At 42.2% G+C, this 244,255-nt stretch overlaps 3 protein-coding genes across 9 annotated transcripts; all 3 read left to right on the forward strand.

The window, feature by feature from the left end:
- The first annotated feature begins 1,171 nt into the window (after positions 1–1,171).
- On the forward strand, positions 1,172–17,121 carry BCO1 (beta-carotene oxygenase 1). The gene is made up of 11 exons (XM_009508876.2): positions 1,172–1,322; positions 4,444–4,572; positions 5,996–6,125; positions 7,594–7,741; positions 8,571–8,718; positions 9,790–10,010; positions 10,841–11,098; positions 12,268–12,370; positions 13,206–13,300; positions 15,443–15,554; positions 16,216–17,121. Exons 1-11 carry the CDS (start codon positions 1,259–1,261, stop codon positions 16,386–16,388), a joined length of 1,581 nt encoding a protein of 526 aa, XP_009507171.1. The 5' UTR covers positions 1,172–1,258; the 3' UTR covers positions 16,389–17,121.
- Positions 17,122–21,154: 4,033 nt separating this feature from the next.
- GAN (gigaxonin) lies at positions 21,155–63,283 on the forward strand. 3 transcript variants are annotated; one of them, XR_010374297.1, is made up of 12 exons: positions 21,155–21,450; positions 35,064–35,178; positions 36,048–36,398; positions 36,900–37,117; positions 38,050–38,171; positions 38,642–38,754; positions 39,862–40,011; positions 40,315–40,451; positions 40,960–41,088; positions 48,033–48,142; positions 48,908–49,207; positions 54,160–63,283. XR_010374297.1 is itself a non-coding variant. In XM_064459644.1 (11 exons), the coding sequence occupies exons 1-11, from the start codon at positions 21,284–21,286 to the stop codon at positions 49,087–49,089; spliced, it is 1,794 nt and encodes a 597-aa protein (XP_064315714.1). In that variant the 5' UTR covers positions 21,155–21,283; the 3' UTR covers positions 49,090–51,021. The 3 variants fall into 3 exon arrangements, 2 of the variants coding, with proteins under 2 accessions (XP_064315714.1, XP_064315715.1); XM_064459644.1 differs by lacking the exon at positions 54,160–63,283 and having other exon boundaries at positions 48,908–51,021; XM_064459645.1 differs by lacking the exons at positions 21,155–21,450; positions 54,160–63,283 and adding an exon at positions 23,780–23,821 and having other exon boundaries at positions 48,908–51,021.
- A 22,265-nt stretch (positions 63,284–85,548) lies between these two features.
- CMIP (c-Maf inducing protein) lies at positions 85,549–223,609 on the forward strand. Of its 5 annotated transcripts, none has more exons than XM_064459646.1 (21): positions 85,549–86,493; positions 158,201–158,326; positions 168,630–168,680; positions 186,216–186,377; positions 187,556–187,597; positions 190,448–190,510; positions 192,008–192,088; positions 195,426–195,529; positions 196,178–196,282; positions 197,529–197,882; positions 206,835–206,900; positions 208,006–208,032; positions 208,498–208,546; positions 210,035–210,160; positions 212,690–212,806; positions 214,230–214,370; positions 215,330–215,377; positions 216,142–216,288; positions 217,784–217,889; positions 219,022–219,092; positions 221,647–223,609. In XM_064459646.1, the coding sequence occupies exons 1-21, from the start codon at positions 86,209–86,211 to the stop codon at positions 221,698–221,700; spliced, it is 2,325 nt and encodes a 774-aa protein (XP_064315716.1). In that variant the 5' UTR covers positions 85,549–86,208; the 3' UTR covers positions 221,701–223,609. The 5 variants fall into 5 exon arrangements, with proteins under 5 accessions (XP_064315716.1, XP_064315718.1, XP_064315719.1 ...); XM_064459648.1 differs by having other exon boundaries at positions 85,551–86,493; positions 210,035–210,142; XM_064459649.1 differs by lacking the exon at positions 85,549–86,493 and adding an exon at positions 134,400–134,563.
- Positions 223,610–244,255: the final 20,646 nt, after the last annotated feature.

Raw genomic sequence — 244,255 nt, forward strand, 5'->3', positions numbered from 1 at the left:
GTTTATTGACACTACTGACTCCAACAAAGCCCATATATTTTAATTTTTAATATGACTTTTTATTTTATTATCACCTGATTCTGTTGGTGCTTTCTAAACAGGCATGCTGTCTTGTTTATCTCCCAAAGTGAAGCCAGGCCATCAAACAGGCAATAGGTTAGGAAGAGAGGAGCTATGTTTGTGTGTAACAAGTGTGTTGGAGCAGTCAAGTGTAGCACCAAATGTGTTTTAAATAAAATAAATACGTACATTTATAAAAGATCAGTCAGCCTGAATAAGTGATGTTAAAACATTTTGGGAACAACATTGGTTTAGCTGAAAAAAATCGGATTTTAGGGTAACCTCATATGAAATTGCATAATATATAATTGTGCAAAGAATCTTTTTATCCTTCATGTTCAATGGAGCCTATGATTTGCTCTGCAATCACATGCTTTATATTGAAATAATTCTTTCCCCAGAGGATTTTAAAATTAGCAACATTGAACTCGGTTAAGTACCTTATCAAGAAACAAAAGCATAAAGTTAAAAATCCCCCTAATTTTTAATGATTCCTGCCATACTTTCATGGAGTGGATTCAGGTCACATAAGGGGGAATGTGTTATAGTGATTATTTGTGAAAAGATATTTAATTCAAAGATGTGCTGCTCAGTTCACTCTGGAAGAGCTTGTATATGAAGAAATAGAGCAGATGAGTGTTCAGTGATGATATTTTGTTTACTAATAAAACAGCACAGTTTAAATTTCACAGAATGGAAAGAAAAGGATGACACCCTGCTCTGAAATGTCACTCCCAAAGAGTCAAACTCAGGACAGTGAGTAGAGTTTTCTTTTCTTTTTCTCTCCTACCTGCCAAATGGGGCAAGCACCCCTAGGCAGTGCCTTAAATTTTATCTGACATGCTGAAGGTGATGTTTCAGAGTCATTCTGCCTGACTCCCAGGGCATGGCTGGCTGCTTCAGATATGTTCATAAGAAGCAAACAGGTGAATTAAGTTTTTCTTACTTCCCCTTTGAATCAGTGAAAGAGTTAATTTTAATGAGAATGTGTAAGAATTATAGTGTATGTGGTAGGGACTAAAGATCAGCTATTATAAATTGTCAATCTATAAGCCACCAGCCACTAGCTCGCATTGCACTTTGACCTTATCTTTATATATAACAGGAAAGAGCAGTTCTTAAGCCCAGACAGGAGGGAACCACAACAGCTGCGGGAACAGCGGGGTAGAGGACATAGAAATTGTTTATTACATGCAAAATGGAGACGATATTTGGTAGAAATAAAGAAGAACATCCAGAACCCATAAAAGCTGAGGTGCAAGGTAAGTGAAAGAAAATCTGTTCTAATACGTGCGGTTACTTTGGTGTTTTCAAATACGTAAACACTGAAACACTTGTTGACCCAAGACAACACTGAAAGCGGAAACTGAGAAAGCAAGAAACATAAGGGAATTGTGTTTAAAGGACTGATCTCAGATAATATTCGTGCCCCAACTGTGGGATTTTTCTCACTCGATGGGCATTTCTGTGTACTCTTCCAGAAAGTCTGTTTGAACAGGATTCACTGAAATCAGTGGAGAGGGGTGAAATCTCAGTATTTGATCTGGTGACTCCCCTCCCCCATAGCTCCGCTCAGGCTTTCAGTTTCTCTTCTCTGTAACCCTTCCCTACCCTCCCTGTCTGCTCATGCTCTTCCTTGCCTCCTGGAGAGAGTCGCTAAAATTGGGACTATTCAACAACAGTATTTCAGTGTTGAAAAGCAGCAGTAATGGATGCCACTGTGTACTGTTAAAAAGAGAGTACAGAAGTTAACCCAGTAAAAACTGCGTAGTATCCTTCAGTGAGATAGTTTAAAGAGGGTCTCTAGGAAGGAACGCTTGATCAGTCTATTATTTTTACTGCTTTTTTTTTTACTTTACAGAAGGGGGGTTTTTTTGCTATAGCTACAGGGGAGGTTTGTTGCTGAGGGCCCCTATTTAGTAAATATACGCTGCATTGTTTGTTATATGTAGTTCACGAAATGGTAGGCATCTAATACCAATTTTAAAGTCACTTCCCAAATGCAACACTAAAAAGTTGACAAAACTTGCATGACTTTGTTGTTGTTGTTCAGTTTGGCAGCTGAGTTGGAAAAGATTTTATTTCAAGTCAGACGAAGTGCTTTGTTATAATTTACAGTGGGTTTATGCCTTTCAAGTTTTTTTTTCTCAAGATAAAAACTTATTACTGAAACATTTGAAGTTGTTTGCAATGAAGCCATTTAGCAGACCTGATCTGTATTATGCAATGGTTTCTTTGAACAAAGACTGCATATTTCAGTAAACAAAATCATGCATACGAAATATTCCTTCATTGGCAATGATGATTCAGTATTTACCAATTAGGAAAACTATAAAGAAATATTTTGCTAGCCCTGAGCTCTGCCAGTATTTTGTCTCCTTGTTAATTAATATGCACACTGTAAATATGACTCTGTACTTCTCATGTCAGCTGTAATTTAAACCATGCTCTCCTATGCGTTGTACAGCCATGTCATTGTATAAAACTCTGTTGCTATGATAGTTAACAAACTTCCAAATATTTGGAATTTTACCCTGTCACTTTTGTGTCCTCACGTGGTACAGGAAAGTATCATTGTTTCCACTTCAGATAAAAGCCTGATGCAAAAAAGATGCAAGGTCCAGATTTTTAAAGCTATTTAAGCAGTTTAGGATGCTGATTGGTACCCAGTCTGATTTCAAGAAACTCTTAATTCCCACTAAGATGAACGTTCATCTAAAAACCTCACTAGATGATCCTTTGCTCCGTGCTTTTCATACTGGAATTATGCCAGAAATCACACTGCATCACACCAGAAGTTTCAGAAGCTGCATCAAGTCCACAGTGCCTTAAGAAGACGATCCACTTTCTCCACCTTTTCCCACCTTTTATTTCTTCCAGCAAAATCATTTTATTGGCCTGTTCTGGAACTTTTTGAGCACCATTATTCTGATATAGAGGAATAATCTCTGAGCAAAATTCTTCGCCCTAGGAGCTGCAAGATGTTCACTGAATTGCAGAAATATCTACTTGTCTTGAATGATGGGCCCCAAAGCAGAAGATAGTTTTACTGGGTCAAAATCCCACAAGACCTCATATGCAGCAGAAGTATTACATTTTCACCACAGGGAAAGAAGGTCTGGTTGCAGCAAGACCGCATGCAGTCAGCCCCAGCTCAGTGTTAGCAAAAGGTTTGTGGCAGCCCATGCTCATTGCACAGATGTACAAACATAAATGGCATCGGTAGGATGGTGGGAGCACAGAAGACTACACTCACTATACTGCAGTTGCCCATAGCATCGGAGAAATAGCAGAGCCTACAGTCTTCTATTGCCAAATAACAGAAAACTGTAGAAAGGGAAGTGGCAATGAAGAGAAACACTTTTATTTTAGGCATATAAGCAGACTAAACTTGTTCACCTCTCAGCAACTGCATCATCTTTGACAAAATGGAATATTTCTGTAAGAGGACATTTCTACCTGTTGTAAAGGAAGTGTTAATAAGAAAGTGTGTCAACATATTCAACATAGGGTCACAAACTGAATGATAAGGAGAACTAAAAGTTCTGAATAGCTTTTTATGCAGAGATAATGTTTAGTGAAGGAATAGCATGGAAAAGCAGTACGTGATCTTAAATGTTCCCTCAGGAGACATACACACAAAGAAGCAAGTGAAGCTTTTAATTTAATATCTGATAGCACTTTTGTTCAGCTCTTTAACCCTTATAACATTCTTTATCTTTTGTTATTCTGTGTGTCAAATGGCAGGTAATGTATTTCCTGCAAGGATTTCATGAGGGACATTTCTTATTCAAACCTCAACAGTACTTACATATTTTCAGTATAATATACCTACCCTTTATTTGTGTTCAAAACACCAACATTATGGCTAGCGTCATGAAAGCACTCCCAAAATGACACTATATTATGCTGTGTAATTTAATTAATGAAAGTTTTACTGGAATTCATTTAGCCTGAAGTTTAAATTGATGTATGGGAGGCCAAGGCAAGTCATATAACCTATAAAATATGTTTCTTTCTGATAAGCTCTAGCTTTTCCTGGCATGAGTAAAAGGGTTTAAATGCATCACTTCAAAATCTGAGTGCAGGAAAGAAAGGTCCAACTTTATTTACTTCCTGATATTTAGCAAATTACATTCCAGCAATCTCATCTTCTTATAGTAATCTCATACAGCAATATTAATGCAGAACATTACCAATGCCACATTTCTGAGCAGATCATATTTTAGGTAACCCAAACTCCAACATAATTATATGCTATTACACATCTTGACACACCCATAGTCTCTCTGGCTATATGAAGCTTATGCCCTTAGGAGAACTGTCCTGTAACAAGCCCCTCACCTAAATGAATGGGTACTGGAATCTCCTTTTTGTTTATAGGTCGGTTGCCCACTTGGTTGCAAGGGATACTTCTCCGGAATGGCCCAGGGATGCACACAATAGGGGACACTAAGTATAACCATTGGTTTGATGGCTTGGCTCTGCTGCATAGCTTTACATTTAAAAATGGTAAGTTGCTGCACATCAGATTAAAAAAAGCTGATCAACCCAAACCTTGGTGCCTCATGTTGCTAATTCTATTTTGAGTTTGATTAGCGTTAGAATGCTGCAGGTTTCATCTGCAGAGTGGCATGCCTGCTGGGGTGGTAACCCCTTTGGGGAAAGGCTCTCCCAACATACACTCGCACCTCGCTCTCCACAGCAGTAGCAGGAGTATCGCTGCAGGGCTGTTATCAAAGATAGATTATGTTGTCCTTTTTTCCAGAATGCCAAAGTTCAATATTGTCCCCGCTGCAGGATAGCCTGCAACCGGCTCTGAGCAGGTCACTGCAGGGCAGCCTTCGCCTTCCACCCAGAGCAAGAAAACCTCCATTGTTTCAAACTGGATCAACCAAAAGTACTGTAATATCCGGAGGTTTTTCTGTTGTGGATGAACAACCTAGTTTCAGGGAAGACTAACATTCCCCTTTTGGGATTTGGTTGCAGCTATAACAGCTGCCAGGAGAGAAACTGGGCCACTGTGTCACTTCAAAAATCAAACCTCGCTTATGTATACTTGACACCCCTACAAGCAGTCCTCCTACTTGTCATCCTTAGTGAAGGAAAACAGGCAGCACCTCTATCCAAAACAATTTCATTTTTTGTTTTCAGTTAAAGCTTTTTTAATCAGTTCAGCTGTTTTAGTGTAAGGCAGGATCTTTTATACCTAGATTCTTGCTGCAAAATGTTTGTATCTCTAAAAGAATTGGGTTTCACTCCTGCCATCCTCTATTCCTAGTGTTTATTTTTTAGTTTCCATTTCTGTGATCAGAGACATTTAATGTAACTGCAGGATCTCCTTGCCTGCCCAGCTCTACATCCCCAACAAAAGAGCCTATAAAGAATTTTTTAAAATTAGAATTTTAAAATGTTTTAAAAAGAAATTTTTTAATTGCCAGTGTATTTTACTTACCTGAAGCAAACAGAGATCAGTTAGTTCAAGTGCAGTGGTCCATTAAATTGGTAAGGATAGATACTGATTCCTTCAAGCAATTTGTTACTCTCTCATAACCAAATTTGGCCAGTACAGGAGATTTATCACCACCCACACAGTGATGCAGAATTAATCATTTTTACACAGATTGTTTTGGTTTACTGGAAGGGTTTATCCAAATCCCTCCTTTCCTCTCCCCAGTCCCCCAGTATTGTCCAAATGTGTTGGGAATCAAGGAAGCCAGACAAACTGTTACCTATCTCAGCACCCACAAGAACGTTCCTTAGGGAGCTGAAAAAGACTTCCAAAACAGGGAGTTGGGGACTTTTCTGGTTTCATTGCAACCTTTTCTTAGCTAAAGAACATCTGCTTGAGAAACTCTTTCTCTGGCTTTACCTGTGCTAATTTTCTAAAGAACTCAGTATGAAATGTGATTGAAACCTGTTTGGCCTTTGTCAGGTGAAGTTTACTATAGAAGTAAGTATCTCCGAAGTGACACATACAACTGCAACATAGAAGCAAAGCGAATTGTGGTGTCTGAGTTTGGAACTATGGCTTATCCAGATCCATGCAAAAACATATTTGCCAAGTAAGAGATGCTTTTTCAAACACCATTCTTCTATCTACTTCTCTCTCCAGCATAGATGTCTTTCTGTTTACCCTTAATACATATTTACAAATACAAAACTTGTTTTGTAAATTTACAATTGATAAATATTGAAAAGGCCAAGAGATATATCCAGCCCTGTATTGTCTGTGGGTTATTCTAGGGCAAATGTTTGAAATTAATTTTATCAGCAATATTGGCTGTTTTTTTCACCTCTGCAAGTAGATATTCGTGTAATTTTGAGAAACCAAATATTTTCTTTTTCAAGTGTTTCACAGAAGTTTATAAAAATGATACTCTGTAAGGGGAGAAGCAGCAAGAAAGGAAAAGATGAAGAGATGGGGAAGGAATTAATGCAAAGTTTATTCAACAAAAAGAAGAAAAGCATCAATCACTTTAAAAAGAATAGAAAACCTTCTGTATTAAAGACCATTTTTACAGAAGAAAAGAAAGTGATAAAAAATTTCCATTGTTTCCAGAGTCACGTGCAGTGCTTTGAAGGACTGCACCCATAGGCCTGAGCTAACCTTATGTGCACAATCAGAACCACTTGGGATGTCTGCAATAGCTGCTTTCGAAAGAATGATAGTCTGTACATGAGAGGCAAGGTGTAAGCCATGATGTTATTACCTGTCTTGTAAAATTGGCTGTGTATATTCCCTGAAAAAGGCAAATAGCTTACCCATCCCTTCTTCCTGGCTGGACCACCTCTAATGATCTTGAATTTGATATTTGGTAAGAGCATAGGTATGGATAGTTATTGCAAAGTAGTTGACTTGGTGTACGTTTTTACCCTGAATGAGATGCTTTTCTTCCCTCTTCCAGCACACTGGCATTTTAAGTTCAAAAGGGATATAAGCAAATTTGTATTGGCTTCAAGTGAATGTGATAAAGTCCAACACTAATAAGGAAAACTGTCAAGTCCACATGTGAAGTTTGATCTTCTTTGAAATCATAATTGTGGTACAGGATAACACCGGGAACAAAAATATTCCATCAGGGAGTATATGAATCCATCTATTTTACAAAGGCATACCCTGAAAAACCTACCAGCTTTTACCAGCTTTTAGGCTGAAACAAGGTCTCACAAGGTATGCACAGGAGAGCCTGTAATTAGCCCATCCCGATAAACCAGTGCCTACGGTACAGCTGGCAGCAGGACTGGACCTGGATGCCCATTTGTGTATGGGAAACGGGTTGCACCCATGTCCATACCCCTCGCCCAAGCCAAGGGTGTCGAAGTCCAGCTCCTCCACTTTTCCACCCTTTCCCCTGAAGCAGTGTAGGAGCGGCCAGAACAGGGCACAGCAGGGGACAGACAGACCCAGCTCCGTGACCCTGCTGCTGTGCACAGCCCACGCTGCTCAGGTGACTTCTGCTGTGCACGGGGTAAAAGCTAGTACGGCTTCTGCTGCTCTAATGAACCGATATGAAATTTCCCTCCGCACAGGGCGTTCTCGTATTTGTCTCACACCATTCCTGAGTTCACAGACAACTGCCTGATCAACATTATGAAAACTGGGGATGATTTTTATGCTGTCAGTGAGACTAACTTCATCAGGAAAATTAATCCGCAGACTCTGGAGACATTAGAGAAGGTATAAAAGACTGTCTGTCATTCTGGTTCCTTATCTGCTAAATAATAAAGTTTCAGGCCGACTCATAAGGAGCCTTTAACATGTGCAGGACACAAAACTAGAAAACTTTTCCTCTACTTTTCCCTTACTTTTGACATCATGGTAAAGTGAAATAGTGAAGATACCAGATCTTTTAAGAACTCATTAGTTCAAAATGAAATCCCAGGTAGTTTCGTAAATGCTGGGCTTTGAGCAATTTCACTTGTACGTAATCTAGCCAGGTTGCAGGAATAATACCACACATCATCCATTATTAAGCGCCCATAGTTATCCAGTGATTTACATAATTAACAGTTCAGTAGGTCAGTTATATGGCTGCTTTTCAAGTACCTTATGCAAGATATTACTTAATTATTGACATTGAAATACACAATGAACTTTCTCTAGCACGCAATACTGTTTCAGTACCATTTCCAAGCTTTAAATCAAATAGAAATCTTTTTGCTCCAGAAGATTGCTAGACTCACAGCCCTATTAAATAAACTGCTTTCAGGATGAAATGGACATTTGCAGAATAACTTCTTTAGCCAATCCTCCCATTGTGTTATGTGGCTGCAAGGGAGAGATGAATGTAATTCAGATTCTGTAACTTGTTTTAGCCTTGAATTAGGAAATCGTTTGAGTGCCTATATAAGTCATTTGGCTTATCTGTTTACAATTCAAGGCCTTTGAAAACGGAGTACCAATAAAAGGCTGCAGTTCTAAGAAGCTGGTGAATTTGTGGTGGTAGCTGAGATGAATTTTAATTCTCTCACACATCTCTAAAATCTCCTTTTGTATCATTTTCCAGGTTGACTACAGCAAATACGTAGCTGTAAATATCGCAACTTCTCACCCGCACTATGACAGTGCTGGAAATATTCTCAACATGGGTACTTCAATAGCTGATAAAGGGAAGACAAAATACATTCTATTTAAGATTCCTCCCTCTGTGCCAGGTAAAAAATGTCTTTTATCAGTATTTTCTGGAAACTTGTTAGTAATTCCTTTCCTTAAGGGGTGGTGATACAGCTCTTCTAGAAACTGATGGCATTAATGTTCTTAATTTTAACTTCTTGTGAACTTAATGTTAACTGCTTAGCCTGTCTGGGTGTGTGCTATTACAAAGGTTCATCTTGAACACTGTGTAAACAGGGTATTCCAGTATGAAGAACCTTGCTTTTAGAAGAATTTGCTTTAAGAAGAATGCTACTTTGAATATTACTAGAGTGAACTAACTCTTTTAGAAGAATTTCCATTGCCTGTATTCAGATGTGTAGAGGGAGATGAAGAGAAACAATTTTATCTATCAGGCAGTATATATAATTTGAAGCTGTAAATTTTATTTTTCTTCACAAATGAAAATGCTCTTAAAATGCTGATACTGTGATTATAGGAAGCATAATACCTGATAGTACCTAAAATAGGGTTAATTCCTCCCTAACCTGGCCTACACTAGGCCTTGCTGAAATACTGTCCTTGGTTCACAGAGCAAATCACTTGCTCTTTTTCCTTCAAGGCAATCTATTGTTGTGTGTTGTTGTTTAAAATCATCTGGTAATGTGACGTCTGTCCTCTTGGTTGAACAATCAAGAGGCTTCCACAGCTGAAATATAACTTTGCAATTTCCAGTTGGGGCTCAGATGAAGTCAGTATAGATCAAACAGAAACATCTCCTTTGAAGTTCAAAAACATGGCGGCATTTGAACCCCCTTGTAAAGCTGCCGATTTCATTGAACATCTTTCTCTTCTATGCTGGAACTTCTGAAGACAGTAACCAGTGGAATCAAATACTAAGACGAGGGGGCTCTGTCTAAATGGATCTGGCATTGTGTATTACTCTGTTGCTTCGCTCAGATGCAAACTTCTATGTTAATTCTGCAGGAGGAAACAAACCACTTTTATTAACAGGAAAATGCAAATACAACTGAGAGGAACCTGTTCTTTCCTACTTCATACATGGGAGAAATCCAAGCACAAGATTGGATTGGAATTTATTATAAATATTTTTTTTTATCTTTTATGTTCAGAAAAAGAGAAGAAGAAATCTTGTTTTAAACATCTGGAAGTGGTATGCTCCATCCCTTCTCGCTCTCTGCTCCACCCAAGCTACTACCACAGCTTTGGAATCACAGAAAATTACATTGTCTTCATAGAGCAGCCATTCAGACTGGATATTGTCAAAATGGCAACTGCTTACATCCGAGGTGTGAGCTGGGCTTCCTGCCTTTCCTTTCATAAGGAAGATAAGGTATTTTTCCTAATGCTGAGCAATGGAGTCAGCCAAGCCAGTGACCTCTTCCACACTGTTCTGTTTTTATCTGGTTCATTAATTTCAGTAACACCTCATTTTTTTTCAACCCTTGACTTTCATGTTGCACATTTTTTTTAAGAAGCTGTATTTTTTGAATACTATCTCCCATCTCCAGAACTATCACAAATAAATATCTGATGCTGAAGTGCTTGAGAAAGAGGATAGTTTGGCATTGTTAGAAATATTGTGTGCTAGCAGAGAAATTCAAAACTGCATTAGCATCTCTTACACATACAGTTGCTCCTGGTCCAAACAAAATACTGTATATTGTGGATGAGATCTGCTCTAGATCCACTGCATCAGATAGGAGAGCGAGACTGGTGGAAAAGCCTGCACTGAACAAAAGGAGAGTCTTTCACTGTGACAACTGAGGAAAAAAACTGTTTTCTGAGGACTTTATTTCCACATGCTCTGGCCATCAATAAGTGGGGCATGCCGGGGTAGAGGGCACCAGCACAGAGCACTACAGAGGCTCTTAAGGCAGACTTATTTAACTTCAAATAAGAGCAGGGGATTTTCCAGGTTTTACTGGAAAACTTCAATCCTTAGCCTAGCCCAAATAGTAATTTGCAACAGTAAAATGAGTTTAAAGCCCTTCCCCACTCTTTTTACTCCTTTTTTCAGGTCTTTAGGTTTGAACCTCTCATCTCCTAGAAGCAAATCCTGAGTTCTTCATTAGCATGTTGATGGCTACCATTAGAAAACAGTTTCCTGAATAACTATTTGCTAATCATTAACGGTTTGAAATAATGTTTCCTATCTTTCAGACTTGGTTTCACTTTGTAGACAAGAAGACTAAAAAAGAAGTATCCACCAAGTTTTATACCGATGCTATGGTGCTTTTTCACCACATAAATGGTTATGAAGAGGATGGCCACATTATTTTTGATATTATTGCCTATACAGACAATAGCTTATATGATATGTTCTATTTAAAAAACCTGCGTAAAGACTTCAAAGAGAGCAGCAAGCTTACCTCCATACCAACCTGCAAACGATTCGTTGTTCCTCTGCAGTATGACAAGGTAGAAAGAAAATGGCTTTTTAATCTGTTCTTTGATCAGAATTTTAAAATACATCAATATGAATAATGGGTGAATTATTAGTTGCAAGCCTTTATATGCAAATTTATGATTCTTTAAAAATAACATATACACAAAGTGTGCAGTTCTGTTTTGTGTATGGATTGTGAGAAATGGTGATGAGCAGCTGGACATACAGTTACATGGATCTAGGTTCTGACACCATCCATTATGGATACAGGGCCATTGAGCATATGTAATTTCCTTACCAGTGAGATTATTTGTAAAATGCTATCAAATACGAGCAGCTAAATCAACATGGCTGTTGACTGGAAGGGCGTGCATAAGGTTTCGCACAATCTGTTTCTTCGCCTTTACTGGAAGCCTATATATAATATACACATGCTCCCAACTGTTGCAATGGTTTAAATAAAATTAGAAGATTTCATTTAAGTGTGAGATTTACCAGGAAGAAGAAAGATTTTATCTTTCAGCTTAATTTAAAACATCATTTTACATCATTGTTTGCAGGGAAGATTTTATACTTCCCAGCAACTTGGGCAAGTTTCTGCCTGATACATTTGGAATGGATAATACTTTTTCTTTCTGCATTGTAAAATCTTGCTGCTTTGTTCATGCTTCACAAAGAATTAAGCAGCAATGACAAAGAATGTCTTGGATCACACCAGCTATCCAAACTACCCTGCAATCTTAAGACTTCAGCAATAGCATATTAAAAACAAGAGTGCATTACACCTATTTTTGCACTTGCTTTATAGCAGGTGCAAAAAATCCTAACCTTGGTGACCTTTAGTGGGAATTTGATACTTAATTCCTTGAAACCCACCTTCATTAATTACATTCATAAACTAAGTAATCCATTTATTGTGCTTCTGGAACACAGCCATGGCTATCTAAACCTTTCTAAAGGCTCAGTGTGATTCAAAATGATTACTCTACAATATATTAAAACCCTCAGAGTATAACATGATTTGTAATGAAAAAGTGAGAATCTAATGATACAAGATAAACGCCATAAGAAGGAACTTCCTGAATCTGCATTATTTGTTTAATCCCAAAATTGTCTATATTAATATCAAACCTGATGAAAGATCTAAATTAGAAGCATGCTCTTGGAGACACATTACTTTTTCAGCATATGTCTCTTTCAGGATGCTGAAGTAGGTTCTAATTTAGTCACACTTCCCTCTACCGCAACTGCTGTAAAAGAGAAAGATGGCAGCATCTATTGCCAGCCTGAAATACTATGTGAAGGTGAGACATATCCATTACACAGATCTCAAATATATTCTCTTATGCACACAGAGGTGCATTCTAATAATGCCTAATAGCTGTTCATATAAGTAAGATCTTTATAAAGCTAAGAGAAACGAAACTTTTCATTAATATGTTTAGTGTAGATATTGACAACATCTTTCTCTTCTTTGTTTCCCTCCTGTGGGTCTATCCAGTAATATATGACCCTGAACCTCACAGATATATATGTATCAGGAGTGAAATCCTTTAAATGCCTGAAGTTACATCAGTTTTATGTTAATATAGGATCCCAAGCCTAATCTTACAACTATTAATATGGCTTGCAAATCTACCTGTTACAAGACTAATTTTAGTTAAATAGGTCTGTTATAAATAATAACTTCAGTTATTGCTGTATTTTTTAAAGATTGCCTTTGAAAGTGGATTTTTAAACTTTTTTTCAGGGGATAATAACAGGAATATGTAAAGAGTATACATTTACCTAAAGTGAATGTAATTTCTTAGAATGGTAGCCTCCAATTATATCTCAGATGTTCACGTCTCATGTATTTGTGGCGAAAGGAAAAACAAAACAAAACCCTTATAAGTTCCAGTATAATGAATCTCTAAGAATGAAAAATTTTTGAACTAACAACCCTGGCTTAATAATGTTGTGTTAACATCCATCTTCAGCTTTTTATCAATTCAGACATACAAAATCTATGCAACAGCTGTTTTTAATACTGTCAAGGTGTTTCACAGGGCAAAACTTCCGGAACATTGGCATATGTAAATGTACATTTCAGTTATTTTTCTTCTCTTGCTCCTAAGTCTTGAATTTTATTTTCCCCAGGGATAGAACTGCCTCGCATCAACTACGACTATAATGGCAAAAAATACAAGTGCATCTTTGCAACGGAAGTCCAGTGGAGTCCAGTTCCTACAAAGGTATAATTAACATTTACAAAGTCAGAAACTGTATTTATGGGACACAAATCAATTTTAAGCAGTTATAAGTAGACCATGCTTTACTAGTTTGGCCCAAAATATAGCCTAATCTGCATTCTTACATGCAAATTCAAAGCGTGTGGTTCTGAGGCCAGAAACTGAAATCTTTTTTTTCAACATCAAGTTAAAACTTCTAAATGATGGCACTGCAGTTGGGTAATATGTTCGTAAACTTCAGCACTTGAAAGCAGGGAGATGAACAGTTGGACATATATTACCTTACCTGTATGATTAAAAGAGCCTCGCTGGGCCAAACTATGCAAACAATATATCTTCATTTTACTAGTTGAAAATCTGGAACATTATTATCAGCTGTTACAAATATGTAGCTCCATAGGCAGCAGAAGAAATGCTTTCTTACAGATGTGACTTGAGATTGGATTCTCGAGTATTCAGTAGTGTATGTTTCTGTATAAACTTCTCCCGTTGGTGGGTCATTCACATGCAAAGAAACATGAAATGCTTAAATTCTTACAAGGGTAAGCTCATGTTGTACCATTTCCCTCATAAGGTATTCATAAACTCAGGCTTCTTTATCCAGCTTCATATTTCCACAAAGTCTTTTGAACACAATAGTTACTGAGACCCTCACTTTTCTGCTAAATTGGGGTGAACTTCTGTAACGTGCCAAGAGCTACAAAGGAGACAGTAGGAAAAAGAAGTACTAGACAGACATATATCTGTAATATTTTCTCCCTTTTGGAAACCTAACTGAAAAAATAAGTTATTGCAACTTAAAAAGTTATTGCAAATTAAAAATATTAAAACAATATCTAATTTTTCAGAAAGCTTTATCTTTTGCTAGCTAGTTTTGCATGAGAGGGTAGCAAATGCTTCATTTGTGTATGCATGATACTAACTTTTCAGGAGGCAGCCTAGAGTACAAATAGATTGAGATGAAAAGTGTTAATAGTTGAAGGTGAGAGTATCCTACAGACAAACTCACTCTTTTTAATTCTTGCTCTGTGACTACAAGGCAGCATAAATTGAGTTCACTGTTGGTCTGGTATATAATTATCACAACTGATTAAAAAATAAAGCTGGATTTCTGCATGATGCAAGAAAATTTATTGCAGCACATCTGACAGTAGGTCAAACATATCTGCAAGTTTGTGATTTCCAGTGTAAATAATCCCTGCCTGACTTAAATAAAATAAAAAATGCTGTTAGAAGATTTTTTTTTCACATCAGTTGCTCTTGAATGAATGCAGACATAACAACCATGTGTAACCCTCAGGTAAAGTTTGTCAGCGAAACTGCTGTCATCTTGGTTAGAAGGGAGCATTCTTCCAAATTCTTCCTGCAGTAATTTGAAGAGTTTCATTTTTGTGTAAACATATTTTTTGAGTAAAGGTCAAAGGGGAAAAGAATATAACTGCATCTGTATGGGTAGAGAAAGGGCCTTAATAGAATTGAACTGAAAATGCTATGCATTTGCCCACTGGTGATCTGTTTGGTCAGGCACCTGAGCCATTAATGAGATGAAAATCTGTACTCTGTTCCTTCAGTAAATACCAGTATCTATGTGGAATTCTTGCCCCATTGCTTTAATCTTTACACATCACTATTAATAGCCTTTGTTCTGGCATATATACCCTACTTAACAATAGAAGGCCTTGAGAAATATTGAGGTCACAATAAAAGGAAAATAATTCACAGGATTAGAAAACAGAAGGTTTAAATCCTGTTTCCTGCTTTACTACAGAATCACAGTGATTTGGCGCAAGTCACTTCAATGTTCTGGGCCTTGGACTCTTCCTCTGTATAGCGAGGGCATTAGTTATAATGAAGGTTCTCTCACAATCTGTTAGTATTTGTAAAATACTTAATGTCCATAAATGAAAGGTGCAGTTGTAATCTAATGAAATGAAATTAAAAGGACATTGTGTGATTATGCAGCCACTAAATGTGACTCCAAAGTTTAACATATTTCAGGTGTTTCCTTCTTGTGATGACACATGCCGTGTTGCTCCTTAACTCTCAGCATTGGTCCCCCATGCCAGCAGTCTGTTCATGCTGTACCTTTGGAATAAACCACTGTCTGGGTCACTGACATTTTTCTTTTCTGGTCACACAATTTAGATTGTAAAATTTAATATCCAGACAAAGGAAATGCTCCACTGGGGAGAGGACCACTGCTGGCCGTCTGAGCCCGTTTTTGTTCCCAGCCCTGATGCAAGAGAAGAGGATGATGGTAAAATAATGACAATGTTCTGAAAGCTGGGTTTACATGAGTTTTGCATTAAATCATACAAGTTTCATTGTTCTTAGTCAAGAAAGCTGGGCTGATGCTTCCACTGTGAGATTAAAATTAGGACCAGCCATTTTACTCCTGCAGACAAAAAACAAAGCAACAACAGACCAAAATCAGCTTGTGTCATGTCCCAAGGTAGCCATAAACAATAAAACTGATGCTTAGGACTTTCCAGAGAGCCACTCAGAGCTGGATTTATCAACAGTTTGGAGCAGCTGAAGCTGTGGGAAGTCAGTGTTGTTACAGATGAGAAGGTGAAGTGACATTGCAAGTATCGTAATCTCGATCCAGTTCTGTTCTCAGGTGACTCCTTGCAAAGGCAAATGGCAAATGGAAAGGATGAGTCCCAAAGCTGCCAGGCGCACAATTCGGTGTTGGTTTGCTTTTTCCCTTCCGAATGAACTGCAGGCAGACCAGACAAAAACACAGCAGGGAAGCATTCATTAGTTCCTTAGCATTCTCAGTAGGCTTCTTGATCTAGTAAGCACTCTCAGTTTGTGTCCTAGAATCCTTAGGAAACAAGAACCATTTCCTGAGACTGTCATCTTTTCTGTTTGGTGTTACTAGTATGTGTTTCTAATTCTTCCTTTGTATGTCACAGGCATTGTCCTGACCTGTGTTGTGATGTCTGATCCAAAGAAAGCACCCTTCCTACTTTTCTTGGATGCTAAAACATTCAAAGAATTGGGCCGAGCCACAGTAGATGTAGAAATGCATCTGGACCTGCACGGAATGTTTATACCCGAGAAAGATTTGAAGACTGAGACTGAGTAAAATGCTATTTATCCTATTACACAGACTGAAACAACCTTCTACTGAATGCGGGATAATATCATTCAGGAACAACCTCATCTTAAGACAAGAAATTGCTAAATATAATATCTTCAATAACTATATATAATCTCTTACAAGAGACAGCAATAACTTTTATTACAAATAATTATATGCACAACTGGTACATAACTATTCAAAAAGAATAATGATCAGTATAAAGTGCTAATGTTGTATACAACTCGTGGGGCAGGGAATAGGAGACAAAGGTAACAAGAAATGTTTTGAGTAGAATATAGCTTTCTGAGCAAACGAAGTACTGTACAGGGTGATGCATGGCATGAGTCACATATGTCTGCAGGTCATGTAACTTTCATGGACTATTTCAAGACTGCAGCTCACGATGAAAGTCATCTCCTGCCAGAAAATCTCACGTTAAACTGTCTGCTATGATACTAATAATTCATGGCAATGCATTCTCTTGGTGCTTGATTTCTTAAACTCCACCATAACCAAAGCATTACATTGAGGTGCTACAACTTTCTAATTTAGAACCTAAAAAAGCTGTGCTTTGCTAATAATTTCATGGTGTATTTTTCCCTTTTATGTTGACAAAAACAAGTAAGTTGAAATAGAATATATGGGTTTATGTAGCATTAAATTATACTTCAGTGTGAATCAGTCATAAGCACTTTGTATTTAAATAAATTTTCCTTGAGGAGAATATCTGACATGGGATTTCATGTAATTAAATGCTTACATTATGTAAAACATAAACAGAAATGTAGTATTTATTAATATTGCTAATAGTCTCTGTTAGTAACATATGTGTATAAATAAGAACGGTATATTTCTAGCAGAACTCAGATACACATGTGCAACAAATTGGTCAGGTGAAAGAGTGAAAGACCTAATTTAGACCTCATCCAAACTACACAGTAGCTGAAACTACAAGGTATTGTTGCTATAGCTAAGCATTTGCCTTATTCTCTGCTTAGGAGCATCCATGCTCTGTCATGGCTTTATCATTGCCTGTAACAGATGCTTCCTAATAAAAGTACACAACCCTCATTCATGGCCACAATTAAAAAGCACATTTCAACACAGAGTTCAAAGGCCAAGTATACTGGGACTGGTTTTTCTTGTATGATTGGCATTTCCTAATGCCCTGAGTGTACTTCTGTTTTCTGATTTAGGGCATTTTTCTTTAAATGAGAGCTTTTTTTCCTTTTAATTGTATTTTCCTATTGTAGATACCTTTACTGATGGAGGCATCTTTATTGATGGAGAAAACTAGGTATCCATCCATCCACCCATTTTAGGTGTTCATCTGTCTGTCTGTATCACCACACTACTCAGCTATCTCTCACTTTTCTATATGCACTTGCACAGTGTCTCTGCTGCTCACCGTGTTTTACAGGTAGGAAACAGAATGAAATCATTGTCATTTACTATCTCCCCATCACATGAGAATCTAGGCTTTGGTGACTTGTTCGTGATTACATCAGATGTTTACGGCAGAACAGGAACTGAACCAACATCATCCACGGTTCTTGTTTGCTCTGTAAAAACTATACCTCCCTTTCGCTGCTTAAGTCTTTGCAGTTTGTAAGTATAAAGAACATACAGGCTATTTTTAATGTAAAAAAAAGTCACTGTGGTCAGATCTAGAGTTAAAATAAGCAGTTTTGGGCACTCAGATGTTTCTATATTCCATAAAATGGAAATAAACACTTCAGAAAGGTGTGTGTGCAGAAATAGTCATCTTTAGTGTTTTTGAGGCATATTACCACTACTATTTAAGAGAACTCTATCTTCTAAACAAGAAATTTAATTGCATTTTTGGAAGTAATAAGAAATCAGTACTGGAATGGAAGGCTGACTTCTGATGTTGGCAAAAGACACCAGCTGTGGGGTTGTTTCTTTTAATCCAAAAAAGTTTGGATTTAACAGGTGTCCACAAATATTTCTGGAGTTATAAGGAGGAAATGAATCAAAAGTCTAACCATTATTATAGATCTCCCTTTAAGAATTTGTCTCTGGAATTTCTTCTGTAGAACTCATAGTGTTAAGTTTTCAGATGATCATGAGTTTGGATACAGGAATTACTTGACTCTGAGGAGCTAATTCTTATGGCAGAGATGACACGATAGGGGAATATTCACCATAAAAACAATCTGCAGTCTAAGAAAGCAAATGCGTTATGTTCATGTCGAAATACTGCAGAAAATAAATTATAAGAACTTGTCTTGGGTATTATTTTTTAAACAATGTGTGCCATATTCACTTGGTCAGTGTTACACAGGGTTTGATTAGCATCAGGTTTGTAGTCAACCTGTAGAGAAAAACGGTGATGTAAATCTGGATTTGCCAACCTTTCCTGTGTCAGAGACAATGCGGTTAAAACCATACGGCTAATCACAAATTTGTTCAAGAATGTTTTTAGCAGTTGCAATAGTAATCTGATGAAACATCTACCCTGAACACGGTAATACGCTGTATCATTTCTAGGCTGACAGTAGCAGGGGGGAATGCACATACGCTTTGCCAAGTGGCTGCAAGGCTTGTGGGTTTTTTTGTTGTGGTAACTTGGCACACGGTAATGAGTCTGTCATTTGGTTTGCTTCCCTGACATCCTTCACTATGAATGAAATCTTGAGGGACAGAAAGGTTTGATTCTTCTTTTGCACCAACCTAAGTCATAAATTAGCCCAGTAAAACTAATGGAGTTATTGCAATGGCTTAAAACCCCATCTAGATTCAGTGACTGCAAATAAAAATAATAAGGATAGACAGATCCATTAAAGGAAAAAACATAGCTGAGCAAGAGAATCAGGCCATGGGTATACACACATATAATTACTTCAAAGATGTTACAAATGGGCCTCTGGTTGGTAGAGCGGTTTGGTTTGGTTTGGTGTTTTTTTTTTTTTTATCAACAGGTTTCATTAAATGGAACAAATAACATAGCATAATAATTAATTTGTTCTCTGGGAGTGGATATTATCTGTTACACCTCGTCCCATTGCCCCACATATGCAGCAGGAGGAAGCAAAAACACTGTTTACTAGGACGAATGAAAAACCAGAAGTACAACTTTGTTTTCCTACATGACAATCTATGCAGGAGGCACAGAAACAAACCAGTGTTTTTAAATAGTCGGGCCACTCAATGACAGCTTTCGCAATAATTTAAACCACTCTTCCCTTGGGTATGCAATTACCAAAGTATTAATAACAAGCAAAATACATCTTTCACCAGCAGCGCAAGATGCAGAGTGCTCTCTGCTTTCATTACTCTCAAAGAGAGCTGGGGACGTGTCCTCTGGATCTCGTGTGCTCTTCCTCATTCTACACTTGACATCCTGGATAATTATACCCAAGCCAGAAGAAGTGGCCTTCTAATATTTTTAAATGGGTACGTTATAACAATAAGTGATGCAAACTTGCTGGTGTTTCATGCACATCAGTATGTTTTAGACATCGTACCAGAATGTGAAACACATCCTCTGCTTCTAAAACTCTTGTCCAAAGCTGCACAGCAAACCTAGAGCACGGTGCTCCCCTCTGTGACCCCCCTCCAGCAGAAAGCACTTAAGCGAGGGCTGAACTGCAAACACTGGCTTAAATAGGGCTATTCACGGCTTCACAAGCAGGCACTTGCTGCAGTGCTTTGTCTGCCGGGGTCTACATGTGCAGATGTCCCAGCTGAACTCTCCATCTGGAGAACAAAACAGCAATTGTCGCTAGCTTGGAAAGGACAATGTTGCCTTTGTAAAGTCATTAATTTGTCTTTCCAGATACCTTTATTCTTTTTCCTAGTGGTAAAATGGTTTGGAGACACCATCAAACTGGATTAGGATGAATTATAAAAGTTTAAGTTGTCCACATTTCAAAGATACCAATTTTTGACATCACTGATTTAAAGAAACGCAAATAATAAAAGCACGTGACGCTCCGCAGCTTTCTTAGGTCAGCCCCCCCGAAAATGCTCTTGTCCCAATGGAGAAACAAGGCGTCAAGTCTTTTTGGGTGTTTCACGGCCTAAGAAATCCGAGTCCACTTTTGAGGGCCGGAGCAGGGGCCCGGGGTGAGCTACCACCGTGTTGGCCCCCTCCCGGCAGCATCGGCGGGACTGTCGGTAAAGTAGATCACAGTATTTGAAACGCTTTCACTCGGTGCAAACAAAGTTTCACTGAACGCTGGATGCTGTTACAGAAAGCAGCAGCAGATGGAATCAAGTCACCTCTTAATATGCAAACAAGGACGTTAAATATATGGCCTAAAACCTTGTGAACAGTCCCGAAGAAAATCTTTTTGCCTGAAAAAGGCATATTTCCAGCTGGCGGCTACGGAAAGCGGCACTATCGACAGGAGCCTCACTGCGTTTGATTCTCATTCTCTTACTTTTTCTCATGATAACGCCTATAAGTTCAACCTCCAGCTCACGTACGGGAAAAAAATAAATACATAAAAGCCCGGTTTTAGTCACATTTTAAGGCGAAGAGGGGAAAAAAACCAGAGATAACTGGGGGAGCGATGCTGAGTTCAGGGTCCCCGACGTGCAGCCTCCGCAGGCGGGCGGTCGGGCAGGCGCCCTGCCCCGTCCGGCCCCGCCCCGCCCCGGCCCGGCGGGCGCCCGCGGAAAGGCCATGCCGTGCCGAGCCGAGCCGTGCCCAGCCGTGCCCGCCATGCCCAGGGCAGCCGGGGCCGGGTCCGCCCCGTTCCCGCCCCACAGGGGGAGGCGGGCGCCGGGCGGGGCGGCGCAGGGAGATGATGTCAGCGGCGGGCTGGCAGCCATGGTGTGAGGGCAGTGACTGAGGCAGCCGGCCCGGCTCAGCCCGGCTTGGTTTAGCTCAGCTCAGCTCGGCTCGGCCCGGCCCGGCCCGGCCCGGCAGCATGTCGGGGCCGAGCGCCGTGTCCGATCCGCAGCACCCGGCGCGGTTGCTGCGGGCCCTGAGCTCCTTCCGCGAGGAGAGCCGCTTCTGCGACGCGCACCTGGTGCTGGAGGGGGAGGAGATCCCGGTGCAGAAGAACATCCTGGCGGCCGCCAGCCCCTACATCAGGTACGGCCGGGGCCGGCGCCGGCCCGCGGCCCCCGGGCGGCGACTCGGCGGGAGGCCGCGCTCCCCGGGCGGGGCGGCCGGTGCGGGCCGGGCGGTTACGTAAGGAGCGGGCTCGGCTTCTAAGGACGAAGGAGTCAGGGGAGGCCGGGGGGGGCCGGGCCTGCCCTCCCGCTCTCCCTCCCTCCCCGCCCAGGGGGTCGCCTGAGCGCTGAGCTCCGCTCCCCTCCTCGCCCCTCACCATCTCCCGCCGGCCGGTGCCGCCCCCCGCGGGCCCGGCCGCCCCGCAGCGAGCAGCAGCCGTGTCCTCCGCCTCAAGCTGCTGCTTTTTTGGGGGGAGGGGGAGGGTGGGTGTTGAAAGGCCGTTTGACCCACTGGAGGAAAAATGCCCCCAGCAACTGAAGTGCCACCAAGTGCCAGGTGCGAACCAAGAAGATCCCCACTTCGTACGCTTGTGTTGGGCCGGGGGGCTGCGGCGGGCCTCTGCTGCCTTCGTGTCTGCCAGTAAGGCAAGGCTCGGGGTGGCGGTTGTTACGGGAGCTGAAACACATCAGCTTTCCAGCTTTTAAATTAAAAATAAATGTTGCTTTGCCTCCCCATCTCCTGTTCCCTTGTGGCTGTGCAATATCCACGAACCGAACTCGGAAATTGCCGGAGGCACGGAAGGCCGGCCGTGCCGGGAGGGCTGCCCGCTCTCGGCAGCGGGTGTCCGCGGCGTGGGCCGTCAAAACGACGCAGTTGGGCAGCGGGTGTTGGGGAGGACGGGCTGTACCGGCACAGTCGAGGTTTCTGAGGTGCCCCGGCAACAGTTTTCAATGACTATGGATTATGTTTTCAATGAAAACCATCTCATGAAAGGTCCTGCCGCAGCCAGCGACAGCGGTTTGAACTTCTCCATCGCACTCGGTGGTGATGAGTCCAATGACATCAAGGAAAAAGAATATACCTGCCATAAGACTTTTATAATATGTACCTGCGTGTCAGAGAGGGGAAAGAGAAATGTACAAGTGGTTAATTCCAAAGGGTTTTTATGTCAAAGTCCTATCACCTGCAGGTGATAAAGACATTAATTTTGTCTTTGCGCGTAAAGCAGGAGCAGACCTTTTGGTATCACGTAAAAGCAGGATTGTTGTAAGTCTGTTGTAGCAGACTTTTTGCAATGGTTGGGCTTTCCTTCCAGTTGTAGCTTCCTGTGAAGCTGTCATAAAATCTGCATATTTGTGCTTGGCAGGGATGGGGAAGCTGTACGCTACTCTCCAAAAGCATGCAACCTGCTTCAGTGTCCTATTATCTGCTTTCAGGAAATATGGGATGTTGGGTGACCATTGTAGTCCAACTTTGACATTCACAAGTACAAAAATAAACCAAAAAGAAATAGAATATAACGTTAGTGATTAACTTTTAAATGGGTGTTGATCATGGGCAGACTTACAGAAACAGTCCTCTGTATCACGTGAGCTAGCAGAGCTGAGTTATAAAATTAAATAAAATTCAGAGGGAAGGAAGATCAGCAAGAATTTGCGAAAAAGATACCACGGAGCCATGGTACTCCTAATAATTTGTTTCACTGCTTGTCTTGAGAAGCATTTTTTGGAAGACTGTGGTGAAAGACAAATCAAAGATGTGAAGTTGAAATGAGCCATTGATCCAATACTCTTCAAAACGCTTGAATGCGTCTCAGGCTGTTGGTCATCATGTTTCAGATGACCATATGCCATATGTGAAATTAAGGTCCAGAAGGGTTGCTCAAGGTGGAAAGAGGTCATATTCTTGGAAAAACTGCTGTTCTACTGTAACAGCAAGATGAGTTTACAGGAAATGCGCAAATTTTTTTTAATGTGAAAAATACTGCTTAATTAAAAGATATTCTAAATTATTCTATGGAGAGGTACCTTTTCACAGAATTTCATCTTTAAGTATTGCATTTTGTTCATCTCTGAAAAATGTCCTGGGGAAACATGAGTTAAGCGTGTGTGAGGAGTAAGAGCGCCAGACATAACTACATTAGCAACAAAACTTGTAGTCATTAGAGCTGTGGTTTTTTTTAAACTCAAAATTGTTCAGGTTCAAATCCCATGAAGGAACTCATTAACTATGTGTGAAAGTAGGTTACATGCATTAATATATAAATATGATTAAGTGTTTTGGGTTGGTTTTTTTTTTAAAGCTTACTCATATTCTGTCCTCGGGCTTGCAAGAAATAAAGAACCAAAAATACATGTACCTAGTTCTTGTATGGCACATTAAGAAACACATTTGTATTACCTACCTTTGCAGAGCTTAATTTTTACCTGCTGCCTATCTCTCTTCTTTTTATCACTCCAGGATCTATCTCTTAGTCCAGCTGGTCTCCACACTGGGTAGAGTTGGGCAGGTAGGTTGCCAATGTTGGAGCATTATGTTTCCAGCCAAAAATAATGTTTCAGTGGCTCTTTTTGGAGATAAAATTAATCTCCAGCCTGTACCTAGTCTGTGCAAGTCCTCTTTATTTTGAGTGTTGTTTTTGCAAAAACAATGATCGGTTTAGGTTTCTATATAAAGAGTTATTGCAGGACACTCAAGAATTTTATGTCCTTGCATCTTAAAGGTAGATGATTCCAAAGTGTGCTATGGGACCAGAGGCTGTTACACTCTCCAGATGCCCATTGATTTGTGTCACTCTCATTTGAAAAATTCCACTATAAAGCTCAGAAAAGTCCATTAACTAAATTCAGAAGAAAAATGAGTAGATTTGTGAAACTTGTACTCAGCAGTGAAGAAGTGGAAGTTTGAGCTGGTGTGGTGGTTTCTGTATCTGGCTGTGTCATGGTGTATTGTGGCTGTGGGCAAGTAGGTGGGCGAGCTCAGAAGCAGTGTAGGGTTTGCATGAATTCTTAGTTTAGGGTGTGAGTAGGAAAATAAGTAGGCATGGACTTTCTGAGGGGGTGGTTGGGTGTGAGCAGAGTCTGCGTGTGCTGATGGATTTGTGCAGCCACTGAGAGGAGTGTTACCTGCTCTGTAGTTCTGCATGGAAGCTGTTTGGCTGACTGGTTATGAGTAGGACACCTGTAAATTACAGTGATGTGGCTTCCCTCCAGTTATTTGGCAAGTGGATTATCCATGCAGCTCAAAAATGGCAGCTTCAGCGGGAAGAGGTCGAAAGACATGAAGGGGACACAGAAACACATGGAAGTGTTATGGGTGTCACAGATCCCATCTGCCTTTCTTGTCCATAGGCTAGCTTCTGCAAGTACAGGAAAAAAAAATAAATGCCCGTTTCATGAATACATTTTCAGTCTGTGGCACCAGTAAGACTTTTAATTGTTGTGGTAGTTGGATTCTTGAGGTCTTGCCTCGACCACTTAATGCCAAGTTGCTTGTAGCTCTTTGCGGGCAGCGAGGTCTGGGGTGGTTGCATGAATTCCTACAGAATTGCCTTATATGTACAGGTTAATCTAATCCCTCTGTGTGCCCCTGGAGCAAATCCTGTCATTTACAAAACACAGAAGTCTCCCTGCATATCTCTAACATCTTGTGGTATGTTCCTGAGCCTGAGAAAAGGAGGATTCCTCAGGAAGAGACTGCCATAGGACAGCGTGGTTTGGCTCAAAGCGATGTTGCTGTGCATCCCACAGAAGTTAAATTTGAGCCAGGTTAGGTCTCGATTGTGTCTTCTGTAACAAATCAGCCAGAAGCCTGCGCTTTTTTAGCACTGTTTGTAGCTACATTAGGGCAATTGCCAGGACAATTCTATTGCCCTCATTTAATTTATATAGTTTATGAGCCTAGTGTAAATTATGGTGGCATAAGAGTGCTTTTACCAGAATAAACCGTGCTTGCACGAGTAAGTTTGGCATAAGCTGTAGCATATATCCGCAAACCTCTGATAGGATAGATCTGCTCCGAGTATTCCTGGTATCCTCAATAGTAGCAGCAGATGTTCTCATCGAACAGATCTGTCACTGTCTGGCATGAGTCGTTCCTGGCCAGTGAAACTTGCAACGACTAATATTTAGCTAGCTTGCTGTCTGCTTGCCTGTGTCGCAGGGAGCATGTGGGAACTACCGTAACAAAGAGGATATTTAAGCTTGAACTCTTAGATGAATTTAATGTCATGTGCTGCTGTATTAGAAATGAAATTAAGACATTTTTGTTATTTCAGCAAGTTTTGTCTTTGGTTTTTGTGCATCTGTGTGAACAGATTACAGATGCGTGTATGTATTCGATACTGTTCCCCAAGGCTTTCCTAGCCATATTTTCATCTTTTCCAGATAAGCATACTACAGCTAAACAAACAAACAAAAAAGTAAAATTAAGTTCATGTTATTTCTCCATTTACTTTTAAATAGCTGTGCTGCTTCTAAATTAGTTTTGGTCAGAAATAACCTGACAGCATGCATTTGCATCTTCCCACTTGTGCTGTTCAACCTTCTGACGCCCCTAAAACGTTGCAGACCTTGTAGGACCCTTGCACGGCCACAAAAGCATAACCTCTCTCCCAGTGCCGAAATAGACCTCCATGGAGATGTGGTGGGACGTGTTCCCTGTCACTGAACTCCTGTCCTTTCCTCTGCGTGCTGGCACTCGGAGTATTTTGAGCCATTGTGGACCTGTTGGAAGGCAGTCTGCCGAGATACCGTCCTTGTGTAAGTGTGTCCATGAGCATCCCTGCGTGCTGGTACAAGAAATGGGACAGGATGTCCGTTCTGTAGCGCACTGAAAAGGTGCATCTTGGCAGTTTTGTTACACTGGTTGGACAACAAATGTTGTAGAGCCAGGTGAGGTAAAGCCAATGAGTGCCAGTAGCTTCTGCTAGTTATTTCCTGATACCTGTTCGGGTTTTATTGACATTTATAGAGAGCTTTTTATAGTGTTTTAAAACTACTTCTGTTTAGGACTAGTACAGAAGTCATGAACACAAACCGCTGCTGAAGCTGGGAGGTGTTTGGTTGTCAAGACCCTGTGCTCTCCAGTTCTGGTTTAGCTGAATTGCGCTGTGCTTGTGCCAGGTCTTGTCCCCTCTTCACTGGGCGTGCAGGGCAGCATTGTGGTAACTGCTTTATCGAGGAGGGATCTAAAGCCATGTCATCTTCAGGGTTTCTTATGAGAAGTTTGTTTCTGGCAGTCTTCTGGCAACTTTACAGGCTGCCCTGGCAGTAGGAAGTCAGGAACAAATCGGGCCCGAATTTGCTTCCAGACTTTGAAAGGTGTTTTTTAAATTAGGCATAGGTTTTGGGGTTCGTTTTCTTTTTTTTTAATGAAACTAAAGTGTGCCCTGTGATGTTTTAGCCATAACTGAGTTGTAAAGTCTCTGTAAATTTGAGAAGCAATAAATCAAAATAGTTGTTTTGTCCAGAAGCTCTGTACCTGGCATAACTCGGGAGAAGTCCCTAAATATGCATTACATTTGGGTAAGCAGTTGAGAGGCAACAGTGGTAAAGGTATGTTAAAAGCTTATGGTTTAAAAAGGGATTTAAAATTCACTATACCAGCCTTGAATGGGGAGTTGTTAATTATATTCCTGCTCCAACAAGCCCCTAAAGATGGCCTGAAGGGAGGAAGCAATGAGGCTCTTACCCAGCTCAAAATAGTAAGAAAATACAGTTGGGCTGCTCCTACACATCACGCAAAGGGAGAACTGGAAATCAGAGCATCTTGTTTACGCAGGAGAACTTGAGATGAAGCTTCTTGGCCTTTCTTTGTATCCGAAGACGCGCAGTTCATCTGCATGCCTGATGCAAGAGGCGAGTTGGGGTGGAAGGAGGTGTGGCAGGATGGAGCTGCTTGGGATGTCTGTGTAATTTATACTCTGTAGGTTGCCTTTACACCTGCATTAATTGCCTTGTTTGGCAAAACTTTTGTTATTGAAAGAACCTTTTTATTAAGAATTTTTCTTGCACACTTTAAAATGCATTTTGTGGCTGGAGCAGGGCTGTTCTGAAGGCACTCATGTCTGAAGAAACTCATTTGGAGTTGATGAGTCTGGAGTTCTTGATTTGTGTGTTTTTGGTGTGGTGTTTTTTGTGTGGTGCGTTTTTTTTTTTATTTGAATCTGTTTTGTTTGCATTGGTCTCAGCTACAGTTAAAAAAGGAGCTTTCTTGCCATGTTGACTGACAACTATGAAAAGTAACTAATGGTTTTAAAGAATTTGTTTCTTCACTCTCTGTTCAGACCTCTTATTTCATATATTGTAGAAAGCTTTCTCTCTGTCCTGATACTGAGTACCAGTGTAGAGCTACCTGTACATAGGGGAGTCTCCTGTTTTGTCTCCTGTGGTATGCCTATGCCACTGCTTGATATTTCCAAGAAAACAAACAAACAAAATCACTGTTACAACAGCTCCAAAATTGCTTGTTGCCTATCAAGGAAAGACGTTCTTAATACCATGTAGTTAGTGGCTGGTTTATGTCCTCAGACACATTGGTTTACATCTCCTGAATGACTTTAAGCTGCCTAGTACAGCTCTTGTAATTGTTTATGGGCACAGTTAGTACTCTGATTGCAGACTCTTGGCTCTTCCTTCTTGTGCTGGTCAAATGCCCATGCCTTGTTCCTTTTTTCTCTTGGCTGTGTCATCACTTCCTATGATAGTCCTCCAGATGTTTTCCAGCTCCCAGTGTGTCTGGAGTTCTCGTGCCTTCCTCTGTTGGATTCCCAAAGACCCACAGTGCTTGTCACGTCTTCCAGCTGTCCCACAATACTACTCATGCACTTATAACTTTGTCCATTCAACTTCATACTTACCAGTGATTATGAAAATCTTTTTTCTGATTCTAATGCTTATTTCTCCCATGTGCTGTAAGGATAAGTGAGGTATAAAAACTTGATTAAACCAAGTTTTCTCAGCAGGTTCATTGGTGTTTTCCAAATATGATTTTAGTAAGTCACAGGAATGTTTGGATTATTAGAGACACACTACACAGCATTGCATTTCTTAAATATATTTAATGGTGAGTTTAACAGCATGGGTATGGTACTGTACTTTATCCTTCTAAAAAAGCATTTTCAACAAGGTGAAAGCAGAGTTAATTTGAAAGAAGACATATTTTCAAGTAAGATACAGTTAATTTCTTGGTTTAACACAGTATTCCAGAAATGTCTTCCTTTGCTTTTCCAAGGAAGTCCTAGTTCCAGCTTGCTATCTAATAGCTGTAACGCTGCTGTTTAGTAGAAGGCTAAATTTTCAACTGATGTGGACTGGAAATCTCATGAATCATCTATTTAGTGAGTGAACTTGAGTGTCATGTGTAGCACAAAAATTGCATAAATATGGTACAGATTTAGGTAAGAAGATGCTTCGAGTGTTCCATGCGAGCTAGCCTGCTGCCCATTGAGGAACAGGGATTAGCTACTTTTTCCCTCAACTTTTAAAAACACAGAAAGAAAAAACCCAAACCCACCTTTCTAAATCCAGTGGCAGGTATTTCTAATACAAGAGGCACATAATAGATCTGTGCTTCATGTGAGAAGAGCTGAACCGCTGACTGCTGAACTAGATCTACTCAGCTTCACGCATAGATGAGGCCGAGTTGTGCTTCGTGCCACGTACGAGGTGCATGGCACGAACCATCAGTGCCCAACAGCCAGCTCATCCGCATTGCTTGTGATTGACTTGTTTGTATGCTCAGCTGGTGCATTTGGTTGGTTGTTTTCCAAGTTGGCATAAAAAAAAAAACAACCCCTAAGTAAAATGAAATTGCAGATACTTCATGCTGCTGAGAAGCTCCAAGAGTTTGTTCTTGGGGACTGTGTTGGTTAAGTGTGTGTTCTGTCTACTTAGGGCTAACTCACATGTTTAGGCAAGATGTGCTGGTTGAGGGTAGATTTCCAATTGAGATTACAATCTGGTTTGGGATGAGCTCAGTGTAGTCAGAGTAACTTCAGATTTTCAGGGTAAACAAGCTCTTCACTGAGCAAAGCCTGAGCCCTGTACCTGTCCCCTGTGCTGCTGCTGAAGGAACTGCTTTGTTCTCTTTCTTATGGGGGGGGGCTAACATTTTTGCCTGACTTAAACATTCCAACAGATAACACCTAGGAAGACCTTGATGCTTTTGTTTCTCTTAAACCAAGCAAAGCAACTTCTGCAGGTTTTTGTGCTGAGCTGTTAGGTGGACTACTTTGCCTTGAGACCTGACTGAAGTTGCAGTTACAGATAATCTTAAGAAGAGACACATACAAGAGGCATCGCCAAAATCCTCTGAGAGCTGGCACCCGTTGCAGGGTGTGGTGAAGACTGTCTTTTATGTGTGCTGCTAAAGGCCAGGGTGCAACCTCAAAGAAAACCTTCTGATTTGGTTGTAAAATATCTTTTTGGAGGACGGCAATGGGTGGAGTGAACTGCTGCATCATGGTTTTGTCTGACCTGTTTAATAACGTGATTATTAAGGGTTTTTTTGCATGCAGGAAGACCAGCTTTCATGGGAGAAAATGTTGCAGGAATAAAGGCAGACAAATGAAAAAACGTCACCATTAAAATGGTCACTCCTATGTAGGCTTAATTATATTTTACATGGAAAGCTTGGGCTCAAACCTACATAAGGAAGCCTGGATGAGGAGGAGACTAAATTGACCTGATGTTTGCATCAGAAGCAGAATTTTTAAGTTTTCTCCTTACTAATGCAAAATCTCAAAGTACTCACTTGCCATTTTTGGGAGTGAGTCATCCCTGTGAGCATGTTTTAGGTTTGATGCATGTCTTTGCTGGAAACATTTGTTGGAGGTGTAACTTCTTCAGAGAGCATCAGAGAGCATTTTAAAATGAAGGCCAAAACACTGGTGCGGGTAAAGGATACGTCATCAAAACCCAATTTTATTACTCTTTGTTTTGGAATGATGGCTTTGCTACTCTCATACGAGTTTGCTAGTATGGCAATATTGGCAAAGCTTGCATAGACTAGCTCTTATAGCTAGTCTGGGGCAAAATCATTAATTTGGAAAGACAGCTCCTTTAAAAAAGACGCGTGCTTCCCTCTTGTCTCTTGCAGCTTTGTTCCTGACGCCCTGCTACAGCTGTGTAAGTAGGTCAGCAAACTGCGTTGTTTGCAATCCGATGACGTGAGAGGAGGTAAAAGTTTTGTGTTGCAAAGCATCAAAACCAAAGTGTCTGTCTTTTGTTTCCCAGATTTTTCGAATGTTTTTCACTGTAAATATCGTAAACCTGCTTGAGGTGAATGTGGTCTAGAACATTCTCATCTACAAAGGCACAATCTTTGCACACAGATGTTTTCTTTACCTGTTTAAGTACCAATATACCAGTGCCCTAAGGGTTAAAGCATTCTGAGTTTTACTGTTGTTCTCTTTATAACTTATGTCACCATTTGAGAAACACATGGGTTATCTTGTCATAATAGTTGACAAATAAGGCAGAAGTTTGAAAGATAAACCGAATTATGACTGACTCAGGAAAGCAAGCTTGATCAGTGGCGGCTGAATTAGTTGGTTTGGTTTTAATTTTGTTTGTTGTTTTGTTTGGTTGTTAGGTTTTTTTTTTATTATTATTCCCTCTCCTGTAAACTGTCAGCTGTAAAGCATAGGAAAAACAAGTTTCCGACACAGGGACCCTTTGTCAGTGTCCTTCCCATGCATCGTAACTGTCCCACAACAGTGCTCCCACACGGACTCAGCTGTAAGGTTGGGAAGTATGACTATGTGTTTTTCTTTGTTTTGCTCTTTTAAAATGAGAGGTAAGTTGGAAGGTCCATCTTGTTAAAATTAAGAACTGTAGACGGTCTTAAATTTATCTGTTGGGGTTGTTTTTTTTTTAATCTAGTTTATGCTGCGAGATGTGCGTTGTGAATCCTAGCAATATCAACATTTGTTCTTAAGCCCTTGTATTAATTTTAATGATTTACCTTGCTTATATTGGTGCTTACGTATACAGAAAAGGTATTGGAATTTTTTTCCTCATTCTGCCTTATGTAGTGTCATTTGAGATGACTCATTAGGATTGTATTCCTTAAGTGATGTGGAAGTGCAGATTCTAAATTTGTCACAGAGACAAACAATATCAAAACACACCATAAACCCAAACGTTCTTATGCTCGAGGTGTAGTATGTGCCAAGCAGTTTTCCTGACCAGGTACAAGAAGCTGGGGTGAATGTTGTTATGCAGTTACAGAACACTATTTATTTTACTGGAAGCAATTTCAACTTAAAATTATGATCTTCTTAATTAAAAAATGGAAAACTTCCTTTTAAAACATATATGGAGTCAGGATGCTCAAAATTAAATTACTTAAGAAAACAGGACTAAGTTGCCTTGCTTTGTTTCCCCCAGCTCTATATGTGCCTCAGCTGTACTCTGCTCCCAGCTAAAGGGTTTTCTGGTTGGCTGTGGGAGTCCTATTTCCTTCTAAATCTTGACGTTCAGGTCTTTCACCTGAATTAAGGAAGATTGAGGCAGCCTTTTCTGCTGTGGTTTGGCAACTTAGAGTGCTTTTAAAGTAATTAGAAATGTTGTCCGGAGTAGGCAGCTCCCATACGCATGTGTTAGAAGCAGCTGTGCTGCAGCTGGGCACATCTCTCTGTACCTTGGTTCCTGAGTGCCCCTTCCAACTTTCTGCCACACAAATCATAAGCTGAATAAATCACCATGGGGAACAGCATGGTGGGAAGAAAACATCCTCCTTCCTGGGATACTGACAGATTTTAAAAAGCTCTGCTTAAGTATAGCTAGAAATGTTTTTTCTAAAGGGAAGTTTGAGAGAGGACCAGGGTATTTCACAGCATGCTGCCTGCTCTGTCTTTCTGAACTGGGAACAAATGTGTTTTGAAATGTTCTCATTCTCTGTTGCATGTGTTAAGACAAGGGTGCCCAGACCTCAGTTTGCTAGAGAGGTATAGGTGCAGGTACCAGCTGATGCTGTGTGATGCAAGAGGAGGCATCGCTCCTTGCCCTCCGCTTACATACCTCTTAATTTTTTTCTCCCCCCTCAGCTTGCTTTCCACATTAGACTTGCAGTTTTCTATCTTAAACTTTTTGAGCCCCAAACGTGATTATGATAGGTCCTTGCATGACTCTCTTCCTCCCCTCTTCCCAACAACCAGTAGCTGCCCTGGGGTACTTGACGTGAGCAACAAGGAGTACCTCCAGCTGCCCTTTGGGAATGGTTCTTGTCTCATAGCTCAGAAATCTTTGTACCAAAATAAATAACTTAGTAGTTCATTAACTTAACTAACTACTGCTTCTCAGAACAGATGATGGGAATAAAGCTTACTCTGAACTGGGATGCATTTGCATAAGGCGAATATTGCCCACATAGGAGTATCTGTAACTTTTAAATCAATTAATTTGTTCTCAAGGTTATTTTTCTGCTTTCAGTTTGTGTTTTGGGATTGCATCAGGGGTTGGTTGGTTTCTCTTCAGGTTAAGAACTGTTGATGCCTAAAAAAGTACACAGTAATTAGAACATCTAGCCTGATAAGACCCAAAACCTCTGAACAACACTTCCTTGTTACTAGGAGGCGTCAGTGTGAAGTCCACGCAAGAGGTGATTTAGCTTGGGTGTGTACAGGTGATGCTAAGATGAAAGGCAGTGATAAGTAGCTCTAGTCCTTTCCCTAATCTCTTCCTAAATGCTGGCATGCAACATGTTTATTGCATGCCTTCCATCTGCTTTAAGCCCCACATGTGTTGGACTACCCAGGTTCTGTATATTTGACCACACTGGCTACTCATAGGTACCTGATACATGTGGAATATAGATACCATCTGACCGTCCTTTCTGGTGAAGGAAGCCAGATGCTGCAAACCTTGATACGTTTTATGTTAAATTAAAAGAAAACAGTTTTCTTTCATTGCAAACCCAGAAACCCAAAACTCAACCATAGTCGGCAGAATTAAAATTGAGCTAGTTTGGATAGGCTTGAAAATGTGTGTAAAGAAGCCTTGATACTGGGTTGGAGTTGAGAACGTGTGTTACTCTGTCTGTGTGTGTGTATGCTCCTTCATTCATTTGTAGTTGTAGGCACGAAAAATGCACATTCCACGTGGGTGAGGATGGTGTAAGTTGCAATGCATGTTGTACAGGATCGCTCGAGCTGTATGTTTTTGGTTTAGAAGTTTTCAGCTGACGAGTTGCAAATCAATGTCTGCTGTTGCAGCACGTGCTTTATTGGAAGTCACATAGACTGTTTAGAGGTCAGGCTTACTTTTTCTGATCTCTTTTCAAGTGTTAGGAAATAAACAATTTCCTAATCTATGTTATGTTGTGGTTGTTGTTATTATTTGTATTATAACTTGTTCTAGGTGCTGTGCAAACACAGACCTCGTGCAGTTGTGTGTATGCATCAGAGTAGCGTTACCTCCCAGAGTGTTCTGCTCGCTGGCGATGGGTCTTCCACAGCGTAGAAAAGCAATGTAAAAACAAGACCACAGATATGACTAGAGCTAAAATTACCATCCTTATTCACACTTAAGAATAGCTCCTTGTAGACTAGGATTTTATTTGATATGAGTTATATCTTATTATGTGAAAAACTATTTTATTCTGATATGAGTAAGTGAAGCAGAATCTGCCCTTAGCTAAGTCCTATTTATTTATTTACTTAGTATGAGTGTGGATAGTGGAAGACCGCAACAAACTGGACACTTTCAGTGAAGCACACCCACAGTTTTTCACATTAGGAAGCTAATTCTATCTAATAATATATTCAAATTAATAAAAAATGTTTTAGAAGCTTTTATTTAAATGTGCTGTGAAATTGATATCTATATATGCAGACAGAGAGGCAGTGAAACAAGTTTTCTGGTCTCTATATAATGTATCCTTGCCTAAAGCATGGAAAAAAGATGTTCAGAATGAAATTTTATTAGCTCTTGTGGCAGTTTTCACTAGACCGGTGGACACTGCTCCCTTTTAAGTTTCAAAAGTTGTCTGTCCTGGAAAAAGTGTTTGTACTAACAGATGATGGAAAGCAAAGCTGTCTGGTGTATTGTTACTATTTTCTCATCTTTTTTTCCCAGTCCTCCTTTGCTCTGTTCAAAGGTAGATCAAACTGTTCCTAGTATTTTTAAAGAAATTGCTCATAAGTGACGTGTCCACTGATGTAGATGGATATTTAAAGCTGGGCTGAGCAGCACATGGGCTGTTTCCTACAACTGTGAGCACACAGCCAGGCATAGCATTAGGCTGATAACATCATAAACTACACGAAATGGTAACGCAATCCAAATATTTGTGCTGTCAGTGTATATTCTGATCACATCTGCTCACTGTAATTATTTTTTTCTTGGTAAAATCTTTTTCTGTTTTGGGGTTTTTTCCCCCCCACCTTTATCAAAGCAAATTCTTGTGTTTCATCTGTCAGCAGAGCTGCTGTTCTGTTTGAAGTTCTGAGTGAAGTTTTTGAACACTTGTGATGAATGAGCTGGGAAAAAATTACTTTGAAGCCATGAATAGTTTGCAAGGCTAACGTATTTGTTCAGTTTGGAAATGTGATGAGCAATATTAGAGACCCTACATACATCCTTTTCATGCTAATTCAAGAGAGGCAATTTTCACATCATACTGTAAGGTTTTAATGTCTCTGTTATAGCTCAAGTGATCCATAGCTAGCACTTGTTTCTTCAGAAAAATGAGAGCAAACGTTGCCCAGTTTGTGAGCATTTTTTTATCTTTCTTTTCTCCTCTCTTAGAACAAAATTGAATTATAATCCTCCAAAAGATGATGGCTCAACGTACAAGATTGAACTTGAAGGGATATCTGTTGATATCATGAAAGAGATACTAGATTACATCTTCAGTGGGCAGGTATGGTATTAAAAAAACCTAGATGGAAACTGAACTATTTGGCAAAATAACCTGGGTTTTTAACATTGTTATCCTAAAAGATAAGCCCATCAAGGCTTAAAGCTTTGTGATAAAACCTCCTCAAAGTGATCTATCATGCCAGGGCTGTGCATATGAAGTAGAGGCAATGGGCTCTGCAGGAGCTGTCTCCACTCTTCTCCTGCAGTGGAGACAACTCTTTTAGAGTCAATGTCAAATGCTCGTAATAAAATTTGTGGCTACCTTCAGTAACTTGCTTTAAAACAAGTTAAATCTGTCTTTGACAGCCGCAGAAGAGAACTGGGTTGATAGCAATAGAGATTGAGACCCCATCACTGAATGTTACAGCACGTCAGGCGTCCTCCCTCTTTGTGCCTACCTCTCGGCCTCTTGTTGCTGACAGCATGCCCCTTCAGGTGGTTGTGCCAGTAGCCTTAGCAGGAATTGAAGTCGGTGTGTCTGGCTTATTTGGAACCAGACTGAGATTGCTGAATGAGTTTAACTTTCAGCAGAAAAAGAAGAGGCACATGCGGCTCAAAATTCTCTTCTGGATATGCATTTTGAAAAGTTAGTGATTTATTGCAGCAAAATTCATTTTAGGTTCCCGGATTAGGTGAGCAATTTTATAGGTAGTTCAGGCGCAAAATTCTTGTTGACACCTTCTGTCAAGCAAATGTCTTCCCATCCCTGTGTTAATTTATAAACATGTAGTAGTCATATCAATTTCTCATAATATTTATGCTGGCATTAATACTGCATTTTTCAGCCACTGAGAATGAGTGTAATGAATGCGGACATGTCATGAAACAAATGAGCGATAGTAGCTATAACTTCTAAATTGATTCTTGCAGATCAGGCTAAATGAAGAAACTATCCAAGATGTGGTACAGGCAGCTGATCTCCTGCTGCTTACAGACTTAAAAACTCTCTGCTGTGAGTTTTTAGAAGGTTGCATAGCTGCTGAGAACTGTATTGGTATTCGGGACTTTGCACTACACTATTGTTTGCATCATGTTCACTACCTTGCCTCAGAGTATCTGGAAACTCACTTTCGAGATGTCAGCAGCACAGAGGAATTCTTGGAACTGACTCCTCAAAAATTGAAAGAAGTGCTGTCGATGGAAAAGCTCAATGTTGGAAACGAAAGATACGTCTTTGAAGCGGTGATTAGGTGGATTTCTCATGATTCAGAATCGAGAAAGGTCAGGACATCTGAATGTTTATATTTTGAATGTGGGCCAAATTGGTGTGTGTATTCTGATCGGTGGGAACTTAAAATAGATATGTTTGTTTCAGAGCTAATTTTGCCTGAAATGCGGGCAGCAGGATTGCGGTAAGAGAGTGAAAGCTGTGTTGATTATTATCATCTGCTGCCTTTATTATTTAATAGGCTTTAAGAAAAAAAGTACGTTTTTGGCATTTGATGATACAGTCTTGTCTCTGTAGAGAGAAAGTGAGTAGCACGTTTGTAGTGAAACTTTGAAGACTTTGACTATTGAATAACAGAAGTAAAATATTCATACTATATATGAAGTAATGTATACACACGTAATAGCGTTGTGTTGTGGATTTTTTGATATTTGGAAGTAATAACAAATACTTTTAAAAGTTTTTGATAAATACAGAAGCATCTGTATGTGCGAGTGCCTTAATGCTGTTCTGTAAAGTTTGGGAGGTTTTCTGGCATTTGTCTCTTTCTGTAGGTTCACATGAAGGATGTCATGTCAGCAGTGTGGGTTTCGGGCTTAGATGCAGCGTATTTACGTGAGCAGATGATGAGTGAACCACTGGTACGGGAGATCGTCAAAGAATGCAACAATATTCCCCTCACACCGCCCCAGCAGGGAGAGGCGATGCTGGCCTCCTTCAAGCCCCGGGGTTACTCAGAGTGTATAGTGACTGTTGGTGGAGAAGAACGAGTGTAAGTACGAAGTGGCATCACAGGCTGTCACAGCTGGTAAAAATACAAGTGTCTAGCATTTGTGGCACGTCTGAAACCGTGTGGAGAGAATATGTGCACCTAATCGGCTTATTCCTCTTATCATTTGAGTTTGTTTTTAAGTTGGTCAGGCACACCTAAAATACCTTTGTGATTGATTCAGCAATAAGTAGTTATTTTGTGATCATTTTCTGACATTCAACATGTAGTAGGCTTACAGTAGGATGTGTTGTTTGTTCAGTAAGTGTTGGCTGGGTTCTTTTTTTAAACTGAATAGGCTTTACTCAAAATAAGCACAGAACATTGGAGAAACACTTTTCTAATGATCTGAAAAGCATTTATAATAAATCTTAAAAATAATGAACGTGTGCTTTAACTGTGATGTTTAAAATAGCTGTGGTTCCAAAAAAAGTCATTATTGGTGCATCTGAGATGCCAGGTCAGAATTCTGGTTCCACACAGCAACCCTTTTCTTCTCTTGACTACCCCTTGCAGTAGAGGGCAGGGGTTTGTCCTGTTCAAGTAAGTTTAGCACTTAGATATTTGCTCTTTATAGAAGTGTGGTAAAACACTCTAATAACATTTTGCACATCAGTTTGTGCATGGCTTTATTCAGACATTACTAATACTATAGGTTCTTTTTAGTTTGTTTAAGGTTCTTGCATAGAAAATGTTGCAGGCAGATAAAGTATGAATGAAGTGCCTCTGCTTTTTATGTCTCCAGTCTGTACAAAAATAAATTTACACATACTTGGTTTGGGGGCTGCCTTCTTACCAGGGAAATGCCACACTTTATGAATATATATCTTAAATAATGAACAAGCGAGTTTCAGATGCAAGTTGTTAACAGTGAACTCGTAAAACTCTGTCTTGTCTTTCTGTTTTTATCTGTTCCCTCCCCACCCTGTGTTCAGATCACGGAAACCAACCTCAGTGATGCGGTGTATGTGTCCTCTTTATGATCCCAATAGACAGCTCTGGATTGAACTTGCTCCTATGAGTATTCCAAGGATCAATCATGGAGTATTGTCAGCAGGTAAAGGGGAGCTTTGTATTTGTAAAGTCAATATTATGAAAACTTACCAGTGCCTCAAAATCTTGTAATAATAATTTTTTTCTTTAAGATTGACTGCACTGGGGTTATTTCATGCTTCCCCTTTGTCTGCCCAAAACATTACTTGATTCTGTGAAAATCTCTGTCATCTGAATGTTTTAAAGTCACTGTTCCTGCAACACTTTGTGGGAATCTGCTGCATCTGTCTCTAGGAGTATTTAATGTTTTAAGTAAATTCTAGTTGCTGCATCACTGAATATGTTGAAGAGTATCTGCAGGGGTAGACTTGGGGCCAGACATAAGTAGGTGCTTTACCTTCTCCAGTCAGTTTGACCCGTGACTGGTCTGAATCTCTTGGTGAATTCCAGGATACAGCTCACCAGTCACGTCATCTTGCTCAGTGTACAGGTGTGAGTCCTGTTTTTAAGATCATGTTACATTTTGTCTTACAGAAGGGTTTTTATTTGTGCTTGGTGGTCAGGATGAGAACAAGGGAACACTGAGCTCCGGAGAGAAATATGATCCAGATACCAATTCGTGGAGTTCCTTGCCACCGATGAATGAGGCAAGATCACTATCTAACTGTTGGGATTTAAGTTTTTACTTTGGCAAAATGTTCCTTTTCTTCTGCAAAATTTTATTCTGAATCTATGGTCACTTGCATCTTACACATTCAAAGTCATGCTACAGACTGGCTTCTGTTTATATCCTGTTGTTACACTTGTGGTCTGATACTGACCGCTGGATCTGGAAAAAGGAAAAAATTAGTGAAGAGCTAGCTGTAAAGATGAACTACAAAATTTCAGGAATTTCAAAATGTAGTCAAATAGTATACTTAAGGCTCTGAGTATTCTGGCCTTCTAAAACAAGAGAACTCTTAAATGGACAAAGGGATCAGACTGTGCAGAAAAGATGGACAGAGGGCTGGCCAACATACAGAACTTGGCTTGCAGAGACATATTTAGGTTTGGTTTGAGTTAATGCTTCCTTCTTCATGTTTGCATTCCATCAAAAAGTAAGAGTTTGTTACTTGTAAACATATATCTTAATACACCTGTGTTTTTATCTTCTTAAATCAGTGTAGGGTGTTTATTAAAATGTTGTTGTTTGCCACAGGATTTTCCTCATTACAGTCTGGTTGGCAAAGGCTGGTAGTTTTGGCCACGTTTGTAGTTAGCGAGGCATTAAGTTTCCTGCTTACTATGAGTAAGACTTTACAATACGTTATGTTTCCTGTTTACTGTGAGGCTGAGGGTGGCTGTGCTCCTACGTACAAAATAGAGGAGCTGCCTTTTCACAGATAATGGGTCTGAGTTTTGCGGCTGTAGAGACCTGAAAGCAACAGCTCCATTGTAGACACCATGCCTATGCAAACTGAAATACGACCAAGCCCTGTTCTTGGATTTCTATGCAGTCTCTTCGGCTTTTGCTGCACTGTCTTTTTTGAATACCCTTTGTTATGTTTAGCTGAACAAAATGATCTTATTCTGGAGTTTAGGACTTCACTGTTTAAAAACCAAACCAAAACCAAACCCCCAAAACAACCAACCAAACAAACCCCAGGCATAATACCAATATCACTTTGCAGACAGATAATGCTGAGAAAATATTATATTCATTTACTCACAATGGCATCATGTTTTATAATGTTGACTTCATTGATGTTCCTTAGGCACGACATAATTTTGGTGTGGTAGAGATTGATGGAATTCTGTATATTCTGGGAGGTGAGGATGGTGAAAGGGAGCTAATCTCTATGGAGAGCTATGATATTTATAGCCGGACCTGGACCAAGCAGCCAGACTTGACCATGGTTAGAAAGGTAAGTGGTATGTTGCATGTTATACGTTACTTATTGTTAAATAGTTAATGCCAACATATATATTTTTTTTTCCAACCTTTTTCTTCAAGTAGAAGCTGTATCAGTCTCGAAATGAGGGAGAGCAGCTGCTTTATTTAAATACCAAAGCAAAACTGTGGCTGAGAAAGTTTATGCACAGCATTTGACATGTGGTACAGGCAACCCAAATACATATGTGTGTGTATGCACATGTAGTGAGTTTTGAGCTCTTGATACTGCGCGTTTGTGTGTAATTTTAGATGTACTTTTTCCTTCTTCCACAAGATTGGCTGCTATGCAGCTATGAAGAAGAAAATCTATGCAATGGGTGGAGGCTCCTATGGAAAACTCTTTGAATCTGTTGAGTGCTATGACCCTAGGACTCAGCAGTGGACAGCAATCTGTCCTCTGAAAGAGAGAAGGTGAGTGGAAAATGGAAGGGGGGGCAGCTAGATTGCTGTGTACAACCTTTTTTAATACTCCCATGAGAGGAAGTTGTCCTTTCTTTGCTGAATCCCTGAAGATGGCTGTCAGAGGCCCTAAGGATTTTACCATGTCTCTCAGAATCATGGTGGCCTGTAGTTAACATGTGGCTGAGTAAAGATAAGCATCTAAGCAATAAATAAGAATTTTGTAGAAATAAATTCTTGATGTTACAATTAATACTACCCTGATACAAAATGAAAACCAGAAATTGTAGTTCAATTGGAGCTTCAGATTTTGGTCAGAGATAAATACTTCCCTGTTTGGTTCTTTATGTGGTCTGAATTAAGTGCTTACAATTCATATTCATGACTCACCTAATCTCGTTGAACATATAGGTGAGTGTGTGTATATAAATAAAAAAAGTATAAAAAAAGTTCAGAAGGATATATGAAATGGTTTTATATGTTACTTTTTTCTTTCTTTCTTTCTTATTTGGATTCTCAGATTTGGGGCAGTGGCCTGTGGAGTTGCTTCTGAGCTTTATGTATTTGGCGGGGTCAGGAGTCGTGATGACAGTCAAGCCAGTGAGATGGTGACATGCAAATCTGAATTTTATCATGATGAGTTTAAAAGGTAACTAGCTGTTGCTATGAATATAGAAAAATACATGGCGTACCCACTTGCCTGCCTGTTCCCCCACCCTTGCTTCAGCACTTCAAAGCATATTTGATCTTTTCAGGCATCTCTACTCGTTTTACCTTTTATGATCCAGTATGGCTGTTACCAAATATCCATCTGCTTCAGTGGCATGTCCCTCTAAGATACCAAGCCTAAACCCTGGGCTGCCATGTCAGTCTAGAGTTCCCTTAAACAGGAGAACCACCTTGATCAGGCAGGTAGTTTGTCCAGTTCTTCCTCCGCACTCTGCAATTCCCCCAAGTGCAGGGTACTGCTGCCCCCCACCTGTACTTGTGCCCATGGCTCCTCATGAGTGCTCATGGAGAGTGTAAGTATGTACAGGGATACTTCTCTGTGATCCATTCCTATCTCCAGGGGTTTGCAGCTTAGGGAATTCCTAAGCTAGAGGTAAGAAATTGCATGCATTTTTTGTTCCAAGCATTTATAGCTGCTTGCTTTTTGAACCCCTGTAGGCCTTTGCCATAGGAAAGGCACTATGGATGCTATACGTTTCGCAGCTACCTTGGCACGCTATGCATGGCTATTCTCCTTCTGTTTGTACTGAATCTGCTTCTGATGACTTCATTTGTTATCTCTTGGCTCTGGTATTGGAATCCGCTGTACTACATGTAGTTCTTATTCAAAATGTTACCTTAGACAGAATTTTGTCTAGTGTATAGTCACCGTATTCTCCAGTAATAACTGACAAGCTTTGGTTCCTTCAGTGTTTTTTTTTCTTGCTTATAACTATAAATTGGATGATTCTCTTTCTTATTAACGAAATTGAAATAAGACTTTGTGGTCAGATGTTTCAAGGCTTGTTGACAGTGGAGGAGATTAATACATCTGTGTTAGAAGTCAAGACTGATTTATGATGTGACCTGTGTAAAAGCACACGAATAGCAGATGTAAGTTCGTTATATAACTTTCTTGAAAGATGTAGATGTAAAGAGACTATTTTCTGTATGAAGAGGTCTTCTGTGTTGTTCAAAGTGATGTCCAAACTAGCTGTAATCAAATGAAGCTGGAGAAAAAACACTGTTTAAAGTCATTATGGGAAGCAGACAGATAAGAAAGGCTATTGCTGCTGATGCTCTCTAGCATTTTCTAGCCCTGTCGGGGTGTGGGGAAATGCTGATTAACTTTTGGGCAAGAGGTCTTTGAAAGGGAAAGAATTCTGGGAAGAAGTGCCCCCCCCCCCCCAATCTCCTGCTTGCTATTTCTAGTTGATTTGCCAGAAATATTTCCAAGCTGATTCTGTTCTCTAAAAGGTGGTATTATAATAGCTCGTGATTCCTCACCAGTGACTGCAAACCTGTTTCACTGGTGGATACAGACTGAGCTTTCAGATAGTGGAGTTTGAAAAATCTGGGAGGTTCCAGCCTAGGTGCTGCAGGTGAGTCCTTGGTGCCACCTGCTGACTGCAGCACAGGCACCTGCCCAGCAGTATTTATAATTATAAATATCAAAAATTATACATAAATATAATTATAATAAAAATCCAGTTGCTTCGGGTCTTATTCTAGCACCCCGTATGTTGTGTGCATGGCATGAGGGCTGTGCTGGCACAAGTGAGGCAGCAACAAATAATCTGCATCTCGAGTTGCTGAAGGAGGCATGCATTGAGGGCTGCTGAGATACTCAGACTTTACCTTTCTGCTCTGGCACCGCTCAGAATTTGAGCTTAGATATTTAAGTCAGCATAAATCTGTGCTTGCACTGCAGGCAGTTCACAGGTTGCATGTGCTCCACTGGAAATGGAGGGCCAGTGAAGATGAGGATGATGGCCAGTTCTGCTTCTGGTGCTGCTAGCAGGGGTTTGTGCCTCTGCTCTTGGTTTTGGAAGGCCCCCGGTTCCAGCCCTGGGAGGCAGAAGGGGTGTTACTGGCCAGAAGAGGGTGCAGTGTTACTGTGTTATGTTCTAGCCTTCCACCTCTTGGGGTCTAACAGTTACCCTGAATTTCAGTACCCTTGGAGTGCTGTGCGGGATAGATGCCTTTCAGGGTGGCTGTGGCAGAGAGTGTAAGACCTGAGCAGTTGTACTTATGTGGAAAAGAGAGAAAATAGCCATAAAGGGACTTCAACATGCAATTAGCAAATGTTTCTGCCTGCCAAATACTGAGACAAAACACTTTGCCTGGTATTCGTCTTTGAAGTAAGATTGAATCTGGAAAATTATCGCCATTTTATCATAATAGTGTTTCACGAATATCAAATGAATACCAAATGAAGCAAGCTGGCTCTCTGGAAAACATGAGGGTATTGTTTCCTGGGCTGATTTCAGAAATAGCAGAAAACAAATCTAAATCACTTTATTTTGAGTGAAGGATGAAAGCTTAAAAAATAGGCCTCTCTCAAGCCTGTGAAAGCCTTATGCTAAATACCAATGTGTGTGTTTGATTAGTTAAGCAGTTCCACTTGGACTGAGTATCCTGTGCTCTGCTGTGCATCATTACTCAAGAGTAAAGCATAAGTGATGCTATAGATTTTACCACAGGCAGACAATACCTCTCTCTCAGTTCCTTAGCGCACAGTTAATGTGATATATTTAAAAACTGATTCTTCACCTTAAACATCATGCAGGTACTACAAAGTGATTAATTTGTAATTGAGAAGTATGTGTATTTCCTCAGCAGTAGTTTCTGAACCAAAAAAAGATAACTAGTCCCTTCAAACCAGCAGCTTCAAAGAAGGAAATAAGCACCTTCTGACACCACAGCGCATACTCTTGTAGTGACAGTGAAGGAATAATACTGGAACTGTCAGAGCTGAAATATCACGTTGACGGTGTATGTGTATATTATTGACAGAAGTCCACAAGTGTTGGGTGAAGAGAGATTTGTGGAAAGGAGGAATGTTTGCAAGATCATTTAGCAGCAGTGGGTCAAAAGCACAGCACATAAATTCTAGCAGTCTCAAACCAAAATTCGTAGTGTTTTTTAATGGTGTTATATCAGTATTGCGTACTTCATAATGAGCTACAGACTCCTGCAGCTGTTTTTAAGTAAGTACAGAACTCCATTGTATTCACTTTCTTTTTCAATGGAAAGGATTTTTTTGTACTGTGAGTTCAGCCATCAGATGCTGCTTGTTTACAGGTACATGCGGCAATGCACACGTGTGTGATCTGCATCATTTTTCATGTGCTTCAGCTCTCCTTACCTGAGAATACTGGATCTAGCATCATCCTGGGCATCCAGAGTCCATGAGGTCCTGAGTTATGGGTTCTACTTAGTGTATATGTCCTAAGTATGTACTTACATCAGTATATGAACATTAATTCATATAAACTGGCATAATTCTGGCTTGAGTTGGATTAAAGGACTGAAGTTTAACTTGTTTAATATTGCTTACTTTGACAGTAACTCACTCCAGAATAACTCACAGTGCACAGTCTTTCAAAACTGTTATTCTTAACCATGACGCAGACTTTTCTAAAGCCTAGGAATATGCTGAGATCTTCACACTAGCAAAAAAATAAACACTGAGACTCCTGCTAAGCTGTACTGTATAAACAAGTAATAAAATAAATGAAGTGAGACAGAGGAGTAGCATAGACGTGAAACACGGACAGGATAATGTAGAAAATAATTCTGATATTTTGAAGTATTTCTATAACTGAGATTTCTTTAAATTGATAAATCTTTTGTCAGCCTGTTTTTACAGTCACGTGCATGAGTGAATTTCGGTGAACCAAGGATAGAAAATATGTACGTCAGACTGCAGGTTTTCTCAGGATGTAGCTCTTTTTCTTTTCCCCAAAAGCTATAGATTGAGCTTTGTGTGCGTTGTATCCTGTTCTTTAAAATATTGATCAAGCTAAAAATAGACTTTTTTTAAAAAAAAAAAGTGAAAGTAGGAGACGGAGATGTAAGGATGTCCTTTGCTCAATGATCCAGTGTTGGGCTGCTCCATAAAAAGCAGAAAATTTTAACTACTTACTAAAGACCTTGATGGGTCAGTCTTCCCTTCTGCCAGAGTTCACAATTTATAATACACCTTTTTGCATCACGTAGGTGTGTGGAGAATTGGTGATGTCTGTACACACTTTTTTTTTTATTTTTCAGTGTGCATTTTTGGAAATACTTAATTGAACACAAGTTGGCTTTAGGATTCTTTGCCAGAGCTGCTGGTGGAGCTCTGTCCTTGAGTATAGCCACTGCTGCCTTTGCTGGTGGTCTGTAAGTGAGGCAGGCTTCCTTCCTTCTTTTCACGAGCTCCTGGTTCAAAAGCATTATCAAAATTTGCAGTTATTGAGGGCGATAAAAGTGAGAGATACTTGTTTAAAAGCAATACTTGGTAAAAGCTCCTTTAAAAATTTTTTTTTTTTGCTTCTGGAACATCGTAAAAATAAGGAACTGCTTTCAGCGGTATATAAGTGGTAAACTAAATCTTGTAACACAGTATGTGTAATTAGGAAGATTCTTCCATTCAATGTGCAGAAATTTCATTAAAAGAAAGTGCTTATGCAAATGTAATGGGAAAAGTAACTGGCTGACTGATAGTGCTGTCCGATGAGAGGAACAGGGAGAAGATTTTCATTCGTATATAGGCATCCTTTCACAGCTGGTGTGAGCTTGAGGTGACGTGTCTGGAATATGTTGGTTCTGTATCGCATCTCTACTTCCACGTGGAAATAAAACAATTACCACCCTGCTTATTAATTGCAGTAGTATGGCTGGATTTTTTTTGTTTGTATCACTTTAAGACTGAAAAAAAATCAGGATTCCTTACCCTTTTTGTTTTTTAATTTGAGTGGAAACATATTTCAGTTTCAGAGGAGTCCTTTTCCTCTATGGTTACAGAAGTGTATGCTTGCTCCCCTGCTAACTCTCGGATTCGGTTTGAGTAGAGCCATCCTAGGGAAGTACGCAAGAGCTATGTTCCAAGGAGTGTTTTCAAATTCCTGAAGACTGTGAATTTTTTGTCATGGTGTTTTTTCCATACTGTTCAAATAGCAGGCACAACCCACATTAAGCTGGAGCTTAGTCAAATTCTGATGAAACGTGACCCCTTGCCCTTCCTGTCTTTGTTCCTTCCTAGTTTTAACTGCTAAAGCTGCTGTAAGCGTTCCTGAAAAGTTGTGCCTGTTTTTTGAAGTATATGCATTGAGGAAAGTTGAGGATGAATTTTCACAAGCAACTACAGATACTTTAATGTTGTCTTTTCTTGATGTGCAGTAGGAAAGTGCTTGGGTCCCACACTGTTGTGGATTTTTTAATTTAAACCCACAAACCTTGAATATCTAGTGCAGACAAACCCCTGAAGTTCACATATTTTGTAAGCTCAAACTTGATGAGTGGCTAGACTAAACTCATCTAACTTTGTTTTTTCCCCTTCTTTAACAGAGCCCTGTATTTACTATTAGAAAAACCCCCAAAAACAAACAAGCAAAACCCAAACAAAAAACCAAAAAACCAAAACAAAGGCAGACATTGCAGTCTTCCTCCTGCATTTCTTTGCCACTCATGCAGTGTTCGTAATTCTAAGTAACTTGGTGCTAAAAAGCAGTTAAAATACTGACTCTGTCCTCTTCCCGCAGTAAGGAAAGGAAGCTAATGAAATACGGGGAAAGGTGTTTTGCACTGTAACAGTTTCTGAATCAGTGTAGAGGACTTCTTTTCTCTGCTCTCAGTTCATCTGTCGTCCTCTGTGACAGCCACAAACTATTCCCTTGCTTTCTGCAGAATCTTAATCCTTCAGTGGATACCACAGACAAAATAATGGACAGCTAATCCTTTCATTTGGCCTTTAAAAATTGATCTCTCTTCCGTGGTATTTGAGATGTAGCAGCGTCTCCTTCAGTGCCAGAAGAGAGGCTTACTTCTGAATCACGGGTTAAGATAATGCTGAATTTTCAAAGGTCAGCAGTATCCGTGAGGGTATTTCCTAACTTCTTCCCTCAGATTAACCAGGTATGGCCATGAAAATACATGGGATGCTTTTCAAAGGTTTTTCAAACTTTCCTGTTCTCTGTATATTATTTAATAAAAGATCTAGGAGCAGTCACCTAAAATAGCATTGATTTGTATGTCTTCAGGGTCTGCAGCTAGTAACTGTGACAGCATCTGCAGAAGTGCAGGAGCATTTTGTGGAAGTTTGTTTTAGAACCTTAGAGGGGATGCTGACAGCTCTACATAAATGGCACATCTCTCCAAGCCAGTGTCCCACGTGGGTGTTGAGTACATACTCACCTGGTTTCCAAAGGCTTCAACATGGAAAACTGCTTTTCACTTGATGAAAGGATCAGGCTGATGTAGCATTGAAATGAGAATATGCTTCAAGTGAACATAGGGGACGTGTAAGATTGTCGTAGGAGCTAGGAAGTGATTGAAAAGAGCCCGATATGTGATCGGGAAGGCGCTGCTTAATAACAAGGCCTTGCTATATAGCAATTTGTTATTTTCCCTAGTAAGGGAAGACTTATGGTTTTATCGCTCTAATGATTTTAAGACAAAGCTGCCTAAAATTTTCTCTGTAGGGAAAATTGGCTGGCATAGCTATTGTAGATATTGTATTATATGTATAATATATGTATAATATAATATATGTATAATATAATATCTTATATTATATTGTCTTATATGCCTGCTTCCTTCCAGAAGGTCACACTGGGTGGCTGCAAGAAGAACTTATTCCAGATAGATTACACAGAGGAGTGGAGCAATTCTGAAATAAAGTAATTTCAGGATAAGGTATCCCGAACTTCCCAAACAACAGTACCAATTGCTCTCCTGGCTCGGAAATCTAAGACAATGTTCCTGACAGCTTTTACATAACAAATTAAGTTGTACGCTCTGCTTTTGATTCAAAGATAGCAGTTGCAAAAAGAACCTGGAATTCTTTTAACGTGCTCAATAAAAATTGCATACCAGGTTTTTTTATCATTATTTTTACAGGTGGATTTATCTAAATGACCAGAACCTATGTATCCCAACTAGTTCTTCCTTCGTGTATGGAGCTGTGCCCATCGGAGCCAGCATATATGTGATTGGAGATCTCGATACAGGTCAGAATTACAACTCTCAACCTCCTGTTGCTTGTCGTCTTCCAGTCTTTTAAATACGTGGCACTAGTGAGACTGAATTTTTTTAAAATAAAAGGCTGGGACTATGTTAAGTTACTGTTATCTTCCTGGGGATTTCACTGGATGTATAGGAATGTACAGGTTGGTTTTCTACACTGGAGCTCTGCAGAAACAAATTTAGTGCTGTAACCGTTTGGTTGATTAGCAGTTTGAAGGTCAGAAGGGATTAAGACTAAGAGTATGTTACTGCATTTGTCTAAATACAAGAAAAAAATGTTAGTGCCTGAGGTTATTTCTCCCGTCTTTGCAGCAGTTAGCAGGTGGTTCTGCATTTTGGAGACGCTATCCAGTGGCCTATATGGATGTGATAGTGGCTCTTGGCTCTAAATCCCACCTGAATAAATGTGTGCCGACAAACATAATACTCAGCTTTCAGCATCTGGCCACATAATGTAAAAAACATTTGGAAGACCACATGCTTTAGTGGCCATATGTACATATATGAGTGTGTAACAGGGCTTTCTACAAGACATGAAAGAGCAAATTTCCATATGTGGTGGGTTTAAGTAGATAAGAAATGTCAGACGAGTTCCCTTTTGGTAATAACTTCAACCATACATCCAGAAATTGATTTGTGTTTCAATGCATGCCCTTGTTCACCTATTTGCCTCATTAGAGGTTAAATGTGGTGATAGCTACAGTGTGTTTTAAGCATTTTGTCTTTTTTTTGTGCACGTGTGAACTCAGGTACAAATTATGACTATGTTAGAGAATTTAAAAGAAGCACAGGAACCTGGCAACGCACTAAACCGCTATTTCCATCGGACCTTCGCCGTACTGGCTGCGCAGCTTTGCGGATTGCAAACTGCAAGCTCTTTCGACTGCAGCTTCAACAAGGATTATTCCGCATTCGCGTACCTTCTCCGTGATCCGTATGCTGACAGTGGAGGAGACTGGAAGAATTCTGCGCAGTCCGCCATAATATAGCTCTATATAAAGGAAAAGCTGAGAATTACAGCTGAAACTTACACTGTATGCTGTGCTTTGGTATGGTAACTGTTTTTGTTTTAAATGCTTAAAAAGCTTGAGTCTCAGTTCTTGTTTCGGGAACAAATTACTTAAGTATACATTAAAAAGAAGACGGGGGAAAATAAAAGGGGGGATCAAGGAAACACCTTCAGTTGTAACCATTTGGAGTTTAAACCATGTTATTGAAGGAAGTTTTTTGTGTCTGAAACTGGTGGGATTTGGTATTCCTTTGGCAAAGTTTATTGAAAAGCAAAAAAGATTTAAGATGCATTTCCCCTGAGGGGAACTGATAAGAATAAATGTGCTATCTTGGACTGGATAGCTATAATACACAGAACCTATATGATAACCAACCTCCCTGGTATAATGCAAAGACTGTTGTTTGACCATAATGCCGTAGGAGATGTTGGTTGTTGCACCTTTTATTTCTAGTCCTTCCTCAAAAGTTAAGGTCTGTGCCTAAAAATGGTGGAGGTGTGTACATACGGTTTTTCATTCATTTGCGATGTTTTCATTCCTACAAATATTTTTAATATATTTAAAATGGACTCATCTGAAATGGATACAGTATACTACAGAGAAGTAAACTGGTTTTTCTATGCTGTCATTTGAATAGCCTGACGAACTGGTGTACAGATGGGTGGTGTGCATTTCTGCGTGGGCTTTGGTGCCTATTTCTTTGGAGTAAAAAGGGAAACGGTGTCTGGAACGGTCAGTGATGATTGCTGCTTTTGGTAAAGAATGACAAAACAAATTAAAGAACATAGGTTGTGTTCCTTTTTACTTGAGATTGCTTGCAAACTAAGAATGGTTTTAAAGACTGAGGATTATAGAAAGGTGCATTTTTATCTCTTAGAACAAAGGTGAAATATGACAAGGATATATTTGTTTTGCAGAAGACATGATTTTTTGGACTCAGAGTTAAGGAATATTTGTACAGCGACTTTAAATTGGGATAAAAAGAGGGTTTATTAATGGTTTACATGCGAAGAAACAGTCTTGTTTACTGCTGTCTGACTTTGAAAGCTGGGGTTTATGGTGTGGTTCTAGTGAAGAATTTCGTACGTTGCATTTTATTTCTTACCAAGTCTTGTTCACATCAGTAGTGATATTTAATTGACTGTTGTTCGTAGTCAAGATCAGCTGGTAGAACACTTTTACCTCAATTTTTTATTTCATTATTGTTATACTGGGTGGGACGTAACCTGTATTTATTTAAAAGGAATAAAATCAGAGAGATAGAAATAAGACCTCCTGCCCCTGAGAAAAAGAGACTCTGTATAACCAGTATTATAATGTCATACAATACTTTCCACTCTGCAACTTTGTGGACCTCAGACAAGCCAGTCCCTGCCCTCAATTGTGTTAGTGTAAACCTTCATCATCTTTATTGAATCATCTTAGATATGCTGAAATGCGATCCGGGACTAGCACAAAATAGTTATATTTCACTAAATATTCCTTGAAGAGACATTCTGAAACTTTCTTCTGCTCAGTCCTTCCATAGCGCTGGTGTGTGGTTGGAACTACTCTGATTCTGAGCAAAGGGGTGGGGTGGGGGGGAAAGAGGGCAGCAGCCAATCCATTGACCATTATTTATTTTTTTATTTGTACAATGCTGAAGTGCTGCAAAACTTGAACTATATACATCAATTTTCTGACCTATATTAGTTGGCATATTAAGTTTATATATTTATGCATTGCAGTAAACTTGGCGCGTGTGTGTATATATGTGTCCTTAGATTTTAAATTTATATATAATGCTTTACTACAGAAATGTGAACCACTATTTCCATCCTTGGCTGTCTTGTGAAATAAATCAAGTGCTGTTAGTTTATCTGTAAAACTTACCTTTTTCAAAAATCTGACATTGTTCAATTTTTTTCTTAGACAAAGTGCCAAGATCCCGTGTTCAAAAGTGATGAATGTTCCTTAAGTATCTCTTTCACTTTGGAGCTCAGCTTCCTAAGTGGCTTAGAAAACTATCAAAAATGTCATTCAGAATATTGCAGGCTGCTATCTCTTGAGTCCCTGTAGCTCCCCAGTATACTTGAGGGCATTCAGCATCCAGAAAACCTACATAATAAATGCACATAAGAAATCCAAATCATATATACTCTAGCAGTGTTTTGCAGTTAAAATTATTGAACCAAATGTTTACATCTAAAGTAGGATTAATAGTAGGGGTTTTCTTTTAAACATAAATAAAAAAACAAATCTGCTGGTAATAGGAGCATGTTGTGAATGCACTGGGTGAGATTTGACCAAGAAGTTTAAGCCTCTTCACCTGAAACAGCTACAAACTTAATTTCTTAGCACGCGTGTACTCCTGTCGCTTTCTGCGTGGTTGGTGGCCAGGGACCGAGTCTCTGGAGATGTTGTCTCCTGGAGTGCCGGGTACATGCTCAAGCTGAAGATGTAAATGTTCCTGACATCTCAAAACTGGCTTCCTTGGCCTTGCGTCAAGGGGATGGGGATTGCTCCCCATCTGTGTTGTCTGTGGGGCTGATCCGGGAGGTGTTCTAACCTCTGTGTGTGTAGGAGGGAAGGGATGCATCTTTCAGGGTCTGACTTGTGTCTGTCTGTCCGTCCAGTTCTGACCTGCAAGCCTGGTGACGAGTGCATCTCTTGGGATGTGCAGTAACCAGGTTTGCCTCCCAGCTTGGAGCAAGGCTTTGAAGCCAAGGCTCTGCTTTCTCCAGGGAGAGCCTGATTGCACAGATGAGGGTGTATGAGAGGGATAGCTGACCTCTGCCTTCTCTTGGGAGAGAGAAGGTTGACTTCAGTAGAGGAGGGAGGCTTTGATACTAGAGGTGCTGCGTGGAGGGAGGTCACCAGTTTCCTGTGCATGTTGGATGTGCAAACAGCTATAGATCGAAATGGGTTCACTGGAACGTGCTGCCACCCCAGCTGCCTCCGTTGTCCTGGCGGCTGTGTACCCCTGCGTGTGATGGCTGAACAACTTAGGGAGCAACTCACGAATTTTCTCAGTTTGCAGTCTAGGGTTTTTAGGTGGTTTGGCAGTTTAGTGACTTAAGTTGTCTTTTGCTTGGCGCAGTAGCCTTAATTCCTTCCAGCTTGTGCATTGGCACTCAAATTCAGCCAGTTCTTCCCCCCTGCCAGGTGACTTTTGGAATGATTTTCTTAGCTAGCTGTCCGTGCAGTCTGCTGGCTTCCAAACGTCAGGTTTTTAGGCGCCTTCCTTACTGATCTACCAAACTGGGTGCCTCGCTGGGGTTGAGTTCATCACAGCATTAAAATGCCGATGTTTTGAGACCATTGTCTATCGCTGAAGAGCGCTGCCAACTCGGTGCCCACCACACTTCAGCTTGGGGCTGGGGCCTTGGGGGCAGGTCTCAGGTGGTTGCATCTTGAGTCAGGCTCAGCACAATCCCAAGTGAGGACTGGCTGGGTCACGTTGCAGGCTTGAGTGATTTGGGTTGGGCCTCTGCGTCCTTTCCTTCCCCCTGCTGTAGAATTGGACAGACCCCAGCCGTTGTACTCAGAAAAAGCACTAAATAAGGGGTAGGGGTTGTGGAAGGTGGGAATAGCGGTGGCTTTTTTTTCTCCCTTCCCTCCACCTCTTACCACTGTTCCCCAAAAAATGTTTCCTCTTCCTTCTTCCGTGTGCAACAGGTCATTTTTGGAAAAACTCTGGAATTCCTAGTTTAGGCGTAAAATAAAAAGTTTGAGTGTACAAGTGTGTGTGTGTGTAATATAATACTGTAAGCACACAACAGTGTCCTCTGTGCTTGTTTTACATGTGTAGCCTTGTGGCTGCTCTGCACAGCAGAAAGAGTGATTACAGAAGCAAAGGTGTAAAGCGCTCATAAAATAAATCTCTTGGGTTTCTTAGCGGGCTGCGCACCTGGCCTGGACTCTGTTCTGTTCCCGGCCTTGTGAGATGCTCGTGTCCTAAAGAGTCGGTGTTGGATTTCAAATTCTCATCCTTTCTGTTTTTATAACCTGAAAAAGAGGCATCCTGAAGAGTCTTCTGTTTTGTTATACCACAGCGAGGTCTGCCTGCCCTCAAATATTTTATCGGCTATTCCTTAACTTCTAGTTATTGTGAAAATGCTGTATCAACTCAGCTCTTCCTGGTCAAGTGACTTTCTGTAGCTTTGAGGGTACCTCATCTTTAAATTGAAGGCAAATCACTATGAGATTGCACAGAAGGATAGCGGTGAATCTGAAAAAAAAAAGGCAAATTTACAGAATAGGCTCACTAGTAACTGCGGGCAGGCTGTATCCTTTCTGCTTTTGATGCCACAAAACTTGCGCGTCACACAGCCTGCCTTCTGAAGCAGAGTTCTTGCTGAAAAGAGTGTTTTCATCAAAGTTACTGAAGAGCCTGGCTTGCTTTACAAACCCCCTTTCCAGAAAGCACCAGGCAGGTTAATTTCTTTTTTGCAATATTTCTTGTGCCTGTACGACTCGGTGAATGCACAAGACAGAAGTGAGGGGTTAGGGAGCATTTTTCCCTCTTTTAACTGCAGTTTCTCTGGTTGGTTCCATAAATACTGTGGCCATACAGCCTGCATGGGTTTTGGTAACACGCGTGTGCTGTGCAAAGTGCAGGATGCAATAACAAATGCAAGTTGCTACAAGTGCCAAACTTTTGGTTTCCTCTGTATATAACAATAATTCAGCTATTCTATTAAAGTACGGAGATGCTTAAAATTCACTGTGTTCCAAAAAAGAGCAGTTGTTCTTTTTTTTTTTTAAAATGAATGCTATTTAAAACACTGTAAATCTTTACTTTCTTTTTAATACCGTTCTGCAGGTTTGTGTTACTCTTCACAGCTGCCTTGAGACATCACTCCATGTGATGCATGTGGCCACTTTGCTCTTTATTAGAGCACTAGTGCCATGCAAATATCTAATAAATGGCAGCTGACAACATGTTTTAGTATTTAAAATTATAAATATTTAGATAAAGTGCAATTTGTTTGAATTAATCTTCTCTGCAGAGGGACAGCTGTGTCTCAGGAGGTGTGACTGTACCCAGGGACACAGGCATACTGAAGAATGTAACGAAGGTATGTTTCGGTGCCCCTCGCAGCGATGCTTTTCAGAGGATTATATTTAATTTGGGGTATGGATCCTTTCTGCCTCTAATGTTAGCATCAGGGTTTTGGGGGTTGTGTTCTCTTAACTCTTTGGAGTCCTTAAACAGCTTCTTCAGGTGGGTGGGAGGGGCCTTAATTATGTGCAAGTTTGTTTTGCAGTTAGAAGCTACTGTTTCCATCTTAACTTGGAGTATTTCCTTTTACCATTAAGGAACGCGTACAGGCCTGCGTTTCAGCGTCAGTGCTGTAAGCCTTTTGACACTTGCCATTTTCTGTTGCTCTTCCTCGTTTGTTATTGGAGTTGCGAGCTGCCTCAGCAGGGTCTGTGTTTCCGTGGCCTGCCACTTGTGAAAGAAAAGTAAGATCTGTCCTCACGTAAGGTTGGGAAGGTGAGCCAGTAAAAGCTGACTTGGAGACACCGCTGTAAAGCCAGTAAGATTTGGGTGAAGCACCACTTGTTTTCTGTAGGGGTCAGATCCGTGTGCTCTGAGGTTTATTGATAGGTTGGGCACCTGCTCTCCAGCATCCCTGTGGTTTTTGGTTGGTTTGGGTTTTTTTACCCTGGGAAATGCCTTACTGTAGGCAGGATTGCAGCCGGGCTTTAAGGTGACATCTCTGATCAGCCGTGCCCTGCGCGACTCTCTAACTGCTCTTGTACTCCAGTAATCAATTCTCTCAAATTTTTGATTAACAGGTAAGCTAAAGGAATAGACTAAAACCATGCGGAGTGTCTAACTAGATAAATGCCTGCTAAAAAGGATTAAGTGTAATAAGAGTATAAACTGCTGCCGACAGGTGATTTTGTTGTAAATTTGTTGGTGATATAAAATCTTAAAGATATCTTTAAAAACAGCTTATTCTAGGTAGCTGCTTATTAATTATAACAATAATTAAAATACATAAAGGATTTGTTTAGAATAATATTTAAAGGTTATTTGAAATAATCTATTGAAGTGTCTTTTGAAAAGTGAGCTGGAAGACTGGAACTTTTCAATGTAAAAGGCTAAATCTTGTTGCCCAGTGTTTTTGCAGGGTTTCCTGTGAATAACGAACATCTGCCAGAGTGCATCAGTAAATGAATGTGCTCAATGCCGTTGCCTACCTGTGCCCTTGAATTTTCATAATGAAATGAGGCTATACTGAGCCCTTGTAAAAACTGATGGATCTGATTACTGTAATAGGATAGAAAGAAGCATCCCTGGTGTAAGTAACGTGATTTTATTGATAAAACATTAAAATGTAATATTTTTTTTTGGTAAATACTGGGTGCTTTTGAATCACCACCTAATGCCCTTGAGTTTTTTTTTTTCTTTGCCTTTCCTTCCTTCTTGGTTAATGCTAAGACATCCTCTGGTTTTGTTAAGGGCAAGTTTTTTTCATCTGTAGTTCTAAACCCAGTCAAAGCCTGAAAGATACCATTTAAGCAGGCTGTGCAGTGGGCTGCTTTTATCAGTATAATTTCTGTGCATTCTGTGAGCATGCTGCCACCTCCGCTAATTTCATAATAGAAAAAAAAAATATCTGTGGAACAATATTGCGCCTGATGAAAGCAAGAGCCACTTTGGAAAGTCTGAATTCCAGTATGCGATAGGCAGCATGCTACGAAACCCTTATCCCTGCCTGTTCTTGGGGTTCTCACCTTAGTGATCTCACGTGCTAAAGCCTCAGCTAGGCAGCACCTATTTTATTAATTTACTCATGATAGCAGGAAAGCATTATCATATTGTTCACTTGTTTTGCTATTTTTAGGTCTTAAAAAGTGAAGTCTGCTTAATTACTAGACTAAGTGAGCTTGTACACTGGGGTATCTGGCAAGGTGGTCAGGTTGAACAGAGCTGACGTTCTTTAGAACTCGTTAAAATTTCTTTCTGAAGGAAAGCCAAGGAGTACCCTCTTCTGAAAGAGTTTGAAAGTATTTCTTAACTAGTCTAAAACTAGTCCAAAGGATTCTTCTGGATTGCTTAGAGAAACTGGGCTCTCTTCTAGCTTTTGTTTGCTTGGGGAAACAGCTGTTAAGTCAATTTTAAGCTTTTTTTTTTTCTCCCTGACTTCAAAAACCTAATGATTTGCTTCTTGTAATTGAAACTTTTTTGTACTGAGACTGTATTTTGCAGCATAGGGTGAGCGTTCTATTGTATCTTAGTTTAATCAATGTAGACAGCCAGCTGTGCTCTTGTGGACTCGTAGAAGGCAGCATTACAGTGTTAAGAGGCAAGGGAAAATATCAGTAAACCAGCAAGATTCTCCTTAGACTGCACACAGCCTTGCTGTTTGCACCTGATGGGGCAACACGCCGGTTTTGGCATTGGCACAGAGCTCGTGTAATTGCTACCCCTTGCTGCCCTCGGTGTTTGGAAACATGGCTGGACGTTGCCCGGCTGCAGACTTGTTGAGTGCCAGGGAGGACTTGAAGCTGTGGCTGGCCTAGAGTTGACCCCCAAAGCCCTGTTAAACCAACAGATGCAGGTTCCTGGGCATACCCCGTGCATAATGCTGCTTTCTGGTGTCAGCTGTTGTGTCTTTTGCTCTTGTTAACAGAATTTTGCTTTCGCTCTTGCCCTAAATTCACTTCTGAATGCATTGTTTTTGCTGGTGATAGCTAGGAAGAGCTCCTGTGGGATGGAGGACGTCCTCACAAACTTCATCTCTGTGCACTGGCTTTTTGCACATCTCTGCATCCTTTAACTCCGGTTGGTGTATGTGGGGAGAGCACTTAATACGCGATGAAATGACTTTCCATCAAGCTTGTAGAACTAATGTCAGATCACCTGAACATCTCTAAGCAATCCTCTAGGTTGAACACGTGTAGCCCGCTCCCATGTACGCGTATTACTTGTGGCTGGAATTCTGCTGCCTCGTCCGTGGGGAAGAGCCCCTATTCCCAGCTACCTCATTTTTTTCCTTTGCACTTTGTCAAATCTTTGTTTTATTTTGTTTTAAATTGCATTTTGTCCTTCAATAAAAAACTAAAAGCAGACAAGAAGCAGGGCAGAATGATGCCATTGTCCAAGGACAGTTTACTTCAATTTAATTTTAAATGCATGTTTCTGTACAAAAAGACCAAGGTTGACCTGCAGCTGCTGTAAAAAGTAAATAAGAATTTATATTACTTGAAAGTAACTATGATACTTGTAAATGAGAGAAGCAATTGAAAGACTGTCCTGACAATTTTTAAATAGGAAGAAATCTGTTTAAAAAATAGAAGTCTTTGCTCTTTTAAGGACAGGACTGATAGTTTTCTCTCCGCCTCTACTCTGCACTGTTTTGCCTGTGAACTTGATCCGTTATCTCAATAGAGAGATTCACTGTTTTGGTTTTTTTTCCTGTAATGTCTAACCTGGATTTTTTTTCCCATGGAGTTCCTCATTTACTCACCTACAGAGGAAAACCTGTACAAATAAATACCCAGCTTCCATACCTGAGATTATGTATTTGCCCATTTCTTTGGGATCTTCAAGTATACAGGATTTTGCTTAGCTTGAAGAACTAAAAAATAAAAAAGCAGCATGTTTTCTTCTGCTTCTAAAGGTGCTATTTTGACATACTTCTGAATTACTTACACTGTGTGTGACTTATTGAAGCACCAATATAAGCTGATAAGCAGCTTGTGTTTGTTCTCTGGGTTGGTGATTTTTTTTTTTTTTTGAGTATTCAATACGTTTTTTTAAAAAACATCTTTTCTCATAAAGACAGCTTCCAAACTGTCAAAGGCCTTAATAATGCAAAATGTAATGGAAAAATGCTGCCTTTTTTCTTTCTTCGTAAAGGCAAGACCAAGAAATGCTTCACGGGGAACACTTTCCTCTAAAATTTTAAGTAGCAGCACATATTAAGTTTGAATTAAATGTAGCAAACATTTTAATGGCCATGCAGAAATAGTAAGTATAAAACAAGGAGCTATTCATGTCTCTGCAGACTGTACCAGTTAGTGCTAATTCCAGCGGCTTCTATTGGCATCACGGTGGCTATTCCGTAAATATTAATCTTCCTGGGCTCAGACCCAGGACCTGGCTGTGTGTTGTTCCCTGCGTGTCTGGGACACACTGACCTATGTGGCTGTCAGCATCTGGATGTTGGGTCAGGTATGGGTTTTGCCTCAGACCTCATCATCAAACAAACCCTTGTCTGAGGCAAGGTCTGTTCACCCCGGAGGATTTAGCCGCCCCGCGCCGCGGGTGAGCAGGAGGTAGAAGGCGGGAGGCTACCAACTGCTGCCATCGCTAGAGTGGCGCCAGCTTGGTAGATCTGCAGAGAAGGCTCTTGTAGATGCAAGCCACGGAGAGCTGAATTTTAATCCTGTGCAGGAACTTTGTTGTTGTCTTTATTGCGCTGTTTGTCCGTACCATAAGTTCAGTTTAGGGATTTGGTAACTTAGCATTGCTAGAAGTTTTTCATGCTGTGGAGGACATAAAAATCGTTCTCCTGCCCTGTCTGATGGAGCAGGAAGGATCAGGGTGTTGATGTTTGAGCTTGTCCCATCTCCAGACAGCAGGTTACTGCCTTTTTGTTGGCTTCACAGTCCCATTTCTCAGTCTTCTTAACCTAAGACCCTTTTGCCTTCTGAAAAGACTCTGGAGACTGCCTTGTCGTTCTCCTGCTTCACACGTGTGCTGCCCTTTGGACCATCCTAACTCATCCAGACTGTCATTGTCCAGGGCTGGTGCCCTTCATGAGGAATGTCTGTGTTACCTGCAGCGCTTTCTGAAGAACCGCCAGTAATTGAGAGACTATGGAGAGCCCTACTGAGCTTGCAAATCCTTGATGCTCTTATTTTAGGGAGGGCTGAACAGCAACACCATCCACTGCCAGGCCTGTGCACAGAGTCTGACCCTTGCAGCACCGTGGCAGCATGGGTAAGGATGAGTCCACCCTGTCCCTTACATAAGGGTAAGATCTAAAGGTTTAGAGGCTGAGTGTTATAGGAGATCTAATATTTTACAGTTGTATTTAAATCTGAAAATATTGGAGGCTCTGGGACTATTTCTTCAGGGTGGAACAGCAAGTATTGGCCGAAGTAGCTGGGGAGCTCCTGGCCACCTGGTTGTCCCCTCCACTTTTTTTTTTTTTTGAGAAAACAGAACTGTAAAACTGCTTCCCAGCTTGTATGGTTAGTTTAATAATCTGAAGTGGGAGCCTGACATGGTGAGATTGTTTTAATTTTGCCTTCAAAAGGAAGAAGCAACACTTCTTCGCGTTGGATGCTCTAGCTTCAGAATTTTCCCTTGTAAACTGTGTTTATTGAGTGCCATGAATCTTGTAGGATTGGGCTAATGAATTGAAATACATGTTATATGAATGATGACTAATATACTTAGTCTGACTTTGTACTGTACAAATATTCTATTTTAGCGTACGAGAATGAAATAACTACATTGATTAATCCAATTATGATATCTGTATTCTAGGAGCCCAGTAATAGGAGGGGTTTCTAATGTAGTAATACATTGCTGGTGCTCTGGTAAAGGCTCAGTGTTCTGTCAAATCGAAGATCTTAATAATTACCAGGATATTGTCAGAATATATTGCTGGTTTTTTCTACAAAAAAAATATGTCAGTGTGGTCTGTGGTAGAAACACTCACCTGGTCTTGTTTACCATTGCTGGCATGCAGCTTGACAGCAAGGTTTACTCCCACCATCCAGCTGTCATGCTTTGACTTCTGTATCACAGATGTGTTTACTGTTACAGGCTTTTTATGTGCATACGTCTTCTGCAGGTCTTTTTGTGCTTTGTGTGGGAATGGAGTTTTTGCTTTTATTTATGTGCCCACCCCAAAATCTCCCTGTGTTGCTTTTGAAATGAATCCATGAATCGCTTGGGGCCAGGCTTTGGAATGCTTTGACCCGATTCTGTTGAGTTACTTCTGTTAAAAACAGAAATATAAGATGTAAATGCTCTTTGGCCTCAATCAAACTATGCAATATAGCGCACCGGAGAGCTGAATTCCTTGTGATACAGAAGGCGTGCGGTTCTTGTGTCCTTCCAAATCCAGTCCTTGGTCCAAGGTTAGGAGAACTTGTACTCAGTGGCTGCCCAAGAATCTTGCATCCAGATCAACTCTTGTTCGCTGGTTTTCCTGCTTCCCCCTGCCTTGCCCGTCAGTTTATTAGGTGTTTTGGCTTTGAATGATGTGCTGTCAAAGTGTATCCCTCCTGTCAGTCTCGTATTGTTGTTGATCGGGGCTTGCCTTGTAAACCCGCCAGCATGGCTTACCCGCTGGAGTAAGTATGGGGCCCCTCCGAGATGTTTGTGTCTCTCTGCTCCAGAGCATGTCAGGCACTTTGGGTTTGCCGTGCCCCTCCAGGTGGATGTAGGCCTTGCTTTTGTGTTCCTGTGATGTTCAGTTGTGGGTCTGGTGCTTACAGTAAAGAATACCTTTGACGTCTCAAATTCAGTCCAAGTAAGATTTCATTTCCACCACTTGCACGCGTGTGTGATTTTGCTGCTTCCATGGCAATTCAGGGATAAATACCCATGTGGTCAGGGCTGCTGGTAAGGGTACTTAGTTTATCTAGTGAAGCTTGTTCCTTGTGTTCCTCTTCTTCCCCCTATGAGATACTAATAAAACCAGTACACTGTTTTGCCCTGGCTCTACATCCAGTGAGTAGCTCTTCTCTACCAGTTGATCACGTCTTCTCACCTTTCCATGCATTCTTCAGAGTAGTTTGCCTCTATTTGTCACTTACTTAACCCACCTTGCACCTCATACTGCTTCTCCCTCCTAACTCAGTTTACTCACAGGATCACACTGTTTTGTCTGTCTTTAATTCAGGTTAACCTTGATTTGTTTCTCTGATTTCAAAAAGGGATTTCAATGCATAACACAAGAGACAAACAGAAAATCTCTCTGCAGATGTCTGTGTCTTCATTCCCCCCCGGCACATACAGTGTAAGGGGTTCAGCCTATTCCATTCCTAACCCCGCGTTTTTCTTAGTGCTCGGCAGAACAAAGTCTGAAGGCTTCTTATTTCTTCTGGTAATTGAAAATATTTGGAGATTTTCTCCTTCAGAAGTAGCCACTGCAGATGAGCAGATGGCGTGCGAGAGGGTTGTTATGCTTCCCTATTCAGTATTTTTAATTGAGGAACAAATAATTTATTTTGGGGAAAAATGTAAATTTTTTTGTATTTGTATGTCAAAGTGGCCTTTATAGGAAAAGCACATATTTAGATTAAAATTGCTTAGTTGTGTAATTTTAGTGGGGATTTTTGTATTGACAGGGTTTCTATGCATTTTTCAAAATATACTTGCTGTTTTGTGTTAGAATTATTGGAAATATTTTTAAAAACGTGTATTACCACATTTTCCATGGTTGATCCCTTTACTATCATTCCTTTTGAATGCTACAAGGATTTTAATTAACCCTGTAAATTAATTTTCCCCCACAAATATTTGCATTAGGTAAATATAATGAGTTATAGCATGGGTATGTAGCTTTAAGGGGATAAGCCTAGTAGTGTAGCTTAATTATGGAGAGATCTTTCTGGAGGAGGGCAGTACGCAGTGTTTCAATTGCACTTAAAAAGCCAAATAAGCAAATTAAGTTTTTTTGCTGCACCTCACTGGGATTTTTTTTTAAACCGTTTCCATCCTATACTGTTTACACTCAAGCATTATTTAGATGTGTACTATTTGTGCAGTATGCAACTCTCCTTCATTCTGTCGGGATAATGCTAATGCGAACAGGTAGGAAAAGTTTCAGACACTGTGTGGTATCCTAAGGGATATGGTATGAGTTTGGGGGAGGGAGGAGAGGCAAGTTAGATCCATTAGTGTATTTTTCCATTTAATTATGTACACATTCTCACATTAGCCGAGGCTAAAGTAACTGAACTTACAATTGAATTTTAAGTAAAATTAGTGGTTTGAGGGTGGGGGGAAACGAAGAAGGGGTTTGCAGAACTGCAGGCAAAAATACCCTCTAGTCGCGCTGCGGTGCAGTTGCCTTGACTGCCTATGCAAAGCATAGCCTGAGTTTGAGACATCAGACCCTCTGCTATTGCTCTGATTTTTAGTTTCTCTTCTCGAGGTGTTACTGTAAGGCTTGCGAAGTAGAACCTCCCTGGGAGCGTTTGGCAACTGACACTTCAGTTTTATCATTTGGTGTTTGTATTTTAGTTTTTGTTCTTTCTGTTTCATAAGAGATCCCACATCGTTCATAGGTTAGTGTAAGGCAAGCTTTTAGGCGTAGTAACGAACATTGCATGCTACCATGTATTCTCATAACTGAAGTAAAATGTGCAATTTTAATGGCACTTTGACCTATTGCTGAAACACTGGGTTTTGCAATGGAACAAACTCTCAACAATTGAAAACACTCTGTGTCTACATTAGGTGTCTTGAAAGTGGAGAAAAAGGCAGTTACTCCAGTTGTACCCACACGTAATTAGGTATTGAATTTTTTTTTTTTAAGAGTTTTATGATCTGTTATTAGAAAAATACCCATTTCTTTGTTTACTTTAGTTGCCATAAATTACCCAGTGCAGAGCCTGGTCCACCTCCATCCATTTATTTTCATGGAGTAGTCGCACACAAAATGGTAACAGCGAAGCAGGAAAGCTGTCTGGTTACTTACCAGTAACCTCCCTTGCAGAATTGCCTTGTGGCTCACACGCGATACGAAAAGGGACACGAGAATTTTCCTGGATTGAGTAGCACTTGCTTCGTTTACGTGTTCAGTATAAAGCTGGGTGACTAAAGGGAGGTTACCTTTTTAAAGTATTTGACTTGTGCTTTGGGGACTTAGTTGCCACTGTGCAAATTGTGCTGTAATATTGTACCAAGGATCAGTGAAAGTGTTTTATCTTTTTTAATGTCGTTTGTATTTGACCGGGTTTTATAAATGTAAGAAAACAGAGTGTTGTATTTTGATCTGAAATTTGCGTATGGTAAAAGTAACTTTGCTTTATGTATTGGAGGTTTGTTCAGAACTTGAATTATTTTATAGAATGGTACAGACCAAAATTAATTGTCTTAAAGGTGTTTAATAAACTAACCAAATAAAACATTGATGGTTTGAAAACTTGTTAACTGCTCCTTATGCTTTTTCTTTCTATTTCTAAAAGAAAGGAAGAACGTAATTCAAGATTTTTCTCTCAAGGTCTTAGGAAAAATGAAAAAAAAAAAAAAAAAAAGGCAGTAGATTTTATAAATATCATCTCCCATGAGTTATCTGTTTTATTATTATGCCAGAAGTTTAATCAAAGGGGAAAACCCAAAGGAAATAAATGGAGGAGGAAAGGCTAAGGAAATGAGGGGAGGCGGGAGCAGCCCCTCTCCGGCTCTGTGCGGGCAGTCGGTGTTACGGCGCTGAGCCCTGGATGTTGGCGATGGCCATTCCGGCAGAAATGGGAGTGGAAAGGAGCTTCTGCTCACCTGTAAGGGCTCTGAGTTGTTTGAAGGTCTCCACTTTCCCCTGCAGTCACCTTCACTCCTCCTCTGCACAAATACTGCTGCTTTCATGTGCTCTTTAAAAGCAGAGGAAAAAAAACATGCGAAGCATAACAGCTCCCGAGGGTGGGAACAAACAGCTCCTTCCAGGGCTGCCAGATCTCTAGCGACCCTCGCTTGCGCCATGGCGTGCATATGTAACTTCTTCAGGTACAGAGATCTGGACTTTTTTCAGATGCCAAGCAGCTGCAACTCCCATTAAGCAATATGCTTCCTTCGGGCTGCGTTCCTCCCTTTGCTGATGTACCGGCCGTTGCTTCTGCTGGTGCTGCCTCCGCTGAGGCAGGCGCGCCAGGGCAAGGGCTTTCACTGTTACTAGGGGGGGCACCGTCCTCTGTGCCGCTGTCGCACTCCCACCTACAGTCAATGAACTCGGCCACTGCAGTAGCCCTATATCTTTTGGTCTTCAGGAAAATACACTCTTCACCCAGAGCCCTGTCTACCATTTCTTAAATAAAAGGACATTGAGGCGAGGCCAAATGTGAGGTGGGAGTCAAGGAAGAGCTGAGGCTTGGGGTAGCTTGGGCAGGGGGCGTGAAGAGGGAAGGCAGCACCACAGCTTCAAAGCAGTGTCCAAAACTGAGTGCTGTAAGCACATACTCTAAAAGAGACAGTGGGTTTTAGGACAGAAAGGTGGATATTTGCTCAATAAAAACCCTTTCTGGCTTAGGTCAATAGCCATCCCAAGTGAAGCACAGGCCCTGAACCGCCAGCCAGTTTGGTGCGGAGAGCCTGAGGCCTCCAGTGTAACCACAGGCTGCTGCTGGGGAATCTCGTGTTGGTTTACCCTTGTTGCTGGTGTTCCCATGGTTATGGCTGTGTAGATGGGCTCTGCCGTATCTCCCCTGTCTTACTGAGTCTTGGAAACAAAGACCGGAGGGTGAACTTGGATTTATCTTTATTCTGCAGCCTGGAATCCTAACAGAAAGGGAAGAGGGCTGCTGCCTGGTTTCCATTACCTTTTATGCACAGGGGAGATAAAACTTGACGTTCCCATTTCTTCCTCTTTTTACCCTCTCAATTTTTTTCTAAAATACTGTGGAAGAAATGTAGAAATGGTTCCTTAAACAGGATTTTCTGCCGAGGCTCTCCCAAGGCCGGGACCAAGGCCTCCCTGTGCCTCCTTGATTGCAAGGTACTTGCCAAGAAGGCTGTGTACTGAGTTTATGCAACAGGACTTGTGACTCTCGTGATGACTCTGCCACAGGGAATCACAGTTGTCTACGAGCTTCTACCCTAAGCTGAGAGAATAGCGTCCCACCAGCTTTTTCCTGGCAGGAATGTGCTAGGAGAGGCTCCCTGCAGGTCAGAGCTGCTGTGGAGGTGTCTGGGTGTGTGAGCAGCCCTGGCTTTGCTGAGCCAGGCTCTTCCCAGGGCCGGTGCCTCCTTGGTAGGAGGTGGCATCTATGTCCTTTGCAGAGCCCAGGTCTCAGAGCAGGCTTTCACCAGGCTGATTTTTCCAGGTGAAGAAGAGAAAGGAGGTGATGTGGGAAGCACAGGAAGCTTTGCAGAGCAGGTAACTGGCTCCAGGACTCCAGAATCTCAAATCAAGCAGTGAGCCCTGCTTTTCGCTAAGCTCTTGTGTTGCGAAGTCAGCCCTCTGGCACAATGATCACTGGAGACAGAATTTACTGAAGAATTAATTGCTGTTCAGAATTCAGTACAACCCCGTGCTTTTTGTCTGGAAGATGCTGTAAAGTCAGAGTCAAAAATTAATGCAGAGTCCACAGGGCCCTGGGAAAGGCGCGAGTCATTTGAGATGAACGTTGTTGCCGCTCGACAGGCTTTGACTGCTGCGCCAGGTGAAGCCAGCAGTGGCAGGATCAGACCTATTATTTTTGCTTTTTCTCCAGTGTATTTGGACGTGCGCAGGCCAAGCTTCGTCACGTGTGGCCTCTAAGGAATCGTGAACCCCAACACCGTGGGCTGGGCTGAAGGAGTTGGCTAATGGAGAATTTACGGTAAGAGCAAAATGTATTTTTAACCACCAGGATATGCTTATCGTCAGGAAAGGGCAAGCAGCACTCCTATCTCTCCAGGGAAGGGGAAGTGTTGAGCGTGACTTCAGTTTTGTCCAGCTCCTTTCCCAACTCTGAAAGGTTGTTTTTTTTTCTTGCTGAGACATGTCGTTGGATTAAATCAGGGAGTTAAATAGGCATCAATCCTGGGTCACAGGTGAAAAATATTAAATGCCAGGCGTGCAGTGTTTTTCCATTGCATGTGATGTGCGTTCAGGAAAGACCTTTGGAAAGAGTGCTTTGAAACAAGTCTGGTTTGCTTTTTTAAATATAGTAAGAGGGTGTCCAGAAGCTTTTAATTTTTCAGGGCAACTTTGATGTTTTCTGTCTCGAAGTGGAAAGCAGATTCCCCATGCAGTCCTCTACCCCACCCTGCCACCTCTGAAACTAGCAGCGCATCAGGTGCCTGCGAGGGTGGGCTGCTTTTTGGCTTGGGTGCTTTGCTCCGAGAGGGGCTGGACACGTCCCCTCGCTTGCCACAGTGCCCGTTTGGACCCTGCCACGCCGGGAGAGCGGCCGCTGGGCGCAGGAGGCTGTTCGCGGCTCCCTCCCTACCTGCGCCCAGGGACGCCCGCCCTCGGCTCGGACACGAGCACATGGCTCACCTTACCAGCAGCGGGGCCCTGACATTTTCCGCAGCCTGCGCTGCTCGCCTGTTCCTTAATGTTCCTTAATCCTGCCCCGGGACTAGAAAAGCCTTTAAATGAGACGCCTTGCAGTTTGCTTGCAGGACAGACAATAACGATGCCTTTCAGGGTACCTAGGCAGGAGGGGTTTTGCTGATCCCATAAATACCCACCTGCCTGTTTTAGTCAGTGGTAGGAGTCACAAAGAAAAGGAACGCTTTGAAATGCTAAAAGCTGCCTGACCAAAGAGAGGAGCTGAGGGTGTTACCACCGTGCCTCCTACCATTCCCACGCGCAAGAGGCGCTGCTGCCCACCTCCTCAAAACCAGTCCTCAGCAGCAGCAAGAGCTCCCTCTTCCCCCCCTCTCCAGGCTCCCTCCTGCCCCTCCCCAGTGCCCCCTTCTCTAAGGATGGTTGAGTCCTTAACGCTCCTGCTCACGCTCTTTTTTGCAGTCTCAGATTCCAAAGCCGTAGCCCGTACACTGAAATCATTGCGCAGCGCCGGCTGCGGCCTCCGCGCGATGAGGCGGCCAGGCAGCGGGTTAGGCGTGACCCCGTGGCCTGCCATCGCTGCTCGCTTACTGTTCACCTCGGTTTTTCTGTCGCTGCTGGATGCGGTGACCTCGCAGGGCGGGGAGGGCTGTGCTGCGCTGCTCCTCCCCACCGAGTGGGTGAGTGGGTTTGTCCTAGATTCCTTCCTGATATGCTTGTGTCTGAGGGTGACTCACCCCAGGCGCCGGGGAGAAGGGAGATGCTCGCCTGCCCCCCCCTCCCCGCCGCCCCGGGACTGCTCTGTCTGAGATCTGAATGTCTCCTTGGGAAGGGCCTATCTGTTCCCATCAGCTGCCCAGGGAGCTGAGGGCAATGCTGTCCTCTGTGAAGGGCTTGGACCTCAGGTGGGGTGGTTCTTTGCTTCTCGCTATCCGTGCTTCAGCCAGTTTCACTGATTTGCAATTAAATCTTCTTTCATGTTGGTTTTAATTGCCCTCTTAGTTCCCCGTACTACAGAGTAATGCTGAAGAATCTATTTTCAGCCTTTCAATTCGTCTCCTCATCATTTCAGCTGTGTCTGTGCTCTTCTTGCTGTCGCAGTGTGAAATATTCAGGGAGAAATGTGAAATTCCCTCATCTGCAAGTCACGTACCACATCTTAGAGCTTGCCATGAGGCGCGGGAACGTTCCTGGCGCTACCTGCTTTGAAGAGCAAACAAAGGAAAGCTGCAAGCACCACGTTGTCTGGTCTTGGCAGATGCTTTGGAGACCAGCCCATTTTCATGGAAATTACTGGTTGTTACTATTAGTTTATTTTTTGTCAGGACCTGAGCGATTCCTCAATCGTTTTTCCATTTTCATAAAGCGGTTTGTGAATCACACACACGTAAAACGAAGGAGTTCGCAAATGCTGCTTCCCTTTGATGTACGGTAATCTAGCCTTCTCGTCTTTGTAACTGCTCCCTGGAATTTTCCATCTTACTATGAATATTTCAATGAAAATTGGAAAAGAAACTCCCCCACTACCTTGTACTTGTTTAAAGAGAACAGGAAGGTTGTGCAAGCTAAAATGAAAACAAAACTGGTTTGCTGCTGAATGATTGTGTAACCCGCACATTAAGAAATGAGACGAAGAAAGGGCTGAGGAAGAACATCCTGAAACAAACCCTTCAGGTGTGGGGCAGTGGCTAAGGTTAAACAGCCTCTGCTCAGAGAAATGTGCTGGACTCACTACTTGGTATGGGAATAAAGTTTTACCACTGGAATATTTTCCTAAACTGAAAACGTGGCTTTAAATGCAGGCACGTTCCATTTGTCTCCATTCAGAGATGTAGCGTCACCATCAGAACCAAGTGCGCCGCTACTCGGTTCAATGTTTCCCAACGTTTTTCCCCATGCTGAATGGCATTTGAGATCCTCCAGGTATTAGTCTGGTGATTGACATAAACCAAAATCTAATAATTTCCTGCTACCTGCTATTAACTGCCCGCTCCAGCTTTCTGGGCTCCTTTTTTCCCGTAACTTACCCTGTTCCTTGGAGTTGATGTAATTAAAACGGCACCCCCTTCAGGCCCTGCTCTGAGATGACAGATGCTCCTTGGATTTGCTCTTCACTGTACAAATGCATTGTTATAAAGGTCCTAAAGATGAACTTTTTCTTGCCTAAATAGATGCCGAGAATAATTTAGGGGTAGCATGGCTGTTGCCTACTTTATCCCAGAGTTTGAAAAGGAAGGTATAATATTACTGAAATTTTTTCATATCTGTAGATGTGAATTTGAACTAGACGCCTTCTCTCTTTCCACCCTTTCACCATCGTTGGCAGCGTGGTGAGAGAACATCTTCCTACAGGATTTCTCTGGGACGTTCAGTTCTGTGGATGCACTTTGGATTTGTGGTTAAATAAGTAGAGAAATGTCCTCTCTATGATTGCATTTAACCATTTCAAAAAGACAGTTATTTGAGTCAGAGAACACTAGAGTAACGTAGTTTAGTAGAGGAAACAGTCATCATCGCAGCCACAGGCATCTATACCCCTGTGCTGTTTTTAGATATCTGGGAGGAAGGAATCTTCCAGAAAATTTCTTGGACTGATTCAGTTTCCAACACCCTGTTTCCAACGTGCAATGTCAGCGTTGCTCTTGGGGTTGACCCGGAGTTATAGGCAGCACTGAGATTGCAAAGTAAGACCCCAATACAACAAATATTTAGAGCTCTGATTAGGTTTTGTATTTGCAAAATCTTTGGTCTGACTTCGCGAGGCCTCTGTGAACGTAGCAGACTGCCAGACAGGGAGGTGTTGCTTGAACCTAGAATGGTTGAAAGCAGAACAGATCAGGAAATCTCAAAATGTGGAGGACCAAGGGAGTGCAGAGCTTCTCACAGATTCTTCCACCACTTCCCCACTGTACCAGTTTATTAAAGACATCTGAAAAAAAAACTAGTTCTTGCCAGCCTGGGTGACTCCTATCACAGCTATGACAGGTTTATTCCGCTAGCAAGTCAAAACAAGTTTCTCCTCTCTCTTGAAGGTACATAATTATCAAGATCGTCTTTATTGCTACACCCGCTACCATTGCCTATAGTCTTTTGGTATTTGCACTTTCCCGGCACAGTCCTGACTGACTGGCAAAGCAAAGTTCGCATGTGTGATAAGTTTAGTGTAAGAGGCTCTTGTCGTTAGCGCTGGATGCCGTGAATCAGAATGATTCAGTGATTTGTCCAAAGCACAGAGCAGATTTAGTGTTTCTGCACTGCAGTCCTAGTAAATCATGAATGTCACCAAATTCACAAATATTACCTAAAAATATTAAATCCTAATCTCATAAATATGATCTGTTTCTATTTATACTGTGGGCCTCTAACCTTCACCATTTTTTCCCCTCTAAACAAAAAGCTTCTAGAAACTTGAAATTATGGTAGTTAAAATGTTCTCCATGCCAAAAAAGAAATGTCACAAAGGTAGTAGTTCTGTTTGGACAATAAATCCTTTAGAGTCAGAAAGGCATCTAAAATTTTACCTGCTTTCCTCAGTTAATTATTGTTCTTGCTTTGGCCAACTGCAAGCAGCCTACTCACCTGTTATCAGCGAGTGAACTGCAGGCAGGAGCAATAATGGTGGTGAACCATTATGAGAAACTCAGCAGAGATGAGGAGAAATGGTCTAGCAACCAGGAGGGACAACTGGTCCCTGGTGGCTTCAGTTCTGGTCCTTGCCCTCCTCCGCACCGTCTGTGTGATGGGCAGGCTAGGGAGGGACAGGTCCTCAAAGGTGCCAGAAAGTCGTTCAAGATCATCCTTGATCTCTTGACTTCAAAGTCATCTCACACCTTGCAGGAGATGCTTCTGTCTTGTTCCCTGCTTTTAGACAGGAGAAAACAGAACCGACTGGTCTGCAGTGCTAATCCCGGATGACTGAGACTCTCACCCCTCCCTCACAGGGGCTGTTCAAGCACCTAGTTCCAGATGTTATTCAGGGAGTGGAGCCACCACAACAGGGCATTGACTAGGGGAAGGGAGGAAAGGCTACCCACACAGGTACCATCCCCATTGGAAGGACTTTGTTTAGAGCTTCTGGCATATGGAAAAACCTGCTGTCAGATGAATTCTTTAGTGAGATAAGCGTGATTTTTTGCACTACTCCTGCTCTGAAACTCTCCCGTAGCTGTAGGGGCAGATGGATATCTCCTTTTGCCATAGGGCCCAGCAAGATGCAAAGAGATCTCTCCTTTAATGCTTCAGTGCACAGCAATGCTGCTAGAAGAAGGAAGTATGAACAAGATTAAACTGCTCCAGCACCTTTAGCCCTCCCTTCTCACTCCCTTTGCTTTTCTGGCCGTCTTCTACTCTCTTCTGCTCTTTTACTGCTCAGCAGAAACATTGCGCAATATTCTCCAGGGAGATGAGCCTCAGGCGAATACCCCTGCGCTTCTGATGGCTCGAGGAAGGCCAAGTCCCTTCCCTTAGAAATTTAAACAAGCCTCTTCAGTAGATTCACATGTTTCAGTTTGCTTTCACAAGGCTAGTTGGTGACAAGTGGCACCGTAACCTCTTCTGAGACTTCTCACCCAAAGTATTATGCAAATTGTATGTAAACTTACTCTCACCATGAGAGATAAGTGATGCCTGAATGCCATTTTTGTTGAGAGATGTCCTGGGGCTGAGTGCCATGTCCTGCCAGGGGTCCTCCTGAGGCAGGCATGCTCAAGGGGTAGAGTATTTAGGGGCGCTGGTGGCTCCCAAAACTTCCTGGGCTCAAGGTTACACCTGAAAGCCCTCCTGCTGCAGCATCCAGTCCTCCCACGTGGCAGCAGGGTTGTTCTGCCACATCAGCATCATCGTGGCTCTGTCCAGAAAGAAGCTGCCCTCACCCAGGCCACAGGGAAACCCACAGCAGCCACTCAGTGGGAAGGGCTCCGTATGTGGCCGCTGTCACAGGCGGAGATGGCCTCGCTCCCAAAACAAGATGGAGAGCTGCCTGGGTGGGCAGTGCAGGGTAGCCCCACACATCCTTTCTCTCTGGCATGGGCAGGTGGTGCTGGCCAAGCCCCAGCCTGCACACCAGAGCTGCACGGCCAGGGCCAGAGCCCCCTGGGGATGCTGCGGTATTGCAAACACACATGGCCTTGGTCATGTACTATGGACTGAGTGCATCCGGCTCCCCGCTGCTTGCACATGGTGCCAAATCCCACTTCCTCTGATGCTCTTTCAGTATTAGCACGCCAGGTCGTATGTCTGATGGGTGCAGGGACAGGGAAGTCTCATCAGAGCCTTTAGTTTTCTGTGCATCTGGCTGGGGTCTGCTCCCTTTCCGTTGCTCCTCCTGGGCCCTATTTTAGTCTTTTCTTCCTTTCTTTTTTTTTTTTTTCCTCCTCACCTAAAAGGGCTCAGCAGAGTTGTACCTACAAATCCCCATCAGTGAGCATCCCCTGGGCCTGCCCCTCTTTTTGCTTCCCCTAAACTCGTCACTCTTTGTGTTGCCATGCTGGAGAAGGAGACTGCAGTGTCACCCAGACCCGTGACTTTTGGGAACAGAGAGCGGTTGGTTGTGATTTATAGCCTGAGCCCTAAATAACAGGACCCAAATCCACACTTTTTTTGTGGCAGTTCCCAGCCTGGTGGCTTACACTGAGAGCTCTGTGCAAGCTGCTTTTGTCTTGCTTTTTCATCCCAAACTTGGTGTAGCTTTCATGTCACTTCACGTAATCGCGCCATCAAAGAAAGGCTGGAGGGCTTGAAGAGCTGAGGAAGGTTTGCTTTTCCAGTTCCTGTTACCGAGGCAGTAACTTCTGCAAGGGGTGAGGGGACAGTCAACATCTACCATGGCTGCTCAAGCCAGATGTCAGGCCATGGGCAGAGTTAGGAAGCAGCTGTGCCAGCTCCCCAGCTGTCAGGGACCTCCCCTCCCATACAGCTAGAAGAGCCACAGGCAATCCTCATCCAGGACTCTGAGAACAACCGGACTGTTTACACCACCTTTGTCTGGAGTGGATTTACATACCGTGTATTGAAACCTTAGTGTACTCTGTACCAACCTCCCAGTGCAGGCAATCCCTAAGTAACCATCCTGCCCAAAGTGACTTGCCCACTAGAATTTGGATAAGTACCTGCTTTCCCAGCTGGTTCATTGTTCTGCTGCTAAATATTGCTCAGTTATCCTCGACATGCCAAGCCTGATTTTCATCTGTGGATTCTGCAAAGCAAGCTGTGGTATGCAAATTATTCCAGCGTATTTGCAGGTCTGTGCTGAGGAGGAGATCCCTGGAGCTTGATCCTTCTGTCTCCCAGTGACTCATTATTGTTATGTAGGTTGTATTGCCCCACCACTTTGAGATACGAAAAGCTGGGGTTTTGCAGGTCACTTTTCTTTTGTAAAAGAACACAGGGTCACGAGAAATCTCTGTGTGTGTCTAGCAGGAAACCGGCATTCCAGCAGTGATCACACACTACTTGTATGCAAACCTTTCTTCCAAAATCTCACCCAAAATCTATCTCTAGGCAAGGGCGGCGTCCCCTCAAGCACTTTACAGTGCTCAAGAGCTTAGAGAAGGAACTCTGCAGACAGCAACTGTTAGCATAGCAAAGTCTAATGTAATGCAGGCTGTTTTCTGCAGGCTCTTTTATCTCAGGTGAGCAGTATAATCCTTTGCTTTCACTTAATAACCCCAACAACCAAGAAGAGGTGGGGGAATCATTTGATAATTATATGTTCGTTTGATAGAGTGCACATAAATGACTGCAAGTGCTTGCAAATTTTAATAACTCTTGAAGTTACATTCCAGTTGCTCTGGTTGGATGTCCTTTCTGCTCTACTGCTGAACAAAGGAGGCAATTTTATCAGCTGCCTCAGCGAAAGAGATTTTGTGGCTTCCTTATATGGAACAAGGCAAGAATAGGTTAAAAAATCTCCCGTCACACGGTTGCTCCTTCCCAAACAGCCAGCTATCTCTCTGCAGTCAGGCTGGGTGGATTAGCTGCTGTGCCAGGAAAGAATGATAATCCTCCTGCGGCACCCACTCGCCCTGTGGGGAGGGATGACCCAGAAGGGAGCTGTGAAGAGGGTAGGGAGCGCTTGGTGAGAGGAGGCACCTCTGCCTTATGAGGGAATTAAAGTGCGTTTGATCACTGGATGGATCTAGGGCGTCCCGACAAAGCTCAGCCCTGCATGTGAAGTCTTATGGATTAAACAAATGTCTGGATCCAGAGATCCGAGTGCTTCTGGCTGCCTCGTCCGTGCTTTGAGGCTACTTCTGGCCAATATACGCTGCCACACTGACGTCTAGGACAATTTTGTCACAGGCTTGGGTTTTTGCAAGAAAACTTACCTCCAGGCTTCCTCTGTTTGCCATAATTCATCCACCGTGCCCTATCCATAGGTGCTGCAGTGGGGAATGATGTCCAGGCTCGGCCCTGGTAAGGTACGGAAGGATGCATGCGGTGCCACGGCAGTGCTCATCCGGCAGGACGAGGGACACAGGTTTTGTGTTTGCTACTAACAGTCCTGTGCGTAGTGTGAGGGTTTTTCGGACAGTTCTGGAGATCTGAACCAGGCAGTTTAGTTGATTTCAGCAGAATGCAGGCCAGGATTTGACTTTAGGTACCTTTCCTTCCATTCATAACTAATTGTAAAAAAACAATGCTGTCAATAAACAGCAAAATGTTGCTCATTTTAGCAAATGCAAGACCCATCTTGAATACATGCTCTCTCTTCTGTTTTCTCTGTTTTTGTGCTCTACTTGACAGTGGTTTCTGACTAACTTCCAGCAAGGCAATAGTCAACCTGACTAGTATTTGTCACCTCCTATGAGCTAAATATAATTTGGATTTTATTTACCTCATAGTATTCCTTTAACAAGCTCTCCAATGTGAGTTCTTCCCGGAAAAAAAAGAATTCCCCACATTGCTATCCTTACGCAAAATAAATAAAATATTTCTGTCGTCTTGCCACGTTCACATCTATATATATCCCTGGTACACAGAGATATCAGCTTGGGAATTGGCACGCTGAGGGTAAATAAATGAATTTACAGTAAAGCCTGGTTATTGTTTTTAAAGACCTATTGAAAGGAGAAGACTGTTCTTAATTTTCTCTCATAATCTCATTTCAAGATGTGTAGCTCATAAAGTTCTGTCAGAGCGCGGGGCCTGGACTTTTATCTTTGCTCCCCAGTTGAAAACCTGGAGGACACTCTGGTTTTTCACTCCTGGCTGTGGTCACGAGGAGAAGCCGTAGCCAATATGGGACGGGATCCTGCGGGCCGCTGCCGTACAGATTCCTTGTCCAGAAGTGAAAAGAACTGTTAATCCTGCCTTGTTTGCTTTGCACACCACACCCCTGCTTATTGCCCACAATCTAAATTACAGAGGCGGCCAAACTTGCTTCCTGTTCAAAACAATAGCCCTGGCTGACACATCCCCTCGTAAGGCACGAAGCAACGCACGGGGGGGAACGGCCGGGTGGGTTTTGTGGGCAGTTGGGCCCACGGCTGGGGCTGCTGGTGCTTCTGGCCCCTCCGGCGGTGCCTGCAGAGGGGTCGCCACCTGCGCCCGGACAGGCAGCAGGCTGGAGGCAAATGTAGGGGCTGCTGATAGAGTGCTGTGGAAAGAAATGACTTTATGGAGGATGTTAATTAGGGGGAACATATCGGAGAACATGAGGAAAACTTCCTGAAAAGAACAAGCGTGAGCAGAATCATCAAAGGCTTATGAATTTAGTGGGAATTTCTACAGGGAAGCTAGTTTGTGAGTGTCCAACTCTCTCAAAATGAGTCGTGCTTTTCTCTGTAAGAAGGAAGATATTTTGTTGCAGAAAATATTTTCATTAGGTAGTTTTCATTTGAAGGATTGTACTTGGGGATGTAAGTCCTAATTTCCTCAGTTTGTTTTACCTCTTCTAGGAAATGCATGCAACAGTCGGAGCTGATGTTATTTGTGTCTAATAGCACTACTGGGAAGAGTTGTCTGCAAGGAGTCCCTCTGCAAACAGAGGATATGTAGAAAATGTCCCAGGTATTTCTCAGGAACTACACTGGATCACAGCCAACATGTCATGGAGGACGTAGGTAACATACCCAGCACTTCCCTGTACAAACATTTTTGTATTCACAGTGTCTGGCTAACAAAGGCCAACACAAGCTCGGTGCGAGCAGATTTGCTGTCCTTTGAATACCTGGCCACCGATGCCAGTAAATTCTGATTCTGGTATATCAAGACATGTCCAGTGACTGTATCTGAGGACTTCAGATGTGTACCGGCTTCCAAACTAGGAACTACCTTTCTCCTGTTAGAAACAGAGAATGTCACTGTCTTGTATACAGGGCCGCTGCTGCTTGCCCGTGTTTACCCTGGTGAGGTGCCACTGGGTTCAGTTGTTTACGCTGCAGCTGAACTGGCCAAATAGTGCAGCGAAGGGGTGGTGAGTCAGGCCCACGATTGTTCAAGTGCAGGAAAAGAAGCTGTGTGTGCAAAGTGATCTGGGCACCGGAGCTGGAAAATCCGTCCGAACCCTTTTGCTGTTGGTTTGAGGAGACTTATGTTACAACAGTGTTCCTGGGCCATTATTAAGGTTTATTTTCCAAGGGATGCTGGCATGTTGGGAAACTTTGCGCTTATTTCGATTTTAATGTTCTTTTGTTCTGCATTCTGACTCAGAATAATACCTTTCCCTGTGAGCCAGGATTTCAGCTGGAACCAGGTTATGGGTTCAAAATTAAACCAGTAGCCCAGAGGTCTACCTCACTTGGTAAGGGTTAGAAATAATTTTCCCTGTCCCTAGCTAGAGTTTCTCTGCTTACAGTTTCCAGGGGAGTCCTGGGCATACCTTGGGAAGGTTCTCACTCCCTGTTTTTATCCTTGCTTTGGGATCGGATGACATCTGGCTCCATGGCTTTTTGAGCCTTTAGATAATTTACTGTTTCCATCTCCCTTCCAGCATGATATATCCGATCCTCCCCTGAGACGTTTTAGTGACTGGAATGAACTCCCCCATCTTTGGTGAACGCTGAGGCAGATGATTAACTGTAGCCAAATCTACCCCTTTTTCTCTGTAAATTATCCCTTACTGTCTCCTCCGTCCTTTCCTTGGTTTTAACCAACAACCTCATGAAATGTCTGACTCCTTGGTTTTTCTAGGGAAAAATTTTAAACAAAACCACATTCAGACACACAGACATACACACAAAACGCGAACAATGAACGCTCACAGACAACCAACAGCATACTCACAGAGGCATGCTTATATAGCGATACAATGACGTAAATCAACACCCAGAAGCATTTATTAAATTACCCAGATATGCACAGAGAGACAGGCAGATGGGTTGAGGCTGCGTTTTTACTGGTGGATAAATGAAAACATCACTTTAATGCCCACGGGAGGGTATTTTGGAAAAGCGGTGGCAGTAACAGCACCAGATATTAAAGGTGATAATATCTCTTTATTCACTCTTTCGGACTAATTGGCTTATCCTAGGAAATGGCAACTGCTGCATAGCAAGTGTGAACCCACACGCTTTCATAATCGAAATCAGTATGAAAACAGCATAGCAGTCTTTCCTGAAATCATCCCCTGTTCCCAGGCAAGGAACAATTCCTGGAACTTGAATCCCTAAATTCCTTCTTTTGATTGCTCTGAGCAGCCCCATCTTCCCTTCTTTTTCTTTCTAAAAGACATGAAAGCAAACTGAGTTCCCTGCGTGCAATCACGGGAAGAATTATCCCCAGAACCCAGCTACACAGCTCGTCATATATTAAATGGGCTTTTTCCTGAATGCCAGTTGTCCTCAGAGTACGGGGCAATAGGAAATACTGTAGGTCACTAACGGCTGGTACTCAGTTACCGCCCCCCCGCAACCATTTAAGGAGGCATTTTACCCACAGATATAAGTTAACTGAAACATCTGCATGAAGTAAACTGGCTGAATGTCCTTCTTTCCTCGCCCACATGCAGGTTTTTCTCATTAAAAACTACTGCAGAGCTAACTGTAATCTCCTTAGATGTCCTTGATCCATGGATTCACCTGTATCTTCGATACGCTTATAACCGAGTTATAAGTTATATGGTATGAAGCCTCTAAACACGTTAAAGCAGCCCCGTGATCCCTACTTGCACCTTTCTACCCAGTGCACCAGTCCTGCTAACCTCACCCAACATTCTCTATTTCTTGTTTCGCTGTTAAAATCTGGATAGTGTTTAGAACTGTAATGATCTTTGCTCTTGACTGCAGGGCAAACAAGAGGGCAAAGCCCAGCTGTCTGTGCTTGTGAACAAGCCCTGGTACACACAGAATGCCTTTATTTTGCTGCTGTTGATAATGATAACCCAGCCCAACTCCATGCTGCACGCCTTACATCCACTAACCGGTGCGGCTCCTCCCTTTCCTCCCGTCACCTGTTTGGATGTGGTAAACAAATGTAAGCTGATATCTACCTTGGTGCAATTCGCTGATGGGGTTAACCAATTCACAAGTTGTTTTTCACTAACAGCTGTACCACCCCTAATACTCTCAAGGTCTTACTAAAGGCTTCAAGAGCTGGTTCTGGACAGGTAGTTCTTTCCTACAATGTTTTCTTCTGCATTTGTATCTTGAAGCTTTCCATAACACCAAAGAAAAGCTCAATCAAGATGTACACTTTCTAGTTCTTTCTCATATGATGGAAAAATAACCTTATATACTCAAAGCCAAATTTATATATCAAAGAAAATGCCTCCATTTTGCAATATCGTGGTAGCTCAGAAACTCTTAATTTCTGTGGTCAGCCACAGCCTTGGGCACTATCAAAGCTATATGCATGATTTTTTTTCCTTTTTTTTTTTTTTTTTTTCTCCCCTTGGTTATGATGTGTGATGCATTTCTTCTAGATATATGGTACAGTCTGTCCATGGGGGTGAAATCTACCACCACTGACCATCTGTTTTTTTCAGATAATTTTCTGGGATTTGTCATCATCTTGCTCTGTTGCATGTCAGCTGGGGCGCTGTCCTAAGCACGTCACTGCCATTCTCTTGTTTTCTGTTTCCCCTTGGACTGTAAATCCTCCAAGAATATCATACTTTCAAGAAATCAGCTATGCTCAGCCGACAGACAGGTAAAAATAACCAGGTATATAATTACCAAAGCATACCCGAACAGCCGATTTCTTTATTTGTATCTGGGAGTCTATAAACAATGAAAGATAACTACATTAAATTGAAGCTTCTCTCTGTCCTTTGTATTTGTTTTCTTAGACTTCGTAGGTCAAGGGCTGCGTTAGATATATTTACAAGGCGCCTAGCACAACAAAGCTGCAAGCACTGGATGATGTGCACTGTCATCAGGTGGGACTTTATGCTTCGTTTTATAACACTGCTGGTATTAAGGTAAGTAAAGGACTGAGGGCAAGTAGGGGAGTTTCAGCCACCTTTTGTGTAACATTGTTTTGAAATGACTGTAACCCAGAAATTTAAAAAGAAAACCAACAATTAAAGATTTTATTTTATCTTATCTTCTTCCTCTGTGACACCTCTTCACCAGGGAACCTGTGGATACTAATCCTGCTAACACTGCATGTTCTTTCCCATTCTGCTTTTTTCCTCCCCCTCGTCTTAAAAGAAAAAAAAAATCCAAGTCTTTCAGCATTTCCTCTACTTCTAATTTCACTTCCCCAGTGTGTTGGTTCAGTGAGTGAAGATATACTTCCCTAATGTGTGGACTACCTTTTTCTTTCTTAGTTTTTCTTCCTCTGTTTTGGGGAAACTTCACCTTACTGTGACAAGCTCTGTATCATATCCCATTTCCCTTTGACTTTTAAAGCTTATTTGTCTTACGGTGATGTTTTCTATGTGTGAAGAGCTAACAGAGCATTTCAGACCGACAAGCACTCACAACTTGGAATGAGTGGTAGGATGTGACCTATTGATGAAATAGGAAGTATTAGCTGGGGGTGGGAACAATAATGCAGACAGTCTAACGGAAATGGTGACTTTTCACTACGTCCTGCCAAATGACAGTTTTTTATGTATATCTTGACGGCAGTAAGCAGAAAAGGAAAAAGAGGGGGCAGCCTGATGAATTTTGTTGGGAGCTTTTCTTTCTCCAGGGCTTTTTCTACGCCTGGGTGTGTGGGTGGCCCTGGAAGAAGGTAGAGGCCCGTAGAGAAGACGTTTACCACTTAGGGCTGCTGCCACTTAGAAGGATGAATGTGGGGAAGGACAGCTGATACCTTAGCCGCACTGTCTGAATGAGTGCAGCAAAGCAGAAAAGAAATTTCAGGCTCTTCCCTCTCTTCTTTGTATCTTCTGTTTATTTCCTTCCTATCCACTTGTTTAGTTTAGTTGCCTCTTTGTTTCTGTTTGTCCAGTTCAGACTTAGACCTGAGACTTCCTCTTTGCACTTAAATAAATTCCTTCACCACAACAAAAGTCTGTTAATGCTGCTTCTGTTCAGATATATTTTACCTGCTTTGTATAGTGCTCCATCCTACTAATATCAGATCAGGTGAAAGTCAGACTGGAGTGCCGATCAGATCAGCAGATGGCAGGCTCCTTCTAGCAATTGATGCCACTAGCTTCATTCTACATCCCCCTACATCAGAACATCTGATGATGACAGGCAGAAAAAAGTATGATTACTGCATCATGCACTCAAAAGTGTGCGTTATGTTAGTGAGGAATCAAAGAGGTATTTGTTACCAGAGTCTGCGTGGCATGCAGTTGGCCTCGTAGTGTAATGTGCATCAGCTGGGAAAACAAGACCACAGAAACCGAGTAAACCTGAGAACAGTAGAAAACTGAATGTCAGAGGTCACAAGTTCACATCAGAGTCTGGTTTCTCTCTTGCTACTCCCCCTGTGAGGTGTCCTCCAAAACTGATGTTAGGCGCAGGAGAAGTGGGTGATGAGAAATTTGGGAAGGAGATGCTTGCAAATGCAGTCTTAATTTTATGTGTCTGTGATCAGTGGTGCTTGAATCAAGCCCTTCCTTCCCTTAGGGGCAACTACAGACCTGCTCCTTGCAGGGTGGGTTTCTTTAATCTTTATCTAGTGAGGTTTGAAATGTCCGCCAATCCCTTTGGGAAACAATTCTGTTTGCCAACGTTTCATGACTTGCGGAATCCTCCCAACACCACCATGCTGATTGAGTTAAACTTCAGATGCAGGACTTCTAGCATTATTGATACAGCATCTCTTTTATGTTTTATATGTTTGCTTGAGTGTGTTGTATTCCCCCGTTTCACCAAAGAATGGATTTAAAGTATTTTTTAACAATACAGCGCTGTTATGAAAATGAGCTGACTAGTGAGTCTGATAGCAGGAATTTGCTCTGAGTCAACAGTGGCAATTCGCAAGCATTGACTAATGAATTCCATAATCAACGCAGCACCTCTGTGAATAAGGGAAGAAAGCTCCATTATCTCTAATATGCATCGAGGATTCAAAGATGAGAGGGACAGCTGCTGTGTAAGAGTCTAAACGGATATTGAGTACAAGTTGGGAATTCCTGGTGCTTGCTTCTCTGCTTGCAAAAACTGTATTTCACACCTCTGTACAGACAACTATGAGGGACATGTTCAGCAGACAAGAGCAGCGGGGGTTTTTTACAGAAAGCAGGAATGTGGTAGGGCCCTACAGCCTCCAACAGAAAATTTCAGTGAGACAATAAAAGGAGATTTCTTCCCTCTTTCTTTGACTGGGGAAAGAGTTTGCCAAAGCATCTGTCAATACAGTAACAGATACTGTAAAATAAATCAGTACTAATTCAAAGGTGGAGTAAGGATTTATCTTTTCCTTTTTCCTGTTTCCCTCTGAAAGTGTGCTACAAATCCAGCAAAGCCCCTGGGGAGACAGTGCTCCTTCCCCTGCTAGGTGCATCCCCTGTTGAGGCACCTCAATATTTATATCTGGCCCTTGCCACGGCTGCTCTGGCTGCTCCATAACTCCCTCACAGAGCTTGTCACACAATGCCTCTGCAGGGGTTTACTCTCAGGCAACGTGCCTTTAGGCAATGTTTTTTTTCCTGCAGAGGTTTTAGCATCTCAAGTGTTTTCTCATGGGTTTTCCAAGCCCCCCGCTGCTATGCAACCTGTGTTATTGGCACTGAGCGCTACTAACAAATTGCCGTCATCTTTGCCTTCAGAACATCACATTGTTTTTGTTTTAACACATGGTTGTAAGTGGGTGTTACCAAGCTTAAGAAGGTACCTCAGGACAGTGCTTCTGTTCTGGCACCCGGGAGTGACCTCTGCAGAACACCTGATGGAGGGAGTGTAGACAGGCAAGAGACCAAATGCTGGAAATGCATGAAAAGCGTTTTTTCTTAAGATTGGAGTCCCAGCTGGAATTTGCAAATGATTGTGTTTATGGGCCTTCCTGGTTTTACAGGTATATAATGGAGCAGATGAGTATTCTGAATATTACAGCTCACAACTGAATTTGTTTGGAGGAGGAAAAAAATCTCAATCTGTTCCTCTGTTGCTTACCCAGAAGTCTGTCTTATGCTGCATAGTGGGGATATCCCAGTTTTCCAGGCTACGGTGTCTTTCCGTAAGTGATGCTTCTGTTTACGAAACCTACTATGAAACGGCAGTGAATAATAAAAAAGTGCGAGATTGAAGAAGTGCAAATGAAAGGGCAGAGCTCGGGAGCAGGGTGCAGGACTGGCAGGTGGATCTGAATTATCCTCCTGCCACTGACCTCTCTTCTGGAGGAAACATCTTACCCTCTGCCTGCGTCCCCATCTGTCCCACTCTCATTTTGGTCCAATTGCACTGATATTTCTGCAGAGTAGGACAAGTTTCTGACTCTCCCTTTTCCCCTTCAAATTTGACCTGTACCTGCAGGCCCTGACTTAGAAGATCTTCTACTCAGTAGTCATATCAACAATAATAAATAAACTACCCAGTTTTCATTTCCAAAGCCTGCATTTCTGTTCTAGCACTCAAGTATTTCATAGAAAACCTCACAAATTCTTGAATTATTCAAACCTGATAGCATGCCTATAAGCACCTTGTGAGTAGCTAGAGGTACATTTTCACTGCTGTGCTATTTATTATGAATTATTTGCTCAGAGTTTATTATATGAATGACCAATTATATCCCACTTTGACGATAAACTTCTGATTGGATTTGCTCATAAAAATTAGATTCTGGGGAGAAAACCAAAATGGACAGCAATCCCCAAACATCACCTTGAAATGCTGCCGAGCATGTATACCTGAGCTGTCTGTTGGTCTGCATGGAGCCGGGAGAGGAAGTCTGGACCAACACGAAGCCGGGGATGCAATTCATCCAACCTCTGCTCGGTGTCATTTGTAACGGACAGGAGAAGGGGTGTTAGTTGTAACATCTTCAGCCCTGGGTCACATACCAGCCATTTACTGCAGCTTGGATGGCTAACGTGCGTTTCGGCAAGCAGCATGTTTCAATTTCACTTGTCTAGACAGAGCTTTTGGTTGCCCCATTCTGGCAGGCAATGTGAGATTTCATACCTTGATCTTATCGTTCTGTGCTGAGTTTGCTTCAGAGAGAACACCTGCAGCCTGAGAGCGTGGATTCAGTGTGAGCTGCAACTGCAGAGCTCCTCGGAGGATTTGGACCTCCGTTCTTGACAGGGTTGCGAGCAGTGGTGCTGCCTGATGCGCTATGCTTTTGCAATATCTCAGTGGATTTCAGCACTTTTGAACAGTGGATTTCCAGCGGAGGCTTGGTCCCTTTCACATAATTTGTGGGTTGACTGATATAGACCAGCCTTGATTTTTTTTGCTACCTTCTGTGGAACACGAGTGGAAAACATCTGCTCTAATTTGGCAGGAAATCCACTTAAAAACACCAGACTCTCCACATATCGTCCTCCCATTGGCAAGCAGCTCTTGGAGATGACAGTTACGGTAGATTTAAAGCAGTGGTTTGAGCAGGTGGCTAGTTTGCACAAACTTCCACCAAAATAGTCACACTGGTTGTGGTTCTTGCTGAGGGAAGTGTTGGTGCAGGCGAGTATAGGCGACTAGTCCTACTATCGACACCATTATTGTTCGTACCAGAACAGTGCCTCGGGTCAAACGAGAACAGCTCTCCCTTGTACCAGGCACCCTAGGGACTCCTAGAAACAGACAGGTCCTGCAGTAAAAGGCTTACATCTAAACAAAGCTGTCCTTTTAAAATTTGGTTTGCAAACCTTTTTTTTTTTTTTTTAAATTATTATTTTTATTGCAGATCCACACATATTTACAGGTATGAGTAGACCTGGTTTTATTTCAGTGTAAATGTGTGCGTCACTCACCCCTAGCAATATATGTATACAAAGCTCTGTGGGAACTGCCTGTAATGTTTAGCAAATAATGACCAGTCAGTTTGTTTAAGTTCAGGAGGTAAGTAATTACCAGGGCTATGAGATACTGACAATTTGAACCTCTATAAAAGAGATTTTTCTCTTCCTGTTGGTTGTATTATTCATGTCATTAAATGAATGTCTTTCTTCTAATCTTGGCCAAATTGCGTAATTCTGTGCATCATTCTATAAACTGGTACTTAGGAGTACTCCAGAGACTTCCTAGCTTTTATATAAATTATTTTGATGCTAACATGCAACAAAAGCATTCCTCGAATTTGCTAGTAATTGATAGGTTACAAAAACCTTCCCTCCTGAAAGTGTTTAAACAGCAATTCTCCTGTCAAATGCAAGCCTATTTCAACACAACAGCTCTATAATAACACACGTGATGGACACGCTTGCAGTAATTGTGGTCCAGCCAGTCATCTATTGTCTTTGACAGCAGCCACTACAAAAGGCTTTATGGCAAAAGCTCCCAAACCCTTCCAGTTGCAGCTCTCCTCTCCAGCAGATAATCGGTGCGACTCGTGATGAGAACGTATCAGATGAAATAGCTTTCTCTTGGGCGGGCTCACAACTGTGCTCATAACTGCTGGCACCTCACTTGGCATCGTGACCTCTCATTTGAGAACTATTGCGTTAGGAGATGCTGCCGGAAACCCAGCAGCAGGTACATGCTGTGAAATAATCGGCTCGTCACAAAGCACATCATCTCTTTCCCAACCTCACTCAACTAAAGACGAGCTTAAACTTTTAAGCATGAAGGTTTATACTTTCTCTGAATGTTTTGCTAGCATCAAGTAAAACAGCCCTGTAAATTCCTTCTAAATTCTGGACCTTGGCAATACCCGCTGAGTTCCACAGTTTAATGGCATGTGCACACATTATATGAAATGTAATTTTTTTTGTTGATCCAAACCTGGTGTTCAAATGAGGAGGCTGGAAATGTGATGTGAGTTCTACCACTATCTTTTACATTGCTCAGAAAAAAGCAGGTATAAATGGTACCATTTCTCTTGACTTGGCACCCATATTGCACGCAGCATTACTGAGCCATTAAGTGGTTTCGGGGTCTTAGAAGGGAGTCCATTTTTTCATTAGGGTTTGGTTTTTTGGTAAACAATTGTTCGTTCTACTTCATGGATGATGAGAGGACACTCAACATCCCGCTCAGCACCGTACTAGCAAGGTGCCATTCTTCCCGGGCTCGCACATCAAGCCCTGCCATTCCCATGCTATGAAGGGGAGCGTGGCAGTTCCCAGTCCCCCATAAAGCCAAAGGAAAAGGAACACCAGTGGGAGCCACTGAAGTGACAGCAATTAGGCTTGGGGCTTCCCTCGCCGTTTTGTGCAGTGGTTGCACAAGAGTTTAACGCCAAAATGAAGACCTGCAACATGCTGTCACCGCTTCCCTTCTCCCTCGTCCCCACGGGAAGAGGCAGCCACCCACCCTCCGCCCTGCGCCGGGCTACTGTCAGGAGAAATTCCTGTCAGGAGGAAATCCAGGGAGATTTACTACACTACGCGCCCCCCCCCCCCCCCCAATCCTTTTTCATCACGTTTTCCCCCTCATGGCGGAGGGGGGGCTGACGGCAGGTGTGCCCGCACACCTCCAGCTCTTCCCGGGCGGCGCCGCCGGCCTCGTCTCCCTTCAGCCTCGTCGCCCCGCCGAGGGACGAGTCTGAAGGGAGACGGGATGGGGGGAACGCGGCCCCCTCTGAGGAGAAGCGGCGGGAAGGGGAGGAGCGCAACGGCCGCGCGCGCGGCGCTTCCCGCGCACCTCGCCCGACCACACCGCTGCCCCTCAGCGCCTCCGCGGCCATTGACGTCAGGGAGGGGCGGCACATGACCCTCCGCTCGGAACCAATCGGCTGCCGCCGGAGCCGCTCCGGCGAGAGGCTGTCGGCAACGCTCGCTCCTTTCGCCGCCTCCTCCTCCCGCGGCGGCGGCGCGCGTGGACGCACACACACACATACACACACACGCCCCACACACACACCACACACACACACACACACACACGCACACACACCCCCGCACCCACGGACGCACACACGCACCCACATACATGCACACGCGCGCCCGCCGCCGCACGCTCTCGCGCACACGCCCCGGGGGGAAGGAAGGAACCGCGGCCGGACACCCCGCAGCCCTCGGGAGCCCCCACTGCCGCCCCCGGCTTTTGTCTGCCGCCCCCGCCGGGAGCCGACCCTCCGCTCGGCCGGCGCCCGCCCGGGAGCATGGACGCGGCGCTCTGAGAGCCGCGAGGGGGACCCGCCGGGGGCGGATTTTGAAGTTTGAATAAGGATTTTTATCGCTTCCCTTTTCCCCCCATCTCCCCCCCGCTCCGGTGCGGTTCAGTCCCTTCCCCCATCTTCCCTGACAGGTTTTTTCTCCCCCCCTTCAGCTTTTTTCTTTTCTTTTTTTTAAATCCGCCGCGTGGGGTTGGATTTTTTTTTTTTTTTTAATTTTTATTTGGCTATACCCGTCTCTACCGCCCGTAGAGACCGGTCTCCCCGGGCGGCCGCCGCCGAGCGCCACCCCCGACCCGCGGGGCTGCCATGGATCGCACCGGCGGCTCCGACCGCAGGCAGACCGAGGAGAGCAAGCCGCTGCTGGGCGAGATGTCCGCTCCCGAGGGGAATAAAATGGGTGCCGCGCCGTGCCGGAGAGCCCTGCTCCACTGCAACGGCATGAGGTACAAGCTGCTGCAGGAGGGGGACATCCAGGTGTGTGTCATCCGGCACCCCCGGACGTTTCTGAGCAAGATCCTCACCTCCAAGTTCCTGCGGCGGTGGGAGCCGCACCACTTGACCCTGGCGGACAACAGCGTCGCCTCGGCCACGGTAAGAGCCCGGCCGGGCCCACCGCCACCGCCGCGGGGGGCGGCCACGGCCACGGCGGCTTCCCCGTCCCGCGGGGCATCTGCGGGGACGGAGCCGCCGCCGCTGCGGGGCCCGGGGTGGGGGGGAGGGCTGTGCCGCCGCGCCGCCCGTGGGGGGGACCCCCGAGGGGGCCCCGGGGGGCTGGGGTGAATCCCGGAGTGCCTGCCGGGATTTTATTTTTTTCCCCCTTCTTTGTAATCCTAGGGGTATTGCAGTTTCGGTGGTTTTTTCAAGCAAGTCTAGTTTTCCTCTATTATTGCCTTTTTTTTTTTTTTTTTCTCTCCGTTTCTTAGTGTTTCTTTTTTTAATTCCTCCCCTCCCAACACACCGACATGAAATCGCCACCCTGAGCCGCGTCAATCCGAACGCAAAGTCGGCAGATATCTGCTGGCACGTTGGCCAAGTTGGGAGGTGAGGGAGGTGGAGGATGCTTTTAATTCGAGAGCGAAGGCTCGGGGTTTGCACGGTCTTTGCTCTGCTTTGTTTTAGGCCTGGTTTTGGGGCTCGGATTTGGCGGTCACATACCCTGCCCAGACAGAGGCAATGTGATGGTAAAATATGGAGATTCCTTCAGGGTTTTCTTCCTGATGGAAAATGATGCAAGAGAAAAATGCAAGGTGGTGATATCAGCAGTACAAAGGATGTACAATAGACGGATGCAGTCTTTAAAAATACGATTTGTATTTACATGTCCAGCTTAAAATTTCATGGCCAGTAATATTTGAATGTTCATATCGTATGTGATGTGACTACACCAAAATTTTGTCTAATAGCGATTAACACAGCTCACAAAGCATGCTTCACACTGATTTTTTTTAATCGTTCAGTACTTCGATCGCGTCCTTTTTTTGATTTATACGTAAACCTCTCATTTTTCTCAATGGCTTCATTCTGGCCTTCCTATAGGACACTCGTGATATGAGAGAGTGGATTGGCTTTTGTGTAGATTTCTGTTAATGGTGTATTTAAATGGTTTTCATCCAGTCTGTGCTGTGCTCGGAGGTTGGATTTTTTCACACTTGGGTAGGCAGAGGCATAGCGTGTGTAAATGCCTCTCCTGCATCACGCTCTGCTGTGGAGCATTCACAGCAGGTTTTCAGTGGGAGCTACTTTAACCTTCAGGTAGGCCAGCTGCCTGTTCTCACGGAGCTCTTTTTTTATGCCACAATGACATCTCTGCTTACTGTTTCTACCGGGCTGTCGAGGATGTTTCCAAGGGAATATTTTTCTGTCTTTGAGAGAACTACTGTGTAAAGGGAGAAGGAAGACTCGGTCGAGCACTGCTGGAGAAAAACCCTGAAAGACATGAGCACGAGGAGTTTTTGCAGTTCTTCATTGTATTAAGATACCGTCAGCGTAGAGGGGGAAGTTGAATATTGGTGGACATGAGGCGTTTTCCTGGCAGTATCCATAGCCGATTATTTCTGGGCAGAGGAGAAGGATACTGGTAGAGAGAGGCATGATTGCGCTTCAGACGTTAATCTGCGATGTGGCAACACTAGGCACGAAGTTGTATTTGTACAGGAGACGTCAAACTCTGCTCGATGGCAAAGCTGTCGCCAAAGAAACCATGTCTGAAAAAATTTCTAAAGCCCTACGGGGTTGTGCTTTAATTAATGTTGAGGTGTTCTCGTTCCTAATTATTTTATGTATATAAATAGCAAGAAGATACTAAAACATTGTACATACTGTTGCAGGCTCCATTTTGTTAAGCAGCGCTCTTTGTGCTTGGTCTTGCGCCTTATCATTTTTTTCCAGCACTAACTCAGCAAGTAAATACCGTTGTTCGCAGAAATATCTATGCATTATTATTTCAGGTAGTGTCTTCGGTTTCCAGCGAGTAATTAGGGCACTAGGATAAGATCCACGGTCACTTGTTGCCTGAATGTGCCTTCCAGACATTGGTTCTATGGTACTTCGATTACTTAGATTTTACTCTTTTTTTTTTTTTTTCTTTTTCTTATTTTTCTTTTTAAGCTGAAAAGAGGTGATCTAAGCAAAATACCTGGTAGTTTAACCCCCACCCCTATGGAAGTGGGGTGCAGGCACAATGCCAAAACCTCCCTAAACCGTAGGTAGATATTTAAATGCAACTAATTTGGTTTTCAAGAGCTGTAGAAAAATATCCATACTGTCCATTGAAAGTGAGCATTGGCAGCACTCAACAACTTTGATAACAAGGTCATTTTTACGCATGGGGCTTTCCACAGGCAGGGTGCTTTATGAGCAGCCACTAATTAATCTTCACATCATCCCTTTGCAAATCCTCTGGCATGACGAGTTTTGCCGCATTCTATATAACATGAATAAAATTGAACAGGAAAATAAGATCACTCTGTTTTGCATTTGAAAGCAAAAGTTGTAATGACAGCTAAATCCAGATCTGGCAAATTACGTCCCTGAGTGCAGTGGATAAGTTATTTGTTGATTCTAGGCACTTTCTATCATTTTTATTGTCACTTGAGACATATATTTGAATTAAAGTCATCTCCGCACAAGCTCTGACTTGTCAATGCCCAGGCTGCAATATAGCAGTTAACGTTAGTTTACATATGGATTATTCATCCGCAGTTTTTTCCATGGGTAGACACTGTGTGTGCCTACATATAAGTCTGAATATTGAGACCCTACCTACCGGTTTTTTGCAAGAGGTAACTACTTCCGTTGTTTAATTAGGCAGTTACATGTTTTGTGCTGACAAGATAGCTTTTCATGGCAGAAGCACTATGCGAGAATGCGAGGGAACAAGTGTTAGGCCATCTTAGGAAAATTTAGGGAGTAAAAATAATGTTCTCTACAAAGTGCTTTTTCTGACATTATCACAAGCGACTGTTTCAATTAAGTAAGTCCATGTTCATCAAAACAGAATAATAACTGTATTCTGAATTGGTATGTGTGCTCAGTTAACAAATGGAAAGGTATTAGCCTGTGGAGTGGAGAGACCCATAACTGTAGGTGTTGGGACTTTATCTGATTTACATGTGTCTCCATTCTTTGCTTCATGGTTCTCAGTTCTCAAAGAATGGCTTAAACATAGCAGTTTCACCATTACAGTTTCATTCGCATCCTGTCCAGGCTTTCATTCTGGTTGAGGTTTTTTGGTGAAAGTATATAGAGATCTGTAATATTATTAATTTTTTTTAAAAAATGTAAAAGCTAAAGTCCCAGTGGGAAATTTTGATACTTACAAACTTTGTTTGCCAGACAATGGCCTGCCTGGGGATGAATCTGACTTTCTGCCCCATGGGAGGAATAATGTTTATTTTATAAACACCTACCAACTCAACGTAGTGCCCTTACTAATTTTTTTTTCTTCAGTGAGATCTGTCCTTGCACAGCTTGAAGGGCAGTGATAGTAAAAACAAAGACAGAAATAAAATCCAATTTAATATTCCTTGTGTGATATTTTTTGTGTGTGTGTGTGAAGAATAAACCTGTGGCTAACTTCAGCAGAAACGTTAAAATTTGATTTTAAGTAGTTTATAGGTAGCCACCATAACCAAACTTCTGTGCCTTTAATATCCTTCTGCCTTGTCTCTCTCATGTCTTTGCCCTGCTTTTCTCTTTCATTTTTTTCCTTGCATTAGTTGGGAGTAGATGTTCAGGACAATGAGTTTTAAAGTACTGGCTTGCAAGAAAGACTTGTGATGCATATGTATGTGCAGCAGTCAAGGAAAGAATAAATAAGCAGTTCATTTCTGCTGGCTAGGGATGACCTCTCTAATTCCCATCTGGGAAGATAAGACATAATTGAAACCATGAAGTTACTCATTAATATCCCTCAAGGAGGTGGAAACTTTGGCTTTTCATGCCCATTTCACATTTCTTGGCTTCTCCTTGGCTGGTAAGTTGATTGTCATGTAATGTTATATTCAAAGCTGGTGACAATCCTAGAAAGATTTGAGTGTCTCTTAAACTTTTTTTCTGTACAAAAGTGATGTATGAGGACAATAGTTTATTGACAAGCTAGCCAAACAGAAATATATTTGAAGCAAGAATGTAAGTGGATTAGGGAGCTGCATTTATATTTCTTCTAGAGACAAGAACATACTCAATTAATATTAAATGAGGCAGGGCAGGATGATCTGTTTCAAATAGGAGAAGTGGAGTAGAAAATTGTCTTCTAATTGTTTTTTAAAATTCAACAATTCTGCTACTGCATGTGTTTCAGCATGCTATTACATGTCTTTCCTTCCTTCTTTTGGTAAAGATAGAGCAAAAAGGCCTATCAAGTCAGACTCATTGTTTACTTTAGCGCAGGTTCCCATTAGTTAGAAAAACACACTTTTAAAAATTAAATTTCCCTTGAAAAACAATTAGCTCAAGTGGGAAGTATTATGCAGAGCTCAGAAGTTTCAAAACAATCTTATAAGAAGAATTTTTTTTAAGCTTTCCTGGAAAAGGAATATTGTAGCATTATCCAGATTCCAAACAGAATGATTATGAATTAGCTATAATAATAATTGTAACAAGTAAAGTGAACACTCTGGTAAACCAACTGCTGTCCTAAAGTCTTGTGGTAGTGATGGGGATTTACGGAGGTGACTTAGAACTAGCTTGATGGGCCTGCTATCATCATTATGTGTATAAATAAGTATGAACACATAAATAACAAATTTAAGATAATTTTTTTGATCTGTTATAACAATGGAACGGTAAATTACTGTTTAAAAATAATATTTCTCATTGTTTACTATTGCAGAGAATTGTTTTCATTTACAAGAAGTGGTACCTATGGGTTTTGGGCGTACGTGGTTTTGCTATTCTGGGTTACACTGTTGCTGTCTATCAGGTATTTTCTTCAAGCTCATCAGAAAGAGCATTGAATCTCGTAATTTGCATACAACCCATGATAATTTAGAATTCTCTGCAAATTGAGAACAAATTGCACCATGTTATCTGTGCTGTTGAAATTGAGATTCTGTTTCAGAAGTGAAGGCAGGCATGCACCAGCATTAACAAAACCTAAATTTTTCTGAAGACTCGGGGATTTATTGGAATTTTGCTCTGCTGTGACAAACTTATTTTATTGCTATATTAGTTTCTAGCTCGGTATAAGAAAACCTACAATGATATTTCTTTAAAGTTGTTTAATGCCTATCAAACATACCTTTGAATATATAGTTCCTACAGTGGTTAAAAAGCATACTTATAAGTCAGTAGTGTTAAGGTACGTGTTTATATGTCACAGAGCTTATATAAAATATGAAAACAGAAGCTATATTCATTGATAGAGTGAGAGCTCTTAAGGCTATTAGTGTTAACACCCAGCCAATAAATTTTACATGTTTGGGAGCATAAATAAAAAGGATACTCAGAAATACTTCTGCCTCATTTTTCGTTCTGGCTGGGGAGTAAAGGTGTGGTGCTAGCCACTGCGAGGTGGTAATAGTCCCCTAGAGGAAGCTTGTAAATTGCCTCTGGTCCTCAGCAGGGACCTGGTCCTACATCGCAGCACGGACTGGAGGAGCTCAGCATCCCTCACAGGGCTGGGCCGTCACAGACCTGTGAGATCATTGGTATTTTGTTGTAGTGGAACATCGTAACTAGTGATGGGAAGAGTCTGCTAGGTCATCGAAGTTGAGGTGTGGTCCTTCTAGGAAAGGATGAGAGAAGTCGTGGATGCCCCATCATTGGCAGCGTTCAAGGTCAGGTTGGATGGGACTTTGAGCACCCTTATCCTCGTGAAAGATGTCCTGCCTGTGGTGGGGCAGTTGGACTACATGATCCTTAAAAGCCCTTTCTGACCCAACCCATTTTACAGTTCTGTGATTCTGTGAAACACAAGAGGACGTTTAGTTTTTCAGAGGTGAAAGGCTAGGCTGAGAGTCCCGTCTGCATTGATGTACCAGTTTGCAAGCTTAGGTTTGTGTTGTTAGCTAGAGTGGGAGAAGAGAGGCTGAAGCCTTGGTCCAACCAAAATCGTTGACAGAACTGTGTACACTGAAGGACATTTTTGGGGGAAAAAGATGGTAGGCTTAGTACGTAGAGGAGTGATTTTTTGGAACCGTTTAATTTATTGCATATAATTTGTTTGTACTTTTGAAGTTCCTAAAAAGCAGGTGAGTTTTAACGTGATACAGTAAAATGGCTTCTCTCATTTCCTTTTATGTTAGTAAGCATGGCTGGACTAAGAGGGTTTTACTCATCTCCCCACACAGGATTTATGAAAGAAGAGACCTACCTCAAATAGTTCAAGCCTTTTGGAGTTTTTAGAAGTAATTAGATTGTGGGTTCCATGGGTAGATTGTGGCTTGTTTATTAGTGTTTTGAGCAGTGCTGGTTGCATCAGTTTTGTTTTGCATCTGCATGTGTTTATAGATATGTAGTGCTTAATTCCATAAACAATCGTGTGTTTGAAGAGGATTGATACTTTAGCATGTCTGATCCATATAGACCGCTTGTGCAGTTATGTGGACTCAGTAAAATGACTTTTTCGCCCAGCCTGATGATGCAGTGTCATTGGCAGTAGTGGTGTCTTAGGTAGTCCTGGCCTGCGCCGTTCATTTCTGCATTTGTGCCACACTGCGTCAATCTGTCTTTTGTACGCGCTTAACGGTTTGCAGGGTCAAGTTGAGAAAATCGGTGTGAACTGACTGGGGAACGCTTTCTCTGTTTGATCCTTTTGCAGATTTGTTGTCTTTTAACTGGATCAGGGAACTGATCTGTTTCAGCGTATAGTCCGCCAGGCTGTTGAGGAAGAAGAGAGAGGGAAACATGGCAGGCTGGAATTGCTGCCAAAAACAATGTATTATTAAATCATTGCGTAAAATTTTCCTGTTTTGCACAATATTTAAGAATGCAGGGGCAATACCAGGAAAGGGAAAAGACAATTGAAAAGCATACATTATAACCAAACACGTCAATGGTGAGTGAAGTTTTAGTCTTGTGGTTGTGGAGGAAAACATGAAGAAGTCAGAACCAGATGCTAAATTAAAAGGCTTTCACTTAATAGGCTTAAAAATTAGGATAATTTAACAATACTCTCTAGGTTTTGGAGGGGGGGTGTCTTATTTTAGGGTTTGTGGACATTTGATGTTACTAGTACTGGCATTTCCAGTACTTAAAGTGATTCCTTGACTTTGCCTCTAGGACTGTCCCATGACTGATGGGACAGGGCCAATAGAGTGGGAAATAAAAAGCAGGTAACATGCCATGTTGCAGACTGTGGGTCCAGGGCATGAGTTTATAGTGAAGTCTATTTCCTTCTACTGTAATCTGAGTCTTCAGTATGTTTTTAAATAATTTTAAGTCTTCTTCCTTTTTTTGAGAAACTCAGGGAAAAAAGGCATCTGTTTTTTCTGGATTTGAGCGTGTCTGCTAGATGTGTGCCTGTTACTAATTGAGCTCAAGAAACTTGTCAAGTTGCGATGACTAAAATCGGAACTGGAAGTACACTCGGTCACGTACATTCTTGGTCTCGCTCTGTTGAAATCAGTAGGGTAATTTGAGGAGGGGGATTACCATTCATTGCTTGTAACATGAATGGCAGGATGTGCTGTTCAGAAAGCCAGAAAGGTTTGGCGAAAGATCACCGTGCAGCTTTCAGGTTGGCTGCTGGTTGGGAGAGATGGCTGACCCTACTCTTAGGTTTGTACAGCTCTCTGCAAAACAGAGCCCCACTTTTTTTCTTTGGTTGGCCGACCTTGAGGTGTTGAGCAGCCTGCACTAGGATGAGTGGCTCCTCCTTGAGCAAGAGGCTTGCTAGAAATTACCCTGTTAGACAGAACCAGTGTAGAAGCTGTTGTTATTTCACCCATTTTATGCCAACATTTAGACAGCACTGTCCTGTGGAAAGTTAGTTTGTGACATTACTTTCTTCTATGGGAAGACCTAGGCTGAGGACAGAGAAACAAAGGCGGACTGCTCACCACAGTCTGAAAGCCCTGGCAAGGACAGCAGTGAACGTCTTCAAGATGTGACAGACCATGGGATGAAGTGCTTCCTCTGCACCTTCATATCCTGCAAAGCTGGGGAATTGCATGCGATTTGCCGCAGTGTATTAATGTTTAATTATTCAGTAAAGTTGTGATGGAGCAGCAAATGTAATTACTGCCAGGGCAGTGTGGTTTGCTGGTTTTTTTTGTTAATTCGCATCCCCCTAGCTGAACAGTCAAGGTGCTGTGGGAGGAGAGCAAGCCAGTGTCTTGCAGGTGACCACTTGCAAGTGTCGAGCAATTGGTGCAGGGAAATGCGATGTAGCTTGCTGAGCGGCCCCAGGTCAGGCTGCACTGGGGTGCGTGCCCTTCTCCTTCAGGGCTCCGGGAAAGGTCCTACCAACTGCCGGTGCTGCTCCATGGGATGTGCACTGGCTCCCTCCTGCCTCTCCTCCCTGGACAATAGAGGTTTATTAAAAAAAATGCTGCTCGCTGCAAATCGATCTCTTTTCCTCCATTTGGTCTTGAAATTTGCTAAAATATTGCTGTGGGACATGCTCCTGGCTGAAGCTTTCATGAGGGTGAATCCTCTACAGGGGCAGCTGCCCTCGGTTTCTCAGAGGTGTAGGAAGACAGTGCTGCTGCTTCTGCTGTCATCTTGCTTGATATTTGCATCAGTAGCAATTTTCACTTTGGAGGCAGTGGCAAAGTGTGAGGTTTAAAATGGTATAAGCCTTTTATGGGCCCTTGAAGTGTCTCTCTCCCTTGTCTGCTCAGAATTACCACTCGTTTCAGGGGTAAGAGCTCTTGCACTTTTTGAAGTATGCTGCAGTTTCCTTAAAGATCTCGTTTCTGTGACCGAGAGATTGAATGATTTTCTCATTGGATGAAAAATTTAAAAGGAAAAATTGCTTTCACTCTCATTGAAGAGAAGAGTGATAACCAGGGCTTCAAAAAAGATGAATAAAAAATGAATATCCAATGCTTCTCAAACTCCAGATCTCTAATTCCATGATATTAAGAACGGGGATGTCGAATGCTTGGAACTCTCACTAAAGGGCTTTTGCTTCTTGGATTTCCAGTGCTTAAAGAAATGCTGAATAAAATAAAATTTTTTTCTCCTTTTGAAATATGTTTAACTCAAATCTTACAGCACACAGAAATGGATTTAGGTTTTGTAAGATTTTGTTTACAAAGGCACAGCATGCGGTACAATAAATGTTGCCTGAAGAAAGCTAAGATTAAGCTAAATCAGGGGTTTTTTTGAGACTACATAATTGTATTCCCAAATATAATTATTTTATATTTTATATAATATTTTTCTTAGGCCTAAAGAGACACTGTCTTTGCATGTGATAATCAGAAATAATACTTTTTTTCTCTTGCAAATAATTTGTACATATTTTTGAAGAGTGTGTACAGTTGTCTATGCATGTTTTATGGATGATATTTTTGGTGATGCTAACCCAAAGGTAAGGCAAGAATTTTGTAAAGAAAAAAATCACCTAATTCTTTATTTGTGTGTAGACAATTAACATCTGACTGAGCAAAATTAGGCAATTGCAGTTTGGATGATTTTTAAAAGAAAACTCCCCCCCCCCCCCCCCCCCCCCCCCGAAGATACCCATGGTGTGTTCCCAGCAGTACATTTCAAACAATATGGAGCAGATATTTCTCAATGGCAAAGCTGTGATATTGCTATTTTTCACATGGCAGTGGCCCTTTCTTCCCAGTCTTTGTCTGTTTTGGCTATTTGAATATAAGCTTTTGGGCTTGGCAGGTGTCTCTTACTATGTCTGGTTCCTGTTGTAATGGGGTTCTGTTGTACCACAGAGATTTTTGTTTGCTACTGTAATACAATTAGTGTGTATTGTGAGCAGGCTATGTTTTTGCTCTATCTGTGCAAACACCTAAAATAAGACTTCGTTATCCATTTTCAGGGATCCGCATTATTAATAGTAAAATAGAAACTGTTTTTTTAAAAAAAACTTTCTAAAACTTGCCAAGTGGAATCCAACTTTTAAATCAAAATATTAAGGGTGTGTATGTTTTTTCCATAATATGAATGCCCGTTTGACCTTCTGCGAACAAAAAGAAGAGGGATTATTTTTGGCCTTTAAAACTATCAGAAAAAATGATTTTTGGATAACAGTATAATGACTTCATGCCATAAGTCCTTGGGTTTCAACGTCACTGTGCTTCAGCTGTCTCAGAGTGCTTTATGGTCAGTGTTTTTATACATAGGGAAACCAAAGAGACAAATAAATGCAGATCAAACTTTTCAGATATGTCAGCTACTGTTGGTTCATAGTTGATTTGCGGTTCCTTCTTGGTTAGTGTATACGTTTATGGTTCACTCTGGAGAGTCTTATGTTGGACACCAAGAATAATCAGTAGCATGTCCTGATAATATTAACTGAAGTACTTTGCCCTAACGTTCACAATAAATCACTGGTAAGAGTTGGAGCAGAAACAAAATTTCCTTGCTTTGGCCGCCAGGTTGCATCTTCCCGCCCAATTTTGGTGGCTATTCGTTTTCTTAATGGTTGTAAAGCTCATTAAAAATCAGTGGAAGCATGGGGGAGTGACTGACAGCAGAACGTGGCTGAGGGTGTCGTGCTCCTCTTACTACCCTTCAGTCTTCCTGTAAAGAAAATACCTGTCAGGGAACCAGGTCCCAGTCAGTTTAAGGCTCTTGCTTTCTGGGGCGTGCATGCTTTGTATATTCTCCTGATAGTCCCTTCTGACTAAAGCACTTCGCTTTAGCTTTAGAGGCTGTTAAGGTTTATTTCAGAAGTAGAAAGTAAGTCAGGGAAACCTTGACTGCACTGGAATTTTCAGGCTGAGAGTGATCTTGCAAAATTGCTATACAAGTAGGGTGTTGTGATCTGTTTTTGAAAAAAGATCAGCAGTTCTCTCTCCCTCATACCTTGGATTTGCTATACAAACTTCTTGATGTTGAGCTCTTAAATTTAGGAATCACTTGAGAAGAATATGATTGCGGAGGCATCTCAAAACACCACATTTCTCTCTACTACAATGTAAGCTGTGAGAAGGTAGGAAACCGAAAGTATTATATATTATTATATTTAGACTATTAATATAAATTTATATTATATATGAATCAATAAGTATATAAACATTAATTGTACAATAGATATTATTATAAATATTAATTATATTAATAAATAACATACTGTATTTATAATATTATATAAAGTAGTATAGTGAAGGTATGTGGACCTTTAAATAGTGGATCTTTGAGCCATTGGGGTAAGCTGATGCAATTCTGCATATTCTTTTTCCAGTAGCTATGCAGTGCTTCTAGTTGGGGATCTGAGCGTTGAGTTGTTCCTGGCAGCCTGAAAAGGTAGTTGCACAATGAGAGATTTCTTTGCCCTGGCTGTTACAGTGCCAGGCAGGGCATTGGATGTCAGTGACGGAGAGTTGTGAGTGCGTGCCTGCCTTGGGTGCTCTGGCTCCACGATGCTCTGACTGTAGCTAAGGTGTTCTGTCATCTGAGCGGTTCGCTTAGTATGTTGGCTCTGGGAGGGAAGGTGGGAGGAGGGGACCGAAACTGTGAAAGGCCCAGTGATTCTTTGAAGAACAGCATTTAGTTTTGCAGCAGAAGATATTTCTGTTTACTCTGATGGACTGTGTTGAACAAGATCCATCCGTGTCCTTGTTTTACTGCTCAGTATTCAAATGCCCATAGTTTGAGTACCTGTTGATTCTTTGTGGAAGATGAATCACGTTCATTGAAGCATCATGTTCTGTATCCAACAGTAACATAGAACAGAGAGGTTTATTTGAATGTCTGGAGAAAGAGAAAACAACATCATGTTACGGATGTCGTTCAGTCATTGGTTAAACTGGAAGAAAATCTGTGCAACTGCTGTAAACTACTACTTCTAGTAAATAGGTTATAGTAGCATGATTATGGGATTGGAAGAGGAGCTTCAGCTTATTCTTTCAGTGCAGAAAGACTGGTGCTTCTTCACATATTCAGTACAAAAGGAATAGCATGTCCAGCTGTGTAGTAAGGGCTCAAAGTAGTATTCCAATCCTTTTTGTTATGAAATCGGGTATATGGAAGTGAGGAGTGTTGATGAAAGATATTATGCAAGTGCAAATTATTAATCATTACTTTGTTTAGTTTTCCTTTCAACTCTTCATGGTTCTTTCAGATCCTTCAGGGTTGTGGGTTTTGGTTTCTTTGATGCAAGTTTTCAAATTTTTAACTAAAAAGTAGCCTGACATCCAGAGGTGCAGATCAGGCTCTTCTTCCTCTCCCAGAGGAGCAAATGGCTTGAGTGGTGTCCTGGCACTGAAAATCCCATCTACTTTGCAACCAAATAATGTGGACCTTAAAAAAAAAAAGTAAAACTTGTGCTGGCACAGAACTTTGTTGCTGAAGGTGAAAGTACGGACACAGTCAACATATCTCATCTGACTGAAACCATATTTTCTAAGGTTAGATATTTCATCTTTTGTGATTGCTGTGAATGAAACAGGAAATAAAGCTGGAAAAGCTTGAAATTAAATTAAATGTGCAGGATCAGACATGCTCTTTGGTATTAAATACTGACATACACCTTCTAGGTAAGCACTTTGCCTTTGGAGCCCAGCATTTGCCTGAAGCCTGTAACGTCTTCTTGCTCTCATGTTTATGGTGAAAAAATTATTGGCACTGAGAAATATTGCTAATGGCCTGTCTCCTAACACTAACTTACGCTTCTTTTGGTGCTACGTCACTGCCTCCCTTGAAATTAATCTTGTCTGATTTATTGTAAGTTATTTCAAATGTCCCCAGTGAGTTGGGGTTGACTAATGTACTTTAAATCTGGTGAAATCAAATCTGTCGTGGGAGTTGACCGTGTATAAAGCTGCTCCCTCGTGGAGATAGAAGACATGGGAAAGTACTGAGCCCTCCTTGGTGCTTTCCCAAATATAGGACTGAACCTCCATTGGTTTAAACCTGTGTACTGGTGTGTAGGTTGGTTGGTTTTAGACCATGTGTGAGTCAGGACTGAGGCAGCACTAACTACACGCATTATCTATATGTTATACAGGCTGTGTGCGTTTTTACTGGTATTACAGCATGGCCTGAGTGGACTTGAAGGGGGAGGGGAAAGAAAGGAAGTGATGATATGAAAAATTTAAACAAAGCAGCTTCAAGTTAGAGATTGGCTCTGTGTGCTCCAGCTGAAAAGGGAAGTCTCCGAGTTAGCGACGGCAGCATTGCTTGAGACTGGAGCTTTTTGACTCATCTTGAAGGGATGTCGTCAATGGTGCAGCTTCTTGATGTGGGATGAAGATGGCCTTCTGGGGCAGCTCACAGCATGTGAGGCCTATGTCACTGTATCTTCCATTTCAAAAGCGGTTTAAAAATAATGGACATGTTTTTAAATTTGGTAGATTATGTGTTTCCTAATGCCTCTTCATTTATCATACCTGGTTTAACTGAGATAAAGATGCAGTGTTGTGTTACATTATCTAGCTTTAACGTCAAGGGTTTGGGAGGCTGTCTCTCTTGACTTCCTGGATTTTCTTAGCAGAAATAGGAGGAAAAGAACCTACTTGTGCATCTTCCTGCCTGTACAGTCTGTACCTGGAGATCTTCTGAGAGCTGCTGTCTTGAGACCCTTGTGTCTGATCTAAGACTCTCACTGTGCTCAGATTTCATGTTACTCAATTTTTTTTTTTCTTGCATTTGTAAGGAAAGCCTGTACAAACAATGCTCTGCTGTTTCCAAACACTGTGAAGTTTTCCCCTTTGCTTCCTGTTTTTGTAGCCTGTTTGTGAAGAGACCTTGTCTTCTTTGCACTGGAGTTAGTGTTAATGTTCTAGGATTCTATGATTCTGTGATTTTAAATGCATTCAGCGTTAGTTACTGTGTGTTCCAGCACGTAGAGACTTGAGTTTCTCTTCAAGCAAGCAGTATTAAACTTTATTTATGGTAAGACTAGATTAAAAAAGACTTGTGCATGTAAAAGTGAAAGCACAGGCAGTGTTAAATTATGCAGTCATGAGCTTGTTATTTTCCCTCCCCCCAAGTATGCAAGCCAGTTAGTAACCTAGTAATCTATACATGAGGCTTTAATTGGATATATGCCCAGAGCGCAGATTAATATGGAAAAGCTATAAAGGCATGGGTTCACAAACTTTATTTGACCGCACGAGGACCGTCTGCATGATCCCATATGGAATGTGTGAGGGATTCTCAAAACAAAGAAATACCTTCATGTATTTCACCAGATCTGCATGTAAACCACAGGACACAGAGGTGATGTCTCTGCGTTAAAGTCAATAGACTGTTGATTGAATAGGACTTCCTCAGCCTAGTATTCACTTCATGTTTCTTAGTGCTTTAAGTGGGGCAGAGGAACATCTGTGGCCTCTGTAATTTACCTGACCACTTCAGTTCTAGTTTTCAAATTGTTTTGAAAAAGTTTAAAAAACTTTTTCAAAGTTTTCTTTGTATGATTGGATATAATCTTGGCTGTCTTCAGAGGTAAAGGGTGGGGGGGGGTGGGGAGGGCAAATCTCCCTGTAGTGAAATGAAAACAAGCAGATGTCTTGACTGCAGCTGGCTAGAGATGAATCATTTCATATAAACTTGCCTGGAGAACATGATCTTATTCCTCTATAAACCTCCAGAGGGAAGGGAGAATCCTCATTAGTCAATTATACCCTCCTGGCCTAAAATTCCAGTGTTTCTAGTTTGCAAATCACATAAAGTGCATACAGACTACTAGCTGTGTTCAGCAAAGGCTTTCTCAAGTTTGGGACCACTTGTAACACTGATTCCGTGTTTTTTTTTTTTCCTGGAAATTTTTTTTTCTAAATGAAAATTACAGTATCCTATAATGTGTAAAATCAGCCACAGTCACACCCCTATGTCCCCCAAACAAGTTTAGTAATGATAAATGTTTTTAAAATTTGCATAAGTATTGAAATAAAGAGTTTGGCGACATAGGAGATTCCTGTTGCAGGAGTAGCTGGCCTTCCTGACCCTTCGTATGATGGAGAGCAGTAAGGCATACCACCTATCTCAAAACTCTCATCTTCCCCCTTCTACTTCCCCACGACTTTCTGGAAAGGGCTGACATGTTCAGAAATGACATCTGGGTCCCAGAGTGATGTGCCAGTGTTGGCTTCTTCAGCTGTTGCAGCCCTATTCTGACAGTAACTATGCTCAAATAGCTGCAAAAGATAAGGTAACCCTACTTAAAAGTTTTCTGCAAGTAGTTTCAGCATTTGATTCCAACCACTTGCCTGACTAATAAAGATGGGGAATAGTCCTTAGCTCTCTGCCTGCAGCAAGAATATGGGAATTGAAGTGACTCATTCTCAGGGACACGGCAATAGGAATGAGGCCCTGCTGTGGTTGCAGATAATTCCCTGGAAGTCTCTGTTGTGCAGAATGCATTAATTGAAGAGATTCATGAGCTGCTTAATGTCACATCACTTCATTTCCTCATCAGAGAACTGAAAGTCTCATCTGTATAAGAAAAATCAGGAGCTTTCTGGTTTTGAGTAAATCTTAACTTTTATAAAAATGTGGTTATATATGTTGCCCAGCATATTGTCCTGTATAGAACCTATTGCCACGTAGCCTGAATTTTTTCTTGCCATTCTATCAGCTGTGGGGACAGAGACAGCAGTGTAAAGACGTGCACTGCTGAGTACACAGAAGTGAGCAGTGGAGACGAGGAGGGAACTGTTTGCTGCTGGTTTCTCCAGTGAAGTGCAGCAGAAGGATGGATGCTTCCTGTTTGTAAGCGATCACCATCTGCGATGATTGCATTGGTCTCAGAAGTGGCATATCTTTATATTCGAGAGACAGGACGTGGCATAGGATACCCCTGCAGAGAGCTGGAAATACAGGGTGGTACTGTGTGGTCTTTGCCTGTTCCGGAGTGGATGGGGGCATACATATCTCTGGGGAACATATTCCTGCAGATAGTAGCGTGTTCCTGGTAGGCAGATCTGATGCATTGTGTAGGCAGCAGAAAATAAACATGCAGCCCACCGTTTGCAGATTTAAACTGGAGAAGGGAATGTGCTGCACTTATGGAAATCAGCCTGGCCGTGTGTGATATCTCAGTTTTCAGAATCAGATGTACCCTAATTCTGGTTTTCCCCAAGTGCCTGTATTTCTGACTGTCTTGTCCGTTGCAGGTCCAGGTGAGAGCTAGTACAGAGTGAGTCCTGTGGCATTTGCCATAGTTTATCACGTGGCCTCTGAAGACACTGCTTCAGCCCAAGTTTTTATTCCTGTACTAGTTTTATGACATAGGAAACATTGCACAGAAAAATACAGTTTAACTCTTTAATAGCTACTTGGTTAAAAAAAAAAAAGAAAAGGTGCACTTTTCTTACTTTTTTAACTAGAAATTAGTCAAAATCAAGATTCCTGCATCTTGATTGAATTTCTAAGAGTGAAGAATTCCAGAAGGTGATTGTATCTTACAGCTTTTGATCTGATCCTTGACCAAGGAGAGCTGATCATGAGAGGAGGTGCCTTTGTGCCTTTTCCTGTGGCCTTATGTGCCACTGCTATCCTGAGTTTTGGGAGAATTGATGAGACCTTAGGGCTGGACTTGGACATCTTTTGTCCTTCTAGCATCTAATTCCACTGGGAGGTCACAGTGGTTTCAGTTGCATGACTCAAGCTCATGCCTACCACGAACAGCCATAATACGCTAGCTACGCTCTTTGTCTGTGGCAAGCTGGTTAAGTAATAAGAAGTACCTTTTAGATCCACTAATAACTGAGTTTTCCTTCATCTATGCCTTTGGGAACATTTCAGTACTTTGCCTGGCAGTGTATCACTGCTCTGAATCGTGTGTGGAAAAATGTCTGAAGCAAATTAAACAAAATGACTTGTGAGTAAAAGATCAAGTCAAAACACTGTTGAGATGAAAATCATTGAGTTGATGGTTGCAGTCTATATGTGGCTGGGAAACCTTTAATGATGCCAGGAGAAAAAATTGACCACAGTAGACAAAGTTGCACTTGAGGTTTCTATGACTTAAAAAAAATAATCTCTTTATTCCTGTGATTTATTATTTCTGTGGTCACATGACACAAGCTATTGCAAACACAAGGAGTCTTAGCGTAAAATCCAGCAGGTTGCCTATTCCTGCAAAGTCTGGGTTGAGACTAAATCTCAAAAAAGAAAGGTGGAGAGAATGGGAGTGAAAAAAATAGAATTATTCCTCTGGCATTATATTTGTGGCTTGGCATGTCTGGATTCTGCGAGTCCATTCCATTGTTTTTACTCATAGCACCTTTCTCTCTTTTTGAGAGTCACTAAGAGTGCTTTGGCATCTGTACCGTACTAGTAAAAACAACCTTAACTACTTATAATTAATGAATTGTGTAAGCTGGCAGACACTGATTTGAGGGGATGGGATAACAAACATAAGGACAATGTGAATTCTGCGTTGACTGGCAGTGTATGTCAGAGAAAGAGCTGCTTTATTTATCTGGTGCTGAATTGCTTTAGTGTGTGGACTTTTAAATAAGCAGTGCTTTAAGAAAGTATCAGTTGCTTGAGCTGAAGCTATATCTTCGCTGAAAAAACAGCATAATTTTTGTATCATCTTGTGTCTCATGACGTGAGATGATTGTGAAGAGAAGATGCTGTCATGTTTTCCCTGTTGGATATATCTGGTTTTACTAGGTGGGAAAATAAAACGTTGACCTGAACTGGTTACACTGACATAACTTTTTTTTTTTTGTTGTTAATTAGGACGACTTAGTATAAAAGCAAAAAAGCCAGATTGAGATCTAGCAAGTAAAAGAGCGATGGCTTTCAAGTGGTGACATTTGCTTTTGAATTTTATTGGTTTTAATGGAGAGAAAACAGTACTTTTATTTTTTCTTAATCCACAGCAAGGTATTTAAACAAAACACAACAAGCTACTTGGGCTCATTCTTGAAGAGAGGAATTTCTTGGGAATCCTTTACTGGTTCAGACTCTTATGGTCCCCCTTTGGACTGCCTCTTTAGGATGTATATTATGTCTAATTCAATCGATAACTGGATAGGACGGTACTTCCTTTGCTTTGATTCTTTTATTTTTTGAGCATTCCTCCCCACATCGAGATCTTACAATGTGCCTCTGTTTCCCTATGGAAGGAGGACCATTTTAGGGAGAGTTGATATTCTGGGCAGTATATCCAAGATAACTATAGATGTTAGAGGTAGAGAAAGCAGCCTCAGGAACAATAGAGAGGCTTTAAAAAGCTGTTTAATTTCTGTCAAGCTGCTACTTCCCCCCCCCCCCCCCCCCCTTGGTTGTCATAGAAATGTGCCAGTCCGTGTCTCTCACAGATGAGCTCACTAAATGAATGGCTGTGCAGGATGAGTCTGGTTTCAATGAAGATGTTTATACTTGAAGAGCACAGATGGACTTAAACCACAGCCCAGAATCTAAACACCCCTGAGCTCCTGGGGGAGGGGAGTGATAGGAAATGAAATCTGGATTTTATAGCTCAGGCTTGCATCTGTCCTTCTTGATTTGGCTTTCTGAGTTATTATGGGAAAGTAGGGGAGGAATATTATCTGCAGTAAAGAGGGTTTGTTTGTTGTTGGATTTTTGAGGGGAGGATGATTTTATATTTGGCCCAACTCCATTGGGTTGGAAGAACTTTCCTGCCTAGATTTCTTTGCAGGACCGTCACAGCTAAGGTTAACTGGTTCCAGAGATGTTACTCTAATATGCAGTCTTTAGCAGGTAATTTTTCTGTCATTTTGATACCTCTGTTACTCTTTGTCTTTTGAAAGGAAATATTTTGAATGAGAGCTGACAGTCTTATCTCCTGCGCTGCATGTAAAATGCTGTGATATGAGTTTGGTAGAAGTTTACACTTAAGTTTTGCTGGTGCAGATGACTGCAAATGGTAAGAAGCAGCATCAGAGCTATGAAATACTGAAGAATTTGCAGACAACACAACTAATAATCCTCAATGAGGTGCGTCATTGAGCGTTGAACAATTGTAGTGCAGTCAACAGTCACAGTGTACTAGGTTGAATAGGGTGATGTTCAGTGCAGGCAAAAATGTCCTCTGCAGGATTTAGTCTCTGGATTGTTTGCCTATGAGCATAATTCTGTGAATTCTTTTTACTTCCGAGAAGCCCATTAATTCTTTATTTTCATCTGCATTTGGCACTGTCAGAATGCCTCAAAGGAGCTTAGGTGTAAAACGACAATAGCTAAAATATCTCCAGGGTTTTCAGATATCCGAATGATTTGTTTATCTGGCTGTCTTGCTTTCCTTGGTTTTCTATTCCTGGAGCTGGACTGCCGGAAATGATGCATGTTGCTGAATGCAGAATAGTCCTTGCTGTGCCAAGGCATGTACTTGGAAGAATGGGATACTCTGTCCTATTAATTGGTATAACTAAACTAGGATATGGAATAAATGAAATACTTGCTGTTTTTTTTTTAAAAAAAAAAAAAAAAGAGAGAAGTATTCTGAACAAGTGGAAGGTAGCATCTTTTTAGATTAAATCCACACTTACCAGAAGTTTTCATTATTGGAGAATACTTTAACAACTTCCCACTCAAACCTCTTTGAGTATATTTGAGCCTCGACTTTGGTCAAAGTGTTGAATACAGCTGTTCAGGCTCTTCTCTTGTTACTCTCTTTTTGCTTGTTATTTGCTTTTAAGTGTCCTGCTTGAACTTGTATTGGAAGACAAGTTGGGGTAGAATTGCCGTGCCTTTTAATTAAAAATACTTAAGGTAAGATGAATTCTTTTTTGCATGCAACAAGCTTCAGGGAGCACAGTTTCTGTGCGGCAGAATTCCTCTTCTGGTAGCCTGGCCCGTGTTTTGTGAGATCTTAAAATGTCTCCGCACTCCGTTAAAGACCTCGCTCCATCAACTGATCTCATCCTCAGAGCGAGAAGAGGGACTCGTTCACTGCAGTTAGCAGAGAGGCAGTCTCATGCAGACAAGGACACTATGTGCGTGTCATGCACTGGGGATCCCAGCACTTTGCTGTTGGTTAGGAGAGCTACAGATAAGGAAAGTGTTGAATAAAAACAAAATGGTTGATTCACCCAAGGTATGCAAAATGCCATAGTCATTTCCTGCTCCTCACCAAGGGGATGATCAGCTCCCCTTTGGCAGGGATGGTGGGGCCAGGAGCCCCTGTGCTGCCCCAGCTCTGCCACTGACTCACAGCCCACCAGGCAAAGTGCTTGGGAGCCCTGTGTGCTTTCCCATTTGAGAGATGGTATTAACAGGTTTTCTTACTGCATATATTTATTTTAAGGGTTAATCAATTAGACATCAGCAACTGGGATTTTTGAGACAAATTAATTTCTAGAACTACTCGGTATTCTCAGAGAGCTTTCTGAATAATTCATCCTGTATTTCTTTTAGTTTTGTAATAAATACTAAAAATTTACAATAGCTTTTTCTTTTCCCAAATTCATCTCCTTCATTCATTTTTGCAAGGGCCTTCCTGGAAAGGGAGCGTATAACTGATTACATTGTATTTAAGGAACTATAAAGCGATCAGCATGGCTGCTGCCAAATGCGTGGAATCAAGATGGAAACAATTAAATGGTCATTTAAAAATATTTCTTTTCCAGTTGTATCCTAGAACTCAGACCACAATATTTTAGACAGAAGTTTTCTGGGTAATGCCACTGTTTTCAGTATTCACTGGTTAGGTTAAAACTGTGTGTTGAAGCAGGAATACTAAATGATTAGAGAGGCCATGTTTTTGTAGGATGTTTGCTGTCCTACTTGCTTGAGAAGTTTGCAGTGATGCAATAATATTGAAAAGTATTACTTTCACTGTAGGACCATTGATGCAGTGCTATTAGAAATCACTACTCTCACTGTAGGAACGTTCACTTTTCGTCTGAGATGATTAAAATCATCTTGGTTTTACTTCTGTAATTGGCTTAGGTTGCCCTTCTTGGGGAAGGGGAGGCTTTGGGGGTTTGGTTGGTTTTGTTTTTTTTACTTTTAATTTGAAACACAGTTTTAACATTTGGATTGCTTGAAACAAAAACAAGAGAAATCCCAACTTGAGCAGAGAATATTTTTAAAGGACTTTATGGCTCTAAGTTCCTAACAGAGTCCAGATGTCTCCTATCTCTGCTCTTTCTGTAGCATTTTCTGGCGCAGTGTCATTGGATTTTGAACTTGGTCCAAGCTGTGTGCCAAGTCCTGAAATAAAGTAAATCAGTGAGTTGTTCTTGGACGTTTCTCCTTAATCCAAACCAACCCAAATCAAACTTTAGCTCTGACCTCAGGACTGCACATTCAAATATTTTCCTTTGCCGCCTCAGTTTCAAAGTAGCAAAAGCAGGAGATTACCACTTTGCAGTATTTAAACAGAGGCTTGTGCGACATCCGTGCAGCTGAAGCAACTGCGTTACTTGGGACCCGGTGCTTGTTAAAACATCAGTGATGTTTGCCAGCGCAGTGATTCTTCATCGTGATTCCTATTGTTGGGTCAGGATGCACATTACGACCACACTGGAAATGGATTTATTTGGAGGCGTGCATCATGCCAACAATTAGATAGCTACCAAAGGAAATATTCTGTAGTGCTCTCTTGCAAATGTTTCTGCCTAGATGCCTTAGAAATTATCGATAGGAAAAACCCGGTAACCCCCAAAATGTAAGACCTAAGCTCTAGGATAAACCGACTGTTGTTTCTTTCTGTACTCAAGCACTTGTTGCCATTGTATTTAAGCACTCCATTGAAGTTGGCCTTGCAAGCAAATAAACTGTGACTGAATGGGCCACCTATTGTTTAACGTTCTAGTGACAGCACAGCAGCTTATGTGGGGAAAAAGTATTGGGAAGATAGTGTTATTTTTGCGTTACTTTAAACAACAGTTTAGTTGCTGGACCGAAGGAGACACAAATTCTTTGCAGAACATCAGCAGGTTTGAGATCTGATAATGGTTTACATCTTTTGATTGGTCAGGTTCAGATAAGTTTAACTGAACTGTATCTGTTGTCCAACCCTTTGTTAGACGCAACTTCCACTGAAATTGGTGTGAAGCTTTCCTTTGGCTTAGTGGGCTTTACACTGGGTCCTCAAATATGTGTGCTCTGCCAGGTGTTTTGGTGTAGCTGATCATCCTTGGTACAGGCAGTGGTCAAAACAGGTAGGATGCTGTCCTGCAGTGGGGAGTGAGAGTTTCCAGCATGCTCTGTGTTGGCCTCGGTTGATGTGTTTGGGATTACCACTATAATTGTGTATGCATATTTGCCTGCTCATGGAGACTAATATAAAGCTTTTCTGCAGAGTAAAAGAAAGCTCCTTTTTTAACAAGGGAGTAGCAATGACCCTATTTTATAGAAACATGGCTAGGAAGGTTTACGTGCCTGACTGTATTACATATTATCTGGCCAGTAGGATTACTTTATTTTTATTAATCAGTTTTGTTCCCTCTGGTGTTCAAGTCACTGTGTGTCTTTCTGGCTGGATTCTGTATAAACATGAATACCAATGGGTAGCTAACAGGTCCTGCCTTGGGGCCAGAGAGCACAGAATCTACCTTTCAGAAGTAGCCAGAACAGCTACATGCATAAAAATAATCAATGATTTTCATGACAAATTCTCTAATTTGAGCTAAGTGTTCACCGGCACGTTCACATGCTACATGATAGCAGTTGGACATGCGATTATGAAGTCGTTATGCAACGATGAATACCAGGGACAGCAGTAAATGTGGGTTGTTTTTTTTTTTTAAACAGAGAAATGCTATAAAAAAGAAAGATTTCAGCCCTGGTATGTCTTGTAATTCTTTCATCACTTAGCAGAGCTTTTGTATACACATGGCTTTGTTTCCTGTGAGATGCCATGTTTGGTGCTCACCTCTTGGACGTTCAGGACTGTTTTGCTTTTTATGTTGAACATCGGGCATGGACTGACCAGTCACGCTAAGCTTCCTTTGCTTGTGCACTATGCAGTGATTTTTTTTCTTCCCCAAGAGTGGACCTCATCTGAACTCCATGTCAGAGGCTCTCTGCTCTGTCTGTTGCCTCCTTGCACAGGGCCTGGACCTGGTTGTTTTGAAGAGTGACCTTTCCATCAGGGCTGACCCACTGAGCTCGCTGGCATGGGATCAGGAAACTGATTTCTGACTCAGTCTGGTCTTCTGCTGCTATTAAACCATTGTAGTATCCTCAGCCTACACACTGTGATCTGCATGATATACCCCACATCTGAAATTACCTGGGTATATGGAACTAGGTTCCCTTCTTTGTCACATCAGGAAGGACGTAAACATAAACGTGGATTTTGCACTCTGCCCTGGAGGAACTGGAAATCAGCCTGCCAGAGCAGGAGGTTGCAGGAGGTTTTCTTTCCTTCAGTGATGCTTAAAGCTTCTCACTGGAAACAGCTTAGCAGAGGTGCTGGGAGAAAGGCTGCTGTGGGCACAACCTTTGTATGTGTGTTTGCAGATAGATAAAAACTGCTCAGGAGATCTTATGGGCTTTGAAAAAGGGATGGTTGGAGATAAAGCTCTGTCAGGGGACAATGATAAAAGAACTGAGGCTGAAAATGAAAGAGCTGCTGGGTGATAAGAGGAAGGTCCTGTGTTTTGAGAGTTGGACTTCAGCTAGATAAAAATCTTAAAAGCCCTGTGCAGATCAGTAGAATAGTGGTCTTGCCTAGGTTTCGCTTAATTTTCCTTCTGCCACCCAGGCTGTAGGAAGCAGTGTTCATGCTTCCTTGGCAGCAAGATTTTTGAATGTGGGAAACCTGATAGTGTGTCTGCTTAACTACCAGACTTTGGCCTGGTGCCCTTTCTGGTTTCCTTATGGAGTAAGTGCAGTGATGGGAGGAATGTGCTTCTTACACATGTAGTCATCTCGGTGATAGTAAACTGTAACACTGATATCCCGTTTAGCCTACCTCTGCCCGCAGAGCCATTGCCACAGTACATGGGGGTTGCCGACAGGATAACATAACAAGAAGTCTGCTTTAGGTTTTGAGTGCAAAAGAGAAACTAGAAATGAAAGTAGGTGGGTTTTTTTTGGTCTGATTTTTTTTTTGAGAAACTGTAGATATTTGTTCTAAACTGTCAACCTAATGCACGTTAATCTAATTTACTCCATTGAGACTTTTGCAGCGACTGTTAATGTGCAAACAAAAAGCCTCCTATATGCTAGCAGCAGTTTTCACAAATTAGTCTATTTTAACTGTACTTAATATGGCCAGTTTGCCTGCAGAATATAAAGAGAATTTGCTTGGGTGTTTAAAAAGCTGTGCTGCAATGATCTGAATGAATTGCAGTAGATATATACAGAAAAAAACCCATGAATTTTGGAGGGTTCACCTTACAATTTTACATTTGTAAAATTGCTTTAGTATCATTTGGCATGATGGTCAGGTCAATGGAAGGGAATTTAAATAGTACAAGTAAGAACAGCTAGGAGGCCCCAGTCTGTATATGTGAGTGATGGTTTACCAAATTGAATTTGTAAAGCCTGCCAAACAAAACCAAAATGTTTTGAATTATAGAATTGTAAACTGAAAATATTAAGTTTGTACTAGAGACAAAAGACTTCTGAAATTATGAGAAAATGGTTTTGTTTTATTTGAATTTTAGTAGTTGTATTTTGTTTGTTTTTATTTGTGGTATGTGTTTAGAAAATCAGCTTGCTGGAGATGTGTGCTAATTTCAGACTTTGCTTTCTGGCATTCCCAAGTAGAAATGAAACTGTAGGTGTCAAGCACACTAAAAATGAATTTGAGATCCTGGGGACTCAACAGCTAGGATTCGTGGGTCTTGATACTGTGAAATACTGCATACTCTGAAATCCTGTTGGAAACTGAGCGCTCTGCAATGTGCAGAATTGGAGCCAAGAGGCTCTCAAGCCAGGTAGACGTGCACTGTGAAGTGATTTGGCAAACACTCATTTCATCATGACAGAGCTATATGGGATGGTAAATGCTTACAGGATCCTTATGCCTTGGTCCTGAGCTACAGCCACACACAACTGCAGTGTAGAAGCCTGATTCAAAGCTAATTAAATTGGGGGATGTTTGAATTGGCTACCCTGGCCTTTGGATTAAATCTTGAGACTTTAGTTCTGAAGAAGACTTTTACTTAGTGTATAAGTAACATATACACCAAAGAGCATGATTTCTAACAGTTGTTATTATTGGAGAGTGCTTTGTTTTTCTGTTGGGAAGTGTAATTTACAAGGAAGAATATTTCTAATGTTTTTTCAAAAGTTTTGTACATAGTACCTGTCAAGTGGCAAACTGCTTATTGGTGTAGTGTCATACAAAGGGGCATTTATTAGTACTCATTAAGGTTATCTGGTATAGTTCTGCCGCTTTTTAAGATACCAGTTGTGGACTGTTACCCCAGTGACTTTTGATAAATCATTATGTGGCTTCTCAAGATACACTTTATAATTGGGCAGTATTACCTGTGTGTCTTTGGCGGGGAAGTGGAGCCTTATACTCTCATCCAAAACCAAATCCAAAGTCTACGTCAGCGCAAGAAGTGGAAGGAGAACTTCAGAAGTCCAATGTAAACAACTGAACTGAATGAGAATTGAAAAAAAAAAGATTGTCTTGTATAGAAGCATTTCTAACCCTGATACAACCTTCTCCTACCATGGCAAGCTTGTTATTACAGACACCTTTGGTGATTCAGGTTTTTGAAGTCAAATTGCATTTGAGTTGTACAAAGGTAAATAAAAAGCTGATAAACCTTTTCTCTTTCCAGTTTCATTGACCAAAGAATTTCAAATAAAAGGTTGTTTCTTAGTCATGGGTGACTTGTTCTGCAGTGGTGAAGGTGTTTTCTGATCCTCTGTCTGTGTCTTATGTGGCATTATTAATCTGTTCTTCCATCATATGTATAAATATATAATAAAGGCCAGGAAAATAGGTCAGATTCATTCAGTATCGCTATCTCCAATGCAAAACACCTCACTTGTCAGTTCCTACATTGTATAACTTTCTTGTTGCTGCTTGTTCATTTTTTATCTCTGGAGGTCAGAAATGAATTTTAGAAGGCAGGTTTTCAGCTTGCCTGACAAATATGTTGTTATTAATTTCCATATGGTACCAGACAAGCATTTTTTCCGTTTTATTAGCATTGTTGTCTGCTGTTTCCTAAAGAGTTGTACTGGTAAATCTGCATTTCTGTCCTGCAGGGAATGAATTGGAAACCCCCTGGTAACAGCTAAGGGGAAATTAATAGTATAACTTCCCAATGTTGAAGGGAGAGTAAAACAGCCAAGTTTTGCAGATTTACCTGAAATTACCTGGTTAGGAGGGACCGCAGCAAGGAATGAAAGCTAGGAGAGTAATTCTGGTTGGAAAAGTTACTTTAATTCACAGGATGAATGTGATGTCAGGCATGACGTTTTCTCCATTTCAGTGAGTCAGATTTTTGCTCTGTTTGTCTGGGTCTTTCAAACAGCAGCAGAGGAATGATAAACACTGGGATTGGAACCTTCTGAAAACGAAGCCATTTTTCCCTCAGGAAGAATTTTACTGCACGTGGGAAACTTGCTCTGACCAGACCTGCAGACATTCAACAGCACTGTATTATTTAAAGAATTGAGGGCATTCATTCTCTTTCACTGTAAACAGGGTTTTGCTGTACTTGTGGTCTTCCTGAGCAAATCCTTGTGTCTTTATTTGTGCATTTTTTACTGCGTTAAGCTAGTAGCATTCAATAAACAATGTTAACTTTATGTAGCTGTCAAATGCACTGACCTTTAGCATCAGTTTGCACAAGCCATGCACGATGTGAGTACCATTGAAATACCACGGCCGATTTAAGCAAGTTGCTGTGCTGCAATCAAAATATGACATATCTGTTACTGAACAGATGCTTCATCAGCGAGACTGCCGCTATTTCCCAGAACTAGTTCTCTCTTTCCATCTTTTGATGCTTTGGTGTAGTACCATTTCTCTTTCAGTCTCAGTTTCACCTGAAAAACAGAAAAAAAAAAATTCTGTGTCCTCAGGAATAACCAGGTTAATATTTGCTGAGTGCTTGGAAGCCGTATGGTCCCATGATACGCCTTACGGGGTCAACGTGACTGTTGCTAAATCACACTCTGGTCAGAATTACAGTCATTAATGGCTCTGAGTCTGGGGAAAGAGTCACTGCAGATACTGTAACAGCTACTTTAACTGTTTCCTTTTAAGCAAACAAAACCTCTTGACGTTTCTGCTGAGCAAGTTATAATGGCTTAACTTATTAAAGTGTTGCAGAGTGTGGTGTTCCTTACTGGCCACAGTAGCCTTTTTTCTTTTAATTGAACCAACTGATTAGTGAAATTCCACCAAAGATGATGGCAGTCTTCAGCTCAGTGGATTTGGAGAATGGCTTGCTTGCTGTTACTCAAGTTTGTGCCCTGAGAACATGCAAGCTACAGTAATTCAGCAACAGGAGAAAAGGGGAACCTAGAATCAGTGACGCACGTTCAGTAATTCTACTTCCCATTCCCAGTGTCTTGGCTTTGAGTTTTCAGCACATTAATCAGCTTTACGGAGGGAAATGCCCTGTTTTAACAAAATTTAACTCTGTATTTCCTGGTGGGTTGATGCTACTGTACCAGGTATCTTTTGAGAGATTAGTAATGGGGAGAGACTGATTTCTGGTGGGATACATTCAGAAGGCTCTACTAGGGCTCACGGTTTCACCATGACAAATACCGTAGAAGATGTATTTTTGCCCTCAGGGCATGTTATGCCTCCTTGAGATGAGTGAGTCTACATGTGTGTTAACATTCTGCAAGGTGAATGGGAAAAAAGAGATGGGGCACCCACAAGATCTGAGGAGTTCTTGGCTATAAAAAAATACTTAACATAAACTATGAATATCTTAGATTTGCCGTCTGTAAAATAGAGGCAACTTCTCCATGCTTAATCACCTAATAATAGTGTTCAAATAATGGAAAAACAAGAGCAAAACCACCCCCCAAAAGAAGTAATAGAGCAAAGTGAGGTTGGAGAAGCTATTAAATTTTTTCTCAGGTTTGAACTGCTTAGAAATCCTTCAGTCAGTCCTTTCCATTGGGGTTTTCTTTTTTTTTTAACAAAACAAAGTATTTCCATTACGAAAAAGAATGAAAATATTGCAAATAAAAATACAGTATTGGAAGAGAGAACTGAAATATCCTAATTCAGTTAAAATCTGTGTGAAAGTGTGGGATTATGTTCTCCTGTGGGCAACTAAGGAAACAAGACTGGTTGCCAGTTGAATGCATGTTTGGAGAAGTGTATGCTTGCAAGTAAGAGATGTCAGAAGAGAGGAAGTGGGTTAGTCCTTTCATATAATTCTCATTTTGTAGGTCTCAGCTTTCTGCTTTGTGAGCTATTGTGTGAGATATGCAAAGTGAAAGGTTTATTAGTCAAAACACTCAGGAAGTAGATTCAAATTGAGAGACTAACTCTAACCTTATTCACAGCCATGTCTTTTTTTCACTGACTTTAAAAAAAAAAAAAAGAAAAAACCAAACCAGCAGCCAAACCTCCCCCTTAGTCTTAGCTAGGAGGCTGTAAGTAGTAAGTACCTACTTACTAACTGCAGTAGGCAGCTCCATTTTGTTTTGTTTTTTCTCTCAACTGGAGCTCTGACGTTGCTCAGGCCTTTAACTGGGAGGACTCTTCTCCCATATTCATATGGGGGCCATGATAAGCTTGGAGATAGAGGGTTGAATTTTATCTCATTTCAGTAGTTGATCATAACCAGGCCCAAATTTCTAGGATCAGCACTCCCTTCTCTTTTATCCTTTTCCATCTTTTTTTGACCTGTTATGATAATTCTGATTCAATAGACAAATAAAAATAACCAAAAACATCAAAAGGAGAGTTACTGGTACTGAGCTGAACATTTACAGCTAAGGCTGCTTTCGATGCTGGGTTTCTCTCACGCATGGTCTGGGCACGAGAACTGTAAAGGTTCCTGAGGATGCAGTTTCATGGTTTGGTTTAAGCCTGACTTAACCTGTAATGGAAACAACAGGGTTATCTCCCCCAAAATTGCTATGCAGTCCCGTCCCTCTTGTACACCTGCTTGACTTGTGCAGCTGCATAGTTGGATGAAGGATGTGAACATCCTGCAGATTTTTTAAATTTTATTTATTGTAGGGTTAATTTTAAGCCCTCAGTTCTAACTTTAAATTGCAAAATTTGTGTGTCTCAAATTCCCTTGTGAGTGGGTAGGAGTTGAGGGTACTCAGCCCTTACGGGAAGCCATGGTGTTTCTCAGGATTAGACCACAAAGTGCTGTGGTGATTTGCACAGTGCACATATTTAGATCAGCCTGGGATATTTTGGGTAGCAGATTATTTGGGGAAAAGTGGGGGAGTTCCTGCTTTTCTGGTACAGAAAAAATTCAAATAATTTCTCACAACTTCAGGCTGTGAAGGTTTTGTTTTAGCAGTTTGCATGTGATTGGTGTATCCTGTGAGGAAAAAAAAATGGTGTTTATCTGAGATGCATGGCAGTAAATGACAGGAGAAAGGTTAGGTGTGTGTTGAAAAGGCTGGGCATTGGTTTCCTAAAGATGTTTTTTGAAAGCTGTAGCTATCAGGGAGCCGAGACCTCTGTCTACACAATTAGGCATGTTTTGATCAAAAGTCATTGAAAAAGATATATCAGTCTCTTAATCTGTTACGCAGAGCTGATAATACTGTCAGCTTTCTCATACTTCACTGAAATAAAGTGTTGTGTTAAAGTCTGGCTCAGTGATTTTGCATGGACTTCACCCCATATTTAAGATAATTGCCGCAATACATTTCTGCCTGAGAATAAATTGATTTCTGAATGGCATAATTACTTCTTCACTGCTTATCAAACTGGTCTCTCCAGGCAGTTTGTTTAAAGATCAGATCCTTTACGCTTGTGGGGGCACTGTGGGAAGGATTGTTGATGGATTGGTAAACAGTTAAAAAAATCCAAGATCAGAAAACACTAGGCTTCATGAGTTAGAGCCTGGTAGGTATTTATTTTGACTGTCAGGTTTAATTAAGCTTCGTGTTTCCTCAACTTTTAAGAATAATGCATGGTCTTAAGTGGTAACTTAAGAGCATATAACATACCTTTATCAGTTCTGTCCTCAGCACCTGCGTGAGCTAGTCACTACTCACGTAGCAAAAACCCGATGCTTCGTTCCTGCTAAAAAGCCCCGGAATCCCTGTCCTTTGTCCGTGCATTTTTCGTTCCAGGCTTACTGAGCTGCCTTTGATAAAAACAAAAGCAAGGGAGAAGCAAGAAATGGATCCATTGACAGCTATAACAGAGATCACATTCCAAGCCTGGCCATGGGATTCCTGAGAAGGGGCTACTTAAACAGAACTCTCCTTTGATTAATCGGAGATAGGGTGACACCTTGGACGTCAGAATTGTATTTGAGCTTGGAATCAGACGCGAAGGGTCAAAGAGATGAGACGCTTAAGGGCTGAAATGCGATCCCTGCCACTTCCCTCCCTCCCTTCTCCCCTTTTTGGCTGTTGTACAGACCTGCAGGTCCTGCTCATGTGGCTTTGTTTTGCATTCAGCACCGCTCTGCTAATCATTAGTTCAGAAACTTGCAGCAGAATTGGTTGCTCTTCCTCACTACCGATGTTTTCTAGCATTGCCACCCTAGAAATCAAACTTCTTTACAGCCTTGCAGCCTCCTTGGTTCAGGCTTTGGAAACTTCCTTCCAGTGCCTTTGAAGATTCGCTTGTTTTGCCCCAAGCAAGTTTCTCATCAAGGACAGTGTTTTTTTGAGTGGTTAAATCACTTTTGCTTATCTCCCCTAATAGCAACTCTTCCTTTTTTTCCAAGTGCAGATTGACAATATTTAAAAAAAAACCAAAGAAAGGGAGGTCTATGGAAATAAAGATTTACTGCCTTCTGTGCCTTGTTCATGGGTGCTGTGGAGCAATGCAAGGAAATAGCCTACAGTATAAATGTTTAAAAATTAAAAATCTCTGAGTGTTTTCTTGATATTTCCACTAGAAGAATATTTGGGGTCTTCTCCTTCCCTTCACTTTTTCCTTGGGCTGTGGACGGGTTTACTTTAGCCAGACTGCTTGCCAAAGATGAAAGACTTAGGACGGAATTCAGCTTCCTTGACTTCAATAGCATAAAGCTTGTTGTAAATGCGTCACAATTAAACCAGTCTGCTAAAATCCTTTTGTTGTCAGCTGAATTCAGTGGCTGCGGAGAGTAAATCATACTCCACAGGTTTAGACGTTTAGTGTCCAAAGGGCAGTTACGTAATCAGGGCTCAAATCAGGCATTTATGGAACATGGATACTTGCAGTCAGCGCAGGTTACAGTGAGGCTACCTTTCTGTAACAATTCTGTAGGGTCTCGGTAATAGTCCAGAGTGTATGTAACCTGTAGAGTGAGATGCTACAGGGCTTTCTTAATGGGCCCTGTATGCTGAGTTCGGCTTGTCCCTGGTACATGCACATCACACGTGTGGTTATAGGTTTGAAATCACACAGCTGTCCAGAAATGCTTGGGGGTTGCAGGCAGCACCCCACAGCTGGTTTGCTCAGTAGTTGCTTGTGTGCCACACTGAAATCCAAGCATCCTAGGGAGACCAGCTGACAGAACTAAGGTTTTTAAAATATGCAAGCCATTCTTTGTAATGCAAGATACTTTAAAAGCATTTAAAGAGGCAGTTTGAAACTGTACGAAAACCTCCAGAGATGAGGAAATTACTAACTAACAAAGCTTTTAAACTGTATCCCATTTTGAGTCTGGCCTACTTAGATAGTGACCAGAAGCTTTCAGGATGTGAAGCCTTTTCAGCTGTTACCAACACTGTTCAGGAGCGTTTTTCCAACTTTTGACATTTTGATCATAGAGATGCCCCGAAAGTATTGCCTTTTCACTGAGCTGCTCAGCAGGTTGGTAACTTGCCTGATGAATTTTCTCCTAGGCAGATCTGAGAAATGTTAGCAGGGACACTGAGATGACAACAGTCCTTTGGCAGGTGTTTCTTCCCAAAAGCTGCTGGTTGGACTTCTTTTTTGGGTGTTGTTTTTCTGAGTTCAAATTAATAATACCTAAAACATCCTATAGAATTTCTCTTAAGCAAAAACTTGAAGGCTAACTGTTGGGGGAGCATATATTATTACATGTTGCTGTTTTGGAGCAGTGTCTTGGGATCCTTGGCTATGTTTTTGTTAACAGAAGAATTATACATCCAGTTCTATGCTAATCTTAGTCAAAAGGCTGGGAAGCGATTTAGTACAGTGAATAGTGCTGCTCCCTTAACTTAGTGTTGTTAAATGATGGGGTGCTTTCAGTAAATTCAAGTGACCTTGCTTTTAAAGCACACTTCTTAGCTGAGGTGATCCTGCATTGAAAACTGTCAGAGATGAAACAGCTCTTTGGGAAAAAGAGACAAGCGGTGTTTGTGTTAAGGCCGGAAGGGCTCTCTGTGGTAGTGCAGTCTTTACAAAAGAAGTAATTACGCAAAAACACATGCTAAGAACAACATGGTTGAGGAATTTGATTCATTACCTGAGCATAACGACCAAAGTTTGAACCCAACATGCAACCAAGAGGCCATTTAAAACAATTATGTATTTTAAATGGGGAGACATAAAAGGCAGCAGAAGAGTAACTTTCCTTGTGGTTTACCTGTAGCTAAAGGCCTTTTCACCTTTTTGCATGCCATAAATGAAGTATCATGGAAGTTGTATGGAGTTCTCCTGGACGCTACCAATCTTTAAAAGCTCATGCAAAACCCCCAGACTTTTATCAGCTGGTTTACAGCCTTCATTAAGGTAGGGTTTGAATCTGACCAGTGAAAGGATGAGGTCCTGCCTGCTGTGTGATACGACTCTGCTGCTGCTGCTGTTCTTGGATGTACGGCAGATGACCAAGGACCTTAGCAGGAGGCTGTATTTGTATGTATTGACCATGGGAAGATATTATCAATTATCAACTCTGTAAGCTTGTTTGTCTGTTTTGAAGGAGCCTTACAGTGTTCGCTGATAATGCTGAACAATATAAAGTTGTCTAGTACTGGATTTGGTTGGTTTTCTTTTTCTTTTTCTTTTTCTTTTTCTTTTTTCTTTTTTTTTTTCTTTTAAACTTTCTTTTCCTTCATGGCTTTTGGGACTGGCCTTAGAATAGGCCTCAAGTGGCTGCTCTTTTTGTGGCTGGATCATTATTTGTAAAAATGAGCAGTACTGCAGAGTTACCATGGAAGCCATGCAAATGGGATTTCTGGAGCACAAGTTGCAATGACAGGGAGACAGGACTTTTTAAAATAAAACCCGTTTTTTGGCTGCTCTCCCTTGTTTGTAAATGACACGTGTTTTTGTTCACATGAATGATCTACACATAGTCCATTTATGTATGTTCTGTACATTGAGCAATCTATTTTACAGGCAGTTAAAAATCTAACTTATTCATTAAATGGTTGCTTTGGACTGTTGGGAAGACCTCAAAACTGGAGTAGTTTCATAATCCCTCAGCCTCCCACGAAATTATTTTGCTGAAACATTGGCTTTCTCAAATGTATGGTTTTCAGGTTTGTCAGCACAGTATTGCTTTTGTTGTTTGACTCATGCAACAGTAGATTAATGTGAGGCAGACCTGTGTGCTGGAAATAACTAAGTTGTCTCTGGAGCCTGTGAGATTTGCATATGCGGAATGAGATAGGATCACTTGTCTTCAGTGCAGTACTGGAAACGAGACTGTTTCATCAGTCTCTGTTTGTATTCCCTATATCATGGTGTGTCTGTGAGCCCCAGTCTTGGGGCTGGTGGCTGTACAGATGCAGAGCACAAGGGTAGCCTCTCCCAGGAGGTTGCACTCAGAGGGGTAAGTGATACCGTGGTCAGATCAGGCCAAGGGTCACAGGGAGGTTTTTTTACCTAATCTTTTGTAATGGATCAGTCTGATACAATGGCCTTGTATTTTCACTATTGTTTTAATCCTGCTTCTCCTTCTCACTAGACTTTTTGACACCACTGAATACAGCTTTTCTTCAGCTGCTTCCAGGGTCCAGTCTGAACAGTCATCATTTGTAAGAAGTGTTATATTTACAGTAAGACATGAAAAAACAGTGAAGATGGTAGTGCTGTTGGAAGAATATGCTTGCCCTTTTCTTCCCTTCGTCTTGGAACAGCAATAGACCTTGGGTGGGTGTCTTCCCTTTTTTAGGTGAGGTATTCTGGTAATTACACAACTTAGGTGTATCCTAGATGAAAATAATGTATTACCTAATATAGAACACTTAAGGAAATAATACGATGCTGACATTGCATTTTCCCATTTGTGTTTTGAGGTTGGTTGCTTCCTTCTAGAAGAATGCATGTCCTTGGATAAGGTTGTTTGTGCCACATAAATAACCAAGTGTTTCAACTTCTTGGGTAATTCTCTGATGAGAACAGAAGATAGTCCAGGTTATTCTTATTTTACTGGAAAAGCCACACCAACTTACATCACTGTAGGATGCAGTTATAGTTAGTAAACCAGCCTGTGAAATGAAAACAGTAAATTTTTTTGTCTGAGTAGTAAACACAAGACTGCTAAATCCTTTTCAGGCATACCTTATTCCTGTACTGTATTGATTACTAACCAGGTTCTACCTGACATCTCAGAATGTCTTTCATAAATATTGACCTGCTTGGGAACTTGGCAGGCGGTTGAAAAACAAACGAACAACATTGCCTGGCCTCCACCCCTACTGTCTCAGATTTGTCCCTCTATCATCCAAACCCTGACTTCTTGGGCAGTCTGCTTTCCTCTTAAATTAGCCTTTTGTGCAAGCAATGCTCACACAGAGTGGAACTTGGTCCCAAAAAGCGGCAACCTTGGTGATTGCTTTTAACTCCAGCTCATACTCCTCAGGCACTGTAGGGTCTGTAACAGACACACATGTTCATTATTTCCTGTTTGATTTAATTTTAGATGAACCAGAAATGGGGTATGATTTCAATGAGAAACAATGCCAGAGGGGTGAAGAAAGAGTTGTTGAAATGCATAAGGAAAAACAATGTTGTATCAAGTCTTCAATACATTAGAAGAATTAGTCATGATTCCTCAAAAATAGGCAGTGACTCTGTACACCTTTGTAATTAATCAGTTTTAGATTAACCTTTGAGTGGGTGTTTACTTTTGGTCCCTTAGAGTTCTCTTAGGACATAAGGAATGTTCGCATGTCTTATGATAATAACTTTGTGTTTCGCTGAGTGATACACTAGGAATTTTTGAGTTGCAGTTTCAGAATGGTATTTATTTTTGCTTTCCATCTTAGTTACTTTTCCTGTTTAAAAACATTATTCTTTAACTCTTCGCATGATAGATTATAAAAGTGTTAATCACCTAATGTTCTTGCAGTGCCTTTTTGGGCTTGTCTTCAGAGCAATAGTCACTTAAATGAGTACATTCACGTCGTAGTACTCAGAAGGAGAAAGGAGTGACTACGGTGTGAGACATCAGGAGCTGTGCGAGGGAACTGGCCTAGCAGAGAGGCGGGCTCAGCAGGAAGTGGTTGATGAGTTACTAACGTTACAGGGTGAAGATGGAACTTGAGTTACAGTTTGAGCCTGTGAATATGATAAAGAAAAGTCTTTACAGGTGGAACTGTAGCATTATTTATTTTAACTCTGCAGAACTTGGCTTGACCCTGTGTTCAAAAAGAATCCTAACCTGAAATGTAATAATGCAGTCAGCTGTTCCTAAGGTAATTTCAAGGTGGAAAAGGCAATTGAAAAAAAAAATAAAAGGGCACCAATTAATAATAATTTGTATTAACAACAGCTACTCTTGGTCAATATTGACATACTCATTTGAAACCTGCCACTCCAAACAAGAAGCTCCATAGTGGGATTAGAAATATAAAAGCAAAATGGTCACTTTCCATGTGCTGTCGAAACTCTTTCAATAGCTGTGGCCTGTTACTTTGCGTGGTACACAATTTCCAGGTTGTGCCAGGGTTACTGTAGTTCTGGCCTTGAAGATGGTTTTACTGCAAAAGGAGGAATTAGGACATTACAACTGGGGTATGGTTAAGAGTCTGTTCAAACCTGAAAACTTACTTTTTGGACCTTGATTTTTTTATTGCCTACTTTAAAAAAAAAATTATTTTTATTTTGATGTAGTTTAAGGGATTTCATAGTGGAATTGACCTATCTTCCTCTCCAGAGGAGCCATGAGTTGCTGGAGGCTGGAAAAGTATTACGGGGGAAATTACTGTGTTTCTGTATTCTTAGATTCTCTACTAGAGGTACATTGAAGGACAGTGCTGGAGGAAGAGGACAAGATGGATGTTTGAGCTCATCGTTAAGGTTTTCTTATGTTCCCTCTCTGCCACAGAGTAATGGGCGTCAATTCTAGCAGTGGATGCTGGGAAAGATGTCATCTAAAAAAGAGTATTTAGTTTGGTCAGGGTATTCTTGTGGACTGATGGAGGCTGGGTTTTGAGTCTCTGCTCTGAGGACGTTTCACAGAATCACAGAATGGTGGGGGTTGGAAGGGATCTCTGGATATCATCTTGTCCAGCCACCCTGCCTGAGCAGGCACACCCAGAGCAGGGGGCACAGGACCGCGTCCAGGCGGGGGGTGAATGTCCCCAGGGAAGGGACCCCACAGCCTCTCTGGGCAGCCTGTGCCCCTGCTCTGGCACCCGCACAGGGAAGGGGTTTGTCCTCATGTTCAGGTGGGGCTTCCCCTCTTCCAACTTGTGCCCATCGCCCCTTGGCCTGTCGTTGGGCACCACTGAAAAGAGTCCAGCCCCACCCTCTTGGCACCCAGCCTTTAGGTATTCATCAGTGTTGGTAAGATCCCCCCTCAGTCTTTTCTTTTCCAGGCTGAACAAACCCAGAATCTACATAGAAGTGTTATTACAAGGTAAGCAGTGGTGAGAAAGTACAGTTAATTAGCTCCTCCTGCATGATCTCATTTGTACACTAATAAGAACTTTATAAAAGGCAGGAAATTGGACAGAACAAAAGCTTGAACCTAAATCTCCATGTTTTCACCTGAAAACCCTGGCTTTACAGCTGTGCAGGGCTTGCTTCTGTTCTTTTCATCAGGGTCTGAGAGAGGGAAACCTGGATTGCATGTTTGTTCACTTTTCTTTTTATCTTATTTATATTGGGAACACAAAAAAATTGCCACTGAATAGTTTGAAAATGAGAAGTGTGATTGTTTGCTATGAAAATAATATTGCTGGTACTTCTGAGTTAAAATTCCTTGGGTGAATCAAAATTCTTCTAAAGGATAAGAACAAGAAACAAACAAAATATCCTTAGATAAGTGCTGTGGTTGTACAGGAAGGAGAAAGGAGAATTTCAGGGAGGTACTGGCTCATAACTCAAAATTCGGTTTTAACTTGGAGATTCTTCTGCTAGTAAAACAGTCGCCAAATTTTTGATCCAGATGGAGTCCTGACAGTAATTACTTGTACGTATGGTACAATCATTGCTACTACTCTCACAGCTATTCTTGAAGACAGTTGGTTGTTTTTGTGTTAGATATCTATTACTGCTCCCTCTGCTTTCTAGGCATAGCATAACACTATTTTGTGGGAGTATTGATCTCTACTGGCATTGATACTGCCTGGCTGGCTTCTAGTGCATCTCGGGATCCAGCAAAGTTGGTTGTTATTTTTGACAAATGAATTATATCTTTTGGGTTTTTTTCCTCCCTGTAACTACCCAGAAGACTTTAAAACATCAAGGGTGTAAGTGAATTAACTGGTTTCACAAGAAAACTACCAGTGTGTTCTCGCATCTGTGTACCTCAGGTCACATCTGATGCAGGTTTTGTTCTCTCTAGGCATGCCTCTTTTGCACACAGGCACCTTTCTGGTGCGAGGTCACTGTGCTATGACCGGGCAACAAAGTCCTGGACTCGTGCTCTGTGTGTTATGTGGGAGGCCATGCACCTAGAATTTAGGTGCTGCAGAGTTGTATCACCTCTGTCGCTTTGTGAATCCATCCCCAAGTATTTGTGCCATCTAAAAATTCAAATGAAATGTCAGATAAGCGTGGTTCCACAGCAACTATCAATATTCTTGTTGGAGGACTTAGATCAGAGGCCAAAGAACAAACTAACAATGCAGGTTCAAATATCGCTGCTTCTTGAATGCAAGACTCAGTCCAGACATGGCTGAAGAACGTGAGCTGTATTGCTATGTATGTAGGGGCTGCTCTGTGGTGAAATAGGGTGGTGACCTCATCGTGATGCGTTTCACCTGCTCATATCTGTTGTTCAAGTTCACCTTTGAAACCCAAGTCACTAGTCTAAAATCTGTTATGACAACTGGAGTGCAAACAGGCTTTGTTAATCTGTGTTCAGTAGGGATGCTGGATGGCTCTTTGATGTCTATAGTGATTGTGTAACAGCTTCTCTCTTACTTCTTCAAAGTGTGGCACAATTCAAACACACCAAAGTTCGTAAGTAGTTCAACAGCTGAAGAGGCCAGAGGAAGAGCCTACGTGACAAGTGTTTTAGGTGCCCTCCCTGCCCTGTCTTACCAGTGGAGCTTGTCCCATGGAGGGAGAACCAACATTTTGCCTTGGACTGCACGGGTGAACAATTGGGCCAAGAGCTGCTAATCTCTAGGACTGTGTCTAAAAGGTGGGGCCATAGCAGTGTAAGCCAAAGAAGGTGAATGAAAAGCAGTTGTTAGGAAGAGAAATATTCCGGGAGCTGAGCCGAGCTGAGAGCTCTCTCCTTTCCTCCCCTTCCCTGCCTTCACAGAAGAAATGTAGAAGGAGAGTTTTATACAACCTTAGGGCAAAATAGTTGCATGAAAAGACAGTTAAAAAAATCGGTCAGTAATTTTACATGTATTTAATTAAATGCTGTGCTGAGTAATGTGCTGAAATTGAGAGCCATTTTGAGCAAGAAACACAGAATACCAGAATCATACACGGACCTATAAAAAGCTGGTTGCGTTGTAGTTATTCAGGTGATGCCAAAACATGGCAGTTTGTCACTTGTGCCTGCCATTGAAATTGATTGCAAAAGTTCCTTTAAATTTCATTGAACATCCTGAGACATAGAGTTTTATGAGGATCGAGCCATCAAAACTGCTACACTCCATGCTGTTACCCATATTCTGCTTGTTATTCTCTGCCTTCCAGTAACCTACCCTTAGAGCTTGTGGGCTACAAGGTCTTTCACCACTTTGAACTTGAAACATTATATTTGAGATAATTTTACAGCTGGGGCTAAAATACAAAGAACTCTGCATTCATTGCCAGTTTATCTCAAGAATCATAAACAGTAAAATGTGTGCAGATTGTGCCCTCTGACAGCCCTTTCTATATATGAGCAAAGTTTATGCATGTAAGTGCTGCTACTCAAGTCCAGAAGAACATCCTTTTTAGTAACTTGGGTCCTCATTGCTTTGAGTTGGTTTGCCCAGCATAGTCACTGGGAAGTTTTAGTCTTTAGTTTCTTTACATTTTAGGTTTGCAGTGTGTATCAAGTTTCTAATATTTGGGTGTCATTGTGGAGATGCAGTTTTCTTCTGTTACCATGTATTTAATCTTCCATTGTTGGATATAAACATGCAAAACTGATAACTGCAGTAGCAATTGATCTCATAGTTCAGATTTAAAATAACAGATCTTAAAATACTCCTAATCTCCCCCTCGCCCCCGTTTATCTTTCTTTTGCAAAGATGCTTTGAAGTATCAGTATCTGATTTATGCAGTGGAGATGTTACTTGTTTTAAATCCAAACACTAAAACGAGTTTATAGAGTTATGTGCCAGCAGAAATCGAAACACTGGTTTGCTGCTGGTGTGGTATTTGCAGCTAATTGAATTGTGGATACTAAGAAATGAGTAGCTCAGCTTGACTTCTTGGCACTACAGAATTTTTACCCTGGTTAGTAATTTTGAAGACTTGCTTGCAAACAATGGTTCAATGGGCACACTCAGAAGATTGTGTGGGTAGTGATGTCAGAAAAATTTACCAGCTGCATGTTACCCAGAAGCCTAAATCTTTTGCTTCAGAAATGTAAGACGAATGGGAATGAGAAGTGAAGTGATACATGGGCTTTGTAAGAATGCCAGATAGGAGAAACTGAAGGAGATACTAATTTGATTTTTTTGCTAACAGAAAGCTAATGGTAGAAAATGGAGTGATTGGATGTGTTTTTAATAGTTCTCTAAATCTTGACCAGTACATTATATTCTATGAAAGGGACATTTGGAATGATTTGGCTTGCCATTATGTTCTATAAATTTGAGTAAGTACACTAGCAGTTAGCTAACACAAATAAAACAGATAATATGGGAGTATAGGCTAGTAAAAGCATTGCCAAAGGAAAAACAGAAGAAAAGGAAAAATTGGAAGTAAATATCTTTAAAGGTACTAGGAGCTATTATCTTCAAACCTCATTAACTTTCCTTTTCCCTCTATTTAGAAGTGTCTTACCTCAAAGGTAATTTGTTTCATGCTCATCCAACATTAATGGTATTCATTTTTAATTAATTTAACAGTAGCATTGTCCATCTGTCAGTGTGAACCTAATCTGTTAAACAGATAAAATCAACATGTCTACAAGTTCATTGTAGGTCGGCAGGCAACAGTTGCGTATATGCATTCAGGGTTCTCTATTAAATAATGCAAAGGCTTTTATACAAATACACAAGTGCAGAGACTTTTGAAACCATATGTGCCTCGATGTGCTAATACGGAATGGCAGATAAAGTATCTTAGCTCATGGTTTGAGTGTACCTAAAGCTGGTAATCTCCTTGGCCAAAATCTGAAGTTAGTCTCTTATACAAATGCCCAGTTTTTCAGTAGAGTGGAGCCCTTTGGAGATGCTGATGAAGAACGCTACAGCATGCTCAATGTTTCTCAAATTTGGCCTCTGGTTCAACATCCTTATTTGGAAAACCCATCTCCTCCATGTGCACCGTCCCCCTCCCCTCCTTCCCCCCTCCCCTCCTTCCCCCCTCCCCCCCTTCCCCCCTCCCCCCCCAAGTTTGGATTACAAAAGGCATTTTGAATGGAAACAATTGCTGGATGTGCTTTGCTTTTGCACTGTTTTGAAGTTGGCTATGTGACTGTGAATAGAGGAGCATGTATATGTATCTGCGAGAACACTCAACTTTTAAAGAAAATGTTACTTGTGCTACTAGAGGTTGAGAACTGCTCTCTGTTAAAATAGTTCGAAGAAAGATGAGTATTCCAGTTTCCTGTTTGGATGCTAAAATGTGCTTTTGAACAACAGTTAAATTTAACACTGTGTTTTTGGTTTGGACAGAGATAAACATCGGCAGTGTAAAGAGAGCAGTTTCCTTTGCTACACTTGAAACAGCGTCTAAATGGTCTTTATGAAATACCAGGTACTGTGTCTGTTTTGTACACAGATACCTGACTGGTGGGAGCCAGAGCAGTGCTGTCTCTAAAAAGTGGGCAGATATGAGCTTAGCTTCCTTGGGGATTTTTACTTTTGCAAGAACATGCTCCAGCAGCAGTTTAAAGTGGGCTCTTGCAGCTCACTGCTCTGCTTCAAGTTTGAAATGTGTTGACTAAACCAGTGATATTTGGGTAGTTTACTCATCTTTATCACTGGCGTAGCACAGGTCCTGTGTTCTCAGCTGTTGTTGGGCTTGGAAAGGATAAAACAGTGCAGTAGGTCATTGCTCCTTGAAATTCTTTCACAGCCAGGCCTGACCGTAGAGGAAAACAACTGCTTTTCCACATTTTCAATGGAGTCTGTGCTCTGGTTTTGGCTTTGACTTGCTTTTCATCATTTACCTAAGAAGAGCTCTTCACGGCTGTGTGAAGTAGCAGGCTGCCAGTGCTGAATGGCATGGGGTACCCTGATGCTAATTCCTGTCTGTGCTTCTGCTTGTAGCTCAGCTTGGTGTGTTTGCATTTCCTCCCAGTCTTTGAACTGGGATCCTTTAAAAAATGAAATTAATAGAATTGGCAAGTTATTAAATATTTTGAATAGTGTGAATGTGAAGCTGAAATTACTGACCTCACTGCATTGGATTGTTCAGTTTGGGTGAGTGGTTAAAAATTTTAGTTAACTTTCAGCCAGCTTTCAATGGAAGCTGTAAAATAGGAAGTTAGTCATAGTAAGTGTTGCCCAAAGTACTTGTTTAAATTTGTGTCTTATTAGAGTTGCTGAAGAATTAGTGGAAACCAGTGCATGCACCTATCTGAACTAGGTGGCTGCCTTTTCAGTGGGGTCTGCAATGCTGCCACTAGCATTGTTGCCATGGGGAGTTGGTAGCTGCTCAGCAGTTTTGAATACGTGGTCCTGCACATGCAGAAATCCAGTGTATATGTACTTGGCTGTTCATTCTTCTCTAAATCTGTGCTCAGGGGAAAACACCCCATGTCATTCTTAACCCAGTGCAAGGATGGATACTGCATGCCACAGCCCTTCAACTCTTTCTTGGCTCTAACCAGTTGAGTATGTCTTGTGAAGCCAAATCAAGTGTTTTATAAAAAAATACTAGACTATAAATAGAAACAAATCCTCTATAGCATAAATCTGTGCAAAGAAATGAGATTGAGTTTAAAAGTAAAGCAGAATCAGTCTTTAGAAAAGGAAATGTGTGAATCTAGGGGAGTTTCCTCATCTCTAGAGGAGTGTACCATGATAGCAGTGAGGTGTTTCTGAGCTGGTGGAAAAGGCCATCGCTGCACTGACAAAAGCTGTCAGCTGTCAGCTGAAAAGTAAGTGCTGGCTGAAGCTCTTCAGGCCTCCTGTCCTGTCATTCCTGCCCCCACGCCATCCTTTGCTTGGGTGGTCCAGCTGTGTACAGGCAGCCTGGTGGGTGAAGTCAATAAATTCATTAGTGCTGAAAAAAAGGCAGGGGAATTATTTTTGGCCTGGATGAATTCCCTGTCCCATTTACCTTCCAGGCTTGGAAATGGTTGAACTAGCCCAGCTGAGGGGGCAACAGTAAAGCAGAAATGGCATGGAGGAGGAGCAAAAGGGTTAGATCATGGCTCTGCCCAAGAGAAATAGTCCATTTTCACTGACTGTAGATTAAAGAAAGAACTTCAAGGTTGGCTTCTTGGCCAGAGGTTTGTTTTATGTTGTGCTGGCTCACGTAAGCTATAGAAGCAGCTCTATCGCTTTCATTTTCCAAGCACCAAATTCTCCTTAAAAATAAAACCGATTTGATCAGCCCAGTGAATTTCAGTGCTAAGCTTTTTGGCAGGGGTAGGGCTTTGGCTGCTTAGCATTCATCCAGTTATGGCTGCATTGTGAACCTTATGAACTTCAGTATAGGTATATATTCTTGCTGTGTGATTCCTGTAAAGATTATAGATTAACTAGAGTTCTGTGATAACTATTTTAATTTTGGAAATTTTTAGAACTAAAACTTTGCTTGAATTCTCCCTTAAAAAAAAAACAAAAAGAACAAGTCTAACCAGGGATGACTGAAAACTTAAGCAGAGTGTGTCTGCTTCTTGTTCTGTCATTTCTTTAGCCATTTGCCACTGGGACCCAAATAACCATGAAAGACATGGAACTGGCAAGGCACCTGCCAGTCTGCTCCAGAAAGACACGACTCTTCAATTGCGTGCTGAAACACCAGTTACATTATAATGCATGTCTCCTCCCAGCACCATACTGCTGGGAAAGGTGTGGTGCAATCTGTGTGCGTGAGAAGGGTTTTTTTTTTTCTTCTCTTCATCAGGGAATGTATTAAATTTTGGAGGCAACACTGCAATTAGAGAGGATTAACCTGTTGATGTCAGATTGGCTTTCGGGGTTGCTGTTTTGTCAAGCCTTGAGTTATGAAAGTAAAATGTAAAGGTGCGTTGATGACTTTGTATCCCAGGGAACATCTCCCTGAGCTCATGTCAGGCTGAGGTTTCCTCTCTGGACTGCAGAGGAGAAAAGCAGTTTCTGCCAACCTCTGTAGCTACAAGTCATAACACCTGTTGTAGATTCATCCTAAAATACCCTACACAATGCCCAACACCAGCTGGCATGTTGTACTAGCCTTTTAGTTTAAAAAGCTAAAATTTTGGTTTTAAAATATCAGATTTTCTTAACAAGGATATTGCCAGACACTGCTAACTAGTTCTGTTTCTTTTTCAAAAGAAGAAGGTACTTCCAGTTTCTGGGGTGGTGGTAATTGTTGCAGAACTAACCTTATAAGGAGGAGTTGCTTTCCACCATTCATTGTTTGGAGACTAATTGCTCATTGTTGCAAACACCACTGAGAGTACCTACGCTGAGACCTGCAAATTTTCACTAATATGCAAGTCTGATGCAAATAACATCATATTTGAGCTCACTGACTTGCTAACATGGATGCTGTATTGCCTTTCCAAGCCTGGTGCCGTGTACCACAAAAGTGTTTGGAAGTTTTTACCATAATTAGGTAAATAGTTGGCCAGTAAAAGCACATTGAGAAGGGAGATTTTTTTTCTTGCCTTTCCCCAAATGATTGGGAAGGATCTGCAGATAGTTGTGGAGTTTGGGCCCCAAACTCTGACCCATGTTCTTTATCAGCCAGTAGAAATATCTGTAGTCATGTGAAAAGAGAATGCATGGTGGATCTATCCCTAGCCCAGTGTCCATGATGAGGCAACGTTGTAAAGTTTAGTCCATGGAGAAGCGACTTTACTTATTTCCTAAAAGTGCTCTGCTAAGGTGAAATAGTCTGCCTGGTGGCAGTAGACCTGTGGTGAGAAGAGACCTCACATGGGAACAGAGGAAGACAGCTCAATTTATCTGGCTTTACTCTCACTGTCTTTCACTGAGCTGAGAAATTGGCATCTGTATGTTTTCCTTTCAGTGCCAGCATTGGCTGCCAGGAACTGCTGCCTTGCTGGGTAGGGCACTGATGAGCGGAAAACCAAAGGAGCACAGAAGAGTTGTAAATTACTGCAGATAGACAAATCGTCTTCTGAAGGACCACCCATGGCCTGAGCACACTAGTAAAGATATGCTTGGGCAGGGAGTATTTTACTGTGTCTGACCCTACCTAGGCACGTGAACAAACTTTTCAGGCTTTTTCAACACTAACACATACGTCTGATCCATCTCCTGGGAACTCTGGGGAACCTTTCCCTTGAAATATGAGCAGAAAATTTGTTTTCCGTATACCAGTATCTGCTGGACTATAGATGGATTCACCATCTTTTCAGCACTGTATGAAGTCTTCATGAGAGAGGCAAAGAGAATGGACTTGAGGTGAATGCTGCAATGTGGTGTGGCATTCTGACATTCTCATAAAATGGCTTTTGATAAAAGTCTGGTCTGATGAAGGTCACAACCTACGTAATAGATCTCCTAGCAAACTCATATACCGGGACTGTTAAACTCCTCCATCAGCTACATTCAATATACCACTCCGCATCGCTTCCAATTCAGTCCCTTCCTCCTGCTCTGCTTCGTGTCACACGCCATTAACCAAAGCAGGGCAGGAGGAGCTGAATTTAGCCATCGCGCTGTGGGTCAGCCCATGTGTAGGGAAGGTCCTCGGATTTGCACAAAGATTGCACATGAACAACAAGTTACACTTTTTTGGGGAGTGGTACTTCTATTTTAGTGTATGAGTTATGTTTGACTCCAGCTAATACTAATGTGAACAATCTGCAAAGCACCAAGCAGAGTAGAGAAGATTGAAGGACAAGAACAGAAATGCATGGTGTTCTCTATGGCTGCTGAAGACACCATTTGCTCAAGTTTGTCAGGAAATTTGGTGATTGTAATTTTTGTCAGTCATTAAAAGAAAGTGTTAATGTTTTAGAAGTAAGCATGTTTTCCAGCAAATACAATGGTAAAGTACGTTTGCTGTGGGAGAAAGTAATGCTTTTATGATAGTTGGGAACATACTGAATTCAGTCCTTTGAAGTACAACAAATTGTCATTAGGTGTTTTTTTACAAAATTAGATCTATTCAATAGTTTATTTTCACATAACTGTCCAGTGGTGATTTTTGTAAATCATATTTTGTCAAGTACACTTACGATTCAAAAGAATGTCCATATTTATATTATTTCCACTAACTTTTATCTGGTTCCGAACATTGACTCTGGACAAAGTAAACAGAAATAAATTTGGGAAGCATTATCCACTGTTTCACACACACCTGGTGTGTGTGGCCTTTATTATGACATGTACCCAATACAGGAGTTGAGTGGAGGTTATCATCATTTTACTGTTCAGTGTATAAATAGTAGCTACAAATAGAACTCGAACATCTAGTAATTTCTAACAGTATTTGACTGAGTTGTGCTTTTATGACTGTAAGGATGCAAATCGTGCTAAAGATCCTCTCTTCTTCCAGAATCCTTTGTGCATGTGTATGTATATATGCATGAATACTTGGCCTGTGTAAATAGGGGAGAAAATTGCTCACTGAGATCTAATCTTATATTCCTGGTGTAAATATTCTTGTACTCTTGCTTCCTTCATTGTTTTGCTAACAGCTGCCATTCTCTGAAAACGGAGCGCTGGAGCATGAAGGGAGATGGGAGGAGGGGGAATCTCCCATGCTGTGTGCAAATGTATCATAATTGTTTATGTTCATTTTTGGTTCGGTTGTGAGTGCAAATCTTGTAACTCTTCACATCTGTTCTGGGCATTTTCATCCAAGGATGTGACAAAACTTTAATGAATAGCTCCTTTTGCAGTTAAGTTTTAATAGCCTGGTTTAATTGAGGGGAAATTGATACGCTGGAAGATAAGCGCTGAAAGCGACTGGCTGGCTGGGTGACTCCAGTTTTGGGTGACTGGGTTAAGATACTTGTGAGACATTTTCAGAGGAGCTACATGCCTGCTGCCAAAACTGATTGCGATGGGGTTTCAGAAGTCCAGGTCCTAGGTGGCTCAGTCCTGTTGGCTGAAATGAGCGCGGATGTCTAGTCACCAAGAACTAATGGGAAATTCCAAAAACGTTTGGTTGCAAGAAACATGGTTGTATCTCAAGTATTTGATAGAGCAGAGTGGCACAGGGCTCTGTGCATTAAATACAGAATCACAGAATCACAGAAATACAAATGAGTCTTTCTGCTTTCAGTTTGAGTTTTTAATCTTTGTCTTAGAAGATTGAATGAAAAAGGTAATAAATTTAACTAGTTGTTTACCTTGAGGTATTTTCTTTGTTCTTCATATGCATAGACATTCTACATCCCTTTTATTCCCCTGTTCTTTTACAGACTAACAGTAGTTTTTCTGACTGAAGTTAGTTTAGGAGTTATGACAAGGTTTTGGTTAATTGCACGCCTAGAAATATGATGTTCTGAGAGGTCTAATCTGTCTGTGTCACACTAGTTGCTCATTTGATTGTTTTTCGTCACGCCTTGCAGTTCCTACTGGGATTTTTGACACGTGGAATTTGAACCTGTTTATCTTCCACACAGAAAACTTAGTTAACGTTTTGCTAGAGGCTGATAGCAAGGACAACAACAAAAATAATCTCCAATCAACAACTTTTACAACAAGTTGGGCAGGAAGCAACACCCATTTACTGACTAGCCCTCAGACCAGGTATGCAGCCATTTCCAGTCACGCAGCAATCGATTTTTGTTAGAGGCAGGAGCTGCGCACAAGTGGGAGCCCTAATATGTGTCTCTGCCTCCTGGTGTGGGTCTCTCTTCCTTTGTTTACTTATGGGCAGTGCTGACCTTCAGATAACATCTCTCCTCTTGACGCTGACCTCTTAGGATGACAGCCATTCATGATACAAACATCTCAAAAATGTAGAGCTAGACATAAAAGTGTATCACCCATGTTTCAGGCCTGAATCTTTTCTGGGGGATGGGTTCATGTCTTAGGGTGATCAGTGGGATTTGACCGCTGACCTGCAGACCTCTGCTCTGTGCACACCGAGTGCCTGTTTTCATAGGTGAGGTGGCGAAGACTCCTTCTTGGCGAGTCTTAGTTTAGGTTTCTGTCTATTTATTTAATTTATCTTTGCTGTGGCGCTCCTGCCTGTGGGTACTTTGTACTTTTAAAAACTGAAGCAAACACACAGTGTTAGCTACAGTAGATAAAGCAACTGTGTAAATATACAGTGACCACACTTTTGAGGCCTTTTGTTGGAACAGCCGCGCTTATGAATGATTCCCGTGTTCCTCAGCAACCAGCCCTGGCATGGGAGCTCTGCCTTTACGTTCTGCTTGCGGGCCCACCTCTGCCTTCCTGGCCACAGGTGGAGGAGGACAGGTTTCTTTGTTTTGTTACTGCTCTTCTTTCTCAGGTAAAAAGATTTCTCTGGGGTAGCCTGTTGGTGGCTCATCTTTGCAGACCGGAATTGGATGTTGAGGAAGCACCCCATCCTTGTGGTGTGTACCGTCAAATCTGCTAGTTTGGACGTGCGTGGGGATGGCTCCTTGCTGTAGCTCTAGGCACAGGTGCCAGTCCTTCCCAGTTTTGCTTTTCAGTCTTGTCTTTTTGGTATGTAAGCAAAGGTCTAGCAGAGACAGGACTCCTAGGTGTAGGCTCTGCTGTGAGGATTTGCATGAATGCAAGAAGCCCTTTCTGATGTATCCTTTTCTTTGAATTAAACTCAATGTTTATGACATGAGCTAGCTTTCTTAAGTAGTTAATCAAGGTGTGACCACAGCATTCCTGCAAACTTCCCTGATAATGTACTGAAGCCGTGCCTCTGCCTGGCTCAGCTAGTCGCTGGTGTAAACGGCAGCAGATCCTTGTGTCCCTCAACTTGTCTTGCCCTGAGTCAGAAGGAGATATTAGGAGAGCTCTCGTTTGGCTGCAACGAAGCAGAGTACCACCTTTCTTGCCTGCTAACTCCTGGGACCAAGCCGCAGTGGGCTGTGCTGCAGGCTCCAGCACACTGAGGGAAGCTGCAGAGCTCCTGTGGGACAGCAGAGTCTTCTTGATGTTTGAGTTCTTCAGAGCAGCTGGTCTTGCGTGGTGCTTTCGGATTGCAGCCTGGTGCCTTTTCATCTCCTCCACAAAGAATGTATAAGTGCACCACAATCACACACACGATAATGTGTTGGTTACCCATGTTTGCAAGAGTTGCAAATTTTTTGTTGTTGTTTCTTGTATAAATACTAACAGATGTAACCAGTGGACTCAGTGAAAGATTGGCATGAGGAAGGGAGCATTTGCATTTAAAACCCATCTAAATATATCAACACAAATAAACATTTTAACAAGAAGCAGGCCATAAACAGCATTGGGAGAGTGCTCTGTCTTTTAAAGACTCTGCTTTTTTATTTTCCATATTTTGTTCTTCGACAGATGCCAAATGTACAAAAGGAGGATTTCAGTGGTGGTTTGTGCAGCTGCTGTATACGACTGCATCTCTAACAGGTTATTTTTCATTTCCCCAGTGCCAGCCCTTTGAGGAAAGCCTTGTTCTGTCACCTTCATTTTAGTTTAATGTTCTTTAGATTTTAATGGTGTTGAAACTGGGAGGAAGAAAAGAGTGAAGTGCAGTCTTACACAGCTATATAACTTTTTGTGGAACAGTAGTTACAAAGGATGTGATTCCGTTACCTGTGCATAAGAGTGAGGGGCCATTTATATACTTAAAGATATCTAGGACATACACAGGCCGGCAGATGCAACAACATGCAGTAGAGCCGAGCCCTTCTGCAAAGGCCACTGGACCATGCTGTGTCCCTAATGGCACCAGACACCTGGGCTGTTGGGGAAGAAAGTTTTGGGGTGAAGTTCTTGTGGCATCTTGGGCACTTGTGAGCAAGGCATCCTTTTTTACCCTTCTTATGGATTTGCTGTATAAGAAGCGATGACTGTTTTGTGCCTTAGTTTTCCTGTCAAAAAAGCAGGGATGATACCGTAACTCATCAGAGTTGCTACCAGGAGAGTTTGTGTGGATCAGAAGTGAGACAGGCCTTTTTCTGTTTGTTCTGGATTTATATACTCTCTGTCCTTCCAGTGAGGGGAAATGAGGTTTGCTCTGATTGGTTAAAGTGGTTGGCAGGATTTGCACCTCGTTGCAAATCATAAAATAAATTCTCCTGTGGTTATGTTGCTTCTTTTTACTCAAATGGTCTTCTGCTGCCATTTAACCAATAAATTCCAGTAACAGCTGACATATTTGAGATAGAGGAGAAAAAAACCCTTAACATTTAGGGCTCTGACAGAGACTTCTACATAGCCTTTTCATTTTGAGTATATTGTCTTGATGCAATTGGAGATCATCCAGGTTAGCATTAACCCTTTGCATAGTAGGAAAGGTTATGCAGTTATCTATGTCCATTTTCCTACATTTTCACTATATCAGTAGCCTGTAAAATGTCCTTAACTATGGTTTTGTCTGCATAACAGAGAAGAAAAAGAGATCTGGGTAAATGTTGCTTCACAGTTGGCCCTCCCCCTCCCCCCCCCAGTAAATTCGGCCCACTGAAATGAATATCTTCTGGGAGGATTCACTGAGCTTTACTTACTTTCTTTGTGTTTTAAATTGTTGTCTAGAAACATAACTTGTACCATGCAAAAAAAAAAAAAAAAAGAGGAAAAGAGGAGAGTAACATCAGTTTCTGCTCCATTTGTTATGTCTTGTCCGCCTGCAATTTGAGGGGCTGTGAAGGAGGAACAGATGGGGGGAGCGTCTCCTGCAGATGTGTGGGTGAAGCAACAGTTGCCTCTGCAAGCGGCTGTATTTCGTGGTCACTTCCTGTGCAGAAGCTGCCAGTCCCCGTCAAACCTCCAGCAAGCAACCAGAGTCGTTTGTAAACATACTCTGTGCAAAGGCATCCAAGTAGAGGAGACCGAGGGCTGAGCTGAATCAAATGTGAGATCTCCCCGGCATTGCTTCCCTCACTCCTGTCCCCTCTTCCAGGAACCAAGACTGCTTCTGTTTATCTGCACCCTCCTCACACAGTGAAAAAGCCCTGGGCTTCAGTTTCCACTTCAAAGGTAGTGTTGGCTGCTGCGTTGGAGATGGAGCCTGATAATTTTGGTTATGAGTGGCTGGCAGGTTCCTACAGCTGGAATTAGTGCTGGTGAAGGCACTTCGCAGGCAGCCTTGCTGAGTGATGTCATCTGCATGTAGCGAGGGCAGAGGGCTGGAAAGAAGCTTCCTTGCAGGGCTCTGCCCTTGTGGCAAGACCACCTCTAAGAGATCCCGTGCCAGTCATTTCTGGGCTTCTCCACAGATGCTCTTTGAAAAGGTTCCAGCTGCTGCCAACTGGGATGGTGGTTTTTGTGCTGTGTCTACTACTAACTGAAATCAGGGAAACCTGTGGGATTTGGTTCTATAAGAAAAGAAAGGAAGAAATGTGTATGTTGCATGATCAGTGCATGCCGCTGTAAAGCCAGTAGCTTGTGTATGCCTTTCAAGAGGAACCGTTTGGCCCAGTCTAACTGGTACGTGCAACCATATTTTTAGATTTATGGTGAGGTAGCGCTAGAAGAAACCAACAACTTGGGATTTGGGTTTTGGGTGTTGTATGCAGTGGCTTGTGCAATAGTACAGCTACTCAGAGGATCTCTTGAAGTGTAACTGTGCTTGCTCATTCAGTGGTTAGAGTACAGGAAGTTTGTGTCGGGGTGTGTGTGGGGTTGTTTTTTTGGTTGTGTGTGTTTTTTTTTTAAAGGTTTTGGTAAAGTAATAGATAGGTCACAGGAAATGACGCAGCTGCTAGCTAATCCCTAGATTTGTCCTCTGCTTTCTTCAAAGCTGCAGCGTTTACTTTAAAAAGTTACTATGCAACTGTACAAACCACAGTGCAAATGTATGTATGTCTTATATTTTGGAATCAAACCCAGCCTGTCTTATTCTGAGCCTTTGAGAAAAGTGATCTAGAGTTTTAATTACACTTTCCAGCCATGTAAATTGCAGAGATAATTGTATACATCAGCATTGTCTGACCTAGTTCTGGTGCCATGCCTTTCATCTGTGGATCTCCAAGTGCCTTAGAAAGAAAGCTCTTTCATATTAGAAGATGGGGAACCTGGAGCATGGAGAAAAAAGCAAATATCCAGCCTGACAGTAACTGTACTCCAAGGGGAAGCAAGGTCCCAGCGGACTAAGTGGCACTTATTCTTTGTACAAGTGCCCACCGTTACTGACCACTTATATACCCTTGTGCTACAGGCTGTGTAACTGCATGCACACCTTCTTCCGAGAAGATTTGCATTTGTTCTCCTAACTGAATGAATGTCATATATAACATAAGTCCTTCTAAGCCTCTCAGATTTTGTTATAGTTTGTGGTTCTGGGGATTGCTGTTGCATGTAAGTTAGGCGTGTACTTTCTGTTGGGTTAGGTGTGTATTTCCTTTGGTGCCTGTGACACCTCCCATTTTCTCTAGAGACGGCAGTAGGATAGTAGGGGAGCAAAGAGTCACACTGCATTTAATTTTCTGCAGCAGTAGCTTCTTTCTGATGCCTTTTTTCAGAAAGTGGCCGGTGAAATAGCGGTTTCACTGACATACAGATATATGACGTAGGTAAATAATCCCACATATGGTTAGTGAAGGTTTTGCTTGTCGAAGCGGAGAGTAGTTTTTAGCTGTAACGCTGTTTCGCAGTGTGTAAGCTGATCTTTTTCTGAAATGGAAATCAAACAGGGACTTGCTGATAGGGATCAGTAGGAGTTGCACGTTGCTCTGAAACATATCTGTTTTAGTCCTGATGAAAGATGTTTGTTTATCTGCTTCCAGAATCAAGTCTTTCTGTTTCTCTATAGAGCTGGAGTATCAACAGTACAGTGTCCCACTGCTATATATCCCATCTCTTGCTCACTGGGGGCAGCGTGCAAGGTCAGAGGTGCTTTAACACTCCTGACCCAATTTTTCCTTTGGCCTTCGGTCTGACTTTGCTCGTCACTGACAGTCCATGCCAAATGCAGTCATGCTAGATAGTGTTTATTACCAGTCTCTTTCCTGCAGAGGCAAATATGTGGTGGCTTTGTATTTGCTGTGTTGCACGATTTTAGCACAAAGAAATTAAGTGGGATAGACAAAGAGATTTTGAGGCTGAATGACGCTGCTTTCCTTCTGTTGATTGATAGCCAGCTGTCACTTTGCAAAGCCCTAGCGTTGTGTTCGTAACAAGAGCTTTCAGATCAAGAGCAGGAATGCAAATGCTTTCCCCTGTCCTAAGGGATAAGTTTCTCCCTTATTTCTCCATCACTTTATGTAATTCACAGGTAAACATCTTTCGTGCTTTCACTGCGTGAAGCACCCACGGTCAGTACAGCTGTGCATGTTGGTGGTTGGGATGTGCATCTTCTATGGTCCGAGGAGGTAGTGGCCTGTGCTTTATCAAAAGCTGACACCAGTACAATTTATGGACTGATTGCCATTTAATTAAATTAACTATTTACATTGTTTGAACTCACTTGCACTTAAGTCTGTTCACTGCTTGGTCAGAACAAGAGGTTCTGCTTGCTGGCATAAGGTAGTAAGTGGCCCACAGGAATACTAGCAGTGGTGACATGCAGAGAGGGGATGAACTGGGTGCCCTACGTTCAGGGTATTGCTGGTATCTGCACTTTAATACACAGACTGTGCTCTGACAACATGTCACTCTCTTATGGAGAGCTGATCCTACCAGCCCTTGTAATTTTTTTAAGGAAACATTCTCTTTGCTGGGTAGGGTTAGCTGTGCCTGTAAGGATGTGGAATTTGCAGGCTGGATGGTTGCTTTGTGAAAACGGCATGTAGTGTAAACCTGTTCGATACCACATTATGACTGGCGCTGTCCTCACTTTTGCCTGGTTAATTTACGCAGTTTAAGAAAGCAAACTAAGCTCAGCTGTTGCTTGCTACTTTGTGATAAGGCATCTTGTGTGTGAAATGATTTTATTTTGACAGATTCTTCAAGTTTGGGGTTGTGCCTTTTTCCACTATTTTATACAAAATAAAGACAAAGCAACTATTTCTCTGTGACAGCAAATGGGTTCGGGTCATTTATTTTTTGTGTTTGACATACTCAGTTTCCTTTGGCCGAGAATGAAAGTAACTCTCTGACGAGAGACGTCAGATTCTTTGCCTGAGATGTTTCAAAATGGGCTAAGCGAGAAAGTCTGCAGGTACTCAGTGATACAGTCTAAAGTATAGCGAAAAGGAAGACATATGAAACCTAGAAATCCTCAAGAGCCTTAAAGGTCAAAGCAACCTGTTAAAATCCACAGGATTGGTTGCTGGAGGCTGGGGCAAAGCTGCCAGAAATGCAGTAATGTGCTGGTCAAACTTAGGAGCTGATCGGCTCCTCTCAGTTGTCATGCTGTTAAAATGCTTGTGATTTTTCAGGTTTGGTTGTTTGAAAGGTCTGCCTCTCCCTCTGGGATGTGTTTAGCTGCAGATGTTTGTGAGATTACAGTAGCACTCTCAGTACATTCACTGACATTGTGCTTGCTGGAGTAACCTTTGCTGAGCCCTGGTCAGGCAGCACAGCTTGCTGTGTGCAAGGTCAATCTTTATCTTATTTGCATGGCTGGCCAAAGATCAGGCTGCTTTTAACACCAACCCTGAAATCAGAGGCTTGCTCTCTGCAGATTTTTCTCTGCTTTCTTAGGGAGTAAGGGGCAGAAAGTCCAGTTGCTGACGTTTTTCAGCTTCTGCTGAAGCAATTAGGGAGTGCTAGCTGCAGGGTTCAGCTCTCCCCTTGCTGGTCCTGGAAGGCCGTGTGAGGGAGGAAGCTCTTTGGTTGAAAGTGGTTTCATAATCTTTGGTGGGAAGGCAGAGCACGTCACTGCAAAGAAACATCTTCAGCAGACACGCATCACAACGCTGATATGGAGTAGTAAATACAAAGTCCCCTTCCACCCTTGGGCGCTTTGTTGGTGCGAGGAGCTGATATTCCTGGAATGTGGAGACTTGGTGGGTGTGTAAAACGTATGGGACTTCTCCTGGGAGGGGACCTGCCTCTGGGGCTGAGCGCTGGATGGAGTTGTCTGTGTGTCACTGAGGCTGTCTCTGCTCTGACGTGGGGTGGTACCTGGCGGCCGGGGGGCTCGCTGGCGTCTGAGCTTGCTGAGGAAGTCAAATGCTGAATGCACAGAGCCAGCTGCTGTTAACACCCCAAGGGGAACAGGAGGGGTCTCTTGTCCCAAAACAGATTGTCAACCATATATGCTTCATCAGATATTAAGTGGATAACGAAAAAAAATCCATCTTGCCTTCAAGAGGAGACAGATTGCAGCCATATATAGAAATTATCTGGCTTTTTTTTCCCTCAGCATAAGCATTTGCAAAAAAGTGGTTCTCTTTGTATTCTTTATTCTTTAGCTAAGCTTTTTTTTCTTTGCAGTTTGGAGTCTCAAAACCAAAATATGTGTGTCATCAGAGCTTACAGTCCAAAAATCAACATTATGCTACCTGCTGTCATTGCTTTTGTGGAACACAGCACAAAACGTTGAGGAATAACATGAGTGAGAGTTAGTGGATCAAAGTGGTAGAGACAAAATATTACTCCTGATTGGTGTCAGTTGTAAAAAATAATTTTCCCTCATGTTGAAAAAGAGAAATAGATGTCAGAATTCAGAAAAAAAGCTTTTATTTAACAAAAATAAAGCTACTGTTTAAGTGTTAGTTTTAAATGGGAAGCAAAGCATGAAACCACAGGCCAATTTTGTGTGCGCAGTGTTGCAAAAGACACAAAAGTGACTGCCAAGCACAGCAAACCCGAGCTTAAGAAGTGAGCATTCAGAAAGAGTGTCCAAAAATGTACGGGAAAATCTGAAAAGTATGCTGTGCTTTTTTCCCCTATTCTTTTTAAGCGTGTAGAGAGTGGATGTTAAGCTCCCCTCGTGTGTATTTAAGGTCACTATCTCAAACTCACACCCTTGTGTACAGACACATTCTGGTTAGAAGTGGAAGCGTTTACTGGAATACATTCAGCGAGCCCAGACCCTGACTGGGTGTTGTTAAAATTTTCCTTGCTGATTTTTAAACAGTTGTTCATCTGCACAAATTAAGTTCTGTAGTTACTTGTCTTTTGACGTTTTAGCCATCAAACTTAAAAGGCTTGCTTGACTGCCAGCTAAAATATTGGCATCGTTTTATTTCTAATAGTCCCTAAAATGAAAGAGTGTTACAGGTTCTGAGCTGGAAGGAGTAAGTCTCGATCACATTGGAATACAACTGGAATGAGAAATGCCATTTGCTCTTTGAGAATAATTTATAAAGAAGTTGAGTGGAGCAAGAAAGATGACTTGGGTTTTCTGTTTTGCAGTGTTGAAATAATTAGCTCATAATTGAAAAGGGAGCCTGATTCTGCAGACACATAATTTGTTATTTAGCATAATACAAACACACTGCTTTAACAGAAAAGGATTAAAACATCTAGCAAGGGACTATTTTCAATTCTGCTCCTTGTCACCATATGGTGGTTTTCAGTTTTCTGTGAATATGAGCTGTGCACGAGTTATGAAGTGCAGCGCTGTAGAATGAGAGCACAAAAGACCTGCCATTACATTTGCCAGAGGAGTGGTTTCAGTTTTTCAGTGTTCTTTCCCTGTTCAGGAATTTAAGTCTTTTATTTGAACAGTGGCTGTAGAAAGTTGTCCTAGATTACCTTCTTCTGATAGAAGAGATATTGTTGCGTGTATTTGATGAATTCTTGCCAGTGTCTGATAAGGCATAATTTCTGATCAGGCCCATTGGATTTGCAAATTTACTGATCCATTTGCTGGAAGAAAAGAACAACATGGCAAATTTTGTATTTGATTGGGGTTTTTGCCCTTTTTTCAGTCCCTGCTTTTACCGTATCTGATGGGTGGTACTAAACTCATCTCTAAATATTGTTTCAGATAAATGCAGTGAAAGAAGAAACTTGTTAAAACTGACAGGTTCACCTGGTAAGGTTTTGTATTTTGTGAACTGCAGAATCTTGGTGAGAGCAGCAGAGTAACTGTGTCCTCAGCTGTAATTGCCATTAGCTTTGGGTCTCCAGTGCAGTATACAGCACTAATTAATATCAAAACCCAAACCAAACAAAAACCACAAAAAAGATTATAAGAAAAACATGTAATATTTTGTAGGGTATTTCTAAGAATTTTATGAAGTATAGACTTCTTTAGCATGGAGTTTTGTCTCAGGTGCTCCAGTGAATCTGGGCTCTAGGGAGAGGGCAGGGCTCCTGTTAACACTGTGAGAGATAACTTCTGCTACTGCTGCTGTTTGCCAATTCTGTAAACCCCAGTTTAAATTCTGCTAAAACCCACTTGATCTCAAAGCTTTGAGATCGTGCATTCTAAAAGATTTTTCTGTTAGGATCAAAACATGAGCACGGAGGAATCTGTACCTAGGTGGCACTGGATGTTAGCAGGATGTGCATGAGCCTGGCCAGCTGAGAAAGTTAGATCAGAAGTGCAGCTTTTGCCACATGAATGTCTAGTTTCCGGGCAGTGGTCTGGCTGGGCTTGGGTCTGGCAACACAGTGAAATGCCAGGACTGGAATGCTGTGTGGAACACTGTACAGAAACCAGGGCACCTGATTTTGGGTCTTAGCATCTGATTCATTGTGAGCTGGTTCTTCCTGGACTTGATTTGATTGCTCATGGGAATTGGGGAAATGAAGACACATGTTGTCTTGGTAAATTCTCAGGTTTCATGTATGTTTTAAACAATATCCCTACAGCATTTGGGGGACATTCAGGAGAAAAAGGAAGATGCAGGACTGTGTACTTCTTATTTTCCATGATGTAGTTGCTTGTGGCTGTACTAGATATACTCTACTTTCATATTTACATAACTCAGAGGGACGTCTTTTAGCCTTTTGAATTCTCTCTATAGTCTGAATTCACAACTTTGATGCTTTCCTTTGTGGAGTGCATTAGACTTGGTTACAGCTCAAGACAAGTGTCAGCCTCTAATTAGTCACATAGAGCATCACCTGAGTCATCTCCATCCTCAGCCTGGTTCAGTCTCAGCCTTCTTAAAGCTGTGCTGATGGTTGAGCTGCTGATTTCTGTCTCCAAATAATATCAGTGCATATTAATGAATGTCATTAATTGATTAAAATGGTTCATGAGACGACTAAGGTCTCAAGGAGTCCAAGTTTCAAGTATAATGGAGTAGAAACTGCTGATCATCTGTGTCTGACTGGGGTAGTGGCTGAGTCATCGCTGGGAATGGTCTGATAACTTGCATCCAGGATTCCTGTAGAATTGTCATTTCAAAGGCATTTTAATTAGGTGTTGTGGAGAGCAATCCTGTGATGTAGATTTTCAGGGAAGAAAGAAATCCCATAAAGCTTCATTCACTGTGGGTTTTCTTTTTTCCCATAGACCTTCAGCAACTGTGAACTGCATCAGGATACTCAGAACAGGTTTGAATGCTGTTAAGAGGGCCAACAAAGTCAACGGTAGCATTCATCCTGCAGCGACTAGTGAAATGTATGATTTTTTTCAGTGTGTATGCCCTAAACACCATTTTTTTTGGCAGCAACAGTGTCATCTTCAGCTCTTCTCATCCAACATTTTAATGGTCTGACATGGCTGTTTATGCTTTTGTGTCTGGTAAGGCTGATAGACAGTTCTCATAACGTGCCTTGCCAATAGCTCTGTGTGTTTGTCATGGCAGTGTTGAGAGCCTGTGGTACTTAGTTCTCAGGAAGGACAATACAGTTGCCATTCTTTGTCCTAGTATGATTTTTTTTTCCTGCTAGGAAAACAGAATGGGCACAGCATAAGTCAAGTACCGTAGTTTTTAACGCCTGAGAAGAAACATTGTGATTGTGTAGTCTGACGTCTTAAAAACCTCACCTAGAGAGTTTCGCATTGACTTGTAATTTGCAGTTCACTAGCTTTTCATTCTATTAATGAAATGGTGAGGGAATAGATGACACATTTAGGGGTTGAATCTCAGTTCTTTACTCATGTGATGAAGGTTGTTGCAACCACTGGTTGCTTGTCTCGGAACGCGTCTGCAGGATCTGGACCTCCAGATGAAGTGCACCAACAGTTTTTCCTAATGACTTGCTCAAGCTGCTCTTAGTTACTGAAGGACAGAGTTATGTCTCACTTTCTTCACATGAGTAAAGCCTAGTGCCTCTGAAATAACCAATTTGGTGCTTCATGATGCAGTCTTTGTTCTTGAAACTACCAAGGCTTGTATTCATCCTACAGTACTCTCTATGCAGCATTGTTGAATCTTGTGTGCATCTGCAGCTGTATATTTAGAGTTGGATATAATACTTCTAGGCTGACAATTATATATTTAATCTAATGCTAGATTACTGCCAGGATTACAAGTGCAGGCCGTGTACTAAGAAGTGCTGTTAGAATTTGGTGACATCTCCAGTACAACTGCTGCCATTGAGGTATTACTGCTGCATCATCACCTCTTGCAGGGTCACAGCGGCAGGCCAGAACGTTGTGTTTCCAGCTCCTTGTAATAACCCCCCAAATATTGAAAATATTGATGTAAATACTAATAAAAATAAAAGAATAAAGGGGCTGATGACTAGATATATCTTCGTTGTAACTGGGCGTGTAGAGACAGTGTGCTTGGGTGAGATAAAGAAAATGGGAGACAAGATGAGAATTTTGGGGGTGTGGTTTGTCTGGCACTGGTGTTTATGGCTGAGCTCATAATGCTCTGATATGCACAAGATACACTTATAGGCAGTTGCACCTTTGAAAATATGACGCTCTTCATGCCTCATCCTTGCATCACTGGAATGGCTCTGAATGTACAGTAAAGCCTTTGATCTGTACTTTGAGAGAGTTATTGGCAGAAAATTGTTAGGCTTGGCTGCAGAGGTGTTAGGTTGTGGGTCAAACTGAAACTTTGTATCAGTACTTTGGATCTGAGTCAGATTTTTTTTAAATTTTTTTTATTTTGCAAAGAACAAGATTTGAGGTTAAGGCTCTGAACTTAAATCTGAAGCAGAGAAGTATATTCCTCAGTTGTCCTCTGGACTTTTGAGTTGAGTTTAGTGATCCAAAATCCTGCAAAATGTTGGAGTATTTGGAAATAATCTGCTACAGTGTTTATAGTATTGAATTTGGTTTTGGTTTCTGTTTTATTCATTTCCAGTAAGAATTGGTAAGTTGTTGCAAGGAAACAAGGACAAAGTCTGATTTGGAATTATGCAAGCTTTATATTTCCTTTCCAATAATAATATACCCTCAAAATGCCATGATAACATCTAGTTGAAGCTTGCTGATCACTTGGGACATTTTCAGAGGTTAACGTGGATGCTGTGCCTTATTTTAAGATACTTTATATTTAACCTGTTTCTTTTTCTCTGGGGGAATGATTGATAAACATTCATTATATTAAGCAGTCTTCTTTAAATGTTATCTGGGAAGATGTAAGTAGGAAAATGAAGCTGTTATATTCTTGATGCTCAACCCTTCCTACTAATTCTGCTCTGGTTATTTTTCTGATAAGCCTGACTTTTCTCTGTAGTTGCAAATAGTGCCATGAGATTCTGTTAATGCTGTAGTAACATGTAGCCAAAGCAATTAGAAGGAAGGAAGCTGATATTAACAGTAAGTTCATATATACCTTTTGCTCAGCCGTGTTTAGTGGGAGTTGCATTTATCAAATAAAATGTTAGGAAACTGAAAGATGAGAAACAAATCCGTGCATAGTTCATTGCGAGTGGCCAATTTACTTTAGGGCTGGCCTGTTGTGTCACTGATCCTCTGCCGTTAGGGGAGGCAGGATAGGTGTGTAATGCAGAGCTGTCCTTAGCTGGAGGGAGCCTCACTTGTGGATTAAAGGGAGCAGGACTTGTCTTTGGTCACTGCTATGATTGTGTGCTGTGTGGTGGCAGTGTCATACAGTGACATGGTGGTATTTGTGGATTTTAATTACATAGAGGAGGGCGGGAATGGTTATCCTTTTTTCCATTCCTGCCTTGGGTAAAGCTGATGCAAGCAGAAATGGGCAAAACCCATTATGTGTATTCAGGTATAGAGTTCAAACATACATCTAATTTGGAAACTTTTGTACTCTGCAAAACCTGAAATGCAATAGAGGGGAAGCAACTCATGTTTTCAGCAATGTTTGGAGTCCACGTCATAACACACTGTGGTAGTTGTAAGTCCATGGTGGTTTGGATTCAAATTTACCATTAAACATTAATATACTTTGGTAGTATTGGCCTTCTGAAAGCTTTCTGTTGGAAAATCTGTGGCTAGCTTAACCTTGGGGGAACAGTTCTCTGAAGACCATTCAGATTTCCTTAGTAGAAGTTTCTTGGAATAATAGTTATAACTGTTTGGTTGTTGAGGTCAAAGCTCAGAAGTGGTATGCTTCTCTCTCCCTTTCCTCCCTAAGTGGAAAACTCGGTCTACAAAGTTGTGTTTGTAATATTTAAGATTCTATAAAAATGAGCTATTTCCTTTAGAGATAGTAAATAAATTATTAAAATAATCTTGACAGAGGGCAAGGATGTTGCTGCAGAAATACGCACGGGAAAGCTGACTTGACAATGTAATTGAGCTTGAAAACCAAAACTAATTGCCAAGGGTGGGAGTGACACCTGCAGCCATTGTGCTGACACAACCTGAAGGTCTAGCTTGTCTAAAAGGCTGGAATTATTTTAAAGCATATTTTGATATGAAACTGGATGGGAGGGGGGAAGTCATACTAGTCTAGTATGCAAAGCTGCTTTGTTGGGAGGGTGTTTTTTCACTGGATGTACACTTCTCAAGTGATATTGTATAAGTCATCTCTATGTTGATAGGTAGTGTGCTACATAATTTTTCCCTTGAAGCAGTAGCATTGTGGCCATCTTTATGGTCTGAGAATATAAGTCAGGCCACGTCAGTATACAGAGAGAGTCCAGAAAGCCGTCTGATTCTTCCCACAGCCTGGGAAGCACTTGTGTTTCTTCTCACCTTCAGATGTGCATCACTAGGTGCTGGCTGGGTTAAACAGCCAGTCTTTTCCAAAATTGCATCACCTAGAGATGCACCTGCGTGGTCTGGTGTGTTGTGCTGTGTGAGCCTCTGCCTGGTGTCTTGAAGTAGTAGCAGCGTGTGAGCCCTGTATCGGAGGATACAGAGGAAACAAGTGAGTGTGTTTTGTTGAGGGCTGAATCATTCAGCTGGAACAGAAAATACTATTGGAAGACTAAGGTGGTTTAATTTTCGCTATGAGAGAAGAGCAGCGTGTGGTGCATGAGCGTCTGATAACCAAGGCTTATCTGGAAACGCATCTCTCTGGAGCCGCATGCATCACAGTCCCTGGGGGGGGGACTATTGCAATTCCTTGGAATTCTTCTCCAGCCTTTCAGGAGCCGCCCAGATAAATGGGTTTGCCAGTTTCACAGTGCCTGATTGTAGGGTTGCTCTTTGTTCTGCTTTTCAAAGTCTGTATGTTGAGATTACGATAATACCTTTCATAAGCAGGTGCCCATGCTTCACTCTAGGCACTCTTATTTAGCTATCTTGAAAAATAACTTGCTAGGCTAATAAATGTTGCATTGAAACAAAAAGTTTGCTAGTTGGGTATGCCAGTTTCATACCTCTTCATTCTCTATGAGCACAATGCCTTTATGATTTTAGCTAAATATTTACTTTTTTAAAAAAAACAGAGAGAAAGTGTCACTTTAAATACTTCATTGTATCCTTTTGCATAGTAAGGGAGCCTACGAAGGTAGTTTGGGTTCTAGCTGGTGCCCTGGGTCTTCTCCATTATGCATTTACCAGTCAACTGACACTTCTCTCAAATATTTACTCTGATATTTCACTGCAGTTGCCTTCTTCATTCCCTCACCATCTACCTTCCATGGAGGTATCGCACATACCTCGGTTAGCCTGTATTTAAATAGCAACACTCCCTTCCAGTACAAACAGTCAGTCATTAAACAATGAGGAAGACCAACAGTGGAGGAGGTTATGGGTGGGGCCAGGAGTGCACAAGCGCAATTTTGCAGAAGACTTCCTGCTGAAAAAAAGAAAAGGACACTTTCCGTTAGTCTCAGGGTGTGATTCTGTAGTGCTGAGAGAGACGAAATCGAGAGGAAATCACTGCTGCAGATACGAGAGCTGGATCTCACTTAAAATTATGTAGAGCTGTCCAAATTATTGTTGAAAGTAAGACATGTGAAACAAAACGCTGGCACTTTAACCATGTTTTTTCACCTCCTCCTATAGCAGAAGGTGATTCCAAGCGGCCGTGACTCATCCTCAGGAGGTCCCTGGGTTTTTTGCCTAATAATAGCAAGAGTTTAGTGAGACTATCCTTAACAGAGTATTTTTTGAAGGTTCTGCTACATGTCCTTTCTCTTATGCAATGTACAGCAGAGGGTTGTATTAATATTTTGCTGGGAACTCAAGACCTGCTCATTTTTTCTCCAAAAAAGATCAGAACAGGGCACTCCCTGTTGGGAATTCAGGAGTGTAGTTGGGTTACTGCACTCCCTGTCCTGTACTTGTTCGTGAGATTGAGATCAGATGTGGCATCCTGGGAACTGTGGGGTTAAAAGTGCATTAAAAAGTAAAGGAAAAAAGTTGTTAATGGAAACTGTTTGACTACTACAGTGTCTAAGGGTTTCATCACTCTACAGGTAAAAGGCATGGACATGATAAGTGGTGTTGGACAATTCTTGTTTAAACAAAGAACAAGAATGTAATATATTAGCATATTTATGTTATGTTCAGCTTTGCAACAATTTATTTTCTAGACCTTGGAAATAAAATGTAGTAAGGAATGAGTTGGGATGTGCATTAAGAAGATGGCGAGAACTGTCAGGATTGCAGAGTCCATGTGTCAAATTCTACATTTCTAATGTGACATGGGATCCTGGAGAGCTCAGTTTCTTACCAATTCAGTGTTTCATATATCACCCTTCAGGTTAGACTTCACATGCACAGGTGATAGAGATGAATGTATTGCTTCCCTTGCAGCTGCCTTCAGCCTTTTCAGTTTGTAAAACCTTAAAATTTTCCATGGGAGGTGCAGGTCCTCACGCAGCAGATATGACCCCTCTAATAATAAAATGCCATTTCCTTCTTCACCTTTTGTTGACCTACTAGAGATAATGAACCTCAGGCCTCTAGAGATCCCCAAACCAGAAGTAAAAACCACTCTAAGTGCAAGGACAGTATGCGATAGAACCATGCTATTACCACTACTTAAACCAGTTCTGAAAAACACCACTGAACAGAGATTTCCTGTTTGTAGTACATGTCAGTTTGGCCATGTTTCCAGTTATTTAACAGACTGATTATTTTTCATGTGCCAACTTTGTATTTGAAATCAGCTGATGATCTTTCATTTCTAGTGTTCAGGGCTGCCCCTGGTTAAAGTAGGGATGGCATTTTAGTTTAGCATACATTGTGCCTGGCTTGGTCTGAAACCCCTACACCCAACCGTTTCTCCTCTCTCTGATTTATCAGCATTTGATACATTTCATGGCATGTGACATGGCTGATTTATTTATTGAAAGATAATTGAAAATAGTGAGCAGCCTTGACTCAAGAATGGTTTGTGGATGTGGTTTTGTTTTCTGTCACATCATTGTTGCTATGGTGACTTAGCAAAGATCTGTTTAGCAGTCACTTGATGTTTCATGTTCTGGGCAAAATATGGGGATTTTCCAATATTCCTCTTAACAGTTGTTTTACAGAAGTAAGTGTGTGTAAAGTCTTCTGCAATGAGTTCCTGCTACTCTTGTTACTTATTGCTGCTTCTGTAAGGAGGTGTGTACCTGCTGTATTTTGGCTCATGGTGTCCCTTCCTTCCTGAAGTTAATTTCAAGGAAGGTGGATAAACAAGCTACCCGTCTTGTCAAGGTTATCAACTGTTTCCTCCCCAGGAGGGATGTCACGGAGTGCAGTGATAAATGCAAAGGCATGGAGAATGTGAACCCTGCTAATGAATGGTCCTTCTTATGAATCTGTTATGCAGTTCTGTAGGAGGAGTATGCGTTTGGAGCTGATTCGTATGGTTGGAGTCAGAAAGTCTGAGCTTTTTTCGCCACATCTCTCAGGCTTCTTATGGCACCAAAGGCATCATAAAGAGCATTATGCAGCTACAACCTTAACTGAGATTTTATTCTTCTAGGTTGGCAAGTGGGGGATAGTAATTCTTTTCTTGGGGTTCCCTGTGTTCACTGGGAGGGGTTGAAGGCTACAGTGCGTGCTTGGAGAATCACTGCTCCAAGCAGAGGTGTTCCACCAGGCAGGTGAGTCGGGTCAGTGTCTGTGAAAGTGTCTGTGACTGTGCCTGGCAGGTTGTGTCAACTGGCCTGGGACCAGCCTTCCTGCCCATGGGCAGTGGTCTGGCAGATTCGGCCACCATCTCGGTAGCAAAGCTGTGGTTGGCCTCCAGGTCTGCAATGGGCAGGTGCACCTTGCAGCACGTTCTCATGCCTGTTAGCAGAGGTTCGAAAGCAGGAGACAAGGTTTCTTATATAGATAGGCTTGACCTCAGAGAAAGCTTTTTGGACGCCAGCACTGTGTCCAATTAAGCCTTCAGCTCTACTGGAAGTCCCAGTGGGGTTCCCTTTGTCATGCCGAGCTAGCCAGAGAGAAAGGGTTCATTTCTTATGGGCTCCATAGACAGGGTCAGCTTGATGATCGACATCTTCAGAAAGTCTTCAAGATAGGTGTCATCTTTTACTCCCAGAAATTCAAATAGTTCTGTTGGTGAAATAAATGGAACACTCCTAAGTGCTCCTTCAGCTGAGTTTGACAGTAAAAGAGAAAGATCTCCTCATTTAAAAAAAAAAAAATTCTACATGCATTTCAGCTAACATAATTTATAAATTTCTCCTGCTTATTTGACTCTCATGTCATGGTACATATCCCATAATATGACCTTATTTTCCCTTCCTCTTAATGATGAACTTCTGGTCTGTGCTTTAAACTTACTTCAGATCTGAATTAATTTGAAGTTCTTCCCTCTGCTGGTGTCTGCTGCACTCCTTTCGCAGACTTTGTAGCTCCTATGTCTCAGTGTTGAGACCAGTTTTTTCTTGTCAGCTCTTTGAACAGTTTTGGCCAGTCCATTTTCGATAGTTCTGCAGGGTCCTTCAGCCCCACTGCAGTTTGGAAGGCTTTTTTCCTGCACGGTCTGGGATAATCTATTTCTTACTGGCAGCTCTTACGTTTTTATCAGTTTTGGAAGGTTAATTAATGCAACAGCCTCCAGTCCCAGTTGTCTTAAATATTTAGAGGAGAGAAAGAGATCAATGCACATTTTTGCTCCAAAGCTAGATTTCGTTGAATTTCCGTTGAATTTCTGAGTTAGATTCTCAGCTGGTATAAATCAGTGAGGTTCCACTGAAGTCTTTTGGATGATCAGCTCAACTGAGGATCTGGCCTTTCTTAATTAAATCGTGTCACTTACTGAAGTTGAGCTGTTTTGCACTGAGCATATGAGGGTTGCTGCTGTATTTTTTTGCATAGAGAAATATGGGATGTATTTCTACTATCTTATCGCTGTGTAGCTAGAAAGACAGACAGGTGTGTGTGTACATTTATACACATACACACAGACACAGACGGATGTTTATACACACAGTCACCCACACACAAATAAATGTGGTAGGAAAACCCCTCCTGCTTTTTCCTATCATTAATTATGCATAAGTACACTCTAGGCTTCGGCTGACATAGATGGGTAGAATCTCACTGAAGAGTTGGGCTGCTGGGTTCAAATTTGTTTCTGTGTATCAAAAAGCTGCAAAACCAAATGAGCAAAATCCCATCAGGTATTGCTACCAAACTTGGAGTCACTTGGGAACAAAGCAGCTCCAAGCAGAAATAATTTAGATTTGCCCCGCTGAGAGGTCCCTTCCCCATGGGTCCCTTGCTTAAGCACCCGTTTAAGCACCCTTTTCACCCAGTGTGGTCTTACTCCTGATGCACAGAGCAAGCGAGGTCTCTCCTTATGGTCCAACACATGAAACCTCCTACTTATCAGGGAATGGTGGTAATGGCCAGGGGTCTGGGAATTGTGACGGATTAGATGAGAATGTTGTTCCGAGGAAGCTCAGAAATTCCTTTGTGCAGCTTTGGGGTAGAGTTGGGTGTCTCCCTGTGCTGTTAGTCTTTCTGTCTGCTTTCTTATCACATTAATCTCAGTCAGATTAACATTGACTTTAAACTCTTTCAAGTCATTATGACAAGCGAGCGTGGCAGTAAATTCTTCCATATCAACAGTGAGACAAATTGTACTGCGCTGCATATTACGGGGTAGTACTACTAATTGCTTAACTTGATAAATGTCTTCTGATAGGTTATATAGTTAATGAACAAAGATGTTAATTGCTCTTATCTGAAATAGCTACATTTGCAGGGGCGTGCTCTGGAGCCATGGATGTCTCCTAACAGAGATTTATTTCAAATCATCCATTGTTTTCAGCAGTTTCAGAGTCCATTACCCTTCAGTGTGCCGACTGAATAGTCTCCACCCCCGTCAAAGTTTTGAGAGTGATCAAATCTTCCTACGTGTTATTCAGCAGGACTGAATCTTATTTGCGTATGGAAAACCTGCATGTAATGCGGTGTGCTCATCATTCTGGGCTACAGCAGCACAGCTCATTCTTAAGAGCAGCCAAGAGAGAAATAAGCACCTGACAGTGGCAGAGCAAGGGTCTGGAATAGCCCTGTTTCCGTCCACTATGGGGAGTATTTAATTGGGAAAATCATTCTTCATTGCTGTTGTGTTGGTGGAGTTGTCGGTCTAAATATGTTATAATGCAACTAACCATTTCTAGTTGTAGAATTCATCTTTTCTAGACACTTTCTTTGGAGGATATGCAGCTGAAGATTTAGTACATTATTATATGAGTAAGTGCACGCATGCCTCATTAACAATGGACGTCATGTTTATTCTTTCCCTTTTAGAATTTCCCATGGAAACAAGTGGGCAGATTTTTGCATTATTGAGTAGTCTGCTGCTGCCAACTTTTCCCAGAGACTTGAAGAGAAATCTAGCCCTACATGTGAGCTTACATGTTCTTCCAGTTTTGGGAGCACTGGATTCCCTTAAGATTTGATTTATAGTAGGTTTTTGTGTGTGGCTATTCTGGTACAAAGTTGTTTCAAAGCTGTATGATTAATAACTCTTTATGGAACTGAAAAAAGACAAAGTTCTCACTGAGGTTAAAACATACCTGATTTCCCAACGGAGACGTTGCATGTTTCGTTAGGAGGCTAAAGGCTAATGTGAAGAGAAAAATGTTTCCTTAGGGTTTTTGTTTGTTGTAATAGATTTCATTTTCATTTATGAGTCTCTTACAGTTTTTCAGAACATGTTCAACAGCAAACAGCCAGAAGTTAAAACTGTGACTGTAGATCTGTAAACTGACATACGTAGATTCTCTGGTCAAAGTTTCCTAAGTCAGGATTAATTTTGTAGAGTGAATGAGAAAAGTGCATTATTTTGCTTTGATAGATTTCAGACTTTGCCAAGAACTATGAATCTCCTTTCAAAATGACAGCTATAAACATAAGAATGATTATTTTCTTAAATAAAGGCATTTGCAACTGAACTTGATGTATTACTGCTCAAAGATGCCATGGCTTTGGACTGTCTCATACCAATAATTAGACAAATATTCAGGTCCTCACTGCTCACTCCCTTCCCCATGATGTGCTGCTCTCTAAGTTATGTTAACATACTAGTTTCCGTTTCACGTTAGAAATGGGGCTGAAGGAGATAAAAAGTAATCTGGCGAAAGCTGTATGTGTTCACTCATCTGCCTGACGCCACAGCCAGACACGTATTCGTATGGGCAGAGGCGAAGTGGGTGGATGGAGCTGGGAATGCTGCTTAAACTAGTGTTGATGCCAGGTGCTTTGTGGTGACCCACTGAGGATCAGTGTCATTTTAGGTACTTTCAAATCTCTGAATCCACATTTCTGGTCTTGCATGTTGTTCTAATCTGAATTTCCCATGGAGTGACCTGGGGGTGAGGATGCAGCTTCTGGGGGTGTGTGCAAGCAAGACCAGCTGGAACATGAGAACGTGCAACACTTGCACTGCTTATTTATCAACAGTGATTCACCATGATCGACGTTTGCATACCTCAATGTCAAAATAGCCTGTGTTTTAAGAGGAACCGGTGACTCAGCCTGTGGTTTTACCTCAGGCCATTTCCTGATAAACGGCTGAACTGTGCTTGGTCTTGTAAAAACACAACCGGGGAACTGAGCCTCCCATCTGCTTGTGTGCAGGGATTAGGGAAAGGACACCTTTGTGTGAGGCTGACCTTCACCTCATTAGGGCCATGGTCTCTCTGTGGGGAGCACCATAGCCTTGTGAGGTCCGGGAAGCCTTGGGTCTGAGGACAGCTCTGTTTCAGTGCTTCTTCAGAGCATTTCTGCACAGCACTAATGTGGGAGTGTGGTCTTCAGTGTTTGACAGCATCTACAAGCACGATTTCAAGGAGCTCTACACAGTGATAAATCACTTTGCTTTAGACTCAGTTGCAAAACGGGGGTGAAGCTGCCTATAGCCGGTGTTCTCAGAACAGAAAATAGTTCATTTCCTAGAACATGGTGTTTTTAATTAAAAGAAAAATAAGGCATATAACATTGCTTATAGGGATTAGATTTTAGCTATTAATTTTTTGAGTAAGATAGCAAAAAACTGTGGCAAAGGTACAGTCTGTGACAGAAGGTATGGACATGGGATCGTATGAGCGGTATATAAACTACCTCACTGGCATTAATGCTTTCATTTGGAGAGATTATCTGTTGTAGTTCTCTGCTATAGTTTAGGTAGTCTTCCCATCCTTTGCAGACTGCAGAACTCTGTGTTCCTCCTTTATCCGTAACAAAAAGGACTGTCCTATGGGAAGAAGTTATGCCTGAGATTAAATCACTTGTGTATGGCTCAGAGCTGTGATTGAACTGGATCAGTTACCTTTAATGCTGTTTAAATGGGTGATTTAAGGTATAGAAGAGGCTCCTTTTGGGAACAGATTCTGTGAGAATTCTTCAAATCCTCTTTGAAGTTAATGGAGGGTATTAACAGCAGTCAGCACCTTCTTAAGAGAGAAATTTAAATTACTTTGATTAATTTCATTTTATAGTTGCGTCGGCTGGTTCTGGGTTTCTCCCTTCTCCAGTCGTTCAGAGTATGTTTCTGATAACTTTGCCTCCTGAGAGCATAGGAGATTTTATGCTAGCTGTTTTCGTATTTTTCCCTGAGTGTTGTAATGCTGATTACCAAAGGATATTGAGCCTTTGGCTTCCTGTGAGAACTAGATAATTACTCTACTGTAGGCAACGCATGACGTACAGTATCAGTGTTAAGCCACTGGGAGTCCAGTCACTAGTGTAGAACAATATTGTGGGTAAATGAATAAGCAGAAGTTTATCATACTTCCTGCATAACAAGGTTTTTGTTAAAGAGACAGCAAAAATTGTTTTCGGCAAGGGCTAGTATAAAACGAAGGCTGCCGCAACAAATGTTGCTGAAGAATATATTAAACATTAAAGTTCAGTTCCCTGGCTTGCTGGGTTTTTCTTGCTGAAAGGGCAACTGACTTTTTGTAGCAGCAAAGGTGGATGACATGGCCATCATTAGATTGTGGCAGATGATGTTTATGACCTTATGAACACATATGAAGTATATAACTTCGAAGTACGATTTCCAGATGCACCACCTACTTAACTTATGGAAGAAAGTTCTACCAATAAGAAGTAGGGATGTTCTAAATGCAATTTGCTTATTTCACACTCGCCCCCAGGAATTCTGTATTGTGATTTTAAGAATTGGCCCTGTTTGACCCTGAGATAGATATGGTTTCTCCCTTGCCTTCTTTATTTCAAGACTGTCAGTTAAAAATAACTTACGTATTGGGCACAGTGGGAGTAAGTTTGAGAAGTTATATGTAAACTAGTAATGGTGAGAAAATAATTCATAAATGTAATGAGCTCTCTTCTCTTGCAAGACATGGCTATCCCAAGGGTTTATCCACGTGGTGGGATTAATCAGCATTTTTGCATGGAAATAGTTTCTCTGCCATAGCAATACTGATCAGTTTGCTTATGCTATAACAAAGCAAAATAAATTATGTCTTTGAGGACCTCTATTAAATGCTCAGATTACTTAAACAACATGAAGACTTGCATAAAGTACAGCGTATGTATGCATACTTGATAAATACACAGTTATGTCTCTGCACTTACGTTTAGGACATAATTTTACGTGTGCTGGCATGTATACATTTATATTTCAGCTTATCTCAGAGATAATTGTGTTTCCATAATGCCTAAGAATTATGGGGATAATAGTAAGAAGTTCCATGTTTAACTTTGTTTCCTTGCTACCATTGATTTACATTGTACGTGTAGTTGCAAAGCACGGTTACTTACTTATGTTTTAATTGTGACTTTCACTTTAAACTGGGCATCAGCAGTCAGTGCAGGAAATCAGTACTTACGTATAGGCTGAGATGAGTAAGTTGGTTGCTCTCCATCTGTTTAAGTCTAAAAGCTGAGGGCTGAATCTTAGGAGCCCCAAGAACTACTGTCAAATGTAGCAGTCTAGATTTTGATGATGTGCTTGATCAACCTTGCAGCCAGGGAGGAGAACAAGAATGCATGGACTAAAACTACCTCAATATAATACACTGCTGTTCTGCATGTATGAATGAGATGCCGCTTCATACATTGATAACATTGATGCGCGTGGCCAGACCTCTTCATTGCTCGGTTCAACTTGAGATTAGGTTCCATTGATTTTGGGTCCAGAGCAAATGTAGTTTGACATTTTTGGATATTGGGCATCTAGGTCTGGCCTGGGTTTGTTTTTATGTGGGTGATCTTACACTTAAACAGGTTGGATGAAGGTGCTGGCTGGGTCTCTCTGTTGAATGGCCTGTATAGGAGTTTTGCTTTCCACTTAGGTTTTTTGCAGATATTTTTCAATACCAAGAGTAATTTAAATAGTGCTGTTCTTACTTTGAAATTGTGAAACTTCTGATGACTAAGTAAATCTTTGTTTTCCTCTCCTTTGTTTTCTTGCAGCCAACTGGGTACATGGAAAACTCAATTTCCTACAGTGCTATTGAAGATGTTCAACTGCTTTCCTGGGAGAATGCCCCTAAGTACTGTTTACAGCTCACAATCCCAGGGGGTACTGTCTTACTGCAGGTACAGTAAACACAAGAGTACAATTTTCTTTCTCTCTTACTATGGATCTCCTTTAACTTCTGTTTGCTGTGCATGAAGTCTTAATTAGATGGACTCAGAAAAGGCAGAGAACTCAGTGCTGTCAAATTATCTAACCACCAGAAAATTTGCTCAGGGTGATAGGTCTGAAACTCTTCATGTTGTTTGACAGTCAGAATGGAAATTTTGGGCCCCAGCAATTAAATCTTCTTGCTGATTAATAATGCTCTGTGGAAAGGCACATTGATGCAGGCCTGGAACAGTTGCATTTTTGCATTTAGTCCTGTTCTGGCATGAAACAAGTTAAAAATTTCATCCTACAATTGATATAAGAAACCCGTAACTTGCACTGGAACTGACAGGTGTCTTTTTTTAACAGATATTGGATCTTCACTGAAAGATTTTAGTATGTTTGTATGGATATCTACATATGCTAGTTCTCTAAGTGTTGTTTTCAAACAGAAGACACTGTGTTTATGTTACTCCGGATTTCTTCATCCACTTGTGAAGCTCCTTAGGTCACTGCAAGTTTTAGTGACAGAAAAGCACTCCACAGCACTGAGCTTTGGAGCTACTTTAGAGCAGGAAAAGAAAAGCAGCTGAAAACCCCTCTGCTTGGCCCCCAAAGAACTTTGAACAGTCATAACTTGAAAAAGACTGAATTGACTCCAACTTAACTCTTAGCATAGTTCTCAACATTGTTTCAAAGAAAATTTGTTATCCTCTGGGAATTTACTTTTCCAGTTGAATATACAGCCATGACTGTTGTGTTTATGCATTTCTGGCAGGTAGGACTGTAAACATACTGTGTGAGTAGTTTCTGCAGAAAATGTGAAGAAAAGATAATTTTAAACTGTGGATAACTCATGGACAATTTAAAAGGTTTGGTTTTATTTTTAAAAAAGTATTAACAACTTCAAAGGATTGATCATAATAGAGCTTGTGTGTTTGGGTATATACACACACACACACACACTTTAACTATACCAATGTAGTCCAATAGATAAGAAGAGGGAAAAGTACTGAATGATACACTAATGACTACAATGACCACGTCTGCTGGATCATGAGAATCATGGTATGCCGTGCACTGATCCATGCTGCGCAGTCCAGCGTTTAGAATAGACTATTTCAGTTGGAAGGGACCTACTGTGTTCATCTAGCCCAACTGCCTGACCAATTCAGGGCTGACCGAACGTTAAAGCATGTTGGTCAGGGCATTGGCCAAATGCCTCTTAAACACTGACAAGCTTGGGGCATCGACCACCTCTCTAGGAAGCCTGTTACAGTGTTTGACCACCCTCTCGGTAAGGAAATGCTTCCTAATGTCAGCCTAAACCTCCCCTGGTGCAGCTTTGAACCATTCCCACGCACCCTATCACTGGATACCAGGGAGAAGGGATGAGCACCTCCCTCTCCACTTCCTCTCTGCTGGAAGCTGTAGAGCAATGAGGTCGCCCCTCAGCCTCCTTTTCTCCAAACTAGACACATCCAGTGTCCTTATCCACTCCTCATAGGGCATTCCTTCCAGAAGGAATTTCATTATTTCTTGGTGATGAATTGTTTGCTGAAGCCATTGTAGGTCCACAAAGTACGTGGCACCATCTCTATCCGGGGGGGTTTAGTCAAAACTGTTTTGAGATGGCTCTGCCTGCAGATCATGACAAAAACAACCAAGCGGTATCATTCAGTAACCCAAGGCTAGATGCCAAGCTCCGTACTATAGACTTCCGCAGGGATGTGGAAAGCAAAGTTGACTCTGAGTTGGGAAGCCAGTATGACTAACACTAGGCTGTGCTAATATTAGGGGCAGCTAGGTCCAGCTCTTCCTTGCCTTCATTTCAGACAGGCTGATGGGTCTGCCATACACAGAACTGTTTACCAGCAGCTCAGAGAACACAGTGCTTGACTTCAGCCCTTCACGTGGTTGCTGTGCTTGGGGTTTGGGGTGGTTTTGGAATGTCATAAAAACATCATGAGGTTTTGATGATTTTCAGTGTGGCAAATACACTTTCACTCTGAAATGGTTAGAGGTGTACGTGGAATCATTCATGGGCACATCCTTTGTTGAGTATATTTCTGGAGCTCCCTTTAATTTACTTCACTGGTGTAATCCTGGGGTTTTGGAGCTCTGTAAAAGGCGGCTGCAGCCGTTCCCTCATTTTAAGCTGAAGATGGTGCAGCTAAATAAGTTTGGGATGACCTGAGAACATCTAACTTCATGGACTCTCTTGGTGTGTAGGTGGTATTTGTGTGTGCCTTTTCACATGTCCTTGCAAACAGGCAGGTGTCCCGCCCGCAGAGCATACCTACATGCCTCTGCTCAGTGCCTAGGAAATTTCGGTGGCTCAAAATGCCTTACCGATTTTAGGTGTTACTGGGGAGTGTAGGGAGCCTGAATTTCAGACAGGCAGCTGTAAGCCCACCTAAGTCCCGATTCTGTGGTTTGAAATACCTCTACTGTGCCTGACACTGGGGAAGGCAGGAAGATGAGCCATTGTTTCCCAACAGCTAGATTAAGGTCCTCATTATTGATGAAATTTTCCTTGTCTAATCTGTTAATTGAATTAATTAGAAAGAAACTAATTTGTCAAGTTGGATGATTTTGATTTTTTTTCTTGTGATAGTTTTGACACTATTTTCCCCATAAATTTCCTTGTGGTGCTAGTATTTATATTTATATCTGTTTCAACAGCTGGAATAGTTACATCTGCCTTTCCAAATTCTGTTTCTAAGTCTTTATGGTAGCTGCCTTTATGGGTCTGCTTAATAGGAAACAAGATAAAGTTTGAACCCACAGCTCTCTGCTGAGTTTAAAGGAAATTGGTAGGGCGTGCAGACTTTAATCTGGAGCAGCCTGCCATTTGTTTCTTTAAAAAAAAAAACAACAAACCAAACACACAAATAATTACATTTGGGAGAAAGTAACATCTTAGCATGGATGCTTTGGTATTTTCTTTGAAAAGATTGGTGCCTTTATATAACCTCCTAGGAACTGATAAAGTGGAATGAGCTGGGCTTCTGTTGTGTTTATTGCTGACTGGCTGAGCAGACTGGATCAGATTACATTATAACTCTATGGGAATTTCTACATAACTGAAAATACAAACTTCAAAAAATGTTTTTAGTATGACTTGGTCCTTGTTAGTGTCTCAATTCATCAAATGTGGCCAGATTGGAGGGAGTGTAAAATAGATTTTCCTTATACAATTGTAATGTGTATTCACAAATCCAAAACAGTACTAAAAGGTTTGTTTAGTATGCTTCAGAAATCAAGATGCAAAACCTCAATTTATCAAGTAGTCAAATTGACAGAAATTCTTTAGTATCTGTGACAAAGAGTCTAAGTATCCAAAAGATGTGTTCACTGATGTGCTGGGAAACAGAGATACTGAGAAATTAACCTGTGCATACTTCAGTATTTCCAGGCTTCCAGGAGACTTCAGTACGTTTATGGGAAACTGGGACTTCCGATCTTTTATAAAATCATTCTGCCCTGCTAGTCTGAGCAGCAGCATGCTCTGATGTAATGTCCAGCTCTGGTATCAGGAAGTGTATGATAGTGGAACAAGTCAAACTAGTCCAAACCATGTTCCCAGTACTGTTTCTTCTGAAGTGCACTTTGGGTGAAATCTGTTGTGTTCATCCCGTCCCCCCCCCCAAGACTTGATCTAAATGAGTTTTATATATAGAGAAATATTTAAACGAACTCACCCCCAATTTATTTCGTATTCCTGATTAATTTCAATTTTATATTTTGATACATGTTTTTGCACATGCTGTACTGTAAATTCTTTTATACTATGGGATACTATTGACATGGTTTGACATCAGATGAAGCATTTTAGTAGTTCTGAATCACAGGCTTTCCTGATTTTTTCATTTTGCAGAAAAAAAAGTAAAATTCCAACTTCAGCTTAACTGTTTTGAAGCAGAGCAAATTTTGGACAACTGGCATTCCCCTCAGATGGAAATTAATTTCCAGCAATCCTTGTGGGAGGATGTCGGCATGTGGTGTTAGAGCGTCCTTCGTGTATTTGTCTGTGTTAGGCAGGACAAATGCCACAAGAGAGTCCGAGTCCATGTTCAAGTTCTCATCCCTCCTGTCTGCTGTCACCAAGGTCTATTTCTGGCTTATTACTGCACAGTAATGAGTCAGAGAAGGAAGAGTGCCATTACCTTTCCTTACATCATCCTGATGTCCTCACATAGCAATACTGACCCATCCCAACCTATTTTAACACATGAAATCTGACAAGCAGCACCGGAGGTGATGCAGCTTCTCTTAGGAAATTGGATCATGGTAACAGGATGTGTCTACCTGGATTTCAGTGGAGGATTTGGTTCTCAGGCAGCAAACAACTTAATCTGGGCTGGGATCACATCGAGAAGTCATCTTCGTGTGTGTGCTTCCCACTCAGTGTTTGTTGTATAAGCACAACTGTCTGAGCACAGGCATGTTTCACCGCCCAGTGTTCGGGGATTCTTGTCGTCCCTTGTGGGAGTCATGGACAGTCAGTTTTTTCTAGATACGCTGGTGGCTTGTGCTTTCTTTCCTCCTGCCAAATGATGTGGTCCCTGGTCCTTTTGATGAGCAGCAATCAGCTCTCGCAGATTTTTTTTTTTTCTTTCTTTCCTACAATTGGGATAGCAGGTGTGAAAGAAAGCATTGCTGAAGGTGGCTCGTAGGCCATAAGCTCTTTAGGCCAGGAAACAGGAGCTAAATTTAGCCTTTGAAGAAGCGTGAGCTCTTTAATATCAGTAATAGCTGGGCCTGCTTGAGCTGGGCTAAATTTCTACTCTTTTGCTTTCCCTTTGTAAAGCACGATGTGTGGTTATGGTATTGTGTGGTTGATTATGAAGAGGATGCTGCTATTGATAGTGAAATAACTGGAATAACCTTTTGAGAGAGATTGAAAACAACTTTGAGTATAATTTCACAAGCTGCTTAGCACCAAACGTAAAAAGAGTCCCAGGAAAAAGGCTTTGGTATTCCAGTCATTACAGTACTGTCTGCTTTCCTGTGGTGCCCTTTCTTTTGGTTGGATCCTAAATGCCTTAAAGCCACCACTTCCATCCCTACTGCTAGTGTTGTTTTATTCATTTCTTGGCAATCAAGTGTAGTCAGAAGGAAAAACAAACAGAAGAGGAAGCCTTGACAAGCACAACAATCACACGTTCAGCTCGGTGCTTGAGCACACTGTTTTTGCCAGGGAGTCCCCACGGTAAATGTTTCCACTGGATTTTTTAGTAACACTTTATTTTAGTCTTCTCAGAGAACCTGGCTTTTGTTTTAAGCACGAGTCCAGCCAATGCTGCTGGTGTGGAAAAGGTCATTGGAGGGCCAGAATCCAGCATAGACGGGCAGTATTTTCAGGAGGAAAATAGCATTTCTAGCAATTATCAGCAACTCCGTCTGTACGTTGAGTTAAGCCAGAAGAGGGGCAGGTTTCTCTTGCAGGCTGCCCATGTTGTGGAGGTGCAACGCTGGGATGTGCAGCAACAGTATAAAGGTTTTGTAGTCTGCACGAGGCAGCAGTGTATGTGCCATGGGGGTTCGACTTCCTGCAGCCCTAAGCAGCTCTGCTCCACTGTTCCTGTGGGCTGGTAATAAATTGGTGCAGAGAAGCCTGCAATATTTTACAAGTCCCGGTAATGAATATCGGCTGGAGGAAAGCGTAACAAAACCCCATCCTACTGACCAGAGAGCAACTGAAAGAGAAACAGAGTAAAACCAGGAAGAGTTAAAAACAGACTCTGGATCATCAGATCCCACTTATTGCCCCATCTTTTCAGACGGCAGAAACCCATAGGTGGGTGTGTATGAAGGGTGCTGTTTTAAGGAAAAATCTGGGAACTTTTTGCTATGTGGACAAGCCTGTTCTTGTATTCTTCTGAGTAACGCACGTGCCAGGAAAAAGGGATGCCGTAGTGCTAACTTACTGTTACAGAAACCTGGTAGCATTAGCATGGCATGTGCAGTGTGGTGGAAATTTCTGCTGATGCTTGTTGCTGTAGACATTGGTATAATGGGAGCTGTGAGTATTACGTTAGCTAAAGGTCTTCACCGTCATTTCTGGACTGGCTGGTTTCTTGCAGAGTTTCAGGTGTTCTGTTTCTCAGGTTCCTATTTTGTCTTCTCCTCGCCTGGGTGGAAATTACTGCAGGGGCAGTAACACAGGCATGAACCAAGTGTTCAGTTTCCTATTTTTGTGAGAAAAAAAAGCAAATTTGCTTTTAAAAAGTTCACTGCTTTTTAATGAAAATGTGTATTCCTAGTTATTGCCTAAGAAATGAAGTGGTTTGGGTGTAGAGAAAAATACTTCCCTTTTTCAGCAGAGATGTAAAATTACTTGTTGACCAAAGCTCTGTATATGCAGGCATTTAATCTCTTGCACGGTTTTCCTCCTGTGAGCAGTATTTTTGCAGCTAATGAAATTAATCCTATGAGTAAAATTGGTACTGCAGCTGATGCCAGGTGGCTTTTCCTCTCTGACTGAACATTTACACCCCAGAAATTAGAATATAAAATCCTTCAGAGCTTAGTTCCAGGTTAACTCATCTTAAAAAAAAAAAAAAAAGAAAAAAAAAAAGTATTACCTACAGTAGGCATTCTTGAAGTAAATATTCTTCCTCCTCACTGGAATAATAATAAATAAGCTACAAGTGGTTTGAATCTTATTGTACCTTCTGAGAGTTTTACTGCCACATTTTCCTGTTTTCTGAAGTACTTCTCTACTATGTTGTGGTTGTGTAAAAACAGTGGGAGGCCTTGACTGTGCAAGAAGCTCCCATCAGTTGGACCGTGTGCCACCCACAACCCTGCTAACGCCATTGCATTTGAGACCAAAACTCTTAGCAGAATTGGGGCCTAAACATGCCAAACACACAGAGGGCCCAAACTATTATTTTACATAGACAGGTTATAAAATCTCCATTGTACTTCATTCCTATCTCATTGACTGTTTGTAAGAACAGCAGGCAAAACATTTCCATGTTGAACCTTTTCTTGTTTTGAGTTGGAAAGCTGCTGTAAGATTAGTGGTGTAGAACCAGGCCCACCATATGGGCAAGGCGGAGGGTAAGAACAACTTTCTCTGGGCAGTCAGAATGCCTAAGGAAAGCCTGTTCTGAAGTATTTTGTCTCTCATTTTCTGCTCTTCATTGTACCCTAGAGCTGAATAAATATAGTAGGTTATGCCCCCCGCTGGAATGCAAAAATGTAGTTGTCGGTTCCTGGGAAGTGATGACTTCAGTGCAGAAGTGCTGGGCTCCAGAAATGCACGTCAGATAAAACATGTAAATGTGCGTGCGTGTGCAGCCCCTATAAATGCATAGTAGTTCTCTCCACTGCTTCACACTTTAGTGCTCATTGCTCCAAACTTCAGAAATTTTATGCACAGTAACCTGTGTGCTTGAGTAAGTCAGTGTGTGTGGAGATGGCCATCGGGATGAGCACCGACAAGAGCCTTGTGGCTATGAAGCTCCCTGTTCTTTTGGTGAGAAAGAAGTATTCCCTGTAGTCCCTTCCTCATTGTAAGCCTGAAAAAGCGGAGGGAGGAACGAGGGATGCTGTGCAAGAGCGAGCTCTTTGTTGTCCTCTGCAAAAGATCCAGCGTTTCCTGCACAGGGCTGTGGTTTTGCAGCTTGCTGGAGTCAAGCAGGCGGAAGGGTGCACTGGCGGGATTAGGCTCTGCTGCCTGGGAGAAGTGGGGAATGCTGGTGTCAGACAGCTCCATCCAGATAACAGTGGTTGGGTTAAATGCATTCAGTCTAGCTGTGTTGAACACTGTGGAAAGAGTGCTGGTGAAAGGACCACTGACTTTCCAAATTCCTCTTACCGTTGAGTCCTGATCATTAACAGAAGTGTGGGGATTACCTAAAGGTTTGTTTTTCCACTTTTGCATTCACTTTGTCTTAGTTTTCCTTGGGAGTGGTCTTGAATGACAGCCCGAGCTCTGATGGTTTCTAGTTTTAGAGTGGTTCAAACTCCTAACCTAGATCCAGATGCAAGTTTTCTTGATCACTTCTCCTCTACAAGAGCTAACACTATGTGTAGACAGTGCTTGGTCCCGCACTTGGAACCCGGTCACTTTACAAAAAGCATTAAAAAAGTAAAATTAACATATCTCTGCTGTCAAGTTAAACAAATCTTTCCTCTGCTGGCGTTGGTTTTGCCTTTTAGAGCATTCTTTGTGTTCTCCTCCAGTATTTTCAGTCTGCTTGTGTCTCTACCTCTGCCTGAGGTATATACTCAATCTGCGTATGTTTTTTTTTTTAAGGAAGTATGGATGTGTAACTTGCAATATTATACATGCTCGAGCCTACAAATTCTTTAAGTTTTACTTGTTCTTTAAAGGGCTTTGATGCTAGTATTTGAAATGAAGTTTTTTTGTTCTCCTCTGTAAAACAGTTTTCTCCTTTAAGAAAAAAGGTTTGAATTTGAAATGGAATCTTTCAAAGAAATCTGGTAGGTTTTTAAAGCATTTTGTCTGGACGAAGATAAGAAATATCTAAGCATATTTATTTCATACCTTTTTAATGATGTTAAAAATATTATTCAGGATTTTTGTAGCAAATTATTTTTAACCTTTTTATATATTAAAATCCAATATAAAGTATATTGAATATAAATTCAGTTCTACAATGCATATAGGTAAAAGGTCTATCTTATCATATGTTATAATGCACGCATATACATAATAACAGAAAAAATCATGAATTATTGACAAGCCAAGATATCCCAAAGATTTGCACTCTAAATGTTTTTAGTTTTCATTGCATGCCAAAAAGAAAAAAAAGGAAAATATGCTTTTTTGTTTTCATTTGTAGCAAATTCATATCCTGATATGTCAGCATTCTTCATGAAATTGAAAGTTTGTTTTTGTTAAACTCTGTGGTCAGCCAAGATTATTTATGATAGATTTATTCTGCTTTATCACCTATTGATCTACTGGAGGAACAATTGATTCTATTAATATATAAATAAATAATATGTAATATATATAGAAAAAAAGCATTACTCCATTTAATTCAGAGAAACCAGTCCAAATTTATGACACCAAGACATTAGTATCTGACCTTGAGATTAAACACAGCTTTGGTAACCATGCAACTTTTTTACTTCTAGTATTCTTGCCATTATCAGTGAACCGAACCAGTGTCAGGAAACAAAATTCGTTGTGGGGTGTGGATTTTGAATACCTACCTGAAAAGGTGTGAGGGAGTGAAAGTTGTTGAAGGATGCTTTGATTTGCAAGAAGCTTGTGTTTTTTAGCTGGTGAAGAGCTTTACCTTTTTTTTTTCTTTAAAAAAAATAATAAAAACCCATGGATTTATGGGCTATCCTGTAATTTTCACTGATTGTGTAAAACATTTTGAATCGTAAGTAAAAATTGCCCGTTGGCAGTCTTGAGATAGACTTGGAAAAGCCAAAGGGCATCTCTACCCACTCAAATATTTCAAACTTATGTCACCTTGTTAAGGCATGCATATTTACGTCACTGTAGATGCTTTTATATTTTTTGATACTGAGCCTGTTGACCTTTGGTGTGTTGAACTATTCCTTCATTGGCTATGAACCTGGCTTCACACTGAGAATTTCTGGCAGCTCTGCTTAATACGGACAAAAACGGGTGATCGCTGGGAGTGATTATTGCAACATTTATGCCGTTGCTGCAAACAGTCCATGCATGTATCTGCACGTCTGTGTGCGTTAGGCTTTTCACTCTGTTATAATATTGCTGAAAGAGCTAAGATGTTATTTGAATTGCTTTGGGGCCAGCTGAGGAACAGGGCAAGAAGGGAAACTAGAGTATGGAAAAAACCCACCCCTCCTAGTAAAATGTCAACCAGTTGTCTTAGTCTGCTCTCGATGATGAATAGCAAAGGCAGATGTCCCACAGACATTAAAGATCTGACCAAAACCTGACTGAAATCAGGGAAGATTTTTCACAGTCTTTGCGTTGGACATCGTTTCATAGGAGGTTATTGTTTTGTGAGGGTTTGGTTCAGTATTTTACATTTGCAGCAAGATTGTCTCGTCACTGCTTTCTGTGAAAATAAACTGCTTATAATGTAAAGTTGTAGCTCTGAGCAAAGAGTTTCCCTGACTTTGATGAGGCTGGGGGTGAAGTTAGCCGGGGTCATAAAGTTCAGAAGAATACGGTAGGTGCAGCCTTATTGGTTTTAGGGCACACATGGGACATTTGCTTTAGTTTTAGCTGGGTGATCTGAAACACTGGTGGAAGCTAATGATTCTGTCTGTAACTTCTGTTTATTACAGGCTGCAAACAGTTACCTGAGGGATCAGTGGTTCCATTCTTTGCAGTGGAAGGTAAGTTCTGCATTTCACTGTCTTCCTTGTCTGTCTCTAAGAATGCTTTTTAGCATTCCCCATTCCTTCATGGAAGAGCCCCGAATGGATGAAGTTGTTTTCTTACAGAAACTCTAAATCAGAACACGTATGCAGTTTCAAATTGTTCATATCATGAATGAGGTGGTCAAATTAACTTGTTACATAGCTCAGCTTTATCAACGTGTGGCTGCCTTCAAAAAGTAGATAACCAGTAAATTCACATTTAAACAGTATAGAGATTGGATGGGTTTGGTTTTATACTATGAAGTGTAATATGTTGCAGAATTACTACAGCCTAATCATGTGCTCTGGACTCTTGGGATACTTGGGGGCTTTGTTTGTTTGTTTCTTTTTCTGAGAAACTAGGGAGAAAGAGTCTTTTAGAGTTGCTTATTCTAAATAGCATCAATCTGTTACGCATCTGTTGGTGTTTATGTTTTAGGATGATTGGGATTTAAATGCAGTTTCCATTTCAGAGGTCTTGAGCCCTTTCTCATTTTCAGTGGGAGCAATAGACTGATGGCCCTGAGTAGGGGAAGTGGATCACAGTGACAACATTGTCTCTCAAAAACAGCACGTTCCTCATAGAAAACTGTAGCTGCTGACCTTTTGATGGAGTCTGTATGGATCTTTGATGCAGCTGGAAACAAGTTTTGGCCAGATGCAGAATGTCATCCTCTCTTGTCTTGCGGTGGGAAACACAAGTAGTAGCTTTTCAGCTCAGGGCTTGTCTTCGGCAGGGTTTCAGTGAAGTCAGCCAGGTTGGCTGTGTAGCTTATAAAGATTTCAGGCTGCTGACAGCAACCACATGTGAAAATATAAGGAAGTCCCTCCCACCAGACTGGTTTTGTTGTAGGTGTGTTTGGTAGTTGCAAAATAGTTGTGTGGAAAAACTATGGTGTTGGTGTGCTTTGTACAGCCATCAGCATCTGGCAGAATCACATTCTGAGTGGATCCACATTCTTATCAGTAAAAGCTAAGTGTTGAGATCTCCTTTTCCAGACCACTGGCATATTCTCCAGACTGTTACCCTGATTGTCTAAATGAGCGTGGGACAGTAGTGCTGATAGCAGAAGGCTGGGCTGTGGTGTGGCACTTCATTTTGGCCTCTTGACAGTATCATTGACACAATGTCTAGTAATTCTTGCTTTCTTTGCAACTCCTGAGGATAACAAAGAGCTTAAAGCATGCAGAGACAGTATCTCCATGTGGCCGTTATTTTCCCTCCTGCTTTGGCAGGCAAGGATGATCGGAGAAAGCACGGACAGAAATGACGATGGAATTTTTTTTTCTATCTTGCCCCCAGCCTGGATGGCTGTGGTACTAACATGCTGGTGGCTTGTGCCCACTTTGCTCCTGCAGTGAGGGGAAAATTGGTGCCAGAGGTGCAAATCTGGAAAAAAAAGTAAGGAGTGGTAAGGATGCAACCTGGCCCCACCACCATGCACCCTATCAATTACAGGGTGGGGTGGGGGGAAGAAAAACCTAGACAGAATGACCTGGCTTGCTCACATGGCTTTCGGTCATGGTGAGGGAGCTTTGCTCTGTGGGAGTTGTTTTTAAAGGAGTATTTCTTAAACTTTCCAATGCTTCTGACCAAGCCTCTCATTTTGGGAAACTCTGAGTAATTTAACTTATTGCTAAGTGGAATTTATTTTTGCTTCCTTGTTTCCCTCCCCACCCCCATTAAGTTTGTTTCTGAAAAACAAGTGAAACATTTATCTTGATTTGAAAGACCTTCCCTTTACCAAGAATAGCAAGTAGCTTTTTCCCATAAGAACAGTGACAGGGTTTAGTCACTGCCCAGGTACTTTACACTAACAAATTCCTGTTTGCTAGAATGGAGGTAGCTTTCATGGGTTTTGTTGCTTAATAGTTCAGAGGAAGTGCACCTGCTAACTTTCTGTTCTTTACTTTGATCAATATTTGGCAGGTTTAAGTGAAATCACAACAACTAAGAGACAGGACAAGCAGTGTATCTATAAGGAGAGTGGAGGAGTGCAGTTATGTGGTCTACACTAGTGAAGTTTTATCACTTTACTGGCACCACAGCCTATGACTTTAAGAGCCAGGTACCAAGGTTCATCTCACTCTGTAATTTGTATGGTTTGATGATTAAGCAGGTAGTGAGGGAACCCACAAAAAACCAGGAAGCCTATTCTTCTGGAATGGGTCATTTACACAAAGCACCAGCTGGCAGAGAGATCGCCGCAGCTGTATTATAATTGGGTGGTTGTGCTGATGAATGATATATTTGTCCAGTGGTCTTATAAATAATAGGTCAAAACATTTCTGCGGGCATGTAGAACACAGATGCAAACTGGTGCAGATAGCTGATGCAGTTATTCAAGGGAAAACATTCAACAGAGATGAGCTTTTTATTGTTTGTACTTGTGTGTTGGAAGCATTTAGGGGGTCCAGCTGAACCGAGAGCCCTGCTGTACAAGGTACTAGATGTAGGTGGACCTGGAGACCTTCACTTCCCCTACCCTGCCCAAACAAGACTGGAGGGAACCCATTTTACAGATGGCAAACTGATATTCTGAGAGCTTCCAGCAGTGGGGATTGTTCCCCTTGATCTTTAAACAGGAATACTTAAATTACAGTCATGGGAGTAGATTAATACTCTGTTAAGTGTACTTTTGGCTCCTTTTTCTGTGCTTCAAGCCTTGGGAGTCAGATGCTGCACATAATCAGAGCTACCTGGAAAATGGCTAGGTCTAGTGAAGAGCTACGGTGTTAAATATTTGGGGAAGCTCTTTAGGTTAAGGCACATACCGGTTATCCTTTGGTCTTGTATGAAGGTGCTAAGGTCTGTGAGAGAACTTTTATGTGGTGCACTTTTAAGGATTAACATGGTGTGGGAATTCAATTTGTCAGCCAGCACCCTGGAAATAATTTTTGTTCTAGAGACAAACATTGAAATAAATATCAATAATAATTTCTTTCTGCAGCCCAGAGGATAATAAAAGAGATGCTACAGATAAACAGAAATAAAAGAAAACCAAACACATAATTATCCATGTTTTAGATCCAGCTCCAAGAGGTTTTATGTGTCATCCAACTAACTAGCTGTCAAGATGCTTACACAGCTTTTTAGGTGCAACTTTCTCCTTGAATACTATGCTCATGGAAGAAAGCATGGATGTAGGGAGAGACTGTTCTTTATGTAGTCATTTTCTCTTTGGGTTTTCCATTTCAAACCCTCCCACTAAGAGTTACTCGTAATTCCTCATCTAATCTGGGTATCAGTGTGTATCACAACTCCTAAAGGATTATTAGCCACCTCAGCCTATTTTTAGAAATCCTGATTTCCTTTAGTTTATAGCTAAGCCAAATGATCTTTTTCCAGAGAATAAACAGAACATGTTAACAACTGTCCAGATCCTCAAACATAAACAAATCATTAATCCATTGTGTAAGGAATGTTCCTTTCAACCAAGGAGGCTGGACTGAAACCGTGATATGTAATGTTTGGTTATTTGGAAGCTGATAAGTCATAACAATGTATCAATAAAGATAACAACACTTTATGTGAATATATAGAAGAGAATAACACATGCAGTTCATTGCCCTTTCTGGATCTAGGCTAGATACAGTGGTAACCAACCAATTCTGTAGGGGATGAATACAACTAAGCTTGGCTTTAAGCGGTACTGTGACTAGTAATTTCAGGCCACGCGCAAATAGGCAAATACGTACTCTTGGAAGTTTCCCAGACAGCATCCATCTACCTTGTTGCTTGTTTATATCTTGCCATCTTTGGCTACGGACTTTCTGTGTATTTTTTTAGTGCTGAGCACGTAAAGGTACCATCCTCTGTAGAAAACATTGAGGCCTACTGTACCACATGCTTGAAGTATTAGTCATTAAAAGACCTGCTTGACTAATTTGGTACCATATTGCACTTGAATTAAAAAAAGACATCAGTGATGTCTTTTCTGGGGGTCTTTAGGTCTTCTCTTGTGATATGGAGTACAGGTATGGATTTGCATTTGTTGGGGGAATTCACCTAAAGGTTAAACAGGGCATGTTAGCACACTTGATAGTAAACTCTGGACACCACCCCTATTGTGGGATGTGGGTTGCTTGTGTTTTCTAGTTAGCTGAACGATGCAGCAATGAAACGTGTCAGTTGAGGGCCTTTCGGGAATGTCCTGAATTGACATGATATGGAAAGAACAGACCTAGGTCTGCAGTAAAGCATCAAGCATGACTCAGGCTGAGCTTTGTGCACCTCTGACCTAGATATTCTAGAAAGGCTTGCCTATACCTTGTCTTTCCTACTGATGCTATTAACCAGCCCTCAACTGTCCTCTAATGAGCAGTGCTGCTTGGGTAGGGGTTTTACCCATCAGTTAGCATGGCCCATGCAAATGTAGAATTGTTTAGGTTGGAAGGGGCTTTTGAACATCATCTGGTCCTCTCCCCACCCACGCTGCCCTTTTCCTCACTCAAGGGAGGGTATACTCTGAAGTTGTATGAGGTTGCCGAGGCCTGTACATCTGAGCTGTGAAGCCCCAAACCAGGAATAGTATATGGTCTCACAAGTACTGAGCAGAGGGGAGCACACGCCTCCCTCATCCTGCTGTCTGTGCTCGTGCAGCCCAGCATGCGTACACCCCCCGACTTGTAGTCAACAATCACATTACCTTTGTTTTAGAATTCATTCTCTACGCGGACTCCGTGTTTTGATTCCCATGAATTGGGAAACTGGAACAATGCTGTCATTTGGGATTTGCAAACATTTTGCATTGAATGCTAAAGCAAGCAATGTTGGCCTTCATTCAAAAATGTTAATTTTGGATTAGTACTTCCCTGGTTCTCATCGGGGTTGTTGTATCTGTGTCTTCAGAAAATAGATATTTCCATGCACAAGCAGCCCTATTAACTGCAAAGAGATTGACTGTCCTATAAAGTCATATCTGACCTGAATGATGATACATTCTCTGCTCTTTACTGTGTCCAGGTTATGAATTCCTTGTCTGTTAGTACCAAATATGTTTTGTACAATAGCTGTGGGTGAGTATCAGTTTTTGTATCTAACGGTGAAAGTTCAGAGGGAGTTATTTTTCCTGTGCTTTAAAACTGCATAAAATTAAGTTGTGAGAAACTGTTCTCAAAAGTGTGGCAAAGCCTTGTGTAAAGCACCTTTACGGTTTTGTCACCATGGTAATGATTAAAAATAGTGCTGATACAGGAGTGGGGTTTATATAGAATTTAAATGATGACAGTAAAGAAATTTAAGCCTTAAATCTTGGTAAATCATGCCTTAAAACTATGAGATCAGGAAAAAATCACATTGGTTATGGTTAAAAAGGCCAATGTCTATCATTTGTATTCAATCACCTAATTTATGATCTGAGAGAGGAAGTTTTGATATCCTGTGACAATTCAATAGCCCTGTGCTGTCCTGTGTAGTGAAAACATTACTCAAAGAGCTCAACAGTTCTTTAGTGAGGTGGTTCCTGGACTTCAGACCCAATCTTTGGTGACTATGCAGCGCACACAAGTGTAGTTGCCTTGGCTGTTTCTGTGCTTTCTTTAGCTGAAAACCTGCGACATTTTCACAGAAGTTCCCATTTTCTGTTATTTTGAAATGAGACAATAAATAATTATAATACAATTAGGCCAACAATGGCTTCTTTTTTCCTTTGTATTTTTTGTTTCTCCTCTTGTGTCTGTATATGGGTCAATAATATATTGATGGGAACCTAAACTGTGGAATTAAGTTTGCCTTTCAAAGCCGCAGGGCTTTGAAAGTATTGTGGGCTTTGACAACACACAAGTTTTGGAGGATAAAGTTTCTTGCTTTGATAGATAAAAGGCAGGCCACAGGTTTTTGGCTGGTGGTTTTACTCTTACGTGGGATGCACGGGTACCAGTTGTGGGAGACCATGAACAGGTTTTAAAGATAGCCAGAGCTTCTCCCCTGCAGAACTTTGAGCATACTGATGGCATTTCGGAGTGGACTTTGTACTTCGTAGGGAGCAGATGCATGGTCCAAGCAGTGTGTTAATGGATGAGAAGCTGGTACCAGTTAGAGCTTCCTAGTGAACATAGTGCGTCTAAAAATACATCTTGGCATTTTTTGGTTCCTGATGCACCTCTGATGGTTAAGTTGATGTTTGCTGCCCATATTTGTTATTCTTTTGTGTTTAAAAGTTAACGTGAAATGCAGCTGTGTCTGCCTGCGTGGGACCCTCCAGTGACATCCCCTTGCTCCTCATGTGGTGATTGAGAATACCACCTGGTCTATAGTCTGAACAACCTTGTGGCAAATTCAGGAGCTACATCATGGAAATCTTATCATACTTACAGCCTTTTATTTCCATAATGCTTATTTTTTTGTAGTTAAGTATTTTCCCCTACTACTTTTTTTGGGGTGGAGAGGGTAGGGGGGGAGGAGGGTTTTTTTGTTTTGTTGGTTGCTTGAGTTTTTTTGGCTTAAGACATCTTTATGAGCACATGAAGTCCATTGGTTCCTTCATTTTCCCATGCAAGTTTGACAGTGTTAGGCCATCTGTTATCAGAAGTCACTTGAAAAATCTTGGCCTTGTTTTCTGTTTCTGAGACTTCAGTTTGCTAGAGGTAACTGCTGTCGGCAGCAGAAAGGCATTGATCTCACTTTGGGAAGCAGAACTGAATAGATGAAAAACAGACGAGATGTTGACAGAACTGGATCTAGACAGAAAGTTTCTTTTTTTTTTTTTATTAATCACTGGTGATGTTTTAAGAGCTGGACCAGGTAGAGTGGTTAGGTTTTTTAAATCATTTTGAACAAAATCGCTTTCACTGCCTTAGCAGTAGAAAAATACCTCACTCTTCCTGGGGGACACTGGAGCAGGTTCCTTCTGTAAGGTATGTCTGCAGAGGAGGTGACTGATCACTGCCTGTTCTCTTCATTGGCTTAACATGAATCAGTTTCAATCTGGGAGCTGCGTATCTGTGTCAGCACAGCACTTTGTCCAACCAAAAGAGGCTCTCAGCGGCATGGTGAGATGCCAGCCTGGATCGAGCCGTTACTCTGAGCTGCTCTGCCCTCACCTAGCCATATGCACGCATGGTTTGTATACCTGTAGCTGCCTCCTGCATTGCCAAAACAGGCTTTTTCAAGGAGACAGAACTCAAGCCAATTAATGGCCTAGTGGTGAAATTTGAGTAGAAACTAGGTAGTTATTTTCTGTCTTGCTTTAGCTAAGTAAGGACCAGCTCTAAATTTTCCCCTCTAGACTTGGATGCTATCCTATTCAAACTAATATTAGGTCTGAAGATAGAGGGGTGTCAAAAACAGCTGAATAAACAGGTCAGCTTGTTATTGTGTACTTAGGTCTCAGCTCTGAAGAGGAGTAAATACAATTGCTGGAGTATGTTGCTTCTCAGGAATGCTGAACTGCTGGCCAAGAAAGATTGTCCATTTTTTTCCTGGCAAATTGCTTCTCTGCATTATTCCAGGGTTGACCTTATGACTAATCCTTTGCAATTCAGGGCTTCCAGGTCATGGTGACCACTAGTTTCACCAAATTACAACCTCTGTTCTATAGCTGTCATAATATAGAGCTGCACCAAAATTAGTTTCCTGTTCAGGTTCTTAGCTGCAGAAAAATCTGTTTTTAGGAGATCTCTTACGAAGACAGGGCAAGACTGGTAGTCTTTCCCAGGAGTGTAATTATCCTCCTCGCATGATGCGTTGGGTGTGAAAGCCCAACTCTGGGAGTTGACATGTGCCAAGTGCCTCGTTAAGCTGCTGTCTTGGGCCCCAGTTCTGCGTTATGGATGTTATGAGGACTCTCAGCGTCAGAAGACCTACGTGAGTCTGAAGGAACAAAGTGGATCTAGGTGTTTTAAATTTTTCCTTCCTTTCTTGCACAGTTTTGTCCTTACTTTTATTTCTTCCAATATAATTAGTGTGTTGAGTGCATCATAGTATACATAATGTATGAGAGAATTACAAAACTGCCAATATCCACAAAAATCCTGAAACAGTATATTGCAAGTGTCACAGCCTGTATCATCTGCCCTAGCTCGTGTTATAAGTCACACGCCCAGCTTGTCTGTCACACTCTCTTTTTTTTTCCCCAGAATAGTGATTGTTTCACAATTAGAAAAAAAAGTATCAGAAAAGAGTGCTAGTAATAGTATGCCCTTCACTGCTCTATCTTCCTTCAGAAGCCATTGCATCACAGCTATTTACCATAGCCTAGTCTCTGGTGCTCTTTACCATAGCATTTAAGATGGGAATACTAGATTAGGCTGTGTGACCAGAGGCAAAATCCATCAAGGACAACCGGGTTGTTGTGAGTGATTTACTTGCATCAGCCCACCTCTGAACGTGAGGCAGGCAGTGGTTTTGGTAGCACCCGAGTGATCTCTGATCCTCTGCGAGGAAGCTAACCTTGGGATCAGAAAACTGAATGCTGCAAGACTTGATTCAGTCTTGCACATCACGCAGCATTTGTACAAAGGAGAAAGCAAACAAGCAAATTGCAGAGATTCAGTGGCATTTGGTAGGCTAAAGAGTTGCAGGAGGTTTGGGGTTTTGTGCTGATGTGGCGCAATAAGATGCGATATAAAAACATGAAACAAAGTGATGGGACTGTTTCAGATGCAAATGCTGCTCTGAAATCTGGTATCTCCCTGTGAGAAACTGGAAAATTGAGAGCTCCAAAGCGCACTGAGTGGAAGACAGAAATACCCTGCTTTTCTGAAGTCCCTTTTAAGATGCTTGTTAGCATCACATCAGTATCCAGTATCTGCTCTCCCTAAGGCTCTGCAGCAGCTTTCTGACACAACCATGTTCCTCGAGCTGTGCACATCTCTCTTGCTGACGACATTGATGATGCAGGTGCACAAGGGAGAGAAGCCAATTTCAAAGCCATTTATGGTGTTGAAGTGCTAGAAACTCAGCAAAATAATACATTTGACAAGGAGGAGAAAGTGAAACAGGTGGGTAAACGTCCATTTGGAAGGTTTTGCTGACTGGTGGGAGGGAGGAGGGCAGGAAAAGCCGAGGGTGCCCACTGCTAGCAGCGGAGAGTAATAAGGAAAAGGGATGACGTGGCTTTTTAATCTGGTCTGCATATCTGGGAAGAAATAATTGCTTTGTGTGTTGCTTGGTGCTACCTAAGCTTACTGGCATTTCCTGGAAAATAGAAGGGGGATGGATTATCTTTCAGAGGTTATCTTTTGTTAGCAGTTACTACAATATGTAGCATTAGTAGCTGCTTAATCCCAATTTGAGGTGGTTTCTCAGGTGGCAAGTTCTTCCGATCAGAGTTCTTACATCCCTGAAATTACTGGCATACGTTTTGCAGCCTTGCAGATGAGGCAGCGTCCTGTTTTCCCGATGACGACCAGCTCTCCTGTGCCTCACTGGGATCTGAAGGGTGTAGTGTCAGGGTGGGAGGGTTTCTGCACAGCAGGTATGCTGCCTGGCTATTCTCCATGGTGGCCTTGTGCACAGCTTTTCCTTTGGCAGACCTGGTCAAAGTGCAATGACGATAAGATTGTGCGTGTTCCTTTTTTTCCTATGCACTATCTCTTCTCTGCAGTGGTAAAGTCATTTATTCCCACCGCAGGCAGAGAGCTGGTGGATGTCAAGGACTAGGTTCCACAGACACAGCCATCACGTGTGGAATATAAAGTGTGTGAATGTGAAGGTATTAGGAACCTGGATCAGTTCAGCTTGGTGTCAGAGGCATTCTGTAATGCAGTCAGCAATGGTAGGGTCTCTGCACAGAGAAGCACACAGCAAGGACCGCACCTAAGTGGTGGTTATGTCACAGTGCTTTGTCTTCTGCTTTCTGTTTGATGCACGCTAAACTCCACAGTCACACAGTGTCTGCAATAGTTTATTTATTTAATACCATCTTCCCCCTCCTCCCCTCCCTGTGCACTGCAATGCAGTTGGTCCACTGAAGGTTTTGGAAAGTGTGGAGTGTATATGGTACACGTATTCCTGCTTTTCATCTAGTAGTCTGCTCTTCTTTTTTTTTTTTTTTCAAATGGAACATGATTTTGCTGACTCCAGTGCATACTGCATAATCTCAAATATAGGAGCATGTCAGACTCGTACCCCTCTGGAAACTGTGGGTTGTGCCAGAACACTGAGATCCCAACGTCCAGACAGTGCCCGTGTTGAGCATTTGCTGCTCTGGAGAGAAGGGCCAAAAATGCTGCAGCAGGCAGCAGTGAGGTCCTGCAAGAGGAAGAGGTAGTTGTGCCTAAACATGTTTGAAACCTTCCCTCTGATGGTGAGTCAGAGACTGTTAAAGTGCTGTAGATGAAGCACGGTGTCTGGCTCCTGCCCTGATTGCGTGAGTGCAGCCACCTCTGTGTGAAGGTTTTTCTCACTCATTCTGCATAAGAGTTTAAAGCAACACAGGAGGGTTTGTAAACGCCATCAGCCTGCAGTTAGGATAGATCTTTCCTGTATGTGTGGGACAACTGTGTTCTTCAACTGTGTTGAAGTTGTTGAAATTTTTTGTTCTGCCCAAGAGCAGGACGAAAAGGTGTTGTGTGACTTTTGCTTAAAAAAAACCCCAAAACAAAGCACCTAAATACACATGGACAACATATTTAAAAATATTTCTTCTTTTAGGAAGGTGTTGCTTGGGATTTGCTACCCAAGATCACAGCTGTGTCTCTACCAACACTCTTTGCAAAGCTTGTGCTTCTGCTAGAAACGTATCTGCAGTCATAGTGAAATTCCGCATAGCCAAAGCAACATTAAAAACAAACCCCAGCTTGGCTCTGATATGAAAAATAAGGAACAGCAGTTGCTGTGTGCAGGATGAAAGCTGATGTTTTGCCAACCTGAAGTGTAAAGCTGGTGCTGGAACTGGGGCCTGAAGAATGGGAGTGTTTGCCAAAAGGAAATGGAAGCAGGGATGGAGGGTTTCGGGGAATGCATCAATGTTGGCTGTGCCAAAAAATGTCTCCCCTGTGGACAGGTCTGATTACGATAGTAACCACATTAGCCCATGCAAAGTGCAGCTGGAGCCACATTTAGCCTTTTGCGTTTTCTAGCTGGGAAAATGGCATCTTGAATGCACGGCTAAGGGAGAGCTGGGTTTGGATCAGCCAGCTGTGTTCTTGCATCTCAGTGACCAAAGGGCTCTTATGCAGGGATTTGAGAGAAAGACAAGACACCAGCAAAAACAAAGCCCAGTTTCTCTGCTTGGTAGTGGGAAGGTCTACCAAAGATAACCTCTTCCCTCCCTGCTTAGGGGGCTAGGAGGAAACCACAATTTTTGAGTTGCTTTCAGTTTTTGGAGCCTATAAATTTACGATCTACTTGCCCAGTGTTTTTAGTTTTCTATTTTTCCTTGGATAAAATAGCCTTCCCTTCCCATCCTCTCATCCCTCCTTGTTGCTGAAGGGTATCTTTGCAGTAGTCTTGAGCACATCAGAGAGCGGAAGCCCAGAAGGATGGTCAGTCAGGTGACAGCTGTGTGCAGAGGAGGTGGACAGAGATCTCTATATATCTTTATATATATATAGATATATAATACGCTTGGGGAGCAAGTTCTTCAGTGCATTAATGTTGCAGCTGCTCAGTGTCATGCTAGGAGGTGAGTGAGGAGGCTGCCCTCTGAGCCCTCAGACCCCCTTCCACTTTGCACTTCTCTTGGTCCAAGCAGAAATGTGTTTCGTCCCTGTTTTGTCCTTTTAAAATTTTGTTTATTTCAGCATTCTTTTACTTTGCAGTGGTACTGTCCCAGTGGTATCTGAGCAAAGGACAAGCTCTGCGACTCTGGGAGGTATCTGTGTGGTTGTTCCAGCTTGTGCATTAGTAACAGCTGAACCCACGTCACCAGTTGCTGAACCCATTGAACTCTGTTGGCTTTGAAATGGCACTGATCTGAGTGTTTCGGGGATCTTGCCTGGATTAGCTGAGATCTGGAGCAAGGTGGTAGACACCAGTGGGGAAAAAAAATAGGTGAACAAATGTAGACTGAAAAAAGGAGTGGAGGAGGATGTTGTGGTGGGGAAGCACAGCAACAGGGTATCAACATCCAGCTTGCTTGCTATGGCCCCAGTGCATGTCAGGGTGCTTTTCTTATGGGGTGCCATGATCTGGCAATTAGCACGGAGGCCTGAGAATCAGAAGACCTCAGTTCTGCTCTGGTGCTGACTTGCCATATGACCTCAAGGAAATCACCTCGGTTTTCTTGCTCTGTTTCTCCTTCTTGCCTTTTAATCAAGACCGTGAGCTGCTCAGGGCAGAGACTGTGTCACTTGATATATTTATTCAGGGCATAGATTCATGGGTGCCAATCTCAGTGCAATAAATAATGGCGATTTCATCAGGATCTTTTTTATATGAATTGGCAAAAAATGAAGTGTTATTTAGACGATAACTGAGTAAGAATCAGGAAGCCTCTAGCTTATAACATTTCCCTCCAGTTATCTGGCCTGTGACAAGGAGCTTGTGGGCAAATGAGCCTCAACCAAGACGATTGCCTTCAGAGAAGCAACCGAAGCAGAGAAGTTGATGAACTTCAGCATTTAGCACTGAGCAAAACAAAAAATGCAGGAAATGCCTTGACCTGAAAACATGGTAGAGTGCAAAAGTTTTCTGCTGCTGTTTGGTAGCTATTTTAGAGAGCAGCACATTAGTCTTCCTGTGCAAAACCTTCAGGACGACGCAAAGAGTTTGATTACTGAAGCGTGAGCAGTCTGAAGTCCCTGATTTGGAATAGTTTCTATAATCTTGTCCTGGCCCAAGCCCTTTGCTTGGAATGGGGCTTTTTATAGACTTAGTCTTTTCAGGTAAGTTGCTTTTTTTTCTTCGTAATGGTAAATGTTGCAGGTAGGAACTTAGTTCAGAAGGCTTTTGGTAGATCCACCTGGTGATTTAAGCCTGTCTCTGGCTATCAGGGAAACTTCTGTTATTAACAAGTTATTCTTATATATTTGTCAGAATACTGTGAACTAAGTGATGCGTGTTCGTGTTAAAAGCAGAATATGGACCTAGCTGAGTTCTGGGGATGCCATGCTGTCTTTGTGTTCATGAAGGTAACAAGTTAATAGACAAAATGCCAGCAGGTGGTGCTCAAGAATATAGGGTACAGCTCCTGGGCTTTGTAGGACAAGTCAAGCACCTGTGTTGAACATCGCAAGCAACTCTTCCTGTTTCTTGTTACGCAGCGTTTTAACAAAATATTCTGCTGCAGTGGAGATAACAGTTCTGGAGTCTGCTCGCTGTAGTTTTTTTTCTCTGTACATTTGCATCTAGCAAGAAGCACCTCCATTTTACATAAGCTCTGTCAACGTTAAACTGTAACACTAGTTTGGCTCATCCATCCCTGCAATGAGCTGGGGAGGACCTCTGTGCGGGAGGTTGACCTTTTCCCTTTTGCTGGAACTGCCCTCGTTGCTCAGCAAGAAATAAACAATTGCTGGCACACGCAACCCTCAAAGTCAGCGTACGTTCCTGCAGTAGCTCTAGCTTCTCCAGTAAAGAAGCGATTAGTTGCATGCTGTTGCGCAATAAAGGGCTGAAGAGCGGAGAGCTAGAATTTAACAGGCTATTCTGGATTAGGATTGGCAATTAACTTTTTTTTAATGTAATGAAGACAGTACTTGCTGACGGGAAAACAGGTTCCCAAGAGTACAGAACGTTTCCTGGCCACCACTAGCAAAGCAGGGATGAAATTTGGTCATCAAGAAGTCTAATTTCATCTTGCCCTTTTTGGATCCAGTGCACCGGCTGCTTTAAGATATTCCTAACATGAAAGGTCTTGCCAGGGCTGAAAAAGGCAGTTGTTCTATGCTGTCCGATTTTGTGCATTAGAGTCCATATTTCTTAGATGTCATTACATCAGTATTAACATTCTTGTCCAAGGAAGTACCGTATGACCAAGGGCTACAGGGTGAGGCCATTATGGGATAGAAAAAACATATGAAGATGTTACATAAAAAAGCTGAAAGTTTCCTAGGCTCTCCTGAACTTTCTGTTCGCAGTGGTGTTCGGGAGCCTTTGAGCACTGATGGCAAAAGCCACTGCTTACAGATTTTTGTCACATTTGCTTGCTTAATAACATTGGAGAAGTAATTTTTCACATGTGGACTTCAATTCCTCCTCCTCTAAAAGAGGTTTGAGACTTAGGTCTTTGGGTTTCTGCAAGACTTAATTAATTAGAGTGATTTGAGAATGAAGGATGCCCTGTCAGTGTCACTTATTCCCCATGCTGCTTCTTCTGGGTACTTATTAAATTCAGTGGTTTTGCTTTTAAAGTCAGCATAGCAAGATTTTGGAATGACATTAGCCATGTGGTTCTGGCTGGTCAGTAACTAGGAGGGTCAAATTCCAAGTTGGCATGTGTTATTTTCACTCACATAAATTGTCGCAGGAGCTGCTGCATTTAGGGCAATAAATCCCAGTAGAACTGTATTCCCACCCCAGTATTTTTCTTGTACATCTATTAATGATGAATGTTGTGTGAATATTTTCAGCAACCGTAGGCATCTTTTACACCTACATCCAGGGGGAGTGAACGCCTTGCACATGTTGACATGCCTGTCGCTGATATGGGTCTTTACCAGGCAGTTTTGCTTTTAAGCTCATGAGTGATTGTTTCTCCTTGCTCCAGAGTCAGCGCAGGTAGAATTGGAGCAGATGGCTCGGTGGTGGCTAAGTGCTTGCTGATACACAGCAAATTGCTTCTGTAACCGACTGATAGGTCTCAGGCTTTAATTGAGGCTTTCAGCAAGGCGCTCAACGGTGAAAAGCATTCTGCTGAGAAAAACAGCAGCGTAACCATGGGCAAAGGTTCAGGATAGCAGAGTTCAACCCTCTTGGGGATGGCTCTTTTATTTATTTATTTATTTTCTGCTGCTTTCCCACCATTATTCAAGACTTCTGTAATGTTGCTTGCAGATTACAGCTCGGTATATCAGTGCGGTGCAATCCTTTGTGCTGAAAACGTGAAGCAGAGACTGATAAGTTTGGATTTTCTGCTTGTGGCAGTCTCAGCATGTCTGGAAAGGTAGCTGTCCCCTGATGCTCCCTTGGACTCACTGTGTGCCTGGTCTGAGCAGCAGCTTTTGTAGGTCTCCCTTGCATAGCAGGGAGCATAGCTCCTGCTGTCTCTTCTGTTTTGTACGTCAGCATCCATCAGAATTTAAATTTTTAATGGACATCTCTAAAAGAGAAAATAAACCTCCCTTGTTCCTTCCTCCCCCTAGGCATGAGTGGATTTGACAGTAGAAGAAAGATATTTGTGGTAGGGTTGTCTGAGCAGTGTCCTGTTGGGCAAGAGGGTTTCCGTCGGCAGCTGTCCCTTAGGCTGAAGGAGCTGCTCTCCAAAATCATGTTGTAACTTCTCCGAGTAAGGGGCAGCCCAGAGCAGGCGGGGATGCATTAACCCAGTGGTCTAGGTCTCATGCACCCACCATCCCCACGTTTTATCCAGCTTTGAATTTGATTTCTTCATAGTACAGGACAAGGAATAAATTTCAGAACGCAAAATGTATCTGTTGAGCTAGCTTTGCTTAGAGTCCTCAATTAGTCAGAAAGGAGTTGCTTCAAGTTACAAAGCTGGCTGGTTGGCTTTGAAGTTTAGATTTTATTTAGTGCTGAAGTGGGTCTAACAAAAATACCCTAAAAAAGGGCACTACATGAGTAAGAGAAATGCAACTATGATTCAAGTTTCCTAAAGAGTCCAAGAAATCTCTGATGATAGAAGTAGTGCTGGTAGCTTAAAAACACTGTGGACCTTCTCTGCCCCAAGGAGCTCAGAAGTACAAAGATTTTTTGCTCAGTTTTGAAATCCCAAACACATTTGATAAGTGTCCACAGCGTGTGGTTTTCTGTTCCTTTAGCTTTTCAGTGGCTTAAAATGCACTGAAAGTGTGAACTGCTGCCAGCGTGTGTATGTATTTGCATGAATTTAATTTAAAAGATAATTGGATTGCTTTATCAGCCTTTACATGTCAGCCCAGTGCCACCCTCTTTTCCCCCCTCTAACAACGTTGACAAACCCAAGGCATCTGAAATCTGTATTTTTCTGTATTGTTCTCTTCTCTTGTGTTTCGGATAGGGTACAGAGGTGACTGTTTTCTGTTGAGCATTAGGTCTGCTGCCACAGTGGGAAGGAAGTGGCTGATAAGCAGAGAGCCAGCCTGTTCAGGTGGCTCCCGCAGGGGCTGCCCTGCACGAGTGGAGGGGGAAATGCCATGCAGCGGCAAAGCTCCAAAACAAAACAAAGCAGACCGACCCTTTGCAAACTTCTCTGCCTTTATTACACTGATGATGTGTAGCCCAAAACACGCAGCTGAATCTGTAAGCGGCACGACATGGGCAGTTTTTGTGACTTTCCTGGAAACGCTGCTGAGGAACGCAAGATCCTTTTTTAGTGCAAAACACTGATGTTTTCACGTAAACAGAAAGCACCCAGCCTGTGTTGTTTAATAAACCTGAGGATGTATCCATACTCTTGACATCCCTTTGACCAGAGGACCGGATTTGCACACAGAGAGGAGTGGAAAGGCATGTGAACTAAACACAGCGCTGCGGTCCTGGTGGTTGCGCTCCATCAGCCAGCAGAGCTCCTTCCCTGCCAGCTGCCTGCAGCGCTGCCCGCTTTGGCAAGCCTCTCCTGCTTCTAGTGCGTGCTTTGTGTTGCTGTCGGGAGTGGCGTTTTAAACTTGTTGTTTGAGCTCTATGGTTTCGTCAAGCCACCTCTGGGAATTTGGGAGGGTGGGTTTTCTCTAAATAATACTATTTATAATACAAAGTAGCCTCTGTTCCAGTTGTTTGTGGCAACACAGCTGCTGAGGAGGTAAGAATTGTCTTCTGCTTATCCAGCTGGTCTATGGACAGGGCAATCGATGAAATAGCTTGGGCATGACAAGAAGGAGTGCAGGGGCACGCAGAGGACTGGGGCGGATGGGATTAGACAGTCAAGAATGCTTTCCTTGAGAGTGGAAATGCTGTTGCGTGGAAGACTTGGAGACTTTACAGGTTATTTTCTGTTACAACTGGAGGGTGACAACATGACTTTTTAGGTTCTTCGAGACAGAAAGAAAAAGCCTGTGAGTCTACTGGAATTTTTCCTCTTTGATTAAATTGATTTTAATTGATTCTGAATATGAATTCACCAATTAGCAATGTAGAATAAGGTATCTGTAGAATGATGTTTTGATGGTCTCAGTGTAATAACAAGAAACAGTATTAAAGCAGGTATCTGTTATTAGCTAGAGGAATAGGGTGTTTGCAAGTGAAGATGATGGAAAGAAAGATGGTCTGGAGTTAAAAAACTTATTTTGAAATAAAAAAAGGGAATCAGTTTTTCATTGCTTCCACAGAAGAAACTGGTTTAGATATACAAGGTTTTCTTTTCCATTTAAATATTTTAAGAACAGCTTTTCAGCAAACAGAAAGCAAAAAGAAATCTCAAAATACAAAGCAGCCCACTTGACAGTTGCATGTAGAAGGCACATATCCAGTCAATTTTTTTTCAAGGGGTTTATGGTGGTGTCAGTGTGGCCCTTTCATTTTTCTTGCAGAAAAAGATTTACAAGTACAAGAAGGTGCTCAGTAACCCCAGCCGCTGGGAGGTGGTGTTGAAGGAGATCAGGACGCTGGTGGACATGGCGCTGACATCTCCGCTTCAGGATGACTCTATTCACCAAGCACCACTGGAGATTGTCTCAAAACTGCTCTCAGAGGTATGACCTCAGCAGTGGTCCATTTAGACGAGAGACAAACAGTTAAAAGTTTGTCGGTGGGTTTTATTTTAAGTGAACGGTCAAAATTGTGCCTTTGACTCTGCTTGTGACTTCTGCTGACTTGAGTGCAATTTGTACCTGCTGAGGAGAAGGAAAATTTGACCCATGTTAAGTAGATTTCTAGAAATAAAACAAACCGCATTTCTCCTGAGGCTTTTTTTTGTTGTTGTTGATTATTTATGGCAAATTTATTATGGGTCTGATTCATGTCTTATTTCAAGTCAGTGGTAAAACTCCCCTTGACTTCTATTCCATTGCCTTTGTTTGCATGATTGATAATTTTTGTAGCTATATACATATACACACCAATAAATTAATTGTGCAGCTATTTTATTATTACCAGTTCTGTCAAAGAAAAATATTTTCCTTCTTCAGAGGTATCTATCCTCCTTTTATAGCATCTATTTCAAGTAGTTAACTTTTCATGGACAGGAAAAGTAATGCCAAGCAGGTTTTTCATGTCTTAGTTCTGATCTGCAAATATTTGTGATAAGCAAAAAGGTTGCTAGCTTTTTTTCTTGCAGTAGGCAAAGATCTTAGCAGCTCACAACTTTGCAACCTCTGAATGCATCATGCTGCTGCGAAAGCCAAAAGCAAACTCTTTTGCATAGGTGGTAGCGTAGGTGGTTTCCAGTAAATTTATTGGCTTTTACTGGTTCCATGTTTGAAAAAGGAATTTCAGGAAAACTGCAGCAGTTAGTTTACTACCAACAAATGGTATACAACACCACAATAATAATTTTATTAATTTTCATAGCAACATACAGCCTATCTTAAGAAAACATGTTTAAGAAATGTATCGCTAGCTTTAATTTTCCAACTGATTGAGACCTCTTCTGGCATCCTGGCGTTTGTATGCTCAGTTTTCATGCCTGGGGTCGCTTGAATCTGAAGATGCTGAATGAGAAATAGAAGCTTGCACAACCCCTCATAGCAGATAGTATACCACCTTCTTCAAGAGAATTTGATTTGATTCATTTTATTTTGAAAATAAGCAACTGCAGTCTTGAGCCTTTCTGCTTGTGTCTGGTGGTAGCTTAGCTAAGAGGACTGCATGTGCTGATGTGCCAGCTCAGAGTATTCTTCGCTCACTCATTTCTTCTCCTCAACTCTTTCAGAACAACAACTTAACCACTCAAGACCACGAGAGCATTATTGTGGTGAGTATCTTTCTGTCAAAATCTGAGGACAAATCTAAACTGTTTGATAAACTTCTGTTAATGCCTGCCTCTGCCCCAGTAAAGTATAGCAAACATGAAAGCATTTCCACCAATGGTGGTGAACTGAGACAGGATCAAACACATTTGTTGAACTGGTTTTTGTGTGGTTTTGTCATTCCTCTTTCCTTGTTTCATGAGTAACCATAAAGTTTCCTTGTCAACTTATATGAAACAGCACAGCATGTTGACAGTTAATCATCTCCCAAAATGCTCCTTACTAGGCTACACAGCGCAATGTTCTTATCTATATACGTACTTTAAATAGACAAAACCCATAATTTCCAGATGTGCCCTATAAAGCCCTTAAGCTTAGCAGTTTCCTGAGGGGCTAATGCTACCATATACAGAATGTCTCCGTTGCTGATGGTATGTGAGCAAGTGATTTTAAGTATGGATATGGATATGTGTCACTGCTGTTTAACCCCCTGCTTACTTGATTTATAAAAATATTCTGTTCAACTTTTTTCTTTTCTGTAGGTTGTATTTATTTAGACATAGAAATGAGTGAATCAAATGGCAGCTCTCTTCCTTCTGCAATAAAATGTAAAATCTCAACGATTTCTCAGAGAAGTGGAACTTGCCTCCCCATCACTGTAATTTAATTTCAGTCACTGGCAATTTCCAGGAGATTTTCCCAGCAATCTAATCTAGAACCTCACCACCACCTGATCATATCACGTCTCTGTGACTCTTTCTGCAAAATGACAAGGTGGCATGTAGCTGCCATTAGGTGTGAATTGTGTTTAACTGCTGCTTAAGATACCATTTTATCACTGAGATAAGTTTCTGAAGTGGCATTTACTTTTTTTTTTTGAGATCTGCTATAGCTTTCATTTTACTCCAGTGCCAAGGGTAATTCGGGCCTCCAGTTACAACTGGTTGTTTTGAGGGAAGGATTTTTTAATAAAAGATGTGAGGTGGCCCTGCTGTGAGCAGGGAAGTTGGACCAGGTGGCCTCCAAAGGTCCTTTCAGCCTACTTTATTCAGCAGTTCTGGGTGATGGCTTATTCAGTTCAACTCCTGCCCTTCCGTAGGTTGTGCCCAAACCATTGAGGGAGATAGCAGTTTCTGGGCATTCAGAGCTCTCTGCCGTTACAGAGCTAAACTGTGCTATTCTTAGGAAGTATTGCTAATAACTGCGTGTTTGTGTAGTATCTTAAAAGTACACAGTGATTTGCCATGCAGATGGAACCAGATTTCCTTGTCTAGATGGTGCCAGAACAGATCAATATTACAACTGATCCCTTCCCGGTAAGGAGGGGGAAGCACATGCTGCCATAACTGGGCAACGCGAGACAGCAAGTTTCTGCTTTTAACCACAGCACACATAAAGAAAATACAGTCTGTTTGCATGGTGTCGCTCTTCCACACTGACCGTACAGACAGAGCCGTGACCTGCCTGAGAGCGTCTGTTGTGGTTACTCCCTACATTCAGTAAGGACTGGGCTGAAACAATAAAGCTCATTTTTCTTAGGCTGACACCCAGCCAGTTACACCTCTGATGCAGTGATCCTCTGACAGTTACTGGACAGGTATAAACACTTGGTAATTTTGCAATACATGGCTCCTGTGGTTTGGCAGGTCCTATAGCAAACACTCCAAAAGGTGGATTTAAGCAAGATCTTTAGCTCAGGTGTTGGATGTGTAGCGAGGAAATTTTAGTCTCACTGAATAGCGTCGCATTCTCCGTCAGTCCACTGTTGCTGAGCCTCCACCAGAGGAAGAGTGAACAGTTGCAGAAGGATGGTACATGATAATGAACAGAAACTTCACAACTGTTACGTGTAACTAAAACAGATCTCCGCAGGTGTGCTTGGGCTTCGTTGTTAAAATTCACATTAATCTTGATCTGTTTGTGTGTGAAAGCGGCTATTGACACAGTCATTGCAAGCAGACTCACCGGGGCTGAGATCCTTAGGGGGATGAGAGGGAGACCAAAACTAAAGCAGGCTGCCTTAGTATAACTCCAGATGCTATCCAGATAAAATATCTGGTGTTCAGTTGCTTAATACAAAATGTCCTAGCTGCTGTGTTTAGAGTCTTACTTTTAAATGGGTACTGGGAATCCCTTTAGCTCAAGACTGGAAAAGCCTGAAGACACAATCACGTAGAGAGAATACATTGTTCTAGTACCATTTTCTAATTCACAAAGGAAGTAACAACAACATAAGTTCACTACACCCTCAGTGGCAGGTGTGACCTCTAAGGTATTTACCAAACATAAGCACATTGGTTTGTGTGGCAACAAAGAAGGAATAGTTGATCTCAACTTTCACAAACTTAGATACTTGATTTTGATGAATAGGGTCCTCCAAGGTAAGAACAATGCTATGCTACTTTTAGCGAGTTACTTCTCAGATAAAGAGCTCAAACTCTTTTATAAAGGATATGTGTGTGTGTGGGTGTTTTTCAGTTTTTTTCTCTGGGGGAGATGTTATAACTGAAAGAGTAAGCCAGACTCATCCTTGCTGCTTTACATCCTAAAACGAATGGCCTGCTCCTGTTTTCATTTAAACCATTATAGAAATTGTACTCCTTTGCTGTATTTTATGTATTTACACTGATGTAGTTAAAAAGCAAAATTTTACAGAGGATTCATAGCAGAGGTGTGCTTGAGCTTACGTGTAAAGTAAACACACAGCCCACCTCTAATTTCTCTATTGATGCTTTTGTCCTTTTTTAAAAGTGAGCTCCCCGCCCCCCCCCCCCCCCCCCAATTTTCCTGCAAAATGCTTACTCCAGTTGCAGTCCTCAAAATGAATTTTTCTCTCTCTTTCTTTCTTTTTAAAGGCAATTGCACCTTTGCTGGAAAACAACCATCCTCCTCCTGACCTCTGTGAATTCTTCTGCAAGGTATCAGAACAGCTTTTGCTTTCTGAAATCTCGTAGTTGTGTATGAGTGTAGTTCTTTGAAGGGGTGGTTGGGTTTTTTTCTTTAATTCCTTACCTCATGCCGAAACTGATTTCAGTTTTTGGTCGACAACCAGTGGTATTGGAATAGTTAACAGCACCATTATGATCAATAGAACAACATCTTTAGGACTGTATGGTCCTGAGGCTCTGTGAGAGTTAAAATCTTCAGACTCCCACACCCCACACCCCAGTCTGGGTACAAGAGATGTCCTACTGCATATTCTATTTAGCTAATGCAAAAATCATTGGAGTTGCTGTGTTCAGATGGGTTGGTAATGTGATGCACAACTCAGCCCTAATGGTATTATTTAATTGGGTAATGGCAGTGGGAAGATCATAAGGACCCATTCTCTTGCCTGGGAAATCTATGCTTGTGCTGCATTTTGCATCTTTTCCATAAACTTCTGAGTACTTTGGATTGCAGAGCTTCCTGGATTTGAAAATACTACTTTTCCCCTAGGCCTGTTCGTGTTTCAGTTTCAAGTCTGCTTAAATTTGCTTACTGCTGACTGGGTACACATTTGTCGAATGTTTTGGATGCTGCTTATAATTCCCATCCAGAGGTATTCAGCAGCAGCTTCCTTCTACAGAAATTAAGTCAGGTTTCAGAAACTCCCGACTGCTGCATTTTTATAAGCCAGCCGTAGGGTCATATCTAGCCTCGGACTCAAGACACTTTTATTCCTGGGTTTTTTTGTGGTTTTTTTTTTTTTGCCTTCTGTCTCCATCAGAGGTGGGCACCTAATTATCTTTAAATGTATGGATGGGTTGTGTATAGTTGCAGGAAGGAAAACAGGTTATGGACTTTTCCTCCTCAGAGATACTGAGAACTGAAATGGACAAGGCTAATGAGGAGGCTAATGTATCTTCAAAACTGACCCTGCCTTGAGTGTGTGGGGGGTGATCACATGTCCTCCAAAGGTCCTTCCCAACCGAAATTACTCTGATACATTATGAATGTATGTTTTAGCCTGTGATGGGAGAGTGGCTTGTTGGTACCCTCCAAGATCCACCACAGGATTTACCTCCAGGTTTTTAGTCTGGATCCCAAGGAAAAGAGGTCTGTGCCATCACGCTGCCTGTGTCTACATATCTTTTTGTCTCTAACCCTTTTACCTTGAAAACTTTTGGCAAGTTTCAATAAAATTTGACAAAAAGTGTAGAAGTCCCCAAAATACTACATTTTAGTAGGTTTTATGAAGAATAAGCAGTAGGGAAAGGAACTTGTGTAGTTCATGAGCTCCCATCATTAGTCTTCTATTAGATGCCAGAAATCCACAGGAGAGAGTGGTGTACAAGTACCCTAATCCCAGGAAAGATTAATTTAGCCCTTGGATCTTGTTAATCTTGGGGTAACCCATACATGGGCTGTGAAGCCAGAGGAGACCCATCTTCTTGATTTCAGCAGCTCACGAAATGACTTGTTGCTCATTACAGCACTGCCGAGAGCGCCCACGGTCCATGGTTGTGATAGAAGTGTTCACACCAGTGGTACAGAGGATTCTCAAACACAACATGGTGAGTGCACGTGTTACAGGAGCTTGGTCAGTTTGGAGAAGTTTTACCGTGATACCTTTCATAATTAGCAGCTGCTCTATGGTCTGTAATGCACAAAGCACTGTGACGTATACATCTAACCTCCCAAGCTGTAAATGCTGCATGTAATTGTGTGTTGCTTTATAAATGCAGAATTAATAAGCATTCAGTGGGACTTTCAGAAACATCTAAGCAAAGCCATGAGTTGAGGAATGTTTCTTTTGGCGGCAGTGCCAGCAAATGCAGCTCCAGCTCTCTCCCACCTGGCTCTTGGCTCCTTATTTACTCCCTGTATGCCATCCTTGTAGTTATGATGGTTTAAAAACAATTAAGTAACAAAATTAGAATAGGGACTTTGTTGATTTTGAGTTGAGGTCCTCAACTTTTTTTTCTGTAAGACACCCCCAGCTCTCTGGATTTCCATTTTTCTTTAGACTCATGTCCAATGAATTCATACCAAGGTTTCATGAATTTCCTTATGCCTTTCTGCTGTTCTTCCTTCTCATTCCAGGAATCATGTACTCTGTCATTTTATGATTGTTCTCTCCTAGGCTGCTTTCTCTCTTCTCATTGCCCATCAGTTCCTTGCTAGTGATTGAAATAGATGCTAGGAGACTGCCCTGTCAGCTTTGCTCTCTCCACCCTATATACCAGATTCCCCCCTGCCCTGACTCTGAAGCTATTCTTACATGATCCATGTTCCTTTCCTAAGAGAGGTCTGGATGTTTACCGGCCCTCCATCCTTGTGGCATATTAAGTTTTCTGCCATGGTTTTGAAGTTATATAAAGAAATTTTTCTTCACAATGCTGTGGCAGAGTAACAAATAAATAAAATAAAATATTTAAGACAGTTGACTTGGCTGTAAGCTCAAGATGGGTCTCGTACATCTGTAACTGTACAAGCAACTTCTATTCACTCACTGATACAATTTTAGAGACCATCTGCTGTCCTCTGTGTACAGCCCAGTACCAGAACCCGGTAGAAAACAGTTCATATTTCTCATTTTTACAACAGTATTATTATTTAACTCCTTGAGTTTACAGGACTAGGTAGAAAGCCCAAGATGGCAAAAGGTCATATTCCTGGCTCTGTGCCTGTACTCTGCAGACATGTAAACATTTTTGAATATTCTGTAGTGTTCAATGAAATATTCTGTAAATGTTATTCTTGGATTCCAGACTGATTTTTTTAAAGCATCCAGAGCTCTTGAGGGGTCTCAAATAAAATCTAAATGCATAGTGTAATGCTTGTATTTGGTTAGCTTCAGAGAATTGGGTATATTTGCCATACTTAACATTTGCAGATTAAAAATCAACATGTCTGTACCGCAGTGTGTAGTCAGAGAATTTACGGTGTCATATATTAATTGGAGTGGATTTGGGCACTTTACTGCTCTCTAGGGACTTCTGTACTGAATAGCCTTTTAAAGTGTGCGTGTGTGTGTGTGCATGCATGTAAATAAAGTTATCCTTTAGAGGGACAGTGTTGTTGGCAGTAAACTCCATAACCTTATGAGGCCCCATGCAATTCAGTGTGCTTAGAGCAGGATGCCTAGTTGCCTGTTCCCACCTTTGCTGCCAACTTGCTCTGTGGTCTTTGATAAGTTCATGAGAAGTTTTGTTCCACAGTTGCCCACCTATGAAATGGGGAAAGAGTGCTTCATGTATCTATCGTTTTGAAATCTGAAAGGAACGAGGATAGCTTTTTGTCTTGCTGATACTACCGGTTACGTGCAGGGCTGGAGACTATTGTACACTGGCTGGTTTGGGGAGTGCTCAGCAACCTCTTGGTACCTTTGGATTTCAGCTGTTGGTAGGCTCAGCCCAAACGTTTTATATAAGCGCTATTGTTTCTGGGGGCTTTTTTGACCAAACAATATCGATAGAGTGTATTTTTCTGTACCTGGTATGGTGACAGGTATACAATATTATAATGAGAGAGATATTTTATTTTAGAACAGTCAGCAAGGACATCCTCTTTATGATCTCTTGGACTTCCGTTCTAACTTAAGTGAGGACACCTACACAGGTTGAAAAATTTCACAAATTACAACTGTAAAAGCAATCTTGCAAAGAGTGTTCATGAAATTAAATGGCACCAAATGATATATGAAGCACACATGGTCTCATGCCCTTGAACCAAGTGTATTTGCACCTGCCCAAAGGAGTTGTTAGAAGTTTAATGATTTTAATTGCAATATCAACTGTGGAATGACCCACAGGCCCTTTGCTGGGTGAAGGTACCACGTAGTCAGTACAAGCAAAGAGTGTCACTTGGACTTGAAGGAGACATTCTTCTGTCTGGGCTTGTATCCACATTTTTGGTAATTTTCTGTACCTGTAAAACCTATGAGATGTTAATATAGGTTGTGCTATAGAAGTGCCTGAAACCAAAATAAGTAACAGAAGGTTTCAGTGCTTTCAGAGTGTATCTTCCCTTTTACAGACCACCAGTTCATTACCACTTGTGGCATTTCTTTAAAATTTCAGTTGCCATTTATTTTTTCAGGATTACTCTTCTTCCACAGCCAGCTGCTTGAGGGATAACTGGGAGGGCTTGTTTGCCCTCAGTGGGCCTTGTTCACCGCTGGGAAATTTAGCTTTGTAGTTCTGTAACACCTGTGTCATAAGGGTACACCTGTGTAAATGTGAAGAAATATGCTGTGGAATAACACTCACCAGACAGCAGATTTTACTCCTGTCACATCTAAAAATAGCAGGTGATGTGAGGAGATGCAGGATTTCAGTTAGCAGGTGCCTTTCTGACTGTAGAGTTTGAAGAAAGTGACTGTTGAGCTCACCTGCCAAATTTGTATTGTAGCTGGAGTAAAATCACTGGAGAAAGAACTGATCTCTGGTTTTATACTTGGTCACTTATTGATCGCATGTCAAAAAGATTTTCTCTAAAACCAGGATAGGTATGATGTCAACATGGAAATAAAATATTTGAGTTGCATTTCTTAAAAACTGCAGGTATGAGTGGAAGCAAAAATGCAAGACAACAACAAATGCATTTCAAAATAAAGGTATAATGTGAAGTGTACAAAAGAAATGTAAGTGCAGGTAGGGTTTTTTAAATTATTAAACATGTCTTTTGTTTCAATGTGGGCATGGGGGAAAGAGGAGATTGGAAAGCATGTCATTGTTAGTGGGAAGAACGTTACTTCAACATGCAGTGATACTGTGTTCTTGAAGCTGTCAGCATAATAACAAAGTGAATTTAGTTGTGTTTGAGTTGATTTCTTTTGAAAACCCACAGTTTTGATATACATTGCAGGCATGTTTCACCGTCTTCACTGAGTCTCTCCTTTTTGGACAGGATTTTGGGAAGTGCCCTCGGTTGCGGCTGTTCACTCAGGAGTATATTCTGGCTTTGAATGAGCTGAATGCTGGAATGGAGGTGGTGAAGAAGTTTATTCATAGGTTAGTCACATTTAATTTATGCTGTATTTCCAGTCCTGTGAACATGCTTCATTGTATTACTTACCCTAGCCGCGCTCATCTCTTTACTGGCTGTTAAGAGTGGCTGGTGCTTTTTGGTACTGCCAAACAGCAAATAAATTAGAAGAATCTGTGAGGCAATGTTGCTGAAGTCTGGGGTTTTTGAGTTTGGTTGGGTAGTTGGTTTGGTTTTTTTGGGTGTTTTTTATGAGGGGGAGGGGAAGGGAATGGCATTTGTTTTGGTTTGGGTTTTGTTTTTTTTAATTAATTCTCAAATATGGCTGGGGTTTTCTGCTGAGTTACACACTGGAAGCAAATGGACTTTGCTGTGTGTACGTTCTTTTTATACATTTAGACTCAGAGCCTCTACAGAGAGATTCCCATTAACTTTAGACCACATAATGCTCAGTCACATGTGAGATTTTTGGGAGGGACCATAGAGATACCACGTCAAATAAACTGAGGAAGCAGCTTAGCCTTATTCATAAATAGGGCCATTGGGTAGGAATTTATAGGGTTAAAATAAACCTTGTTATAGCCTTTCTATCCAGTTCTGGCACCCCGTTCTGTCTGACTGATTTTGCCCACAGAAATCTTCACAATGGTGTCATCTTGGTTTTTGTTTTTCAGCATGCATGGTCCAACTGGACAATGCCCCCATCCCAGGGTCCTGCCAAATCTTGTAGCTGTCTGCTTAGCAGCCATTTATTCGTGTTATGAGGAATTTATCAACAGGTCAGTATGAATTCCCAGCTGACCGCGTGTTATTCACTTCCAAACCCACGGTATCTGTAAACAAGATCGGTGTGAGCATGGGTGCGGATATGTGAGACTGTGTCTTCGTTCTCACTCCGCTCATTGCTAACATTACGTGTGGGAGTTCTGGTCAATCACGTGCGTGTTTTTGTAGATATGTGACTATATTTGTTACACTTTGTGTGCTTGAAAACCTAAAAGATGCTGGACCTTCGTTCACTTGTACTCACTATGGCATGTTTTGAGGCAGTGAGTGTGGCAATCTGCTATTGCACATCTTTGGCTCCCATGCTTGAAAAAGGGGGCAGTGCTGGTGACGCAAGGAGCTCGGCAGTTCCCAGTACAGAAGTACTGCAAGCTGCAGTAACTTCCAGGATGAAGCTCAACAGCCAGCAGCATTCTGATCTTGGCCACTGTTGAGATATTCCTCTAAGACAGACTGCAGCTGTAACCAGCCTTTTTAAGCCAGCAGAAGATGAGAGTGCTCCACAAGAGTCTCTGGGAATTAAGCACTACCCAGAGCAGTGTCCGTTTTGCTCCCTTTCTGGCACATGAAGTGTGTGTTGCACCTAAAGCGAAGGGAAGGGTGAGATCTTGAAGAAGGGGTGTGTGTAAATCCCTGTGTATCTACAGCTTTGAACCGTAGCTGGTTTCACAATGCTGTCACCGTTATTGTGGAAAATTTGATTCCTGACTTACCGCAAAATAGATGCCACAGTTCGTGACACACGAGCCGGTTTCCAGTAGACACTGAGGGTTCCCCTCTGCTATGTTTCCTGTTTGTTTATGCCTATCTGACTTTCCTCATGGTAGAGCATGGACAGGGGCTGCCTCGTGTCCAACAAAAATTCCAGACGTGAGGGCTGCAGACATATGTCTGGGCATGTACTGTAGGCAGATACATACTTGGGCATGGATTCTGTTACAGCTTTGCACAACTTGGATGCGAAAGTTCACCTTTATACTAAACTAGCATGTCAATTAGAGTAATGAAAAGCTCAAATCTTTGTAGAATAGGGGGCTGGAGAACAGTCCTATTAGAGCCTTTTAATGTTTTTAATTGATTTCAGTAACCCAATTACACAGGATAAAGCAATCCGGTGGGCTGGGGTGAAATGCAGTGGGAAATTGCAAAAGAACTTGGCTTCTCAGTGTTGCACTCTCTCTCCTGCTCTCTGCTGTTATGTCTGTCTGTTGAAATTATTTGTTTATTTTTAAAATTCAGTCGAGACAATTCGCCAAGCCTGAAGGAAATTCGGAATGGCTGCCAGCAGCAATGTGACCGAAAGCCTAATCTCCCCCTCCGCCTTCTTCATACAAGTCCTGACCTGGTCTCTCAAGAGGCCACCTTGACTGAATCCCGTCTCAAACCAGTTATTGTCACTTCAAGTGAGATCCATGTGGAAGTGGAGCGCAACAACACAGCTAATCAGAAGATGACAGCCAACGTTGGCAATGACAGTGAGCCCAACCTGATTGACTGCTTGATGGTCAGTCCTACCTGCAGCACCATGAGCATTGAGCTGAGTGCCCAGGCAGACAGGATCCTTGGCTGTTATGTTGAAATACTCAAGATGCTGTGAGTAACTATTTTAAACAGCTCTTTGAACAATGTCATCCTAACCATGGGGGGCTTTTCCCACAGGCCTGTCGTCTTCAACATCTGTGGCCAGCAGGCACATGGTTATAAATCTAACTCCAGCTCTAGAGTCCAGCCTCTGAAAGAGACATCTGGCACTGCCAATATGTTCTAAAAATAGCACTAGGAAGATGAAAATGGAAAGCTTATTTGTACAGTGAGCTTCAGGCATATTACAGAAGATGGGACGTTGTTGCCAATGGTTTCTGTTTTGTTCTTGCCTACCAAAAAAAAATCCATTTGTCTCCTCCAGGGCTCTCGGGATTGCCCGAGACACAGCTAGAAAAGTCAGGTCTGTGCTAGGCTCAGTGCTTGTGCAGTGACAGGCAGCACTGCTCCCCTGGCTTCAGCAGGAGTTGGATGAGGTCAGTGGCTTTCACTCTGGTGTTCTCCCTTCATATGTTTGTAGAAGTTCTAAGACTTCTTCAGATTTACTTGTATTAGAGCAGAGTCTCTATTTGTCAACCAGTTGCTTTGGTGTGGAGGACCTGTATTAGTGAGTGAATGCTTAAACAGCCTTTACAAAATGATGGCTCTATGGTTTCCTGGAAGGCAAATCCTCTTAGTATCTTAATGAGGAATACAAAATAAGAAGCTCTTTGGGAAAAGGTTGGTTTTCTCTTGGATAAATAAATGAAAAAGGAGTAACACAAAAGGTAGAATGAAGAATGGAAGCTTATAATAGAAGTGCAGTAAAACAACCCGAAACAACTCTGACACTTCTGCTACTTAGTTGCAGTATGTCTTTGGGCAAACTGCTGTATTTCTACATTAATTATTTTTAAACAATGTAAGGCTTAATGAAGTGATAGTTGAGTTTTTTAGAATACAAAAGACATCATGGGTGAAATTTGGACTCTGCTGTAAACTGTGAGCATGTAGCTACACTGAAGTCAAATGCAAATCTGGGTGTATGCTCTTGAGGAATCAAAGTCCAACTGCCATGATGCAGGATTTTGTGAAAGTTTTGTCCCACATTTTCATTTATTTCAAAATACATAGTATCAATTTTCAGCATGGTTCTTTCACTCACTGCAGAGCTGGCTTGCAAATACATACACACGCATACACTCAGAACTGGAGACAGGACAGGTGAATCCAAGATACTGTTCCCATTAGATTCTTGAGCAGGAAGTTGCTGAAGGCTAATTTATCCCCCACCCCCCAGCCTGGCCTCTTCTGCCTTTAAAAATGTTTGCATTAAAAAAGCACAGCATCTGACTTTGCTTCACCTGGTGACTTCTAAGTCTTCATGCACCCAGGTGCTACATGAAACACATTGTGTATTTATTCCCTTCCCCTTGACTCTAGATGTTTTCCATAAACGCTATGAACTCTTTCAGTCCTGATGCTGGCTTGGTTGCTGACTCACTAAACATTGATGGTTTTGGTTTCATCATGCAGCTGACATACACTTATAAACAAAATCACAGATGTTCTTCCTCACAGTCTCTCCGTATTTTGAACATTTGATATGCCAGGTCTCAATTCCCATATAATTTCCTACACAAAGAACTCTTATTTCACTCCATACCTTAAAATAACGTATTTTTTGATGCGTTTGCTGTCTTTTTAAGAGTCAAGCACTTCAACAGCAACAGTGAAAATGGGAATTTGTTATTGTTATCGCACAGGTTGTAGGTGTGGAGCAGATTTGTGCCCTTTTTCAGCTTGTACAATGGTAATTCTGAAGTGTGGAACCCACAGGATGTGTATAGTGAAGGACCAGCAATACTGCAAAATTGGTGCAACTCTCCTGAGACTGCCTTGCCAGAGTCCACACCCTGCTTGAGAAATCACAACCTATGAGAATATAGGATGGTTTCTAAGGCAGAGCCATGGCTGGTGTATATTGTAACTCTGCTGATTTGGATTCCCTTCTGTTCCTGTTCATCCCTTGATTTTTTAAATTTTTTTTTTGGACCTGAAAGCATTAATGCAAAAATTAATTCTGCTCCTGATTCTGCTGCTGGCTTACTAGAAAGTTTCAGATAAGTTGCTTGTTTTTTGTGCCTCAGTTTCCTTACCCATAAAATATAGGTAAAGATTTTGAAGGTTGATTTTTAAACTCTGAAACTAGTGATGGAAAAGCATTGTAGAAGGGCTAGTAGTTATTAACAAAATGAAAGATAATGCTGTTGTGATGATGATTCCTTGCATGCTCAAACTCTATTACTGTACTTTGAAAAACCAAGAATGTGAAGAGAGTTGAAGAACATGCCAATAGGAAGAAAACATCCATTATAAAACAACTGCTGTCCAGGAGCTGAGCTCTCAGCAGGCAGTCACTAAAATAATGTTCTTATTAATAACAGTGGTAAGCCAAACATAAATAAGTTGCTTAGCATTGAATTTAATTGTTCTTTTAGGTGCCTGACTCAATATCATCATCAAAACAAGAGAGTCGCCAACAATGATATTTTTTTTACATAATTAGCTCAGGGCAGCAGGGAGTAATTTATTTAGGCAGATTTTAATTGTTGAAAGTCTAGCAAATAAGTATTCTTAACTGTATCTTCAGCAAAGGACATTTTATTGTTCACTTAACTCCTACACAATACTTACTTTTTTTTTGGGGGGGGGGACACTACTTCTGATATTGATAAAAATTTAACTGCAATTATTTAATAATCACTGCCATACCCCACTTTTGGCACAGAAGGCTAAATGTGCAGATTAGAAAGTTCATCTATGTGGCTGCTATTGCAGCACCAAGAATGTCTTTGACCCTTTTTCTGATGTAGTTGAGTAACAGAACACAACTGTTGCATACTAAAGGAAAACAGAATATAATGGTTGGCAGATGACCCAAAGTCTGGGCAGATTTGAAAGGAGAGACAGTCTCTAGTGGAACATGGTATTTTGTCCTGCACTCAAAAGTAGATCAAACTTCTGTGTCAATATTCTCTAATGCATTCTGGACTCTGATCGTGTTATCGATGCCAGTCAGTGCCTCCTGAATGGTACAAGTCTTAAACTGGTGCGTAGAAAATGCACTAAATTAATTGAAATCTTTCTGTTCATCATATTAAATTAGAGACTCTGAGAGCTGTGTTGTCCAGCTCCTACTTGCATGTTAATGTTTCCATGCATTAGAGAATTTCTTGTACAGCCAAACTTGTGCTTGAACAGCACAACTGCGGTTAGAGAAATTTGCAGTAAAAGGGACCGTGTGTCCTCTTCCTTAGACTGGATAATTTCAGAGTCTGCGTGTCACCTGAAGGACCCCACTGATTCCCCTGGCCACACCCCGCGTATGGGGAAAACGCTTAAACTGCACCTGTAGTGAAATCTAGATCAACAAATAGCAAACTAAACTGGCTGCAAGAACAGACACCTCTTAGGGAGACTGTGACTGTGATGATCTATCGGAAGCTGTCACCCTTCGTTTGTGTTATTTTTTGTTTCCATGGCTGCCTGTAGTGGCAAGGGTCCTTCCAGATGGCCAAATGCTTCTACACCTCTCTGGGGCATGTGTGACCAGGGTAGAGTTGGCTCCATTGGGCAAACGTGCATTGCTCTTTCCTGATGCTACCATGCCAACTATGAGCAGTGGAGACCTTTTCTGTTCTCAGCATCCAGGCCAAGACCTTTCTAGGGCCTTTCAATGGTGCTAAATTTTCTTTAAAAAAAACAAACAAACAAGCCCAGCTCAAAAGAAGGCTGAACATGAAATGATACCTCACTGTTTTGCAGATAGCAGGGTTTGCCTTATATGACAGGGCGTCTGATGGGTCTTATTCTCAGCCTGCCCTGGAGCCCTGAGCTAAACCTTGTGTCCTACAATTCAGAGGAGGTGGACCTAGAGCCGGGGAAAGAAGGGATAAGGTACACATCTAGGGGGCTTGGTCATATTATTATCTGATAACAGAGGAGTTACCCGAAAGATTTTGATCTTGTCAAGCTGCTCAGTCTGGAGAAACAAGCTGCTTCCAAGTAGTTGCTCCTTGTCTCTTTATTATCCTCTAAAAACAGGGGACTCGGGGCTTGCAGTCTCTTGGTAATCAGACAGACAGCTTTCCAAATGCAAGCACCCACTGGAGCTTCCCCAGCCTTCTCTGCATTCCCCAATAGGTCAGTGGCATGCTCTGAATATCCCAAGTGGATTCTCTTATGTCATGTTTATCAGGGTTGCCCTGGGCTGCTAATATGTTTTGGATTGTTTGTGCCGCACATGACATATGGGCAGGTTTTCATTTTGGTGAAAGGTGATCCCGGGGAAGGAAAATGTATTATGTTGGCAGTCCAATAGCGACGATGGCCCAAAGGCAAAGTCACTGCAGTCGGGGATTATTTAATTATTAGGGTTGGCCAGTGTTCTGGCCCATACCCCAAAAAAGGTTTCTGGGTAAGTGAACCTTGTGCAGTAGCAGGTGACTGCTCTGACGGCCTTCACCTGCTTGGCAGCCTGGGACGCATTTCCCAAGAACCCATAGATCGGGCTGCATGTTGACTGCTGTGCCACTCTCCTAAAATTGCAAATCCTGCAAAAATCAGAGCCAGTGAGTACATCAGGGAGTCTTTCTCGCCTCTGCTTTTATAAGGCCAATCCTGGGATTTAAGGTGTGTGATGAGCGTGAGCGTTCAGCCCAGCACCCTTTGAAGAGCTCTAAAGGGAGTTTGTCACAGGCGCTCTCCCGAGTTCTCCCTGTAGCTCTGTGCTCCCTCCTCCTCCTGGCATGGCGTCTTTGTCTGGCTCATCGCAGTGGTTGTTAACTGCAGCCAGAGCTAATCTATCTCCCTTTCTTTCCCTGCTTCAAACACTCCTGTCTTGTGTTAGAGCTTTGAATGGACCAAAAAAAAAAAAAAAGCAACTGTCTGAAATGAAAGAAGAGTGCAGATGAGATGAGCACAGACAGCAGGAAAATGTTTTTGAAAAGGGAATAGGTGGGAGGAGGAGAAACACTGTAGGCTTTTAATAAGTAGTTTAGTTTTATTCCTGTGCTATGTTTGTTTCATGTTTCCTAGCTCAGATTGAAGGGATTACAGGTTGTGTAGATTCTATGTTCAGGTCCCACTCATGTGACCAAACTCTATATATTTTGTAGGAGACAGTTTTCTTTCTTTCTTCTCCTCCTAGGAAAACAGGCTGTGGTGTATTTTCACTGCCCTCTCACAGACTTGCTCTGCAAATGGATGCCATACGTAACTCCCAGCTTCAAGAAGAGTCAGAGAGTGATGCTGTCCAACTCTGTCTGCAGTGTTTCACCCAGCCTTAGTCTATTACAAAGCAGCTTTTTTCTTCCCCTTGCAGTTTCCTTTGAAGATCAGCCATGAAAAATTGATTGGTTCACATTATTACTAATCACAGCTCTCCAGATTGCTCAAGGAGGAATTTTAGTGGTGTAACACTTAACCTGCGATGTCACAGGAACTAAGCCTCCCACTGGGTCTCAGCTTTTAAGCTTCTGTTAGGAGGGATTTGTAGGTGCTTTTTCTCATGTGATGTGGAACACCTTTAATACCTTTGAATTTCCTAACTCAGCCTTTTGGCTTTTGGGGTCTCTTCTGCTTAAAAATCTGCTCTTAAAGTTGTTTGCATCTACCAATAAAAATGTCTAATTTGGAGAGTAAAATCAGCTACTGGTTTAGTAGGAATTTCCAAAGAGTATGTATATTTTAAAAAAAAAAGACAAGACTGCTGATTAGACTTGTCGGTTCTTTGAGGGCCCAAACACCAGCACTTGAGTTCCATGCACGAGCTCTCCAGGGCCAGCGTTCAGGCTGCACCCAGAGGTCGTTTGCGAGAAGCGGGGCTGTGATCTGGAGGGTGAGCTGAGCCTTGGGCACAGCAGTGATCCCAAGAGGACAGTACTGCAGGACTGACTGCTGCTGGGGATGTACATGGTAACAGGAGGAGCACACAACATCCTGAGTACAGAAATGGATGTTTGAGTGGAGATAAGGTGCTGACTCAAAGTCAGACTACTTCTTGTGGTCTGGACTATGTTCTCACACCTAACAAACATAGCAAAACCCAGGTTCTGTGGATCAGAGACCTCTGGCACTTCTCATGGCTGCATTGTCTAGCTCCTACAGAGACCTGATAGGTAAATGAGAGACTTTCAGATGAATCCAAACACAGGTCAGAGTTCTGCGTCACCAATCCGTTCAATTTGTCTGTAGGTCAGAAACAACAAATAGTTTTGTAGAGAGCCTTAATTAGTCAAAGCTTTGCTAAAAGAACCCAGAGAGCTCATCTTAGAGGTGCTACGTCAGATGTTTCCTTGACTTATTTCAGTTTATATAACAAGCGTCATCCTCAGGTGTTTCACGATATTCAGTTTACACAGACAAAGTGGAAAAACAACGCCTTGTAATGAAGTCCTCCTTCATGTCTTGATGTTCTGAGGCACTAAACAGAGTTTGTCATCTTCCTTATTTGTTTAGTGTCTAAGCACATAAGGGTTTTTTGTCTCGGGAAGGAACCTTGTGAATGGGTGATCACACAGTGGTCTATCTGCCATGGACTCATGCTCACTTCAGGTTAGTGTAATACCTCTTATCTCAGAGATGCTCCTAATTCAGACCAGAAAACAGAATTCTTGATGGAGGAGGAAATTAGGCTCAATGGCTTCTAGGGCAACTGGCATGGGCATGAGGTTTCTTTTTTGGGTTACTGTAGCGTCACGTGCACTATGCTTTGTACCTCAAGTGCTAATGATAACAAGAGGAAAATAAACAAGTTGTATTTATTAGTGCACATAGGCAGGATTCTCCAATGTTGTTTGTTCGGTGTTTTGAAGAGAACGAGCACTGAGATTTTTGCTTGGCCACCTCAATTGCTGAACTACCTGCCTTTAAGCCCCAGCCTTGTACCTAAGTGCTTTTACGGCTGTTCAGCAAACTGCAGGTGGGAGATGAGACATCTCACTGAACTCAACACGATGTTGTGGTTCTTGGCCTCTTGGTAGAGGGATTTCAGGAAATTACTGGAAAGTACCTGCTAGGATTATCTGGTAATGCACTCATGAAAAGGGCAGGATGACTTGCTGAAGTTGCCTACCAAAATTATAGGGATTTAGTTTTGTGCTAAGTTGCACCTAGCATGGGAAAGAAAAGTGTCTGTATTGAACTTGGGACTTTTGCACAGCAGCGTGGAAGGTCTACTAACCCACCCCACAGTGCTTTTTGTACAGCATTCATCTGCTTTTTAAGATGTTAAGCTACTATCAGATCATAGCTGTTCTTGTGGATTGGTTATTTGCATGAGATGTTATATATTTTTGAAACCTGAACTCATACTACTCTTGTGAAGTGATAAGTGCCTCCCTGGTTGAGTTTTACATCATGAGTACTATCCCTTCAATTAAAATTTCTCAGCATGTTGCTTCTTAAGAATACTGCTCATGCACATAAGTTTTCCTTGTGTTTATGAATGTGCCTATGAACAGTTGTGGACTGTCTGATATCTTGTGTATTATTAGTTTATGGAAGTCTCTGGTTTATGTTGTCAAAGAATGGATGAGAGGATTGGAAATGCATCCAACTTCAATTTCTCTGGGCTAGAACCTTCTCTTTGCAAAAACTGCATTATTTTGGAACACTTCCTGTGCATATGTTGTCGGTTTCTAATGATCTACTATCGGTAGATGCTGTCCATTTGAGAACATTACACTTCGTTCCTTACTAAAGAAACACCATACTTTTGTGCCAAGTTTGCAGTAAGCTGCAGCCAATAATCTGGCTTTTAAAACTGAAATCCAAAGGGTAACAGCAGTAAAAGGAGATGGTAGGCTCTTCTACATTGTCTTCCACAGACATTCCAAGGTGTTTCACCTCATATGAGGTTTACTACATTTACTTCTGTGTGTACTCATTGGTATTAATTGGAGCAAGAGTGGCCTAGCAGGCAGTGCCAGGATCTGGGCTTTGGCTGGTTTGTTCTGTGCCCCATTTTGCTGACTTGCCAAATTCTCTTACCTTCTGTGTTCTTCACTTCATCCATCTTACAATGATTGTACCCATTGTTGCAGTTCATTGGTATGGCAGTTAATTAGTGCTACCTAATCACTAAATATTTTGAGATCATTTGAAGGAGAGGTGTGCGAAGTGCCATTCCTACATGAGAAGTTATACCTGCTTCACCACATGTGCTCAAGGAGCTGGCATTTTGCAGGCATATTGAAATGTTATGCTGCGGGTTAGTTTGCACTGACCAGTGCGTGCTATAAAGCAAAATGTTCTTTTTATCCTGGTTCACATGAGCATCCCCTTATAATGGCTCCTCAGAGAAGGACAGTTCTGTATGTTGACAGCAGAGATGAAAACAAAATGCATCACCTGGGATCTGTGGTGCTAACACAAAAGAGAGGAGAGACTTTTTACAGGGTCCACTGGTCTGAGCTGTCAGTTGTGATTATCCTCATCTGTCCTCTTTCACTCAATAATTTTGACAATGCTTCCTTCTCTAGTCTCTTCGCTCATAAGTAAGAGCTTTGTACTGTTCAAACCGACCCATTCCTATGTGCTAAGGTAAAAAATTTTTGTGTGTGTGTCTGTTTTTACAAATGGCTTATGTTTTATAGAAAAAACCCACTTCCAATTAAATGCAGAGCAGAGCTGTAAATAGCAATGGCTGGGTAATTGCTGTACCAACTTAGATGAAAGTATTACTTAGTGATTAAATGTCAACAGGTTTCATAAACAGCAAATGTCTTTAAGTTGACATAAAGAAGGCCTCTCTGGAGGTCATGGTAAATACCAGATTTATTGTGCCTCAGTGGAGAATGCGCTGGAAATGGAAAGGGAAATGTCACCATAGATCTTTAGAGTGTCTCAGTAAAACAGAAATGTTGTTGGTGCGGGCAGTAAAAAGCTTTTGACTCCTTGAACTGTTAAGAAACCATATACAATACTAGGTATCTTATTCATAAAATGTTCATTTTTCAGGTCAGACTATGATGACTGGAGACCAGCACTGGCCAGCTTGCTTCAACCTATCCCATTTCCCAAGGAGTAAGTGTGCACTGTCTTAGTATTTACTGGGTTATTCTTACTGTTGTAACATGGGGAAATGTAATGTCAGCCAAAACCTGAGGGTAATAGACGCTTTGTGCCTCTAGTATTGATTTAGAATCTAGAGCTGATTTTGGATGATGCAGAGGGACGTGAAGACTTCCCCATCTTCATGTCCTTCCCCATTTCTCTAATGTGATTCTGAAGAGAAAAATGGTTAACTAGTGACAGGCAGACAAGAAAGGAAGGAAAGCTGGTGAGGAGGAGAGTAAAGTAAGAGATTTAGTGGAGGAGGGTACTTTACTGGCATCACAGAGACTTGTATTGTTTGTATTTTGGATTAAATGAAGAAGCTACGCTATGCATCAGCCAAGCTCCCTCGGAAACCTATTAATGAACAGTAGTGTTTGTAAAATGCAGACCTCCACGGACAAACATTACAACCTATAATTGTACAATTTGCTAGCTTATCACATCCCCTAATGACCTGATGTCTTGAATCAGAGAGGTCTAATCCGCCGTGCCAGGTTACCTGGGCTACAGCAAGAGCCCGGAGATAGGCAATAGAGGCATCATTTACCTAAGCCAAACGTGAGTCTTGGGGGAGGTGTAAACCATACCACGATGCAGAGCTCTGCACAGAATGACCATTAATTGCTTTACTGATGTATGGTGTTAATTAGTTGTGACCATACCTTAATTGCGTTGCAGTTAAAGAATTCACCTGGCTCTTGGAGGTTGCCAAAATTCTGTGTGTAATTATATAGCTGTATTGTAAGTCTCTTACTTCTTTCTTCTGACCCAAAACTCCCACTGATGTTAATCAGAGTATTGCCTAAGACAGGACTCAGGAAGAGCTACAAGATTTGTTTCAAGTAATTTCCGGCCCCTGCCCCCCTTCATTTTTCTTCCCCGTAGATTAATGGAGGAGGCTTTACCTGATTGTTTCTGGAGAGGTTATTCTTCTTGTCTTGTGTGCTGCAATTGCTTAGCAAATCCTTTTCTTTTCTGGAAAGGGCTGAAAAGTGGTTGTTTGGTTTTTGCTCCCCCCTCCCCCCCTTCTTTCAAATCCTCATATTCTTCTGTTTTCTGTTTTACATTTCAGGGCTCTTGCACATGAGAAATTCACAAAGTAAGTTTGTGGGGCTTGTTTGTTTTATTAAAGGGGGTAATTACTTAAAATACTTGTACTAGTCAATAATAGCAATGATGCATTATTCATCATGTGCCTCTAATTTTTTTTATCTGTGAGAGGCTGTGAGCATGTTCTGTTAACAATAAAAAGATGTCGTTTTCTTTGTAATTTACTGTGACGGCAGGAGCCCAAGGACTAAAGACACTGGATGCTTACAGAATTTACAAACCAGTTCATCACTGCACATCTCTGAAAGCTTTTCTAGACTATTGTGAATAGACACTGTCCTTGGCAATCACTTTTAGACCTTATATTTCCTTCCAGTGGAAGCAGTTCAACTTGTTTCTCTCTAAAATGTATGAATATATATCGTTTAAAGTGTAATCCAAGAGAAATGTGACACTTGTGTGAATACTGCAACCGGCAAGTGCTTATTGTTGTCCTTTTAACTTTTTTTTTCAGGGAGCTGAAATACGTGATTCAGAGATTTGCAGAAGACCCGAGGCAAGAAGTGAGTTTATTGCCAGTTTACACAGAGGGAGGGATTGCAAGTATACTTGTCCAGAAGATCTCTCCTTTAGTAGTTTGTTTCAAAACATGGCGTGGTTTTGCTGTGCTTAAGTCTCTTAGGGAGTAATAGCTACTCAGGGCACACGGTCTTAGTATGAATGGTTTCTTGCTTTACGTATAAACATGTGTTGTGACCTCCTTGTCTGGCATCAGTTGATATCCTTGCCCCACAGTAACTGCAACCAGCAAGATTTTCCCACTCTGTTGAATCTCTCAGAGCTTTTCATCTTCCGTGCAAAAAAAAAAAAAGGGTAGCACAATGCATGGATCCATACTGCTTACAAAATAACAGGTTTTATTTAGCTGCGTTTCAGTTACATTGTGTGAAAATGACCGTAATTCTCACGAATTAGCAGGAGAAAGGGGGTGGGAGGTGTGTTACTGGAATGAGTGCATAGCTGTAGCCTCACAGTGGCTGACTGCTTCATAGCTGCACATGTAGCTTTTTCAACATCACCAGCTTTGGCTGCGTCAGAGGGAACCTCTCATCTGCGTTAATTTTTGATGTTGGCTTAAACAGAAGAAAGCTCCCCCAAACTGTGGGTGAGGAGGCTGTGTCATCATCATTGCCCAGACCTCCTAGGTTTCATGGTTTTAGCCTTTCTGAGCAGCAGTCATCCTTGTCAGATAAGAGAGACCTTTTTGTCTTAGAATGGCACCAGGACTTCATCCGTCACTAGTGTTACATGCCCAAAGGGGAAGAGCATGGACTTTACCTGTCGTCCCCTGTCTCCCTGCCTCAAAAATTGAAATAGAACATCTGTCTCTTCAAGAGGGGGGAAAAAAAAACCCCTTAATTATGACTCCTCTGTTAAACTGTGGGACTATATATAGTAATCTCTACAGTGGGCTGAATTTAGGCTAATGGTTGCTCACTGGTGACAGTTGTTCTGTGCAACTTCTGTCTTATCCCTGTTGAATTTTCCTTGTGGACTTCCTTTACCCTGACTCTGGTCAAGTTTTCTTAGAGCAGGAGTAATAGGAATTTTTAATGATTGGAATGAGCAAGCCATCAGCCACTGCATTTGGTATGCAGCTCACATCAGAATTATAGACACTCATGCTGGGAGGATGGGGGAAAAATGGCAGAAGCTCAGAAATGTGAGTCTTTTTTTGTTGTTTTTGGTGCGTTTTTTTTTTCCCAAGTGAAAGGATCTGTTGTAGATTAGAGCCATTTTGTGTTTGATTTGTGTAAAGGGAATGAAAAAGGCCATGCAATTAGCAGTGATATGGCTTCCCTCCTTGTTTATACTGAAAAAATGGATTCTGTGAGTGGAAGCTTGCCTGCAGCTCAGTAGACTGGGATATTAACCATGAAACTTCCAGCAGTCCCCAGTTTTGCGGAGTTACTTCTTTTGGCCCAATGTGGGAGATGCTGGTGATTACTGGCAGGAACTGTAACCTTCCCAACGTCTTCACTTTTTGGCAGGTCCACTCATGTTTGCTGAGTGTGCGGGCTGGCAAAGACGGCTGGTTCCAGCTCTACAGCCCTGGAGGAGTGGCATGTGATGATGATGGAGAGCTGTTTGCCAGTATGGTACGTGTCTGCAATAATGTGAGTTTAGTAACTTCTTTGCAGTAAGTAGCTAATGCGTAGTTGGCAGTAACAATTTTTACTTGCTTTTGTCAAAAACTTACCAAAATCATGGTTCTGTAAACCACAAGTGTTTACAGGAAATCTAAATCTTTATATCACCAAATCCATTGAACTTCCTTGCAGTTGCAATTGGGTTAACATGTTAGATTTCTCTTTTTGAACTTTGACGTGTTTTTTCACTGGTGATGTAATGCAGAAAACCACGCATGTATGTGTGTGCATATGTATGTTATGTATTCTTATATTTATAGATGTGCATTTGTGTGTCTGTATAAAATAACTCAGAGAATACGGAAAACTGGCGGACAGGGAAGGCAGACTGTACTGCACATCCACACCTATAGTTTTCATTTATAGGCTACCCTGGAGTTTAAAAGCAACAGTAACACTGAATTAATCAAAGGATGGACAGATACATATAAAAATGTGTTAGTCGTTTCTCTGCCCAATTACACTGTTGTGGGGAGGTATAATTAGAAGGCAGCATTCCATTTCCTGCAGTTATTTCTTTTGTAACTCTTAGAAGGGCTAGACAGAAAACAACAGGTTTTAATAACTGATGCTGGCCTGTCTTCCTATGCAACCTGGGTCAAGTCACGTAGGTCTCAGTGTGTCTTAATTCTCCATATAGCAAGTAAGATGGAAATTATATTATTTTATTTCCCTGGTAAGGGGAAAAACCTGTGTTGAAGTTGGCTGTTGGGTATACAGTGAAGTGACTGTCAGAGGGGATCTACACTGTGTATCTCCCACATGCTGAACATTTTGGGACATAAAGGACATGCATGTCTGTCTGTACTCTTAAATTCAGATGGACCAGATACCTTTGAAACAGATAATGGACAAAGACTGTTCACAAAAGGTTTCATCCCTCTTCACTGATTCTATGTCTTTTTATGTTTGAAAAGAAAATTTCTTCAGAACTGTATTATTTCTCTTGAGAGCTTTTGTGGTCTAGGATATTTATGAGCATCAGGAGATGGCGTGCGTGAGAAAGCACACATTAATATGGGGTACTCTGCCCTTTGCAAGGATGTTGATAAATACTTAAAGAGCTGCTAACGACTAACCATCAAGTTTGAAAAAACATCCTGTTCTGAGATGGACCTTACATTAGTGTTAGTGTCAGTATTTTCCATCACTCAAAACCTCCAAAAAAGCTTAATGATAATTATATGAAATGAAATTCTTTTGGCCTGAAGTTCACTGTTTTTAAAGGCCACCTGAGCTGACGGGTACTTAAGAAGAAAAGATTTTGTGTTATTTCTAAAGGCCTTGCTGATAATGAAGCCATGAAGAATTATTGCATGGTAGCACATGATCTGCATAGAATTGACCCCATCATGGCATGATTGCGATATTTTCAGCAGTAATGGACACAGTCCAGGCAATACCACGAACCAGGAGGACCACAGAACATATTTGCAGTCTTACTGTAGAGTAGTACTGATGCTGAGTCTACGTAATGGAGCTCTTACTGCCGAGGTCGTTGTAAACTACAAATTCTGACATAGCGCATTGCCATCAAGCTGGTGAATCAGCTGTCTGGGCCATAAAATAAGACTTTCAGATAGGAACCCAAAATTCTCTGCAGCTAATCTCTAGGGCTTTTAAATGGGAAGCAATATTGCCAACCTCTTCTGTGAGAAGAGGCTCATATTTGATTTGTACAAGTGTCTTTGCATTTCTTCCTTAGGTGTTACTATGTGATATCATCCGATGCTTTCTGGAGCTAGGAGAGAGTCTACAGGACACTTTTGTTAGCTAGTGGACGTGAAGGAGTCTTACTGAGGCAGTGTTCTCAGCATTTCTTTCCTTTCAGGGAAAACTGAGCAAAAGGGAAAGCAAGATAATGACCCAAGAGCATGAAAGCACATGAAATAATCTCTGACTTAGGGCTCAGGACCGCTGGATTTTCTTAAGGCACTCCTTCCTTTCCCTGTCAGCTCCTGCCTGTTCATTCTGAACAGGTGATATTGTCTGTCAGCACCCCTTAACCAAGGCTAGTGTTCAGCCAGCATATTGCCAGCACCACTGCCTTTTACCTAGACATCCAGCCCACACAACCCTTGCTCACCAGCTGGCATTTCCAGAGAAACTGAACCGCAAACAGATGCAAAAGCAAAATCTCCCGTGGTTCCCCTGGGGCTGGGTTCATCATGTTACTGGGGCTGGGGGCAATTGCACAGCTGCTCTGATGTTCCCTGGGGAGCCTATATCAGGCCTCTGGGCTGTCAGCTGAGCTCCTCTATGGAGGAAAGCTACCCGCTCCCTCAGACCTCACTAGGCATCACCTTTTCCAAAAAGTCACTTCCAGTCAGCAATAAAGCTGTTGAGAGACTGCAACCATACTTGTAATGAGGGCCTCCTTTTCTTTAGGTTTGTTGGAAATACTTAAATTTGTTTGACTGTGTAACAATGTCCCTTCCAGAGGTGTATGAGTTTCTTAGGCTTACACCTCTAATTTTAGTTCTGTTTCTCAAATAGGTTCATATTTTAATGGGATCCTGCTATAAAACGAAGAAGTTCCTGCTTTCACTGGCTGAAAATAAATTAGGACCTTGCATGCTACTGGCTTTGAGGGGTAACCAGACGATGGTAGAGGTAAGCCCTAAACATACGTAGTCGTTTACGAGCAGTATTCAGATTCGGTTTCACGCTGCCTTTCCCAGAATTAGATCTAGTGGAACTAGAGAAGCTGAGTTCAGGTTTGTGTCGTATCAAACACCAGCAGTGAGCAGTTGTGTTTCTCTTAAGTGGAACGAAACATTGCTGTTCTGCAGATATGAGTGTGAATTACATTAAAGGTGGGTGCAAGAATTTTTGGAGACAGAGATTGTTTGCCATAATTCAGTTGGAGAGACTAAGATGGGAAATAAATGGCCATGATGTTATAGGCTGTGGCAAGGGGTCAGAATTCAGGACCACAAGGTTTTTCCATTACTAAATGCCTAATGCTTGTCTTGCCACCTGCGAAATGAGCAGTGCACAAGAGATGCATTTACAAAACGTTATTTACTTCTGTTAATACACTATTTTTGTGCTTATGATTGGTTATTTTTGTTGCACTAATGGTTTATACATATTTTTCTGGGTTTCTAGAGAAGTTTCTCGATAAATGTCATAATATATTTTAAAAGGAAATAGAGGGTCGTTAAATAGAAGGAGTTACAATTTTCATTGACTTAGATCTGCATGCTAATGTGGTTCAGTAAATAGAGTGTGCTGCATGAATTTGAGTATAATGTTCCTTGATTTTTCTTTTTGTTAAAAATAATTAAAATTATGGAGGGACTAAAATCTTTGCATTTTAATTACAATGGCTTGATATGTAGCTGAAAAGGAAAGGCAGCATGAAGGGGTCAGCTTGTGTCCTAAGCCCAAGTGACCCACTGGAATCATCCCCTGGTGTGTGGCTTGCTCCTGGCAGACCCTTGCCCAGGAGTGAGTCCGGCATGTTTCCTATGAGATGGAGGGTGTCCTGGCCGCAGCAGCGAGCTCCCAGCATCACCTTCTCTTGGAGTTTCTCTGGCCTTTCACCGTCCTGACTCATAGACTGGATATACTTCACATGCATTCTGTTTGCGCAGAACCCCCAGCACTTAGGGAACCACTTGGCCCTACTGCTCATCTGTAATGTCCCAAGTCTGCCAATCTGCAGTCTAGCCGGTGTACCTGGGACACACTGGATCAATTGTACCTGTCCTGAAGAGGGCTGTGGCATGAAGCCATCTTCCAGGACTGATGCAAAGTAATTGCACCTCTCAGTCAGAAGGAACGAGCACTAATGGAAGACAGGATAGATAGGCTGGCTTTCAGAGATTAGAGTTCATTCTTTATGAATAAAAAATTGGTTTCTTGTGTTGGAAGGTCAGTAAGTGTTGCTAAGATCCTCTAATCTAGCCTGCATAATGCATGCTCTAACTTATCCAGTAATTTAAACTAGCATGCCCAGTGTAATTAGGGTATTTGGAAGCAATTGAATGTAAGCACTGCAGTGACCACTCTTCTTTGATTCTGCTGCTAGATTTTGTGTTTGATGCTGGAATACAACATCATCGATAATAACGACACCCAGCTCCAGATCATCTCTACTCTGGAAAGCACAGACGTGGGAAAGAGAATGTATGAACAGCTGTGTGACAGGCAGAGGGAGTTAAAAGAGCTGGTATGTCGCCCTGCATGCAGTATTGCCATAGCACATTGTGGTCTGTACTCTCCAGAAATGGAGGTACAAAAGAAAGACAAGCAGGGTGTGAAATTCCCAGTTAACAACAGGATGGGAGCAGTATTGGGAGGATTTTATTGTGAATATATATACTGTGTGATATTTACTGATGTGTCTAATCCCATACTATGTTTATGAATGATATTCAATAACTGCTTAGAATTTGTGTGAAAGAATAAAGGTGAATCCTGCTGTCCTAAGAACTTACAAGTCAGCTTGTCAAATTCTGCCACCTTTTGACATATGAGTAGCAAATGGTTCTAGTGCTGGCCAGCATTTCTTAATGCTTTGACATTCACAACATTTCACTGAGATGGTCTTTAGGTCTAGTTCTCAGAGATAGACCCTATGAGAATTTTTTTTTTCCTGACTTTAAAGACAGTATCTACAAATTGAAGATAGGTCTGCTTTCATTAGCACTTTTTCACCTATGCAAACATACCCACAATCTTCCTCTTCCCTCTTTCACATTTGTATTTGTCTTCCTTAACCCCTGCTCCTAGCCTGAAAAGTATATGCTTTTTTTGAAGTCAAACACATTATTTTATCAGCTGTGCAGTCTCACCCCCTTTGCTATCTTAGCCTGCATTTTAAGGCTGTTTCCTTTAAAGTGAAAGTAACCAGATAATGGCAGGCTGAATCGGGCAACACGCTGACCTGTGGCACGAAGACCGCTAGCTGTGGTTAGTGGAGGTCCCCTGGGTACCAACAGGCCTGCATCTAGCAGACTCAGAAAAAAAATCCCTGTCAGTGCAGAAAAAGCAGGGAAGAGGTGGAAGGGCGGGCAGGGAGCTTTGAAATTGGAGCAAGGTTTGCTCTAGTGAAGAGCTTGCTATACTGCAGTTGGTCTGAAATGTAGAATGGCAACTTGTTTAACCAAAATATCTTCTCTCTTACAGCAAAGGAAAGGTGGTCCCACAAGGTTAACACTGCCATCCAAATCCACAGTAAGTTAATCATGTCAATAGGAAAACAAGCTTTATCTTTCCGTATTTAAACACTTGATTTATGTTTGCCATATGGCACAGCAGTTTTGGTCAGTTGAGAGGGGAGCCATTCCACTTGCTCTGTCAACACAACTGGAGTTTACACAAATAAGGCCACATTTCTGCTCTTGGGTCTGTGCAGCAGTTTCCAATGTCAGTACAAGCATCAGACTGTCAGATTTATACTGGTGCACAGATTGGGAATTTACAGAAGAATCTAATGGTAGGTTTGGGGACAGAATTTTGCAATAAGAAGCAGGCTTCACAATGTCCAGTTCAGGATCTTAGACATGAAAGTCTGAAAGAGACCCATCACTGTTGCAGTTAAGCCTGGTATAAACCCAGACTAACTTCACTGAAGCCAGGTAATGGTCCTGAACCCAGTTTGAATCTAGAACTTGCAGTGAAATCTTCATTAAGTTAAAAGACCCTCCTTTGACATTTGTTCTGACACTGAAGCCTTCATGTCCCATAAGGATACACACGCAAAGAAAATTTTTGTCCTCGTGTCTGGCTACATTTTTCCCAGGGTGTGTGAAGCAATGCTGCCACAAGAGCCCAGCTGCTTGCCAAACAAACGGAAACTTCTCTGTGTGGTTCTCTATTACTGTAAACAAGCGGTACAATTGTGCAACTGTCGGTGGCTAACAGTATCAGTGACAGCACTGCAGATGATTGCAGGCTGAGGAGTCAATAATCTTCCTTATCAATCTGTTTGCTTTCAGGATGCAGACCTGGCCCGCTTGCTAAGCTCGGGATCTTTTGGAAATTTGGAAAACCTCAGCCTGGCCTTTACCAATGTGACAAGTGCTTGTGCTGAGCACCTCATTAAACTGCCTTCACTCAAGCAGCTGAACCTGTGGTCAACTCAGGTAAGTGCTTTGCAGACTGAAACTCAGAGCAGGAACCAATGCTGACTAATTCTGAAATTTCACATTACATCAGCACGAGAAGAGTGCGTGAAGAGGCTTGCTTAGGATGAGTTTGTCCTCATGCTATTTTTACAGGGTCTAGCTCATCTTGGAGGCTAATTTTTCTTTTTTCCCTTTTTTTTTTTTTAAAAATAACATTTTATTTTGTTTTTAATTATAAAAGGCTTGCTGTTATCTTGGGTTGAACGTTCCAGTTAGACGTTGTTGATATCATTTACGTTACAGTACACGTGCTGCGTTCATCTGAGAAGTGCTTATCCTTTCACCCCTTTAGGACAAAAAAAAAAGACACTCTGCAGGTCACCTGGTCAAGCAAAACACAGAGTCTGTGCAGTGCAGACAGTGAATTGCTCTGAATTCCCATCAACCAGAATTTCTTTAAAAACAACAGCAACAAAAAGAAACTTGAATAGTGAATAAATAGGAAACTCTAATGAGAATGTGGTTATTTTGTAAGCAAAAAGAGGCCAAGTTAACTAAATAAATTATTCAGCTGTTAATTGAAAGAGCTTTTAAAATGAAATTTTTCTTCTACATTTCCCTCCTGGTTTTGGTTTCCTTGGTTCTCCACTGAATAGGTTTTCCCCATTTTCTGTTAGCACCTATTTGTAGAGATCGCTGAAAATACAGTTATTCTCAGTGCAACCACAAAAAGCGGCATTTTTTTTTCCACCCAAATGTCATGTAAATATCTTGTTTTGTTTTCCTAACTACTTCTGTATCCCAGAAATTTCCCCTTTTTGTGTGGGGAATATGAAGTAGAATCTGATTGCTTTCTTGTTTTAAGACTGTCTTTTATCTCCTCCAGATTTGCCCTGACAGTGTAACTTTTGGACTTTAAAACTTTGATGCTTCTTGCCCAAAATGAGTTTGATTTCACTGGACAAAGAGCCTGTTTTCTGTATGATGATTTTTTTGCTGATTAAAAAAAAAATAAGTTCAGATTCCATTTTATTTTGCGATATCCTGGTTTCCATTAATCTAGAATTTAGAAACAGCAGAAATGAAGTGGGTCAATGGAACAATTACCAATCAATAGTACATTGTTCTTGAGACCAAAATAGCTAATTAATACCACTTGCATTATGCTTCTTTTTGTGATGTGGTTGGGAACTGGCTGAGACTGCCATAACCATCTTGTATAGCCTGGGTGGGAGTGCTCTCATACAAAGTCCAGACTTCAAAGGCACCATTCTAATTAAATGATGGCCTGCGGTTAAGTGCGCACAAGTCACTTAATTATTATGTTCCCCTCTGCAAAATAGGGATAAAACTATTTGCTTTCTCTCCTGTCATTTGAGATTGCGGTAAACAGTCTGAGTGTGGCTTTGAGGGCTCCTCTGTAAAACTTGATTCAATGTGCCCTGTTTGCACTGAGGTAATTGCACACGGCGTTCATGGATTATTTGAAAACAACTTTGCTTGTGCCCCACAGTTCGGAGATGCGGGGTTGCGGCTCCTGTCAGAACACCTCACGATGCTGCAAGTGCTCAACCTCTGCGAGACTCCTGTCACGGATGCTGGGCTGCTGGCACTTAGTTGTAAGTGACCAAAATAAGCTACAGAGGAAAATTATGTGGGTTCGGAGGAATTCACGTGGGTTCAGACAGAAGACTGATTTCTTGGCTGCCACAACGCTGCTTCCGCAGGGTTTTAGGCCAGGCCATGGTCATGTTTGGGTTTAAACTTCCCTCCTCCCTGCCCACGCAAGCGGCCGCTCAGCTGCAGGCAGGGGAAGCAGGACAGTGATCTGAGCCTGCTTAGTGGCCTTGCGTGGGCTTTGTTGCCCCAGACCGTGCTCTGCGTCTTGCCTCTGACTTTACTGGTGGCGCTTGTCTCGATCTCACGTGGCGACCTGTTGCCCTGGGACTTCCAGGCTTTTTTCAAGCGCCCTCCTGCGGGTGTCCCCTCGGGGTGCGAGTTTGACCTTGTGGTGAGGAGGGGAAGATTGCAAAGCTACGCAGCAACTTATTAGTGAGTTTAGCAGTCATGCACAGCAGGTTTTGTACCCTCTCTGGAATTTTTTGTTCCCTCTTTTTTGGAGAGGTGAAACTCTCGCCATTCTTAATTTAAATAAGGCAAGGCAGCATGCGGCCGTCGAAGCAGCATTCAGGATTCCCTTGTGCGCTGAGAGCTGCTCGACGTGCCAGAATGAGACCCTTTCCTACATCCAACAGTGTATTATAAACCTCGCCTCTTGGGTTTAAAGGGCTCCTTTAATAGGCTTGATCCTACACAGACGTGCCAGACAGGCCAGTAGTTATGGCTCATCTTAGGAAACTATTCTGCTAAGTCCTGGAGCCCAAAATGGAAATGGGGGGGAGGGAAGGGAGAGGGAGGACTGCTAGATCAGCATGGCCCCTGCGTGCACCATGCAGAGCACTGAGAACGGGCACTATTCAGAATAATGAGCAGGAAACTGATTATGAGAAGTTGCCTGAACTCCTTTGAAGTCAGCGGTCTTAAGCATATGCCCTTCCTAAATAGGGACTTTTTCCTGGATGAGGGCCCAAACAGCTGTGTATCCATTCGTACTTCTATATTTTACACTATTCAGCTTCTTCCTGAGAGTGCTGCACATAGTCATGTCTTGTTTATGCTTTGGCCTACTGTAAGTCTGGTATTTTAAGAAATGCAGCATGATCATAAATATCTGTGTGTTTTCTCTTTCAGCCATGAAGAGCCTGTGTAGTTTAAATATGAACAGCACCAAACTTTCAGCAGATACCTACGAAGATCTCAAGGTATTTCTGAATTGCATCCACTAAAGATGAGAAGTAGCTGGCCCAGGAGGACTTGTGGATTTAGCAAGTGCATGGTGGTAGTGCCTAGTGCAGAGAGAACTGGCCCTGTGGAGTGGGTAGCATGAAAGTCATCTGAAGAGGGTAAAGTGGATTATTTTGGGGAGATAATGACTGAAAACAGCATTCTGAGGTTGCTGGCTTTGATGGACTCAGGAGACGTTTAATATGCTGATTGGATGACTATGAAATGGAATCAGAAACGGAATCTTTCTGCCAGTGCTATCAACAGTAAAGATTTCATAAATAGGAGCACATTGATTGTTTCCGATGAGGATACACAGACAGGTAAAATCTAGTGCACCCCTCCAAAGCCATGTCCTGTACTGTTATCAGGACCAATCGTAAACGTGGCTGACCGGCATTATGGAGCTTTGATTCAGAATGCAAAGAGAGAATTAAAAGCATTGAGGAAGGTGCAAGTTTATCTTGACGCCTCTTGGACTGGAACCGGGCTTTAAACAGAAACACCTGCACAAACGCTCACTTCCCGAGTTTGACACGTAAGATGTCTGGTGTTACCATTTGGACTGTGAATTTACAACCGCTCCGGCAAAATGGTGTAAAGAACTAGAATGTAGCTGTGGGAGGGGGTTGGCCCCAGGTGGTTTCAGACAGACTGCCTGAGATGCGTTGGCTTTCATGACTTCATGTGGACTTTGTCTTTGTTCTGGTGTTGCATGAGTCATATCTCACAAAGTCTTACCTTATAAACCCAAGCGCTGAAGATGAAACTCCAGATTATGTTGTCTTGTGTGTTGAAACTTCAGATTGTGCCAGGTTTATTCAAAAAGGTCACAACCTTGGGTTGAGTGTTGAACTCCAGGCAAGTCCTGAAACTGCTCTGCTTTCAACATTCACTGCAAACTTGTATCTTTGGTTCTGGCTGTGGAGCCAGGGCTCCCCCAGAGATTCAGTTGCAATGCTGCTAGCATGGATTTTTCAAGATCAAGTTTTCAAAACTTGTGTCACAATTGTATATGCAAAGAAAAAGTCCTTAGAATTAACAGCTGGCTTGCAGATGGGTTCACACAATGGAGCTTGTATCAGGCCCCAGGCACTTACAGACAATCAAGGTCAATGCTGTATTTGGCCCAGGGCTCTGAAATCGAGTCTATTGACAGGCTCCTCCAGTCCTACCCCTGCTTCTGAGCCCCTTTGCCACTAACTTCAGACCGAAACTCATATTTTCCTAACTGGTTCCCTCTGCTCTGGTATTGCATTAACAGTCCTTAGCGGCAGCGCACGAAAGTAACTTGCCAGGGCAAACAGCAAAACTGGCTTTGAGCAAAGTCTCGATGATTGCAGAGAATTAAAAAAGCTGAGAAAACAGGCATGCGTCACTTTTTCCCCTCTCACCTCTTTTGCTGAGATTTATCTTAGCGGCCATTTTTTTAGAGCTCTGTGTGTGTTCAAAGGGAGGGTAATAGTTTCTTTCCCTGGGGCACATGGTTGTAGGTCTGTTGAGAACAGTTCAGACTTCAAAGAACGTATTTTTGATACAAATCTTTCCTTCTTCTCCCCTTGGTCTGTGAGAGCACTCGGGGCACAAGCCGGTGATGACATTTCCTCTCCGCTCCATCCCCCACCCCACTAAACATGCTTGCACACACACAGACACCCACATATGTACCAGGCAGGCTGAACCAGACAATAAATAAACACCCACTACTGAAGTCATTATTGCCTAACTGAAAAATTATTTGCTGGCAGTGTCTGTAGGATTATGACTAGCTCTTATCAAAATATGCGTGCACATAAATCAAGGAGTGAGGTAATAATGACTCCTAGAAACTTCCAACTCCTCAATTATGCCCCAGCCTAATTAAATGTGTTTGTTTGTTTTGAGAGAACTAACCATACAATTATGGTTTGAGAGCATGGAAATGGGATTGACAAGTAGGAACAGTGCAAACAACCGATTCCCATCTGCCTCACGCATGGTAATTCAGGAACAATACGTCCAAATGCAGTGGATTTATGGAAAGGAGACCACAAAGACACCAAAAGTTGCTAACGCTCTCCAAATTTTTTTAATAGATGGAGGGAAAAATCAAGCAATGACTTAGTGTGGAGGCTGAAGAAGGAGCGTGTGGCTGGCTGCTGCAGATTGAGTCCACTGCCTTCACGGCTGGAGTTTGACAGACAAATTTTGCTAAGCATTTGTATAAAAAATAAAGATCAGGGTCTGATCCAGACCTGGTCACTGGCGCTTGGGTTTTACTAGAGCCGCTCGTTTTTGCCGCAGGTGTGACTTAGTCTTGTGTGCCTGTAAAAGCTCGGCGTCTTGTTCCTTCGTTAACACCTGTGTGCTTCCGCTCGCTGCTGAACTCAGCACCGGCACTCGGCAGGGCTCAGGTCGTAGCGCATCTTCCTGCAGTTTGTGGCCGGTAGATCAATCCTCCTGGTTTGCTGACAGTCCAGATTTGACGGGAGCTTTTTTCCTGAGTCCTGAATGCGTGTCATTAATTCTGACCTTTTCCTGCCCTCCCCACAGGCTAAACTACCCAATCTGAAAGAAGTGGATGTCCGCTACACCGAAGCATGGTGAACTCTCCCTGCCTCCGACTCTTCTCTTTTGCTTCTCATGAGAAGGAAAAGATTTTTAAAACAAACAGAGAAAAACAAACCGGAACATAACTTTTGGCTAATACCTGTAGAGCAGTGAGTCCTGGGACTTGGTGGTAGGAGTCGTGATTGTGGGGTAGAGGAGTGGCGTTGTGTGTGTCGGGGGGGACGGGGCAAGCCTGGACCCGGCCGGATTCTTTCAGATTTGTGATTTTGGAATCAACGTAATTTAAATTGAAAAGGAAAAAAAAAAAAAAAAAAAAGACTTTGTAGCAGCAAGAAGATTATAAAGAGGAAAAAAACACCTTTGTGGATTTTATTTGCCTTTGTGTTTTATGCCGTGTGGAGAAAAAAAAAGTATATTAATTTGTCATTATTTACCTGGGTTTCCTTGGCTGGCACCCATCCAGTCAGAACTCCTCTTTCACCAGTTTTGCTCCAGAAAATCACACTTATGAAAATCTCAAGAGAAGAAAACCAAAACCAATATGATTTCCACCTCCCCCACGTCCTTGCAGTTGTTTATGCAAAGTAATTTTGTTGTACATAAGATTTACAGAATGCATCTATTTAAGAAAATGGTTCACAAATAGCAGGTCTGGGACCTGTGTTTTATTTATGAATTGTTAATTCTTTTACCCTTTTTTTGCGTATAGTACTGTATAAACTAGTTGGCTGTCTTGTCGTTATTTTTTTTAAGAGGAAACGTCCTCCTTGAAGAATTGCCTTTTAGTAATGCATAGTGTATTATACTCCCTCTCTGTCACAACATCCATCGCGTTGTCTTTTTGATTTCAAAATGCCTCAAACGTTATCAAATAGGAAGGAAAAGACCTATCGAGGGGGTGTGGTTGTGGGGGAGGGGGTGCAGGGATTAATAAAAGTCACATTTCCTTCCAAAGTCTGAAAACTTTCTTTAGTCTTTCGAACCGTGTCAGGTTAAACATGGGAGATGGGGAAAAGATGTTGTTTATTTTGCCAATGGGGTATTTGCAAAACTCTGTAGTTTATACAAGTTGCCTCGGTTGTTTTCTGTTTACGTCCGATATTTCAAAAAGAGAAAAAAAAGCTCTCCCTCCATTTTGTGCATTAGCTTTTTCTGTTGTTTTTTTTTTTTCCCCTCCTCTTCTCCGCCCTCCCCTCCCTCCCCCTACCTGTTCTGTGCACACATTGTTCTGCATGTTCCTCTGGGGAGACTGAAAAAATAGCGTTGTTGCTGATGCGATAGCTCCGACCTGTCTGTAAATGTGACTGCTACATTTTTCAAATTCCACCATTGCTTAGAAGATGATTTTTTAAAAATTGTGGTTTCTTTTATAACTATGCTGTTGACTTTTTTTTTCATAATGAGCCTTCATTGTACAAAGCTGCTTATTTAAAAAAATCAAACAAAAAAAAACAAAAAGAAGTTTTTCTTCTGTTTAACACCTTTATTTTATTCTTCAGCACCTCAAGGTTTCACGTACAGCCAATGTAATTTTTTTATATATAAATATATATATATTTAATCTTATTCAATGGAAGCCAAGCTTTTGTTTTTTGGTTTTGTTTTGTTTTGTTTTGTTTTTTTAAACTTTGCTATGTAGACAACCCCGACCCAAATCATGTTCTGGTTTTTTTGGGGGGTTTGGTGGGTTTTTTTTTTTTTAATAAATGAAACAGAAATTGAGTCTTAACTCGCATAGTGTGCCAGGTTTTTTTCCCCCCTTCAAATCCCAAACTGTATGCGGATGCAGTATGGGGAAAAAAAAAAAAGAATAAAATAAAAATTATGCCAACATTTTCCTTAGCACTGTTGCTTTTACCAATGGTTTACTACTACTGTTCTGTAGCTGTGTACAAAGAGATGTGAAATAATTTCAGGCAAAAATAAACTGTAAGTGAGTATCTTTTAGCTGCGTGCTTTGTGTTTTCTTTGAAGGAGGCTTTCGTTGGCCTGATGACGCAGGGATGCCGTGGGAGGTGCAGAGACGCCGGAGCCGGAGGACGACGGCTTACCGAGGACGGTGTCTCAGAGCTGCGCGCTCGCAGCTCGCCCTGTGCCGCTGCTCCGCGCCGCGCACCGGTGCCTCGGCGCTGCCCCTTCCCTCCCGTTGCAAAGCGGGGGGACCAGCGGGCAGCCCTCGCGGGTGTTTTCCACCAGCTGCCGAGTCTCGAGGCACCGGAAGGGATGAGGAGGAGGAGGAGGAGGAGGAGGAGGACAGCTGACTCTGCCCGCCCGGCACTTGCATCCCTCCCCGAGACCATTTATCTCTTCACCATTCCTAATCCTTCATCACAGGCTCAAGGAGTTCTTGCACTGGCCATCAAAAGAGTTGCACTGCTGGGTTTTTTTTTGCACTGGTTGCCTGAAGTACGCGGTGCTGGAAACGCCCCAGCGTTTCCAGACTCGAGAGGGGCTTCTGTATATTTCAGGGCAACATCCAAATGGAGGGATCCGCGTTCTGCTCACTGTCCTTGATAAAGCATGCTGGTTTGTGGGATGGACACCAGCAGAAAATCCAGCTGGAGCCTGACAACTCCGCGTCGATTGTCCAATTACTAAACTTGTTTAGCTTTTAAACAAATGGGCCCCACTTGAAACCAATTCCTGCAGATGTTATGAGAACCACCTTCGTCACCTATGTTACCTGGCCTCTGTACTTTCATGTTTGTCTGTATTTCCGTCCTATTCCACAAAACAGACTTTAGGACATGGAGAAACAAAGCATTTGTTCTGTGTTTCCAGACAAGGTAAGGACTGCTCACAGGCTGGCCCTTGAATAAGGAGAATAAGCCCCATGCCTTTATTTTTTTCCGCACTGAAACAAGACAGCTGCAGCTGAGGCTGTCAGGCTTTTTGAGTCTTTTCCCCTTGAGCGGTCACTGCTGCGTGTGGGCTCTCCTCCCCTGGCAACAGCAGGGACTTCGCAAAGCCTTTCTGGACCCTGAATAGCCAGAAATACTCCCGTGATGTTGCACAAGGGACTGAGAAATTGCCTAAGGAAGGAGAGCTTTAGGCCTTGACAAAGCGCAGGCACACACTGGAAACAGCTTCTCTTCCTCCTGTGGGCAGTGACCCTCTCTCCTGCTGCTCCCCAGGCTCTGCCCTCCGGGGGATCGGCGGCAGCGGTTGGGTCCTGCAACCTCAGCTGGCTCAGCAGAGGAAGAAGCTTGAATATCCACGGTGCACTCGTCTCGCTGTGATGCCACGCGGGCGACTTGGAGCGAGCAGGGAAAGGGCGTGTGTGAGATCCCCCTTCAGCACCTGCCCCGGTCCTGCCTTCTGCCACCGCCTCCAACAAACCGCTCCTTTGTGCTTCGTTCCCCTCCCGAACCAGCAAATATTTGTCCCTGCGATGGCAGCAGGCTAACCAAAACCGGAATGAGCTCGAAGATGATCAATGTGTTGTTAAATAAAATTTAACTTGTACTTGTGGTCGGCCTCACCTTGCGGGAGTCGTCTCTGGGCCAGGGCAGGTGCCTTTGGCCTCCAGCCCCCGGCAATTACCGAGTGACATTGTTAGAAAGTTCTAAGGATTTTGTCAGGCCGGGGATTCTTGGTTACAAAAAGGGAGTATTAGATGGGGTGTAAAAAGAGATGCTGTATCTCGGCTTGCGCTCGGAGAGGTTTTTCTGAGTTTTCTCTACTACGGGGCTTGTAGAGGGCGCCGGCGGTTTCACCTGGATAATGATGCCTTTCAGCCTGCCTTTCAGCTTGCTGATAATACAAGCCACTAAAAAGCTGCCCAGTTTCATCTGGGAGGTTACTGCAGCCTGTCTTCCCAGGGATTGTGAATACCAGGGGTCTGTCTAACCTACAGCTTTTGGCTTTCAACCCGAACTAGCGCGATAGCTTTGATGCAAGTCCAAAGAGCACAAAGCTGCAGCATTACCTTGTTTCAGGGGCAATTTTCTCACGTCCTCGTTAAAACCCTGCAGTTGTCCTACCTTCCTATTGCTTCTTCCACTGCTCACAGCTATGTTTTGAGTTTCAGAAGACCAAATGCAGAGATGAATCTCACAAAGTGCCAGTTGCCTCCAGTTTCCCAGCTGGGTGGGTACAGTCTGTTTGTTGCTCAGAAAGAAAAATATATGCCTAAAATCCTGACAATTAAGTGTGGATTTGCTTGGGGGGGGAGTGCTGAAACAGCTGCTGGTCTGAAGAGTCGTCTCAAAAATGGTCCCATTTTTACCAGGTAAGAGCTCAGTATGTCATTCATATGGTCCTTTCACACAAGGTGGAGCCTGGGTTATCTACAAGTTCCGGCCCGGAGGACCTGAGGCTATCTGCCTAACGCTGGTTGTGGGACCTCCTGGGTAAGATGGAGGTACCAGGGTGGGTGTGGAGCAGCTGGGCTGTTCTCAGGGCAGATCTGCAGGTTGCTCAGTGCCCACTTGAGGTCTGTGGGTGTCCTGATCTCCCGAGAGCCGGCGGCGTGTCCCCAGAGCCGTCAATGGGCGCTGAGCAGGCCGTGTGCCTGTGTCAGGACCACCCCTGCCCAGGAGGGGAGAGGATCCATCTCTGAGCCTCAGAACTGAGCAGGTGAAGTCCTCTTGGAAATACAGCGGGAAGGTGTGAGTGAGTGGAAAGACCTTGTTGGTAGATAGGTGTAGGGCCTGGAGTCTGGACTAGCAATCCCTGAATGCAGTGAAGGTAAGAAATAGTAACAATGGGCTCAAAAAGAAAGTGTGGATGCCAACTGCCGGAGATCGATGTATTCTGGACAACAGCAGGAGCTGAGGCTGTTCCGTCTTTGGGATTTCCACTCCTGTGATGGCTGGGAGCAGGAGTAACCTCCTGTCTCATACGTACAAGGATTTATAATCTGGAAAAGAGCTCTTTGAAACTTTCTACACATCTATAAGCAGTAAGACTTTAGTGCTCGCATCATTCTCACGCTAAAGGCAATGCTGACCTCTCCCAGCCTCTGTAAAGCCAACCAGCTGTACCTATTAGAACACATCAGTCAACTGTATTGCTGTGTCCTGAATTTTTAATTATCTTTTCCAACTAAATAGAGTACACGCATCAAAATATTTGTTTCAAGTGGATATTATCGTCCAGTTTTTTCCAATTTCTTTTCTGTTGACCAAAGAAATCTTAAGTAAATATTTGAGATAAGCCATTTTTATTAAAAGCAGAGCTTGGAATATCCTTTTTGCCCGTAATATTAAACGTGCCAGTATTTTTCCTGCTAGCCTGGTACCTGCTTTTTTTATCATTACTTTTTAGGCAATCTCATGTCCATGCTCTTCACCAACCATATAGAACAAGTCCTGTAACATATTTGCATTTTTAAAATAGACCCTGTGAGATTTCAAATATATAGGTACAAAAATCTCACCGTGACCCCAATGGTCATGCAAGAACCTTGTCAGTACAGCGCTGCCGATGTAAATGTGTGTCCTTTTTCCTACCAACCTCTGCAAAGATCAAAACAAAGGTCTGTATAACAGACTATAGCTTGCAGATCATGTTCAGTTCCCTGCTAGCATTAAATTGGTCTCAACACCTAAATTAACCAGTTTGCTTCACAGGTCTGGCAGTTGATATAGTAACCAGTTTCTTCTCAAATTTTCTTCTAGTCAGGATGTAATATCCAACATTAATCCTCTAATTTTAACGCAGCATACATTTGAAGTTGAATTGCTCACAGCAGCTGAGATACTTTTAAATCTGAGCAGAGTGTCTCCCACCTGGAATCTCCCATTCTTACATATGCCTTTACTATAAAATCAGTGCCTTTGTATTAAGTTACATGAGGTTCTTTAAAAAGTTTGCTTTGAATATGAGGTCAGAAACCTGCTGACTCCCTCACTCACATCAAAGTGTTGCTAGTGTCTTTGGTATGCAGTATACCTCATTGTATTTAAAATACAGAAGCCTTGGCTTAGGGTTACTTTTCTTTCCATATTTTACCAATTATGATGACATTAAGGATAACTAATGTTACTGACTCATTTGCCAGGTGCTTTGAGATCTTGGAGCTAGGTTTTGTTATTTATTGCTGTGCTAAGAGGCAGGATTGTGAACCCTGAAGGGTGCAGAAACACATCTATCAGGAATGCTTTGGATTTCTGTTTAAGCATCACAGTGTTAGAAAGATGCAGGTTTGGGTTGATTGTTGTTATTTATAAAGAGAAAAAATATTGTAAAACCAGTCTATTGAAAAACTAGCATTTTATGTCGTTCTCAGATCCCATTTTACCAGCCAGCTCCCTTCCACATGGTGCTTTCTCCAGTCCTGAGAGATGGGATGAGCGGCAGCGGGGCTGGGTGAGCATCCCCATGCCTGCGTCCTTGGAACCGGCGGGATGAGGCCCATCCAGAGCTCCTTCCTGGTAAGGAAAGAGCAGATCCCGCTCTGCCTGGGTGACAACAAGCTAGTGTGGAAGCAGGATTTGTCCAGTGTAACAAACAAACAAAAAAGATCAAATCTTTATAAGAATCCCAGCCACGGCTAAAACAAAAATTCCCCATGACTCGGGGAGAAGGGCTGTGTATGAGAGGGGTAGCCGGGAAAGCCAAGCTGGGCTGTGACATTGCTCCCGCCCTGCCCATTAGGTGAAACGCTTGTTTTCACAGGGCAGCGAACTGGGTAGCATGTAGAATATTTTGGGCTGACCCAGACTTCTGCGAGCGGTCCAGCGGCAGCGGCAGTATCCCTGATACGTGGAAGGTAAAAGAGGCCCCAGGGGCAATAGAGGATTTGTCAGCCGGGATTGTGTCCATCCCCAGATCTGGGGTGGCAGAGGTCTGAGCCTTCTTGCTCGAGCCTGGTGAAGAAGCCAGGTCCCACTCCCTTGCAAATCTTTTCTTCAGAAAACATGCCTGGTGTCTTTTGAAGAGGGATTTTTGTTTTAGTGCTGGGGGGACACCGTGCTGGTGCGTGCGGGGAGCTCACCCGAGTGCCAAGGGCAGAGCTCGGCCTCCACCGCGCAGCCGGAGCCGTGCGTGGCCATCGGATGCCCAGGTTGGGCATTACGCCCCTCGTGGAGACGTGGGATTTCTGCCTCGGTGGGTTTTGTGTGACTCCTGACAGGAAAGCGAGCGGCGGCGGCTCTGCCGTAACGCGATGTGACAGCGTTGTGTTTCTGCATGTCAAGAGCCGCAAGCGCCATCCGAGGCAGGTCTGCCTGCGTGAGGCATCTCCTCGGGTGCGAAGCCTCTACCCTGGTCACCTCCTTCATGTTTCAAGAGCTTCCAAACCATCTTCATTGGAAATACTGTCAGCTTACAAGGACAGGGGAAACGGGTCAGTGTGTGCGGGGTAGAACATGTTCCTGACGGCTTGGTTTCTGAAATAGAGCTCCATCCCACCACTAGCAGTGACAGGGCTCCCCACCACCCGCGAATGACGCGAGGAGGGGTCCGGGCCTGGCAGACATCCGTGGATGCTGCTGCAGGCCCCGGCGGCGGGGTCACCTCCTGAGAGAAAAAAAATAAATAAAGAAAACCCCAAACTTGGCAGGGGGGGGAAGAAAAAAGTTGCACTTGAGGTTAATGCTGTTCTCCGCCGCAGAGCTGATGACATCAATGTTTCCATGGCAACAAAATCTTCACTTAGGTATGGTGAGCGCCCTGAGCTTGCGGCTGCCAAGGAAACCCGCCTGAGCTTGGGCACACAGCCATTGCAGCAGCCCTGGGGCCTTTCTCCTCCTCCTCCTCCTCACCTTGCCCTGCTGCTGAGGGGCTCTGGGCTGCTGCTCCCTGTCCCTCATGTAAGTTGTTTGGTGAAATCTTCCATTTTTCACCCCCGCTGCTGCCCCAGTAGCTCTGGTGCGTCCTGAGGACGACAAGGGAGAACTTGCCGTCAGCAAAGACGTGAGGACATGGTGGCTCCGCACCCGGCCATCGCTGGCACCACGAGTCTCCTGCCCCTTGATGGACTCCAGCATCTTAATGGAGGCCCAAACAAAACTGTTGGCCTCCACCTGCTCATGAGTGATGTTACTTTGGTTTTTGGGGCCTGGTTTGGTCCGACACCAAGCTCAGGGGACGCCTAGCCTGGTGTGGGGCCCCTTCCTTTCACAGGCGAGCGCCAGCCATGAGATGTGATATGGTTTGGCCCCATCCCTGGGGCAGCAAGCGGCTGGTGGGGCAACCCACGGAGGAGGGTGGGACATTTCACTTTCCCCTGTCACAGCACAAGACGACCCCATCTGCAGCCGCTTCTTTGCTGTGAGGCTGTGCCAGTGCAGTGTGGAACGATTACCCCTCTTCATCGGTACAAATGAGAGATTCCTAAAATTTGGTTATTCAGTCCTAATCCAGTGATTTCAGGTAAGAGCAGTCATTAGTCACCAGGGTGAACCCATGGGGTCACGAGCAGTGATCGAAGTGAAGAAAATATTTGGCCAGAAGTTTGGGTCTGAACAAAGCCTGATTTCAGTGCTAGGCTCAGCTGAAGCTGTGCCACAGCCTGGCCAAGCATGAGCATCCTGACCAGTGCTCCCCCAGCAGCTTTGCCAGCCCCAAAGGACCCCCAAGGTCTCTCTGGCATCATGGAAGGTTGTTCAGCGGCTGCCGGCCGGGGGGTTCTGCCCTGCTTTGCATTCACCTCCGGTGAGATAGTATAATACAAAGCCCACGGAAGTTGATGAAAAAGGTTCGTTCTTAACACATTTTTTTAAAGCAGGCCTGAGTGGTTACTAAACAGTCTGGGGATTTTTGTTTGGGTTTATTTTTTAAGTGGATATTGAGTACAGAGTTAGAAGTTCTAGTGATTTATCATGGAAAACGATGCCACTGCATCACTTGAAACAGGGCAGCGGGCAGCCCTGTGCAACCCCAGTGGAGACCCTCTGGTTGCCTGTCTGCCCACTGAGGTACCGCTCTAGCTTTTATTTTAGAAGTTGGGGGTTTGGATCTTGGACAAGCCGTTGTTATTTCAGAAAAAAAGAAAAAAAATAAAAAAAAGGAGAACCAATCTGTCTAAAAGAGAAACATCTGCTGGCACATGAGACACTGTTGGCGTTCAGGCTTCAGGGTCTGCAATTAATCAGGCTCCAAGTTGTGCTGCTGGTGAGAGCATGGCCGAGTTGAGCCGGTTGCTGGAAAGGAAAGGAAAAGCTCGGCAGCAGCACGGCACGCGGGAGCTGGCCCGCCGGCGGTGGGGTAACCCCCACCAAGGGCTCACTGGCGGCTGCAGAACGGGTGCCTGAGGGTGAGCATTGCCCCACGCCGTGTTTTATTTTTGGGAGGAAAAGGGCACAGTTTACCAAGAGGCAGGACTACAGTTCAAGAAAAGCTTAACCTGCTGCTTGAACTCTAAAAGATGCTTTAAAAAAACAAATCCAACTGTTTTGCAGTAAAATGGTAGGAGCAAAGGCGATTAACTAATAGCAAATCTCTGGAGAAAATGAAAGATTTTTTTTTTAGGCCTGAATTTTCAAGACTAATTATCAAATTACTGATATCCTTTCAAAATAATTACGAATTTTACACAGTACCAGATCTCCACTACCTGCTTTCTGGTCACAAGAAAGAAGTGTAGTCAAGGGAGAGCGACTCACGACTGCCTGCGGTTGAAACTAACGAGGTGTTTATCGGGAAATACAGCGGTGCCCTTGCTGTGATGGTTGCAGGGACTGGAGGATCAGCTCTGGTAAGTGTAGGATAAGTTGAGTGGTTGGTTTTAAGGCCAAAAAAACCCTTTCTGAATGTTCAGGGCTCCTTGCTGCAGAACACAGCCCAGTTTGCTCCCTAATGCCTACAGTAACCCCACAAGTGGTATTTACTGGGGAAAGAAGGGAGAAAGGAGATGATGAGGAAAACCAGAAATCAGCTGTGGGACCTTGGGGTGGGACTTTTTTTTTGCACATGCTACAAAAAGCCCTTTCACGTGCTATATTATCTTTTCTGTAAGCAAGAGCTCTTACAGGAAAGCCAGCTTTAAATATATGTGGAAGAGAAATCCTTCCCCTGCCTGCGCCTGGAGTTACCCAGGCTGTCACCTTCCTGGAGAGAGACAGCAGTGACTGCAAAGAGAAAGCTGTGTTTTCTGGACTGCTTCAGAGCCCTGCCCTGCCAGCCAGATTATTGATCAAGAGGAAACGTCGGTGTTTCAGAAGCTTCCCCAAAAAGGCACGGAGCCTGCTCAGCTCCCGTGCGTCACTGGGGCTGTTTTTATCCACGGATTTTCCAGCGCGTTTAGCAGAGCCGGGTCGCCCAGGAGGGACCCTGGCAGAATCTCCCCACTGAGTGACTCACGCTCGCACATCATGGGAATACGGGCTGGCTTCAACATACTGCACTTTTCAACTCTGATTCATGCTACCCCAGGAGAATAAATAAGGCAACTCCACACACATCTTGGCTGCGATGAGTTGCCTTCCCCCTGAAAAGGTGTCGGGGCAAATGACACTGCCAGTGAATAGTGTCACCGATAACTTAGCCAGCAATTTTCTAAATAGGGCAAAACGTCTCTTTGCATGTATGCCGTGAGTGTCTTGCAGCCCAGGATACCTGCTGTCTTGCACACTGCAGGAGGACTTTACTAAACCAAAGACACTGGGCTAATTTCAGCGAGCTTTGTAGCAGGTTTGCTAAAGCCTGGGGACATTTATTAGCAGTCTGGGGTTGTCACTTTTCAGGCTGTCTCCGCAGATCACTTCAGAAGGGTGATTGAAAAAAGCAAAGAGCGAGACTCATTTGTCTGGATGATTCCCAAAAGCAGGGTAAGCCAGATCACTGCTGCAGAAAGCATTACTTGATATTGATGTGTTTAACACCATAGAGACAAAAATCAGGAGCAGATTTTTTAATGGGATCTAAACGAATTACATATCTAAAATCAGTTGTTTGGGGAAAAACTCCAGCTGTCATTACTGGTACCTGAATGGTGGTGAGTCACCAAATTACATCCTTGGGTTGGGGAAACGGGTAGCTGGATAACTAGATGTCTAGTTGCCTGTTAAGCCAGTGAAGCAATTCAGCCAAAAAGCTTCATGTACAGCTCAGATAATTTCTTTGGTATAATTTTACCCTAATCCTGGGTTGTGGCTTTGGCCAAGAAAGCCCAAAGAAAGTGCCTGGGTGCTCCTTGCATCGCCTGTTCAGCCTCTGCAGCCGGCAATCGCAGGCGGCAGCAGCAGGCAGCCCCTGCCCTGGGTTAGCTCTCGCAGCTCCTCCTAGCACATGACACTGCAAACCCAGTGACTCAGCAGGGATATCTCTGCAGAAATCATTGAAAGAAGGAAGCCGTAGACGTTTCCTGATAGCAGGTTGTGAATTTGTGCTTTTTATTTAGCCTGATCTGTCATTAAGAAGAGCATGTAGTAGATATCGGTATGTTCCTGGAGGAAGTTGGATTACAGGTGATTTTTCTGAATGCCAGTTGCTGATGTGAGAGACCTGAATGTGTTCTTGTGCATGTTAGCCAAATGGAGGGGCAAAAGCTATTGAATAGGCATTAAATGAATTGGGTACTTAATTCTCAGTGAATGCCGGCTTCTCCAGTTCTTTGCTCCCCTGGGCTTCAGTAAAAATCTCAGTCTTATCCTCAAACCTGCAAGAGTGAAATATCCGTGGCAGCATAATTAGCGCATGCTATGCCACCTCTTATATTGCTGTAATATTGCCTTTCTCTCAAAATAAAGAAAGAAAGAACCCCCCCTCATTTGATTACATGTTCTGTTCTTTCCTTCAGGCTTGTCAACATGAAGCACAGAGATTGCCTAATCTGTTCTTGTTATTTAATTACGTGACTGTGGTACACTGCTCTGGCTTCTGTCCATAACCCATCACAACTGGCACCGCATTCCTGCCCAGCCTCCAAGTACTTCAAACACCGGTGGATAAGGGAAATGTGTCCTCACATCTCTGCCTATCGGGTGCTGCGAGCGCTTAGCAAACACCGGAGTAAGGCCATGACTTGAATCCAGCTGAGAGCTCGGTGAGCGAAGTGCTGGGTCCCCAGCATCCATGCCTGTGGCCCCAGGGGGACTTTGGCTAAGCCCTTGAGGAGGAGGCAGGTGGAGGCGTTGGGTGTCTACGCCCTCCTCAGCGTTCCCGCTCCCTAGGTGCGCAAGCTGGGATTTGCGCACTGGTGTCCTCGTTGTGGTCCTGGTAATCCTCCCGGCCCCAGGGTGTGGGAAGAGCCAGGCTACACAGAGTGCCGGGGCTGGGTGCCTTTGCGGGGTGCTGGCAGCTCCTGGCGAGAGCCGAGCTCCGTCTTTGCACAAGTCCTCCCCTGGGTAGCCAACATCGGCTGCTGTCAGGGGAGAGCTGCAGCCTGCGTGTGTTTGGGGGCGGCATCTTAATCCGGCGGTTTAAAAAAAAAAAGTCCTCCTGCTAAAATGCTGTTCAAGGAAGGACAGAGAAGCCCAGCTGCATGGCTCAGTGACATGGATGAGAGCTGAGCTTCAGTGATGGTGTATCAGATGAATTTATCCCTTCAGCCTTAGCCAAACTGTCTGCATACCTGGTCCCTAAACCATTGTCTGCGTTGTCTTGTTATTTATTCTGTCTCCCTCACAGAGCCAGTAAAGCCCTGGGCTCCAGAACATAAAATGCCTCTCCAAGACAGGGTCTGTGCCCTCTGCTGTTGTTTCCCCACGTGTGGCCCACAGCAGTGTAGCTGAGTACACCAGAGAAGGAAATAGGGAGGAGAACCTGGTCCCCACTGGCTTAAGCCTTGAGACACAAGGTGCTTTTCTTTCTCTGCCACTTGCAAGGAAATGGGTTGCCATCAAGATGGCAAACAGCCTAAAAATAAGGTCTTCTGTATGAGGCTGGTGTAGCTGTTGGAAATGTCCCTAGCAGTGGGATGGAGGTGTGACAGGGGCTCAGAAAGAGCCACTTGGATCAATAACTCTGCAGAAACGCTTCAGTCCTTTACAGTTTTCATTAGGTGAACACCTGCAGAGGCACAGAGCGATGTCTTTTCCTCTGAGTTGATCCCATTTTCCTGTATCTAAGGAGCTTTGCCTTGGGGGTAACATGGACCTTGTGGGACTCCTGCATTGAGGCTGACTTCTTCCAGCACCAGGACCATAACACATGTGTGGGAGAGCTTAGAAACAGAAGGGATTTCAACAGGAATTTGGTGTTTGTGTTTTTTAGGCTTTGGGCACCCCCACCTAAATTCACGGGTTGGTGAAGGATGAAGCGCCTGTTTTCCTCTGCTTTCATCTCACTTCTCTTGCTTCGTTTGGGCCCCATCATAGGGATTCTTGGGCCCAGGCCCAGCACTTAGCAGCAGTAGCACAGGAATTGATTTCAGCAGAAGCAGACAATTCCCTAAATTATTAATGTTAATAGTGGACAAACCACAGGACACAAGCAAAAAATATACAGAACAAAGGCTGAAGAAAAGCAAGAGGATGGCATCTGGAACCATCAGGGTGATGAAAGAACTGGGATAGAGATACTCCAGGTGAGTGGGACTAAGACATAGCACAAGCAAAGAAGGTTTTGGGCAAATCGAAAAGCAAAGAAGTGCACTCCTTGGAGGTGCTCCCAAATGCTCAGGGTACATGTTCTACTACCTATCAGGGTTTTATAACCAGCAACAAACAGCTCACATGCAGAAATTCCTACATGGAGAAAGACATGTGCCCCATGCCTCTATTAAAGCCTGCTGGGAGGGCAGGGGACATTACTGTGTCATCCCCAACTGCTGCGTGGAGGTGGGCCTCGAGGTTGCCCGGTCTGTACTACGCTGGGTGGCTCATTGGCAGCCTGCCTGGCATGTCCTAGCTGTGTTTCTCAGAACCCCTCTGTGTTTTCAGCTGATTTGCTTTGACATCAGCAGCCGGCAAGAAGTTCTCTGTGTCGGGGTGCGTGGGAGTGCTATGTGACACCTTAATCATGCTAAACAGGAACACATTCAGATTTCCTCAGTGTTTCAAAGAAATGTGATTTCCTTTGTGCTGCAAAGAAAGAGCTGACTTGATTGCGGCTCTCTGTGGAGATCAGCTCAGTGCCTGTGAATTAGGGTGCCAGGACCTCATTCTGGGAGAAAAAGGGAGATAAAACATACTGGGTTTTCCATCTGCAACCATCAGGGTCAAGTTTCTTATGGGTAACTGTGGGTCATTTAGATGAGAGCTGTTTAATTGGCCAATGTATCAAGAAATCAGATTTTGTTCAAAAATAAAAATCTGTATGGAGTCAAAGCATCAGCAAATATCATACTAAATCCCAACCTCTGAAATAGTTGTTAGTCATTTAGCACAGGCATTAGAAACTAATTAAAAGTCCCCATACAGATGATGATGTTTAAAATCTCAGTGAAAACTCAACTAGTGATGGTTCAGCATGGATTTAGCTGAGCATTCCCTGGCCCAGATGAGGTGAAATAATGGCAGGGAAGAGTCGAGAGAGTCCTGCACAGGGCCAGGCAAAGAGTGGTGCATGATGTAGGGTGGGATTTTATAGCTGGTGTGATTTGTGATATGTGGCAAGGCCATTGGAAAAGCTGGATTTGCCAGTGTGCTCATCCTGTGACAGCCTCACTCACTCAGCCTCACTCATCCAGAGGCACAGGACTGCTTGGATCCTCAGCATGAACGTACCTTTCATTTTTTGTGATTTATGAGACAACATTAAAAACATTTACATTTGGTAAATTACTGTGCATAGCAGTAAGAAAAACTCCTGTTGGATCTGATGAGCGAATTTGAATGATTCTGCTCAGTTTAGAAAATGGCTGTGTTCCTGCTAGATACGCACCCAAAACATAGGTCTGAAGTGGGGTATCATCCAGTAACTGCTGTCGTGGGGCAGTAAGGCCATGTGATAATTGTTGCTGCCCAACAGTTTCAGTTTTCAGCACTGATTCAACTGTTGCCTAACCCTATTCACACAGCGTGCAAAAAAGTAGGTCACTCAAGACAGCAGGTAGTGCTCGGCTTGGAAATCCACTTCTGCGTGTTCACAGTTCAGCAGCTCCTCTAGAGGAGGGATTACATCCGTTGCCACCAGGCTTCTGCTCGAGCTGCCTCTTCAAAGGAGCAGCAACCTGCGTTCTTCTCCCTGGTGCAACGTGAGAGTGCTTTTTCTTTTCCAGGTGGACTGCTCTGAGATAGGGAATGTCCCCTTCCATCTTCACTGGCAATGATCTTCCTGTTTTAGCTGAGATGATGAGAAGCTCGCTTTGCTCTCTGAATAGGGGTCTGGACTTCCAGCCTCAGAGTGGGAAGGGAGAGCTGGACAGAGGATGAACTTCTCCTCCCATGCCGTGGTCTGCAGTTCCTCTGTGATGCCATGAAAGACAAGCGCTGCCTTGGAGCAGGACAGGCCCTGCTTCCTGCAGCTGCTGAGGGCCACTGGGGTGCATGGTGCTGTCCGGGGCCCAGGGACAACATGGAGCTGGCCCAGGAGGTGGCTGCTGGGTACAGCAACACTGGTCTGGAAAGTGGGACAGTAAGGACTGGCACAGGCAGGGTGGGCTTGTCCTATGAGCCTGCTAAGGGGAGTTCAGCATTAGACTGACAATGTTGGGTGTTTGTCCATGACGAGCTGCTCTTTCCCACGGTGCTCAGGCATTCTCCTTTGCCTTGCTCAGGGGGATTAAGGCAGTTCACACGATCAGTTCTTGGCACCCAACCTACCAGCTCTGATATTCTGTGCTCTGAATCCTGCCTGCTGGGCTGGGGTTAACTAGCCTGGTCATCTGCAGGAAAGCAGACCTGGGCAGAAGCTTTCCACAGCTCCCTTGCAGCTGCGATGCCACCCAGTCCCACACCCAAACAGGTCACCTTCTGTCACCCTCTGCTCTTGCCTTATTTAAGCTCTCCGAACACGTGCCCAGCTGCTGGCTTGTGCGGCAGAGGCAGACCTGTGACGGCACGTTTCTGTGCAATTGCAAATGGCAAAGTGGTTTTACTCCCTCAGCTAAACTACATCTCCTTGCGTCTTTATATGGATTGAAGACCAGCCTGGCATCAGGCCAGCACCCATCATCGCTTTTTCTTGCTGGGTAGAGCAAGGGGCTCTCCTGCTCTACATTTCTCAGAGCTTGGGGATCGATGTCGTTTTAGAGCTGTGGTGAAGTAGTCATACAAAAATTACCTGTGTAAAAATACAGTGCAGGGAATGTTAGCTAAGCTTCGCTTAGATCACTGCAGATGTGTTATTTTGGGAGAGCATTCATACTGTGCAGTCCTTATTCAGACAAAACTGCAATTGACGTAATTTTTTCCATAATGTTGCTTTTATTTGAAATCATATCTATACATCTTGAACAAATCAAACTAATAATAAGCATTTCCATGACAGACTCTACTTATGGATTAATTTTGGAATTTAGTTTATAGACATGATTTGACTTCAGTGGGATTTATGTCCCTAAAAGGACTGCAGCAATGGCGACAAATGCTAGAAAGTGGCTTTTTGTCTATAACTCAATGTATTTGTTTGTGGAACCCTGAACAATGTTCTAATCTTCCATCTGAAAACTGCCTTGTCACCTTTTGATTTACAGCATTTTCCTTTGCCTTTCCTCTCTACGACTCAGTTGGTATTTCTTACAAGGCAGGTATTGTCAAATCTCTTTCTTCAAACATATAATAACCACCTTCTGTATTGAACAGGCGTATAAATTACTCAGCTTATATGACAGAACAGAAAATAAAGAGTTGAGTATCTGGCAGAGATGCCAAAGAGTGATGTTATTATAACCTTACTGTGAAAGATTTGCCAACAGAAAGTTACATATCAGTGAGGTAACTGATGACAATATTTCCTTTATTACACCAAATATTAGAAAACATTATTGTATGATGTATTTCCAGAGAAATCGCACTGCTCTTATCAGGATGTTCAGTAGCCGTCCTTGTGCATCATAGATGGGATTTATAGCTTAAACAGACCCCAGGCACAGAAAGACATACAGTTGCAGGGTTTATGCCTGTCAGTATTATGGCTTTATTATTCAGACCGTCTTGGGAATTTTTCCAAGAGGTTTGTTTTTGCAGTATTTCTGCAAAATTAAAATCTTGCAGGTTTTCAATTTTCCTTCAAGAAAATTATACCAGGAATAGAATAGCTATTTCAAGGTGGAGTGGTCCAAATGAAACCAAATCACAGTGCTTGGCTTGGAGCAGTTTAAAACATCCACCCATCCTTGCACGTGCTGCCATCAGACATATGGGATTTATGTTCAGATGCTTTGTCCCACCGGTTTCTGCAAACAGGCTTGGCTTCCCGAGGCACCTGCAGTCATCTTCTGGGTGGAGAAATGCAATCCACCCCGGCAGCCAGCAAACACAGCGTCTCTTGGGCATAGAGGTAAAAGGAAGAACACTGTAGCCTTGTAGGGAAAGCTGAAGATTTCAGTTTACGGGGGAAGAGATTACAGGGTTGAAAGGTAGCCTAGAGAAAAGCACCTGTAGCTGCCTCTCCATGTTGGGGCTTATCCACTCAAACTTGTACAGCCTGCTTGAAGCCTCAGAATAAAGTGGCCTTTCCAAGGGTAATCAGGACAGCACAACACAGCCACTGAAACAGAAACCCAAAACATTATCTCATCAGCTCAGTTCTCGGTGGATGACTGCATCCCGAGGCAACCCCGTTACCTAGAGACTGGTGGGAACGGCTAACCCTCCTCTGACTATCACCTATAGCACCCCATCAGTAACGAGCAGAAATCAAGCAATTTCTGCTTGATTTATCGGTGCTTGTAAGCAATCAGCTGACTCTGGATGGAGGCTTAGGATCAACCTGGCTGAAGTGGGAAAAAAAAGCTAAAAGCTCTTGGTAGCCGTTTACTGACGGTTGGGGTTTGGTGCACGGCTCCACCTCATGGTAACTGCACAAATACGCAAGGAAAGAATTAGAACTGTGGTTTGGCCTCGTGGGGGTCATGAATGACACCATTTCCTTCTTCATAAAAAAATCGCTGAGTGTGACCAAGTCAAAAAGACTTAACCAAGACTCTGAAAATTGGGGTCAGGTGCAGCCGAAATCTCAGTGTTGAGCTTTCTCTACTCAACTCATGAAAGTCGCATGCAGGCTTTGGCTGCCCTATATTGTTTCCTTTCACTGCATTCCAGGTGGGGTGAGTAGTGCTGCCCTCCATAAAGGCCACTCAATACTTCCCATTGTCCTACTCTCTTTTCATGTATTTACAAATATTTGTTTGCAAATTTTTGGGAGGTTGAAGATTTGCAGACTCAGCGTCTGGGAGAAACTGGCTACTAAAGTAAACGAGTTGTTTGTGGACACAGGATGAGAAAGATGCAGACATGCATCTGTTCTAAAACAGGCTTTCAAACTTTACTATTTTCCTTTTCAACCACTTTTGTGCTAATGTTTCAGCTCAGGAACGTGCCATTTGCTGGCTTGAGGCAGCGCCGTGCTTTGTGTGTGCTTCTTGCCATTCCCATCAGAACTAAATAAAACATATCAGAAGTTTAAAATGTTGTGGTCTCAGTGGAGACTTATTTATCGTCTGAGTCTTCGGACGCCAGCTCCGGTTCCTCACGGCCTCCACATCCTGTGAGATGTCCAGCACGGCTTGCAGGACAAGCCCTGCAGCTTGTCCCCCGCAGACACGAGGGCAACCAAGGCAGGAGTCAGGGTGGCCAGGGCCACCCTCCTGCTCGGGGCCACCCCTGTCCCCGCAGAGCCCCGGCACAGCAGCTCCCCGTTTCACAATCTCTGCTGCCCTCACATGGTACGTGTAGGAAAGGAAATTAGCCTGTTTCGGACAAATTCAAAGGCGTGGTTTGAATATAACATCTCTCATTTGTTCAAGAGTCATTTTCAATACAGGCGAGCAAGCAGTTTTGCAAGTGCTGATGTAACCCTTTCCGCAGGAAATATACTGGAAATTGATCGTCACTGGACTTTGACACATTCGGTAATAAATCTGAGCTTCTGTAGGAAAGGCCTTGAAATATATACCTAACAAACCAACGTATTGATCTGCACTTGCCCAGGCAGGGAGTCCTTGTCTGCTGTTTGGTAAGCATTTTTTTTTCTTGATAATGTCATTTTGCTCTTCACTAATGCTCCCTATCCAAGGTTATCAGGAACCTAATCGGCTAGGCCTCCCAAGAGCAAATCATTACCTAGGAAAGTATTACTCATCCTGAAGACCAAACACAGCCTTGACCCCTGCTTTGAATAGCTATAAAAGAAGGCTGTTCCAACCTGACAGTAATAGTAAAAATTTTGTTTGCATTAGGATCTTCTTCCTGCTGTTACTAGTAAACACTGTATTTTATAGAAGTATCAAATTATAGATGTAACTATCAAGAAAGTCTGAATTCAGTCTGCTTCTCAGCTATGAGAACCTCTGAATGTGGTCAGTATGGTATCCTGCATCCATTTCTAGTTATAACTTAGTAGACCTTTGCTTTCATTTTATTTAAGCTTAATTTTAGTACGAGGTTGTTCTTACTGTCCACCTCCCTGTTGTTAAACCCCAAAACAAAATTTGCAATACGATACGCAACTGTGCCTGCTCTTTTGTAGCAGTTACTAAAACCAAAGCAAGCTCGTTGTACAATGGCTAGTAACATACAGCATGCAAAGGACTAAACCCATCGTATCATAGGCTGTGTGCCATATTCAAATATAGGTCACATGCGCAAGAGCGGATTTGAGAAGATAAGCTGCTAAACTGGCCTATCTCTGGGAGAAAGTCAAGCTGACAGACTAAAACAGCTGAGCTAATAGCTATGTTGATCTTTAATCCATCTTTGTTGTAAAGATGGATTATCTAGAAAGAGATCACTAGGTGCTAAATAGCCTGCGAGGATGAGTTAAGTGATGAAACCTGAGAAAAATCACCGAGAATCTGAGAAAATCAATATTTTGAAGCCTAAAAACTACTGTAATGGCATAATTGTATAAAGTGGAAGGCAGAAGAAAGGCAGCCCTCTTTTCCTGGTGCCAGGCAAACAAAACATGACTCGTGTTCCTCTGGATTAGTTCCCTGGTTTGGTTTACCGTATGTCTGTTCAAACACAGCACCCTTGGGAAGAGCCGATGTAACTGGTGATGGTGGGATGAAAGCGTTCGGTCATGTTCTGAAATTTCCTTTGCTTGGGTGGATGAAGGTCTGTGGCACAGACATAGAGCATCTGTTCTGGTTGTTGTACGGTTTTATAGCTGTCAGAGGGCTGGGGTAGACCTTGTGCTGGTGGCTGTTGGGGTGTCTGGAGGTGACTTTGCCAATGCAGTTAGATTTAGCTGCTCAACTATGTTTCCCCTTTGGAAGTGACCAGTCAAAAAGATCCCGTGGGTGCACAGCATGAAGAAAGGCACTTAGGAGCCAAGCCAGAAACTTATGCGCTCTGCTGAGGTACCAACACTGCTACTAAATGAATCCCGAGCAGGAAGTCTGCTAATACTGGATGTAGGCAGTGAGTGGCATCATGGTATCACAGAAGAAGCAGCAGAGCAAAAAACTAAGATGATTGGACGCATCAGAGAGACAGATGAGAGGCTGAGGAGGGGTTATTCTCAGGGTGGGGAGCCTACCTGTGTTTTAGTGTCCTGTTCTTATGCCCAGGCATGATAAGCTGCATACACTACAGCTTATGGAAATAAAGTCATTTGCCACTGGAGCTTGTGTTGCTCCTTCCTCTCTGCTCTGCAGTCCTCAGCAATAAGAAAAGCAGTCACGTCTCTCCTCTTCCCCTGTGAACTGATGTGCCTTCTTCATGGCCGTAGAAATGTACAGCGTAAATAACAGATCTCGATGATGGAAACATCTGGTATGTTTGGACTCACTGAGCCATTACTAGTTTACCTTTAAAAGGGAGAATGGCATAGGTGGTGCTAGAAGAAAGGGCATGAATCTGGGTATGTCTAACAAGTGTCAGAGTGCTCACAAAGAGCATAGATCCCAGGCTAGGATAACTTTAAGGATCTGAAAAACGTGAAGGTACTCACTGGTGTTTCTGGGTCACTGGCCTGAAACAACAGCAGCCAGGAGCTCGTGGAAGGCTTGCTGATTTATCATAACTGAGAGCTCTAGGCAGGAGAAGTGGAACCGGAGCTGGGGCAAGTTTGCTGACTGAGGCTTACAGTCCACACACCATAGCCTTCCAGCTTGAGGAAACGAAACAGAAGCGACATATAAATGTAATCTGACATATATGAATAGGAATATTACTTTGGCAGTCTCCTTCTGTGTTATACTCGCAGTGGCAGCAACTATAAATCATCTGCTCTGTTATGTTTTATTATCTGTAAGTACATGATAGGGACAGTTTTATTTTAAAATTCAATTTATCACACTAATTTTAAACTTCAGTGCTGTAATATTGACTTTCTTTTTATTACATAATCCTTTGCCTTCAGGAAACCAGTATAGAAGATGCTAAAGTTTCCATAAACAACTGATGCTTTTAAATATATTTCTTTTTCTCTCTCTTTTTTTTTCAAAATGGTTCTATCATATGGTCGCTGAGAAAACAGAAATATAGATAAGTATAGCTGGCATATTGGCCTCAGAATTACAAATTCTTTTTTCAGTGCTACACTCATACAGATTTAGTTTCTAAATGTAATTTTTGTTAGCGTAGATTCCATTCCAGTAGTAAAATAATAGTAATGCTAATGTTAGCATTAGTGGTGTTATCTTGCTGGTAAATACTGTATTCACAGCCTCCTGTTCCCTATTCCTGAAGCAAGAAGAGTTCAACAAAGAAGCATCCTCCATTTTACAGTTGGAGAAACTGAGGCACAGAGGGTCTTGCCCAAAGTCACAGAGGAGCCGTTGTTGAGCTGAGGAGAGAAGAGTGCAGCTGCGGCTGCGATCCCAGGAGGAAGTCTGCCCTGACATGCAAAACCCGTGCTGTGCAGACCACCTGCACCCATGCAGGGGCTCTGGCAAGGGGACTGGGAAGACCACATTGCAATGAGATATTTTGAGTCCCTTGAAAAAGGCTCACAGTCTTTTTGAGTGCTGCTGTCATCTCAGGATGCCTGTGCAGCACTTTCTGCAGAAAGCTGGCCCTGCCTTTTTGCTGTATTGACCTCCATCACAGAATCATAGAATGGTTTGGGTTGGAAGGGACCTTTAGAGATCATGTAGCCCACCCCCCCTGCAGTGAGCAGGGACATCTTCAGCCAGATCAGGTTGCTCAGAACCCTGTCCAACCTGACCTGGAATGTTTCCAGGGACGGGGCATCGACCACCTCTCTCGGCAACCTGTGCCAGTGTTTCACCACACTCATTGTAAAAAAATTTTCCTTTTCTCCAGTCTAAATCTACCCTCCTTTAGTTTAAAACCATCACCCCTTGTCCTGTCACAAGAGGCCTTGCTAAAGAGGTTGCCCCCATCCTTCCTAGAGTCCCCCTTTAAGCACTGGAAGGTGGCAATAAGGTCTCCCCTCAGCCTTCTCTTCTCCAGGCTGAACAATCCCAACTCTCAGCCTGCCCTTGTAGGAGAGGTGCTCCAGTCCTCAGGTCATTTTTGTGGCCCTTCGCTGGATCTGCTCCAACAGGTCCGTGTCCTTCCTGTGCTGAGGGCTCCAGAGCTGGATGCAGGACTCCAGGTGGGGTCTCACCAGAGTGGACTAGAGGGGCAGAATCACCTCCCTTGCCCTGCTGCCCATGCTTCTGGGGATGCAGCCCAGGATACAGTTGGCT

This window comes from Phalacrocorax carbo, chromosome 8, assembly GCF_963921805.1.
Source record: "Phalacrocorax carbo chromosome 8, bPhaCar2.1, whole genome shotgun sequence".
NCBI classification, from domain to species: Eukaryota; Metazoa; Chordata; class Aves; order Suliformes; family Phalacrocoracidae; genus Phalacrocorax; species Phalacrocorax carbo.

Coding starts and splice junctions, on each gene's coding strand:
- BCO1 (XM_009508876.2), top strand. CDS start 1,259: ATGGAGACGATATTTGGTAGAAATAAAGAAGAACATCCAGAACCCATA. Junction 11,099..12,267: donor TTCCTCTGCAGTATGACAAG/GTAGAAAGAAAA, acceptor TGTCTCTTTCAG/GATGCTGAAGTAGGTTCTAA. Junction 13,301..15,442: donor GGAGTCCAGTTCCTACAAAG/GTATAATTAACA, acceptor CACACAATTTAG/ATTGTAAAATTTAATATCCA.
- GAN (XM_064459644.1), top strand. CDS start 21,284: ATGTCGGGGCCGAGCGCCGTGTCCGATCCGCAGCACCCGGCGCGGTTG. Junction 38,755..39,861: donor CCTTGCCACCGATGAATGAG/GCAAGATCACTA, acceptor GATGTTCCTTAG/GCACGACATAATTTTGGTGT. Junction 40,012..40,314: donor ACTTGACCATGGTTAGAAAG/GTAAGTGGTATG, acceptor TTCTTCCACAAG/ATTGGCTGCTATGCAGCTAT.
- CMIP (XM_064459646.1), top strand. CDS start 86,209: ATGGATCGCACCGGCGGCTCCGACCGCAGGCAGACCGAGGAGAGCAAG. Junction 214,371..215,329: donor AGAGGGAGTTAAAAGAGCTG/GTATGTCGCCCT, acceptor TCTCTCTTACAG/CAAAGGAAAGGTGGTCCCAC. Junction 217,890..219,021: donor TGGGCTGCTGGCACTTAGTT/GTAAGTGACCAA, acceptor TTTCTCTTTCAG/CCATGAAGAGCCTGTGTAGT.